At 33.6% G+C, this 265,958-nt stretch overlaps 24 protein-coding genes, 5 long non-coding RNA genes and 1 pseudogene across 47 annotated transcripts; 16 read left to right on the top strand and 14 right to left on the bottom strand.

Moving 5' to 3' along the window:
* Positions 1–6,189: 6,189 nt before the first annotated feature.
* On the bottom strand, positions 6,190–8,186 carry LOC107426630 (GEM-like protein 2). The gene is made up of 4 exons (XM_016036862.4): positions 7,733–8,186; positions 7,449–7,550; positions 6,892–7,166; positions 6,190–6,633 (listed from the first exon to the last, which is right to left on the bottom strand). Exons 1-4 carry the CDS (start codon positions 7,821–7,823, stop codon positions 6,424–6,426), a joined length of 678 nt encoding a protein of 225 aa, XP_015892348.1. The 5' UTR covers positions 7,824–8,186; the 3' UTR covers positions 6,190–6,423.
* Positions 8,187–11,232: 3,046 nt separating this feature from the next.
* On the bottom strand, positions 11,233–12,779 carry LOC107426584 (uncharacterized). Its single transcript, XM_016036806.4, has one exon. The coding sequence runs from the start codon at positions 12,298–12,300 to the stop codon at positions 11,383–11,385; it is 918 nt and encodes a 305-aa protein (XP_015892292.1). The 5' UTR covers positions 12,301–12,779; the 3' UTR covers positions 11,233–11,382.
* A 27,870-nt stretch (positions 12,780–40,649) lies between these two features.
* LOC107426586 (transcription factor bHLH62) lies at positions 40,650–44,317 on the top strand. The gene is made up of 8 exons (XM_016036807.4): positions 40,650–42,486; positions 42,581–42,811; positions 42,925–42,990; positions 43,070–43,138; positions 43,245–43,316; positions 43,449–43,670; positions 43,769–43,856; positions 43,948–44,317. The coding sequence occupies exons 1-8, from the start codon at positions 41,560–41,562 to the stop codon at positions 43,983–43,985; spliced, it is 1,713 nt and encodes a 570-aa protein (XP_015892293.1). The 5' UTR covers positions 40,650–41,559; the 3' UTR covers positions 43,986–44,317.
* A 4,059-nt stretch (positions 44,318–48,376) lies between these two features.
* Positions 48,377–53,261, top strand: LOC107426761 (probable xyloglucan glycosyltransferase 6). Its single transcript, XM_016037031.4, has 5 exons — positions 48,377–49,500; positions 50,192–50,500; positions 51,376–51,666; positions 51,752–51,865; positions 52,141–53,261. Exons 1-5 carry the CDS (start codon positions 48,769–48,771, stop codon positions 52,774–52,776), a joined length of 2,082 nt encoding a protein of 693 aa, XP_015892517.3. The 5' UTR covers positions 48,377–48,768; the 3' UTR covers positions 52,777–53,261.
* A 419-nt stretch (positions 53,262–53,680) lies between these two features.
* Positions 53,681–55,677, bottom strand: LOC107426762 (small ribosomal subunit protein eS8-like; annotated as a pseudogene).
* A 1,947-nt stretch (positions 55,678–57,624) lies between these two features.
* On the bottom strand, positions 57,625–61,276 carry LOC107426533 (peptidyl-prolyl cis-trans isomerase FKBP62). The gene is made up of 12 exons (XM_016036729.3): positions 60,901–61,276; positions 60,708–60,794; positions 59,691–59,951; positions 59,519–59,593; positions 59,355–59,435; positions 59,075–59,269; positions 58,891–58,983; positions 58,637–58,812; positions 58,428–58,550; positions 58,199–58,345; positions 57,915–58,042; positions 57,625–57,745 (listed from the first exon to the last, which is right to left on the bottom strand). The coding sequence occupies exons 1-12, from the start codon at positions 61,079–61,081 to the stop codon at positions 57,631–57,633; spliced, it is 1,662 nt and encodes a 553-aa protein (XP_015892215.1). The 5' UTR covers positions 61,082–61,276; the 3' UTR covers positions 57,625–57,630.
* Positions 61,277–62,426: 1,150 nt separating this feature from the next.
* On the bottom strand, positions 62,427–65,061 carry LOC107426606 (FK506-binding protein 2). The gene is made up of 6 exons (XM_016036832.4): positions 64,902–65,061; positions 64,636–64,682; positions 64,074–64,136; positions 63,544–63,634; positions 63,332–63,436; positions 62,427–62,655 (listed from the first exon to the last, which is right to left on the bottom strand). The coding sequence occupies exons 1-6, from the start codon at positions 64,966–64,968 to the stop codon at positions 62,567–62,569; spliced, it is 462 nt and encodes a 153-aa protein (XP_015892318.1). The 5' UTR covers positions 64,969–65,061; the 3' UTR covers positions 62,427–62,566.
* Positions 65,062–65,332: 271 nt separating this feature from the next.
* Positions 65,333–67,347, bottom strand: LOC107426576 (pentatricopeptide repeat-containing protein At3g25210, mitochondrial). The gene has a single exon (XM_048480516.2). It carries the CDS (start codon positions 67,088–67,090, stop codon positions 65,879–65,881), a length of 1,212 nt encoding a protein of 403 aa, XP_048336473.1. The 5' UTR covers positions 67,091–67,347; the 3' UTR covers positions 65,333–65,878.
* A 2,526-nt stretch (positions 67,348–69,873) lies between these two features.
* On the top strand, positions 69,874–72,078 carry LOC107426568 (probable glucan endo-1,3-beta-glucosidase A6). Of its 2 annotated transcripts, none has more exons than XM_016036787.4 (4): positions 69,874–70,020; positions 70,246–70,343; positions 70,426–71,724; positions 71,948–72,078. In XM_016036787.4, the coding sequence occupies exons 2-4, from the start codon at positions 70,295–70,297 to the stop codon at positions 71,983–71,985; spliced, it is 1,386 nt and encodes a 461-aa protein (XP_015892273.3). In that variant the 5' UTR covers positions 69,874–70,020; positions 70,246–70,294; the 3' UTR covers positions 71,986–72,078. The 2 variants fall into 2 exon arrangements, with proteins under 2 accessions (XP_015892273.3, XP_015892272.3); XM_016036786.4 differs by having other exon boundaries at positions 69,883–70,020; positions 70,243–70,343.
* Positions 72,079–73,162: 1,084 nt separating this feature from the next.
* On the bottom strand, positions 73,163–75,473 carry LOC107426681 (uncharacterized). Its single transcript, XR_001582206.4, has 3 exons — positions 75,162–75,473; positions 74,985–75,042; positions 73,163–74,833 (listed from the first exon to the last, which is right to left on the bottom strand). It is a non-coding gene; the product is annotated as an uncharacterized LOC107426681 (long non-coding RNA).
* A 28,346-nt stretch (positions 75,474–103,819) lies between these two features.
* LOC132805390 (uncharacterized) lies at positions 103,820–108,550 on the top strand. Of its 3 annotated transcripts, none has more exons than XR_009640806.1 (5): positions 103,820–104,030; positions 104,304–104,449; positions 105,042–105,310; positions 106,781–107,722; positions 107,854–108,550. It is a non-coding gene; the product is annotated as an uncharacterized LOC132805390 (long non-coding RNA). The 3 variants fall into 3 exon arrangements; XR_009640805.1 differs by having other exon boundaries at positions 103,839–104,030; positions 106,781–106,871; XR_009640807.1 differs by lacking the exon at positions 105,042–105,310 and having other exon boundaries at positions 103,835–104,030; positions 106,781–106,871.
* A 6,188-nt stretch (positions 108,551–114,738) lies between these two features.
* On the top strand, positions 114,739–116,371 carry LOC107426658 (anthocyanidin-3-O-glucoside rhamnosyltransferase). Its single transcript, XM_016036898.4, has one exon. The coding sequence runs from the start codon at positions 114,804–114,806 to the stop codon at positions 116,184–116,186; it is 1,383 nt and encodes a 460-aa protein (XP_015892384.1). The 5' UTR covers positions 114,739–114,803; the 3' UTR covers positions 116,187–116,371.
* A 4,337-nt stretch (positions 116,372–120,708) lies between these two features.
* On the bottom strand, positions 120,709–124,889 carry LOC125424121 (uncharacterized). The gene is made up of 4 exons (XR_007242945.2): positions 124,659–124,889; positions 124,117–124,299; positions 121,565–121,685; positions 120,709–120,951 (listed from the first exon to the last, which is right to left on the bottom strand). It is a non-coding gene; the product is annotated as an uncharacterized LOC125424121 (long non-coding RNA).
* A 10,906-nt stretch (positions 124,890–135,795) lies between these two features.
* Positions 135,796–136,875, bottom strand: LOC132799548 (uncharacterized). The gene is made up of 3 exons (XR_009634259.1): positions 136,342–136,875; positions 136,036–136,158; positions 135,796–135,832 (listed from the first exon to the last, which is right to left on the bottom strand). It is a non-coding gene; the product is annotated as an uncharacterized LOC132799548 (long non-coding RNA).
* A 24,142-nt stretch (positions 136,876–161,017) lies between these two features.
* On the top strand, positions 161,018–163,578 carry LOC107426661 (UV-B-induced protein At3g17800, chloroplastic). Of its 3 annotated transcripts, none has more exons than XM_016036900.4 (2): positions 161,018–161,528; positions 162,594–163,578. In XM_016036900.4, exons 1-2 carry the CDS (start codon positions 161,170–161,172, stop codon positions 163,390–163,392), a joined length of 1,158 nt encoding a protein of 385 aa, XP_015892386.1. In that variant the 5' UTR covers positions 161,018–161,169; the 3' UTR covers positions 163,393–163,578. The 3 variants fall into 3 exon arrangements, with proteins under 3 accessions (XP_015892386.1, XP_024933086.3, XP_048336475.2); XM_025077318.3 differs by having other exon boundaries at positions 161,388–161,528; positions 162,415–163,578; XM_048480518.2 differs by having other exon boundaries at positions 161,510–161,528; positions 162,476–163,578.
* A 5,023-nt stretch (positions 163,579–168,601) lies between these two features.
* On the top strand, positions 168,602–171,618 carry LOC107426664 (chloroplast envelope quinone oxidoreductase homolog). The gene is made up of 4 exons (XM_016036904.4): positions 168,602–168,837; positions 169,377–169,518; positions 169,827–169,918; positions 170,719–171,618. Exons 1-4 carry the CDS (start codon positions 168,763–168,765, stop codon positions 171,406–171,408), a joined length of 999 nt encoding a protein of 332 aa, XP_015892390.3. The 5' UTR covers positions 168,602–168,762; the 3' UTR covers positions 171,409–171,618.
* A 140-nt stretch (positions 171,619–171,758) lies between these two features.
* Positions 171,759–174,862, top strand: LOC107426666 (chloroplast envelope quinone oxidoreductase homolog). Its single transcript, XM_016036906.4, has 4 exons — positions 171,759–171,929; positions 172,629–172,770; positions 173,028–173,119; positions 173,824–174,862. The coding sequence occupies exons 1-4, from the start codon at positions 171,855–171,857 to the stop codon at positions 174,511–174,513; spliced, it is 999 nt and encodes a 332-aa protein (XP_015892392.3). The 5' UTR covers positions 171,759–171,854; the 3' UTR covers positions 174,514–174,862.
* LOC107426665 (chloroplast envelope quinone oxidoreductase homolog) lies at positions 174,845–177,861 on the top strand. The gene is made up of 4 exons (XM_016036905.4): positions 174,845–175,045; positions 175,753–175,894; positions 176,152–176,243; positions 176,943–177,861. Exons 1-4 carry the CDS (start codon positions 174,845–174,847, stop codon positions 177,630–177,632), a joined length of 1,125 nt encoding a protein of 374 aa, XP_015892391.2. The 3' UTR covers positions 177,633–177,861.
* A 1,094-nt stretch (positions 177,862–178,955) lies between these two features.
* LOC107426663 (chloroplast envelope quinone oxidoreductase homolog) lies at positions 178,956–181,629 on the top strand. The gene is made up of 4 exons (XM_016036902.4): positions 178,956–179,114; positions 179,855–179,993; positions 180,319–180,410; positions 180,709–181,629. The coding sequence occupies exons 1-4, from the start codon at positions 179,007–179,009 to the stop codon at positions 181,399–181,401; spliced, it is 1,032 nt and encodes a 343-aa protein (XP_015892388.1). The 5' UTR covers positions 178,956–179,006; the 3' UTR covers positions 181,402–181,629.
* A 5,636-nt stretch (positions 181,630–187,265) lies between these two features.
* On the bottom strand, positions 187,266–192,952 carry LOC125424119 (uncharacterized). Of its 7 annotated transcripts, XR_009640821.1 has the most exons (8): positions 192,533–192,952; positions 190,736–190,834; positions 190,475–190,529; positions 189,813–189,878; positions 189,213–189,288; positions 188,893–188,979; positions 187,848–187,906; positions 187,266–187,748 (listed from the first exon to the last, which is right to left on the bottom strand). It is a non-coding gene; the product is annotated as an uncharacterized LOC125424119 (long non-coding RNA). The 7 variants fall into 7 exon arrangements; XR_009640818.1 differs by lacking the exon at positions 189,813–189,878 and having other exon boundaries at positions 190,326–190,529; XR_009640819.1 differs by lacking the exon at positions 189,813–189,878 and having other exon boundaries at positions 187,266–187,737; positions 190,326–190,529.
* Positions 192,953–201,561: 8,609 nt separating this feature from the next.
* Positions 201,562–204,457, top strand: LOC107426667 (chloroplast envelope quinone oxidoreductase homolog). Of its 4 annotated transcripts, none has more exons than XM_016036908.4 (5): positions 201,562–201,715; positions 201,979–202,052; positions 202,820–202,961; positions 203,163–203,254; positions 203,561–204,457. In XM_016036908.4, the coding sequence occupies exons 2-5, from the start codon at positions 201,987–201,989 to the stop codon at positions 204,242–204,244; spliced, it is 984 nt and encodes a 327-aa protein (XP_015892394.3). In that variant the 5' UTR covers positions 201,562–201,715; positions 201,979–201,986; the 3' UTR covers positions 204,245–204,457. The 4 variants fall into 4 exon arrangements, with proteins under 4 accessions (XP_015892394.3, XP_015892393.3, XP_024932748.3 ...); XM_016036907.4 differs by having other exon boundaries at positions 201,563–201,721; XM_025076980.3 differs by having other exon boundaries at positions 201,567–201,721; positions 201,874–202,052.
* A 1,036-nt stretch (positions 204,458–205,493) lies between these two features.
* On the top strand, positions 205,494–209,338 carry LOC107426668 (chloroplast envelope quinone oxidoreductase homolog). The gene is made up of 4 exons (XM_048480521.2): positions 205,494–205,639; positions 207,635–207,776; positions 207,916–208,007; positions 208,542–209,338. Exons 1-4 carry the CDS (start codon positions 205,574–205,576, stop codon positions 209,223–209,225), a joined length of 984 nt encoding a protein of 327 aa, XP_048336478.1. The 5' UTR covers positions 205,494–205,573; the 3' UTR covers positions 209,226–209,338.
* A 520-nt stretch (positions 209,339–209,858) lies between these two features.
* LOC107426662 (chloroplast envelope quinone oxidoreductase homolog) lies at positions 209,859–212,755 on the top strand. Its single transcript, XM_016036901.4, has 4 exons — positions 209,859–210,082; positions 210,898–211,039; positions 211,138–211,229; positions 211,885–212,755. The coding sequence occupies exons 1-4, from the start codon at positions 209,927–209,929 to the stop codon at positions 212,572–212,574; spliced, it is 1,080 nt and encodes a 359-aa protein (XP_015892387.3). The 5' UTR covers positions 209,859–209,926; the 3' UTR covers positions 212,575–212,755.
* A 1,476-nt stretch (positions 212,756–214,231) lies between these two features.
* On the top strand, positions 214,232–221,845 carry LOC107426659 (serine/threonine-protein kinase MHK). Of its 2 annotated transcripts, XM_048480513.2 has the most exons (19): positions 214,232–214,484; positions 214,875–214,930; positions 215,193–215,530; positions 215,634–215,712; positions 216,254–216,322; positions 216,541–216,630; positions 217,284–217,422; positions 217,524–217,626; positions 217,832–217,884; positions 218,729–218,795; positions 218,900–219,011; positions 219,089–219,154; positions 219,276–219,344; positions 219,417–219,474; positions 219,591–219,695; positions 220,145–220,179; positions 220,252–220,297; positions 220,780–220,855; positions 221,430–221,845. In XM_048480513.2, exons 3-19 carry the CDS (start codon positions 215,523–215,525, stop codon positions 221,557–221,559), a joined length of 1,305 nt encoding a protein of 434 aa, XP_048336470.2. In that variant the 5' UTR covers positions 214,232–214,484; positions 214,875–214,930; positions 215,193–215,522; the 3' UTR covers positions 221,560–221,845. The 2 variants fall into 2 exon arrangements, with proteins under 2 accessions (XP_048336470.2, XP_015892385.3); XM_016036899.4 differs by lacking the exon at positions 214,875–214,930.
* Positions 221,846–223,294: 1,449 nt separating this feature from the next.
* LOC107426669 (anthocyanidin-3-O-glucoside rhamnosyltransferase) lies at positions 223,295–225,006 on the bottom strand. Its single transcript, XM_016036910.4, has one exon. The coding sequence runs from the start codon at positions 224,864–224,866 to the stop codon at positions 223,508–223,510; it is 1,359 nt and encodes a 452-aa protein (XP_015892396.3). The 5' UTR covers positions 224,867–225,006; the 3' UTR covers positions 223,295–223,507.
* A 9,344-nt stretch (positions 225,007–234,350) lies between these two features.
* On the top strand, positions 234,351–237,868 carry LOC107426727 (uncharacterized). Of its 2 annotated transcripts, none has more exons than XM_016036984.4 (9): positions 234,351–234,654; positions 234,768–234,822; positions 234,954–235,178; positions 235,722–235,903; positions 236,061–236,238; positions 236,341–236,552; positions 236,906–237,031; positions 237,122–237,225; positions 237,604–237,868. In XM_016036984.4, exons 1-9 carry the CDS (start codon positions 234,627–234,629, stop codon positions 237,778–237,780), a joined length of 1,287 nt encoding a protein of 428 aa, XP_015892470.3. In that variant the 5' UTR covers positions 234,351–234,626; the 3' UTR covers positions 237,781–237,868. The 2 variants fall into 2 exon arrangements, with proteins under 2 accessions (XP_015892470.3, XP_015892472.3); XM_016036986.4 differs by having other exon boundaries at positions 234,353–234,654; positions 236,064–236,238.
* Positions 237,869–238,897: 1,029 nt separating this feature from the next.
* Positions 238,898–243,067, bottom strand: LOC107426726 (GTP cyclohydrolase 1). The gene is made up of 3 exons (XM_016036983.4): positions 242,566–243,067; positions 241,890–242,152; positions 238,898–240,456 (listed from the first exon to the last, which is right to left on the bottom strand). Exons 2-3 carry the CDS (start codon positions 242,101–242,103, stop codon positions 239,288–239,290), a joined length of 1,383 nt encoding a protein of 460 aa, XP_015892469.3. The 5' UTR covers positions 242,104–242,152; positions 242,566–243,067; the 3' UTR covers positions 238,898–239,287.
* Positions 243,068–250,744: 7,677 nt separating this feature from the next.
* On the top strand, positions 250,745–251,818 carry LOC107426792 (uncharacterized). The gene is made up of 3 exons (XM_016037076.4): positions 250,745–251,154; positions 251,372–251,499; positions 251,593–251,818. Exons 1-3 carry the CDS (start codon positions 250,883–250,885, stop codon positions 251,622–251,624), a joined length of 432 nt encoding a protein of 143 aa, XP_015892562.3. The 5' UTR covers positions 250,745–250,882; the 3' UTR covers positions 251,625–251,818.
* Positions 251,819–252,079: 261 nt separating this feature from the next.
* Positions 252,080–256,645, bottom strand: LOC107426791 (cyclin-C1-2). Its single transcript, XM_016037073.4, has 9 exons — positions 256,374–256,645; positions 256,130–256,236; positions 255,091–255,130; positions 254,786–254,830; positions 254,281–254,399; positions 254,066–254,180; positions 253,218–253,268; positions 252,670–252,817; positions 252,080–252,441 (listed from the first exon to the last, which is right to left on the bottom strand). Exons 1-9 carry the CDS (start codon positions 256,403–256,405, stop codon positions 252,337–252,339), a joined length of 762 nt encoding a protein of 253 aa, XP_015892559.1. The 5' UTR covers positions 256,406–256,645; the 3' UTR covers positions 252,080–252,336.
* A 3,009-nt stretch (positions 256,646–259,654) lies between these two features.
* Positions 259,655–262,213, bottom strand: LOC107426595 (xanthotoxin 5-hydroxylase CYP82C4). Of its 3 annotated transcripts, none has more exons than XM_016036817.4 (2): positions 261,239–262,213; positions 259,655–260,434 (listed from the first exon to the last, which is right to left on the bottom strand). In XM_016036817.4, exons 1-2 carry the CDS (start codon positions 262,157–262,159, stop codon positions 259,766–259,768), a joined length of 1,590 nt encoding a protein of 529 aa, XP_015892303.3. In that variant the 5' UTR covers positions 262,160–262,213; the 3' UTR covers positions 259,655–259,765. The 3 variants fall into 3 exon arrangements, with proteins under 3 accessions (XP_015892303.3, XP_015892305.1, XP_015892304.1); XM_016036819.4 differs by having other exon boundaries at positions 259,655–260,317; positions 261,239–262,212; XM_016036818.4 differs by having other exon boundaries at positions 259,655–260,395; positions 261,239–262,201.
* Between the last annotated feature and the right edge of the window lie 3,745 nt (positions 262,214–265,958).

Raw genomic sequence — 265,958 nt, 5'->3', positions numbered from 1 at the left:
ATTCGAAAAGTAAAAAAGAAATATATTAATTTGTCAAAATCAAAGCATATTCCTCTTTTGTCATATATTATCCGTGTTAGAACTAGCCCGGCGCAGAAAATATAGGGGATGAAAATGTGTGGGTTATTTTCGCTACAAATGAGGAATATAAGCCGTAATCCAACAAAGAAAGTGGTTTATTACAAAATAAATTAATTATTTGTTAGTACAAAAAATGAAAGCAATGGTAAATTAGGTTATGGAAATCAAGATATTAATCAAATTTATTTATTAAATAATATATATTAAAATATTATTGATTATATATTTATAAATATGTTTAAGTAAATTTTTAAATGGATAAATAAGTCATAAAAATAAACCAATAAATAAATTTAAGGAATATTCCAAAATGATTAATCATAGTTTAGCATGAAGGGGAAAAAAAAAAGAAGTGGACTATTACAAAATAAATTAATTATTTATTAGTATAAAAAATAAAAATAAATGGTAAACTAGCCATCAAACTATCAATTAAATTTATTTACTAGATAATATATATTAAAATATTTTTAATTACATATTCAAATAAGTATAATTATAGGTAAGAAAATTTTTAAATGAGCAAGAGAATTATAAAAGTAAACCAACAAATTATTTGATATACAGGATTTGAGACCAAAATAATTAATTAGAATTTAGCAAGGAGGTAATAGTAGGTAGCACCGCACCGCACCGCACCGCGTCGCATATAGTCCATCGCGTAGCGAGCACGAAGCTCAGTGCGTGTGAACAGCTGGCAAGAAGTATGAAGGCTTGGTGGAGAAACTTGCAGACTACTCAGTTCAGTCGGAGAGATCCATCAACTCAGGGATCTGTTACTGTAGATTATAAGTTTTTATTATTATTATTATTTTATTATTAATATTTTTATTTTTTAAGTATTTATATCTTGTTTTTATCAATGTGTTCGGCCTTACACACTATTATAAATTGGTTAGAAGTGCAATTTTGTTTTGGTTTTGAATTTCCATTTGATGTAGTATCAGATCAATGTGCATGTGGGAAACAGAAGACGATACGTGTCATTCTCTGGAAACATAAAGGGGAGAGAGAGAGAGAGAGAGAGTATGACCCAGTCATTGAACCACGGACAGTAATTTTATGTCCAAGCCACGACAGGAGGAGGAGAACAAGGAAGAGGATGAGAAATTTAATGGCAAAATTTTTTAGGTGGAATATATTTTTGATTGATCAAATTCAGACAATTCAACTAGTTTCTTAGTCTTTGTCAAACATTGAGATATATAAATTTAGGAAAGAAAAAGGAAAGACATTAATACTTTTTGTAAATTAGGTAAGGGACCTAATTAATTCTTGACCTTCTCAAGGATCATATGAGAATTTCTAACCATATAGCACAATCTTAACTCCTGAAATCGATAAAACCTATAGAGGGGATCACAAACATATAGGTTAGGTATGATCGCCTAAAAATAAATAAATAAATAAGTGATTTATAGCTCAAGTTTTAAGTAGGAGTATCTTTTAGAGGAAGACTGGAAGTATACCATAAAGTCAAACATACTTATGTAAGATGGCGATTTTGTGCATAAAAATTATGTATATATGACTTTTTGGTCTAATGCATGTCAATCAGTGCATTTTCACTCTTTACTTGGAGGTTAAGTAAAATAAAACACTTTTTATGTGGATTCTCACTGGCTAATGCCTTTCTTTTTTCTTTTTTCTTTTTTTGTTTGGGGGGGGGGGGGATAAAATTCAAGTTGCATATAATTAATGGGTCCTTGTGCTTAAAAAATGAGGGTGAAACACACCCTCCAAATTTGACCTTTCGTTAAGATATAGCTTTACATCTAGCTGGTTATATTACAGTATCAAGCAAGCCTTATTAGTACATGCATGTGCCAACAAAACAAACTCATTGATTATTTTTTTTGATTTCCTCTGTTTGTTTGTTGATTCCATACCTATATATGTTGCATAGGAAATTAGTACATATATAATGACGTGGATACAAATAATGATGGCTAGGATTCTCTAAATTATATATTCAAAGAATTAGGTGGTTGGTTTCTAAGATGATGCAAGAATGTGAGAAAAATGATTCTTTGTCACTGATAGTGTTTATTTAATTAAAGATGAAGTTGCTTGAGTATGGTTAATTAGTTTAATAGCTCAAGAAGATAATGATATGATACTTAGGAGGATAATCAAACCTAATTAAAGCTTTGGACTGTTAACTTCTCATGTTTGAATTATAAAGCTTTGGGCTCAACAATTATATAATAATGTATAAGGTATGAAAGTAATAAACTGGAAAGGTTCAATTCATTCTCCGTAATCAGTAAATAAAACAGATTATACTGGCTAGAAATTTTAATTTTTATATGTCACCTATTTAGGTCGAGTTGGTAATATGTATATTCATTCCACAGTAAACATGGACGGTCAAATGTTGCTTTCTACCTTGAGTAGCTTATATTTCCTTTCTACCGACAATATATATATATATATATATGTCCTCCAAATTTGATTTCATATTTTTCTTGGTCAGTAAATAAATTTTTCAAAAATAATAGAAAAACAAATAATTATGAGTTAATTTAGTCATTCATGAGAATATCTTATTTAGTCAAATTAATTAGTAATGCTTATGTAACATTTAACCAAAAAAAAAGAGTAACGTTTTATGTGACAAATGCATCAATATTATTATTATTATTGTTTTTATCATTACAATAACAAGTGCATCAATGTTAGTCCTTATTTAATATCTAAAAAATATAGATAGGATGTGATGAACTTAGTATTTGTCGCATAAACATCTTTCATTAAATACAATTATAGATTCTCTCATTAGAAAATTATGGTATAATTATTTAGTTTTAAATACCAACTTTTTCGTGTATGAAAATATTCATGCTATATTGAGATGCCTAAATCAAAATATAAAACATGAAATGGTAAAGAGCTTTCAAGCATCGTTGAATTGTAAATATATATAACCCATATTTTCAGCCAAAAAAAAAAAAAAGAAGTGTATTTATTCAACAATCTATGGACTCGTAAGGAATTTTGTATCCTAACCAAAAAATGTAAGTTCAAATCCTATCATTATTCGGGTCAAAAATTTAATTATATTTATTTTAACTGAAAACTAAGAACGTGTTTGGAAATATATTTTAATAAGCATTAATTTTTGCAAATACTTATTTTTTGTTGCTCTTTTATTAATAAGTGTTTAATAAATTAAGTAGTATTTTAGTAAAATATTTGATTATGCACAATAAAAAATATTTTTAAATTTATTTTTAATACTTTTATATTTTAATTAATATATTTAATGTAATTTTTTTTAAAATCCTGAAATGATTATTTGAATTGGTGCTTCTCTTATAAGCACATTTAATTTTGATTTTTTTTTTATTAGAAAACACTTTTTAATTTTTTTAATCAAACACAAACACGGATTTTCTTTATCAAGCATGATCAAAACACATACCTTATAATATAAGGCTCACATCTCGTAGAAAAACGGTATATATATATATATAATATACCAAAATTATATTAGATATGAAATTATCTTTATACTTTTTTTTTATGAATAATTATCTTTATATTTGAAAAGGCAAATAAAGATGCAAAAATTAAAGATAAAAAAAGCTAAGATTACCCAGAATTAACGCACGAAAGAACTTCATAATTGTTTTATCTTTTTAATAAATATTTTATTAAATCAATTGGGACCACAGCGAGGCCCATATATGAATTACAAACCACGACTTCTTTAATAAAATATAAGAAGCTTAGATTAGGACCAAATAAAACCGATAAATTGGGACCGACCTTGAAAAAGAAAATAAGAATACAGAAAAGAAGGCACATCAGCTGACTAGTTGGCGAGCTGTCAGCTTCTCAATCATCTTTTGGCAAATGCACAAAAGTCTACAGCGATGAATATGCGGGACAAAACTGCACCTCCTAATAAAAGAGCACGGTGGAGAATAATGTTATTGGCCAATAAAAGAAAATTTTCGAATGCTTTACAAAGTACAATCCCCAAGTAAAGAATTCAGCAACTCAAATAGCAAAGGGAAATTTAAAAGCTTTTCCATTATATGGTAAAAGTTGGGGACGTGTGGATCTAATTCCTCAGGTGAAAAAGCAATTAATATGGGTTTTTTTCTATTCATGCCCTCAGAATTTATTTATATTTAAATAAAGATTTTTCTAATTTTTGATAATTATGAAGATGCATGGATGGAATATTAAAGGCAAAATGACAAGACTAATCGATATAATTTTTTTACACTTTTTGGGTGGTTGAGCGTTAAGACCAATTCGAAATTTTCAACCTTAACTAGTCATGTGATCTTAATTGTTATTCTCAGCAGCGTTTTGGAGTATCATCTTTTTTCCTGAATACCTTTTTCCATTCTCTTGTTAAGAACACTTAACAGGAAACATTACTTTATTATTTGATTTGGACTTTATGGTAGGTCGAGGAACAGGAAGAAGATGGAGTGGCTTGGATAGTGACTAAAGAAGATGCTTAGAGCATTTTTTAACAAGCTTTTCAAAAGCTTCATTTTTTTATTTTTTATTTATTTAGAGAATTATATCTTATTTCATAATTTTATTGGATTTTTTAAATTAAAAAAATAGAATTTAACTAAAATAAAAATATAATTTTAATGAATTTTCTGACTTAAAATAACTAAAATAAATAGTAGGGTTTAACTCTTTAAACGTATAGAGTTAGATCCAATCTCTATATCAAGCATCTAATGAACTTATTTATTCATTATAATTTCACATTTTATTTTTTTCAATGCTATTTTGGTTTAGGGAGGAGAAAAATAAAAAATAAAAAATGTGAGTAGTAATTATTTACGAAGATTGATCATTTGCAGTTTGATATAAATTTATATTTTTTATTTTTTAAAATTCTTTTAGATGCTTTCTATTTTAACAATTATACTTTTTAAAAATATAAAGAACTATTGAAGCCGTTTTTATAGTCTAAAACATGGTATGTGTACATATATCTAATTTGAAAACTAATTTGAAGATTCGAAGATCTCTCCAACTTTATTTGATGTTCTTCTAAATTAGCAATTTACTTCTTCAATTTCAATACACAATTTGGTAAGATAATACAAATAAAAGGATGATCCACTTTTCAAAGTTAAATTTTTGGGAAAAAATAATGATTTAAGTTAATATTAAAAAATTATAATTTAAAAGTTTTGTAAAATAGTGATAGTTCAACTTATAACATAATCAATTTTTTATCCAGAAATCTCAGTTCAGGATCAGTTATGTATGTTAACAAACTATGTAATTATCGGATCTATCAGATTTATTGGTGAATATAATTTGATCCTGGATTAATTGGATACAATTTTATTTTTGATAAAAAGAATGAGTAATAATTTAATATATTGGAACAATTATTTTTATTATTATTATTATTTGGACATAGACAAGGGAGCAAAAGGCTTTTTGGTAATGTTTTTGGTCCGGAAAATCCTCCCAAAAATGGCCCCAAAAAAATAAAAGAAGAGAAAAATATGAAAAAGAAGAAAGGGACTAGGGAAGAATGGGAAAGAAGAAGAATGGCATTTTGTATGATAATGCAAAGAAATGTGGGCTTAGGAAAGGAGACATGGGAACCCAGACGAGCGTTTGTCGCCATTCTCAATGATTACGTTTTTCGGCGGTCTATGCTAATTAGTGCGGATCCATCGCTCTCGGGCATTTCGAAAGCAGGCTTAATTGAAGCCCACTTGTGGGACCCATTTTACGACGCACCAGCCAGATGCCAATGAGGATAGGCGTCCGTACCTTGCCTACGTGGACCCCACTGGGTTGACGTGTCCATTTGTTTGTCATTTGTGGGTGACACGCGGATACCGACAGCAAGGAAGCAGCCGTCAATAATTCCCTCTCAGCTCCTCAACTGCCATGAAATTGCCATGTGGCTAATAAATCAAAATAAATCATACGCTTGCTAATCATACGCTTGCTGTACTTTGCCTCCACCAAAAACCCACTCACATACTACCAAATTTTTATTATTGATTCTTCCTTTTTTGGCTTCCATATATGATTATTGGATTATTTCTCTTTTTCCCCTTTTTTTAAAAAAAAAAAAGAAAAAAAAAGAAAAAAGAAAACAGAAAATCCAAATATTTATTCATTGAAAGATTGTAAATTGGTAATTGTTTATAAATATTACAATAATAATTCACTTTCTTCCATTTATGTATTGACATTGTGACATCAAACAAACAACTATCTAGCAGCACATATGTGTCAAATATTATATCATAACAAAAAAGAAGGAAAATTCTTAATTAAGCATAGACTATAAATATACGAAAGGTGATAGATAAGACACCCAAATTCTATTTCTTAGATCTGCCTGCGGAGTTCCCCAGGATTCTCACCACGAGATTGGTGTAAAACTTCATTTAGATTCTTAATGGCCTTGTCATATGATATGAAACCCATGAACCAGAATTGATGGTCATCCCTTGTGACCATATGTATGTATTTTTCTGATGGGTTCCATCTGTTTGCACAAGGATTCACTGCTCTCAATTGATCAATCTGTACCACAACCTACGTATTCAAACAATTATTGTTAAAACCCAGAAAAATATATTTAAAAAAAAAAAAAAAACTTGGATGTAGAAAAGTCATAAATTCCTATTTGGGTTGGGCTTGGTTCCATAACAAGGTCTCAAAACTTGGGCTCCATGAAGGTCTAATTGGCAATGGATAAAGACTGAAGGATCCATGAACAACAAAACCAAGGCAACAAGCTATAAACTTTTAATTTTTGTGCTTTATTATTAGTGTTCAGGCTAGCTTTTGTACCTTGTAATACATGGACTCTGGATTCCCTGCGGGAGAATAGAGAGAGAGTGGGAAATCACTGCAAAAGGCTATTCTCCTATTGGATATATAAAGTGTCCCAATAACAGGTCCAGTAGTGGTTGATAGATAGCAGGCATATGTGTGTAAGAGCTTCTCTCCTGGTAAGTTATGAAATGTTTGATGGAAAACCTTATCATGACCCCCTTCAGCCAGAACCTTTGTTCCTTGAGCAAGCCTTGCCATAGCTGCATCGGTGAAACTAGAACTAACTTTCACTGTGACAAGCAAAAAAGTTGTATTTCATGTTAGAATACTGGTCAATTGTATTTTAACATGATGATGTAAAAATTAGTGAAACCAATTTCTTACAAGTATCACTGAGATGGGCTTCAATTCTAGCAGCATGAGAAAAGTTAGGATCGCAAAAAATAAGGTTAGAAGTGGCAACTTGGCATTATGTACACATCTTCATAATTAATCTGGCATAATAATAATAAAAGTAATACTAAAAAGCATGAGGGATTGAATTATTGGAAGTTTTTAAATAAAGAACTCACGGTGATGCCAAAAATTGTCTGCAATGTTCTCTGCTTTTCTAGTGGCATCTTCAACTGTTTTCCCACAGCGGTTGAACACGCCAAACATCTTAACCATAGGACCTGGAAAAACCAACAAATTAGTCCAAGTCCTTTGAAATCCCTTGATCCACCATACAACCATGAAAATTGCAACTAAAATATCGACCTAATATAGATGGTATGATTTCTGTTTATATTAACCATAACAAAATTAGAACAAGATTAATTGATATAATAAAAAAGATGGCAACAGGAAAACTCACGCCTGCCAGATGAATTGGATAGTTGAACATAAGGACTAACGCTATGGTTGTTGTAATCAGCGGTTGAGGGAGGAGTTGAGTAGGTGTTCATGGTTATTGAATATTGACGATGGTGAGGGCCTCAGCTCGGTGGAATTGATGGATATATGTTTGGCGTTAGAATTGTGAGCTTTTAATGAAAGATTTGGAAACATGGGGAATCAATCTCCATCTGAAAAGAGGTAAGGCTTTGAAATGGCGGTGTCTAATTTAACATAAGGGAATAGAATAATATCATGCTTTTATCCTGCCGACCTTCCGAAATAAACAAATTTATGATTCCTAAAGTTGCAAATTGCTGAGAATTTTAAAAGCTCTCTATTTTGCTTTGGTATCCTGTACTTTCATATGGTTTATTCTCTCAAGTCAAAGAACTATCAATTATACTCCCAAGTCTAAACAAGTAAAAAGTCACCGATCCTCATGATTTATCGGTTTGCGTTTTGCTTCCCCACATAATGTAAAATTTCTAAAGTTAGCCACTTTCTCATTAGTACTGCCTGATTTGGGTACAGGAAATATGTGAACACCTTGCTGTATAATCAATTTTAAATATTTTAAAGGAAGATTCTTGTAAACTATGGTTTTCTATATTTTGTAGTGGTACTTTTCATTTGGGTTTTACATGTTTTCTGGGCCTACGATATTAATCTATATTAGGGGAAAATAATCATAGATAGATCCATAACAAAAATTTGTGTTGGGAAATTGTATTAAACGATTATTATCGTTTTAAAGTATGAAAAGAGCATCAAAATGCAGTTGAATTTAAAGTTATAAGGCCTGCCGCTATTTAACAATGTGCACGGGTTTACAAATTAGAGTTCCCGTAAGAACAGGCTCTGGGAATATGGCCCAGGAGAATCCGGCTTTGCGCTTGCAAGGTTAATATTTTAGGACATAAAAAGGGTGGAAAAAGTTTCTTTTATTTTTAGAAGTGCCAATCAATTTCTTCGGTGAAAATAATATAAAAGCCTAATGAGGTCATTAAATGGACTCTTCTATAATTGGGTGCGAATTTAATAGTTCCCTTTGGGTTGTGGCCCAATTGAATAACCCATAATAGCTATTGAAGCAGATCTACTACTCTAATCCAGCTACACATTGCTTACTTTGTTGTGTGCAGCCCATTATTCAATTTGGGTTTTCTCTAGTCTATCCGCTAAAGATCTTCCAACTTCAACGGCCATACTTAATTCCTTTTTGTATACGTTGCTAGATAAGAATAAGACACCAAAACTTTCACTCTTATCCGACGTAATTAGTGAATGAACGATTACTCTTTTTCCTTTTTGTGGTTCCTAGTAAAGATTAATTTGACTTTTTTTTTTTTTTTTCTCTTTTATGACAAAGCACAAATCTCATCTGAAAGAAAAGAACGTCCTTCTTATCTCCTTTTGTGCATCATATGGGTTCTATACATTATCAACCTCCTCGCATCTCTCTTTGGGTGCATTATATGGGTTCCATGCATTATCCAATTATTATTCTAATATAGTTTTAGATCATGGACATCAAAAAGAAGATAGGCATTGCAAACTGCATCATTGTCTTGATACATTTTTAAAATTATCAAATTATTAGCGACATCATGATTATCTCTTCAACTCCAAAAGCTTTTTTAAAACAAGGATTCTATATAGACTGCGAGGCTTTTCAATAATTATAATTATAATTTACGAATCTTTCAACGCGGATAGCTATATTTTTTTATAAACTGGGGGAGGGGAAAGTGTGAAAACTTAATTTAACAATTATTATATTAAATTTTTCAACAGTTTACGTTAAACTTATAATATTCTCAGAATTTTGAGTGACTTTGGAGGTGACAGAGCGAGAACATTTAGGATTGTCAATCGGACACGTGTCCGGGTCAACCAGTGCCACCGCATAGGATATAATTCAGGGTCCCAAGCATTTATCACTTGCCTCTCCTCTGGCCCAGCGGATTGGAGAGAATATAAACAAAAACCTTATCCAGAACACACAGACATGTACTGCCTTTTCCTTTTTCATTGTCCCCACAGCCAAATAAATTCGGTGCTACCATGATCACCATTAACAGCCATCTGTCCCCACTCATTGTCAGGAAAAAATTTCACTAATTTTCGCATCACAGGTCACAATCATTGTTAATGAGAACAACACCTGTAGATAGACCACTATCATTCCACCGGGAAAAAAAAAAAAAAAAAAAACCTCTTGTACTCCCGGCGTACTAAGCGAGTGGATACTCCTTCCATTAAATAAAGGACATTTGGGCAAACTTTGCCAAAATCATTTTACTAACATACAGACAGACGTCAACGTTCAACGTCATCTTCTTCCCTCTCCAAGTCTATCAACTTCCATCGTCTCTCTCTTTCTCGCATCACAAAGAAAACCCTTAAGTTACCTTCAAAGACACGTAAATCTACAACCATCTAATACTCAGCTGAGGCTTAGTCGAGACCTGGTCTTTTTTCAGAAACACAAAAAAAATAAAAATCTTAGATCTGGTTTTTCTTTTCGAATTCGTTTTCTCCAGAGCCAAGTTCAATAACCTTGAACATTTGCACTTTGCAGGTTAATTTTGAAGTTGGAGAGCTAAACTTGAACAGATCCCTTTTTTTTTTCTCTTAATTTTTTTCAATTATTATCTTTTACAATCAGTTTTACATGCTGGATCTGATTTTCGAATTTTTGGGTGGGTTGTCTGCGTTGTAGAGCTGCTGATTAAGAAAACCGTTTTTTTTTTTTTTTTAAATTTTTGGGGATTCTTTTTGGCTTTTTCTTTAATGTGGTACATATTTATTAAAAAAATATTTTCATTGTCTTTAGAATATTTTTACATATCTTAAAAAATATATACATAAATAGACATCTGAACTCACTGAAGAAAGAGAAAAATTGGAGATGAGATTGGCGTTTAAAAATTCTAGATGAGATTAGTGTTTAAGGGACTGAGATTCGGTTCGGATGGCTTCTCGTCTTTCAAGGTTAAAGTGGTTTTTTTTATAAATTTTTTAACACTGTCACAGCAGTTTTATTAGGCAGCTGATGTGATAAAGCTGTATAAATGTCGTCTATTTAATGGAAGGAGTATCCAATCATTCAGTGCTCGGGAGTACTAGAGTTTTTTCCATTCCACCAATCCACCTCATCAATATCCTAATACGGATATTTTATTTTTTTACTTAAAATAGTCACCAAAATTGGGCTTCTTACATCCTTCCGATCTAACTGAACTGATCCTATATTTTATGAACGGTCAGGATTTGACCAAGGTTCATTCGTAACTCGTTCAAGTTACGGAAAAGGTTTTATTATTATTATTATTATTTTTTTCTTTTTTTCCTGTGCAAGTGCTATTACACTCAGGTATCCTAGTCCCGCTTTGCACGTGAAATAGCAAGTGCGCCGCCTTAGTCACAATGTACATTTGCCGCGTTACATTATACCATTCATTAAAATCGCCTTCGTTAAAAGAAAAATAAATAAATAAATAAGAATTAAAAAAAGCAAAAGAGATTATTATCAATTTATCATCATACCTTCTCTTGCAAGTACGAATCAAATTTTTTTTTTTTTTATTTTTTATATATGAAATTATATATTAATTCCAATCCTTATCATCTTATACGGACAAACATATGGCCGTTGACGTTGGAGTCGGAAACTCCGGCATCGAACCCAATCCAACGGCATTTGATTCCGGAGGCCGGAACCAAAGATGAAAATGAGTTTTCCGGCGCAGGATTCACCGTTCGGCGGTAAGATGCGAACCATTTGTTCTGCATGTAACGGTTTTTCCTCCACGGAGGAACAGAAAGCTCCGTGCTCTTCAAAGATATCTTCGCGGCGTTGCATATGACCCTCACGAGCCGCTTCAGATCCTCCGCATTTCCAATGAAAATTGTTGGCAGAGACTGCAAGAGTCTCGTGTAGTAAGCCGAAGGCCTCGCGATCTGGAACTCGGAGGCGAAGTCGAGGTCGATGAAGTATCGGTTGTGCCGCGATGATGAAGATCCCGATTGGACAACAACGTCGATGAACTCGTAGTTTCCGGCGGTGATTCCGCCGGAGGAGTTCCACCTGGTCTTGCATATCGCCGCATTGTGCCCTAACTCCCTCAGAAACTGCATCACACTCCGTCTGAACGCGACCCTGTTAGATCTCAGGCGGGAAAAAGACTCTGCCGCTTTGAAGACGTGAGCCGATAGAAGCTCCTTGTACGAATCCGAATCCACATTGCCAGAAGAAGCCGTTAAGCCGGTTACAATCTCGATAGCGTCAGTACAATCCGCGACCGAGTCGATTCTCTCAGACTCGGATTCGTAGTCGGGAAGGCGACGAGTCTCGGCCGACTCATCGTGGTCCTGGAGGAAATCGTGAACGAGTTCGGAAAGGCACGGTGAGTCATCTTCGCCGGAGTACTCGCTCCCGCTGCTGACATAACTGAGTCGCGAAACATCTCTCCCGACGAGTCGAGCCTTGACCCTGTCGTCGAGGGGGTCGGTGACCCGTTTTGTTCTAACGAAACCCACCATATCTGACAGCGAAACAATATTAATTTTCGAAAGAAAAAGAAAAGCAAATTTGTTGTTTTGATGCTTTTGTTTCTGAGTGCTTCTTCTGTGGGATTCAGCTTTGGATGAACAAAGAAAGGAATATCTCAGAAGCTTATAAAAAGAAAGGAAAGACGGAGAAAATGGTGGAAGGAATATTTATTCAGGAATATTCGATTAAATAGACTTAGAAACTGAGACTGCTATTCGTGTGTTGGATAGCGAAAGAGCTAGATAGATAAACATTCAATTTGAAAAAGCACAGAGATAGAGAGAGAGAGAAGAGAGGGAGACTGTAGAAAAGGATATACGGGGAAGCATCCGACTGGGATAATCCACGTGGCAGCATATCCGATGGCACCTGCGGGGTTGATTCGGACTGTGTCTGGATTTGCCAGCCACGAGAATGGCACGTGGTGAAATGGGCCATGAGACTTATGGGAATTTGGTCGCCGGTGTGGGACCCTGGATGGGTTGCCCCTTGGGCAACGGGAAGGGTAGCAGACAAAACGGAGGTGTTTAATATTTCAATTTGGGAGTGGGGTTAATTAAAAATTAAAAAAAAGAAAAGAATTGGACTGGGCAAATCTTATTTTAAATCAGATAGATATGTTTAGTTTAGAAATTTAAGCGTGCTTTGGTATAATACCGAGGATAATGGAGTAATATTCCCAGGGGCATAAACCAATATTCCTCATCTCCAAACAGAACTATATTCCTTTCGCGGAACATTGGCTTAGGCCAATAATGTGTGAACTTTTCGTCTATTAGTGATATAATAATTGTTAAATATTCTTGCTGTCTATGTTATGTGATATGATTTGACAAATTGTTTGGTTTTCACTTTTGTTAATTTTTTATTTCTATTCAAAATTTTAAGTTTATAAAGAAAATGTATAATGGCTTTGCATTTTAAGGAAAATGGGAAAGCTTCGAACCTTGAACTATGATGGGAGATATGGGGAGTTTCAATTATTCTGTCAAACAGTCGAGCATAAGGGTGAGGGACAAAGTTAACTCGTTTGAATTTATCTATTGACTTTTGTAATAAATTTTTATAAGTTTTTTATAATATTTTAATTAATTTATTGGATAAAAAAATTGTTATATCTAGAAGACCAATGAACTTATTCTCAATTTTATTATTATTATTATTATTATTTAATAATATTGTTATTTATTAATTATTTTGTATTTATAAAATTGAACAATAAGTTATGAGATAGTGTATAATATATATGATATTGACATGGGACAATGACTTGGGCATTTACTGCTTCGTAAATATATAAAGGAGAAAGATTAGAAATGAGTGTATCCATTAAATACCGTTCTTGTATCTCTTTATATTTTTGTTTTGCATAATTAATAACTATAAAGATTCAAAATGTTAGTAAATTTGATCATTTAGCTTATAAAATACAATGTATATATATCTATAATCCTAGGTTATAATGAGATAAATTTTTATTCATTATGTTAAAGTATTTTAATTGATTTATTATTTTAGTGCTAACACAAACTCCATGACTTGCAAGAAATCTTCGATGGTGACATTGTAAGACTGCAACGTTTATTTAGACAGATTTCTAAATGTTGAAAAACTCTACTACAGCTACTTCATCGCCACGTTTTACTATTAAACTCTTGCCAACTATCAAAATGTTTACATATCTAGTTTTTCTGACCATTAAGATATAATGAGTCTGTAATCCAAAAAATTTGAACAAATTTTTGTCCGAAATACCTCTAATTACATGCAATATTATGGTATTTTTAGCTATCCTATTACATGTAATCGACATCCTATTGCACGTAAACAAAGGAGTTATGGATAAAAATTTATTCACGAAATGAATAAGAAATTCACAGATTAAAGATAGACCAAAAGAGGAATGTTAGAAAACTTTCCATTTTCCATAAGATCCTACTAACTAGACCATGTTCTTTAAAACAGATTGACTCTTCTTTTCTTTTTTCATGATGTAAAAATCAGAGATCGACTCTTATCTTTCTTCTCTTGCATTTCTTTATCAATATAATACATGAGGTAAAGAAGATATGATATTATTTTGATCTTTAATAATTTATTCACACCAAGAACTATGAACTGATAGATTAATAATGCGAGTTGGATCGTAGCAAGAAAAAGGAATTTATAAAGAGCTAGTCAGAGAAAGAGAAACAAAATCAACAACACAACAGAAATCCAAGTTTCCATGAATTTGTTTTGCTGCAAGTAATTGGTATAGGACCATACACAAGTAATGGCATAATCGAAGGATATTCTAGAAAATAATTAGTGGCCCACATGGAGCACAGACATGCTATACAAAAAGTATAGACAACAAATTATTATTATTATTATTGTTTGGAGGGATCCACAAGATGAATGTCGACATGCTTTCGACCATTGTCTTCACAATGATAACACCAACTTTTTACTTTTGCTCTTCCTTTGCGTATTTGGCCCAAGTGTTTTTCGGAAGCAATTCCTTAAACGCAATCGAAGTACTAACTCACAAGTGACAATCATGTCCATGTCTTAAATGTGTACATAACATATACATTAATTAATCCATGTTGATCTTGGTGTGAACATAGAAATTTTACGATTATTCTCATCTATATATAAACAATCTGTCTGTTTTATATGGTGGTCTTGATAATATTATATTAAAAAAATTTTATTACCGCCATTAAATTTGCTTATAATATATGTTGTACCAAAAAAATAAAATATTTTTAGTTAGACGAGAATTCGCTACGATTTTTCAATAAATTTGCCACTTGATAGGCTGTAATTAAACGTTGTTATTCGGTTCGACAAGTGTTTAGATCAAGGAAAATAACTGAGGTATATATAAATGACCAACAAAGAGGTATTATTTACTTAAAAGGAACTGAAAAGAATTTTTCATGCTGTGCAGGTTACACCACGTTTTCAGTTTTTCAATAAATGAAAATTTTTGTGATGACACATAACTTCACCAAGGTTGTTATTACATACTTTACTTCTTCTTTGTTCTAGAAGAAAACATTAAAATGGTAAAAGGAAAATGGGATAGGATTATATACAGATGGTGATCCAATTTATTTATTTTATCTTATCTATCCATTTTTGCTAGTAAGATTTCATTTTTCTAAAATAATCCAGAAATTTCAATTCTAATCACATTCCATGGAAACATCTTTATTATTTTCTAAATGTTTTAATTGTCTATATTTAAAAGCCATATATATGTATGTAATGATAGACAATTTTACCTCTCAATTAAACAAGATAATGCTATCTCCTCACATTGACAGTGACAATGACAAATAAAAATGTTTTACATGTTTGGATTAAGTTTGAGGTTTAACTTCTCTACATTTCTAGATTAGGTGTTGTGCACTAATTCTTCGGACTGGATATGTACAATTAAACTGTCAAAAAAAAAAAAGAACAAACAAACAAACAAACACTATTTACTGTTTCTAAAGGAACTTCAACCCTACATAACAACAGATAAGTAACCGGAGAGAATGCCTAAAAAAATGCCAATTGTTCGGACATAAATGATTCAAGCATTGCTTCCCTGAGATACGTAATACTTGGGAAAAGACCTAACATGAAGCATATATGAAATCCAAGTTAATTATAACCGTCCAATAAAACAATAAAACATAGGAAGAAAAGGAAAAAGAAAGAAGAAATTCTTCTTCTAAGATCATGATTTATGCGGTCTTATCGTTGACCTTTAGCTTCTTTGGGCCGAAACAAACATTAACTGTTTGGGTTTGACTTGGGCTGGCCTCTTAATCAAAAGAATGCACTTCAAATAGCCTGATTTGGACTATAGCCACCCTTTGGGTTGAACTTGGGCACTCTAACTTGATGGCTACATATGAGTGGAGAAGCTTTAGTCAGGTTCAGCTGAACTAAAAGCCTTATTTCGGCACATGGTTTCTCTTTGGGTTGACACTAACTTAAAGACTTTGTTATCTGGGTTTTTCCCATAAATAACCACCTTATAACTCCATTTTAGAAAAATAGCAAAATTTTTTTTTTTTTTAAAAACTAGCCACCTTGGGACAAAAATATCCTTGATAAAATTGAAAATTACACAAAAGCTTTCCTTTCTTCTACACAGCCGTTCGTTCGTGGGGGTGGGGTTTATACAAAACTGTTCGTGGGGTTTCTCTAAACTCTTTGCATCTCATCGCCTCTCACTCTCAATTTTTTGTATTTTCTCAGATCTCAAACTAAAATCAGGTAAAAATTTTATCTTTTTTCTTATTAGATGAAAGTAAGGAAATATGTATTTTTTTTGTTTTTTCTCTTTCTATTTTTTCTTGTAAGTTTTATTAGTTTAGGGTTTTTTAAGCTTTTTATTTGATATGGGTATGCAAGAAATTGATTTATGAGATGTTCTATGTGATTTTAAAGATACTTTAGGTGGCATATGGTTTGAAAATAGGAGAAATTTTGTGTAAAACTGAAAAATCGCGAAAAACAGAGGAAATTTGACGAAAAAGATGAATTTTCGCCAATTTCCTCCAGTTTGTCTATTTTCGCAAATTTCCGCCAATTTTCCGCCATTTTTCCGCCAGTTTTCCGCCAGTAGGAAAAAGCTATATTTGGCCCGAAAAAAAAAACAGAATCAACTTTTTTAATACAGTTAATATGTTTGTTTAATATTATTCAAAATTTTATATATTTATTGATTTAGTTTAACGTTATTCATTTAATTTTGTAGTCAAATGGAAGATGATGACATTGTAATTGCGGTTTTATACAATGGAACATTGGTACAAAATGATAGTGGTGATTGGGAATATTGAAATGGTAAAAATGTAATGGTTTTCGTCGGCAACAGATGCACAAAATCAGAGTTAGAGGATGAGATTTTCAATTCTATTGAGATAGATCGAAATGAATATTTGCTAAAGCTAAAATGGATATATGGACGATGTGCAGAAAAGTTGGATCCTACAGAAATACGATGTGATAGGGATGTGAAATGCTTTCTTCAAGAAGTGAGGAATGGAGGGATGACAATGATGCGGCCTCCATTGTATGTTGAGGTGATTTCAAAAGTTGAACATGTATGTAGAAATGTTCATCAAACAGCATTTGCTTCGGATAGTGGGAGTAATCTTCATTCTTTTTCTTGTCCTCCAATTGGCGGTCGTCTACCACAAGCTTCCGGTACTGAACCAATTCAGGCTACATCTCAGGAAATTATGGTTCAAGAAACTCAGTTTAGAGATCAAGTTGATGTTCGTGGGGGGGCCTGGACATCATTTAACATTCACGAAGGAGTTAATGTTGGAGGTGACTATGCTGAACGGTTTCCTAACGACGAGGAGTATGAGCAGTTGCATCATATTGATCATGATGAGAATTACAATGCAGCAGGGGATGATGTTGGTCATAATGATGTAGATTTTGATCATGAGTTGCCGGATAATGATAATGATATGCATCCTGAAATGAACAATGAAGGAGTTGATGATGTTAGGGTTCATCGTGCTACAAGTGACCACATATCATCGAGCAACAGAAGTGGTTCTATGGTCATATTTTCGTCAAAGTTCACTGGCTGTGAGAGCATAGTAGTTGGACAATTATTTCGCAACAAACGTGACCTACAGAATAAACTGAGTATCTATTGCATGCGAGAAAATAAGGAGTTCAAGGTGACACGATCAACTACACAACGGTATGAGGTTGTATGCTTGGAAAATACTTGTAAATGGCGACTACGTGCAACCACATTTAAAAATGGAGAAATATTTGTTGTGAGAATTTTTGATAATGTACACAGTTGCTCGTTAGATATCGTGCATCGAGAAAACAAGCAAGCCAGTAGCCGGGTTATCGGGCAATGTATCAAATCTAAATATGAAGGTATTGCACGTGTTTACAAACCCAAAAAAATTCAACATGATTTTTTGCAGAAATATGGAGTGAATATAAGCTACAACAAAGCATGGAGAGGTAAAGAGTATACACTTAACAGTGTTAGGGGATCTCCAGAGGAGAATTTTGCTAAGTTACCTGCCTACTGTTTTGAGTTAGTGTCGAAGAACCCTGGGACTGTTACACGTATCAAAACAGACGATAATAACAATTTTGTATATTTCTTTATGGCGATTGGAGCAAGCATTAGGGGATTTAAATCCCACATAAGATCCGTATTGGCTGTTGATGCAACTACATTGAAAGGGAAATACAAAGGGTACATGTATATTGCATCGGGCATGGATGGCAATAAGCAAATATATCCTTTGGCTTTCGGCATTGGAGATGGAGAGAACGAGCAAGCATATACATGGTTTTTCCAAAACCTGAAGGATGCCATCGGAGATTTTCCAGATTTGGTGTTTGTGAGTGATAGACACCCCGCTATTGAAAGGGCATTACGCAAAGTTTTTCCCAATGCATACCATGCGTTGTGCACGTACCATATAAGCAGAAATATTAAAGAAAATGGACATGCGAAAGATGAATCAATAATACAATGTTTCATGCTCGCAGCTAGTGCATATTTGGTTGAAGATTTTGAGTTTTATATGGGGCAAATTGAGGCAAAAAACATTAGGGCTACCCAGTACATTCGATCATGTGACCCTACAAGGTGGGCACGTTCTCTTTATCCATGTAGAAGGTACACTATCATGACCACCAATATTGCAGAAAGCTTGAATGGCATTCTGCTAGATGCTAGAGAGATGCCAATAGTAGCATTAATAGAGCACATCCGGGATTTACTGCAAAGGTGGTTTTATGAGCGACGTACTGCAGGTGCAAAATTGACAAAGCCTGTGACTGACCATATGGAAGAGCAACTCAAACTACAAAATTTGGAGTCCATCGGACTACGTGTGAAAGCCATTAATATGCATGAATTTCTTGTGGAAGGTGGGAGTTTGAGGGGTACAGTTAATCTCCAATCAAAAACATGCTCATGCAAAGTCTTCGATTTTGATCAATATCCTTGTGATCATTGTATTGCCGCTTGCAGAGACCGAAAAATTGCTCCTTATGGCATGTGTTCTCATTACTACACCGCGGATGCATATCGTGCAGCTTATGCTGAGTCCATTTATCCTTTGTTAGATGAAAAACAGTGGCATGTCCCGGATGACGTGGCAAGTCGCATTGTTCTTCCACCAAGATGGACACGTAGGCGAGCCGGTAGACCAAGGATGCAACGCATACCATCCGAAGGTGAAGATGTTATTGGACGTAGATGTAGCCGATGCGGTGGTGTTGGACATTATAGGCAGAGATGTACGAATCCATTGTCTTATGCTTCGAATTAGAAAGTTTTAATTTAGTGTTATGGTTTAATATGTTTTGATAATTATTTCATATCTTTTTTTTTTTGAATTTAATCTTAAATGAAAAGATGCTTTCTGGAATTGATTTTCAATCTTTAGTTTACATATCATTTTATGAAATGTCCAAATGATTTTGAAAATAAAAACAAACATATATCAATTTTATTTTTATTTAAAATGGTTATTGATTTTAAATGTCACTACATTTTTTGTTAATTCCATCTTCATCTTATATAATATTTGTCTCCACTCCCAATTTTTTTTATCCTACTATTAACTTATATAATCTATTAGAAATTGATTTTCCAAGTGGAGGAAATTAGTTTCTAATAGGAGTAAAAATTATTCAACAATTTCCGCTTGGAGGAAATGTTTTCCAACAGGAGGAAAACTATTTCCGCTTGGAGGAAAATTTTTCCACCTGGCGGAAATTTATCAAGAGGCTTCAATTTTTCTTCATATGGGATTTCCGACTGGAGGAACGTTTTTCCTCCATTTTTCCTCCAGTAGGAAAATTTTTCGGTCTATAGGAAATATTTTCGACAAGCGGAAAATTTTTTAAAATTTGCAATTGAGCTCTTAAGGCGTTTGTGCATAACGGAATTATAATAAATAAACATGGCACATTTCCTATAAGGTCAATTACTTATCATTACATCAATACCACATTGTTATCTTTGTTAAATGAACATTATAAGCCACCATTATATTTACAATTAAAAGTCAAATATAATAAATAATATGCATCTATAAACATGAAAAAAGGAAAGAAAAAAGCATCACCATGCAGCTCATATGCTAAGTTCTTTGTTGTAAACCTCATATGCATACTTCTTCCTAAAGAACTCCATGTTATCTTGTGTGAATGTCAATGGTAATCTAGCATGTAAGAATTCGATGGTCTTGAGTGTAAATATGCCACAGTCCTCTAACTCTGATTTTGTGCATCTCTTGCCGACATAAACCATTACATTTTTACCATTTCGATATTCCCAATCACCACTATCATTTTGTACCAATGTTCCATTGTATAAAACCGCAATTACAATGTCATCATCTTCCATTTAACTACAAAATTAAATGAATAACGTTAAACTAAATCAATAAATATATAAAATTTTGAATAATATTAAACAAACATATTAACTGTATTAAAAAAGTTGATTCTGTTTTTTTTTTTTAGCCAAATATAGCTTTTTCCTACTGGCGGAAAACTGGCGGAAAACTGATGGAAAACTGGCGGAAAAATGGCGAAAAACTGGCGGAAAACTGGCGGAAATTTGTGAAAACTGACAAACTGGAGGAAATTGGCGGAAATTCATCTTTTTCGCCAAATTTCCTCCGTTTTTACTGTTTTTCGCGATTTTTCAGTTTTACACAAAATTTCTCCCATTTTCAAACCATATGCCACCTAAAGTATCTTTAAAATCACATAGAACATCTCATAAATCAATTTCTTGCATACCCATATCAAATAAAAAGCTTAAAAAACCATAAACTAATAAAACTTACAAGAAAAAATAGAAAGAGAAAAAACAAAAAAAATACATATTTCCTTACTTTCATCTAATAAGAAAAAAGATAAATTTTTTACCTGATTTTAGTTTGAGATCTGAGAAAATACAAAAAAATGAGAGTGAGAGGCGATGAGATGCAAAGAGTTTAGAGAAACCCCAAGAACAGTTTTGTATAAACCCCACCCCCACGAACGAACGGCTGTGTAGAAGAAAGGAAAGCTTTTGTAGATAAGGGTACTTTAGTCCAAACGGGTAAAATATTGGTTAGTTTTTAAAAAAATAAAAAAATTTGTTATTTTTCTAAAATGCAATTGTAAAGTGGCTAGTTATCGAAAAAACCCTTGTTATCTGAATTCAGCCCAAATGGTAGCCTTATTGCTTCCCTTTTAAGGGTTTTTTCGAAAAATAACCATATTACAATTCCATTTTAGAAAACTAGCAAAATGTTTTTTTTTTTTTCAAAATAGCCAACTTTTAGTACAACAGGACCAAAATACCCTTTGTATTTTTTTTTTTGGTCTATTTTCTATATCGAAATGCAACTTTCTTTTAGTTTGTTGTTTTTGGTTTTTTTTTTCCTCCATTCCCTTTTCCTTTCGAAACAGAACTAGGGCATAAAAACAAAGCTAAGCTTTCCCTTTCCCTTTAGAAACAGACCAGCGCCATTTTCACTTCAAGCAAAATTGTTCTCCTATTCGCCGGTGTCATAGAAGAACCAGTTTTTGGAAAATTGTTCTCCCTCCCCTTGCCCATGCGATGTGATGTTGTTTGATTTTCATCTTTGAGCAGAGAGACAAGTTTCTGAAAAATCAAAATTAGCTTGCAAATTTCTATAGAAGGTCCACATTTTCGTCAGTTAGTTTGCCGAAGAAGAAAAATGGCGGAAAACTGGTGGAAAATTGGTGGAAAATTGGCGAAAAATTGGCGGAAATTTTGCGAAAACTGACAAACTGGAGGAAATTGGCGGAAGTTCATCTTTTTCGCCAAATTTCCTCCGTTTTTACTGTTTTTCGCAATTTTTCAGTTTTACACAAAATTTCTCCCATTTTCAAACCATATGCCACCTAAGTATATTTAAAATTACATATAACAGCTCATAAATTAATTTCTTGCATACCCATATTAAATAAAAAGCTTAAAAAATCCTAAACTAATAAAAAATACAAGAAAAAAGAGAAAGAGAAAAAACAAAAAAAAACACATATTTCCTTACTTTCATCTAATAAGAAAAAAGATAAAATTTTTACCTGAGTTTAGTTTGAGATATGAGAAAATACAAAAAAATGAGAGTGAGAGGCGATGAGATGCAAAGAGTGACCTTAGAGAAACCTCACGAACGGCTGTGTAGAAACCTCACAAACGGCTGTGTAGAGGAAGAAAGGAAAGGGTAAAAGAAAAAAAACTTTTGCATAATTTTCAATCTTATCAAGGATATTTTTGTCCCAAGGTGGTTAGTTTTAAAAAAAAAAAATATTTTGCTATTTTTCTAAAATGGAGTTGTAAGTAGCTATTTATCGAAAAAAAACCCCCTTTTAACTCCCAGACCCCCACAACAAGCAATCTTGCAAAATCATCATCGAAATTTTAGCCCCCAGATATTCAGAGTCTCTTAAGTTCCTTTTTGAAGAATTTGGCCCAATATTCCTGTTTCAGGCGTCTTAACGAAATCTACCCACGTTGTTTTAAATTTTTTTTTAATATTACCAAGTTATCCTTTTCAAATACCAAATAAAAAATTAAAAGTGAAAGCTATTCCATTTTTTCCCTTGCGAAGAAAAGAGAAAGAGGAAGGGAGGGATAATGGCGAAGCCGCTTGGGATGATCGGGGAGAGTTCACCAAGAGGAGGGACGAGTGGAGGAAGCATCCGAGGCTCAACAATCATTCTCTTTTCTTCTCTTTGTTTTATTTCTTTCTTTTGTTTTTGGAAAACAACTTACAATAACCCATCCATTCATAATAATATTTTAAACGAAAAAATTATATATGATCAGTGATCACGGACATGAAAAAAAATTAGTAATCAGAGTAACTGGCCTTTTTCCTTGAAATGACTCCGATTCTAAAAGCCAAAAATCCACAGTTGAAAGTAAAAGCAAAAAAGTAAATAAATAAAAAAAGAAAAAGCTACACCCTTTGTTATTGGGATTTGATAGTTTTGTAAAGTGTTTTCTTTTCCATGCAGTGTTCCACCAAGACAGATCTCCTTGATGATCTTGAGTGCAGGGAAGAGGGAAGGAAGAAGAAAGAGTGCAGGTATATGGGGGATTGCGGCGTGGGTTTCTCGAAAGAAAAAAAAAAGAGGACATCTAAGTCATTTTTAATTTTTATTAGGGACAAAATAGATATGAAAGGGTAAATAAAAAAATTTTGAGAGAGTATGGGTATATTTCGTTAAGCCCTCCAAACGAGGGGTATTGGGCCAGATTTGCCTTCCTTTTTTAAGGCAACGGACTTTCTCTAAGTTGAGTTTGATGAAGAAGGAACAGAGGGCTGGGCCTAATCCAATTTTTGATCGCCGAGATCCATAATATCATTTTAGGTCATTTTAGGACTGAACAGTTGTTGGGCTTTGAAAATCTAGAATGGTTAGGAAGATGGGCCTTTCATGTCCTTTCCATCACCATTAAGTTCGAGCTTTGACTAAAATTCTAGAATCGGGTTACGTTTTCGCATAACCAATTTTTATTTTCTTTGCATTTATAATTTTATATTATAGTTTTCCTTTACAAGTAAGCCATCCTTGCCTTGCCTTTGCTGTGGAAACAAAAACTTATAGATTGAATGGAAATTAATAATTTTACGACTATTAAAGTGAACAAAGTTGACCAGATTATGTTCGTTGAACAAGGCTGTGAAAGGTCTTTTTCTTTTTAAAATTTTTTAAAGAAAATAAAAAATAGTTGACTAGAATTGATATCTTGTAGGATGATCAAAATTATGGGGGTGGAAGTACGAGTTACTTGTGAGAAAGAGCAATGCTAATGAATCATACAGATGGGGACATGAATTCCTTCATATATTGGGTTTCAGGGTGCATACGCCCCTGGTTTCAGGACCTCTGGTTTTGGACAATACACTGACCCGACTAATGTATAATTCAATTTTTCCTTTCAAATTTAATAATGAATAAAAACAAAAGGAAAGCAAAATGGTGTACTATATTATAAAATATAATATTGCTTTCACCTCGTTAATTAATTAATTCATTACTATATTATAAAATATAATATTGCTTTTTACCTCGTTAATTAATTAATTCAACTCCACCATCCATGGCGTTTAAACTATACAACTAAAAACCTCTCTCTCTCCCCTTTACCCCAAAAAAAAAAAATTATCTCTCTCTCTCTCTCTCTAGTACTTAATTAAACTATCTCACTAATTAGTTAATTCTACAATATACATATTTTTTAAATTGAGTATTTATTTTTATGTTATATAAATTAATAGTTTTACTTTCTATATGTAGTGGAGTAAGTAGAGGATAAGCAAATGGACCAATAAAAGCAACAGATGACAACTATTCAATATGTAAATTAAATACGTTTTACAAAATAATATTTAGAGTAAAGAATATATTAATATTCATATTAATTAAAGAAGAAAACACAGCGAACAATTACATTGGACAATGCTGTCTCCTTTTATTAATTTCTCGGTCATGGAGCCCAATGATTCTAATGCAAAAAAGGTATTACAAGCAAAAGGTCTTTATGTTGTAATATATTTTAGATAGATATTAAAAAACAAGGTTGCTTTTAAAATAGTGGGTGCATAAGAGGTGGAAGCTAGCTTTGCTTTTTACACACAATGGGTTTGCATGAAATGCAAAAATATAAACATTTTGTGGAATGCATGCGTTAACTGAATACGACACGCATAGGGATGGTGTATAGTTGTTAAAGGAACCTTTTGTTTTTAATAATTCAGGGAATAAAGCCCCTTGGTTTAAGCAGTGCCACTGGGCCCTACCTAGCTATATATCTACTGCTAGTATCATCATAAAACTAGTTTGCAAATTATATATTATTATTATTATTAATTCATTTCATTGCCAATAATATAAATTACAAAAGTCCATCACTTCCCTCTTGAATTTGCAATCGCACATCATGTTTATTTGAAGCAAACGTTCATGCATTACTCAATTAGAAAGAGAAAAAGTACCTCACCAATATAAATTTGGATATGCCAAATATATATAAATCATGTGGGAAGGGAAATTATATGATAAGCTTTTAATATGGTACCATGATTTCGATATTTGACACCAGCCAAGAAATCCTGGACGAGCAAAGTTTTTAGCAAAAGAAAAAAAAAAAAAAAAAAATCCCATATTGTCTGTACCTAATTTATAACCAATGAGAAGGAGCCTTAACGAACTGGTACTAAAATTAATTTAGAACGCAGTCGATAGAGACTTTTACTGAAACATAAAATTAATCGTTTTAAGCCATAAATCAAGCTCAACGGTCAATTTTTATTTTTGTTTTTTTTATCTCTGAGAATGTTTTCACTACTACTAGCTAAAATTAATGGCCCATATCAAATGATTACAGAATTATTAGAATCAAGTTCAGAAATCTTTCTGAGGAGATTATATGTTTGATTTGATGCAAATAATAGTAATACTTGTAATAAAATCAGTGACTGTCTCTGTATTTTGTACAATGCTGACAATCCGAATTGTTTAATAGCATCTCAAAATCAGTCTCATAAAACAAGGTTTTTGATTTGGGAGGGTGGGGAACATAAAGTTATAGATCAAGAATTGCTGTTTAGGTGCTCATAAAACTTTGTCACGAGGGGTGGATACCATGGAAGAAGATCGGACAAAATATCTATATGGATATCCATACACATTACATTTAAATCTATTTCAATTTTCTCCTCTAGCCAAATAATATGTAATATATAATATACACTACACGCACATGTACAACTACCTTATCTTTGGCCTATCTCCTTTTATTTCTAACCAAACAAAATATATATATATATATATATATGTACACACACATATATATTTTCACACAGCAATCAAGTTCATTGGACAGGGGAAAAATAATATATTATTATAAAATTCAAAACAATTTGTATCTTCCCGAAGCTGATTGCAGTTATATGATGAAAGTCTTTTTTTTTTTTTTTTTTCTCTTTATCTTTTTCTCGCTTTTGTGTAAAAAGACAAGGAACAGACCAACCAAAACATATGAGCCAACTCTGTATGTATGTTTTCACGAAGTGTACAAAAACACTAATAATTTTATATAAGACAAAGCGTACAAAAAATATTTTATACTCACACAACGTGATGACACTCATATGTGTGTTTCTAATTTGCTCTGTATTCAACAAGCTTTTACCTTCACTACTGCTCTATTGTGTTGGAATCTTCATTGGCTTTACATTTAAAAGTATCATATTTTATTACTTTTTTAAATATACAAATTAAAAACAGAGAACCAACAAAATTTTTAATACGGATAGAGACATATATAAATTTAAGTGGTCGATTGATCTATCCTTTTTTTTTTAGTTTCCTTCAAATAATTAACAAAATGGTACAAGATTAGTTTGTAGCAAAAGATATTCCAGATCAAGCTCTAATTTGTATCCAATCTTCCTTGGTTTGGTTGCTTTAAAAATATATTCTAAAGAAAGAATCTGCTGTTGCAAACAAGTCGCAGCAAAAGGTAATATGTTTGCTAATAACAACCGGCATTGGATGAATAAGTTAGACTTAATTGAATTTTGAACTGTTGGCATAATCTGATGACAATTTTGGAAAGATATTAGATTACGCTAGGCTCAATGAATAATGTGTATATATATATATAATATATGGGATATATATATATATATATATATAGATAGATAGATAGGTTACGAATTTAATTGGGCAATTAAATTGCGTCAGCTAACAGACATGGGGGGAAGAATTTGAAGCAAAAAAGTGCGATATAGTTGTTTGTTTGTGTTCTATAAAAAAGAAAAGGACGATTACGTACTTAAAGTGGTTTAAGAGAAACCCAAAGATGGTTTTGAAGAAACAAATGCATTTTTAAATATGTTAAAATTTTGTCTACACATTGGAGGTCATGAAAATCCATCAACACCTCCAAGATTCGAAAAATCATATTTTACTTTGAAGTTTTGATGACTATCATTTACTTCTTGGAGTTGATTTTTCATAAAATCATTTTATGAAAAGTTTATATGTCAAAATATATATTACATTATTATTTTATCATTTATTTTATAATAGCATACACTACAAAAAATATTTTCATTTGTATATTGATAAACAATATAATTTAAAAAATTATAAATAAATTATAATTATATAAAAAGAAAATAACATAAAATTTTAATATTTATTTTGAAATTAAGGAGTACAACAGTGTTTTAATAAATGAATTTACTCAAACATCAACTCTAAAAATGATAATTTTTCAAAACTTGATGACTTTTAAATTTCAAAGATGTTAACAAATTTTCATCAAACTTTTAAAGACTTGAATGAAATTTTCACTTTTAAAAATTATCAAAAAATATTAACGCTGTGGACCACCTCGTACATACATTAACCGTGCATAGAAAGACCTAGGTTTGAAAATATGTAACTTGAACTTTGAAAATGCGAAGTAAAAAGTGAATTTTATTCAACAAGTATGTACGACACCCGCCCCATTTATGTGTATATATATATATATATATATATATATATGCATCTGTCAATTAGTAATTGGTCTCACTTGCTAACGAAAGCGGTGGGTTGGGTTCGATTGGCCAACAAGGTGACATGAAAGACCATTCAAATGCTTGCTTAACACTACTTAATCAAATTTAATTACCAAATTTTAATAATTCAGCGATAATCCTTACATTGGGTATTATTTACTTTGCCAATAGAAAATTAATTTATTTGTTCACGTTAAAGAATACATATCATCAAATTATAGTTGTACGGGATCTAAAATTTGATAATATATAAATTATTTTTGTGAGTTAACTAATGGAGTGGAAACGGGAATATAAATATATATATATATATACATATTTTGAAATTAATTAGAAACAAACAGAGAATTAATTGAAAGCTAGTTGAGAGAGTAACCATCATAAATAGGTTAATTATTATCGAGGGAAATGAAGATATAGATAGATAGGGACGGTGGATTTGCCCGGTCAGCCATGCCAGGTGCCACACTCCTAATTTGGACTGTCAATTATATATGTTGCACTTAGATTTTGACCATATTTCAAAGCTAGCTGTTGCAATTATTGATTAACTACTTCTAGCTACTACAAAATACGTTCATTTACATGAAATTTATTCTAAATCCCACGTGAGAGGTGTGACATACTATTCATCACTGCCATCCATCTTTGATTTGTATATATAAATATTAATATTTTTTTACACATCTGTATTTTTTTTTCCCCCAACTTTCTCATTCTTTTCTAAACCAACACATTTTTTCTAAAAAAATTTACTTTATTTTTTTTGGTCTTATATATGTCGGTCCCATGGAAGTATATCAATTTAACGTGATTTCCATGTTGGGTGAAAAAAGGTTCAACAATCACGGTGAGAGATCCAGCACTTCTTGCATACCAATTGAATTCAAAAAAAACGGATGAAATAGCATTTATGGATGCTGATCGGTCGGCCAAAATTCATTGATTACCTCAAAAGTCTAAATCTCAAATTTATAAAGCTTTTTTCCTTTCACTAAATGTAGGGAAATAGACAAGTGATGACAATGCCGGGTCATCCATGGAATTTCTTTGAACGGAAATTGGACTATCAAATTCCAAAAGACTCGCTTGCAGTAATATGAATATTGTTGTGTCCAACTTGACAGCTCCATTGCAAATTATCGATACATACTACCTCATTTTCATTTCATGTATCACATATTGCAATCAATACACTTCCTTTTTCCAACCAACATTTTTTGTTCCACTTTTCTTTTCTCTTTTATTATATATCTATTATATCATATACAAAACAATTTTGATATGGTGAAAATTTAATTTTCTTCTAGACATTTAATGGCCTAATAAGTTATAAAAGTTATCATTCTTCTCCAACTAGATTTTCACTAATTGAGGTGTTATCTTTTGTATATGCCATATGACACATTTTCTCATCTTAGGTTCCAAATATATTTCCGAACAAATGATAATTAATATAACGAATTAAATTTATGTTAGATTGATATAATGATTTTAATATCAGGATAATTTAATAATTTTAATATTAATTTTTTATTATTAATATTTGAATCTTATTAAAGTTCAAATTTAAAATTTAATTATTGATTAAATATGAATTTAATGATTGATTATAATATTATTTCAGCAACATAAACTTTTTAGAGACCAAAATAATCTTAATTGAATATTTAAATATAAACTTTTAAAGCAATCAAATGATTAAAATAAAACTTAATAATAAAACCATCAAATAAACTTGATAGGAACTTGGCTGCTAATATAATATATGTGTATATATATAATTGTTCTTCTCGAAACAATAAGCTAGAAACTAGTTGCCATTGTGACAATTTTTAACACTTGCAACAACGTTAATATGTCTTTCATCAAGGATAAAGCAAGGTGGTTTTTCAACCATCTATTTTTACATTATTCCTTCACAAACTGGTTGACATGTGATAAATATTATAATTAAAAAACAAAACATTAAATTCATCAATCATTTTAAAATCATACCAATAATATTTATCATTTGTTAAAAATTTATGAAGAACCACGTAGAAATAAGTGGCCAAAAACCACTGAATTTTTTCCCCTTCCATCGCAAAGAGAGATATAGTTCTCATAAAATCAAATATATATATATATATATATATTTATAAGATGTATGCAAGTATAGTAGTTTTTCTCCTCTATTAGAGCTTGAATTTTAAATTATTATTAGTATTATTGCACAATGTCTTTTAGTTAAATAAGGTTAAAATTTGAAAGTTTGACTGATAGCTATTAATAGATGTCTCTGCATAACTTTTTTTTTTTTTTTTTTTTGGTAATTTAAGATGGAATATTTGAATTTTGAGCCGTACGTACCAACTCGTGACCGCGCACATGTAAAGAAAAGATTGCTAAATTGTAATTTAGCTCCTATGAGCTATCTAGGCATGCTGAATAAATGTTGATCATTAAACGCTACGTCAACTAACTAAAATTCTATACATTTTTGTCCTTTATTCTTATAGAATGTTTCTTCAATTATGTTTCCTCAAATAATAATTTTGAGTTTGAATGTTATCTTCATCTAAATGATGATAACAATAATTAACAAAGTTACATATACATATATATATATATATATATATATATATAAAGTTTAGCTTAAAAAAAATCACTTCTCTCTTTGAAGGTTTAAATTTAAAAATTAATTAATAATTTAATATGGATTTAATAATATATTAAAATTTTATTTTAAAAAAAGTAAATTTTGGAAAATTTGGTAAACTATAAATATATTCTTAAATTTTATTATTTGAAAAAATGCAATAGTTAATGAAGAAAATCCTAATGGTTTTATCATAAGGTTGATCTTATATAAGTTAGGTTGTATATATGTGAGATCAAATCCAAATAAATAAAATAATAAGAGATTAATTGTTATCCAAAATTTGAATAAAGTGCTTTACATTTAAATTAGGAGTTTGTGATGTATAGATGTATATTAATGACAGATCATATGTTTATATACACTACTAGAATCGCATTGATAACTGACGCAATAAATGCGTCGCACAAAATAAATAACGACGTATCGCACGGTGTCGCCTAATGTCTTGTCGCTAAATCTATAAGACAACAAGCGACGCATTATAAGAGTCGCCTATTTTTGACTTTTTAGCGACTCATATTTACTTTTAGCGACGCATTAATAGAGTCGCCTATTTAGCGACGCATTGACTATTTAAAGACGCATTATTAGTGTCGCCTATTTAGCGACGCATTTTACTATTTAGCGACGCATTAGTAGAGTCGTCTATTTAGCGACGCATTAATAAAGTGACTATTTAGCGACGCATTAATAGAGTCGCCTATTTAGTGACGCATTAATAGAGTTGACTATTTAGCGACGCATTAGTATAATTGCCTATTTAGAGACGCATTAATAGAGTCGCCTATTTAACGACGGATCGACACTTTTAGCGACGCATTATTTCTTAATGCGTCGCCCCTTCTTTTTTTTTTTTAATTTTTTTAAATTTTGTGAAAAGTGATTAAAATAGTAAAAATATAAAAATAATTAAAATACAAAAAAATGAAAACTAGCTTCATCCAAAATAAATAGAATACAAAAATTTTAAATAAATATTTTGTCATAACAAATTAATTATCAAATAAATTAAATATCATCTCATTGATATATTTTTACATAATTTGTAAGCTATTGTATTTTTCATAACAAATTTAATATTAATTAAACTTCCATGAATGCATATTCATTGAGATGGAAGTTGACCTCTTGTTGACGATATTACATCCTCATACTGCATATGGAAACATTAAAAAAGTTATTAGCATGCACTTATGCAAAATAAATAAAATATTAATCATTATTAAATTTGTAATTTAGTATAAATGAAAATTTAAAAAATATTACCATTGTTCTTAAGATTTGACAAATCACATTTCTCCCCTCATAGTCATTACAAACATAGTCACTCTCACATTCATCCTCATTATCATTTTCATCGACACTTGGCAACTATATGACAAATGGATTGTGAGCCATCTTTGTATCTCCAAGAACATCTTCTTCAACAACCGTACGATGTTGTGGTGAAGTTAAAACAATAGACCATCTTGATTCAAGTTAATCTTCAACACAAAATACTTGTTGAACTTAGCAAAATAATGTCAAGCAATATCACAAACATAATTTCTAAAAAAGCAAGATTAATAAAACCCAATGAACCTAAGCTGCAGTTAAAATGAAAAAAAAAAAAAAAAAACAACCCACCTCATGTTAAGAAAAAAGAAACTCACCTAAACGATGGAGATAAAGAAAGAAGAAAACCAAAAAATCACGAGGGCGACAAAGAGAAATCTAGCTTCTCGGCCGACGACAACGTAGGCAAATGAAAAATGAAACCTGGAATATCTCACTCTTCAAGTCTCTCTTAGATTGCTTCCAAATCTAATATCGATTAGGTGGTGTACTTGATGTAGTTTTAAAAAAGAAAAAATGGATTTAAAGGAGCGCGTAAAAATTTAAAAACGCGCCAAAAATTTTCAAAAAATGGCAAGAACGCGCCTTTTCTCCCAATTGCATTTTTTTTCTTTGATTAATATTTTTATTTTTCAACTACAAATAAAAACTGAAAATATTTCTTAAAAATGCGAAGCAAAATATCGAAGATTGCTGCTTATTTTTCTGTTTTTCAAGTACACCTTTATTCTTTATAAAATTTGCATGTCTTTCAAAATTTTTGTTTTTGTTAATTGAGAGAATAGGCAACGTATTCTCTTCAAGAAGGATTGCCTGTGGTGTGGTGATTTCTTGAGAGTGTAGGAGGTCTTGGGTTCAATTCTTGTTATGGTCCTATTTTGATTTTATTTTTTTTAAATGTTTAAACAAAAAAATTTAAAAAAAAAAAAGGAACAGGCGACGCATTTGTTGAGGAATGCGTCGCCTGTTCTTGTATTTGGCGACGCATTGATTTAATAATGCGTCGCCAAACACTATATTAGCCAATATTTGCTATATTAGTACATATAAGTGATTTGGCCTAGTGGTGTGGTGATTTCATGAGAGTGTATGAGGTCCTGGGTTCAATTCTTGTTATGGTCTTATTTTGATTTTATTTTTTTTAAATGTTTAAACAAAAAAATTGAAAAAAAAAAAAAGAACAGGCGAACAGGCGACGCATCGCCTGTTCTTGTATTTGGCGACGCATTGTTTGAATAATGCGTCGCCTAACACTATATTAGCCAATTTTTGCTGTATTAGTACATATAAGTGATTTGGCCTAGTGGTGTGGTTATTTCCTGAGATTGTATGAGGTCTTAGGTTCAATTCTTGTTATGGTTCTATTTTGATTTTATTTTTTTTAAATGTTTAAACAAAAAAATTGAAAAAAAAAAATGAACAGGCGACGCATTTGTTGAGGAATGCGTCGCCTGTTCTTGCATTGTTTGAATAATGCGTCGCTTACTACTATATTAGCCAATTTTTGCTGTATTAGTACATATAAGTGATTTGGCCTAGTGGTATGGTAATTTCCTGAGAGTGTATGAGGTCCTGGGTTCAATTCTTGTTATGGTCCTATTTTGATTTTTTTTTTAAATGTTTAAACAAAAAAATTGAAAAAAAAAAAATGAACAGGCGACGCATTTGCTGAGGCCTGTTCTTGTATTTGGCGACGCATTGATTCAATAATGCGTCGCCTAACACTATATTAGCCAATATTTGCTATATTAGTATATATAAGTGATTTGGCTTAGTGGTGTGGTGATTTTCTAAGAGTGTATGAGGTCCTGGGTTCAATTCTTGTTATGGTCTTAGTTTGATTTTATTTTTTTTAAATGTTTAAACAAAAAAATTGAAAAAAAAAATAGAACAGGCGACGTATTTGTTGAGGAATGCGTCGCCTGTTCTTGTATTTGGCGACGCATTGTTTGAATAATGCGTCGCCTAACACTATATTAGCCAATTTTTGCTGTATTAGTACATATAAGTGATTTGGCCTAGTGGTGTGGTTATTTCCTGAGAGTGTATGAGGTCTTGGGTTCAATTCTTGTTATGGTCCTGTTTTGATTTTATTTTTTTTAAATGTTTAAACAAAAAAATTGAAAAAAAAAAAATGAACAGGCGACGCATTTGTTGAGGAATGCGGTTTGAATAATGTGTCGCCTAATACTATATTAGCCAATTTTTGCTGTATTAGTACATATAAGTGATTTGGCCTAGTGGTGTGGTGATTTTCTGAGAGTGTATGAGGTCCTGGGTTCAATTTTTGTTATGGTCCTGTTTTGATTTTATTTTTTTTAAATGTTTAAACAAAAAAATTGAAAAAAAAAAATGAACAGGCGACGCATTTGTTGAGGAATGCGTCGCCTGTTCTTGCATTGTTTGAATAATGCGTCGCTTAATACTATATTAGCCAATTTTTGCTGTATTAGTACATATAAGTGATTTGGCCTAGTGGTATGGTCATTTCCTGAGAGTGTATGAGGTCCTGGGTTCAATTCTTGTTATGGTCCTATTTTGATTTTTTTTTAAATGTTTAAACAAAAAAATTAAAAAAAAAAAATGAACAGGCGACGCATTTGTTGAGGCCTGTTCTTGTATTTGGCGACGCATTGATTCAATAATGCGTCGCCTAACACTATATTAGCCAATATTTGCTATATTAGTATATATAAGTGATTTGGCTTAGTGGTGTGGTGATTTTCTAAGAGTGTATGAGGTCCTGGGTTCAATTCTTGTTATGGTCTTAGTTTGATTTTATTTTTTTTAAATGTTTAAACAAAAAAATTGAAAAAAAAAAAAGAACAGGCGACGTATTTGTTGAGGAATGCGTCGCCTGTTCTTGTATTTGGCGACGCATTGTTTGAATAATGCGTCGCCTAACACTATATTAGCCAATTTTTGCTGTATTAATACATATAAGTGATTTGGCCTCGTGGTGTGGTTATTTCCTGAGAGTGTATGAGGTCTTGGGTTCAATTCTTGTTATGGTCCTGTTTTGATTTTATTTTTTTTAAATGTTTAAACAAAAAAATTGAAAAAAAAAAATGAACAGGCGACGCATTTGTTGAGGAATCAACAAATGCGTCGCCTGTTCTTGTATTTGGCGACGCATTGTTTGAATAATACGTCGTCTAATACTATATTAGCCAATATTTGCTATATTAGTACATATAAGTGATTTGGTCTAGTGGTGTGGTGATTTCCTGAGAGTGTATGAGGTCTTGGGTTCAATTCTTGTTATGGTCTTATTTTGATTTTATTTTTTTTAAATGTTTAAACAAAAAAATTGAAAAAAAAAAAAAGAACAGGCGACGCATTTGGCGACGCATTGTTTGAATAATGCGTCGCCTAACACTATATTAGCCAATTGTTGCTGTATTAGTACATATAAGTGATTTGGGCTAGTGGTGTGGTTATTTCCTGAGAGTGTATGAGGTCTTGGGTTCAATTCTTGTTATTGTCCTATTTTAATTTTATTTTTTTTAAATGTTTAAACAAAAAAATTGAAAAAAAAAAATTTTTAAATGTTTAAACAAAAAAATTGAAAAAAAAAAATGAACAGGCGACGCATTTGTTGAGGAATGCGGTTTGAATAATGTGTCGCCTAATACTATATTAGCCAATTTTTGCTATATTAGTACATATAAGTGATTTGGCCTAGTGGTGTGGTGATTTCCTGAGAGTGTATGAGGTCCTGGGTTCAATTCTTGTTATGGTCCTGTTTTGATTTTATTTTTTTTAAATGTTTAAACAAAAAAATTGAAAAAAAAAAATGAACAGGCGACGCATTTGTTGAGGAATGCGTCGCCTGTTCTTGTATTTGGTGACGCATTGTTTGAATAATGCGTCGCCTAACACTATATTAGCCAATTGTTGCTGTATTAGTACATATAAGTGATTTGGCCTAGTGGTGTGGTGATTTCCTGAGAGTGTATGAGGTCCTGGGTTCAATTCTTGTTATGGTCCTATTTTGATTTTTTTTTTAAATGTTTAAACAAAAAAATTGAAAAAAAAAAAAGAACAGGCGACGCATTTGTTGAGGAATACGTCGCCTGTTCTTGTTACAATAATGCGTCGCCTAACACTTTATTAGCCAATTTTTGTTGTATTAGTACATATAAGTGATTTGGCCTAGTGGTGTGGTGATTTTCTGAGAGTGAATGAGGTCCTGGGTTCAATTCTTGTTATGGTCTTATTTTGATTTTATTTTTTTTAAATGTTTAAACAAAAAAATTGAAAAAAAAAAAAGAACAGGCGACGCATTTGTTTAGGAATGCGTGTTCTTGTATTTGGCGATGCATTGTTTGAATAATGCGTCGCCTAACACTATATTAGCCAATTTTTGCTGTATTAATACATATAAGTGATTTGGCCTAGTGGTGTGGTGATTTTTTGAGAGTGTAAGAGGTCCTGGATTCAATTCTTGTTATGGTCCTATTTTGATTTTATTTTTTTAAATGTTTAAACAAAAAAATTGAAAAAAAAAAAAGAACAGGCGACGCATTTGTTGAGGAATGCGTCGCCTGTTCTTGTATTTGGCGACGCATTGATTCAATAATGCGTCGCCTAACACTATATTAGCCAATTTTTGCTGTATTAGTACATATAAGTGATTTGGCCTAGTGGTGTGGTTATTTCCTAAGAGTGTATGAGGTCTTGGGTTCAATTTTTGTTATGATCCTATTTTGATTTTAGTTTTTTTAAATGTTTAAACAAAAAAATTGAAAAAAAAAAAAGAACAGGCGACGCATTTGTTGAGGAATACGTCGCCTGTTCTTGTATTTGGCGACGCATTGTTTCAATAATGCGTCGCCTAACACTCTATTAGCCAATTTTTGTTGTGTACATATAAGTGATTTGGCCTAGTGGTGTGGTGATTTTCTGAGAGTGAATGAGGTCCTGGGTTCAATTGGTCTTATTTTGATTTTATTTTTTTAAAATGTTTAAACAAAAAAATTGAAAAAAAAAAAGAACAGGCGACGCATTTGTTGAGGAATGCGTCGCCTGTTCTTGTATTTGGCGACGCATTGTTTGAATAATGCGTCGCCTAACACTATATTAGCCAATTTTTGCTGTGTTAGTACATATAAGTGATTTGGCCTAGTGGTGTGGTGATTTCTTGAGAGTGTAAGAGGTCTTGGGTTCAATTTTTGTTATAGTCCTATTTTGATTTTTTTTTAAATGTTTAAACAAAAAAATTGAAAAAAAAAAAAAGAACAGGCGACGCACAATCTTATTGGTGCGTCGCCTGTGGGTCGCCTGTTAAACGTATAACAAAAAAGAAAAAAAAAAAATCAACCTCAGTTATGTTGCTCTAATATCTTTATGGGTTATTTGTTGTTAAATTAAGATTAATTAAAAGAACTAAAAAAAAAAAGTGGAGGAGAGAACAGGCGACGCACAATCTATATAGTACGTCGTATATTTATTGAATTTTTACTGACGCATTAACCTCAAAGTCGCGGTTTTGTTTTTTCAGACGTGTTTGTTTCGTAGCGTCGCTAAATAAGTGTCGCTAGATATCAATTTTCGAGTAGTGATAATTTAAGAAAAGAAAGATCTTTGCCCAGCAAAAGAGGAGAAAAAAATTATCATAGTTTTACGTATATATATCAATATGTATATATATATATATATATATATATAACTTTCCCTTACTCAAGTTTTCAAGTTGCTTAATATTACAAATTTATCAAAGGACAACATATTCTTGTCATAATTGAATACCTAAAAAAAAAAAAAAAAAAAAAATAGACAAAGAAAACCGTGTCATAATCTGTGGTGGACTATTAGCAATTTGTGTCCACTTTGTAATTATGATCATAAGTAACAATCCCATCAAAACAATAGTAATGATTGTAGTTTATATAAGATAATTTATCATATAAATGGAGATATAGAGAGAATTATCAAAGAATCTTATTACATTATATAAGTAGGTATCAAAATGGAACGAGGAAACAGTTAATATGTACACCTAAGTAAATTGAAATTTAAGAAATTATTATACGAATTGATACATAAATTGTTTGTTGAAATCTTTTTCTTGTAATCACTTGCTTATCATGCTTTGTTTTATAAGCAATCTATATAATTCATGTTGGATTGTGGTTTAAATCGCAACAAATTTTGACCCAGGAAAAAAGAAAATAAAAAAAAGTGGGATATTAATTACCATACCACTTTTCATAATGGCCTTTCCCATGAATTCATAATTGCATTTGGATGTGCCTTTGTTTCCCATATCTTTTTTGTTTATCTTCTTTTTTTAAAAAATTGAAAAATAAAAAATTCAGGGTCAATTTTTATACATGTCGGCAGGACAACTCTAAATGCTCGATCTCCTACTAGTTTCTTATATTTTGCATCCTCTAGTTTATAAATTTTCTTAATTATTTGCATGCATTTTGCAACGTGGAGGTAGCAATAATACTATTAAATTGGGAAGCTTATTTTTTTAATTATTTAATTCTATTTCAATTTTTCTTTATTTCAATATATTTCATTGACAGCTGAAAATTTCAAAATCCATTCAAAACCTTTTATTCCAGTTCATACATCGAGTGTGGTTTGCTAGTACTTCTTCTGCATCTTGTATTGGATAATATTGGAATCTATATATGTAAGCTTCATTGAATGTTTTACAATAATGAAAAACCAATTAAATTTGAGGGGGTCAAGGGGTCTGCTGTATAAATTAGCTTGGACCTACTTAACAGTTCTTTGAGTTTATCTTTAATATGTCAACAAGAATGTCACTCTCCTTTTTAGTTACCCAATGCCCTTTTTTTCTCTTTCCATCTGCCCTTTTTCATTAACAAAAGTTGGTCCTTTTTTTAGGTGCTCAATGTGTTATATATATTGCATGTATAGATAGTTTATTTTATTTTATTTTATTTTTTGTATAACATAGTAAGTAGGTAGGGCATATGATTATGGAATAGGGTTACAATATCAAGATAAGTATAGCATTCTAGTTATGGCAGTATTGAATATAGTTTCTATGTCCTAATTAAGTTTTGGAGTTCTAGGGCAAGCCCTACACTTTATTAATATATTAGATTAATCATATTCATTTTAAATGTTTTTATTTTAACCCAAAAAAAAAAAAAGGAACAAGAACAAGAACAAGAAAAGATTACTAATGGAAATCAATGATTTTCAATATTTGTGAATTGAAGAATAATACACTTTGTTATATAGAATTTATTGATATTTGAATGATACTTTCTTCAAATAATTTTCCACTGAAATATCAGGAAAAGCAATAGCTAAAACCCCACTCTCTGTGCGCTTTTTTTTTTTTTTTTTTTTCCCTGTCCCTTCTTACGATGGCACTTCTCATTATCCCAAGTTCCTAACATTAATATATAACTAAAATGGATTATGATGATCCATTTCCTATCTGAATTCTTATTGCGCTCCATTATAATATATTGCACGAAAATAATTAAATATTCTTTAATTTTATAAGACATAGAATAACATAAAAACACATAGAAAAATGGCTGTTAACTTAATCGAAAACACAATTTGCCGCCGAGGCAAATGGACAATATTGGGGAATAGCATTTGGCATCAATGGCTTTGGGATTAAAGAAGAGCAAGAAGGTATTGAATTCGGATGATGAAGTTAACAAAATGGCAGTCCAAATCTGTGGGGTTAATAAAAATGTAGGAAAACTTGTTTTTCAATGCCATAAGTTTGGGAAACAGCTTTTAATTGGATTATATAGGAAATGGTGCTTTCTCTTCTGCTTCGTAGAAATTGAGCTGCAAGGAGTTTTTTTTATTTTTTTATTTCCGAGAGCTTAGTCGGTTACTCATCCTGCTATGTGAACCCGACCAAACCCGGGTTAACCGCCGAGTTGGGGAATTTAATGAAATGATTGACTCGGCCTCAAACACGTTCCGGTTCATATTATATAGATATATTTATATATATATATTTATCATTAAATTTGTATATTTAATCCTTCATTTTTTTTATAATAAGAAAATATTTGTATTTTTTTATTTTAAGAATTTTTCAATAAAATTTTAACCGGCACAATATTTAAGAACCTATTTAATTTACTTTGACTTTTAATCCAAACAAACCCCTAGTGTTGACTCCAATGATTGCTGGATATTATATTGGTTTGCTTAATTATTACCCGAACGCTATGTCATAAAATTTATTACCCGAACAATATAGGCAAGAAGAAACTTGGAAAAAAAAAAATATATATATATATAGCGGAAAGAGGAAAAACAAAAACAAATAAATCTATATTGAAAATAATTTTTTAGCCGCCAATATGACTGCCCCAAATGGGTATTTATATATCTTTATTATCTTGGACTCCATCTCCATACTGCAGGGTTACAATTTGATGTATTATATGAGCTAAAATTTGATTCATTAGACCAAATAAAATTACGCATTGAAGCTCTCATCGGTGGAAAATATAAAGAAGAAAATGTGTATATGCTGAATTGAAAAAACCATATACACGACAATTTTATTAGCTGTTTTTTGGTCCTAATCATTTTTGATATACACATCACTTTCTGTTCTGTATACCTTCAAATTCACTTATAAATTGGACTTGTCATATTAACAAAACTCAAATATATTTTAATAGTATTTGAAAAACAAAAATCAGAAGAAAAACGGAAATTTTATTCAAGTTTTATAATATCCTTATACATGAAATTCCCTTTTTGGTAAATTACATGAAAGTTACTTGAAATATATATCTATATATGGTCTTTAAAAAATATGTACAAGTTCAAATTGTTGCAACTTCAATCCTTTTGAGAATTAAGACATGCGCATTAAGCAAGAATCTTATTTATTTTAAGTTCTTTTAGTATAGCTTAAAATGATAATAAAACAAAAAATAAATAAATAAGAGAAAAGAAAAAAAAAGTGGAAAGAGACTAGAAAATTCCGAAACCTGGATTGAATGCAAGGGCAGTGGACTGATTATTTCGAGAGAGGAAACAAGCATTGAGCGTGTGCTTTTACGTCCAAGGACCGGCAACACCTTTCTTCCATCCTTCTTCCGTCTTTTACGGAGCCAAGAAGAAGAAGAAGAAGAAGAAGTAGAATTACCACACTACCCAAGAAAACCCCCTACCCAACCAAAATGAAAATAATTAATAATAATAATAATAAAATTTAAAAGAAAAAAAGAAAAAAAATAAGAAGTCAAACAATCCTATTTTGGCCTATATAACTCCTCCATAATCCCAAACCATCTTCTTCCCCCCTTTTCTATTCTTCTTTTCTTTCTGTCTTTCTTTCTCAAATTCTCTTTTTATTTTTGATTGTGAGCGTGTGCACTTTGCTTAAGCTCTGCTTTTGTTGAGTAAAACACATTCTTCTTTCTCACCCACCAATGCAATCATATTCAACCCACATTTCTCCATTTTAAACCCCCCTCACCATCATTCACTTCTCTCTGCTTCACTTTCCCACACCATCTTCGTTTCATCTCTCTAGTCTCTCCCCTCCATTGTGACCATAAAAAGAACACCCCCCCCAAAACAAAAAAAGAAAAAAAAAAAAAAACTTTTTCTCATCCTTCCAATAACAAAGCTATCAGCTCAAAATCAATCTTTTAAGCTTTTGTTTTCATTTGGTGTCCATTTTTGGTTCGATGGAGAATGACTTCTTTCTGAATGCGGGAATCCCACCACCACCTCTTCACTTCGAATCAGGACCGTCCATTCCCACTTGGCATGCAATCTCGGCCGCTCTTGAAATTCAACCCACGGAGATGAATTGCTCTTCAGATAGATCCCCGGATTGCTTTTACAATCCAAGCTCCTGGGATAATAATAATAATAAGTCAACGGATCAGAGTATGCACTTCGATTCGGCTCTGAGTTCCATGGTTTCTTCTCCGGCGGCTTCCAATTCCAACGTCTCTAACGAAAACTTTGTGATCAGAGAGTTGATTGGGAAGCTCGGGAACATTGGCAACTCCGGCGAGATCTCACCGCATTCTCAGCCTCTGCTAGGAAGTGGTACTACGATTCCGGCGAGTTCTTACATTGGTGGGAATAACAGTACGAACACTTCCTGTTATAGCACTCCTCTGAATTCTCCACCCAAAATTAACTTGCCCATGATGGATCATTTAGTCAAAGAGAAAATACCCAGTTTGGGAAAATCCATGCCTTTGAATTCCACTGTGGCGGAATTCTCCGCTGATCCTGGATTTGCAGAGAGGGCTGCGAGGTTTTCTTGCTTTGGAAGTAGGAGTTTCAATGGTCGAACTGGTCAGTTGGGTTTGAGTAATGGTGAACTTCCTTCTAGATCTAATACATTAATGGTGAATGGTAAAATGCCGAGAGTTTCGAGTAGCCCTTCACTTAAAGCACTTGGATCTCATATGGGTATCCAGGAGAACAAAAATTCTCCGTTGCAGGATCGAACTGGATTGGCCATTTCTCAAGAGGAATCCACAGTCTCTGAACAAAACCCAAATGGGGAAACCGGGATTAATGCCACTAACGACACCAATTCCAGGAAAAGAAAAGCATCTTCAAAGGGAAAACCAAAGGATTCTTCCCAAGCTAAGGTACACACAATTTGACTCTTAACATTGTCCAATTTCTGGTTTTGGACTTTGGTCGAACATTTTGTTGACAACAATGAGTTATGTCCTCTCACAGGTTGCTGAAATTAATGAGAATTCAAATGCAAAGCGTTGCAAATCAACCGAAGGTAATGGGAATGAAAATGGTACTGTTAAAACAGAGGAAGAAGCAAAAGCAAGTAGTGGTTCTACAGGGGATGAGAAGCAAACAAAGACCAGCCAAAAACCCCCTGAGCCTCCTAAGGACTACATTCATGTTAGAGCAAGAAGAGGTCAAGCTACTGATAGCCATAGTCTCGCTGAAAGGGTAAGTAAAGCATAGCGTTTTGGTTTTTAATTCTTTATATATACTACTATTAGGTTTTATATGGTCATTTCCAAACTTCGGATTTCTGACATTGCCTTGTAAAATACGAACAGGTTCGGAGGGAAAAGATCAGCGAAAGAATGAAACTTCTTCAAGATCTCGTACCCGGTTGCAACAAGGTGTGCAAGAAATTCTAAACGTTGAATTGGAAATTTGGGTTTGTAATTTGGGTTTTTAATTTTTGGGTATGTTTTTTAGGTTACTGGCAAAGCACTTATGCTTGACGAGATTATAAACTATGTCCAGTCATTACAACGTCAAGTTGAGGTAAATTAAGAAAGAATAATAGCTCAAAATTTCGATACCCATTTTTTTTCCCTTTTTTTTTTTTTGTTTTTTTTAATCTAATTGGATATGCATTCGTTCTCTGCAGTTTCTGTCTATGAAGTTGGCTTCTGTGAATACCAGTCTGGATACCAACATGGATAGTCTTATGTCCAAAGATGTAAGCTTTCTCAAGGAAAAAAAAATAAAAAAAACAAAAAGTCTTAATGTGGCTAAGTATTTGCAAATTTTGTTGAAATTGGGATTATTATTTTTTTAAACTTTTTTATTTTTTGACGTTTCTCTTTTTCAGATATTCCAACCAAACAGCTCTTTGCCACATCCAATATTCTCAGTAGATTCCTCGGCACCAGCCATTTATGGTCACCAGCCCCAGCAAAATCCAGCACTGCATAACAACATTTCTAATGGGCCAGTGAGCCATTGCTCAGTGGACCCATTAGATTCTGCACTATGCCAAAATCTTGGCTTGCAATTACCTTCACTCAATGGATTTACTGAAGCAGTTTCTCAGGTAATAAATTTTCCCACTAGAATATGACAAAAACCCTTTTTTCTTCCTTTTTTAAAAAAAATAATAATTAACTTATTTGACTGGTTAATCATTTGCAGTATCAAGCATTTGCAGAGGATGATCTGCAAAGCATTGTTCAAATGGGTTTTGGACAAAATCCAGCATTGCAATCTCAAAGCCTTCATGGTAAGGAAAAAAATTTATATAGATAAATCAAATAATTTTGAATACATTTTACCAATAAAATTGAATCATAATCTTTGTTCCATTAATGCAGGTATAAACCAAGTATCCCACATGAAGGTTGAGCTCTGATGACCCATTTGGTTTAGAGTGGCTACTGTACATACAAGGGAGTTAATTTGGATGATTATCAAAATGAAGGACTAAGCTATTTATCTCTAGGTCAATTGAAGAAAACCATTTTTTTTCCTGCTGCCTCATTTTTATATTATTATATTCAATGTAATTTTTGTTGTCAATTTTTTTTTTTTTTTTTTTTGGGGGGAGGTGGGGGAGGAGAGTTTTATTTATCCACTGTAAAATCCCCGGTCCAAATTCTGTATTTTGGGTGCATAATGTTAATGCACCTAGTTGTAAGATACATTACTAAATTGCTAATCTAGAGAAAAAAGAGTTTTCTACCAGATTTCAGTATCCATCCTATTGGACTTTATTGCCTTATAATTCAGAATTTTTATTTTTTGTTACTTCAATAACAATTGTATTAATTAATTATCTTTTCATAAATTGTATTGGGATCTTGTCAATTGTAGACTGTCAATAGCATAATCTTATAGATTTGATTCCAACTTGGTGTTGTAACCAGCTGTATTAGTGGGGCCTCTGTTCTCTTAAAAGTCTAATTTGAATGATTAGGACAATTAGGTAATATAACTTTGGGCTGGGGTCAACCATGATTTCTGGCATATTTTTGGCTCCTGTTAATTTCCATAGATTACCCAAAAGCAGAAGCTTCTGTTCCTTTTTTTACTGTTCTGAATACAAAATTCCAATTAAGCAGTAGAGGTTAGAAGTTAGAAGTTAGAACCACTCCTTTTAACAACTTTCTAATATATTTATTTATTTTCCATACCATACAAAAAACATCAAGAGAATCCCAGGTTGGCCGTGGTGAGATTCTGACTAGGCCCATTGAATCAAAGAGCTTTATATAGTCTCACCTACTATAAAATTATTATATTCCCAATTATAAAAATAAAAAACAAAAAGAAAATAAAAGAGGGTAATGTAGTGGAGTTCAGGTTTGGAAAAGAGATGCCCTTTAAAATAAATTATACAGACTAATCTTTTTTTTCTCTATGAGGTGGTTAGTAAAAATCCAGTTTTTTGGGTTCAACAAAAGATTTCTGCCATTGCAGCCTTAAAGCAATTCTTTAATCAAGGGTCTATTATTGGTGTGCAGATTTATGTAATTTAATTATCAGGAAGATGCTTTGAATGTGGTGCTGTATATAAAACAATTAGAAAACCTATAATGTTATAATTAATAATCAATTAAATAATATTTTTTCTGACAGTCTTGTCTCTAAGAATTTCTAAAGGGCCCAATAATAGTTTGAAACGTGTTCATCATTGGGGTTTTCAGTTTTTATTTTTTATTTTTCTTCATTCCCTTTTTAAATTATTTGGCTGTTTCTCTCATGCTACGGTTGATATTCTTCAACTTCATGCATCAAAGATAAAAAGAAAAGGTATTTATATATATATATATATATGTGTGTGTGACTGCTGGGAAAAAAACAAAAACTTGACAAAGACTCTCTTGTCCCGTATAGGCTTCGCTGGTACCCAATTAAATCTCATTTCCACAAAGCTTAAATAATAAAAAAGAAATATATTAGTTTTGGATTTACCACTTTAATGATTCAACTGGGGTGAAACAAAATTCCCTGAATCACTGTTTAATTTCCAAGACAAAAAATCCAAGTGAAAAAAAGTTTATATAGGTCATCAATAGACTACAGTGTAGCTATCCTTATTTTTTCCTCTTTTTTTTTATTATTTTATTTATTTATTTATTTATTTTTGGTGGGTTTGGTATATCTAGGCTGGGGGTTTGCTGGTATGATGCTTCTATGAATCTAGTTGAGCAAGAAATTCGTGGGCCAAAATTGTCAAAATCAAAACCCTGAAATCTATGTCCTTGATACAAGGCCAAAAAAACAAAAGCTTCGAGTCTCCGCGATTTAGATTTAGATTTTTATTTTTTTATTTTTTTCTCAACCAAAACGATGAGAAAATGAGGGCCTACCTAGAAAGAATGTTTGAAGAGACTTAAAGGACAGTGGTAGTTTTTATTGGGGTTGCTACTATAATGAGTGTAGGGTGGGTGTCCTTATTGATCCCAAACCTCTCTCTTTCTCACTGTGCTATTTTCTTAATTTGTAATTTTTGTTTTTGTTCCTTTTTGTTTTGTTTTTCACCTGAGGAAGAAGCTTTTCTAAGGGTATAAAAAACACTTTGGTTGGTGTTTTTGCTTTTGTAGAGGGGAAAAACACAAAACCATCATTTGTTTCACCAACCATGAATTATTTCATGCTCTACAACTGTAAGCGTGTTTTTGTTTTTCTGCATTTGAAAGGTTTTTTCATTTTTTTTTTTTAATTTTTGGTGAATTATTTCAAAGGTTGAGTTTTGTGACTTGTGACTTTTTTTTTTTTTTTTTTTTGGGGGAAAATTTTGTGACTTGACTTGTGACTTTGAGTGAACAATTTCACCAAATTTTCCTTCTATTTTATTTTATTTTTTTGGAAGCGATGTTTGCACAACCAAAACCCATTACCAATGGAACAATATTTGGACTCTATGGACACGTTTCGCTGGGTCCCGCTTACTAATAGTAGTACTCTTTTAATCCTATGGTTTCACCACTTATGCCTTCATCTTATTCAACTAAGCCATGTTTTTTTAGGTAGTAGTTTCTCATGCCCATACTCTTGAAGTAGTGGAAATGTTGTAATCCTGATTGAGAAAATAATAATAATAATAATAATAAGTCATGTTTTTCAAATATAATTTAACCAAAATCTATACACATTATATAAACAAATCCAAGAAAATTGATTTGCTGTTATAATGGTGCTTGATAAAATATTATCATAATGGTTCTTTATATATGTGGGCGCGCTTTTTCAAAATAAATATAGGCTCCATTTTATTACCTTCTTTTGCTATCCCAAATATAAATTGAATTTGGATTCTCTTTTTTTCATCATTATTTATTAAGGAGTAAGTTTTTTTTTTTTCTTTTTTTTTGGTTTTTTTTGGGATGAGTATTCAGGGGTAAGGAGCTTCTATGTTAATTTGCTGCAATGACATGCACAAATCTGCACACAGTTCTTACAGGCCCAACGCATATTAAAAAATAGAGCCATTGGGTCGGCTCTGCCACTTCTATGTAAAAGGATCTTCAACACAAGCCCATCCTGGCCCATAAAAATATGGACTTAACCCATTTAATCCAGATGCGATTTATGGCCCGTTTACCACCAATCTTACGAACCCATTTTCTTTTCACATTGGGAAGTTTCATTGGTAAATAATCTAGACCTTTTCTATTTTCATTTTAAAATTCAAGAATATCAGAAGTTTCAAATTCATTGTTTAAAATTTATACCCACTTGTTAACAATATCTTAGGATAAGAAACTTTTAGGTAATTTGGAGTGAGGTGCTTCTATTTACACGGCAAAAACTTCTTCTTACACTGTATTTTACGTAGAATTACCAAAACCCCTTTTTAGTTTTTCTTTATCAGATTTTGAACCAATTATGCGTCGAATTTTTTTTTTTAATCAATCTTTTAATTGTCTTTTTTCAATTATTTATTATTATTATTATTATTATTTGTTTTAAGTAAAAGAGGCCTCTTTTTGCAGGAGTCTTTATTCCTCCATGGTTAGGGCCTCCATGGCTAACAGGCTCCTACCTTCTTCATACATGATGAACATATGGGGTGGTAGAGTTCTTGCCAACCATGTTTGGTTTCCAAATCAATTGATTTTAGCAAAGAAATGTCAAATCCGTCGAAGACTGGCCATTGAGACACATTTATCGACTGGCCATCGAGACACATTTATCGACCTCTTTAACTATAACGAAATTTTCATTACTCATAAATAAATTTCTCAAAAAAGTGTTTGACTTCAATAATTATATAAGTGAGACTAGATCTGAAAGAAAGAATATGAAGGCCTCCGGAGAAATGTGCTGATGTTTGTTGCAGGCCGTCGGGTGATCGGCAATGAATTTGGTGGAAAAAAACCGAGCCAGAGATAAGACGGAAAAATAAATTAATTCATTAATTAAAAAAGGGGAAAAAAAAAAAAAAAGTGATTAGGATGATTTTGTAATTTTACATAAAAATTCAGTGTAAGAAGATATTTTGCTGGTGTAAAGAGAAGGACCACAGAGTTATTCAATTAGTGATTTGTAACGAATCAAGTCCTAATAGAGGCTCAGTCCAAATGATATGGGCTTGACCACTAGAGAGCCTCTTTAGTAACAAGGCAAAGCAGATTATGGCCGAAAAAGCTGACGCGTCCAAACACGTAAGCAATCTTAAAATCAAAAAGAGAGGAACACGTGGCTTCAATCGGAGCGCGGCGATTAAAAATCTGAATACGGGGATGATGACCCCATAAACGCACATGGGCATCGTCCGGTGTGTCCGTATGTGTGAATGAGAGAAAGTCCAATTAGGCTTTTTATTATTTATTTATTTTTTTTTTAATTCTGAAAAATTGAAAAACATGAAAATTCACAAAAAGAATAAGAAGAGGAAAGAGGAGCAAACGCCCGCTAAATTTGGTTAACTTGTTTCTAAATTTAGCAGAGCCTCTCAACTTCCTTCTCTGGATCATACACACACAGAAAAAACAACAAAGAACTTTGAGCAAACACAGAATAATTTTTATTTTTTTATTTTAAAAAAAAAGATATAGCTTTTTCACGACAAACACAAACACAAACACACAGATCTTTGAAAAAAATCCATATATATATATATATATGTACACACACATACAGTCGCTGTACTTGATAAATTAGCGTTAGTTACATTTTCTGTCTAATCTATGTCTTCTCGGCCTCCAAACTACGAGTTTCAGGAATGGTGGAATAAGCAAAGAGATAGAGACCAGGACCTACTCTTACTCGACAAGTCCGACGACCCTTCTTCTACTGCCTTCCTCAGCGTCGAGATCCGAAGCCCCATCGCCGCTGATCGGCCCGTCGAGAAGCACCGGGCTCGGAGCGCCAGACAACTCTCCTGGGTCTGCCTCCTCAAGTTCCAGCAAATCGCCGCCTCTCTCGCCTCCTTGTCCAGTGGGTTCGTTTCATTATTGCGCACCGCCAATCGCCGTATCGCCTCCCCAGATTCGCCTGCCGATTCGGCGTCGTCGAGGCTTTACAGGGTAATCAAGGGGTTTCTGATCGTGGTGCTGTTGTTGCTCTGCTTCGAGCTTGTTGCTTACTTCAAAGGATGGCATTTCAGCCCACCTACGTTGGGTTCGGCCCAGATGCTGGGTCTTGTGGAGTTGGTGTACGCCAGTTGGTTGCAGATTCGGGCCAATTACTTGGCGCCGCCGTTGCAGACCTTGACGAATGTATGTATTGTGCTGTTCCTGATACAGTCGGTGGATCGAGTGGTGTTGATGTTGGGGTGCTTCTGGATCAAGTTTCGGAGGATTAAGCCTAAGGCGGTCATGGAGTATAAGGATACTCCGTCGGTGGATGAGGAGGGCAATGAGAATGTGGAGGATTATCCAATGGTGTTGGTGCAGATCCCAATGTGCAATGAAAGGGAGGTAAGAAGATGTAGGTCTCTTTTATCCCCCCAAAAGTTCCATTTTTTATTTTTTATTTTTTATTTTTGTTTATTTTGTTTTATTGCTTGGATTCGGCTATATTGGGAATTAGAACTAGTTTTCATTTTGCGCTGTGGTGGTGTCATTATTTAATGTTACCCTTTGCCTAGACTGTGTTTAATATTCTTCCGCTTGACACAATAGGTCAAACAAGCTTTTGAGACTATATGCAAATGCACTATTTCTGCGTTATGTATTTTGGGTAGAAAATTTTAAATTTAGTGACTCTACTTTATGCATCAACATCATCAATTCATTACGCAAGTAATGGGAACTTAGGGTTGTTTGCTTGTTGTAATTGTAAGTTCCTCTTAGTTTTATGTTAGAACAAAATATTCTTGCATGTGCTAGAGTCATTTTTTATCTTTGTGAATATGGATAGTGAATTGCTAGATTGATGTGTCAATACTTTACTTTCCTTTGTCTTTCTTAGCATGTCTCGTTCTGTTCCACCTTCTCTTGTTGCAGGTTAGAAACTGAAATTGGAATATAAGCAATTTTTCTTGTTTGCTTTGTGTATGGTTTGCATAGAATTACCATGAGACATTGTAGCAACCTAAGTTGAATTGCATTTTTCTTTTCACTGAGGTTTCTATTCTTCAGCAAATTACTCTTATTGGTTTCCTCACAGGTTTACCAGCAATCAATTGCAGCAGTTTGTATCCAGGACTGGCCAAGGGGGAGAATGCTTGTACAGGTTCTCGATGATTCTGATGATACAGATGTTCAACTCCTCATTAAGGCAGAAGTACAGAAATGGCAACAGCGCGGTGTTCGCATATTGTACAGACATCGTCTTTTGCGAACAGGATATAAAGCAGGGAATCTCAAGTCTGCTATGAGTTGTGATTATGTAAAAGATTATGAGTTTGTTGTAATATTTGATGCAGACTTTCAGCCAGGGCCTGATTTCTTAAAGAAAACTATCCCCTACTTTAAGGTAATTTTATAACATATATATCCACAAATTCCTATTGGTTTTGCAAGCTAAAAGGTGGATCTTGAGGAATAATTTACACTTCGGAAACTTGAGATATGTATATATGTGTATTTTGTTTTACATATGATCCATTTTCCAGTGTAGATGAAATCTAAGAACTATTCGTGTTGACAGTCAAAATGTAACTTTTATCAGTTTGTTGAATCTAGAGTTTGATATTTACAACTATCATGTTGTTACTCCACATACAAAGAGCATATTACCATTGAAAGATCCTGAGTTTAGGTGGTGATATGGATGTTAGTAGAGATTGCAATGAACTTTGCGTATAAAGTCTTGATGTTCAAGTACATTTCTTCCTTCTAATTCTTCTTCTTCTTCCTCTTCCTCTTCCTCTTCTCTTTTTTTTTTGGTTGGTTTAATTAAAAGAAATAAACATATATATATCTTTTGGGGAGTGTGGAGTGGGGGGAAGTTGGGGCTATATGTTGATATTTTTACACATTTGTATCTTGTGCAAGAAGGGCCATCATCATAAATTAACATTACCACCTGAAAAATTATGACTTCTTGGTTTTTTATTATCATAGGATTGTTTGGGTGTGGATTTCACTTTGAAAAGGTTTAATTTTATAATTTCAATATATTTTGTCTGTGATCTGTCTTACATTAGGTGACTACTCTTCCTGATTGCACGTTTCTTTAATGTTCCTGTCCTTGAGCTTTGTTCCTTTTCCTGTAAATCAACCACCCACCATGTATAGACCGCTGAGTGCTCTAATTTAGGATTGAATAATGCATAAGATTTTTGGATGATCCTTGGTGATTTTCATTTCATTATTTGTCTGACTGAAACTTGTTTTTTTCACTTGAAGGGGAATGATGATCTAGCATTGGTCCAGACAAGGTGGTCTTTCGTGAACAAGGATGAGAACTTGCTCACCAGACTGCAGAACATAAACTTATCCTTCCACTTTGAGGTTGAACAACAGGTCAATGGTGTGTTTATCAACTTCTTTGGTTTTAATGGTACTGCTGGTGTGTGGAGAATTAAAGCCCTAGAGGAATGTGGTGGCTGGTTGGAGAGGACTACTGTTGAGGACATGGATATTGCTGTTCGTGCCCATCTATGTGGATGGAAATTCATATATCTGGATGATGTTAAGGTATGTGCATCCTCGCATCCACGCTATATATTTCTTTACACATTGTGGGACTGCTTTGGTTTGCTGATTTGATGCTTCTTTGCAGTGCCTTTGTGAGCTTCCAGAGTCCTATGAGGCATATAAGAAACAGCAACATCGCTGGCATTCGGGTCCAATGCAGTTGTTTCGTTTATGCTTTGTTGACATTCTCCGTTCCAAGGTATGGATGTTCCTTTTGTTTTGATTTCATTTGAAATACATTACATTTCTTGATCATGCCTTCAAGAGAGTTCTTGAACAACACATACTTGGAGGAAGATCAAAAGAAAAGGAAAAAACCTTACGCTTATTAGGAACGAGTATGATCTTTCGGTCTCCTTTAGAAGCAAACTAGGTTGACGAACTTAAGGATGTTCAAGCACATAAATATTTCTTTTCTTTGTTTTTGTGTTCTTTTTTTTTTTTTTATATATATTTTTTATATTTTTTACTCAGGTGGGTGTGTCAAAGAAAGCAAATTTAATATTTCTGTTCTTCCTCCTGCGGAAGCTTATTCTTCCATTTTATTCATTCACTCTCTTCTGCATCATTCTACCACTGACCATGTTCCTGCCAGAAGCTGAGCTACCAGCATGGGTTGTTTGTTATGTTCCTGGAATTATGTCCATTTTGAATATCCTTCCAGCGCCACGGTCATTCCCATTTATAGTTCCCTACCTTCTATTTGAGAATACAATGTCTGTGACAAAATTTAATGCCATGATATCAGGATTATTTCGTTTAGGAAGTTCATACGAGTGGATAGTCACCAAGAAACTAGGAAGATCATCAGAGACAGATCTAGTTGCTTTTGAAAGGGAATCTGCTCCTCTAATGGAAACCACCAGTCTTCATAGGTCATCCTCAGAATCAGGCCTTGAAGAGCTGAGCAAAATAGAGATATCTAAGAAAGTCGGGAAACTCAAACGAAATCGTTTATACAGGAAAGAACTTACTCTTGCCTTTATATTATTAACTGCTTCAGTAAGAAGCTTGTTGTCTGCCCAAGGAATTCACTTCTACTTCCTACTATTTCAAGGAATCACTTTTCTAGTTGTTGGTCTTGATTTGATCGGGGAGCAGGTAAGTTAAACCATTTTGGGTACTGTTTCCGAGTAGTGATGGAAAGCTATCAACTGGGGTTCAGCCTGGGATTCAGGTCAAGAGGGCAGAGATTGAAAAATCCATCCAAACTTTGCTGATTACAGAACTCTAGCAGTTGACACCTGCTATTAGTGACTATTGGCTCCCAATTGAAGCACACGTCAATTTTTCATGACACATAATTGCAGTCTATATTTATACATTGTCGGTAGAGGATTGTTGTATCGTTATGGTTTGTGGAGCCATTTGGTTTTTAGAAGTTAAAAATCAAACGTCTCAAAAGGGGCCCTAGAAGACTAGATTGTGTAGTTGGAATAGATTGTTCCTCCTGACCTGTTTATTTGGTATACCATATTCAAATGTATACTTGTTGCTCTGTTACATTATCAAATTTGTCATTCTTTGTTTTGTTTGTTGGAGGATTGTGTATGATTCCAAATATTTTGGATTACATTAGCGTTTGAATTTTGTTACTTTCAACTTGTGGCGTAGCCTCTTCCAATTTGCATGGTTGGATAATGTGAATTATGACTTCCCTCTATATGTATGCTGTTATTCAGATAGGCTAGATCTTCAATCGGTGGGTTTCTAGCAATGGAAAAGTACAATTTTTTCCACCTATTTATAGAAGAGAAGAATGTACATCCAACAAGATGCAAAGTCGGCTTTTCTATTAGCTGAAGCCTGTCAGTTTTGATCTATAATTCTTCGTATTTTTGGCATCTACCTAATTATTGAATGCTCAACTACAAGAACATTTCAGTTTATCCTTCGCACCAACAGATAAATTTTTTGCAAATTTCCAATTTGACAAGCAAACTGAGTTAACGTGCCTAAAAAATTGCATTATCCCATCCGCCAGAATGTGTTAATAGATTTTTACACTGATGCATTAAATTTGTGTAAGTTATAAAAATATAGAAACTATAAAATTAATAGTCTATCATTAACAAAATATGCAGAAGCACCCTACCTGGCTAGTTTAAGCATTAAATTGCAACCAGATATGCCGCAAAGTAGCACCAACTACAGAATAGTAAAAAAAAAAATTTCCTTAAAAAAAAAAAAAAGAGAGATGAGAGAGAATATCTCCTCTAGGGGTTAGATCGAGAAAATCCTATAAGATTTCATATGGGCATCAACAGATATAAGGATCACAATATTTAAGGAGCAGCGCCAGTGCCGCCCTTCCCTTTCTTCCTCCGGATTTACTTCATGTAAAACCCTAGCTCTTTCCCTTCCAATATGTACCTCTGATAACAAGTAAGACTAAGTAAAATTAACTTCTGTTCATACAAACAAGTTCACAAAACCCTTTATGTCTATCTAAACTTACCCATCAGCTCTGCCACATTGACCTGGCCGGGAAAAATGCAGGCCATAAACCTACCAGAACCAAACTGTTCTTCAATATGGGAATCGAGTTTATGATCCTTCTGATGCTTCTCAATCTTCCTCAAGACATGGCTGCTCTTCTTAGTTTCCTCTGTAGCATCGTCTCCCTCCTGCAATTAATACCCAGCAAAAAACTTACAATTGTTACCGAAACCAAAAAGTATCTTAGGTTATGATAGAATATAATATAAAAGAATTTGTTATATTCAGGACTCATCTGAGAATGCTTTTGCAGGAAGTTCTCTTATAAAAACAGTTTATTGAGATGCACACAAAAGATGATTCTCCAAGAAACAATCAACTATAAAGCACAATCACATTTTTAACCAAAAAGTCAAAATCGTTTCCCCAGAATGTGTAATTCTCAAGAAAAAGACTTGTATTGTATTACACCAAATAATTTAATATAATGGCTAATGAAAGAATTTGAAACCAAAACAAAAAACAGAAGTAAACAACAGACTTAACAGAGCATCATTTACCTCTGCAGCCTCCTTTTAACTGCAGTCTTCTTCTTTCTACCAATATCAACACCATAGTGTTGAAGATACCACTGCTTGAATGGAGCACAGCATCTACCTGAACTATTTCACTCTTCACCAGAGTCTGTGTCCTGACAAGTTCATTGTTTGAAGCATTGTAAACCAAATCAAGGATACGGGTCTTGCGAATCACAGCCTCACTACCCCAGGGAATAATTTCCATTGTCCAACCTCAAGGCCCTCCATTTTACACTGCCACCACCGACACAAAGTCTCCTCACTGTCTTGTTGCTGGAGCGTTTTGGATTTGCTGGCTGACCACCAAGCTCATACCTTACAAACCAATTAAAAAAAGTTAAAACACTATAAATAAGCAAAAAGTAGACATTGAAACCTAAAACGGTGTATATAACTCACAGTGCCACAAATTAAACCACAACTCCAATATCCCAGAATCTATGCTTCGTTGACAATCTTGCCACCTACAACAACGGTGATAGATTTCAATATAAAGTGCCAAGTCCTGACAAAGACCATCTACTTGTAATGACTTTCTTTAACCCTTTAAAAAAAAAAAAAAAATTAATCAAGGAAAACAATTTCGAGATGTAGCTTAAAAAGCACATAACAAGAACTATCAAGGCACATACAAAGAGAATCAGGAATTTCTCATTGATAAACAGTTTAGTAGAAGAGAAAACAAGGATTCAAACAACATACTTTCGCTTCTTCCTCTTAAGCCTTCTTCTTGCCACCACTGACACGCCTCTTGTGCATGGAGTCCCCAGAAATACCTGAGACAAAAGCAGTGCAAAATCCATATTAAAATATAATAATAATAATAATAACCAGAGACTAATGCTTGCTTAATTGTAAAACAAAGAGAAACGGGTATAAGCTGAGCATGAGCATCAGGAACAGAAAGCTGAGTCTTACCCCTCTTGGCTGAGCGGCAATCTGAAACCTCTCTCCCCCTCTCCCTAACTGTCAAAATTAGATTGGAAGGGAACATAAAAACTAATTTTCAGGGAGGGTAGTTTCGTCATTATACGTGCATAATGCTTATGGTTGTTTGTTTTCACATCTTCGGATTTTGACTTTTTGAAGTTTTAATTTTATCAGGTTTCAAAAGAAAGAAGTTTAAAAAAAAAAAAAATTGTTTTTAATTTTAACCTGGTGCTGTTTATTGCCAAAAATTGAGCAAATTATACTTAAAACTTGGTTTTTTTTTTTTTCTTTGGGATAATAAATTTTCACCTACTTGAACGTTGAACGTGCTATTTAATGAGTTCAAAAGGAAAATTAAAAAAATAAAAAGTCCTATTTACGCGATGCAATAACTTCTATAAAAGAAAAACCAATAAAAAAATGTAACAACTAGGCAATTAAAAGGTTAAAAAATTGGAAATATCATTATTCAAATATAGAAGGGCTGTCACATTTAACTTAGAGCTATGCCAGATTTGTGCCCAAAAACGTAAAAGAGTATACATTGCTCTCTTTACAACTCTGCGGGGTTTCATTTTCGCATAAGAAAATTATTCTTACCTTAGAAGCTTATTAGGGAGATGAAAAACAAGGTTGGACTTGAACGACATTAGAGAAGTGGTTCAAATTGCAACATATTTACACGGGTTCATTGTACTGCAACCTTCGTATAACGTCTTCTATCACGTGTCAGAATTGTCAATTAAAGAACTATCAAAAAGGAACATAAACATTCTGTTTAAAATTCCACCTTTTAACCTTTTTTTTTTTTCTCTAAAAAAGAGGTTTTATTCAATAAAATTTGTATTTTAATATATAAAATAAGAAAGCACTCTCTTTTACGAACTTAGGCCTATTTGGTAGTGTTTTCAATTCTCTCTTATCCAAGTAGAAAACAAAAAATAGTTTCCTATTGTTTAAAATAATAAAAATAAAAAATAATTGACAAACTAGAATTTCCGATCATTGTAGTACTCGCGGGCGCTCGGCTCGCTCACACGGTCTTGGATTTCCAACCCATTTAAGCGATTACATGTTAAAGCCCATCCAGACCCTAGACCTAATCACTAGACATCGGGGCTGGGTTTCTAGGTCTAGATCTCGTTCTGGACCTCAACCCTATTCGACAATCACAGACCTTGGACCTTGCTGAATGCTACCAAATTGATCGATCAAATGGATGGATGCCATCAAATTGATAATTTGAATGAATTCCTACGATATTAAAATTGTTTCCGAAATAAAGAAAAACAACAAAATATTGTTATTTTGTTTTATCATTGTTTCTGTTTTCCAAAACTATTTCAAAAAACAATGGCCAAACATTTTTGTAGTGTCTTAGATAACAATTTTCTCTTTTCGAAAAACAAAACAAAATGTTTTAAAAACAATTCACCAAACAGGCCGCCCTATTCCCGAAAAATTGATTCCCACTTCTATGTGATATATATACATATATATTTTTTAAAAAAATACCGTATATTAATGTGACAATTCTATTATCGTACTTATTTGTGTCGCCCACTCGCCCTAAAAATGAAGTTAATGACCTTGCCCTCAATTTCTCCCGTAATGAATCTGATAGGCATAACAAAAATAGTTCAAATGTAACAACCACAAATACTTGAAGAAACCCTAGCACAGAAATTTGGTTCCGACTCTCTGTGTTATAAAGACAAGGCTTTGTCCCATGAAAATAAAATGCAGCATGGTATGCAAACAGATAAAAAAAACTCAGGCATATAACTCTTCAATGTCATAATTTAAAACTAGACGCTGTCTATTTTATGCCTTTGCTGTCTATGCTCATAGGCGCAGCCTTTAGCTCCTGTTTTCTGCATACACAAAAACCAGTCAACAGTCAAACTAAGAACACCTTGCTTAAAAGAGTAGAAAATATGGGAAAGAAGACTTGGGTTCGTATAGCAATCTTTCCCTTGTTACGTAGGAATATGGGGTAGAAGAAACTTACATTTGATTAGGCAGACTCCAATTTAGTCATCTTCGCAAACATGTTGCCATAAAACTTGGCCTCCTTCTTATTGTATTCTTTCATTTTCTCCTTCAAGGCTTTGTACTCCAACTTCACGTCCCTATTTTATGAGGGAAGAGATAACCCATTTTGTCAAATGAAAGATTTAAAGGAGAAGAAAATTTACAACCTACAGGATTATTTTCTGGTCAAAATAACCTCCAGTCTACTGAAACAAGAATAAGAGTTAAAAATTTAAATTGGCAATCCAGTCATGAGTCAGTGCATACCTGTTATCAGGGTCAATCTCAAGAGCTTTCTTGATGTCTAGCTCAGCTAAGTCCAAATCTGCCAGCTGAATATATGCCTGAGCTCTTCTATACAGCGCCTTCACATTTTTACTCTCAGTTTCTAATACCTGAATAACAACACGATATCATTCAGACTCAAATAAAAATCATTCAGACTCAAATAAAACTCAGAGGAGCAAGAAGAAAAAACCTGCAATCATTACCAACTCAATTACAAGACCTTTTTATTTTTTTTGGTAATCTGAAAAAAAAGTTTACAAGACCTTAGTGCACAATTTTTCAGCCTGTTTGTAATCTTTCAGCTTCAACTTGCAAGCTGCATTATTGAGATTGCATGCAACTTTCAAGGTCTTGGCCTTTTTCTTATCCTCTTCACTAAAGGCGGTATCATACTCGATGTACTTCACAGCCTGCACGTATAAGAATCAGTAAGAACAATAATAAAGGAAATCAAATCATTAGGAGTATATCAACACATTTCTCAGGCTTTACCTTCTCGTATCTCTTGGAAGCTCTCTCATATTTACCCAGCTTGAATAAAACGTTTCCTTCTTCCTTCTTCTTACCTGCCGCTTCAATTTTCTCCTCAGTGGACATATCCCACGACTCCTTCTCCTGAAGTAAGCAATTTAAGATTATTATACAGATTTTGGGTTTAGATTTACATATAAATTAAATTTGACCCAATGTTACCACCTCACCTTGACAAAAGATTCCAGCTCGACCTCATAGTAAACAGTAGAGTTAGGCGGTACCACTGCCAACTCCTGATGGGACTCGGATGAACCAAATGCATATTCAGGAGCAATGGTCAAGAGTGCCACCTCACCCTTCTTCATTGTTAAGACAGCTCTATCAAGCCCATCAATAACTTGCTCTGTCCATTAGACCAATAAGCACAGGATAGAGCATATACAAAAAGGCAATAAAGAAAGAGAAAGACAACTGTCACTACCTTCATCTGTTTTAAACTCAAAAATATCTTCTCCATCACCATGTCCTTTCTTCAGAAATACTGTACCATCGTGCAGCTTCCCAATCAATCTCACTACAGACGGAAAATAAAAAGCCAGATCAGAAAATCAGCAAACACGTGCTGCATACTAAATATATATAGAGTAATACATTAATCAACATACCTTTCACAAGAGTTCCATCGTTTGGACGCTCATATCCCTCACCCTCCTTCAGGATCTTCTTAATGACCTTTTTGTCATCAGTTACTTCTGTGACAGTTTTCCATGACACCAATTCTAGAGTGATTTGCAGAGTCGCATTAGGTGGAACGACCCCTTCATTACCAGTGGCTGGTTTGCCTTTCTCCCCAAAGGCATCTGCAGCAAACAAGTAGATAATATGGATTTTTCACCAAAAAATGCATAACAGAAAAGCCACAGGTTGGTTGAATAGACGACATACATTGTGGTTTCACAGTTAGAAGCACCTTCTCTCCCTTCTTCATTGTTTTAACAGCCTTTGACAATGCAGGGCAGAAATAACCTGATTAAAATAATTAAAATGTTAATGTCATCAATCCAAAAGGAAAGTCTGAAGGAAAGAATCCTTTGTTGAAAAGAACTTACCCTCTCTGACAGTGAATTCAACGCCATCCGATTTTGCAATGAGTGTTCCATCCTCAAGCCGAGCCTCAAAGTTAACTGCATTAAGAACAGACAGAAACAGTTACTAAAAAAAAAAAAAAGTAATTGATAAATGTGTATGACAACAAAAATAAGCACGGCTGACATAATATACCTAACACTTCATCAGGGTCTTTTGGATTCTCCCATTTCTCTCCTTCAGTAAGAATTTTTTTGAATATACCACCATCCTTGCATATGTCCTTCACACTAGTCCATGAGAGCAACTCCACGTCAAATTGCAATGTGGCATTGGGAGGAATAGTTGGAGGGGATCCAGACTCTCCATAAGCTAGTGCCGGAGGAATTGTGAAAAGAGCATTTTCACCTTTCTTCATTGTTACAATACCTTGGTCCCAGCCTTTGATGACTTGCCCTGCATACCAACATTAGAAACCTCATGAGAAACATTTCATTAACGAAAGCAATCTCATTCTCTTACTTGTTTCTTCTTTCAATAATGTCAAGTTTTTCAGTAATGTCAAGACCCAAATAAAGAAAGGCTTTAAAAGGAGCTTCTCAAAGCAGTATGAACTGACATAAGAATTCATCTGGCCATTAAATCTGAATAATAATATATTTTTAACTTTGTCCTTTTGGGTTAAGAAGCCATTATTAGCAATGAGAAAGCTATTCCTAAATCCTTAAAAGATAAATCTGTTTATTACATTGAAATTAATTACCATAACCATTCTCTACTCTATTACCAAAAATAAACATCCATTCTCTACTCTCTCCTTGTTTAAATGTTTCCTGCTGCAAGGGCAACAATTATATAAAGCTATCTTGGTAGTTTGGTCCAAAATTCATTAGAAAATTTTCAAATAGCAAGTCAACCAATAAGTACAATGTGATACCAAATAAGTATTCCACATCTACCATTGTCCAAGCCTACAACTACAGTTTAATAAACTTTTTAACAAGATTACAATTAACTTATTTCTCTTTACAATAAAGTAATATTCTGAACGCCAATCACACTAAACCACGGCTATGCACATTAAATTAAAAACAGTCACCATAAACAACTCATGATCATCGAGAAAACATAATCAGATCACATCATGAAGAATTCTCAGAAATCGCGGCTCGGAAATCATATATATATATATATATATATATATATTCTCACCTTGTCCAAGAGTGAACTTGAACGGCGTCCCCCTGTCACGGCTAGAATCGAACTGAGTTCCATCGAGCAAAGTCCCCGTATAATGAACTGACCAACAAATCAAAACCATAACCAATCAAAAAACCAACAAAAACAATTAACGGATGAGAATAAAAAAACTACCCAAAAAAATAAAAAAAAAGAAACCACGCACCTTCAACCTCGTCGCCATTGTCAGGGTTGTCCCAGCCTTCACCTTCCTTGAGGAGCTTCTTCTTCAAGCCTTGCTTGCTGATCTCCTTCTCCTCGCCAACCTTGAGAACGGGAGCTTCGCCGGGCAGATCAAAGTCGTCGTTCATCTCCTCCGGCGGTGGCATATCGAAATCCTCGTCCATTTTTTCAGAAAAGCACGAAAACCAAACAAGCCTAACGAGAGAGAAAAAGATTGAGTGTAGAGAAGTAGACTGTAGATTCTCAAAGAAAAAAAGAAAAATCTAGAAACGGAAATGGAGGATGTGGGAGCCCTACTCTTTATTTGGTATGCACTGCGTAGTACAGGTACGTGGGTTCTAGAGCCTTCTATTTCAATTAGGAAGGGTTTTAGAGAGACTTGGTTTTGCGGTTAAGTCAAAACAGGAAAAAGAGCTCTGATAAAGGGTCAGGATGGTTCTGGATAAACGAAGGGCTCAGCATTTGCCTCGAGACACTTGGAAAGAGAGCGCGCGATTTGCTACTTCTCGTGGTATCATTGGTTTTAGCGTGATTACTATATCTGACGGCCTAACTTCGATCACGGTATTTTCCATATGTAAACCGCTTGCATACAAGATTTTCTTTCAGCTTTCCAAACGTCATCGTTTATTTATTTATTTATTTTTTTTACGAGTACTATAATTTCAAGATTATATTTAAGAACTTATAATACAAAAACGTCCAAACAATTACTTCAGCATACTAGATTTCCGTTTCTTCCTTTGTTCTCAAGAGATGTATCAGTTTTTGTTATTTTTGTTTGAAAAATCATTTTTCCTTGGTAGCTTATGTTTCTTTTTTTGCATAAAATATTTGATTAATTTATAATCAATTTCCCACCCAATCCTTTACCTCGTGTACTTAGAAACGAAAATCAATTTCTCATAACATAAATGGTTATTTTCTAGTAAAATGTCTGTTTGTTGAGCGACCATCAGAAAATATATAAATAACTAAATGTTTGTACTAAGTTTGTTTTTTGGGGCTAAATTTGGATACTAAATCCATGGATAACATAACATAATTGCATTGATTAGGCTTCAGTTCAATGTTTAAGCATCTGTAATTGGAAACCACACCTAAAAATCCTTTTATGTTGGTCCACTTGAATCATATTCAGTTCCATGTTTAAGCATCTATAATTGGAAGCTACACCTGAAAATCCTTTTACGTTGGTCCACTTGAATAATAGGGAGACCAAAAAGGAAAAGAATAAATGATTGTTATATTCGGAAAGAAACAGTAAAACTTAGTTTTCTTCAGCCAAAAAAAAAAAAAAAAAAAAAAAAAGGTTGATAATTGCATTAATTTGGCTTCAGTTCAAAGGTCGAGCACCTATAATTACAAACCACACTGAGAAATTCTTTATTGTTAGTCCACGTAGAATAAAGTCTAGACCAAAAAAAGTTAAAAAATAAAAAAAGAAGAAGAAGAAGAAGAAGAAAGAAGCATTCAATGTAGCCAAATAACCTTCCTACATGATCCAAATTCAGTTTAAAAAGTTTTAATATTCTCTCATTAAATACCAAATAATGTCTTGGCTCATGAAATTAAGCCGCTAGAAAAGTAAACGTTTTAAGGGACAAAAACAAAAAGAGAAATGGAGATGACAGGAGATGTTCCTATGATTATAGCTCGCTATTTGTTGTTTTTCCTTCACTTGGTGTTTTCCCCAACACTTCAACGAGCTCAGTATCAAATATCAGTGTTGCACCACCTGTGATTTTCAAACGAACACATGTTAAACTCATATAAACCATTATTTCTTTCCATGCCATATCGTATTTCGTTAAATATCTGAAGATTAACAATAGATATAATCTTGTTTAAATAATCATCTTTCTATGCAGTTTATGCGACGTAAAATAACATGGTCAAAGTTCAAAAACTATATATCTAACTGCCTCGGGACATATTAGACCGGATTCATATTAACCAATTCTAAAACATCTGCAAAGAGAATTAAGTGAAAACATTCATCACTTAGTTATGCTCACATATACAATAAAACCAACAAGTGCTGAGATGGTTAAGAATGGTTTATGGTTATATTTGAATCAAACCATGTAACGAGTAGCAATGAATTCTTTAATTGATTAGTCTTGGTTGACCTCCCATGAGAGATAATCTTACAAAATCAACATTGTTACCATGTGCTGCAAAACTTAAAGGACTACTTCACATGTAGAGCATCACTAATTCAAGTGATGACTCGCAGTCATACAAGATTGACAAATTTATTTACATGGAGACAATTATCTGATCATGAAGGCCAAGGTTGTCAAAGAAGGTCCAAACTACCTAATCCATTAATATGATTACTATCTTCTGCATGCTTATAATTCCAACCAACAAGATGTCAGGACATAAAGAGGATAGAAAGAATTTAGTACCTGGAATGGTAGGTGGAGAACCCTGCTCCCCATAACCAAGTTTAGAAGGTATTTTCAACTTCCTCTTCTCACCAACGCACATTCCCAACAGTCCTTGGTCCCATCCTGGAATTGTGGACTAATTTATGAGAACGTTGTTTCCACTCATTTGGAAATATACAAGGCAGGTAACAATTATAAAAAATATAAAAAGCTGTTGCCACACTACAAACCTTTGATTACTTGACCAGTCCCGAGCTCAAACTGAATTGGATCATTCCTCTCGTAACTAGAATCAAAAACAGTTCCATCTGTGAGTGTTCCCTGCAAATGCCAATGTGAAAACCATAGTTATTTAGTTAATGGCTCCTCTTTATGACAGGAAGGGAACTCACACATCAATTTATAGCAATAAAAACTAATGAAACTAGAAATAGATTAGATGAAAGTAAAATCACTATCTATTCAAAGACAATAGGTCTATTATCCAATCACAAATTGAATTGATAAAGGCCTTCGAAGGAAATATGAATATTGTAAAAGCTACTGGTTAATTATACAATTAGAGCTTCTACTATTTCTTCAAATGTCAAACCATGGAAAAAAAGCATTCAATCGACAGCAATAAAGTCAAAAGTTTATGACATGAAGATCTAGACATAGTACAGTAAATTTGTCATTGTTTGATAAGACATGGTAATCACTCATAGGATGGCATCGATCATTGGAAACAACATCAAGGTGAATGAGTTATTGCACTTACCCGATAGTGAACTTTGACACTATCACCTTTGTGAGCCTGAATCTGACAGGATTCTGGCTTATGCTGCAAAATATAAAAACAATAACAAAGCTAAATCAGAAATAGTAAATTAAATGATACAAACCTCTAAACCACATATTCGTTTCTTTTTCTTTTTTTTTTTGGGATAAAATAAACCACATATTTGTGTCATAAATACATGCATTTTGAAACCCACCTACTAAAATAAATATTGCCTCCACGGACAATAACAACAACAATAATTTTCTCCAGAGGTAAAATCAAGGAATTAAGCAAAAGAAGTAAATGTGTTGGGAATAGCACAATGACATGATGAAAAACGCATTCTATGAGAACCCAAAATCAAAACTCGAAAATTAAGCGAAGCTTCCGAACATACATAAAATCAGAAACCCAAAGCAACTTGAAAAAATGCCCTCAAGTTTTGAGCAATAGCATACCCTTTTAATATAATCATCCTCAGCTTGGAAAACATTGGAAAATAATCCATGACTCGAAATAGATAGCAAATGAAAGCAATAAAGAGAAACGCAAATCCTACCTTCACGCCAATCTGCAACTCTGTGACATCCTTAGTTTTCGCAGAAACTGGAAAACAGATAACGACAAAGGAAGAGAACCCATTAATGGAATTGAAATACTATTTTACAATATTGAACCAGAAATCGATATGCTTGTCTGAATGATCAGATCTAATACGATGACGTGTATACACATGATTAACATTATAAGTTGATGAAATCAGAGGAAAAAAAGAAAAAAAAAAAAAAAGAAGGATTAATTCTTCAGAAAGTAGAGAGAAATTACCTAAGTTGGAAAGAAGAAACAAGAGCAAAATTGGAGTGGCCTTGAGTAAAATGATCGAAGAGCTCATCTTTGGCAACCTCGCTGTGTTTCTGGCTTTACGCGACTCTGACTGTGAAATATGAAGTCGGGTTGGGTAATCGGTGGCTTTTATATTGCTCTCGGGTCGTGCTCTGATTGGCCAAGCCCACGTTTACAATTCAATTAGGAGATAGCTTTGTGCCACGGGAGCGGGCAATTTGGGTGGCCCATCGAGGAAAGTATATGGTGTTTCTGCATTATTTGCACCCACACGCACGTGGAGCTATATGGTTGGACCGAACACGTTGCTAGTTTGCCAAACGATGGATGGACCGTATGCTGATGAAAGTTTTCAATGCTTTTAAAACCAATTTTTAAATGTTTGAAACCTACAAATTATAAAATCTCCAAAGTATACAATTGTTCACTATTTTATTCATAATCTTCCTAACCAGACAACCAAAACTTAAAATCTATAACATTTCTAAAGTAAATCTAATACAATATATATTTCCAATTTTATATAAAATACTATGTATTTGATAATATTTTAAACTAAACAATAGAAAACCATAGTCATTTTATGCTGCTCCGATAATATTTTAAACTAAACAATAGAAAACCAAAGTCTTTTTATGCTGCTCCACCTGCTCAGAAATTTCAACAGCTTTGGCGTCTCTCATGCTTTACATAATTTATGTTGCCCTTGTTTTCAAAATAAGCACTTCGCAACATGAAAATAAAATTAAAACACACAACACTTTACATCTAACATTTTACTCCAAATACCATCTAAAATCTAAGGAGAAGTACACGTACATTGTCACAGAAGAGCGACTGAAAATGTATAAGCTTTTTTTTTTTTTCTCCAAAAAAAAAAAAAAAATGTATGAACCAATGATTATGCCGAAAGGCTATTTAACTCCTCCCTCAAAACAAAACCAAACTAGTTTTGAATTCTACTCCCGATTTACAAAATGCAATCCATTCAACAAAATCTTATAATTCTTCTCACCCATCAAACCGTCCCTCTTTCTGAATTCATCAAGCAGAGTAAAAGCCTCATCACCCCTCTCATCCTTACACAATCCTTCGAGCAATGTTCTATAAGTCAACAAATCAGGAGACAAAGAATTACCCAACATATCAAAAACAACTTCAATCGCTTCCTCAAATTTCCTCTCCATAGCCAAACTACATATCACAATCATATATGTACTCCCGCTAGGAACCAAATCTTTCTTCCTCATTTCCTTATAAAACTTCAAACCCTGACCAACCCTTCCCTTCTCGCACAATCCCTTTGCAATATAACCATATGTATAAGCATTTGGTTCGCATCCATACAAACCCATTTCGTGAAAAACCCGAATTGCTTCATCCACTTCAAGACATTTCGAATAAGCTTTTATGATCATGTTCAACACGAAAGTGTCAGGAATTACACCACAAGCTTTCATTTGCTTCGTCAAAGATCGGACGGCTCGTAGATAGACGTAAGAAACATTGAGCTTGTTGAACCTCCTGAGCAGAGAATTGAACAGGAGAGTGTAAGTTTCAAGTGTGGGTTTGCAGTCCTCGGACTTCAACATTTTCTTATACACATCGAACGCACGATTGAACAGGAATTTCCGATCGCAGCAGAATCGAATCATGGAATTGTAAAGCGGGACGCTGATTTCACAAGCTCCGGCGATTACCTCCTCGACGAGGGTCTCGGCGTGGCCGTAGCGCTTGCCGTCGATGAGGATTCCGATCATGGTGAGGTAGGTGAGGTGGTTGTGCTTGTAGTTCCGCTGCTGCGCCGTCCATCGGAAAATGTCGAGGGCGAGGTCGGGATCCGATTGAGCTCGCAAGGCCTCGTCGACTTCGATTGGGGAAAATCCTGGTTTGAGATTCTGGACCCATGTCTCGAATTGCTTCTCGAGGGGTGTTCGGGATCTTGTTGGGGTAGGGGTGATTGGGTCTTGGGGTTTTTGTGGGGGTTTTAGGGTTGCGGGATTCTGGGTTGGCAATGAGGATAGCGAGCGATGATAGAGCAACAAGAGGGTGAACGGAAGTTTGGGTTTGAGTCCTATGTGGCGGGAGGAGAGAGGTAGGGATTGATGAGAGAGCAGATTGGAGGTTCTGCGAGTGGCGGTGAGAACACGACGGAAGGTCATCAGCGGCATAGTCACAGTGGAAGCGAAAGGGAAAGGCCAGTACCGTGAAGTGAGAAAGTGAAAAATGAAGAGGAAATGAATTTGGAAAGGGAGGTAATTGGGCCAATTTTTTAATCAAGTGATAGGTCTGTTTTATGAACCAAAACCCAACCCAAAAATTTGATGCAGGTTGAGATTTTTTATTTGGGCCGGAAGAAAGAAAATTGTTTGTGCAAAATTTTAGATTTTTTAAAATTTGATTTTTTTTCACACATTTGAAAAATTGATGGATTTATTCCATTCAATTCATTACCTTTCTCTATCAATTTTTTATAGACTCGAATTTATTTTGATAGATGGATTATTTTATCTGTTATGTTTTTAAATTTTATAAGTTTGAGGAATGATATTTGATTGTTTGAACATTAAAATGTCCATCCTATTGTATAAAATCTTCTTTTAAAATTCAAAGAAATTTGTTACTTGGATTTTAAACTATTTAAGTAGACATATATTTTACAATTAAAAAAAAATATAAAACATATCTAAAGGAAAAAAAAAATCTTCAGTTTCAATATATATTCTTTTTTTTAATTAAAAAAAAATTGATAATATAATATATTCAAACTGAATTGGATTGGATGTTTGTGAAATTTTAAACTGATAAAAAGATGAATTAAAATATATCATAAATTTGTTAGATTTTTAACGGATTAAACTTATATAACTTTGAATCTATTAAGTAATCCAGTACGATGCTTTAAAAAATGTGAATCAAAATGGTGGACAAACTACAATGCCAGCCTTGAAACGTGTAAGACGAGCATAACGTTTGTTTATTTTATTATGAACATTTGTTTAATTGACCCTCAGTTGATGACGATTACAAAATTTCGTCTTGACCTGCTTGGATCAGCTATTTTAATTCAATTATAAACCCTTTCATTCAATTAACCAATATGGCAAACCCAACAGCAACAAATTTTATTTTATTTTTTTAATGATCTATTTGTATAGTTTATGTAAGAATAATTTTTTATTGTAAAGCTTTTCTTAATAAAATTTATATAAAAAAAAATTATTGAAAAGTTAATGTGTATTTAATAGTAAATTTAAAAAATGTTTTTGCTTTTTTAAACATTCCAATTAGCTAAAAATAATTTTTTTTTAAGAAATTTAAAATTTCAACTTTTTCATTTTAATTTTAAAATATTTTTTTATTAATAATCATTCATTAAGTTGTAGCAAATAATCTATTTTCTAAAAAAAATAAATTATGAAATCAATAAATATTTTTTTTTATTAAAAAGGAGGGTATTATATTTATTTAAGATTCTTCATCTGTGTTTCATTTATAAAAATAAAAATAAAAAATTTTGTCGGCGAGGCCACGTAGCCAACAAATTTACGTTCCGCTTTTAATCGCAATTTCAATTTCATAGACCCTTTTGAAGACATGAAAACATCATTGGAAAAATCACACATCTATTACGGCCACGGGTCATATATACGTTTCTATTCGATTTATTGACAATTTTGTCATGATGTTGTAACTATATCCTTTTTCTATGGATTTTCTTTTGTTGTTATTGGAATTAAATTAAATGATATGCATAAAGTTTATTCTCCTTCAATCGTCAATGTGACGACCAATGGGTAGACGGCAGAGGAAATGACTTTGCTTTTTTAATTTTTAGAAAAATAAAAAAGGAGCTACATTTAAGTAAGCACATATCTCTAACTCACGTTTTTCTTGTTTTTGTTTACCAATTTCCTTTAAAAAATAGTAATAATAATAATTACGTTATACATTTACGAAATGGCGTTAGATTTTGGTTACCTGTGCTTATGGGTGTGCAAAACCTCATAAAAGCAAACATAGATGGAACTAACTTGTACTTCATGAAAATAATTTACACTAGTGGCAGAGTATCATTAAAGGAATTTTCCAGAATATGAATGCTCATTTTTTTATACTTTTTTATTATCATTATATTTAATTTATTGCATGAATTATCATTCTTGAATACTCTAAATGGGACACATATAAGGGTCCAAACGCACCATTATTTAATTCGGCGGCTATCCGGGAATTGTTGACAATAGAAGTTTGAATTTTTGACTAAATAAGTAACAAACCCCTCTGCCAATAGTGATACAGTACCATACGTCGTTCCCATATGAACAACGTAAAATAAAATTGGGATAACATTGTAGAAAAACAATTTCATACCCAACCACAAATCCACTTAAATTTCCCCTTTTTTCTTTGGCAGAGGCCAAATTCGCTTCACCTTTGCTTTGGGTCAAGAAGATGACACATCACTAGCTCATATGGTGATACCATCAACTCAACCTAGGAAATATTCGGAAAAAAGAAGGGAAAACTCAACCTGGGAATTGCCAAAACGCTGTATTTTTCACAACAACCCGTCCAATGTATGCTCCACATGTTGCATTCGGACCATTTCAGAAACACATGAACTTCGTAAACACTTGCAAGTCTACTAGTTAATACGGAAGTACAACATACAAAGAAACATCCAAAACCAAATTAGGTGTATCTACCAAAATTACTCAGCAGAATCAGTACTCAAACGGCTAATTTCCACTTTCAAGGACATAGCTTTTCACTAAGGCGTCAATGAACATGACATTCCACTTTTTTCCTCTGCTTCTTGGAAACCAAGCCACAATCTTATAATGGCCATTATAAAGAAAAAGGTCCCACTTTGTCCTTTTCCCAATCCCTGAACTTTTTCTTTGCTATTCAATCCTTCTCACCCGTCTGATCTGATTCTCTGTTCCCATCACGCTCTACTATGTCATTTCTTTTTCTCTTTCTTTCTTTACACAATGGCAAAAGTGTATATAAAAAAGTCATATTCCCCATCAGCCTTCTGTCCTCCTTCGTCCAAGGAGACCTCTATTCCAGTACCACAACCCTTCTATTACAATTAGTCAGTGCTCTACTTGAACTCCTCCATTTAAACTCCTCCATCATTTCTTTTTAAACTCCTCCATCATTCTTTTAACCCCACCTCCTTTACAGTCTTTATTTATATTTATTTTGTTTATTTTGCTTCTAATAGATCCAATCTCTGTGCTCCAAACATTCTTTTATTTAATGCTTTTTTGAAACCCATTTATAATAGCTTACTTAACTTTTTATTAATTTTTAGCAGAGTAGAGAGATTTTGTACTGAGCTGAAGAAACAGAGAGCAAGAATAGAAATGGGTCTTGCTCCTTTGTTCATCCTCTGTTTCTTAGTTTCTATTTCAAGTAAGCAATCCCATTTCTCTGTAAATTTTCGGTTCTGTTCGTTTTGGGTTTTTCAGTCTAAATCCATTGTTTTTGTCTACAGGTGCAGAGATCTCAGGCAAGGCTGGGATAAACTATGGTCAGCTGGGGAACAATCTACCATCACCATCAGAGTCCGTGAAACTAATCCAATCTCTGAAAGCTAAACGGGTCAAAATCTACGACGCTAACCATGAAATCCTCAGGGCACTTAGAGACACAGACCTCCAAGTCTCGATAATGGTTCCAAACGAAATCATCAACAACATCTCTTCGAACCAAAGACTCGCCGACGAATGGGTTCATACCAATGTGGTTCCGTTTTATCCAGAGACAAAGATCAGGTACCTTCTGGTTGGGAACGAAATCCTCAGCGCACCCGATAACAAAACCTGGTTCAATCTCGTCCCAGCCATGCGCAGAATCAAGTATGCTCTTCGAACCCATCGAATTCAGAAGGTCAAGGTCGGCACAACCTCGGCAATGGACGTTCTCGAATCGTCTTTCCCACCATCGAACGGTACGTTTCGGGCCGATATTTCTCGGACCGTGATTAAGCCCATGCTTCAATTCCTGAACCGGACCAAGTCGTTCTTCTTCCTGGATGTGTATCCTTTTTTCCCTTGGGCTTCGGATCCCGTTAACATTAATCTGGATTACGCTCTGTTCGAGTCCAAGAATATCACGGTGACCGACCCAAACACCGGGATAACATATACCAATCTCTTCGACCAGATGGTGGACGCTGTGATTTTCGCGATGAAGAGGCTCGGGTACCCGGATGTCCGGGTTTGGATTGCCGAAACGGGTTGGCCAAACGGTGGAGATGTTGACCAGATTGGAGCGAATATTTACAACGCTGCCACTTACAACCGTAATGTGGTCAAGAAATTCTCGGCCAAACCGCCCGTTGGCACGCCGGCTCGACCCGGTTCGGTGCTCCCGTCGTTCATATTCGCTCTGTACAACGAGAACCTAAAACCGGGTCAGGGTACGGAGCGGCATTTCGGGCTGTTGTACCCGAACGGAACGCAGGTTTACCAGATAGATCTGAGCGGAGAGACGCCGGAATCGGAGTACAAGCCGTTGCCGCCGTCGGAGAATAACAAGCCGTATAAAGGGAAGGTGTGGTGCGTGGTGGCGGAAGGAGCCAATAGTAGTGCTGTGGGGTCGGCGTTATCGTATGCCTGCTCGCAGGGGAACAAAACCTGTGACCCAATTCAACCGGGTGGCAAGTGCTTTAAGCCGAATTCGCTGGTCCTGCACGCCAGTTTCGCGTTTAGTTCGTATTGGGCCCAGCTTAGAAAAGTGGGCGGGACTTGTTACTTCAATGGGCTCGCTACTCAAACCATTCAGGATCCAAGTGAGTCGAATCTCCTCCCCACGTCATTAATTTTTTTGTCTCTTTGATTTAAATTTAGAGGCATTAATATTTGAATATTTGTGTAGGTAGTTAGGTTGTCTATGTTTTTGTACAATTGGAGTTGGCGTAATTCACAGGAGGATTAAGATATTTTATGTGTTTTTGTTTATTTTATTTTTTTCATTATGGCCTTCGTTTGTTAAGTTGTTACTTTTGTTTTCAGGTTTTGGATCGTGCAAGTTTCCAAGTGTGACGCTATGAGAAAGAGTATTTAAGCCATTGTTTTGTTTTTTTTTTTTTTTTATGGCTTAGAAATGTTTTTTTTTTTTTTTTTTTTTTTTTTTTTTTCTATTAGTTCTCACAAATCATGAATAAGCTTGTTATTCACTGTCCTAGACTCATAGGCTAGTGAGTTAGGCACTTTTTATTTATTTATTTTTAATGGAACAGGATATTTTACGACGCCTTTTTTATTAGACTACGAAGACCCTAAAAACTTTTACATTTTGCAATTTTCTTGGAAAAGGGGCAAATTAGATGTTATACAATTGATATAATACATAACATGTCAAGTTTTGACGCCATTGGATGGTGCAATTTCCAACGGTTATTTTGCCGAAGATTTTGTGATGTATATATATTTTTTTGTTTGGTGTTTTCATTTTCAATAACTCCTCCACCTGCCAAGAGCCAACGGCTAAATGGACAAGTCACTTTTGTGCCCCATCTCTGCTTTTAGAGCTTTTGTTGCTGGGCCCTGTTCTGTTTCCAATTTTTTTTTTTTTTTCTAATAACTTTTTAATACTGCTGTTCTTTATTGATATTCGTTAGATTCAAGTTGAACAATATTAAGCTACATATCAACTCAATAATATAAATATATCCAACTAAATAAAACTAAACGTAATTTAATATTAATAACTGAATTATTTTCTTTTTTTTATAACAAAAAAACAAATAATATTGTTTTAAGGGTATTAAAGTATTTTTATAACTACAGAAATGGAATTGGAAATTTCTCCATGAGGAATCCAATTCCACCACTTTGATAGAATCGGTGGGGTAATGGAATTCTCATTTCAGCTCCATTTGGGTCAATCAAATAAGGGAATGGTTATTTTTTTCTATTACTATCCCTCATAAATTTTTGTAACCACGCTCTCTATTTTCACATACACGCTTCTCCTAAATAATGAATGAGTGTGACGTGTAGAATGTGTACATTTGAACGCTTGACATTTCTCCAAAAGAGATAGAAAGTTCTAGTAAATCTCATACAACAATGCCCATTGTTTTTAACGCACAGATGGTATGATAGAGGTATATGCTAGCTAACCAACAACAGATATTTTTACCCATATGAGAAATATAATCAAATCTTTCAATTAAATCTGCCAGTTATATTTTAAGCTTACAAAAGAGTAGACATCATCATCTCTTCCAGGAAATAAAATATAAATTGATTGAAGTTGAAAGTTCTTCTTGAAGAAAGTAAATTGTAAGTTAATTAAAAGTTCTTATTGACTTCCATCCTTGAGAATAGGAGCAGGAAGGTAGCATATATATTGTTGTTCTGCATTAGAGATACACATGATCGATATTCTTCTCCAACCATCTATGCGTGGATGACAGCCTGGAATATTGGACGGAAAAAGAAGACCAGGTGGTGGAGGAGGAAGGCCGCGATCGCCAACGCATGGAGGTCCTCCATGCCATCACAATCCTCCACCACGTGGATGTTACCATCTTCCCTATCCGATTCATGGTCGGAGAGTTCATAAGTCTTCTCATAATTGTATCCTGTCAAATTGGGGATTATTGGATCTATGATCGTCAATGCACCAGGTTAATCAAGATACCATCCTGGTATAGGTTTTGCAACTCCATTGCCTCTGTAACCTGAATTTCGAGCTTCCTAGCCAAAGTTTTGATGCAATATAGTTTCGGCCAATTTTTAAGTAGCAGATTCTCCAATTCTTATCACATGTGGTCGTCCACCATTTCATGCAATGAACCACCCACAACTTCATTGAATCGGTATCTTGCTGGTACGAATGTTGCTGTTTGACCATGAGAATCTATACATTTTCCTCAAACGCAATTGCTTTGACATTCTCATGGTTTGTTTCTGCTTGTAATAACGATCATCCAGTTGCACAAGTTCATTATAAATTTCATAGTATTTTTCATCATCAACGATTGGTAGATCATGAGCATTCAAAAACCGTTTCCTCGATTTCTTTTTCCTTCTCAACTTCAGAATGTGGTGAGTTATTTCCGAGTGGCTAATGTATTCCACCAAGAAGTTTTTGAAGACATCTATAACGTTCATTAAACATGGTGCATTTCTGCAGAAGTCTTTCGTAGAAAAAGAGTGAAGTTACCTAAATTAAATATTAAAAATTTACTAGTTTAACTAATGATCTATCAGTTTTTGAAAGGTAAAGAAAAAGAGGAAACAGTTATTGAGTGCTAATGATTTATCAATTATTGATGATGAAAAAATACTATGAAATTCGTAATAAACTTGTGCAACTGGATGACCGTTATTGCAAGCACAAACAAACCATGAGACGCTTAAAATAATTGTGTTTGAGAAAAATACGTAGATTCTCATGGTCAAATAGCAACAAGCATACTATCAAGATACCTAATTCAATGAAGTTGTGGGTGCTTCATAGCATGAAATGGTGGATGACCACCTGTGATAAGAATAAGAGAATATGCTACATGAAAAATGGACTGGAGCTGTCAAAAATTTGGCCAGGAAGCTCGAAACTCTTGGTAGACATGGAGGTTACAAAGCCAATAGAGTTGCATAACCCCATACCAGGATAGTATCTTGACTATCCTGGTGGATTGACGATCATAGATCCATTAATCCCAATTTGTCAAGATACGATTTTGATGAGACTTATGAACTCTTCGACCATGACTCAAATAGGGAAGATGGTAACGTTCACATGACTACGATGGCGATGGCCATGATGACGGAGGTGGTGGTAATGGTGGATGTCATGGCAATAATCGTAGAGGAACACGACGGAATCAAACTCGAGATAGTTGGTAACAAATATGCCAGATCAGTCATCAATCCTCAACTTACCAACTGATATTCAAACATAAACTCGAAAGTAAATTTAGTGAGTTAGAATACATCATTTCCACTGGATTTTCATGGCAACAATAACCATACACTCGGTATATGAAGTATGCAATAACTATACTTGCGAAAAAGAAAGAGAAGAGATGAAACTTACTATGAAGTAATTGAATCCGCTAGATAGTGAATAGCACGGACATGGTTATAACCTTTCTCTGCAACTCAACCATAGATTTGCCAAAGAAAAATTTGAGAAATCAGCAATGAAACAAGATAAGAGTCGAGAAATCAACAATGAAACAAACATAGATTTGAGAAAAATCAGATTGCTTACCCAAAATATTAACCGATTGCATTGGTGAAGTGCGATGGTTGAGTCCGATGAGTTCAGCATTTTAACACTAAATTTCAACGGAAATTTTCAATCGTAAACCCTGCTGAAGTTCAAGTGGCTGCGAAATTTGAGTACGTTTCAATGGGAGTAGCTGTGAAATTTCAGTGCATTTAAGAATGGTGAATCGGAATTTTTAGGGTTATCAGAATGGCGAAGTTGCAAAAAACGCTTTTTGAGCTGGAATTGGTTTTTTCATTTATTTCACACTGACGCTGTAAAGATTTGGTAGATCTCTGCCTTGCCCTTTTTTTTTTTTTTAATTCTGAGAGGATATTTTCTCTTTTTCCCTTTTCCTTTAATTATGAATTACATTCTTTAAAATAATATTTATAATTAATATTTGGTTCTTACATTTAATTTTCTGACCAAAAAAATTAAATATTTAAACTTTTTTTAATATATATTTAAACTGTTAAGTTTGGTAATAAAATATTAATATCTATACGAAAAGTAACATCCAAGTACAAATAAAATATAATATAAATTTTCTTATTGGATGTTCATAGAAAGTTTTGAATAATAAATAGTAAGAAATTAGATGTCTTAGAAACTTTATATTAAAAATACTAAATTATTTATAAGTGTGTCTGTTGGAAATATCTGTACCCTCTCACTTTATTTTATGCGAAAATTGGGCTCATTTCGATAGTTTTTACTTCACACGTGTCACTGAAAGGGGACCCCCAAACTTTTTTCAGCTGGATTGATTAGATGAGTTTGCCACGTTGAAGAAAGAATACGTGGGGCGGTCGCAGGGGCTTACATGGTACGATCACCCAACCAAAAGATGCCACGTATTCAACTAGGTTAAATTTTATTTTTCAGTAGTTCTCAGCACTTTTATCCTGTTTTCAAATGCCACATGTCTGATTTCGTTAAAAACCATTTATAAAATAATAATAATAATGATAATCCGAGCAGGAGCCCATCGTGTTGTTCTACCATTTTACCTTTCCATTTTCACATGTTTTGTCAAAATCCGTTTGCAGGCCTATTCATGTCCATATTTCTATTTTCACTTTTCTTCCTCCCTATAATTCAAAGACCAGCAACAGACTTACCCACAACTGCAAAATCTCTTTTTTCTTTTTTTTATAAAAAAAAAAATTCCTCTAAATCAATAATAGCTGAAGAATTAAAGTTTTCAGAAATATATGCATATTTTGCAGAATTATTGTTAGAAGAGAACAAATTATGAAATTTAAAGACCAATTGGCAACGGTAGAATGTTCAAGAAGAGAAGAGGAAAAGGACAGTAACTGTATAAAAAGGTAACGGAGAGAGAATAAAAAAGAAAAAAAATGTGAGAATTTTTTTTTTAGTTAAAAAAGAGAAATAATCATGGAGCCTGGCTTGCTGGATTCTCAGTCAATTTAGGGAAAACAAGCTGAGTTCTTTCTGAGATTTTCATAAAGTTGTTATTGAGTTAGATTCTTCTGTTGTTTTCTATCGGATTAGCAAAGGATCGGATGGCAATCATCCCTGCTCAGCAATTATTCAAAACTGTCAAGATATCCTTCATAAAGAAGCAGATTTCTCCATCTCCCATGTCTACCGTGAATGCAACTCAGTGGCAGACGGTTGATTGCCAATCTTAGCTTTAAGTTTGATTTAGGCTTTCATTTGCTTAATGCTGTTCCCACAAAAAATGCTCCTTTACTTTCTTTAGATTGTAGAGGGAATGTGCTGTCTTGACGTTTTGATGTAATTTTTTTATTCTCTCAATTGTATTAAAAAAAAAAAAAAAGATAAAAGGTTGAACGTTCGACGGAAAATAATGGAAGAAAAGTAGAAAAATTCAAAAAAGAGAAGGGGGAAAAAAAAAAAAAAAAAACCTACATTGAAAGCCCAAAAACATTGCATAGAACCGATAAAAAATAGGTTTTTAAAGTAATATACCACATGGCGATTACTTTAACGACTTTCTCCGTTGGATGCGATAGAAATTTTCTTTTACATATTTTATTTTTTCTTTTTTTAAAAAATTTTATCTTGTAATTAACTTTCTTTACATGCTTAATGACAAGTGATCCAAAATTTATTCCCCAAACTTAAAAATATCTAATGTCAAAATATGCATCACTGAATTTAAACTATCTGTTGCGACTTTTCTTAACAGCTACAACTTCATAAACACGACTCGACCAAGAAAAAGAAAATAAATTTATAAACACGCCAATGTTCAGTTGTATTTAACTTTTCGCCTCGGTAGATGTTTTGGTCACATTGGTTGTATGGCCCATGCAAGTCTTACGTGGCCAATTAGTGGGATCGTGGGGCTGTTAGGAATAAAATTAATAATATATTATTGTTATTTTGTTTAGTTGTTATTTCAGTTGTAGGCATGACCTTATTGCGGGTAGGGGTAGGTAGTGGTAGTAGTGGGGCCGATTATTTTGGAAGTCATTTGTTGATTCTTGTTATGTAGTGAGTATATATATATTGTATTTGTTGATTCTTGTTATGTAGTGAGTATATATATATTGTACCTTAGGAATGAAATATAGCATCAGATAAAGTTTATTAACCTTCTCTCTAACTTTCTCTCTCTAGTCTCTCTCTCTAGAATATTGCTCTGTTTTTCTATAACCGAAACAGGGGAGTTCCTTCCTTTTCTATCTCTTTCTTTTCATTGCTTCGAAATTCTTAACCCATCAATTGGTATCAGAGCCTGGTTCAAATGGATACCTAGGGCAAGACTAATGCTGAATTTCGAAATGAGGTAAACGAGGCCCTAGCAAGACATGAGACTAGTATCCACTAGGTGAATACACAGTTCGAGCAAGTCACTGCAACATTGCAGATGGTTTTTTCAGAACTCCAATCTCTTCAGGTGTCTACTAAATCATTCCAACCCTCTCAGGATATCAATCCCTTTTCTCTTGGAGAATCCTCAAACACAACCAGCGAACCCAACCACCATCAATTGAAACTTTTCTTCCCGAAATTTGATGGAGAGGACCCGCAGGGATGGGTGTACAAAGCAGAATAGTATTTTGAGTTCCAGGGAGTTCCTGCTAACCAACAAGTTACGTTGGCATCATTCCATTTGGAGGGATTGGCCCTCCAATGGCATAGGTGGTTCATGAAATTTCATGGGCCAGTATCTTGGAAAGAGTTTACAAAAGCCATTCTCCTATGCTTCGGACCAACTGAATTCGAAGACCCTTCAGAAGCTTTGACTCGTCTACGACAGACCACCACAGTAGAGGCTTACCAGGAGATTTTTGAGAAATTATCCCACCGAATTGACGGATTGTCGGAATCATTTTTAATTGGGTGTTTTATTGCAGGCTTAAGAGATGACATTCGCTTAGATGTTAAAATCAAACATCCACCAACTTTGATCGAAGCCATAGGGGTGGCACGCCTAATTGAGGAACGTAATCTCCTGCAAAGGAAACTTCCACAATTCCAGCGTTCATCGACGCCTTCAACTCTAACACAGGGAAATTCCACGCAGGGATTACTTGGACCTCCACCTTCGCAGAAATCCACACAACATCACTCCCACTACTCTCCGACGTATAACCCTACAAGAAGCTCGTGAACGACGTGAAAAAGGCTTGTGTTATTATTGTGATGAAAAATTTTTTTCTGGCCATCGTTGTGCCCGACCTCAGCTCTTCATGATAGGAGATGATGTTGTGACCACTGAAGGAAATCTGGAAGACACGGCAACAGAGGAGCCTAAAGGAACTACACCTGAAATCTCATTCCATGCAATCGCGGGTACGAATCATCCGCAAACAATTTGGGTTATTGGACAGTTGCAGAACAAGGATTTAAGAGTACTCATCAATGGTGGGAGTACCCATAATTTCATCGATCAAGCAGTGATCACCAAATATGGCTTACCTATCGAGAAAAGCAAGAAGTTTCATGTTATGGTAGCCAACAAAGAGAGAATTGAATGTGCTGGTCTCTGCCATGCGCTCACCATGAAAATTCAGGGGTGTCCCGTGACTGCAGATTATTATGTGCTTCCTGTGGCAGCTTGTCCGGTAGTTCTGGGTGTCGAATGGCTTGCTACATTTGGACCGATCGAAACCGACTATGCGCGCCTCACTATGACATTCAAACAAGATGGAATCATTCATACTTTTCAAGGAGTCCAACAAGGACTAGAAGTCCTTTCTTAGAAGGAATGCCAAAGCTCCCACGGGTCAGTAGGATTGGGTACAGGATTCTTCCTCCAGCTGGTTGCCACGTCAGCCACCAAAAAAATCTCAACCCACCCACCAGAATTAGATAGACTCCTCTCCAAATTTCCAGTAGTATTCCAAAATCCTATGACTCTTCCACCACGGAGACCCCATGACCACCGAATTCAACTTCTGGCGAATAATCCTCCTGTGAATGTGCGTCCCTACTGTTACCCACACTATCAAAAGGCCGAAATAGAGAAAATTGTTCATGAACTTCTCCAAACAGGACTCATACGGCCCAGCCACAATCCGTTCTCTTCACTGGTGTTATTAGTTAAGAAAGCAAGTGGGGAGTGGCGGTCTTGCGTGGATTAGCGAGCACTTAACATGATCACTATTAAAGATAAATATCCCATACCCGTGATTGACGAGTTACTGGATGAGCTCCAAGGTGCCCGATTTTTTTCAAAATTGGATTTAGGATCCGGGTACCATCAGATTCACGTACATGAAGCCGACATTTCCAAGACGGTGTTTCAGACTCATGAAGGCCACTACGAGTTTGTCGTAATGCCTTTTAGCCTCACCAACGCACCGGCCACGTTTCAAAGCTTGATGAACGATATCTTTTGACCTTACCTACGGAAATTCATTCTGGTATTCTTTGATGACATTTTGGTTTTTTCTAAAAGTTGGGAGGAACATTTGAGCCATCTCCATACAGTTCTCTCCATTCTTGCTGCTAATCACTTGTTTGCAAAGGAGTCAAAATGTGTTTTTAGGGTGACTACTATCGAATATCTAGGCCACATAATTTCTTCAGCAGGAGTAAGTGCCGACCCTGTCAAGGTGCAAAATGTTTGAGAATGGCCAACCCCGTCGACCATCCAGGAGGTTCGTGGATTTTTGGGCTTAGTCGGATATTATCGGAAGTTCAGCAAACACTTCGAAGGCATTGCAATGCCCCTCACTAAATTACTCAGCAAGGAATGTTTTCATTGGACTTAAGAGTGCGACGTTGCTTTCCAACAGCTGAAGACGGCACTAACCATAGCCCCTGTTCTTGCACTTCCAGATTTTTCACAGCCTTTTGTTATTGAGTGTGATGCTAGTGGAATTAGAATTGGTGCGGTATTGTCTCAAAATGGATGGCCACTTGCTTATTTCAGTTAAGCATTGCAAGGCTTGGCACTTTTCCTTTTAGCATATGAAAAGGAGATGCTGGCGGTGGTTAAATCGGTACGCAAATCGCAATCATACCTGCTCGGGAATTCTTTTACAGTCCGCACTGATCAACAAAGTCTGAAATACTTGTTGGAGCAGCGCATAACAACACCTGCTCAAGCACGTTGGTTACCAAAACTACTTGGGTATGATTACCACATTGAATACAAACGTGGGAATGAAAACCAAGCTGCTGATGCCCTATCTCGAGTTGAGCTCAATTTCATTTCAATTTCCACACCACAAGCGGATTGGTGGAGCCATCTGCAGTCCGAGTGTGCCCGTGATCCATACTACATGAACTTTGGTTCCGCTCCGCACCAAACACAATGGGATGGCATCTGGTTTGAGCATGGTAAAGTCTCACTTAGTCCATCATCTACCTTGTTGCCAACCATTATAGCTGAGTGCCACTCGTCTCCAATGGGAGGACATTTCAGGAGTTCCAGAAGACCCTATCACGTTTACGCAACGATTTTAGATGGCCTGGTATGCGCCAAACTATCAAGGACTTTGTTCGCCAATGCGATGTTTGTCAACGGTGCAAGGCAGATCACCAGACACCGGCTGGGTTACTACAACCTTTACCCATTCCTGATCTTATTTGGTCCTATATCTCGATGGATTTTATAGAGGGGTTGCCTCCTTCAAATGGATATTTAGTTATCATGGTGGTGGTGGACCGGTTGTCCAAGTATGTCCATTTTGTTCCTCTAACTCATCCATTCACAGCTACGATCGTGGCTAAGGCTTTTGTTAGTAACATAGTCCGACTCCATGGCATGCCCACTTCCATCATTTGTGACCGAGATAGAGTTTTTATCAGTTCCTTTTGGAGGGCACTCTTTCAGTTGCACGACACCAAGCTTTGTATGAGTTCTAGTTACCATCCTCAGACGGATGGCCAAACCGAGGTGGTTAACCATACCTTGGAACAGTACCTGCGTTGCTTCACTGGTGATCAGTCGAGGCGTTGGAAGGAATGGTTGCCGTGGGCTGAATACAGCTACAACACATCCAAGCATTCTTCAACTCAAATGACTCCCTTTGAGGTTGTGTATGGCACGTCCCCACCAACTCTGCTTTCCTATGTTCCCAGATCATCACATGTTGATGCAGTAGATTCCTATCTTCGGGACCATGATAAGGTGTTGTGTCTTCTTCGTGCCAACCTTCTGCAAGCTCAGTCTTGGATGAAGACTTTTGCTGATTGGCACCGTCATGAGGTAGCTTTCGCAGTGGGAGATTTCATATATCTTAAGCTCCAACCGTATCGGCAGACCTCGGTAGCTTTCCGAGCATCACTCAAGCTTGCCCCACGTTTTTACGGGCCTTATGAGGTGCTGAAGCATGTGGGTACCGTAGCTTACAAGCTGGCGTTGCCACGAGGGTCGAAAATTCACAATGTGTTTCATGTGAGTCTCTTGCGCAAACACATGGGGGAATTGCCAGTGGTTTCACAGCAACTGCTGCCAATCTCGGATGAAGCTACGATTTTGCCTCGGCCAGAAGCTGTCCTTGACTGTCGTGTGACGCAAAAGGGTCGTTATCGGCCAAAAACAGAAGTGCTAATCAAGTGGCAAGAGCTGCCTGAGGAAGATGCTATGTGGGAAAATGCATGGCGGTTTGCGCGGACCTATCCAGATTTCCTCCTTGAGGACAAGGAGTCTTAAGGGGGGGAGAATGTTGTGGTTACATTGGTTGCATGGCCCATGCAAGTCTTATGTGGCCAATTAGTGGGATCGTGGGGCTGTTAGGAATGGGTCTAATACTGGTGCTATTATCTTTAGTAGTGGATAGAATAAAATTAGTTAATATATTATTGTTATTTTGTTTAGTTGTTATTTCAGTTGTAGGCATGGCCTTATTGCGGGTAAGGGTAGGTAGTGGTAGTAGTGGGGTCGATTATTTTGCAAGCCATTTCTTGATTCTTGTTATGTAGTGGGTATATATATTGTACCTTAGGAATGAAATATAGCATCAGATAAAGTTTATTAACCTTCTCTCTAACTTTCTCTCTCTAGAATATTGCTCTGTTTTTCTATAACTGAAACAAGTGAGTTCCTTCCTTTTCTATCTCTTCCTTTTCATTGCTTCGAAATTCTTAACCCATCAGTAGATTCCAGATGTGATAATTTCTACGCCAAAGTTATTCATTATTCAAAAGTATATTGGAATCGGCTCTTATAATTGAAAGAAAATAATGATGATGATGATGCCTGACTATAGTGGTAAATTGGCAATAGAGAAGTGATAGTTACCTTTTTTGTTTTTTGTAAAAGAGATTAGTGATCATATTTCAAAACTGTGGTAACATTAATTAAATTTATTCAACCATATATGTTTTCACACATTCGGTACTTTTTAAATTGCTCTCCTTTTACCATGATATACGTCCATTAGCCATTTTAGCCGTCACCAATCTTGTATTCAAAATCTCATGGGTTTTGTTATTATCTTAACACATTTTGACTTGGGGGCGGCAATTCTTTTTTTTTTTTTTTTTTTGGTAATATTAGGTGGCAATTCATTTTCATTAGTAGTGTTTCGTCAATCCATCGTTTAAAAATTAATTGTGTCAGGTATCTATTTAATATTTACGTTAAACGAGCCTGTTTAATATATTTAATAAAACATTATTATTTTTAAATTATAATATATTAAATTATACATTTATGAATTATAATTTTTATTCTTTATGCAATAATTTAATTTATTAATGTTAATTCGTGTAAATTTTAAATTAAGCAGGTTAACCCAATGATAGTGGCGGATCAGAAAAAATTTTCAGTGACACTCATATAAAATAACGTAAATTGTTTTCAAGTTTTATTTTAAAAAATACAAACATATAATAAAACTAAACTTTGTTTATTATACCTTGATCAAACTAGTTAGAATATTTTTCTCTAAAAAAAGAACTGGTAAGAGTATTTGCTTCCTTAAAATAAAATAAAATAAAAACTATTTAGAATATTCCAAAAAAAAAAAAAAAACTAATTAGAATAGGATTTTTTATATCAATACCCCTAGAGTTTTTGCCGTTTCACAGTTTGCCTCCAACATTTGTATTTGACAATTTTACCTCCTAACTTTTAGAAATAGTATTACACACAGTTTGCCTCCAACATTTGTATTTGACAATTTTACCTCCTAACTTTTAGAAATAGTATTACACAGGACAAAATGTTAACGCCATTTATTTCCTAGTGTTAAATGGCATGTGTCATGCATGTGCTCCCCTTTTAGTCTCAAAATTCAAAATAAATTAGGTAAATCACCTAATTCTATTTCTCATAATCAAAATCCCAATCTACAATTTTTATTAAAATCATGTTGCTGTAAGTAATTCTATTTATCATTTTGTCTTTGTAACAATGGAAGCATGAAGATATTCAGTGGAAGGATGAAAAAATTCACACAAAAGTGAAGGCTAACATTTAAACATTCACATAAAATCTCAAAGTTGTGGGGCTGGTTGGTTTTATTGGTTTTAGAAGTTTAGTGGAACTTATCTTGTATTAAGTTGAGCTCGCTACTACACTTGAAAAACTAATCATAGATGTTCGCATTCCATAGTGTTATTGGGAAGATGACATTTTGATGTTCTGTGATCAAAACAGCATCACCGCAAAAAGTCTACCTTCTGCCCAGCTATTAAAAATTCAAATACGTCAGAGATTGATGCAATTATAATTTAATATTTTTTTTTTGTATAATATGAATGTATTTATTTATTTATTTAAGGTAGGGGTGGGCACGGATTGGGTTGGTTCGGTTTTGGACCGAAATACAACCCAATCCATACATATCGGTTTTTCTAATTTACAATCCAAACCAAACCATTGAAGTATTAAATCCAAACCAAACCAAACCATTTATGATCGGTTTGGTTTGGATTGGTTGATCGGTTTGAAACTTACTAATTTATAAATATATAATACAAATAAAAAATTTTCCAAATATAAAATATAAATAATAAATTATAATTATCCAAACATAAAATACAATTAGAATAATACAACATAGTCTACAATGGAAAATAAAATAAGAAAATGTAGCAAATGATACACATCATGCACTTATTAAATAGCAAACATTAATGTCATCATCTCACTCCTATAAAATCAAATTAAAATTGTTAGAACAAATAATGTAAAATAATACATTCGTCAAAATTCATTCACTCAAAAATCAATGCATAATTCCTTTTTTTTTTTTAACTTTAAAACTTTGGTAAATCATAAATCAATCAACGTTGACAGGTTCACTAATTTTAGTTGATTCTGTAAGTTCTACAAAGATTAAAACAATAAAATTAGCAATAAATTATATTTAAACATATATATATATATATATAAGTAACAATTGTATACAATATATGTAGATATATATATGATGGGGATGTAAAAAAAATATATATATTATGGTGATGGTGATGGACTGGTAGTGGGCGGCAACAAAGGTAAATGTTTAGTTTAGCGTTACAACTTACAATTTGATTTAGGATTTGGGATATGGGGATGTAAAAGAAAAAAAAAAAATATATATATATATATATATATATATTAAAAATCAATATATAAAAATGGAAAAAAAAATTTAAAAACTAATATAAAAAATGAAAAAAATATTCTAAAATTAATATATAAAAATGAAAAAAATAAAAAATATATAATTTTTTAGTTATATAATATATTATTTGGATTGGATTGGATTGGATTGGATTTATATTTCCAATCCATAACCAATCCAATCCATACAATTTATAATATTTTGAACCCAATCCAATCCAATTGATGTAAAAATCCAATCCAAACCGTTAAAAATGGATTGGATTGGGCGGATTGAACGGGTTGGATTGGATTTTGCCCACCCCTAATTTAAGGTGATATTTCCATTTGTTTTTCGGTGTCTTTTCCTCTTTGACAACGTTATATTTAGCAGTCTTTTTTTTTTTTTGGTAATGTTATATTAACAGTTTGATTAGTAACCAAATGTGTTTATATTATTTACCCCAAAAAAAAAAATTGATAAGGGTTGGAATTTTTGTCCATGCACAAACAGTGTATATGGATATGTCATTAATTTAAATTGAAATAATTCAATAAAAATGTTTATTTATAAAAAGAAATAATTTAAACATGTATATTTAAATTGACTGAAGTTAAAAGTTCTTATTGCCTCGACGTCCACATTACCACCACCATGTAGGATAGGTGAGAAAGGAAAGAAAATTGAAAATTAAAAGATAGGCTTTAGTATCACACGCTAGAACAATTTTAGGAATCACTCACAAAATTCCTAGGCATCACACCTTAGTTTATTTTGCATCACACAAAATCAGAGAAATAACTCTCACAAGTACTTGTATTATTAATCAACTTCATTAAACAAGTTATAAAAATTCCTACGTATAATAAAACGACCTAATAACATTAGAAAAATAAAATAATAAGAAACCTAATTAAATAAGTAAACCAAAAAATAAGTCTTACTAAAAAACTTAAGTAAACTAAAATAATAATAAGAAATCTAATAAAGATAATAATATTAAAATCCTAAATATCAAAATAAACATAATAAAATTAAAATATTAAAAATCATAAAACCCTAATGATTAAAATCCTATGTAATCTTCATTGTTCTCCATCACACCTCCACCGTCCTGATTGTCACCGTCGTCTTAGCTGTACTCAGGGTCAGTGTGAATGTTACCATCTTCCCTATCCGATTCATGATCAGAGAGTTTGTAAGTCTCGTCAGAATCGTATCTTGGCAAATGACTAGATCTGTGGTCATTGATGCACCAGGATAGTCAATATACCATCCTGGTACGGGTCTTGCAACTCCATTGCCTCTGTAGCCTCCACGTCTACCAGGAATTTCGAGCTTCCTGGTCAAATTTTTGATGCAATCCATTTCATGCAATGAAGCACCCATAGCTTCATTGAATAAGGTATCTTAATGGTACGCATGTGGTTGTCTGACCATGAGAATCTACACATTTTTCTCAAACACAGCTACTTTGAGCATCTCATGGTTTGTTTGTGCTTGCAATAACACTCACCCAGTTGAGCAAGTTCATTACGAATTTCATGGTATTTTTCATCATCAACAATTGGTATATTATTAGCATTCAAAAACCGTTTCCTCAATTTCTTTTTCCTTCTCAACTTCAAAATTTTATGAGCTACTTCCGAGTGGCTGGTGTATTCCACCAAGAAGTTGTTGAAAACATCTGCAACGTTCGTTAAACATAGTGCCATTTCTATGGAAGTCTTTCACAGAAAAAAAAAAAAATGTTAACTAAATTAAATATTGAAAATTTAATTTTAAGATATATATATATATATATATATATGTATATATATATAGGTACGAACAATCATACATATAAGGAAACAAAAATAATGAAATCACCTAATAACACTAGAAAAATAAAATAATAAGAAATCTAATTAAAAAAGGAAACCAAATAATAAGTCTTGCTAAAAAACTTAAGTAAACTAAAATAATAATAAGAAACCTAAAAAAGATAATAACATTAAAACCCTAAATATCAAATAAACATAATAAAATTAAAATCCTAAAAATCATAAAATTCTAATGATTAAAATCCTAGGTAATCTTCACCGTTCTCCATCACACCTCCATTGTCTTGGTTGTCATCGTTGTCTTAGCTGTACTCATGGTTAGTGTGAATGTTACCATCTTCCCTATCCGATTCATGATCAGAGAGTTCATAAGTTTTATTAGAATCATATCTTGGCAAATGACTAAGTCTGTGGTCGTTGATGAGCCAGGATAGTCAAGATACCATCCTAGTACGGGTCTTGCAGCTCCATTGCCTCTGTAACCTCCACGTCTACCAGGAATTTCGAGCTTCCTCACCAAATTTTTGATGCAATCCATTTCATGCAATGAAGCACCCACGGCTTCATTGAATAAGGTATCTTAATGGTACACATGTTGCTGTATGACCATGAGAATCTACGCATTTTCCTCAAACACAATTGCTTTGAGCGACTCATGGTTTGTTTATGCTTGCAATAACACTCATCTAGTTGTGCAAGTTCATTACGAATTTCATAATATTTTTCATCATCAACAATTGGTAGATCATTAGTGTTAAGAAATCGTTTCCTCGATTTCTTTTTCCTTCTCAACTTCAAAATGTTGTGAGTTACTTCCAAGTGGCTGGTGTATTCCACCAAGAAGTTGTTGAAGACATTTGTAACGTTCGTTAAACATGGTGCCATTACTGCGAAAGTCATTCGCAGAAAAAGAATAAAGGTTAACTAAATTAAATATTGAAAATTTAATTTTAAGATATATATATATATATATATGTACGAACAACCATTCATATAAGGAAACAAAAATAATAAAACTAATAATAGAAAACTAAAATAATAAGAAACCTAATTAAACGAGGAACCAAATAATAAGTCTTACTAAAAAACTTAAGTAAAATAAAATAATAATAAGAAATCTAATAACGATAATTGTAACATCCCATATCGGTTGGAAAGGGGAACGAAGCGTGACTTATAAGCGTGTGGATACTTTTCCCTTCAAGAGGCCTTTTCCTGTGACCCACCGTTGTACTGGGGTCGGGAAGAGCAAAACCGTGCGGGTCGGGCCCGAAGCGGACAATATCTTGATGCGGGTGGACTGGGCTGTTACAATAATAATCTTAAAACCCTAAATATCAAATAAACATAATAAAATTAAAATCCTAAAAATCGTAAAACCCTAATGTTTAAAATCCTATGTCATCTTCATTGTCCTCCGTCACACCTCCATCGTCCTGGCTGTCGTCGTTGTCTTAGTTATACTCAGGGTCAGTGTGAATGTTACCATGTTCCTTATCCAATTCATGATCAGAGAGTTCATAAGTCTCATCAGAATCGTATCTTGGCAAATGACTAGATCTGTGGTTGTTGATGCACTAGGATAGTCAAGATATCATCCTAGTACGAGTCCTGCAACTCCATTGCCTCTGTAACCTCCATGTCTACCAGGAATTTCGAGCTTCCTGGCCAAATTTTTGATGTAATCTAGTTCATGCAATGAAGCACCCTTAGCTTCATTGAATCGGGTATCTTAATGGTACGCATGTTGCTGTATGACCATGAGAATCTATGCATTTTCCTCAAACACAACTGCTTTGAACGCCTCATGGTTTGTTTGTGCTTGCAATAACACTTATCCAGTTGCACAAGTTCATTACGAATTTTACAGTATTTTTCATCATCAACAATTGGTAATTATTAGCATTCAAAAACTATTTCCTCAATTTCTTTTTCCTTCTCAACTTTGAAATGTCGTGAGCTACTTCCAAGTGGCTGGTGTATTCCACCAAGAAGTTGTTGAAGACATCTGCAACGTTCGTTAAACATGGTACCATTTTTGGGGAAGTCTTTCGCAGAAAGAGAATAAAGGTTAACTAAATTAAATATTGAAAATTTAATTTTAAGATATATATATATATATATATATAGGTATGAACAATCATATATATAAGGAAACAAAAATAATAAAACCACCTAATAACATTAGAAAACTAAAATAATAAGAAACCTATTTAAATAAAAAAACCAAATAATAAGTCGTACTAAAAAACTTAAGTAAACTAAAATAATAATAAAAAGCCTAATAAAGATAATAATATTAAAACCTTAAATATCAAATAAACATAATGAAATTAAAGTCCTAAAAATCATAAAACCCTAATGATTAAAATCATATGTAATCTTCATCGTTTTGCATCACACATTCATCGTCCTGATCGTCATCGTTGTCTTAGCTGTATTTAGGGTCAGTGTGAATTTTACCATCCTCCCTATCCGATTCATGATCAGAGAGTTCATAAGTCTCATCAGAATTGTATCTTGGCAAATGACTATATTTGTGGTTGTTGATGCACCAGGATAGTCAAGATACCATCCTGGTACGGATTTTGCAACTTCATTTCCTCTGTAACCTCCACGTCTGCCAGGAATTTTGAACTGCCCAGCCAAATTTATGCAATCCAATTCATGCAATGAAGCACCCACAACTTTATTGAATAGGGTATCTTAATGGTATGCATGTTGTTGTATGACCATAAGAATCTATGCATTTCGCTCAACCACAACTGCTTTGAGCGTCTCATGGTTTGTTTGTGCTTGCAATAACACTCATCCAGTTGCGCAAGTTCATTACAATTTTCACGGTATTTTTCATCATCAACAATTGGTAGATCATTAGCATTCAAAAACCATTTCCTCGATTTCTTTTTCCTTCTCAACTTCAAAATGTTGTGAGCTACTTCCGAGTGGCTGGTGTATTCCACCAAGAAGTTGTTGAAGACATCTGCAATGTTCGTTAAACATGGTGCCATTTCTGCGGAAGTCTTTCGTAGAAAAAAAATAAAAGTTAACTAAATTAAATATTGAAAATTTAATTTTAAGATACATATATGTAGGTACGAACAATCAATACATATACATATGCAAACAAACCTACGTTTAACTATCTTATGTGTGGGAAATGTAAACCGGCATGCAAAATATTGTAGAAAGAGGAAGTAGTCCATATAAACAACAAAAAGAAGATCAAAAAGCCACATAAAGACAACCACTGAATTTAAATGCACTCAGAAGATGGAGTCTAAAAGAAGGTTTAACATGGAATATCATAATGTATGCATATATTTATATATATGTATATATATCCAAAATGGAACGATGGCGATGGCAAATTTCCTATGCTAAAGTCCTGTTTAGAACCACAAACTATTGCAAGAGATATATTATCACAACTATAAATATGTGTTATATGAAAACTCTTCAATGGACACATGAATTACATAAGAAATTCTAATATAAATTATGAAACCTTCATAAAATTTCTAATGAATATCTTGACTATTTAGATTGCAAAAGTATATAAATAATTGCTAACTAGGATACGTTTTGATGGTTGACTTTGTAACTTTAATAGATGAGGAATAAGGATAATGTTTAACTCTATAAACAGTAATAACACCTAATGGTTCATGCTAACTAGTTAGATTGCAAATATTGAAAAAGGTACAATAATTTACTAGTTTCTGGTGTATTTAGTTGTCAAATAGGGATTCCTACCAATTATAGTGGTGATAAGGCAATCAAAGTATACATTACAGATCAAAGCTACATCAAATGGTTCAAAGTTGGTGGCCATTAGAATGGGTATTAATAGCCTTAGAGCAGAGAATCATTAGGGTTAGAATTGGTGGCCCTTACAAGATAAAACGATGTTGCACAAAAACAACAAGAACAAACATCTTTGAAAAATTGGCATTAATTAGTAATTACTCCAAGAGTATAGACCATTTCTTGAATATCTATCATTATATATATATAATCTTGGAAAGACTCTTTCAAAAAACATATATCCACTACAAGAAAATTGATAACTAGCGACACTCATTTAGCGACGCTACGAAACAAACGCGTCTGAAAAAATAAAAAATGACTTTGAGATTAATGCGTCAGTAAAAATTCAATAAATATATGACGCATCCAAAAACTGTCGACCTCAAAAAGTCACTAAAAACAAAAAACACGCGACACATTCGTTAAGGGTCATGAATGTGGGGTTGACCAGAATCGCCATTAATACTGCATGTATATTTTATTTGAATTGTACTGTACGTTTAAATGCTACTCATGAAAAATGAATACCAACCACTAATCTATGGTTACATAATAATAAAATTTAATTTACAAGCTTGTTGTTCAATTATATAATTTTTCTTATATAGCTTATTTTTGCAAATTTCTTAAATAGTATTCTTTTATTTCAGCTACAAATAATCAGTAAAAATATTAGGGCAATATAACTGAGCTGGTTTTATTTTATTTTATTTATTTTTTATTTTTTGTGTTTTTTTAATAGAGGTAACAAGTGACGCACAATCTAAATTGTGTGTCGCCTGTTACCTTCCTTTTACTTTTTAATTTTTCTTTTAAGTTCTTTTAAACAATCTAATTTTATTTCAACAATAAATAACCAGTAAAAATATTAGAGTAATAAAACTAAGATTTTTTTGTTTTAATATATAGTTAACAGGCGACGCATTATTTTAGATTGTGCGTCGTCTGTTCACTCCTATTTTTTTTTTTTAGCTCTTTTAATCAATCTAATTTTATTTCAACAACAAATAAGCAGTAAAAATATTGGAGTAATATAACCGAGCTGTTTTTTTATTTATTTTTTATTATATATGTTACAGGCAACGCACTAATAAGATTGTGCGTCGCCTGTTCTCTTCCCTTTACTTTCTTATTTTTTTTTAGTTTTTTTAAACAATCTAAATTTATTTCAACAACAAATAACCAATAAAAATATTAGACCGACAAAAACGAGCTTTTTTTTTTCTTTTTTTTTTTTTATATATATAGTTAACAGGCGACGCACTATATGGATTGTGCGTCGCCTGTTCTCTCCTCCTTTTTTTTTTAGTTCTTTTAATTAATCTAATTTTAATTCAACAATAAATAACCCATAAAAATATTAGAGCAACATAACTGAGCTTTATTTTTTTTTTTAATTTGTTATATGTGTAACAGGCGACGCACAACGCATCAATAAGATTGTGCGTCGCCTATTATCTCTTCACTTTTTTTTTTAAATCTTTTAATAAATCTAATTTTATTTCAATAATAAATAACCAATAAAAATATTAGTACACAAAAACTGAGCTTTTATATATATATATATATATAATTAACAGGCAACGCACCAATAAGATTGTGCGTCGCCTGTTCGCTCTTCACTTTTTTTTTAGATCTTTTAATCAATCTAATTTTATTTTAATAATAAATAATCAGTAAAAATATTAGTGCGCCAAAACTGAGCTTTTTTTTTTTATATAGTTAACAAGCGACGTACTATTTAGATTGTGTGTCGCCTGTTTTCTCCTCACCTTTTTTTTTATTTCTTTTAATAAATATAATTTTATTTCAACAATAAATAACCAGTAAAAATATTAGAGCACCAAAATTGAGTCTTTTTTTTTTTTTATATAGTTAACAGGCGACGTATCATTCTTCAACCAATGCGTCGCCTTTTCTTTTCTTTTTTTTTTTTCCAATTTTTTGTTTAAATATTTAGAAACCCATAAAAAAAAAAAAAAATCAAAATATGACCATGACAAGAATTGAACCCAAGACCTTCTACACTCTCAAAAAATCATCATACCACCAGTCCAAGTGACTTGTATTTAATAATAGAACAAAAATTAACTAATATAGTATTAGGCGACGCATTATTTAAGGAATGCGTCGCCACATAGATGAGCAGGAGTCTCATTCTTCAACAAATGCGTCGTCGTTTTTTTTTTTTTTAAATTTTTTTGTTTAAACATTTAAAAACCCATAAAAAAAAAAATCAAAATAGGGCATAACAAAAATTAAACCCAGGACCTCTTACACTCTCAAGAAATCACCACATCACCAAGCCAAATGACTTGTATGTACTAATACAACAAAAGCTAGCTAATATAGTGTTAGGCGACACATTATTTAAAGAATTGAACCCAAAACCTCCTATACTCTCAAGAAATCACCACACCACCAGGCCAAATGATTTATATGTACTAATACAATAAAAATTAGCTAATAGAGTGTTAGACGATGCATTATTTAAAAAATGCGTCGCCAAATAAATGAACAGGCGACGCAAATGCGTCACTTTTTCTTTTGTTTTTTTTTTTTCAATTTTTTTGTTTAAACATTTAGAAACCCACAAAAAAATAAAAACAAAATAGGGCCATAACAAAAATTGAACCCAGGACCTCCTACACTATCAAGAAATCACCACACCATCAGGCCAAACGATTTGTATGTACTAATACAACACAAAAACTAGCTAATATAGTGTTAGACAAAGCATTATTTAAAGAATGCGTCGCCAAATATATGAACAGGCGACGCATTCTTCAACAAATGCGTCGCCTTTTATTTTATTTTTTCAATTTTTTTGTTTAAACATTTAGAAATCCATAAAAACAAAATAGGGCCATAACAAAAATTGAACCCAGGACCTCCTACACTATTAAGAAATCACCACACCATCAGGCCAAACAACTTGTATGTACTAATACAACACAAAAACTAGCTAATATAGTATTAGGCGAAGCATTATTTAAAGAATGCGTCGCCAAATATATGAACAGGCGACGCATTCTTCAACAAATGCGTCGCCTTTTATTTTATTTCAATTTTTTTGTTTAAACATTTAGAAATCCATAAAAAAAAATAAAATCAAAATAAGGCCATAACAAGAATTGAACCTAGAACCTACTACACTCTCAGGAAATCACCACACCACCAGGCCAAATCACTTGGATGTAATAATATAGTTTTAGACGATGCAGTTTTTTAAGAAAGAGTCGCTAAATAGACAAAAAGGCGATGCATTTGTCAACAACTGCGTCGCGTTTCATCCAACCAATTTTAACCTTTTTTTCAATTTGAAAATTGTTTTTAGTAATTTTTTAATTTGCAAATATGCTTTTTTTTTTTTAATTTGTAGATGAGCAATCAACAAAACTAATTAAAGATTAAAAAAAAAACATGGAATAGGTGACGCATTTTAATTGAATTGCGACGCCTGTTCCTTCAATTATTTTTTATTTAAAAAAAAAAAGCAATTTAATAGACTTTCAATTTTTTAAAACAAGTAAACTATCATTGACCACAAACACATGAAAGTTAAGCTCATTTAACATACTTATGTAGATAAATTGGTCAATAAATACCTGTTGAATTAGAATTTTATATTCGATACCCTATCTCAAATTTGGTCTTGAGATATTTTGTGTCTCGTCTATACACATATATGTGAATAACTGAGAAGACCATTGACAAAACTATTTTATATTTTTAGATTAATGGAATTTATGTTCATTGGATTGTTACATGAATATATTTGTAGATGAACAATTAAAAAATTACTTAAATATTATAAAGAAAATATAAAAAATGAAACAGGCAATGTTGTTCGACCATAATGAGTCACTTGATCCCAAAATTCAAGAATAGGCGACCCTTCTTGAAGAGAATACGTCACATGTTCTCTCAATTAAAAAACACAAAAATTTTGAAAGACATGCAAATTTTATAAAGAATAAAGGTGTACTTGAAAAACAGAAAAATAAACAGTAATCTGCGATATTTTGCTTCGCATTTTTAAGAAATATTTTCAGTTTTTATTTGTAGATGAAAAATAAAAAATTAATCAAAGAAAAAAAAATGCAATTGGGAGAAAATGCGCGTTTTTGCCATTTTTTGAAAATTTTTGGCCTATTTTAAAATTTTTACGCGCTCCTTTAAATCCCTTTTTTTCTTTTTTAAAACTATATCAAGTACGCTACCTAATAGATATTAGATTTGGAAGCAATCTAAGAGAGACTTGAAGAGTGAGATATTTCGGGTTTCATTTTTCATTTGCCTACGTTGTCGTCGGCTAGGAAGCTGGATTTCTCTGTGTTGCCCTCATGATTTTCTGGGTTTCTTCTTTCTTTGTTTCCATCGTTTAGGTGAGTTTCTTTTTTCTTTGTGATTGGCAGAACATGAGGTGGGTTGTTTTTTTTTTTTTTTTTTCATTTTAACTGCAGGTTAGGTTTGTTGGGTTTTATTAATTTTACTTTTGTAGAAATTTTGTTTGTGATATTGCTTGACATTGTTTTGCTAAGTTCAACAAATATTTTATGTTGAAGATCAACTTGATTCAAGATGGTCTATTGTTTTAACTTCACCACAACATCGTACTTTTGTTGAAGAAGATGTTCTTGGAGATATTACGATGGCTCACAATCCATCTGTCATATAGTTGCCAAGTATCGATGAAAATGATAATGAGGATGAATGTGAGAGTGACTATATTTGTAACGACTGTGAGGGGCGAAATGTGCCTCGTCAAATCTTAAGAACAATGGTAATATTCTTTAAATTTTCATTTACTAAATTACAAATTTAATAATAATTAATATTTTATTTATTTTGCATAAGTGTTAATAACTTTTTTAATTTTTCCATATGCAGTATGAGGGTGTACTATTGTCAACAAGAGGACGTCAACTTCCATCTCAATGAGTATGCATTCATGGAAGTTTAATTAATATTAAATTTGTTATGAAAAATACAATAGCTTACAAATTATGTAAAAATATGTCAATGAGATGATATTTAATTTATTTGATAATTAATTTGTTATGACAAAATATTTATTTTAAATTTTTATATTCTAATTATTTTGGATGAAGCTAGTTTTCGTTTTTTTGTATTTTAATTATTTTTATATTTTTACTATTTTAATCACTTTTCACAAAATTAAAAAAAAAAAATTTTAAAAAAAAGGGGCGACGCATTAATAAATAATGCGTTGCTAAAAGTGTCGATGCGTCGCTAAATAGGCGACTCTATTAATGCGTCGCTAAAACTATTAATGCGTCACTAAATAGTCAATTCTATTAATACGTTGCTAGATAGGCGACTCTATTAATGCGTCGCTAAATAGGCGACTCTATTAATGCGTCGCTAAAACTATTAATGCGTCGTTAAATAGTCAATTCTATTAATACGTCGCTAGATAGGCGACTCTATTAATGTGTCGCTAAATAGACGACTCATTAGTGACTAATATATTTAGCGACTTTATATGAAACAGTCGCTAATATATCTTTAGCGACATTGTTGTAAATCGTCGCTAAATAAGAGTCACTATAAGTGGATTAATAGAATGTGTTGCTAAAAGTCAATATTTGTCGCTAAAAACTAAAAGATAGACGACTCTTATACTGCGTCGCTTGTTGTCTTATGGATTTAGCGACAGGACGTTGGGCGACTTCGTGCAATATGTCGTTATTTATTTTATGCGATGTATTTATTGCGTCATTTATCAATGCAATTCTAGTAGTGATATTTGAAAAAGACATTAAGAAGGTTACCTGTTCAACAAGTAGGATGTCCATTTCATCACAAGTCCTTTTTGTTTTGGGGAAACTTGCATAACACCATAGATCAATTTCTACTTAAGATTCTAGTCGAACCTATCTTTATTTCTAAACATGTTTCTTCACCTTGTATATTGTTCGAACAAAATACATGAATTGTTGTACAAGAAACAAAATATGTAAAACAGCTATAGCCCTATAGCGAATGTATTACCAACTAGAAAACTCCACTCCACCAACACCAAGAAGGAAAGAAGAAAAGAAAACTGAGAAGTAATCTCTGCAGAAACCAAATTAGAGAAGAAGCATGTCGTAAAGATGCACAAGCACAAGCACACAAAAGCCTAGAAAAAGACAAAAATAGCTTCACGATCAGTTTAAAAATAATACTCAAATCAGTTATTAATGAAAAGTAAACAGAAAAAACAAACAAACGAGCATAAACCTCACATATCTAGCATGCACTTCTAGATTTACCAACTTTCCAATATAAAAAAGAAAAAAAAAATTTCATAATGCACTTTTAAAAATGAAAAAAAAAAAAAAAATTGCACTTAAAAAGGTTGCAATATATACATCCAACTACACTGGGCTTATCCTAAATAAGGGGCCACCCTTTAACATCAGATCTTGTCATCTCTTATAATTGTTCTGGAGCGTTGTTGACCAACTATAACCCAGATTTGTAGTTTAATTCTTTTTCCATCAAGTTCAATTAGATAAGAACGTGTCCTGCAACTATGCAGATGTGTAAACTTATCATGTTTTCTAGGGCTATTAAAAAATTGTTAAATGTAAAAACTTAGAGCACTTTGAATTAGTTTTCCAACAAGGAAAGTTGCCAACTAATAATATTTAGGTTATATAAAGAAAAGTGCTAACTGCTAGCATGAATAATATTGGACACTAGAATTAACTGCTAACCAATAATATTTAGAACTAACTGCTAGAGGAGGCAATTCAATTTTCTTTATTTTTTTTTATATTAGTTGGCAATTCATTTTAATTAGTTGTGTTTTGTCAATCCATCGTTTAAATTGATTAATTGTGTCAGATATCTATTTAATATTTACGTTAAACGAGTCTGTTTAATACATTTAATAAAACATTATTTTCTTTACATTATAATATAGTAAATTATACATTTATGGATTACTATTTTTATTCTTTATGCAATAATTTAATTTATTAATGTTAATTTGTGTAAATTTTGAATTCAGTAGGTTAACCCAATGATAGTGACGGACCAGAAAAATTTTTCAGTGACACTAATATAAAATAACGTAAATTGTTTTCAATTTTTATTTTAAAAAATACAAACATATAGTAAAGCCAATCTTTGTTTGTTATGCCATTTTCAAACTAGTTAGAATATTTTTCTCTAAAAAAAGAACTAGTAAGAATATTTGATTCCTTAAAATAAAATAAAATAAACAATTTAAAATCTTCGCCAAAAAAAAAAAAAACAATTAGAATAAGATTTTTTGCACGAATACCTTTTTGATGTTTCACAGTTTGCCACCGAACGTTTGTGTTTAGTATCTTTACCTCCTAACCTTTAGAAATGGTATCACATAAGGACAAAATATTAACGCCGTTTATTTCTTGATGTTAAATGGTATGTGTCATTCATGTGCACCCCTTTTGCTTCAAAATTCAAAAATAAATTAGGTAAATTATCTAATTATATTGCTCATCACGAAATTCCCACTCTACAATTATTATTCCAATGGATCAATTAATTATTGTTTACCACAAATGTCTATAGCAAAAATTAGAAATTTTAATGACTTAAAAATACTAAAAAATAAAAAAAAATTAAAACAAAGGGTTCAACATGAGTGAGTGCCTTCTTCTTCTACTTGACACTCAAATTTGAAGGGATTGGAATATGGTGGAGGTGCTTTGTCCTTCTATGAAAGCCTAAAACCGTGAAGAAAATTCTCTGAGAAAAGAAAATCCACTCAAAGTCGCACTCTTTTTAACATTTATTTATTTACTTTTGTGGATATGAAGAAAGGAAAGAAAATTTCATAAGTTCTCTAAGATATACTATTTTTCCGCACACCTATGTATGAGCACCTAAGAAGAAAGGAAAATTCAATTCAACCAAAAATTATTTTGATTGATTTCAGTTTTGATGTTAACATAATTAACAAAAATCCCTTACTTTAATTATGCATATATATGGACTCAATTAACCACAAAATCTATCAGTATTTTCAGAGACAGAATATGAAGGAGGAGGTGATGGTGGCGGTGGAAATGATAGTGATGATGGTATGGATGAGGCGAAAGAGAATCATATAGTCAAAAGCGGAGCACGTGCTTGGCACAGATTTTAACACTATAAAATAAATGATTTTAACATTTTATCTTATGTGACACTATTCAAAGGTTAGGGGGTAATACAAGCTTTCAAAAATAATATTGGTAGCCCAATATTTGTTGGACGAATTTATCACCATACTTGGTATGCGTTTGGGCTGAGGGATTATTGATGAAAGAAAAGTGAAAATGTGGAGAATGGAAAAAGATAGGAGAGTAAATTTCTTATCCAGTACTTAAGGAAGGATTGGAGAATGTAAAAGAAAGATAGTTCATTTTAGTTTCTTTATTTCACTTTTTCCCTTTTTTTTTTTTTTTTTTACCTTATTAATTACTTGAGTTGGATGATAATTGGGTATGTTTTCAATTAATAGAAAATTACTAGAGAAATAATGGGTACCCGTTGTCAGAATTACCAAATTGTCAAATGATGATTTTTATCAAAAAAAAAAAAAAAAATTGTCAAATGATGAGAAACTATTCTGAAAAGTCGGATTGTAATTGATGAAAGCCAAAGTTTATGGAGGTCTTTCCCCCCACCTCACATATTTTCACATAAATATTATGAATCCGATAATGTTGTTGATCAGGTGTGCCACGGGGGTCACCCAGACATCAATCTTATTGATTGGCGTAAAGCTGAATGTTTTGTGAAACGACGTCACTGCCTGCCACTTTCCTGCCAACCATAGGCTCAATCTCCGATTATGTGATCCAAGTCTTCAATTCCCCTTTTTTTCTTTTTTTCTTTTTTTCTTTTTTTATTTTTTTCTTTTTTTGTTGATTTTATTATTGTTCATCTGTAATACCATCTCATATCAACATAAATAAATACAAAATAGAAAAATAAAAATAAAAATGAAATAAGACTGAAAATCTCCATTCATGTTCTAATGGAGAACGTCGATCGCATATATGTAATTTGGCCTCTGTTGATTAAATAGAATATTGAGATCTTTTAAAAGATTATTCTTTGTGAAATTCAATTGTCTTTTAGCTTATCATTCATTAATTGTTGTTGGTCAAAAGTCAAAGCATAAATAATTCTTCTAAAGATCATGTACATTTTCCATACATTCTCTTAGACCGCCATATGAGTTATTATTTGAACTTCGGAATTAATGCATTACTTTAAGGATAAACTACTATGTGGCTACCAAATTTAATTATTTTTGCCAACTAATTAACATATGACAACTAATTATTGTGATACGACTTTGTGCTTTCTTCTGCTTAGAAAGTTCATCAAAAAAGTCTGCTTGTTTTAGGATGGACTTATTGACTTCTTTTTTATTTATTTGTTTATTTTATTTTATTTTTCTAGGGTTAGATGCTTGCTTACATACAATTAGGCTTTTTTTTTAATTAATTAATGAAAATAAAAATATTCTGTATAGTATTTATACAAGCTTTCAAAATATTTTATATTTTTCAATAAAAATATTTTTTCTAACCAAAGTATTTCTACAAATTTTTTAATTCTTTTGACAAATTATTTTTAAAGGTTCATTTTATATTTTTAAAATAAAATTGAATGAATAAATAAATGAAAATTTTTTATGGAAAGAAATGACATGAACCAGCAATTTCATCAATTGACTAATCTTGAGCATTTGGAGTTGTCATTAGACTGTCCAGGTCTTATAGAAAAATCTTTCCTGTGGCTTTGTCCCTTGGTAAACGCAGCTCCTTGTCAATCAAGGTCAGTGCTTAAACTATTAATGTATATGATATATATGATATGCACTTTTTGTTTGATATATAAAGATGCTAGGTGGATCCATAAATTATATAAATGATTTTAGCTTGTTTGTAGATGATGAGAATATAATATTTCATATTAATTTGGACTACAAAATATTTGTTATTATTATTTTCAATGCAATGCTGGTTAAAAAAAAAAATGCATCTTTTATGAATCTATTGTTGAAAATTAACTTTAGGAAAAATTTCATTTACAGTTCCTTAGTTAAATATTACAATTTTATTCCCACAATATTATTCAATCTTAAAATGCTGATTTCTAACTTTACTGTAGACAATTAGGTCTATTTTGATAGATATAGAAAACTAAAGGTAGCTTAATGTTGATTTTAAAAAATGTGGGATTTAAATGTATTTATGATAAAACCATAACTAAAAAATCAAAAGGAAATTTACCCTTAATTTTATAAACATAATACTTGCTTTTGAAAAACTTAAATAATAAATCTTATTAAGAATTATTTTCCTGTTTAACTGAAATTATTGTCATATGTCTTTGTGGCAGCTCTCATACGAAGAATCATCATAGCCCTAGACTTATCGACTTTGAGGTATTATATACTACTTTTACATTGATAGTTTAGATATATACTACTTTTAGACTGATAGTTTGGATAAAATCATGTTATCATAAGTAATTCTATTTATCATTTTGTTTTTGTAACAGTGGAAGGATGAAGATATTCTTAGCAAAGTGAAGGCCAACATTAGACATTCACATAAATATCTCAAAGTTTTGGAGTTTTTGGTTTTACCGGTTTTAGAAGTCAAGTGGAGTTTATCTTGTATTTAGTTGGAGCCGCTATTTTACTTGAAAAGCTAATCATACATGTTCGCATTCCATGGCATTACTGGGAATATGACATTTTGATGTTCGGTGATCAAAACAGCATCACCGCAAAAAAGTCTAGCTTGTGCCCAGCTATTAAAAACTCAAATACGTTATGAGATTGATGTAACTGTAATTTAATTTTTTTATTTTTTATAATTAATTGTATAATATGAATATATTCATTTATTTATTTAAGATGATATTTCCTTTTGGCTTTTCAGTGTCTTTTCCTCTTTGACAACGTTATATTTAGCAGTTTTTTTTTTTTGGCTGACAATATTATATTTACAGTTTGTTTAGTAACAAATGTGTCTATATGATATTTACCCAAAAAAAAAAAAATGTTTTTATATTTTATATAAATCGGTTGAAAAGGGTTGGAATTTTTGTCCATGCATAAAGAGTGTATATGAATTTGTCGTTAATTTAAATTGAAATAACTCAGTAAAAATGTTTATTTATGATAAGGAATACAGGTGGTAAAATCAAGTGCCTTAATCGATTGGCAGGACTTCATGCTCAGAATGTATTTTCATCGAACTACCATTTTGTTTCGCTAGTATCGTTGGCGATAGTGCCTCCTACGTAATAAATGTTTTACTGAACTACCGCTTTGTTTCGCTCGTATCGTTGGCGATAGTCCCTCCTAAATGTTTTACTAATCAAAGTCTAAAAGGTATCCTCGTCTTGATGAAATTTTCTGTATTTCGAAATACAAACACAAGCATGTAGAATCCCATGTTTGTCTTTCGGGAGTAGATTACTTGGATTTTTTTTATTTTTTATTTTTTATTTTTTTTACTGGATGCCAGAATAAGAAGAAGAAGAAGATGGACAACAAAGGAAAAATATGAAAGCTGTCCAAGCGAAACAAGAATATATGACAAAATGTTCCTTAATGATAATGCTACAATTCTTAGCAATAATAATAATAATCTGAAACAATAAGGGGAAAAGAAAGGGAAAAAAATCCCAACTATGATGACAACTGATAAATCCTTAGCACAAACAAGTCAATGGGTAAATACAAAAGAATTATACAAAAAATGATTATTAAAAAGGAATACATACAAACCATAGAGTGGGCAACCAAAACAGAAAATGCCCAGCGGGCCTCGTTAAAATCTACTTGAGTGAAAAGCCAGTGAGGAGGCTGAACAAGCGAGTATGATTGGACAGTAATATCATTATCCCGTGTTTGGCATTGCTATCCAATGGTTATATAGAAACGGGATTCTATGAGAAGGGAAGGATTGGTCTGGTTTAAGGAAATGAGGAAGAAAGATTTGGTTCCTAGCGGTAGTACATATATGATTGTGATATGCAGTTTGGCTATAGAGAGGAGATTTGAAGAAGCAATTGAGGTTGTTTTTGATATGCTGGGTAATTCTTTGTCCCCTTATTCATTGACTTATAGAACATTGCGCGCGCGAAGGATTTGTGTGGGGATGAGAATTGAGAGGGGAGGTGAAGCTTGTACTCTGCTTGATGAGTTCAGAAAGAGGGATGGCTTGATGGGTGAGAAAATTATAAGATTTTGTTAAATGGATTACATTTCGTAAATCGGGAGTAGAATTCAAAACTAGGTGGTTTTGTTTGAGGGAGGAGTTAAATAGCCTTTCGGCATATTCATTGTTTTGCATATTTCTTGTGTTTCAAAATAATAATAATAATAATAATAATAATACAAACTTATACATTTTTGGTTTTTTTTGGCCTACTAACTTCTCTAAGTAAACTTGTTATATTAATACACAATTTAGACCAAAGTTGGCCAAAGCATCGGCCACTTCGTTACATTTTCCAAAGAAAGTGATGTAAGTCAAATTACAAATCCGAAGTAAGTAAATTCTTGCACCGAACAATTAAACCAAAAGAGGAATGCATCTTAGGAGCTCCATTCTTCACCGAATCGACCACCATAGCAGAATCCATCTCAATAATCATTTTCTGGAACCAAATCCCATGCCAAAGATAGCATTAGAAATATTATAATAAAAAATAATATATAAAATGGTTGCAAGGATGAGGAGCATAAGAATAATACATAATTTAAAAATAATAAAAAAAGCTTTAAAAGAAAGAATATAATAAATCACAAAAATAAAACAGTTTATATAAACACCCACAAAAGCTTGTAAAAGATAATATGGACAAATAATAAATATATTTATATATATTAATAATAATATTAATATAAAATCTATAAGATGGTAATTGGATACAGGATTGATTTTTGGTTCTAAGGCCCATGTTCCATGTAGTGTCCTTAAAAAATAGGGGAATTTGGTCCAATACCCCTATTGGAAGACCCTTAAGGAAATTTACCCACTCGGTTTTCAATCTTTTTCTTTTGCCCTCTTATTTTTTAATATTTCTAAAGTATCCTTTTCAAATATCAAAAGAAAAATAGAAGAAAAATTGTCCATTTTTCCCTTGAACCAGAACGAACTATGAAGAAAAGAGGAAGACAAAACAGCTCTAAGATCTCTTCTCTCTCTCTCTCTCTCTCTCAATCATTGGTAAGTTTATCTTGTTGAAATTTTTGGGTTTTAGTTCAAGAGTTAGGTTTATTTGAGATTATTTGTTGGGTTTGTTCACGTTCTTCATTTTCATTTATCACAAACTTTGATCCTTCTCCTGGTAATCCTTCTCTATTTTTAATTCTTCTTTTGGTAATCATTTCTCTATTTCTCTTTTCAAACCCACCTATTGTTTGTTTGTATGCAGCTGTCAAAATCAGATTTGAAGTTCTTACTGGGTTTCTCTTTTTTTTTTTTTTTTTTTTTTTTTAGTGAAATCCTTTGGTGAGTACAGAGAAAGAGGAATTAAGGCAAATAACCTTCAAGAATTGCACAAGATAATTCTCCTATCGTCTGTGCTGATCTCACAATGAAGAAATCTGATAAGGAACCACCCCAGGACACTATAAACGTTTATGGTACACCTCCCTGCACTTTTCTAATCAAAAATTCAAAACCCACCACTTATTGGTCGAATATTTTCTCAAGGCTTTACAATTTTTGTTTCAATCTTTTATTGCTATTTCATTTTTTGATTTTAGACCCCATTTTAGGTCACTTCCCCCCCCCCCCCCCCTTTTTTTTTTTTTTGTTTTGTGAGCAAAGACTAAAAGAACCATAATAATGGTAGTGAATAGAGAAATGATAAAAATAAACAACAAGCATCCCATTTACTATTTCATTCTTGCTAAAACGTATATGTTTTCTTAAAGTTTAAATTTTTGTGAGGTTGATAATTATTTAATGTTATCTGGTCTTGTGTTTGAATGTCTTAACATTATATAATGTTGTCTAGCAGAGAAGATATTTAGTTTAAATCCTAAGCAAATACTTGCATATTTAATTTTGCCTAACATATGTGTTGGAAGTGGAGTGAGAAGATGGAAGTGAGGAAGAGACTGAGAGACTTAGAAGTGAAAAAGGGTCCTGGGCATAGTTGGATCGAGCTTAACAATAGAGTTCATGGATTTTTTGTTAGAGATAAAACTCATCCTCATTGTACCATGATAGATGCAATTTTGGAGTCCCATGGAAATTCCCCCGGGTCTTATTCCACACTTTATGATGAAAGGGGAGTTAGCATGGTGTAAAGTGAAGATTGAGGGAAGTAAAGCAAAATTCCCTTCTGGGGTATTCCGTAGCTACCGTTTCACTGGCTCTAGTATTCACTGGCTTTCAAGGAATGGAATATTATCAAGCACCCTTCACTATTTCGGATAGTATTCATGGTTCTACCTTTTTCTTCGCAACTGGCTTTCATGGTTTTCATGTGATTATAGGTACTCTCTTCTTGATCATATGTGGTATTCGCCAATGTCTTGATCAACTGTGAACTAGTGAGTCAAAAATACTTGTGTCTGTTAAGCTACCATGTAGCTGCATTGTCAAGGTTTTCTAGATCGATCTTTGTTCTCATTTTACAGAAAGAATAATATATAGATATGTGCAGGATGTAAACCTCACCAGATGCATATGGGACATGAAAGACTTTTGTATGGTCAAACTTTCTCACTCCACATCCATACATATCTTTTAAATATTAATATATAGATATATGTAGGAGTAAATGTGTTTACATTACAATTGTTGCTTGTTCAATGCATCTTGCTTCCTGTAAAGAGCTTCATCTCTCAGCTAAAATATACTATTATGTTTGGCTAGGACAAGCTATGATTTTTTTTTTTTCGCTCTCAAACCTAGGCAAAACAAAACATGTACATATTACCTTGTTTTTATTCTATACGTGTGAGTTGGTTCAACTTTACATTTTCTTATATTAGATTACCATATCATATGCATATATATCTATACACACACTTGAAGTAGCCAGGCATATATGTATATATTAACTCTATTGTCCAACCTGATTATGTTTCTATGCCAATAATGGATACTCATTCTAATATTATCTTATCATAATCTCTTTGACCATGTTTTAATCATAATCTCATTAACCATATTTTATTAGCTGTGTATCTATCTTTGATATGTTTGGAAATTTACTGTTATTTAGATGCTAGCAGAATATATACAACAAGTAGAGAACTTTTTACTGAAATTACTACTTAAAAGGCTTACCTTCAAATGCCTTATAGTTAAATCCTAGATATTTTTATTTTTATCTATCATTTATATATATGTATATATGTAGATAGGAGACAGTATGTGTTTCTTGATCAAAGAAATGGAATTGTCTCCTTTGAAAGTCGAATTCTTATTGAACATGGGCATGGAAGGCCATTGGAGAATGCCATGCATGTTTTTTTGTTACTGGTGAAGTTCAACATCAGTATTAGATTTGTTACATGTGTTGATGGTGTGATGAATGATTATGGGGGTCTAATCCCCCTCATTTTATTCTTCTTTATTTGGTATAGAAACAATGCGCACCAACTTACTTTTTTGTGCCAATATCTGTGAACTTGCAATTAATACAATGTCTTTAATAAATGCATTTTGTGTATAACTTAACATGTAGATAACGAGCATGTTAGAGATAATTTGGTTATATATGCTAAATGCTGAGTTATACTGATAATATGCAATTTTGATTATATATACTATGTATATTATAACTATTATGTTTTGTTCTAATTTGAGATTAAACTACCTTTCGTTTCTCTTTGTAGCTAGGTTTGATCATATAACGTTAGAAAAAAAAAAATTGGTTACATGAATGACTTTCTTTGTTTGTTTTTCCTTTTATAAACAGAATCTGACGATAGTTGCTCTCTTTCTTTGTTTGACAGGTTCAACTTAAAGAAGCTCACATATGAAGAAAGGAAGAACCAGTTAATTGAAGGATTGACCAAATTTGGGCAGTGGCATAAATTTTCAAAGGTACATAGCCTAAATTTTTCTCCCTAATTTTGTCTTTATTTTTTATGAAGTATGGAAGAATGTGAAATTTTTTATGCTGAGGAATGTGGATTTTGTATGCTGGAAGAATTATATGTTGTGCTTTTTTGTATGCTAGAAGTATGGAGATTGAAGACTGAATTGTAGAGAATAGAAATTGAAGTTTTGGAAGAATTGTATGTTTTGTTTGGTTTTTTAATTGTATATTCTATTTAACTTGAAGTTTTATTTTGTTTATTTGCATTACAAGGTCATATGAATGGTGACATTGACATATTCTCCATCAACTAGCTAAAGCAAAATTCTAAGTGAATTAGCTCATAATATATATCACGTGTGCAATATCTTTGTCCCCAAAATTCATATTTATGTAGACTCACATATAATGTGCATCATAGTTTTGTTCACATATTGTTTAATATATTATGTAAGTTGTTTCATATATTCAAAGTCTAAATACACTACTATATCTTGGTTGTTTACCCTTTTTTTTAAAAAAAAAAAAAAATTTAAAGCATTTTATCCTCCTACTGCAGCTCTCTTATGTTAACTATGATTTGGAGGAAATGGATTTTATTATGTCCATGAGAGAAAATAACTTGATAATCTTTTGGTTTATTCTTTTATATGACATATTCTAAATTATTAACATGTAGTTTTGTATGTTATTGATGTTTGATTTGTTTACCTAAAGAGCTTTTCTTTTATGTTATCTAACCTTTTTGGATAAACTTTTCTTTGGGAACATGGATACAACCTTTTTTCTTTGGGGACATGTTTACAACCTTTCTTTATCATAGTGTTGGGAATGAGGAGTGTACTTGATTAGGCTGGTAAAATTTCTATTTGAAAGTCTTTGCACGCTTTTCAATTTATTAGAGTTGATTTTCTCTAGATTGCATCATTCATTTCATAAGCACCCTTATTTGGTAGTCACTGAAGCATATTATTCTAAATTTGACAGATAATACACATGCCGTATAGAGAAACCTGGCTTTCCTTGTGTCCATGCAATTGCAGCATGTAAGCATGGACATATTTCTCCATATATTTTTTGGTCGGCGCATTACTCAGTTGACTCACTCCGTTACGCATATTCGAAAACCATATATCCACTTGAAGATAAATGTCAGTGGCATGCTCTAGATGATATCATAAATCAGCTTGTACTTCCACCTAAGATTGGAAAACAGTCAGGAAGACTAAGAAAGAAGAGGATTCAATCTCAAGGAGAGGAGCGTCATCAATATAGATGCGGGAGGTGCAAACAGATTGGTCACAGCAGCCGATCATGCTCAACCACCATACCTTTTGATAGCACTACCAACCAACAGCACCATTCAACTGAAGGACCATAAATCGCTCTACGCTATATTAAGACAATGGGGGCATGTTATGTGGTATGTGTGTGTTATGCAATGTAGTAAGGAATGCAATTAGTAGCTCAATCGCATAACGTGTGCTTTGGCATAATAGACGTTGGTTTTATGTGTTGTTTTGTTGGAAAAGTCATCTGTCGTATTATGTTGATAAAATATTAATGACCCTAAACAGAAAAAACCCCAAAAGTTTGGAAAAAGTTCTCAAATTGGCAAAATATTTTATTACCCTAGGTTTTATCGGTAATTACCGAAACCCCTATGGTAATCACATTTTTTCAATTTTTTGGCCCCCACAAGTCCCCTAATGTGTGTTAAATGTAACAACATGCAAAATATATATTCTTTAATGATCCTAAGGAGAAAAAACCCCAAATTTTTTGAAAAAGTTCTCAAATTGGCACAAAAATTTCATTATCGTATGGCCTTCGGTAATTTCCAATGAAACCTATGGTAATCAATTTATAATTGCTAGAAAAATTACCGTAGAAATCATCGGTAATTACCGAAACCCCTATAGTAATCACATTCGACAATTTTTGGCCCCCACAAGTATCCTAATGTGTGTTAAATACAACAACATGCAAAATATACATTCTTCAATGATCCTAAGAAGAAAAAACCCCAAAAGTTCTGAAAAAGTTCTTAAATTGGCACAAAAATTTGATTACCGTAGGGCCTTCAGTAATTACCGACGAAACCTACGGTAATCAATTTATACTTGCTAGAAAAATTACTGTAGAAATCATCGGTAATTACCGAAACCCCTTTGGTAATCACATTCGACAACTTTTTTGGCCCCCATAAGTCCCCTAATGTGTGTTAAATGCAACAACATGAAAAATATACATTCTTCAATGATGCTAAGGAGAAAAAACCCCAAAAGTTCTGAAAAAGTTCTCAGATTAGCAAAAAAATTTGATTACCATAGGGCCTTCGGTAATTACTGATGAAACCTACGCTTATCAATTTATTCTTGCTGGAAACATTACCGAAGGTTTCATCGGTAATTACCAAAACCCCTGTGGTAATCACATTTTACCAATTTTTTGGCTCCCACAAGTCCCGTAATGTGTATTAAATGCAAAAACATGCAAAATATACATTCTTCAGTGATCTTAATGAGAAAAAACCCCGAAAGTTCTGAAAAAGTTCTCAAATTGGCAAAAAAATTTGATTACCGTAAGGCCTTCGGTAATTACCGATGAAACCTTCGATAATTTTTCCAGCAAGTATAAATTGATTAGCGTAGGTTTCATCGGTAATTACTAAAGGCCCTATGGTAATCAAATTTTTGTGTCAATTTGAGAATTTTTTCAGAACTTTTAGGGCTTTTTCTCCTTAGGATCATTGAAAAATGTATATTTTGCATGTTTTTGCATTTAACACACATTTGGGGACTTATGGGGGCAAAAAAATTGATAAAATATGATTACCATAGGGGTTTCGGTAATTACCGATGAAACCTTCGATAATGTTTCCTGCAAGTATAAATTGATTACCATAGGTTTCATCGGTAATTACCGAAGGCCTTATGGTAATCAATTTTTTATACCAATTAGAGAACTTTTTCAGAACTTTTAGGGTTTTTTTCTCCTTAGGATTATTGAAGAATGTATATTTTGTATGTTTTTGCATTTAACACACATTAGGGGACTTGTGGGGGCCAAAAAATTGGTAAAATGTTATAATCATAGGGGTTTCAATAATTACCGATGAAACCTACGGTAAATTTTTCAGCAACTACAAATTGATTACCGTAGGTTTCATCAGTATTTACCGAAGGCCCTACAGTAATCCAGAACCAAAGGACGTTGCTCGCCACTAAAACAGCAATTGAAGATCTACCAAAACCATCAAGTGGACCAAAATTGAAATCTAGAACCAAAGGACTAATTAGGAAGCAAACCATATTCCCAGCTATGGCTCCCAAAGCCCCTAAGAGAACATTCAATTGCTTCTTCGACCTCCTCGATGCAGATTTTTCAAAAGAAACCTTGGCGAGCAACGTCAAAAACTTAAAAACACCCACAAATCCTAGTAGAATCGGAACAAAATCGTCATTTGCTAAAGACCCAGATTCTTCCAATCCACCATTCAAGTATTTCTGAAGTAGCAAAGAAGAAATAAACACAAGCAAGAAGGTAAAAGCATTTCGATACTCATAGAAATAAAGGCAAGATTGAAGATGGGCATCGTCGAGCATTAGCTTGAAGATCTGAGCATTGCTTTCATCAAACTCAAACTTGTTGTCCTTGGATTTGGTCCTCTTTCTAATCTCAGCATTGGTTTTGGATGAAAGCCCAGAAGCTGAATCGAAGCTGAATCGGAGGAGCCACAAAAGGTTTCCTTGTATTAGATCTAAAATAAAGGACATCCAGGTCTTTTAAAATTTTTTTAAGGGTGTAATGGATATTAAAGGGCAAAACAAAAAAGTTCACCGGTATAAGGGTATATATTGTCATGGCTCTTCTAAAGAAGACATTGGGCCAACTTCCCCTAAAAAATATTCACTTTTTTATAATAAATTTAGATGTATTTGTCTTTCAGAATATAACAAACTATAAAAACTTCAAACATTGTACCTTTGATTTTATTTTTTTATTTTTTTATTTTTTTATTTTTTTTATGAACTCGAAATTGTGTTCCCTTTGCCACACTGAAAGATTCTAAACGATTCTAAAAATAATTTAGGAGGATACAAGAGAAAAATACATAACTCATTCTTTTGCTTTCCCTTTGTTTTGTCTTATTTCACCTCTAAGCTGAAAAAGATGCTACGCTATATAAGCCAACAAGAAATTTGAGATTTCCATTAATTCATGCAATTAAAATGATCATTATTTTTTTAAATGGAATGTTGGTGGGGATAAAAAGAGTGTATCTTTCAAGATTTTCTTGTCAAAAATTAACTTTACAAAAATTTTAATTTAGACCTTTGGATTTGTCATAATTTTTACCAGTTAAAGATTATAATTATATCTTCACAATATTATTTAATTTTAGAATGGTGGTTTTTAATCTTCCTTTTATATAAATGGGTTTATTTTGATAAAAATAAAAATACTAAAACAAAGTTAATGTTGATTTTTTGATAATGTGGAATGTAAATGTTATTTATAATAAAACTGAAAAAGAAAGAGCTAAATAAAATTTACTCTTAATTTTTGTAAATATAATGGTTACTTTTGTTAACCATTGTTTTCTTATTCAACTGAAATTATTGTAATATGAATTTGTGGCAGCTCACCTACCAGGAAAAATTAACTGAAAGGGTCGGCGTGTATTAACTTATTAACTTCGAGGTATTATATACTACTACTTTTATATTGACAAGTTAAATATATACTACCTTTATATTTGATAGTTTAGATAAAATCATGTTACTGTAAGTGATTGTATTTAATTTTACTATATATAATTTGTAGTGGAAGGATGAAGATATTCCTAGCAAAGTGAAGGCCAACATTAGACATTCACATAAACATCTTGATGTTGTAGAGTTGTTTGGTTTTACTGGGTTTAGAAATCAAGTCTTGATGTTGTAGAGTTGTTTGGTTTTACTGGGTTTAGAAATCAAGTGGAGCTTATCTTGTATTCCGTTGACATTACTAGTTGAGAAAATATCATTCAGGTTCGCATTCCATAGCTTTATTGGAAAGATGACGTTTTGACCTGCAATCAAAATTACAGTGGTGATAGAAGTTGTACACAGTTTTTAAAATGAGATTGATGTAATTGTAATTTAATACAATTAATATTTTTTACATAATTAATTGTAATTTAATATTAATGTATTTATTACCTTAATTTTCTTTGATTTTATTAACATTGCAATTTTATCCATATCCATACTACATTTTTAATAAAGATGATTCTATCAACACTGCAATTTTAACTACACATATTATGTTTTTAATAATTTTACATTCCAAAATTTTTACATTTATAAAAGAGCAATAATATTCTTAATCAAATAAAAGCTGAATAATACAATCCACTACATTTAAAAACCCTATATATATATATATATATATATTCTGCCTATATACATTCATCCTTTTTCTTTGGCCCTCTGGCTTCCTTCTAGTCAATCAGCTGTGCCGTCGGTGTTTGCTTGTGAACATATAACATAACTTCGACCTCCGTGTTTGATGGCCTGCCACACAGACCCGCCTAGTGTGCAGTTGTAGGCACATGGTGCTGCCAGCTGGGCATCTTCTGGATGGTATTGTTTCCTTTCCTATTTCGTTATCTACCAGTTTTGCCCTTGCCAAAATACACGTAGGGCTTTGAGGAGTGCCCGATGCATGCTCATCTTAAGATGTGCAATTTACAACTTTTCATACGTTGCCAGGCACGTGGAGAGGCTTGAGACACCACTGCCAAATGAGCATGCAAGCTGCCACAGCAAAATTAATGTACATTAATACACACACACACACACACACACACAAGAAGTTGCAAAACATTACTAAAAAAAAAATAAAAAGAAACAAAGGACGACAAGAAGAAGTGGTAGTACTATTGGCAATGGCAAAGAAAATTAATGCACTTATTTTTTAAAAAAAAAAAAAAAAGAAGGAAAATTAGTGCAATAAATTGTACGCATAAAACATCTATTTTTTGGTCAATCTGTATGCAAAAAATCATGTCGTTAGCAAGACCGGACAATTTTACGGATCATCGTGAAGCATTTTTCACTGCAAAAACAGAGAAAAAATAGTTTGAATTTGGGAAGGGAATGGGGAGTAGCTAGCACAAGGGTGTCGGAAGCGAGTGGGACCGAGAACAACAGCGAAAGTAAGTGGGAAGTGAATTTGGGAAGGCAGTATAGTCCGCTATATTTAATCTGATTGAACAATGAAAGCGATATTTTTCAATAAATAAATAAGCACCATTTTTAATCTTAGGTATATATATATTGATAGATTTTTTCTATAGTTAGGATGATTCGAATAGAGTTACGTACAAATCAGTAAAAAGTAGACTCTATATAACAAAAAAATATTAATTTTTCTCTCAGAATAAAAACAAACGGTACACAAAAAACAACATCGACTTTTTTAAAAAACATTAATTTTGCATCGGTTTTACTCATGGTCCATACGTAACTTTATCCGGACAGTCTTGATCATAAAATCATTATATATATATATATATATAATTTGCATACATCGCCCTCTTAATAATAATAATAATAATAATAACGTAGGCTCATCAGCTTTGTATCTGTACGTAAAAGCTAAATCCGGTTTGGTATATGTCGTATAAAAATTTTGTATTTCTAATATGTGGCGTAACTACCATTTTGAGAAGAAAAATTTCAAAGTAATATGTCATCTAGACATTTTAAAATTTGTATAAATTTTAATTTAATTTTTTAAAATTTAAAAATTACAAATAATTTTTTTTACGGATGTAGATGCAATTATTTTAAAAAATATAAATAAAATAATAGAAAAAGATAAAAGCTATAAAAAATTTGAAAAAAATTAAATGATACTTTTAAAATCATAAATATTAAATTATATTTAAATCAAATTTCAAATAAATAAAATTAATCTAAATTTTAAATATAAAATTTAATTAATAGGATTTGAAGATGGTATCCTGAGTTCCTTTTATGTTTAGGAGAAAATCTTCCAGTACTCGAAACTTACGCGGAGCTGTGGTGGTATATCAACTATCAGATCCAATTTTGGCCACCAGCTTGGTGAGTGGTGAGTAGAGTCGCCAGGCAATTTGACGTCATGTCATGTGACACGTATTGTACGAATAAATATTTGAGGAGCTAGGCGCCACCTACCTCCCGAGACTCGAGCCCAGGGCTGTGGTCCTCCGCCAACCGAGCTACCATTCGAGTCTGCGGAGGTGATGTTGACTTTTGAGTTGAGACCCTTCAACTCATAATATATAACTTTGAATTAAGTTTTGCTGTTTGTAAGTCCTGAGCCATTGCTAGACGAAAATTACAAAAATCAACTTTTTTAATTAGCCAATTAAATATTTGTCAGAATCCTAATAATATTGATCATCCCTAACAATGATAGATAACGTTTTTCTTTAACTGATAATCTAACCCAGTGGATCCGATAGAAACTTTCTTTTACATACTAAATGACTATTAATCCCAAAATTTCATATCAAAAAATAAAAATATCAAATGATAAAATATGCACTCATTGAAGTCTTCTATGTTTTGAGACTTTTAGTTAATACCAACAAATTTATAAAGACGCCAAATTTTGGTTGTTTTGACATCCGTAGAGTAAGTGAGAGCAATTCCAGATGTGATAATTTCCACGCCAAAGTTATTCATTTTTCAAAAAATATCTTGGAAGCTCTAATAATTGAAAGCAAATTAACAATAATAATATAAATAATAAAAATACCTGACTATAGTGGTAAGTTGCAATAAATAAATGGTAGGTATGGTACTGTGGCATCTACAAACCACAAATCCGCAATATAAATATATGAATATGTCTTCGCGAAAGTTACACGCACGGAGTTATACAAGAGAAGTTGAAACATGGCAACTGAATCAGCTCATCAGCTTCACGTAGTGATGTTCCCATTCCCTGCATTTGGTCATATTAGTCCATTCATACAGCTTTCCAACAAGCTCTCCTTCCATGGAGTCAGAGTCTCATTTTTTTCCATCCCTGACTATATTTCTCGCATCAAAACCTTACTCATTCCCTCTCCTTCCATCCAAATCATCCCCCTTCAACTCCCACCAGATCGTCATCAACATCTCAACCCCATTCAAACTCTCGACCTCATTCAACCACAGATCAAGACCCTCCTATCAAATCTCAAACCCAACTTTGTTCTCTTCGATTTTTCTCAGCACTGGCTTCCATCGCTTGCTTCCGAAATCGGCATCAAATCCCTGTTCTTCTCCATGTTTTCCGGAATCGCAAGCGCCTACATTACCGTCCCTGCTAGGCTCAGCAACCTCCTAGAAACTCCCACTGTCAGTGATCTCAAGGACCCACCACTGGGGTTCCCCGAAAGCTCTAGTGTTCGACTGAAAACCTTCCAAGCTGAGGACTACTTGTGCATGTTCAAGAGCTTCGATGGAGGGCCTACGGTTTTTAACCGAGTCCTTACCGGCTGGACCGGTTGCTCTGCTATTGTCATCAAGAGTTGCGAGGAATTAGATGGGTGTTACCTAGATTACTTGAAGACCCAGTTCCAAAAGCCCATTTTCCTTACTGGTCCACTTGTCCCCGAGCCACCGTGCGGTCAGCTCGAGGACAGGTGGGCTAAATGGCTTGGTCAGTTTCCTCCAAAGAGTGTTATTTTCTGCTCGTTTGGAAGCGAAACGTTTCTCAAAGACGAACAGATAAGAGAATTAAGCCTTGGGTTGGAACTCACTGGTCTACCTTTTTTCTTGGTTTTGAATTTTCCTGAAAATGTGGATGGCAAGGCTGAGCTTGAAAGGACAATTCCAAAGGGGTTTTTGGAGAGGGTGAAGGATAGGGGTGTTGTCCACACTGGGTGGGTTCAGCAACAGCTTATTTTAGCGCATAGCAGCGTTGGGTGCTATCTTACGCACTCTGGATTCAGCTCTTTGATCGAAGCTTTGGCCAATGACTGTCAGCTGGTGCTGTTGCCTTTCAAAGGAGACCAGTTCATTAACGCCAAGCTCATGAGCCAAGACTTGAAAACTGGGGTGGAGGTAAATAGGAAAGATGAGGATGGGTATTTTGGGAAAGAAGATATTTGTGAAGCTGTGAAAACTGTGATGGTGGATGTTGATAAGGAACCTGGTAGATCTATCAGAGCAAATCAAGAAAAGTGGAACAGGTTTTTGGTGGATAATAAAATCCAAGATAAGTTCATTTCAGATCTGGTGGCAGAGCTGAAAAGCTTCTCCGGCCAGCCATTTTCAACATGCACTCGTTAGTGGTAACTATTGTGTTAGATTGTACAATTGAATTGTACTTTTAATTAGCCTCTTGTATTTTGTATTATGGCATGGTTTGGTCTTCCACTTTCGTTTCTCATTTAGCGGTGCGGTTGTGATTCTCACTTCTATATTATTGACTAGTTGCTTTCCAAACAAATATAACATCAAAAACCAAAATGGAATTCTCTGAGAGAGAGAGAGAGAGAGAGAGAGGGCCAAAAAAAAAAAATATATATATATATATATACATATGTAAGACTGATAAGACTAAAATGGAATTCTAGTAGGTGGACTATTAATTTGCCGTGACAATAGTGTTTTGTCCTGTGGCAATACCACCAACGTTTATAAGTTTTATTATAATATATATATATATATATATTTTTTGTTGTTTGATCTCATAGATTGTATTACTTATGTATGCATGTTATAAATTGAATAAAAATAAATACCTCTCAACGATTCATGGTTAGAAATCTCAATCGTCTTTTGTCCTATTTTGGATCATACTTGTCTTTTGTCTACCGAGTATCGACTAATATCCTCACATACGTCGGGTCATCTATCAAACTTTTTTGATCTTAGATCGCTTGGTATCCGGTGGATCTATCTTTTATGATGTGATTAAGCTATAGGATTCTATCTTTACAGTGGTCATTGGACTACGATTAATTCGAATAGAACTTGGTCGGACGACAAGGAATGTAAAGCTAAGCTCTTTCAGCATTAATTTTTTTCATTTATAAGACTCGAATCTGAAACCTTGCTTAGGGAAACAAGTGCTCAACCACGTGATTGAACTGTCGTTGGTTCATCCTACAAACTTCATTACTCGCCCAGTTGGTAGATGGATACTAATATCCACTATATTATCAATATTTCTATATTTTTTCATATTCGATGTTGACAATGGGTATGTTCGACAGTGATAAAGTGTAAATTTATTCATCGTCAATATTTTTATTTATCGGTAGTTGTCAATGATGTTAACAATTATCGATGGAAATCGGAAGAAAAAAATTAGACTTTTTATGGAAATATTAAAGAAATAACGTACTTATCAATAATCATTTGTACATGTGTCATTGGTATCGATATCTACTGTTTTATTACCAATTATTAGTAGTTTTTCTCCATTTTTTAATAAAAATAAAATTAACCGCTATAGTATGGAATTTAAGTGTTTTAAATAATATCGGTTGCAGATTTTCCACAATTATATGGAAAAAAAAATTCATAATATGAGTTGGAATGTTTATTGTTATAGTGACGAAATATTTAGATATAATTATCAATTTTAAGTATCAAGGAGTTCTTTTTGGTATTCATAATGTATTATGAATTATTTTTAAGAATTTCATGTATTTTTAATATTAGTTGTTAAATTTTATATATTTTAGTAATAACAAACACTGTATTTTATTTACTTACAATAATTTTTAATATTTATGAACTATATTATTATCATTATATTCTAATTATTATATTATTTTACTATATTAATTATTACATATGCAAAAATTTATAATTTAAATTAATTATTTAAAATTTATATAATTTTATTGATATTTTTATCGATATCAATATTTTTATTAATATTTTTATAAAATCATATTTTTGCTATTTCTGTTTATATCATGTTTTTGTCACTGAACATGAATAACAGCGAAAAGATATCCAAAGATGGAAAGGGAAATCAACAATAAAATTTTAATCGCAGCTACAATGAGTTTTAGAAAGTTTAGCTTTCCTCTACTAAGGATCAGAAAAAAGAAAAATAAAAATTTTCAAAGAAAGAAAGTCATGGCAATACCAACTTGGAAAAAGTGGGTTAGCTGTACTTTCTTTGGTTAAGGTTAAGGTTTGTGTGCTAAGAAGTCATACCATGCAGTGCCAAGAGAAAATAATGAAATTGCATAAGATTTCAAGAGGGCAATTGTTGGAATAGACAGGAGGGGATGAAAAAGAAACGCGCGTGAAACACCATCAAGTCGTGTGAGCTGTTTATGACGTGGCAACTTGTTTACACGTGTCATTAAACCGCTTAAAATTGTACCATCTGAGCTCATACCACGGATGCATACAAGATTTTCTCGTTGGGCGGCCCAACGCAACCAAACAGCCTTAAAGGCGTACATAATTACACTACGCATTCCATTACAAGCCACACAAATCCCAAAATTCGGCAACGGCCTTGTAGCCTTTCGAAAAATTGGCAGAGGGAACAGCTAATAAACGCTGTGAAACTGTGAACCCAAAATTTGATAAGCGATTAAACCATGTTAAGCATTTTTATTAGAGCAGCAAAAATTGGCAACAAGTTTTTCATGAATATCAATGTATTCTTATTTTGCGTTGTGGAACATTAAACATAATTCCCAAAAAACTCCATAATACCCGAAAAAAGCTGTGTCACCGGCTTTGAAATTTTTTTATTGCCTTTCCAACCTTTTACAAACCTTCCTCTGCTTAAAAATAGGCAGGAGAAGTCGATGCCTATTTATTTTTGTCGTGTTTATTTCTAGTCATCTCAGGTATTGAAAGGACTCAAAGGAACTAAGTTAGTGACTCCATTGCTCTTTAAACAAGCTGCAAAATGTGTATATGAACATCTATCTGCCAACCTGCCTATTCTTCTTCCTAGGGGTTGAAATTAGTTTGAGAAAGAAAACAGAAAAGCTTCGCATATTGCTCTCAGCCTTGCGCAAGACCCATGTAGTCTTCACAAATGATGGAATATAGATAGAAATTAGAAAATAAATACCCAAAATGCGGAGCAACTGTCAAATTCCTATGCGCACTACTCAACAATATCGCTTTGTAAAGTGGGAAGCATTTAAATTATAGTTTTTACAGGTAATGATTTAAGGTTAACCTTGAACATGAATTAACAATAAAAGTGAAAATCAACAATATTTTCTTGTCTTTTCTTTTCTTTTCTTTTTTAAGAAAAAAGAAGATAAATTAAGTTGTCTAAACTATTGATTTGAGCACTAATCAATCAAAAATATCTGGTGATCTCATTTGAGTTTCCCACGTTGAAATGCAGTCATAATTTAATTTGAAGATGGGATTTTATTTTATATTTATCATTTCTTTTTGTTTTTGTTTTTTTTTTTTTGGTGAATATTATATATTTGGTTTAACTTTGAAATTTAACTAGATACATACCCGTGCGATGCACTACATATATAATTACAATATATTATTTTGATAATAGATTATAAAAAAGAATTATAATCAAATCAAATATAAAGCATTATAAAAACAATATTAAGCTAAAATCTTAAATTTAACATAACTAATCCAAATTTTGAAAAATTTCTTTAAAGACCATATTAGTAGTTGAATTGGTAGGTTCTCCAACTTCATCACAAATTAATATCTTCAATCATTTCCTATTTGTAACTCTAGAGACTACAACATATAACTGTCCATGACTGAAAACTGGTTTTTTAAGTAAATTCCGACATGTGAAAGATATTGATCTTGACTCTTATTAATAGTCATAGCATATGATACAACCAAAAGATATTGTCTTATTTGAAACTTAAAAGGTAACCTTGGATCCGATGGAGTTAAAGTCATTCTTAGACTAAACACTTTAAACCCAATATTGCTCCACGAAATAACTTTACCTTCGAGAACATGACTGTCAAGCCTTGTAATGACCAATCTAATCCCATTGCACAACCCCGAAGAATGATCAACATTTCTTAATAGCATAATGGGGACACCAACCTTCAATTTTAGCTAATGATTAGGCAACCCAAAACATTATTATATTGTTGGGAAAAATGTTTAAACCTTAAACAAAAGAATAGATGTATAATATTATATATATTATACATTATATATATATATATATATACATATATTATTTAGTATATTATATAGACATGCATGATATTGCATATATATTATAAATAACTAGGTATGGCCACGTGCAATGCACGTGGCTTGGATTAAATTTGGATGTTTAATAGTTTTTAATTGATTTGGAAAAATTTGAATTAAAAAGTTTTTAAATTAATATTTTTAATTAATATTTTCCAATTCTTTTATAAGGATTTAATTTTAAACTATTAACAGACATAAAGAAAGCAAAAATCATTACCATGCCTAATTAGATTCTAGCTTCATCCTTGCAAATTTTTTTTTTTTAATACACCAATCAATATTGAAATGTCTTTAGCCATTTACTGAGAATAAATTAATTTTAAAACTAATTAAAATGTAAACAATTTATTTTGATTCTAATCCATTATCATGAGATTAAATCATTTATGGATTTATATATTAACTACAAGAAGCACAAAAATAAAAAATGATCATAGAAAATATAAGTACAATCTTAAAACCCATAATTACTATTTTACTTTCATTAAACAAAAAGTTGTCACAAAATACTTGTGTTATAGATGAAACTATCTTAGCATCATTCCTATCTTCCTAAGATAAATTGTACGATTTAATAGAAATGTATTAGGTTATACCTAAATCAATTTTTTTTTACATTTTGCAATGTACAAAATAATAATGTTAGTGTTACTATCATAATATAGTCAAAATGTGCTATGAGTTCACAAAAGGCTGATAATAATCTACTTATGAACTGATAGTAATCTATCATGTCAACATTAACAAAAAGATTGTTCTTGTGATGACAAACTAAGCATTGTCTTTAAGCTTGGCAAGCTACTTCCTACCTTCATCAAACTCTAAATATTTTCAACATTCAGCACTATTGGATCTGCCTCACCTGCACTTTTGAAAGACATTAGCTTTAGTTTCTTTGCTACATTGTTTCTTGTAACAGGCTTTGAAACCAAATTAGCTAAAACTTTATCTTCATTGTTCACTTGTTCTATCTTAGCATCGTCAATATTTCTAGATATATCTGATTTTGAAAGTTCCAATATACATGCATCAAAACATTAAATAAAAATCCATGTAATTTCACTTAAGATATAATATATCAAACATGTTCATTCCTCTCAATTCAGTTATGTCTAATGATTTTCCACTTTACTCTTCAACAATTTCAAAAACCTGACTAACTTCAGCATCGCTTGAGACATTTGTTTGTGTCAATATGTTGATTTCTTTTGAAATAGTATCACAAATAGAAAGAAATTGTGTATTTTCATCTTATAATATCATGATATTCATGTTTAGATGCTTTAGCTTGAATTAGAAGCTTATGACTACTGGATAATGTAGCAATTTTTTCAATATCTTTAACAGTATCCTAAAAAAAAGATTCACAGTTAGTACTCACATAAGCATTTACATTATTTATATATGTTTTTTCAAAGAAGAAGTTAAAACTGACAACTCATTTCCTCAAATAGATATGTAAAGAATTATATTACCCCATCAGAGTTATTCATCAACTCATATGCAGTGCAACCAAGAAATTTTTCAGATTGATTTCCGAACAATGTAACATTCAAAAATGAAGAATCATCTATCAAATCAACAATGACTCGGCACCTAAATAAAAGAAAAATTACCAATTAGAAATGATAATTAATCATAAACTAAATAATATGAAATGCATTTAGCGTACAACATTTTTTTGACTATAATTGAATAAGGGATTTTACATTATACAAAATTGAATGTGATAAGAAAATATTAACCTTCACACCAAATTGTTTCTATTAGATTATAGGACTTACCGTGCTAATACAATCCTAAAGTATAAGATGGCTTTGTTGTAATATTACCAACGCAACATAGGTCACCAAGAGAACCTAGCCATGCTTGTTATGCTTAAAATACTGAAGACCAAGGCCGTGAGTATAATCTTATTGAAAGAAAAATCATGCACATGAATCTAAGTAACCGTGAACCACCTTGGGAAACTAAAATACAAAGTTAACCAGTATGGCATGGTGTGCACAAAAAAAAAGACCAGAGGAAAACCAAAAAGAAGGATTTTACCATGGCAATGATAAGTCCCATCTAGGGATAAAAACTAGTTAAGAAATTGACCATTGGACAAAATTCAAAGGTAATGTTAGGAATAAAACCAAGAAATGGAAAATGAGAGCTTTAAAAGGAACACACTGGGTAAAGAAAGAGGTATGCTTTCGTCATTCTTTTACCAAGCTTAATTTCTAACTTTCTTTAGCTTAAATGTTAATTTTTTAGCTTGAAAGGGAATTTATTGCCCATGAGGCCTTGTTAGAAGGTTGACTTGGGAGTCAAACTTAGATCATTGAAGTGGCATTGGATGGAGAGAGCAGAGGTAAAGATTGAGGCATTAACCTAATGGATTACAACAAAAGATAACGAGCAACAACTATTTTTAAGGTTATCTATCCATATAGCTAATACCACTTTAAAGTACATTTTTTTCTATTTTAACATTGGTTTGTTATCTACATTATGATTTCAAGATTGCATTCACAACTAATAAAGATCTATAAATCCATCTCCAAAATCTTAAACACACTAAATTCTATTTTCACAATAGAAAATGCAAGGTAAAAAAATATATAAGAGAAACAAAGATGGATAAAAAGATAAGATCACAACATATTTCAAAAAAAAAAAAAGAATTTTTTTTAAATATTCAACTACATAAATCTAGTAATCAAGCATGTAATACCAAAAAAGAAGAAAAAAAAAAAAACCTTTAATGACACCTTCATATATTTTTACAATATATTTTTTTTTCCTTTTAATAATAGTTATACTATTATTCATGACAACTTATGTAGAGAAATTGTCAATATCATCTTTACCTACCAATAATAACATACTAACACAACAATTTCACAAAACCAAAATTATGTAAATTTTTTTTGAAAACTTTAAAAAAGATATTTAGAAAAGAAACAAATATATATATATATATATATATAAATAACTGAACTTGCTAAACTTGTTAACAAACAAAAGTGAGATCAAATGTAAGATGTAGCAGCAATTAACACCTAAAAAAAATAAAAATTTACAAAAACATTAGCAAGTATATAATTATAAAAATAAAAATAAAAAGTACACTTGCTATTTTTTTTAAAAAAATAAATTTTTAATATCCAACAAAATTTAAAGATAAAACGAGACAACAAATCAAATTTCTAAGGACTTTTATTTCTACGAAAGAGCCAAAATCTACACTTTTTGAAGTTGAAAAATTCAAATAATAACATATTCATATTATATGTGGCTTCCACATCATTAGCATATAATCTTCTTCTATTATTATAATATAAATAAGAATAGTCACAGAATTTGATCATGTTTTACTATTCATAATATATGTTTCTTCATCCCTATCCTTTACAATAAACATAACAATCCAAAAACCAAAAAAAAAATGATAGAATTCTAAAAATCCTCAGTGATATTTAAAGCAATCAGCAGTGTGATCCTACGATTCATTTACGTGATATCAAAACTACTCATAAATCCTCTACTTTCGATTTTCTTCATCTTTACTGAATCACATTTGGCTTTGTAAGAAAAATATTAACATGAAGCTAAAAGGCTTAACCTTCTTTATCTTTATCAACTAAGAAGATTAAAATGAAATTGAAACTACTTTGAATAATATAAATTGGACAAATTTATTTTTATTTCTCCTACCTATATTTTATTTTTTCATCATTTTTTTGTCTTCTAATATGGCAAACATGGGCCTTCTGTGCGAGTTTGGAAATTAAAAAGAGAGGGAGGGATGGAGGGAGGGACTGAAACTAACATTTTGAAAAACATAGCCTCCATGACAAATCACACATTACATTACTCTCTCTCTCCTACTTTCTCTCACTCTTTCTTTGCTTTTCTATTTCTTTTTTTGTCTCTCTCTCTCTCTCTCTCTCCCTCTCTCTCTCTCTCTCTCTCTTTGTGTCCAACAGCACAAAGTCTCTTAATAATGCATATTCACAGTGGGAGGTGAATCGATACAAACCTACTTTTTTGTATAGAAAGAGAACCCGATGCCCTTTTTGATATGTGAGTGGATGGTGCTGTTTTTTCTCTCCAAACTCTCTCTCTCTCTCTCTCTCTCTCTCTCTCTCTCTCTTCATCTTTCTTCTCTCTTATTACTCTTTCAAAAACTCCATCTTTTCCCATTTCTTTGTCCAACCCATCTCTGTAAAATTTAGAAAAATAAACAAAAAGCAAGCTTTAAGCTTAGCAACAAGGTCAGACCACGCAGAAAGACCAAAAAAGAAAAAAAAAATCAAAGATCTTAGAAAGAGCAAAGGCAGATCAAATCAAAAATATATCATAGATTGGAAACGAAAATACAAAAACGTACAAAACAAAATACAAAAAAATGGGGAAAAAACAAGAAAAGAAATCCAAAGCAAGATTGCATGCTTCTCCAATAATCATAAAAAATAATGTTAAACATTGCTCAAAAACCATCCACCCTTCAGTTCAAATTTTGAGGAGGAAGGACGAATAAATGAGGAAAGAAAGAAAAAATAAAATAAAATATATACTCACCAGATAACCTAGATAAACTTGAAGCAGATTCCAAAGTTCTTTTTCTTTTCTTCCTTCTTTTTTTTTTTTTTTTGGGCCCTTTTCTTTTGGGGGTGACTCCGAACTTCAATGGAAGAAGGAAAGAAGAATCCACAAGCAAGGAAAGATAACTTCCCATACGAAAGTTAGTAAATACTTGAAAAGACATCAATAACCCTCAAATTCCTCCAAATTTCCAAAAGAAATGCCTAAATATAAAGAAATAAAATGATCACTAAAGTGTATTTATGGATATGCAAACTGAAAGCACAAAAAAAAAATAATAATAAAACACTAAAAAGATGGTCGTTTTTGAACCATTATGAATAGTAAAACATGACCAAATCCTCCGGCTCCTCTCATTTATATTATAGACTAAGGATATATTATTTATATTATATATAATATATACACATCCACGAAATTATATATATATATATATATATTATATTATTATATGTATAATATTATATTGTATACTAATAATATCACTATATATATATACCCATGCACGAAATTATATATATACATAAATATATATATATATATATATTCTTATATTGTATAATAATAATAATAATAATAATAATAATAATAATTATATCACTAACATATAATGAAAATTTTTTTTTAAAAAAAAAAAAGGACAAAACATTACATGCTCATCCATTAATACCGTTTCAATACTACTAATTTCTGTCTTGACATCAAAGCTTGGCACCTCTTAAAGTCATTAGATTCGAACTTTGAGCGTCCACTGCATCTTGTTAGCATTAATCTCATTGATAAAATCGATCTGCCTGTCCATATTATAAAACTTATTTTAAAAATTTTATTGTTAATAAGTATATTTGGATCTTATTTCTTTCAATGTATATTATAAATATTTGTTAATAACTAAAAATTTGATATCTATACATAATACCATTCACTCATGAAAATCAAATTCAAAAATGCTTATGTATTTAATTTATTTCATATGTGGAATTTAAATTTAAATTCAAATTTAAATAATTGATGTTCAAATAATTTTTCCATCTGTGGCATTTAAAAACAATGACAAATGAGTATAATTCCTTTGTCAACCTCCCTAATTAATTGATGATTCAAATAACTGATCGGGAATCATGATGTAATACATAATAAGTATATAATAAATCAATATTTTTGGTAATATACCCAACATTATGCCATCTATTCTTGATAACATATATAAATATATATTGAATTGCCGATTATGGACAATATACAAATATTGAATTGCCATATGTTCTTGACAATATATATATATATATATATAAATATTTCATAATTAAATAGTTATAAGAAAATGCATTTTTTAGAAAGTTCAGCATTTGGTACATCAATTATGCTATTTTAATTGTTTTTTGCACAAATTATAGCATTTGGAACCGGTGAGAAGCAAATTGAGAAACACACTAATTGATTTTGATGCTTCAGTGTCATCCTAATAAGGAAAAAATTGATATTTATCTTCCAAAAAAATAATTAAAATTTAAATAATTTTAGAGGTTACAACCTATAATATTATACGATTATAGAAAATTTATTCCTTTTATGTACGGCATAATATGGATGCTCAATATTATTTTCAAAAAATCAATAAGGAAAAAATTAAATTTGATTCTTCAATGTCATCCTAATAAGGAAAAAATTGATATTTATCATTTTTTTTAACAAATTCAAGTCTACAGCTTTTATATCGATTTATTAGTTATATTTATTACCGAAGAAAAAACCCATATTTATTTGTTTATATATATTTATCTGTTCTTGACAATTTATATATAAATATATATTGAATTGCTGATTATGGAAAACATTGAATTGCCGATTATGGACAATATATAAACATTAAAAACTTGACTAAATACTTAACTTTGTTAACAAAATGGACAATATATAGAAGTACCATGGTTGCTGCTTATGGACAAATATAGAAGGACAAAATTTGACTAAATACTTGAATTGCCGATTATGGACAATATATAAACATAAAAAAAAAAAAAAGGTATATAAAAGTAGCATTAAAATCTATTGTTTTTGTATTCATTAGAATATAGTTATTACCAAATAACCTATATTTATAAGTTTTTTAAACGCATATAAAAGAGACCAAATCTTGACCATGGAATAGACTAATAGATACATGCGATTGAATTTGCAAATAATTCGATAGAGCTTAAATGAGAAGAAAATCAAGATCTTCTAATTTGATAGAGCTTCAGGATTGAGAAACACACTAATTGATTTTGATTATTCAATATCATCCTAATAAGGAAAAAATTGATATTTATCTTCAAAAAAAATAATTAAAATTTAAATAGTTTTAGAGGTTACAACCTATAATATTATGCAATTATAGAAAAGTTATACCTTTATGTACGGCATGATATGGAAGCTCAATATTATTTTTCAAAAATCAATAAGGAAAAAATTGAATTTGATTCTTCAATGTCATCCTAATAAGGTAAAAATTGATATTTATCATTTTTGTTAACAAATTCAAGTCTACAGCTTTTATATCGATTTATTAGTTATATTTATTACCGAAGAAAGAACCCATATTTATTTGTTTATATATATTTATATGTTCTTGACAATATATATATATATATATATATTGAAATATATATTGAATTGCTAATTATGGAAAACATTGAATTGCCGATTATGGACAATATATAAACATTAAAAATTTGACTAAATACTTGAATTTATTAACAAAAAGGACAATATATAGAAGTACCATGGTTGCCGATTATGGACAAATATAAAAGGAAAAAATTTGACTAGATACTTGAATTGCCGATTATGGACAATATATAAACATTTAAAAAAAAAAAAGGTATATAAAAGTAGCATCAAAATCTATTGTTTTTGTATTCATTAGGTATAATTATTACCAAACATAAAAGAGAACAAATCTATTGTTTTCTAAAAAAAAAATATAAAAGAGAACAAATCTTGACCATGGAATAGATTGATAGATACATGGAAGAGAACAAAATTTATACTAACTAAAATAAAACTATTTTTTTATTTTAATCCCAATAAACATAATATATTCAAATAAGAAAAATAAAACATAAAAAATAACCATGATGTCTAGGACAAACGCTTCATCTTCCTAAATTACTTCTTGTTCAATGAAGTTGTCGCAATATCCGAGAATTTCGATACCACCTTATTGTCAGAACTATCATACTCTTCTTTCTTACATGCTCTCAACCTGAATAATCTCTTACGTCTTCTCCTTTTTATCTTTTTGTTATCTATCCTCTTGAAAAAATTGATAGATATGGATGAATCTATAATCAATGAGGATTCTTCGTGAGAAAAAGTTTTCTTCTTTTACATTAATTTCCACAGCAACATCATCATCGTCAATCAAAAATTCATAGCATGGTTCACACACATGCTTATAATTAAGATGTTTTTTATTAAGATCCATCAAAAAAAGAAAATAAATTGAAATTAAACCCAAAAAAAAAACTTTAGTAACTAATATAGACATATGAAAGAGTAAAACCCAATAGAATATTGAATACCAAAATTTTAAATAATCGGAAGGTGGCACCTAATTATTTATAGTCAAATATATTTGACTTATTTGGTAAATATAATAAAATAAAATATTTTATTTATTTTAAATTTATTTCAAAAAGTTACTATAATAATGCAATTCTGTTACATATAATAGAGCAATTCCGTGTATGGTAAAAACTGTATAATAATGCAATTCCATGTATGGCAATTTCATATATAGTGAAAACTATATAACAATATAATTTCGTGTATGACAATTCCACTAACTGTAACAAAAAAAAAAAAAACTACCATATACATAAATCAAAAAATAAATACCTCACATTTTATGTACCATAGGTAAATAAATAAAATAAAAATAAGAATAAATTTGTGTATGGAAATTTCATATATGTCAATTTCCCCAATTTTTGTCTTTGATTTCCAAATTAAAAAAATAAATACCTCACATTATACACATTATATGCACCATAAATAATAAATAAATAAATAATGAAAAAGATGATTTTGGAAAGAATTTGAAATATTAGTATGCTGACACGTAGCGTATACTTTTTTTCTTTTATATATTATATAAATTTTATTTCTCTGTAATTTCAAAACACTTCCACCTTGTTTAGCAGTAACAACTTTGGCTGCTTAGCAGCGATTGTGAAGCAAATTAAAGACTGCATGCTGAATGGCAAAATCAATGGCCAAGTGTATGAATACAACAATTCAATCTCTTAAGTTACTATTTTAAATCAAAACTTAAAATGTGATTTTAATATGAATTATTTTTATTATAATTTGAAACTTTTTCCCCAGTAGCATAATTTGTGAAAATATAAAACAATAAAACTGACAAATTCCTAAATTCCTTCCTTCACCCTCCACCTCTCCCATCCCCACCCCAAGTTCTTTTCCATAATGCTTGGCTCTACTATAATACTGTAGCCATTTTTTTTTTTTAATAAAACATGTTTATATTTACATTTATACTATATCAAATAAATCTTAATATCATATTATTTATCAATTTAAAAAAATATTTATATTTATGTAGTATAACATAATAGACATCATAAATACAATAAGGGCATTTTTGTCTTAAAAAACTATTTTAGTCAATTTTTAATTAAGAATTGACGTTAGGATTTAATTTCAAATTTATTTCTATAGTATAGTTTGTTATTTATTATTCTACATAGTTGGACTTAACAGTATAGAGGGGTTTGGTGTATTTTAACCATTTTTTTATTATTATTAACCTCACATATTTTAATGATTAAAAAAAAAAAAAAAAGAACCTCACTTATTTTATACGTATAGTATATGTTAAGTCGTTTAAGCAACAAAAATACACAAAGTTGTAAAATATTGAAAAAATAAAGAAAGTAGAATATGAAATATGACAATAAAAACCCAGATATTCTTTTTATTAAATATGATAAATAAAAATCAACAATCTATCATAATTATCAAATATGGGTATTTAATTATTCTTTAGTAATTATTATCGTATTTTAAATAAGGCAAGGTGTTATGGGTTAATTTTATATGAGTGATAATTTGGGTTTGACATGAGAATCCCATTTGGAAAAAAACTTGCTAATTAACCTTTTAGTGTCAACACAATTATATATGGCACCACCAATAGGTTAATTTCTTAATTTGAAATTGACATTAATTAACACAATTAAGTTAAATTATTGCATAAAAAATTAAAAATAACAAATAAATTGAAAATTTAACATATTATAATGTAAAAAAATAATAATATCTTATTAAATATGTCAATCCATTTAATATAACTATTTAATAGATACAAGTTAGGTTTGAAAAATTCTATTATGATTAATAGATTTAAGTAATGGATTGATAAGACACAACCAATTAAAACAACTTGCCACCTCTAGTCAAAACGTACAAAAATATGACCACTTTCCACAAAATCAATGAGATTTTGTATGAACGATTGGTAAAGACTTAAATAGTTAATTGATCTATATTAACTAATACAAATGTGAGAGGATATCACATCAATTAATAATTTAAAATTAAAATTTTAATTAAATAAGGAACTATTTTTAGCCCTTTATCACTTCAATAGATACCCAATAGATGAAAACTATAAATTTTTTTCTTTCAAAGTAATTTAGAAATACTAAAATAAAGAATAGAACAAATCTTGACTACTGATTTCTTTATTGCCACATGCCATTAATTATATTATATATAAAAAAAAAAATATGGCAAAGATTAGATTCAAAGAGGATTCAAATCGAAAATAAAGATAGAAAAACTATTAAGAGATAACCAAAATGAAAAGAAATCCTTTTTTTTTTTTTATGAGGAAAGAAAATGAAAAGAAATCCATAGATATATATATATATATATATATATTTTTATGAGGAAAGAAATCTATCTTAATCACACAATTGTTAAATTGCCACATATCATAATATCTTTAAAACCTAAGCTAAAGCTTAAAATAGAAGGGTATCTTACCATTACTTTCTTTCTTCTTTTTTTTTTTTTTTTCTGTTAGGAAAGTTGACTAAATGAAAATTATCTAATTAATAATTTGTTTCCGTAAACACGTAATTACGTTGTATTTCTTTTTTCTTTTTTTCTTCCATTATAATTGAGTTCTTATCTTTTTTTTTGTAAGGTTGGTATGTAATTAGATTTAGTCTCAGATTTTGTGTGTGTATATATATATATATAGGGATGGGAACTCTATTTCTATTACTACATATACCCAAGTGATTTTGGAAATTAATTACTTAGGCGTTTGTGCAAAAAATCAGGAAAATGAAGATTTTGAAAACAATTACAGTGTTGATGATGATGGTCTTGGTGGTTGTAAGCATGAACCATGTCGAAGCAAGGTCAGTACGGTTGGATGATCCAGCTAGTGTTGCGGATGTGTCCAACGTTAACGCTGAAGTTGACCGTACCCCAGACAATCCCTACAATCGTGGCTGCTCTAGAATTACTAGGTGTCGAACCCCTATCGATCCTCCTGGGGCCTAATAACGTCCACCATCAATTTAGTCACTCACCGGCATGCCTTCATTTACATGGAGATAGCTGTGACATTCTAAATATTATACTAGAAAAGTAAATAATAAAAGCCTTGGATTAGCATGGCCAATCATATGCATACTGTAACAGTTTGTGTGTGATATTAATGTTTTATTTACCAAGTTGTTATATGAACTAAGTTAATAAGTTTATTATTTTATTATTGGGCTTCCATTCTATGTATTCTATATATATGCATTTCGGAACCGCAGCACCCACTTTCTTTTTCTTTTTTTAAGACTTTTCAGAATAATCCTATCAATTTATTATTTTGTAATGCTCATTTTATTAAAGTTCCTGAAAGGGAAATTGGTAGAAAGACACCATATAACTGATCAGAACCTTGGGATCGTAAAAAATATATTGAGAAATTCTATTTCCACTGCAAAACAAACCGTATACAATCCCTAAAATTTTGAATTTACAAAATACCCGTAATCAATTTCCACAGCTGTTCAAATCAAAACTTTTCGATTTCACTTTTTAATTTCTTTTTCTTCCCCATTCGGCCATTCCCAATTCCCAAGGCAACGGCCACTTGGCGTACGCCTGATTTTGGACCGTCTGTTTGTTGGACCAGATTTAATGCAAAGGGCATTTTTTGTTTTTTTATTTTTTTTTATTTTATGCAGTGGGGGTTTAACATGGACACTTTAGTAAAATGATTTTCATTGCAAAACGAACAAGTTAAATATATTTTTGGTAAGGAATTTTGGTTCCAAAGAGGTAAGACTTTTATGATAAATTCCTAAATAATCACTATAAAAGATAAGAATAAAAACTATAAATATAAAATTCAATTGAATCTATGTCAATTAAAAATTTTGAAAATGAAGTTTGCATGAAAAAATAATATAAATTTTTTTAAAAGTTTTACATTTAGAAAAGCTAACAAATTATTTCTAGTTTTATTATTAAATCATGAATTTTTGTTGAAGTATATTTTATAAATTAAAATAACATATTAAAAGTTGATGGAAAATTATATTTTCAATGTTTACAACCTAGTACAATTTTCCCAATCAAAAAGAAAAAAAATAGCACAAACTTAAGAAATGTAATGGAAAATTACAATTAATTTAATGCTATTTAGTACTTTGCAATTGAAATGTGTATATATGGGGTAAAATGATTAATTCAAATTTAGATTCTTCATTTTATAAAAATACGAAGGATTTAAATCCAACAACAAACTCAAACTACTCTGTCACTTTACTAGTTAAGAAAATAAAATATATAAAAAATTATTTTAGTTACCTAATAACAATATTTGCTAAAAATCACATACAAAGGTCACACACATCATGTTTGCTAAGCGCCACAAGCAAAAAGATTGTTGGCAAATTCAAACTATGCATGTGCCTAACCATATAATTAATTTGTTGGTTCTCTTTCAATCCTCAAAGCAGGGAACCAATATAAGTATGAATTGAATTTCTTTCGTTTCACCCAAAAAAATAAAAAAAATAATAAAATTCTAACGGTGTGTTTGGACCCCCGCACATGGCGGCAATACCGTACAAAATTAGATCAAACTTTGACTAATTATCACGTTTCTGCGGGCGCCTCAAGCTAATCCGCGGCCACCAGAATTTTTCAATAAACCCAGCACCCTCTGACTTTTCACTTTGTTTTCTTTTTCTTTTTCTTTTTTGTTTGTTTTCTTTTTACCTTTTTTTTTTAAATTTTTTCTTGCTTAATATAATAAATTCCTTGCCATAACTGAAAAAACCACTCAAATCTATTGATTCCTTATTTAGTAATTAATATTATTTAACTTTTGATAATGTAAATACTACAAGAATGACATTAAAATAACTTTTAATATATTATCAGTAAGGTACTTATTTTAAAAAAATTAACCATAATAATGAAAAATCAATTTAATTAATTTTGAACAATTGATTATTTTAAAAAATTAGGTAAATAATCATAAAATATCAATTTTTATATTTTTAATATGTAGTATTTAAGAAAATTATATAAACAATAACGAAAATCAATTTTATTGTCAAAATTATTTTTTTTTTAAATTATAATACAGTTAATCATACATTAAAACAGTACAACACAATAAATATATATAATACAATTCAATTAAATGTAACAAAATTTATACAACATAATTCTGTGTACCATTTCGTAAATGAATTGGATAGGATTCCAAATCCAGCAAAACTTCCATGACAATGTCCAGCTTCTCGTTGAATACAATGTCATTGCTTCATGGATTGTAACGTATTTCATTGAATGATGATGTGATTGTGTATCAAACAATGTCTTTTATATATATATATATATATATGTATGTATTTTCAATTAATCTATCAAGTATCAAATTAGATTGTTATTGTATATTTATTTTATTTGTAACAATGTTTCATTATTTATAATTTGAAAACAATGGAACAAAGTTTACATTATAAAATTATTAATGTTTCACATCATAACTTTGTGTGTATATATATATTTAAAAAAAAAAAAAAAACTTTGTAAGTAAAACATTGAAACCCAACTATAGTATTGCACAAAAATTGAACAATATGCATAATTGACATGCTATTCCAAGGCTTTATTATTAACTAATACATTATTTCAAGGTTAGCGCAAGTTTCATGTAAAGAAGGATATTTTCTCTTATATTAACGGAAGATGAAAACTCAACAAATTAACAAGATATCTTTCAACATATATATATATATATATATATATATAACAAAATTACATATACAAATTAAGTTAAACAAATTCAAGTTTTGAAATATAACGAGTGCACATATATGTTTTTCTAAAACATATATCCACGAGATGTGGATTAACATACGGGTTAGCTGTATAACTGGGGAAGCATCACAACCAATTTACTGGATCATTAAAAAAATAATCATAATTATCAATTATATATATATTATTCAATATTGAGGGGGCGGTGACACAATTACCCACCACGGCAGCCCTGGGATTTGGAGCAACCACGAGTATATTCGTTAGCTTCTTCACGAGGCTTGTTGGGATCAGGGTGACAGCCCGGGTGTGGACCTCCAGGTCTCTTGCATGGATCAACTACCCCTGGATATAATTTTGCAGCCTCTGCCTCTTGTATCACCATCACCATGCTTATCACAACCCAACAAATCAACAACGACTACTTCATCTTCGATTATTTTCCCCCCTTTTTTTAATTTTATTTATTTATAATTATTATTATTATTATTGCTTTTTCTATTTTCGATTTGTGACTTTCTTATGGTTTTAATTCTCCTGTTTGAAAGTCTGGTCCTCTATATGTAATGCTTTGGCTTGGGTGGTTGATTAGGAAATGGACTTCATTTTGCTAGCGGCTTTTCCCTTTTTTTTTTTTTTTTTTTTTGGTGTTTAACGAAGAAAATAAGTGGTTCAAAAAATAGTTGTACGGTTACAAGTTGAGACAAAATTGGGTTTTTTTTTTTTTTTTTTAATTTGTTTTTTTCCTTTCCATTTTCAGCCGTTTTGACTGAAGGTCTCATTGAGCTGACAAAAAGAGACCGGTGTTTGTTTTAAAATACTTTGTTAACCGAATTAGTTTCCTTTTTTGCAAATTAGTTAAGACAAGGTTAGTTTCCGTTGTATGTGAGTTTTAGGGAAAATCATCTTCTTATTTTCCTTTTCATCTTCTTTCCTCTGTAAACACTTTGGGGGCGTTTGGTACGCAGGATAGATCCGGATCGGACGGGATCAGATAGGATAGGTTTGGATCGGATAGGATCAGACAGGATCGAATAGTGCAGTACTGTGTTTGGTATAGTTCTGGACTGAATGTTGGACTAGTTGTTCCATGTTTGGTGTAGGATCGGACTGGATTGGATTATTTTATAATTATAGTATTTATTTTGTTATATATGAAAAGATTTAAAATTATATTTATATTTACAAAAAAATTAAATATTATATTTAATTAAACTTTTATTATTACTTATATTTAATATGTTTTGTATAGATATTTATATGTTCAATTAATTAATAATAAAAATAATTTAATGATATTTATAATACATTTGTAATTTTTTTTTTAACACCCATAAACTACTTAAAATATTGTTTTCAAAACCAATTAAAATAAAATTACTAATCATGAATAACAATTAAATACAAATAAAAAAAATTGACATAATATTTAATTAAGAACTTGTTAATAGCATAAAAATATCCATTTTCAATTCATACATATAGATATATAGATATATAAATAAATGTCACATGTAGTTGCACTTTTAACAAGGATAATATCCGTATATATATATTGGATTTTGTCCTTGTCCATCTGATCATTGATGGTATCGTCAGAAAATAATTTTCTACCAGCAGATTCATCAGATGTAGTCTGCAAACCTCTCTCTCTGAGCTCCCTTTGCTGCTTAAACTCTCTGAAAGGGATTACAACTACAAATGAGCATGTTAAAATTAGACAACCCATAAACTTTAGATGTTTTAATGCTGTACTTGAAACCAGTTTTAGAAGTTAGCAGCTGAACAGTTACCTGGCATCAGATAAGGTAAAACATTTGTTAAATGGGAGCTCACAATATTCTGACAACAAGTACACAAGCATGTTTCATGGTCAAGGTGGACACCACATGCCACCAGGTTGCTGCTATTGACAAATCACATAATACAGAAACACACACACACACACACACACATAATCATGCCCAACTCAGAAACAACATTCAGAAACTCTTACATGTAAAATAGCTCCAGAGTCACATCCCTGAAGAGGCAGTGCAACAATAGAAGGCTTTAGTGCATCAGCATAATGAGCTAGATTGATGTTAGCCTCACCAAGGACACTAGATCGTGAAGAACCCTGATTCCAGTGAGATTTTGGCCAAAGAAAAGGATTTTCAGTTAATACAAGAGAAGTCACCAGAATAATACTTTTTAAGGGAGAGTAGGTACTAAGAAACGAAATTTCTGAGTTCACACATAAGACTAGAGATCGTATTACAGATATTATAACTTAAAAATAAAAATTATAAAGGAATACTACCATTGTGACCACAAGTTTATAGATCCTCTCATCATACTGCTTTGTTTTAATGTCTTGAAGAAGTCTAGTAGTTTCATAGATAGGATCTGCCCATTTGCAGGTGCCATTCCTCACATTTGCTTTAGTTGTCTTGGTTGTGGCCTTTGCAGAATCAGCAGGAATGAAAGAGATAAACAACTTATCCCATCCGTGTCAGGACCCGTCCAAAGTTCCCCACCGGAACCCTAGACAAGCCCTGATCCCAGGGAAACCCTACCGGACCCTTCTGTGGAAGATCCGGCAGAACCTCCCCTAAGGGATGGACTTACCACAAAATTTCCTGCACTGCAAACACACTTCTATAATTGTTCCCTTATTCCTCCCACAGTACGACGAACTGGTTCCACAAATTTCAGCACTCCAAAATAAAAATACAGTAATCCAGTGCAATACAAAAACATAAGTGTCCCATACAGTATACAGAGCTTTATGAAGTACTACAAAATATAGAATACAGCAAAAGTGAAAGAAATATTACAACTGCAGTAAAAGAAGAACAAGGTACTGCGCGAACAAATACAGCGAGGAAGATCAAGTCCGCTCCGAGTGAACACCGACAACCTGGTACCTAGAGGAACGGAATTTAAGAGTGTGAGATGCTAATCATCTCAGTGAGCGACCCTACTACTCTACACTATCATACCACGGTAATAGGTATATAAATAATAATTATTTGGAAATAATAATTTCTCTCAAAACCCTTACAATTCTCTCAGTTGGAAAGATTCCCCTTTTAAAACATTTTCACAAAACCCTTTATTCATATTTCCCGAAAACCAAGACATCAATTAAATACCAGAAGCGGTAACAATTATATTTTTAATTCTAATTCAGTTTCCAAACATTTTATTTTTAAAACACAGTTCTGAAAATCATTTGATGCACCCACTATATACCAGTGGCGCCAACAGTACCCAGCGTCCCAAGGTACCGCCAGACAGGAGGTTATAGAAAGAAACCGGCATACGGTCGCGTGGCGTCCCACAGCGCCGCTGCTAACCTGGTGTCCCGGCCAAAGGGGGGTGGCCGCCCTCTCCGATGGCATCCACAGGACACCCTCATAATATCAACCGCGCGCTACTCACACCCACCTGCGCGCTAATCACAACCGTGTGCACACTAACCATATCACATAATCAGAACACCAGTACGTGCACGGTGCATCTAAAAATCATAAAATCCACAATTTAAATTATAAAACAAATTTCACATTTTTCATAAACATAGCGGGCATAATCCATCCGCTTGAACCGGGAAATTCTCCACAATTTCCTTATAATTAATACCATAAATCCCAAGATTTTCAAATCCACCAACTCCCAAATCCATCAATTCAAATATCCACATTTTTCCAAGCGTAAATAATTTCTCGAAATATCATAATCAAATCTCATAATATTCCACGGGCATATTTTATAAAAATTGAAATTACAAACATAACCAAATATTTTCCTTGAAATATTTGAAATTCAAATCGTGCCCAATTTAACATTAAAACCACACCAATTTCAAAATCCTCAAAACCATAAATTAATTTCACATGGCATAAATTGGTGAAATACACATTTTTTTAAATCCGATAAATTCACAAATAATTCCACCATAAATCAAATAAATATTTGGCACATAAAAATTAAATTCCAAATATTTAAATCACACATAATATATTCACCAATTAAATTTCCCAAAATTAAATTGAAGGTGGGTCACTCACCTTGTGCACGTATCTCAATCAAGATCCTCCGCAGGATCGACTCCGCTACTTGCACGTGCACCTAAAACATCCACAGTACCAAAACCACAAATATTAATATTTTATTCGGGTAATCCCCAAATGGGTACCCGAGGAGCGAACACCAAATGATAACTAAAATTTACGAATGATATACCGAATCGAAGCTCGAGTGATGCTAATCACAGATCCGGTCTTAATTTCCGATGATCGTACCCGACGGGGTCGGAATTTTATCGGGAAGCTTTTCGGGTTTCGGCTCCGCAATTCTCCCAAACCGTCGCGAATTGGTGGAAACGGAAGTCGGATTTGGGTTCAGGAGGTCGAACACTGCGGACTGGAGCTGGCCGGAATTTTCGGGGTACTCGCCGGAACAGTACTTTCCGGCGGGCCGCCACGTCACCGGCAACCGTTGCCGGAACAGTAATTTCCGACGGTGGCCGTTTGCTGTGAAATTTTGCAGATTTGTAGATCGTGAGGAGAGCAATCCAACGGAACCGACGGTGAGCAAAACGGAGGTCGGACGGCGGAGAAATCACCGTTTGAAGATTTTCGACCCCTCGCCGGAAAACGCTCCGATCCCGGCGCGTCGGTGGTCCGATGGCCGTGATTTTTGGTGGGTAGGCCGGACTTGAGGAGAGGATGCTGGGTGTATGGCGCGTGTACTGTAGATCGGCCGGAATAGTGCCGATTCGCGGTGGCCGGCGGTGGAGGGGAAAAATCGCCGCCAAACTTCGGACGTCCGATCCGGGCGCGTCCGGCGGCCGTTCGCCGTGAAATTTGGAGGTTTTGCCGGAAATGAGGTGGGCAAGCTTTCTGTCCGGCGCGTGTACAGTAACTCGGCCGGAACAGTGGCAAAATCCGGTGGCCGGCGGTGGCTCTCTCTTTCTCTCTCCTCTCTCTCTTTCTCTCTCTTCTCTCTCTTTCTCTCTCTTCCCCGAGTGTTTTAACAAATAAAACCCCTGCATGACACTGTTCATGCCACGTGGACCAATCAGAAACTGACACGTGGCGTTTCACTGTTCACCGACCCAAAAAAAATATTAAAATAATACGGTATCCGGTAAACTTCAAACGTCCATAACTTTTTAACCGGATGTCCGTTTGGAGCGTGCCGCTAGTCTGTGAACTCGTATCGACGAGCACTTCACAACCATGCATGAGTCAAAGCTCAATTCCCCATAAACAAAAAGTCAACTCCGGCACCCCTTGAACAGTTTGGACCGCAACTTGTTTCGTCCATAACTTTCAAACCGTAGCTCCGTTTTCGACGTGCTACTAGTCTACGAACTCAGGGCGTCATGCACTTCGCCACGGTACCCTGGTCAACTCGAAATTCCCACCGAGTCAAAAAGTCAACTTTGACCCCTTCGGTCAACGGTCAACGGTCAACCTCGGTCAACGTGCACGGATTCCAGTGCGATTCGGGACGGGGTGTTACAGCCTTCCCCCCTTACAAAAATTTCGTCCTCGAAATTTCCGCACGTCACTGGAACAGATACGGGTACTGCTCACGCATCTGTGCTTCGGGTTCCCACGTTGCTTCCTCGACCAAGTGGTTCCGCCATAAGACCTTAACTAGAGGAATAGTCTTGTTGCGTAGCGTGCGTTCCTCGCGATCCAAAATCTGTACTGGCTGCTCCACATACGAAAGATCTTCCCGTATCTCTATATCCGGACTCTCGAGTACGTGCGAAGGGTCTGCAATATACTTCCGTAGCATCGACACATGAAACACGTTGTGTACTCGAGCTAGCTCTTCCGGTAACGCCAACCTATACGCCACCGGGCCAATCCTCTCCGTAACCTCGTAAGGCCCAATATAACGAGGACCCAACTTACCTCGTCGTCCAAAACGCACTACTCCTTTCCATGGAGATAGTTTTAGGAATACCCAATCCCCTACCTCGAATTCCAAATCCTTTCTACGCACATCGGCGTAACTCTTCTGTCTATCTTGGGCAACCTTCAAGCGATCCCTAATGATCTTCACCTTGTCCAAGGTCATCCTTAAATACTCAGATCCGACCGCATTAGTTGTTGCAAGGAGCCTCTCTTCTCCTACCTCACTCCAACACAAAGGTGTCCGACACTGCCTCCCATATAAAGCTTCATACGGGGACATTCCAGTACTCGCTTGATAACTGTTGTTGTAGACAAACTCTATCAGTGGCAGTTGTTCATCCCAGCTACCGCTAAATTGCATAATGCAAGACCTTAGCATGTCTTCTAATGTCTGGATTGTGCGCTCTGCTTGTCCATCAGATTGTGGGTGAAAAGCGGTGCTGTAGTTAAGTCTTGCTCCTAGTGCATCAGCCAACTTCCGCCATAGTCGTGAAGTAAAGCGCGGATCTCGATCGGAGACGATGGCTAACGGTACTCCATGAAGACTTACAATGCGTTGCACGAACAACTGGGCTAACTTCTCGGGCGAAAAACGTTCTCGTACCGGTAGGAAGTGTGCCGACTTGGTGAGACGATCAATGATTACCCAAATGCCGTCGTACCTTCTAGGTGTGGAAGGAAGCTTGAATACGAAGTCCATGTTGAGTTCTTCCCACTTCCACACGGGAATCGGTAAAGGTTGGAGTAGTCCCGAAGGCTTCTGTCTTTCTGCTTTCACTTGTTGACAAATCAAACATTTTGATACAAAGTCTGCCACTTCTCTCTTCATACCAATCCACCAATAATACTTAACAAGCGTCCGATACATCTTGGTACTCCCAGGATGCATCGCATACATCGAGCTATGCGCCTCCTCCAAAATCTCCTTCTTGAGTCCTGGGATATCCGGAACGCAAAGTCGTCCTTTATACACGAGGGCTCCATCCCTCCTTATGGAAAATTCCGGATCAAGACCTTCTTGTACCTTGCCCTTAATTGTCCTCAACTTAGGATCTTCCATTTGGGTCTCTACTATACGATCCACCAACACCGGTCGTACCTGGAAGCTAGCCATGAGAACTCCTGAAGGATGCATATGCATTAACACCCCCATCTTCTTCAACTCCACCATGAGAGGTAGTTGGATGACTTGGATGTGAGCAAGGGATCCAGTAGCCTTCCTACTCAAAGCATCTGCCACTACATTCGCCTTACCCGGGTGATAGTCAATCACACAGTCGTAATCCTTTAACAACTCCATCCATCGCCTTTGTCTCATATTTAACTCCTTCTGAGTGAAAATATACTTGAGGCTCTTGTGGTCGGTATAGATTTGGCACGTGGCCCCATACAAGTAGTGCCTCCACTTCTTTAGAGCAAAGACTACCGCCGCCAATTCTAAGTCGTGTGTAGGGTAATTCTGTTCGTGCTGCTTCAATTGCCGAGATGCATACGCTACCACCCTTTGATTCTGCATTAGCACGCAACCCAACCCTTGATGGGATGCATCACAATAAACCTCAAAACCTTCATTCCCATCAGGTAAAGTTAAAACAGGTGCGGATGTCAACTTTTGCTTCAACTCCTGAAAACTCTGTTCACACCTGTCCGTCCAACTAAATTCAACATTCTTTCGGGTCAATCTATGAAGCGGCCCGGCAATCCTTGAAAACCCTTCAATAAAACGACGGTAGTAACCCGCTAATCCAAGAAAACTTCGTACCTCCCTCACAGTGGTAGGGCGCTCCCAACTCAACACTGCCTTTACCTTATCAGGGTCCACATAGATACCTTCTGCCGACACGATATGTCCGAGAAAACCCACTTGATTCAACCAGAATTCACACTTGTCGAACTTAGCATATAGCTGATGCTGCCTTAGAGTTTGGAGCACTCTCTTCAAATGCCTCACGTGCTCTTCTTGGCTCCTTGAATAGATCAGAATGTCATCGATAAATACAATGACAAAATGATCCAAGTACGGACGAAACACCCTATTCATCAAGTCCATGAAAGCTGCTGGGGCATTGGTGAGTCCGAACGACATCACTAGGAATTCATAATGTCCGTACCTCGTCCTAAAGGCAGTCTTAGGAATGTCCGACTCTCGGATCCTTAACTGATGGTATCCCGACCTCAAGTCGATCTTGGAGAACACCTTGGCACCTTGGAGTTGGTCGAATAGATCATCTATCCTTGGCAACGGATAGCGATTAGGAATGGTGACCTTATTAAGTTGTCGGTAGTCTATACACAGCCTTAGACTACCATCCTTTTTCTTTACAAACAAAACTGGGGCTCCCCACGGCGATATACTTGGTCTAATAAACCCCTTATCTACCAAATCTTGCAACTGGACCTTTAGCTCCCTTAACTCCGCTGGAGCCATCCGATACGGTGGTAGAGAAATAGGCACGGTGCCTGGAATCAATTCAATGGGAAAGTCAACTTCCCTTTCCGGAGGCAATCCTGGTAACTCCTCAGGAAACACGTCCGGGAAATCCCTCACAACGGGCATGTCTTCCAACCTGACCCCACTTACTCGGGTATCTATCACATGAGCCAAATACCCCTGGCAACCTTTATTCAGTAGCTTCTTGGCGGTAAGGGTAGATATCAACCTCGGTAAGGGCCTTCCAACTCCTCCACGGAATACTACTTTTGGCAACCCTGGCCTCCTGAATGTAACTTCCTTGCTGAAACAGTCTACAGATGCATGGTTCCTTGCCAACCAATCCATGCCCAAAATTACATCAAGTCCGGACAGATCCAACAGGATCAAGTCCGCCTCCATCACTTGATCTTCGATGCAGAAGAAACATTCCTTGATTAACTGGCTAGGCCACAAGGATTCTCCTGCAGGAGTGGCTATCTCTACTAGACATTCTAAAGGAGTAGGGGTCATACCGACCCGAGTGACGAATTCCTTGGAGATGAATGAATGTGTTGCTCCCGGGTCTATAAGTACTAATGCATCATTACCAAATATATTCAACGTACCTGCCACGACGTCCGGTGTAGCTAGGGCCTCCTGCTGCGTCATCGCAAACACTCGACCCTGCCCTGTCTGCTGGGGCCTCCGTCCTCTACCCCTGCTCGGTCCAACAGGCTGTGGGACTGATCCCGATGAACCTCCTACTGCATAACTCCCTCGGGAACTCTGACCCCGCGATCCACTGGCCTGATGTGATGGTGGGCTCGCCCCTAACACTCCCGCCTCTCCATAAGGGCAATTTCTCTTAATATGTCCCGCCTGTCCACACTGAAAGCACACACCCTCAAACTGGCAAATCCCATGGTGTGCTCTATTGCAACGTCTGCAGAATGGCTTGGGGCTAAACCCAGAGTGCTGATATGAGCTCGTGCCGCCGCTGATGGAATGGCGCGCTGGTTGGGGCATACGATAGCCGCCTCTCCTCTGAAATCTGCCTCGAGGGCTGAACCCACCACTGTCTGAGCCTGAACTATGACTCTTCTTAGATGCCCCCTGTCGAGGTACCCCGCTGTACGAACCTTCGAACGGTCTGCGCCTCGAGGGTCTGTGTATCTCCGCCTGTCTCTCTAGCTCGAGCGCTGCATCCCTGGCGGACTGATAGGTGGGGTGTACTGACCCAGAAAGGGTGTAGCCGATGCTCTCGTTCAACCCGTCTATGAACCTCACCTTCTTCGCGTGATCGTCGGGAATCAAGTGCATGCAGAACTCTGACAGCTCCCGGAACCTCCTCTCGTACTCTGTCACCGTCATGTTTCCCTGGCGCAGTCCCTCGAACTCTCTCCTTCTCGCCTCACGGTAGGCAGGAGGACAGAACTCAGTAGAGAAGGCAATCTTGAACTGGTCCCACGTATGCCTTCTGCGGGTCTTCTCCATTTGCCACCACTTCCGGGCGTCTCCCTCTAACATGAACCCAGAAATCCTCACCATATCCTCATCGGGGCACTGCATCCCCTCTTCCAAGATTTTCTCCATGCTGGATAGCCACTTCAAGGCTGCAGCTGGGCCTTGGCTTCCATCGAACTCCACGGCTCCTAAACGTCGAGCCTGATCCACGGATCGGTTACTAGAGCTTGAACCTCCTAAGGCTCTAGTTAGCTGAGAGACCAGATCTCTAAGGCTTGATCGACTCCCGGAACTCTCAGCCGAGCGTTCCCGAGTTCTACGTGTGTCCCGCCGACTCATCGTAGTCGATTAAACTGAAGAAACAAACAAGAGTTTAGAAACAGGGACACTTAAGCACGATTACAAAAGGAAGGAATTTACGGATGGGCTGTACAGCAATGCACAGTCCCTTAGGATTACAAGAACCTATGCTCTGATACCAACTGTCAGGACCCGTCCAAAGTTCCCCACCGGAACCCTAGACAAGCCCTGATCCCAGGGAAACCCTACCGGACCCTTCTGTGGAAGATCCGGCAGAACCTCCCCTAAGGGATGGACTTACCACAAAATTTCCTGCACTGCAAACACACTTCTATAATTGTTCCCTTATTCCTCCCACAGTACGACGAACTGGTTCCACAAATTTCAGCACTCCAAAATAAAAATACAGTAATCCAGTGCAATACAAAAACATAAGTGTCCCATACAGTATACAGAGCTTTATGAAGTACTACAAAATATAGAATACAGCAAAAGTGAAAGAAATATTACAACTGCAGTAAAAGAAGAACAAGGTACTGCGCGAACAAATACAGCAAGGAAGATCAAGTCCGCTCCGAGTGAACACCGACAACCTGGTACCTAGAGGAACGGAATTTAAGAGTGTGAGATGCTAATCATCTCAGTGAGCGACCCTACTACTCTACACTATCATACCACGGTAATAGGTATATAAATAATAATTATTTGGAAATAATAATTTCTCTCAAAACCCTTACAATTCTCTCAGTTGGAAAGATTCCCCTTTTAAAACATTTTCACAAAACCCTTTATTCATATTTCCCGAAAACCAAGACATCAATTAAATACCAGAAGCGGTAACAATTATATTTTTAATTCTAATTCAGTTTCCAAACATTTTATTTTTAAAACACAGTTCTGAAAATCATTTGATGCACCCACTATATACCAGTGGCGCCAACAGTACCCAGCGTCCCAAGGTACCGCCAGACAGGAGGTTATAGAAAGAAACCGGCATACGGTCGCGTGGCGTCCCACAGCGCCGCTGCTAACCTGGTGTCCCGGCCAAAGGGGGGTGGCCGCCCTCTCCGATGGCATCCACAGGACACCCTCATAATATCAACCGCGCGCTACTCACACCCACCTGCGCGCTAATCACAACCGTGTGCACACTAACCATATCACATAATCAGAACACCAGTACGTGCACGGTGCATCTAAAAATCATAAAATCCACAATTTAAATTATAAAACAAATTTCACATTTTTCATAAACATAGCGGGCATAATCCATCCGCTTGAACCGGGAAATTCTCCACAATTTCCTTATAATTAATACCATAAATCCCAAGATTTTCAAATCCACCAACTCCCAAATCCATCAATTCAAATATCCACATTTTTCCAAGCGTAAATAATTTCTCGAAATATCATAATCAAATCTCATAATATTCCACGGGCATATTTTATAAAAATTGAAATTACAAACATAACCAAATATTTTCCTTGAAATATTTGAAATTCAAATCGTGCCCAATTTAACATTAAAACCACACCAATTTCAAAATCCTCAAAACCATAAATTAATTTCACATGGCATAAATTGGTGAAATACACATTTTTTTAAATCCGATAAATTCACAAATAATTCCACCATAAATCAAATAAATATTTGGCACATAAAAATTAAATTCCAAATATTTAAATCACACATAATATATTCACCAATTAAATTTCCCAAAATTAAATTGAAGGTGGGTCACTCACCTTGTGCACGTATCTCAATCAAGATCCTCCGCAGGATCGACTCCGCTACTTGCACGTGCACCTAAAACATCCACAGTACCAAAACCACAAATATTAATATTTTATTCGGGTAATCCCCAAATGGGTACCCGAGGAGCGAACACCAAATGATAACTAAAATTTACGAATGATATACCGAATCGAAGCTCGAGTGATGCTAATCACAGATCCGGTCTTAATTTCCGATGATCGTACCCGACGGGGTCGGAATTTTATCGGGAAGCTTTTCGGGTTTCGGCTCCGCAATTCTCCCAAACCGTCGCGAATTGGTGGAAACGGAAGTCGGATTTGGGTTCAGGAGGTCGAACACTGCGGACTGGAGCTGGCCGGAATTTTCGGGGTACTCGCCGGAACAGTACTTTCCGGCGGGCCGCCACGTCACCGGCAACCGTTGCCGGAACAGTAATTTCCGACGGTGGCCGTTTGCTGTGAAATTTTGCAGATTTGTAGATCGTGAGGAGAGCAATCCAACGGAACCGACGGTGAGCAAAACGGAGGTCGGACGGCGGAGAAATCACCGTTTGAAGATTTTCGACCCCTCGCCGGAAAACGCTCCGATCCCGGCGCGTCGGTGGTCCGATGGCCGTGATTTTTGGTGGGTAGGCCGGACTTGAGGAGAGGATGCTGGGTGTATGGCGCGTGTACTGTAGATCGGCCGGAATAGTGCCGATTCGCGGTGGCCGGCGGTGGAGGGGAAAAATCGCCGCCAAACTTCGGACGTCCGATCCGGGCGCGTCCGGCGGCCGTTCGCCGTGAAATTTGGAGGTTTTGCCGGAAATGAGGTGGGCAAGCTTTCTGTCCGGCGCGTGTACAGTAACTCGGCCGGAACAGTGGCAAAATCCGGTGGCCGGCGGTGGCTCTCTCTTTCTCTCTCCTCTCTCTCTTTCTCTCTCTTCTCTCTCTTTCTCTCTCTTCCCCGAGTGTTTTAACAAATAAAACCCCTGCATGACACTGTTCATGCCACGTGGACCAATCAGAAACTGACACGTGGCGTTTCACTGTTCACCGACCCAAAAAAAATATTAAAATAATACGGTATCCGGTAAACTTCAAACGTCCATAACTTTTTAACCGGATGTCCGTTTGGAGCGTGCCGCTAGTCTGTGAACTCGTATCGACGAGCACTTCACAACCATGCATGAGTCAAAGCTCAATTCCCCATAAACAAAAAGTCAACTCCGGCACCCCTTGAACAGTTTGGACCGCAACTTGTTTCGTCCATAACTTTCAAACCGTAGCTCCGTTTTCGACGTGCTACTAGTCTACGAACTCAGGGCGTCATGCACTTCGCCACGGTACCCTGGTCAACTCGAAATTCCCACCGAGTCAAAAAGTCAACTTTGACCCCTTCGGTCAACGGTCAACGGTCAACCTCGGTCAACGTGCACGGATTCCAGTGCGATTCGGGACGGGGTGTTACAGCCTTCCCCCCTTACAAAAATTTCGTCCTCGAAATTTCCGCACGTCACTGGAACAGATACGGGTACTGCTCACGCATCTGTGCTTCGGGTTCCCACGTTGCTTCCTCGACCAAGTGGTTCCGCCATAAGACCTTAACTAGAGGAATAGTCTTGTTGCGTAGCGTGCGTTCCTCGCGATCCAAAATCTGTACTGGCTGCTCCACATACGAAAGATCTTCCCGTATCTCTATATCCGGACTCTCGAGTACGTGCGAAGGGTCTGCAATATACTTCCGTAGCATCGACACATGAAACACGTTGTGTACTCGAGCTAGCTCTTCCGGTAACGCCAACCTATACGCCACCGGGCCAATCCTCTCCGTAACCTCGTAAGGCCCAATATAACGAGGACCCAACTTACCTCGTCGTCCAAAACGCACTACTCCTTTCCATGGAGATAGTTTTAGGAATACCCAATCCCCTACCTCGAATTCCAAATCCTTTCTACGCACATCGGCGTAACTCTTCTGTCTATCTTGGGCAACCTTCAAGCGATCCCTAATGATCTTCACCTTGTCCAAGGTCATCCTTAAATACTCAGATCCGACCGCATTAGTTGTTGCAAGGAGCCTCTCTTCTCCTACCTCACTCCAACACAAAGGTGTCCGACACTGCCTCCCATATAAAGCTTCATACGGGGACATTCCAGTACTCGCTTGATAACTGTTGTTGTAGACAAACTCTATCAGTGGCAGTTGTTCATCCCAGCTACCGCTAAATTGCATAATGCAAGACCTTAGCATGTCTTCTAATGTCTGGATTGTGCGCTCTGCTTGTCCATCAGATTGTGGGTGAAAAGCGGTGCTGTAGTTAAGTCTTGCTCCTAGTGCATCAGCCAACTTCCGCCATAGTCGTGAAGTAAAGCGCGGATCTCGATCGGAGACGATGGCTAACGGTACTCCATGAAGACTTACAATGCGTTGCACGAACAACTGGGCTAACTTCTCGGGCGAAAAACGTTCTCGTACCGGTAGGAAGTGTGCCGACTTGGTGAGACGATCAATGATTACCCAAATGCCGTCGTACCTTCTAGGTGTGGAAGGAAGCTTGAATACGAAGTCCATGTTGAGTTCTTCCCACTTCCACACGGGAATCGGTAAAGGTTGGAGTAGTCCCGAAGGCTTCTGTCTTTCTGCTTTCACTTGTTGACAAATCAAACATTTTGATACAAAGTCTGCCACTTCTCTCTTCATACCAATCCACCAATAATACTTAACAAGCGTCCGATACATCTTGGTACTCCCAGGATGCATCGCATACATCGAGCTATGCGCCTCCTCCAAAATCTCCTTCTTGAGTCCTGGGATATCCGGAACGCAAAGTCGTCCTTTATACACGAGGGCTCCATCCCTCCTTATGGAAAATTCCGGATCAAGACCTTCTTGTACCTTGCCCTTAATTGTCCTCAACTTAGGATCTTCCATTTGGGTCTCTACTATACGATCCACCAACACCGGTCGTACCTGGAAGCTAGCCATGAGAACTCCTGAAGGATGCATATGCATTAACACCCCCATCTTCTTCAACTCCACCATGAGAGGTAGTTGGATGACTTGGATGTGAGCAAGGGATCCAGTAGCCTTCCTACTCAAAGCATCTGCCACTACATTCGCCTTACCCGGGTGATAGTCAATCACACAGTCGTAATCCTTTAACAACTCCATCCATCGCCTTTGTCTCATATTTAACTCCTTCTGAGTGAAAATATACTTGAGGCTCTTGTGGTCGGTATAGATTTGGCACGTGGCCCCATACAAGTAGTGCCTCCACTTCTTTAGAGCAAAGACTACCGCCGCCAATTCTAAGTCGTGTGTAGGGTAATTCTGTTCGTGCTGCTTCAATTGCCGAGATGCATACGCTACCACCCTTTGATTCTGCATTAGCACGCAACCCAACCCTTGATGGGATGCATCACAATAAACCTCAAAACCTTCATTCCCATCAGGTAAAGTTAAAACAGGTGCGGATGTCAACTTTTGCTTCAACTCCTGAAAACTCTGTTCACACCTGTCCGTCCAACTAAATTCAACATTCTTTCGGGTCAATCTATGAAGCGGCCCGGCAATCCTTGAAAACCCTTCAATAAAACGACGGTAGTAACCCGCTAATCCAAGAAAACTTCGTACCTCCCTCACAGTGGTAGGGCGCTCCCAACTCAACACTGCCTTTACCTTATCAGGGTCCACATAGATACCTTCTGCCGACACGATATGTCCGAGAAAACCCACTTGATTCAACCAGAATTCACACTTGTCGAACTTAGCATATAGCTGATGCTGCCTTAGAGTTTGGAGCACTCTCTTCAAATGCCTCACGTGCTCTTCTTGGCTCCTTGAATAGATCAGAATGTCATCGATAAATACAATGACAAAATGATCCAAGTACGGACGAAACACCCTATTCATCAAGTCCATGAAAGCTGCTGGGGCATTGGTGAGTCCGAACGACATCACTAGGAATTCATAATGTCCGTACCTCGTCCTAAAGGCAGTCTTAGGAATGTCCGACTCTCGGATCCTTAACTGATGGTATCCCGACCTCAAGTCGATCTTGGAGAACACCTTGGCACCTTGGAGTTGGTCGAATAGATCATCTATCCTTGGCAACGGATAGCGATTAGGAATGGTGACCTTATTAAGTTGTCGGTAGTCTATACACAGCCTTAGACTACCATCCTTTTTCTTTACAAACAAAACTGGGGCTCCCCACGGCGATATACTTGGTCTAATAAACCCCTTATCTACCAAATCTTGCAACTGGACCTTTAGCTCCCTTAACTCCGCTGGAGCCATCCGATACGGTGGTAGAGAAATAGGCACGGTGCCTGGAATCAATTCAATGGGAAAGTCAACTTCCCTTTCCGGAGGCAATCCTGGTAACTCCTCAGGAAACACGTCCGGGAAATCCCTCACAACGGGCATGTCTTCCAACCTGACCCCACTTACTCGGGTATCTATCACATGAGCCAAATACCCCTGGCAACCTTTATTCAGTAGCTTCTTGGCGGTAAGGGTAGATATCAACCTCGGTAAGGGCCTTCCAACTCCTCCACGGAATACTACTTTTGGCAACCCTGGCCTCCTGAATGTAACTTCCTTGCTGAAACAGTCTACAGATGCATGGTTCCTTGCCAACCAATCCATGCCCAAAATTACATCAAGTCCGGACAGATCCAACAGGATCAAGTCCGCCTCCATCACTTGATCTTCGATGCAGAAGAAACATTCCTTGATTAACTGGCTAGGCCACAAGGATTCTCCTGCAGGAGTGGCTATCTCTACTAGACATTCTAAAGGAGTAGGGGTCATACCGACCCGAGTGACGAATTCCTTGGAGATGAATGAATGTGTTGCTCCCGGGTCTATAAGTACTAATGCATCATTACCAAATATATTCAACGTACCTGCCACGACGTCCGGTGTAGCTAGGGCCTCCTGCTGCGTCATCGCAAACACTCGACCCTGCCCTGTCTGCTGGGGCCTCCGTCCTCTACCCCTGCTCGGTCCAACAGGCTGTGGGACTGATCCCGATGAACCTCCTACTGCATAACTCCCTCGGGAACTCTGACCCCGCGATCCACTGGCCTGATGTGATGGTGGGCTCGCCCCTAACACTCCCGCCTCTCCATAAGGGCAATTTCTCTTAATATGTCCCGCCTGTCCACACTGAAAGCACACACCCTCAAACTGGCAAATCCCATGGTGTGCTCTATTGCAACGTCTGCAGAATGGCTTGGGGCTAAACCCAGAGTGCTGATATGAGCTCGTGCCGCCGCTGATGGAATGGCGCGCTGGTTGGGGCATACGATAGCCGCCTCTCCTCTGAAATCTGCCTCGAGGGCTGAACCCACCACTGTCTGAGCCTGAACTATGACTCTTCTTAGATGCCCCCTGTCGAGGTACCCCGCTGTACGAACCTTCGAACGGTCTGCGCCTCGAGGGTCTGTGTATCTCCGCCTGTCTCTCTAGCTCGAGCGCTGCATCCCTGGCGGACTGATAGGTGGGGTGTACTGACCCAGAAAGGGTGTAGCCGATGCTCTCGTTCAACCCGTCTATGAACCTCACCTTCTTCGCGTGATCGTCGGGAATCAAGTGCATGCAGAACTCTGACAGCTCCCGGAACCTCCTCTCGTACTCTGTCACCGTCATGTTTCCCTGGCGCAGTCCCTCGAACTCTCTCCTTCTCGCCTCACGGTAGGCAGGAGGACAGAACTCAGTAGAGAAGGCAATCTTGAACTGGTCCCACGTATGCCTTCTGCGGGTCTTCTCCATTTGCCACCACTTCCGGGCGTCTCCCTCTAACATGAACCCAGAAATCCTCACCATATCCTCATCGGGGCACTGCATCCCCTCTTCCAAGATTTTCTCCATGCTGGATAGCCACTTCAAGGCTGCAGCTGGGCCTTGGCTTCCATCGAACTCCACGGCTCCTAAACGTCGAGCCTGATCCACGGATCGGTTACTAGAGCTTGAACCTCCTAAGGCTCTAGTTAGCTGAGAGACCAGATCTCTAAGGCTTGATCGACTCCCGGAACTCTCAGCCGAGCGTTCCCGAGTTCTACGTGTGTCCCGCCGACTCATCGTAGTCGATTAAACTGAAGAAACAAACAAGAGTTTAGAAACAGGGACACTTAAGCACGATTACAAAAGGAAGGAATTTACGGATGGGCTGTACAGCAATGCACAGTCCCTTAGGATTACAAGAACCTATGCTCTGATACCAACTGTCAGGACCCGTCCAAAGTTCCCCACCGGAACCCTAGACAAGCCCTGATCCCAGGGAAACCCTACCGGACCCTTCTGTGGAAGATCCGGCAGAACCTCCCCTAAGGGATGGACTTACCACAAAATTTCCTGCACTGCAAACACACTTCTATAATTGTTCCCTTATTCCTCCCACAGTACGACGAACTGGTTCCACAAATTTCAGCACTCCAAAATAAAAATACAGTAATCCAGTGCAATACAAAAACATAAGTGTCCCATACAGTATACAGAGCTTTATGAAGTACTACAAAATATAGAATACAGCAAAAGTGAAAGAAATATTACAACTGCAGTAAAAGAAGAACAAGGTACTGCGCGAACAAATACAGCAAGGAAGATCAAGTCCGCTCCGAGTGAACACCGACAACCTGGTACCTAGAGGAACGGAATTTAAGAGTGTGAGATGCTAATCATCTCAGTGAGCGACCCTACTACTCTACACTATCATACCACGGTAATAGGTATATAAATAATAATTATTTGGAAATAATAATTTCTCTCAAAACCCTTACAATTCTCTCAGTTGGAAAGATTCCCCTTTTAAAACATTTTCACAAAACCCTTTATTCATATTTCCCGAAAACCAAGACATCAATTAAATACCAGAAGCGGTAACAATTATATTTTTAATTCTAATTCAGTTTCCAAACATTTTATTTTTAAAACACAGTTCTGAAAATCATTTGATGCACCCACTATATACCAGTGGCGCCAACAGTACCCAGCGTCCCAAGGTACCGCCAGACAGGAGGTTATAGAAAGAAACCGGCATACGGTCGCGTGGCGTCCCACAGCGCCGCTGCTAACCTGGTGTCCCGGCCAAAGGGGGGTGGCCGCCCTCTCCGATGGCATCCACAGGACACCCTCATAATATCAACCGCGCGCTACTCACACCCACCTGCGCGCTAATCACAACCGTGTGCACACTAACCATATCACATAATCAGAACACCAGTACGTGCACGGTGCATCTAAAAATCATAAAATCCACAATTTAAATTATAAAACAAATTTCACATTTTTCATAAACATAGCGGGCATAATCCATCCGCTTGAACCGGGAAATTCTCCACAATTTCCTTATAATTAATACCATAAATCCCAAGATTTTCAAATCCACCAACTCCCAAATCCATCAATTCAAATATCCACATTTTTCCAAGCGTAAATAATTTCTCGAAATATCATAATCAAATCTCATAATATTCCACGGGCATATTTTATAAAAATTGAAATTACAAACATAACCAAATATTTTCCTTGAAATATTTGAAATTCAAATCGTGCCCAATTTAACATTAAAACCACACCAATTTCAAAATCCTCAAAACCATAAATTAATTTCACATGGCATAAATTGGTGAAATACACATTTTTTTAAATCCGATAAATTCACAAATAATTCCACCATAAATCAAATAAATATTTGGCACATAAAAATTAAATTCCAAATATTTAAATCACACATAATATATTCACCAATTAAATTTCCCAAAATTAAATTGAAGGTGGGTCACTCACCTTGTGCACGTATCTCAATCAAGATCCTCCGCAGGATCGACTCCGCTACTTGCACGTGCACCTAAAACATCCACAGTACCAAAACCACAAATATTAATATTTTATTCGGGTAATCCCCAAATGGGTACCCGAGGAGCGAACACCAAATGATAACTAAAATTTACGAATGATATACCGAATCGAAGCTCGAGTGATGCTAATCACAGATCCGGTCTTAATTTCCGATGATCGTACCCGACGGGGTCGGAATTTTATCGGGAAGCTTTTCGGGTTTCGGCTCCGCAATTCTCCCAAACCGTCGCGAATTGGTGGAAACGGAAGTCGGATTTGGGTTCAGGAGGTCGAACACTGCGGACTGGAGCTGGCCGGAATTTTCGGGGTACTCGCCGGAACAGTACTTTCCGGCGGGCCGCCACGTCACCGGCAACCGTTGCCGGAACAGTAATTTCCGACGGTGGCCGTTTGCTGTGAAATTTTGCAGATTTGTAGATCGTGAGGAGAGCAATCCAACGGAACCGACGGTGAGCAAAACGGAGGTCGGACGGCGGAGAAATCACCGTTTGAAGATTTTCGACCCCTCGCCGGAAAACGCTCCGATCCCGGCGCGTCGGTGGTCCGATGGCCGTGATTTTTGGTGGGTAGGCCGGACTTGAGGAGAGGATGCTGGGTGTATGGCGCGTGTACTGTAGATCGGCCGGAATAGTGCCGATTCGCGGTGGCCGGCGGTGGAGGGGAAAAATCGCCGCCAAACTTCGGACGTCCGATCCGGGCGCGTCCGGCGGCCGTTCGCCGTGAAATTTGGAGGTTTTGCCGGAAATGAGGTGGGCAAGCTTTCTGTCCGGCGCGTGTACAGTAACTCGGCCGGAACAGTGGCAAAATCCGGTGGCCGGCGGTGGCTCTCTCTTTCTCTCTCCTCTCTCTCTTTCTCTCTCTTCTCTCTCTTTCTCTCTCTTCCCCGAGTGTTTTAACAAATAAAACCCCTGCATGACACTGTTCATGCCACGTGGACCAATCAGAAACTGACACGTGGCGTTTCACTGTTCACCGACCCAAAAAAAATATTAAAATAATACGGTATCCGGTAAACTTCAAACGTCCATAACTTTTTAACCGGATGTCCGTTTGGAGCGTGCCGCTAGTCTGTGAACTCGTATCGACGAGCACTTCACAACCATGCATGAGTCAAAGCTCAATTCCCCATAAACAAAAAGTCAACTCCGGCACCCCTTGAACAGTTTGGACCGCAACTTGTTTCGTCCATAACTTTCAAACCGTAGCTCCGTTTTCGACGTGCTACTAGTCTACGAACTCAGGGCGTCATGCACTTCGCCACGGTACCCTGTTCAACTCGAAATTCCCACCGAGTCAAAAAGTCAACTTTGACCCCTTCGGTCAACGGTCAACCTCGGTCAACGTGCACGGATTCCAGTGCGATTCGGGACGGGGTGTTACAATCCGGTTTGTGGAATCTGAATCATTCAGGACAAACATTACATTAAATACTCATATACTTTGCAATGAATAAAAAATCTAGTCCTTCCTAATCATGCAATGTATGTACATTCACTTCAATCCACTGTCACAAGAAAGCAGGATCAATATAATGTAAACTTCCAATATGAATTAGTTATAAAATTTTATTTCCAGAAAAAAAAAATACTTATAAAATTTGAATGTTGGTTTTTTATTTATCCTATCACAATCTCGTTTGTGCTGGTTGAAATCAAAAGGAAATACCAAACATCTGTCAATCATTAAAATACTAATGTCATCATAACAAAAACCAAAAACCAATTACACAAACCAGATCTTATGACATCAGATGGACAACCTTAAACCGATTCAAAACAACCACCAATGACAATCCAAAACAAAAACCAATTACACAAACCAGATCTTATGCAACCACGTTAAACAACTAAGGACACTAAACAACAAAAAAGAGCATCACTAGGGTCTCGGAGACATCGAAATCCAAATACAGACAGGAAGTGGAATCAAAGGAAAAAAGAAACAAAAGGCCCAGATCAAAGAGTTAGTTACACGTCCGTTTGGTCAACAAGAAACAAGCAAAAGAGAGAGAGAGTATTAGGAATGAAGAATTACCTGTTAGATACGGTCACTGGCCTTGGGGATCAGCAGGGTGGAAGAGTGGGCAATGAGGGATTGGGGAAAGGTAAGGGAAAAAGAAATGAAATGCTGGAATTTCGGAGTTGGGAGAGAAGGCCGGTTGCTGAAATGCTGAAATGCTGAAATACGCAAAGATATACGATTACAAATTTAATAATTCAAAAATAAAAAAAAAAATAAACCACAAATTAAGCAAATTTGGATTCGGCCACTCACAGTGACAAAAAAAAACCCAGTTTTGGATTTTACTTTGGTCGACGTTTGGATTGAGATTCGAGCTCTTGAGGAGTTTTGGCGACGATAGAAAGGGCGTGGAGTCCAGATTGGAGCTCGTCGGCCAAGGCGTCGTAGACCAAACGATGCCGTTTCATGAGGTTCAGGCCTTCGAATTTCGGGGAGACAATCTTGAGGTTGAAATGGGTTTCGCCGGCGGCAGAGTTAGGGTTAGCTTTGACAGCTGCGTGGCTGGCGTGCTGGTAGGAAACGTCTTCGAGGTCAAGAATTGTGGCTTCAAACCGAAAAGAAGTGGCGAACGGTCCGGCAGAAGCAACTTTGTGTGAGAGGCTGAGAGGTTGAAAGCATCGAAAGAGGGCAGGACAAAAGTGACCCAGGTGTTTTGGTGGGTCAGCTTTGTCCCCTTCGTTTCGGATAATTTGATTAACGGGATAAGTGTGTCCCGTCCTCCATTTTCCTTCCCAAACACCAGATTGGAACTATAACCCATCCGGTCCTGGCCAGTCCCATGTAACAAACACCCCCTTTGGGTTTTATTTTAATTTTTCAACTTTAGCAATCAATGTAGTGGTCTGGGATTTTTGAGAGATCGATCAATTAAAAAACAAATTATTTTATGTTTTTTTGATGCTAAAAAAATTAGTACAATTGTATATAAGAGAAATACAAGGAAATCCCCTTACAAAAGAGTCAATAAACCAATTAATATTAGTTTTAGAAACCCCTTATTGTTTATAGAATAGATTATAACCGGTTTGATTCAAGATTTCCTCTCAAAACATTTTATTCATCTTTTGCCCAAACAAGCCATTCTTAAACACAACAAACCCAACCCATCCCATCCCCCCCCCCCCCCCCCCCCCCCCCCCCCCCCGCCCCACCAAACACGCACACAAATACAAAATTAGAAACTCAACAAACCCATCATAATATCCTAAAAAAATTAGTAAAATAACTTATATAGACACAAGGCATCCCCTTAGTATAGACCAACTAATATTAGTTTTACAAATTAACCCCATATTGTTTATAGGCCAGCTTTTATGGTTCCATTAATTCATGACTTCTCTCAAAATAAATATTCTATTCATTGAATATTTGAAAATATACATATTGACTGTAATTATATCTTCAAATTTACATATATAATAAAGAAAAAAATTATTATTTATCATTTAAATAGTTATCTAGAAAAATTCACTTCTTTAAATTAAATGTTTAGAATAATAAATCAATATTTAATTTTTTTAATAAAAAAAATGCATACATAATTAAACGGTTTTAATCAGCAATAATCATATAAAAATAAAGTTCACTATAGTGATGATTAATACTGTTAGTAATAAATACCAAAACTCTGTACCAAAAGTAAATAAAAAATATTACTCCAGTCCTAATTTTATCCAGCTGAGTAAGTACATCCGTAAGGACATCCATTTTTTTTTTGTTTATATATTAAAAGGGCGTCCATCTTGTCTATAGAAGTTTCTATATTATCTTTCATACCACGTTTTAGGTGCCAAGTTCTTCCATATCGTGCATGCTGACGTAAAAAAAAAAAAAAAAAAACATTATTTCAAACAATTACAATGCGGCTTTGAACTTCGATTTGAGTCATTTTATTGGGTGGGTGCACTACCTCTTTTACCCTTAGTTTTCCTTTTATTTTTTATCTTCTTTATCACATGTTCTCTCAAATCTTCAGCAGCCCAAAGTCCAAAATCCCAGACTTTGAATTACAAGCAAAATTTCTTTCCAATTTTTGAACTAATCCAATGTTTTTTTAATTTATTTGAAAATAATAATTATTTCGCATTTTTTATATGTTGATTAATTTTGAATATTGGTTTCCTTTTATTGGATTGAATAACTGGATAAATAGGACAACTGAGAAAAACTAATGAACGTGGTACTGTACATGTCAAAAAGCAATTTCAAAAAGCACTACACGAGAAAGATCTAGTAGTCGTATATTGAAACTTGCGATTAAATTTACATTACGGTACTAAAACAGGATAAAAGGAAGATGGACGTGATCAAAAGTTGGCTTTGTTTTTTCAAAGGAGAGATACTATAAAAACGAAGTGCATATCAATAAAGATTTAGCTATTACAATTAATATTGAATTCGATTTTATTTTTGAATGTTCAAAATATACAAACATATTTCTATTCAACCATATAACTACCTACATTCTTTGGAAGACAATTGCAATTTTGAACAGTTGGAATTTTCCATTCCAAAGAAAAAATATAAATATATTATACAGACACGCATAGAAAGCACATTCAGCTGTGCTTATTAGAGAGTCAAGATAGGAATAATTATCCCATTTTGTGAATTATTACTGCAATTAACCAAAATTTCAATTTGGAGATGCCGTTTGGCTTTAATGATGATGATGTTGTTTTGCCATATTGCCTCCTCGGCAGCGGGTGCTTTTGGAGCAACCACGGGTGTATGGGTTGGCAGCTTGGGGCGGTTGGTTGGGTTGACCACAGCCCGGGTGTGGACCTCCAGGTCTCTGGCATGGATCAACCACCCCTGGTTCCAGATCTTTCTCGTGGCTCAGCTTCACCAAGCTAATCAGCACCAAACACAGCAACAGCCACTTCATGTTGGATTTCATTTTCCTGAATTTGGGTTTTTGGTTTCTTTTGTTTATTTTCTACTATTTTCAATGCAGGTTGGTTTATAAAGATCAACCTGCGGTTAGGGTACTAACTACCTAATTTTACCTTTTTGTCTTCTTTAGAAAACACGATTTCAGGGGGTTGGGGTTTCTATTTATTTATTTTACTATTTTCTATTTTCTCATTTTGGCTGAATTAAGTTTTTGCTATTTTTAACTTAAGTTTTTACCTGTTTGTGGGTATTGTTAGTTGATGTTTTGCCAAACACGTTTGGGATGTGGGAATTAGTCAAATATAATTTGCCAAATAGAGTGAAGAATACAATTGGAGTATGTGAGACCTATTTTATATTAAAATCAATAATAATGATCTATAAAATTTGTAACATAGTTCATAAATAAATAATATTAAACTATAAAATAAATAACATTTTAAAGTAAGAAATGTTATGTATTTGATAATTAAAAAAATTATATTAATATACCATATTACATGTTTTATAAACTATTATTACTAATCTTACCGTAAAAATGGTCTTACCACATAAAATTCCACAATTTAATCATTTTCTTTTTGTTTTCGTCTCAAATGCTAAGAACCTTTCTGAGATTAACCCCCGAAAAGTGTTAAAAACTAACGTACAAAAACAGATGAAAACAAGAATTGTCAAAGCCCATATCGTACAACTAAGCTAAAGCTGGCCGAACTACATGAGTGAATTGATTGCTCTTTTTTTTTATTATTTTTATTTTGGTTAAAAGATTTAATTGATTGCTTTTGCTTATGGGGATAAAGATCCTTGCTTTCACTCATATATATATATATATATATATTTTAATATCACATTGAATTGTCCGAAATTATGTTTGAGAAAGATATTGATTAATAACAATGCAAACATAGTGAAAAAATCACAACGAAGGAAATTTATAATATTAATAATATCCCAGCTATCCACTTGGAAAAAATAAAAATAATAGTATTTTATTGTCCCTTAGAGAAGAGCTCAGTGGCAATGGCCACTTCTTGGATGGTGAGGAAATTTGGATTTAATGCAGTCTAATGATCAAAATAAATAAATACTAGTTCTATCGTAGGAAATTTTGGTGGATATTTACAGTGAAAAGAGGAGTAGGACATGACTTAATCAACCATCTTAAAATGTGGATGTAAACGATTTATCACCGCATCAACCTTCCTTATCCTGTGGTCGAATTTGACCTCAATTTCTTTTCCTTTTTTTTTTTTTTCTTTTTTTCAAGTAAAGAATTTGAGTGGAAATAAAATCATGACTCACTAGTGCTCAATCACATATATAATTTTTAATCTATCCAAACGTTTTTAGGAAGCTTCAAAAAAATATCACTGCAATAACTATATTTGTTGTTATCTTGGTAACATTTACCATGTTTTAAGTTTTTATATGCTGTAATTTTGCTACTAGGATAGTTATGCTACCAAATCAGCTTTTGATTCTTTTCCCATTTTGTCCGTCTCCAATTAACGGTTGAGAACAGATATTCGTTTTGATTCCACATAATACTATTTTTATAATCTATTAAATAATAGCTAGAGTTGATAGAAATTGAAGCAAATTCAACGTTAACGATCCCATTTATAAATTAAAAAAAAAATAATTGATAAGAAAAAAATATATAATTTGATCTTTTATATTTTCTTTAATGAATTATATCTTAAAAGAACTTTATAATTCAAATAATTGTTAGCTACTTAAATTAATTCGAATAATTATATATTAACTTTAATTATATTGGTATTTCAGATAACAAAATCATTACACTCTTAAAAAATAAATAAAATAAAATGACAATATTTTCAACATTATTAATTAACATTTTTGTTTTCTTCCAGAAAAACATGATGACCAAATGGACTCAATAATAATTAACCAACCAAAATAAAAAAATAAAAAAACTCAATAATAAAATATAAAGTGACCATCAAGTAAAAAAAAAAAAAAATACTAAAATATAAAGTTTGGTAAGTATCCAAGTTTTCAATGAGAATATAAAAATATTAAAAGAGGCAGTGGCCGTCAATCAATAATACAAAAATAAAATATATATATTTTTTAATATAAATTAACTGATATATAGGCGCAAAGCACTTATCCTAAAGTTGATGTGGTTTTATGTGATTTGTCTCTCAGTCTTTCTAGTCTTCCATTCTAATCTTGATCAGTACTCCGCTCTATAAAAGGTAAATGCGTTTGATCGCAATCATCTCAACAAACTCAAAAAACCCCAATACAATCTCCACCGTCAATATGGATGGCCCACTTTAGTCAACAACCGTTTTATATAGAAGAAAAATTCTTCTACAATACACCGTAAATTTCCCTCACTTACCCCGCCACTTTGTCTCTTTTCTCCTTTCCACTAAGCCCTATCCATAAAGTCTCTGTATTAGCCAGACCACCATTGATTGATTTCCACCCAAAAATTCTTCGTGTTTTTCTCTCTGAGATTTCCAAACCAGCTATTTGATGGACCTTTGTGTCTCAAACCACCACACAACTCCTACTCTTCCTTCCGCTCTGTATAAGCCCCAGAGGACTGCTAATTTCTCTCCCAAGTCCACCGTAAATTTCTCGACCACACGGCGATTTAGGCCCTTGACCGTTATCGCCGCCGCCGGAGCCAGCCACTGCGAGTTCAGCAGCCTGAACTCTCCCCTGGTTCCGAGGTCTCCGTCCGGAAATGACCTGCTCGGCGTCTTGCTCAACCATCCGCAGTTGTTTCACATCGCCGTTGCCGATGAACTGAAACACCTCGCCGATGATCGAGACGACGCCGTTAACCGTATGATCTTCAGCGATGGTTCTCCTGAGGCCTGCCTTCACAGGTTTTTTTTTTGTTTTTTTTTTTTTTGTTTCTCCTGCCTCCCTACTCTTTTTTTGTTTTTTAGGTTCTACTATCACGTGAATCTTGCCATGTGAACACGTGAGGATTGATTGTGTTTTCAGAGCATGGTTTTGATTGGTTTGAAATCGGATCGTATAAAAAGTGTTTATTTTCTAGATGTTTGGAATCTTTTATGGCTCTATATATGGTGAAAATTGACGCTGTGGATAAGAAACCCATTGATTATCTTTGAAGATATGAACAATTCCTTTGTTTTGCCTCCTATCCCTTTTTGCCCCTGATCGTCGGATGATCTTTTCTTTTCTTTTTCTTTTCTTTTTTTGTTTTTTCCAATTTCATTTTCAGAAAAAGTGCTTTGTTGTAAAATATCTTATCCATAGCTTTAATGGTTTTTGTATGACAAATGTTATGAGTGTTTTTCTCACTCTTTTTCTCAATTACAATAACGTGGACTGTGGACCAAGTAGTATCAAGATTTTATGGTGACTAATATTCCCTCTTACTCCAATACTCTTTGTTGGTAATGAATGAGTTTTTTAGAGTAGTTTGGTACAAGTTTTACACAATGATTTATGTTATTCATGACTCTTTGACGATAATAAAAAGTGCAAAAAGGTTGAGAATTCTAACATTGCAAAGGTTTTGTAAATTCAGCCTGATAGAGGGTTTTTTTTAATTACAGATGAGTTTGATTATATATAATGCATCTAAAGTTTGTGACCCAAGGTTTTAATTGAATGAATTACCGTAGACAATATGGTCTAATTTTAGAACATGGTTTCTCACTCTTTTATGAATGCTTTAGTTTTCTAACAGGAAATCTTTTATTTTATCTTTGCATGTGGGCAATACCTGCAATCCTGCAGGACATTTGCTACTAATGCGAACTGTTGCCTGTTGATGCCTTTACTGACTTGAACAAATTAGAGGAGTTGATCCGTACTGTTGGAGTTCCGTGGTAGCAGAAAATCGTATTTGAAATTTCCAATTAAATAGTTATTGATATAAATATGTTCCTCTGTCCTAAGATGTTTCTAATTGCCAGGAGGATTGCAAAACTAAAGGAGAATGAGTGCCAAATTGCTGTCGAAGATGTCATGTATCTTTTAATCTTTTACAAATTTTCTGAGCTCAAAGTTCATTTGGTTCCGAAGCTCTCTAGATGCATCTATAATGGGAGGCTGGAGATTTGGCCTTCAAAAGACTGGGAGCTAGAGTCAATTCATAGCGACGAGGCTCTAGAGATGATAAGGGAACATGTGACCACAGTGATTGGATTGAGAGCAAATGCTAGTGTGAAAGAAGCCTGGGCAACAACTAAGATCACACGATCCATACTTGGCCGAGTTTATGTAGCCTCCATCTTATATGGCTATTTTTTGAAGTCCGCCTCGTCAAGGCTCAACTTGGAACAGTGCCTAGCTATGGAAAGCCAAGAACTGACTCATAGGAACTCTCTAAAATTTCCAGAGATTTGTTCTTATGGAGTAAAACATCTTCTCTTCGGTCGACTTAGCAGCACAAATTCCAAATCATACGGAGAAGGATCAAGCAGGTTGGTGAACAGACCTGAAAAGTTAAGATGTTATGTGATGGGGTTTGATCCTGATACATTACAAAGATGTGCAAAGCTTAAGTCTAAGGAGGCCATGAACTTGATTGAAAATCACAGTCGTGCACTTTTTGGGGATGAGACATCAACAGGTTTTCTTGAGAGTGAAGAGGTTATCTTGACCTCATTTTCGAGCCTGAAAAGGCTTGTATTGGAGGCTGTTGCTTTTGGATCTTTCATTTGGGAAACCGAAGACTGCGTTAACACTGTTTATAAGCTGAAGGAGGGCTAATTTAGTAAGAACACTCTCGAGGCTATTTTATGTTAGCAAACTAATGGCTATTTGAGATGTTTCTCTCTTGTAAATAGAAGGAAGGATTGTCTTTCTTTTACTTTTCGATTTTCCAATGTACAGTTATAGTAAATTAGTAATATTTGAAAATAGTATATATTGTAATTGCATGTTGGTTAATGTTTAGATCTGTTTGTTTTTACTGTACATATATAATTTGCATTATATCTGTCAAGTTTATCCATTGGAGAACATGAGTTGCTGCTTTTTTATGTTTTGACTCAAATGATGACAGAGTTAGGTGGGCTATGATGGCTCTGTTATCTTTTCCCATTGAACCCCACAATTTGCCGGTAAAGGACATTCTTAAATTCATAGATATTTTTTTATTCTTGACTCAAATAAGCACTTGGACTTATCTAAAATATCTAGACACTTTATTTATTTATTTGGATGAATAATATCTAGACACTTATTGAAAAAGCAAATGGCGTAGATATTAAGTAAAGTGGGGTCCACCTTCAACATGCCCAAATAGCCTATAATGAGCTGTTTGCTGGGTCCGTTCACGAAAAGCAACGTGCCGATTGCCAAGAACAACGACGACGTGATTGTTTTGCGTGCCATTTGGGGGGACTCATGTTATTGTCTTCATAACAAGAAAGTACGTCGTACGCCGATAGATGGTGTCGTAGATGATCCTTACTAGCTAACTGTAATATTTTATTTTTCTTTTTACATATCTATTATTTTTAAATTTTTTTCTTTCATATAAAATATTGAGCCACTGTTCATTTGATTTTTCCCATTTATACTGTGATTCGAAAATTCAAAAACTCCAACAAGCAAACATGACTTTAAAAGTTACAAGTTAGAACAAAGTACCAATTTTTCTTTTAAGCTAATTATTTGTGAACATTGTAGAAATTGAATAATCATTTTTCATTATGAATCAAAGTAATCTTCTTCCGAAAACTACGTTTAAAGTGTCAATTAGTTTCAATGTTTTAATTTTATTTATTTATTTATTTTATGAACAGCTAGTCTTTTTTTTTTTTTTTTTTTTCTCATCCCGATCCAGATCTTTTTGATAAAATAAAAAACTAAAACTAAAACTAAAAACTGTTATACGACAAAGTTTACAACTTTTTCCTTCCCGTTTAAAAATTAAGATTAGTTTTTTTTGTTCTATTTCTCAAAAGTGACATCTACACGTTACCGAACACTATAATTGACTTTCTTATTTCCACTATTTAAATGGAAGATAACTTTACCTCCATATCCACTTAAACTAATAAATTTCGAACAACTTCTCTGAAAACACCTGCAAACTGATAATGACAAAAACAATAGGATTTTTAATGTTCTGTTTGGTTGTTCTAAACATGTTGGCTGTAAATCACTTGAATCCCGGTGTGAGAGACCCATGCAAAAGAAAAGGATCAGCTTTTTTCGGTGGTTGCTACCATGGCAGAGGCAGGATTTTTAAACAATGGAGGCATGTAAATAATTTTTAAATAAATATAAATGAAATAAAAATGATTTTTTTTTTAAATTTATAAAAATAATTAATTTTTTTTCAATTTTATAATATAAAAACAATAAAGACAATTTTATAACACAACATTTTAAATTATCTCAAAAAAACATATTTTATGAACTTAGTTAACAAATTTAAATAACTTTTTTCAGCAAGCTGTTTGAGAAACAATAAGAAAAAAAGAAGTGTAGGTATTTTTGTTGAATATGTATATATTATACATATCTAGCACTTTTAAAATACTTATGTATAATCAAATTTTAATGTATGAATAAATTCACTTTAATATTTTTAACTTTTAAAGTTTTGTAATTTCAACCTTTAACTTTTTTACTTAGCAATTTAAGTTTTTGATTTTTCAATTTATTGTAATTTAGATCTAATTTTACTTTTGATTATAGGATTTAACTACTTCTTACATAATTAATATTAAAATATATCAATTTCCAAGTTAAAAGATACTAAAATGTAAAATATTTTTTAAAAAAAATTGATTGTATTAAATTTTCAAATTTTACATTAAAAATATTAAAAATATAAATTTTCAAAACTAGTTAAAAAATTTTGCACTCTAATATTTTGTAGTTCGAAATTTAATTTAAGTTTAAGCTCTATCTATTTAAAATTAAAAAGCTCAAATTACAATAAATTAAAAAATTAAAAATTTTATATTGTTAAATTTAAAAGTTAAAGGTTTAAATTGTAAAATTTTAAAAATTAAAAGTATTGAAATACAAATTGACCCTTTGATATATAACTTGAAGACTTTGAGCAATATTTTATATTGTATTTCCAATGCTAGTTGACAAGATATTTTAGAAATTAATTAATATTGTATATTATATGACCTTCAATTCAGTCTTTTAATATCACAAGTTATGACCTTCAATGTAGTTTTTTTTATTTGGTGGACTTTCAAATTTTTGGATCATAAATAGATTAAAAAGAGGAAAATTATAATGAAATAACGTTTTACATGAAAGAAATGTCAGAAAATTGAAAATAAATATATAAAATAAAATAGGGATAACATGGTTTAGTATTTGCTTTGGATGGATTTTACCAAATTCTGAGTTGAAAAGACTGATTTTGGCTACTGTGGTAGACTTTATTAAAACCACACATCCAGTACTTGGATCTTTTTGCAAATGGATATATATAAATTAATTTGAAACCACGTATTTCCTTAGGAGAAACAATACTTGGTCAACGGTCGGTCAGTACGTACGATAATCGACTAATTTATTTAATTAAATATTTCTGTGTTCTAACAATTAAATAACAAAATTTTTAAGTTACAGTCGGTCCATATAAAAAAAAGTATGCATATTAGGTGAATAGGAGCTTCTTAGAAGTTGAACATGAAACTACTACCCCTTTGTGATACTACAATTAAACGAATTTAATACACAAATTTCAAATCAACAGTTTGGTTATTTAAACCAGTTATCAGAAATTGTTGACTTAGAGAACAATCTTCCTTGCGAAGCAAAATTTTCTCGACCATCTTTCTTTCTTTTTTATTTTCCCCCCTCTATCCAACCCACAGAAAATGGCATTTTTTCTTCTTAAACTAATTTTCTCAGCCTTGATTGTCATAGCGAATTTGGTTTCTCGTTTGATCTTCTCCACAACCGCCTATCTCGTAGTGTTACTTATCCATGCTTTCAAAGTACCAGGAAATTCGGTTCATGGTGCTTTAGAACAAGTCGCAGATGGTCTAAGGTCGTGTTTTGAGTATTTGCTGCAGCATATAATGGAAGGCATGAAAACTGTGATCTCTTCCTCATTTGATATTGTCAAGGAACATGTCACCGGGTCGGCCGGAGCTACAAGTTCTGTAATCTGGGGACTTATGGAGAAAACACGAGCTTCCCTGGACGAGTCACTGAAAGATTTACCAGAAGTATTTGGAGGATTTGCTAACACGGTTTCAACTGTGGTCTCTGATTTGTGGAACAACTGCAAGGAGGCTTTAGGATATGTTACAGAAAATGCCTGAGTTTTGTACAATTTTTTTAAAGCTAAACCTAGCTAGCTATATCAACGTCTTTTGTCTATAATGCTTGTATAATAAATTAGCTACATAATAATTCTATAGTTTTTTATTTGGGCAATAGTAATCGTCTAGTTTTGGAAAGTTAATTTGTCCATAACCATTTTTACATATTTCTGTCTTCAAATCTTTGATGGGTCTTTTTTGCTTTGGTGATTGGTGCATGTGTTACATAGATGAAGAAGAGAGGTGACTTTATTTTTTGACTCTTGGTTTGTACATTTTCCTGATCATGTCCGGTGGATTGATTTAATTACTATATTTGCACAGCTTGCAAGATGGGGGATTGAAAGACTGGGTCTTCTTTTGTTTTGTTTTTTGTTTTTTTTGTTTTTTTTGTTTTTTTTGTTTTTTTTTGGATTGAGATGATATTAGAGGTCGATGTTTAATGCAGTAAGTAGTCCTTTAATTTTAAAAATACATGGAATATGATAAATATACTGAGTGTATTTATTTATTTTTTTGGTGATTAATCGGTAACTTTAATTTTAACGAGAAAAAACCCAGGTCTTTATTGGAGTTGTGAGTTGCGACCAATTGATAGAAAATGATTAATGCTTTTCTAATCCTATGTTCGGCACTGACAAATAGAATAATTTTATTTATTTCCACAAACAAGGATATGTATAGCTTGATTTTATTTGGATGAACTTATCAAGAAGTCTATTTCAAAAAAAAAAAAAAAAAAGACTTATCAAGAAGTCAATATCATAGAAAAATGTATTTTCACGCAGAAGAAAAATATTATAATATATATATGTATATATTTTTCCTTTTCCATTTGTACCTATTCTACCTTAATGGGGCTGTCATTTTGGTGTACGATGCCAAATTTAATGTTGACACATTTATATTGCCAAATATATATATATATATATATATAGAAATTGACACCTTTAATTTTACTGTTGATATATATATTTTTATTTTTTATGGTTAATTTTTTTATTCTCTTATATTATTTTTCAAAAATAAAATCAGATTGTACTATAATAAATACAATAATATTATATGCATTAAAAATATTACTTTATTAATTTAAAATTTTAATTATATTTATATTTTAAAAATGTACTCCTGTATATTTAAATTTTATATATATTTTCAATTAATAAAATAATAATATATTATTTGATAAATTATTTAATAAATATTTAATAATTTTTTAATACATATAGTATTACTCATAATCAATATCAATACACTTTTCACCTCTCTTTCTGATCTCTCTTTTGTAATTTTATTGTCTCTATTAATCCAACTCTACTCTTTTTATTTTTTAATAATTTTTTCCTCGGCAATTTGGGATTAGCCAAAGAAAAATAATGCCTTTTCAATTGTTTACTTTTTCATCTATTCTATTATTCTTCTAAGTAGTAGTATCAAAATTTACAAAATTAGAGCCAAAACAAAATTAAAAAAGAAAAATCTTCAGATGGCAAACATTAAATACTAAATGGAAAAAATTGAAGAAAAGTTTTGTACGAGGCCTTTTATTTATATATATTTTGTCTTTTGGGTGGAAAGTCATGTCTAGATTCTTGGCTACGTCGTACCCTCTCCAGCCAACAGGGGCGTCTAGATTCCTTCAGGGCTATTTCTCTCATTTTGACACGTCTTCTTCTTTTTTCTTTTTTCTTTTTTTTTTTTAATTTTTTGTCTCTCTGTACCCATATCAATCCCCTTCTGGTTTACCATATAAACCACTTCGAACATCCAGATCCAAACGGATCATCTTCTCCCACAGTCTCTGTCTCTGTCTCTGTTTATAGGCATGGCAGCCACGGCAGCAAGGCTTATGCATGCTGTTCAGTATGAAGGTTATGGTGGAGGCGCTGCTGGTTTGAAGGTCTGTTTATTTTGTTTCCTTATCTTTTGCTATTTCTTTTTCTTTCTATGAAATTGCTCTTGTAGAATTATTTCTAAGTGTGTAATTGGGTAGTTATGTGTGTGTGTGTGTGTGTTTTCCATTCTAAATTTCCCTTTGTAATGTTTACTGTGTTTTTCAGTTCTGTGATGTAGCACTGTTGTATGGTGATTATTGATTTGTGTTCATGAATGAAAAACTTGCAGAGATGGAAGACCAGGATGTGCTTGTTCATCTTCCAACTTTTTTTTTTTTTTTTAATCTTTATTTTATTTAAAGTCGTTAGGATAAACATGCTTCGGTTTGGATGGGCCATTAAAATCTGTTTGTTGGTGATAGGTTCATCTTACCTGACTGATTGGCCTTAGTTTCATATTGTTTTACAAAGAACTTAAATATGGAATTTCTCGAGTATCGAATATGGTTATTGAAAATATTGGTTATTTGTATTCTTTTATAATCTGATGCTATCATGATGGATTAGTGTAAAATTATTCTTTATGTATTTCAAACTACTGCAGCATGTTGAAGTTCCAATCCCCACTCCGAAAAAGGATGAAATTTTGCTAAAATTGGAAGCTGCTAGTCTAAATCCAGTTGATTGGAAAATTCAGAAAGGGATGCTGCGGCCTCTTTATCCTCGCAAGTTCCCTCACATACCCGGTAATTCTTGTTTGCTTTTTTCAGTTTATACAGTTATACCAATAGTATTTTTTCTTGTCAATCTATTAGCTTTTGAAAAGCATTTGTAATGCATGCCTCTTTGACATTTTTTGATCCAAATTATGCATGTTGCATCCTGTATGATATTCTGTTTGTAATATAACTCCTAATTCACACAAAATTAACTTATGGAACTGCTAAAAGAGTTTTCAGATGAATGGATAATTTGTACAACTGAAAATAATAATAATAATAAATAAATAAGAAGAACGTGTTGCTCTTTCGGCTGATGAGGACTTCTGCTGCAGTTACTGATGTGGCTGGCGAAGTCCTTGAAGTTGGACAAGGTGTCACAAATTTCAAAGCAGGTGACAAAGTAGTAGCTCTTCTCAGCCATGCTGTAAGTGCTCATTCTTAATCCTCTTATTATATGTTTCTACCATTTTAGAGAGTTTCTTCTTTTCTACCAAGAAGTGAGTGGATGATTGATCAAGAAACTAGCACTATCCTTCAAACTTCTACTGACAGAATGTCCTTTGTCATCTGGTAAGATAAAGAACCATTATGGTTTAGAGGAAGTTGTTTACGAAGAAGTAGAGATACTAGGTATGTGAAAAATGTCTTAATTATAACTAGAGAAAATGGGACATGAAAGGAAAGAAAGTAGATAATGGTTTTTTAAAGTCAGTAAGGAATTTGAACTTCTTTTCTTAGCTTATGTACATTTTGTTTTCTGCCTAATCGGCCAGTTATGGCATTCTTAAAGTTCTACTCTGCTGGGGGGCCAATTAGATCCTAAGGGTAAAGTTCATGGATGAACCCAAGCTTTTTTGCTTTGCTCCAAATGATGGGCCACCATCCATGGTGAAGCTATGCAACTCTATGTTTATAGGTCTTCATAAATGCAAGTTCTACTTCTGTTGCATTCCCCCAAATGGTGTTACACTTCGGCTACCACCTCGATTTCCTTTAGGGGGTTAATGTTGCCCTAGATTGTACAGCTAGGTCAATAAGAACTTGGAATATTGCATGTAAAAGAAATTCAAGATGTTAAAAACAAAAAAAAGAAAAAAAAAAGGCAGAAAACTCCTAAATCTGCTGAAGAAGCATTCCTGATGGCTGGAAGTTTCATCTATGTTTTTATTTATTACTCATATCATGTCATGCACTTATATATGTTGTGATGTTGCATAATGACAGAGTGGAGGTGGACTTGCTGAATTTGCTGTAGCTAGTGAGAGCTTGACTGTCATTAGGCCACCAGAAGTTTCAGCACCTGAAGGTGCAGGCTTACCTGTTGCCGGTCTCACGGCTCACCAGGCTCTTACCCAAGTAGCTGAGGTTAAGCTCGATGGAACTGGGAAGCAGACAAACATTTTGATTACTGCAGCCTCAGGTGGTGTGGGTCAGTATGCAGTTCAACTAGCAAAGCTTGGAAATACACATGTTACTGCCACTTGTGGAGCTCGCAACATTGAATTAGTGAAGAGTTTAGGCGCTGATGAGGTTCTTGACTACAGGACCCCTGATGGGGCAGCTCTGAGGAGTCCATCTGGTCGGAAATATGATGCAGTTGTTCACTGTGTAACGGGCATTCCTTGGTCGACTTTTGAGCCTAATCTAAGTGAGAAGGGGAAGGTTATTGATATTACTCCTGGCCCAAGTGCATTGTTGACCTTTGCTCTGAAGAAACTCACCTTCTCCAAGAAGCAGCTTGTGCCACTGCTAATGAGTGCTAAGAAAGGGAACCTGGATTATCTTGTTAAGTTAGTGAAGGAAGGAAAGCTGAAGACAGTGATTGATTCAAAGCATCCTCTTAGCAAGGCTGAAGATGCTTGGGCTAAGAGTATTGATGGCCATGCCACTGGGAAGGTCATTGTGGAGCCTTAGGTAGACATAATATCTCGGATTGTCAACTTTGTGTACTTAAAGAAGGGAAAATTGAGTATGGACTTTTGTTTATATGGATTGGTGTTATGTGATGTACAGTGTGATATGCATTAAGGCATATAATGGCCTGTGATGTATATATACAATATGATATGCAGCAAGTCCTTTTTGAGGAAGGAGTCAATAATATATGAAGTTTATGTTACTTTATTTTTTGCTTAAAAAAATGTATATTATTTTCAAATCTTGTGTTGGGACCGACTAATTTTAGAATTTTATTCTCCCAAATCAACAAATGAAATTATTCATAAAAAATAATATATAAATAAAGAGATGTTATTTTATAATGAAGAAGTCAATGTTAGAAAACAGAGTTGCACACCTAATATCCATGTCCAAACGGATCCCACTCCTCATTCTCTCTCTCTCTCTCTCTCTCTGTGGGTATGGCAGCCACGGCAGAAAGGCTTATGCATGCGGTTCAATATGAAAGCTATGGTGGAGGCGCTGCTGGCTTAAAGGTTTGTTTATTTATTTTCTATCATTTCTTTTTCCTTCTAACAAATTGCCCTTGGAGAATCGTTTCTAAATGTCTTTGGCAATTGATTTTTCCGACTCTGAATTTCGCTTTTCAATTTTCACTGTCTTTTTTAGTCCCCTGATATACGGAAATTATAGTGATAAGTGATTTCTATGCGCTTCTTTGTTTTCCTTTAATTACTGTGCTTGTACAAGTAACTAATAGAACTCATTGTTTTTAAATTTTATGAGGACCATCTGAGTCTTTTGTTCAATGTCTGTAATTTTGCTGTGGGTTAGGCGCCTTATGCTTACCTTGATTTATTTGATTTGAAGTTGTTAAGGATAAACTTGCTTGGGTTTTGGATGGGCTATTAAATGTTTGTCAGGTTCATCTTGCTGAGGGAAAGGCCTTAGTTTCATATTGTTTGACAAGAACTTGAATATGGAATTTCTTGAGTATTGAGTCCGGTTATTGAAAATTTTGGTTATTTGTTTTCTTCTGACACTGTCATGATGGATTATCACAACCAATTACATGATGCAATCTGATTGCTAAACATTTTTATTTGCTTGTGGTACTTGCTTTATAGGGTTGACAAACATCTTGGACTGAGTTTATTTATTATTATTTTTTTTTTTGGTAAATACACCTAGAACTGAGTTGTTAAATTATTCTTATGTATATCAAACTACTGCAGTATGTTGAAGTTCCAATCCCCACTCCAAAAAAGGATGAAATTTTGCTAAAATTGGAAGCAGCTAGTCTAAATCCAGCTGATTGGAAAATTCAGAAAGGATATCTGAGGCCTCTTTTTCCTTGCAAGTTCCCTCATATACCTGGTAATTCTACCTTTGGTTTCTACTGATAGTATTTTTCTTGTCACTCTACTAGCCTTTGGAAAGCATTTGAAATACATGCCTCTTTGACATTTGTGGATCCAAATGATGCCTACTGCATCCGATATGATGTTATGTTTATAAAATATAACTCCTCATCCATGCATAGTTAACAGATAGATCGATAATTTGTCAAACTGAAAAAAAACATAAAAAGGAAGAACAAGTTGCTCTTTGGCTGATGAGATTTTCTGGTGCAGTTACTGATGTAGCTGGTGAAGTCCTTGAGGTTGGAAAGGGAATCAAAAATTTAAAAGCAGGTGATAAAGTTGTAGCTTTTCTCGGCTTTGCTGTAAGTGCTCATTCTTAATCCTCTTGTTATATGTTTCGTCTATTTTAGGGAGTTTCATGTTTCACTGGTAAGAAGTGAGGATATTCCGTGATAAAGAAACTATCACTATCCCTCAAACTTCTACTGACATAATGTCCTTTGTCACCTAGTATGATAAAGATCGAAAATTATGGTTGAAAGGAAGGTGTTTAGAAAGAAGTAGATATGCTTGGTGTATGAGAAAATGTCTTAATTATAACTAGAGAAAGCAATACATGAAAGGAAAGAAAGTAGATAATGGTTTATCCGAGTCAATTAAGAATTCAAACTTGTTTTCTCAGCGTATGTACATATTCCTAATCAGCCAATTATGGCATTCTTAAAACTTCTTCTATGGTGGGTTACAATTAGATCCTAAGGGTATAACGTTCATGGATGAGCCCAAGCTTGCTTTGCTCCAAATGATGGAGCCACCATCCGTGGTGTGAAGCTACCCAACTTGATAGGTCTTCATAAATGTAAGTTCTACTTCTATTGCATTACCCCAAGTGGTGTTACGCTTCAGCTACCTCCTTGATTTCTTTTAGGGGGTTGCCATTGCCTTTGATTGTACAGTTAGGTCAATAAGAAATTGGGGGGGACTTCTAAATCTTATGAAGCAGCATTCCTGCTTGCTTTAAGTTTCACCTATGATATTTCCTTCATATTATGTTACATAATGACAGCGTCCAGGTGGACTAGCTGAATTTGTCGTAGTTAGTCAGAGCTTGACAGTCAATAGGCCACCAGAAGTTTCAGCAGCTGAAGCTGCAGGCTTACCAATGGCCGGTCTCACAGCTCTCCAGGCCCTCTACCAAATCCCCGGGGTGAAGCTTGACGGAACAGGAAAGCAGATAAACATTCTGGTAACCGCAGCCTCAGGTGGTGTTGGACATTATGCAGTTCAACTAGCAAAGCTTGGAAATGCACACGTTACGGCCACTTGCGGAGCCCGTAACATTGAATTGGTGAAGAGCTTAGGCGCTGATGAGGTTCTTGACTACAAGACCCCAGATGGGGCAGCTCTGCGGAGTCCATCTGGTCGGAAATATGATGCAGTTGTTCACTGTGCAACGGGCATTCCTTGGTCGACTTTTGAGCCTAATCTTAGTGAGAAGGGAAAGGTTATTGATCTTACTCCTGGCGCAAGTGCTTTCTTGACCTTTGCTCTGAAGAAACTCACCTTCCCCAAGAAGCAGCTCGTGCCACTGCTAGTGAGTGCTAAGAAAGAACACCTGGATTATCTTGTTAAGTTGGTGAAGGATGGCAAGCTGAAGACGGTGATTGACTCAAAGCATTCTCTTAGCAACGCTGAAGATGCTTGGGCTAAGAGTATTGATGGCCATGCCACTGGGAAGGTCATTGTGGAGCCCTAGGTTGACATAATATCTCGGATTGTCAACTTTGTGTTTCTAAAGAAGGGAAAATTGAGTGTGGACTTTTGTTTATATGGATTGGTGTTATGTGATGTAGTGTGATATCCATTAAGGCATGTAATGGCCTGTGATGCATATATACAGTATGATATGCATTAAGTCCTTTTTGAGGAAGGAGTCAATAATATATGAAGTTTATGTTATTTTATTTTTTGCTTAAAAAAATGTATATTATTTTCAAATCTTGTGTTGGGACTGACTAATGTTAGAATTTTATTCTAACAAATCAACAAATGAAATTATTCATAAAAAATAATATATAAATAAAGGGATGTTATTTTATAATGAAGTCAATGTTAGAAAACAGAGTAGCACACTTAATATCCTCAAACGGATCCCACTCCTCATTCTCTCTCTCTCTCTCTCTCTCTCTCTCTCTCTCTCTCTCTCTGTGGGTATGGCAGCCATGGCAGAAAGGCTTATGCATGCGGTTCAATATGAAAGCTATGGTGGAGGCGCCGCTGGCTTAAAGGTTTGTTTATTTATTTTCTATTATTTCTTTTTCCTTCTAACAAATTGCCCTTGTAGATTCATTTCTAAATGTCTATGGTAATTGATTTTTCCGACTCTGAATTTCGCTTTTCAATTTTCACTGTCTTTTTTAGTTCCATGATATACCGAAATTATAGTGATAAGGGATTTCTATGCGCTTGTTTGTTTTCCTTTGATTACTGTGCTTGTATAAGTAACTAAAAGACCTCATTGTTTTTAAAATTTATGAGGACCATCTGAGTCTTATGTTCAATGTCTGTAATTTTGCTGTGGGTTAGGCGCCTTATGCTTACTTTGATTTATTTGATTTAAAGTTGTTAAGGATAAACTTGCTTGGGTTCTGGATGGGCTATTAAATGTTTGTCAGGTTCATCTTGCTGAGGGAAAGGCCTTAGTTTCATATTGTTTGACAAGAACTTGAATATGGAATTTCTTGAGTATTGAGTCTGGTTATTGAAAATTTTGGTTATTTGTTTTCTTTTGACGCTGTCACGATGGATTAACACAACCAATTACATACTTGATGCAATCTGATTGCTATAACATTTTTATTTGCTTGCGGTACTTGCTTTATAGGGTTGACAAACATCTTGGACTGAGTTTATTTATTATTATTATTATTATTATTTTGGTAAATACATCTAGAACTGAGTTGTTAAATTATTCTTAATGTTTATCATACTGCAGCATGTTGAAGTTCCAATCCCCACTCCAAAAAAAGACGAAATTTTGCTAAAATTGGAAGCAGCTAGTCTAAATTCAGCTGATTGGAAAATTCAGAAAGGATATCTGAGGCCTCTTTTTCCTTGCAAGTTCCCTCATATACCTGGTAATTCTACCTTTGGTTTATACTATTAGTATTTTTCTTGTCACTCTACTAGCCTTTGGAAAGCATTTGAAAGACATGCCTCTTTGACATTTGTGGATCCAAATGACGCCTACTGCATCCGATATGATGTTATGTTTATAACATATAACTCCTCATTCATGCATAATTAACAGATAGATCGATAATTTGTCAAACTGAAAAAAACATAAAAAGGAAGAACAAGTTGCTCTTTTGGCTGATGAGATTTTCTGGTGCAGTTACTGATGTGGCTGGTGAAGTCCTTGAGGTTGGACAGGGAATCAAAAATTTAAAAGCAGGTGATAAAGTTGTAGCTTCTATCAGCTTTCCTGTAAGTGCTCATTCTTAGTCCTCTTGTTATATGTTTCGTCTATTTTAGGGAGTTTCATGTTTCACTAGTAAGAAGTGAGGATATTCCGTGATAACGAAACTAGCACTATACTTCAAACTTCTACTGACATAATGTCCTTCGTCATCTAGTATGATAAAGATCCAAAATTATGGTTGAAAGGAAGGTGTTTAGAAAGAAGTAGATATGCTTGTTCTATGAGAAAATGTCTTAATTATAACTAGAGAAAGCAGTACACGAAAGGAAAGAAAGTAGATAATGGTTTACCCGAGTCAATTAAGAATTCGAACCTGTTTTCTCAGCATATGTACATATTGTTTTCTGCCTAATCAGCCAATTATGGCATTCTTAAAACTTCTTCTCTGGTGGGTTACAATTAGATCCTAAGGGTATAACGTTCATGGATGAACCCAAGCTTGCTTTGCTCCAAATGATGGAGCCACCATCCATGGTGTGAAGCTATCCAACTTTATGTTTATAGGTCTTCATAAATGTAAGTTCTACTTCTATTGCATTACCCCAAGTGGTGTTACGCTTCAGCTACCTCCTTGATTTCTTTTAGGGGGTTGCCATTGCCTTTGATTGTACAGTTAGGTCAATAAGAAATTTATGAAGTAGCATTCCTGATTGCTTGAAGTTTCACCTATGATATTTACTTCATATTATGTTACATAATGACAGCGTGCAGGTGGACTAGCTGAATTTGTCGTAGTTAGTCAGAGCTTGACAGTCATTAGGCCACCAGAAGTTTCAGCAGCTGAAGCTGCAGGCTTACCAATGGCTGGTCTCACTGCTCTCCTGGCCCTCTACCAAATCCCCGGGGTGAAGCTTGACGGAACAGGAAAGCAGATAAACATTCTGGTAACCGCAGCCTCAGGTGGTGTGGGACATTATGCAGTGCAACTAGCAAAGCTTGGAAATGCACACGTTACGGCCACTTGCGGAGCCCGTAATATTGAATTGGTGAAGAGCTTAGGCGCTGATGAGGTTCTTGACTACAAGACCCCAGATGGGGCAGCTCTGCGGAGTCCATCTGGTCGGAAATATGATGCAGTTGTTCACTGTGCAACGGGCATTCCTTGGTCGACTTTTGAGCCTAATCTAAGTGAGAAGGGGAAGGTTATTGATCTTACCCCTGGCGCAAGTGCTTTCTTGACCTTTGCTCTGAAGAAACTCACCTTCTCCAAGAAGCAGCTCGTGCCACTGCAAGAGAGTCCTAAGAAAGAACACCTGGATTATCTTGTTAAGTTGGTGAAGGATGGCAAGCTGAAGACGGTGATCGACTCAAAGCATTCTCTTAGCAACGCTGAAGATGCTTGGGCTAAGGGTATTGATGGCCATGCCACTGGGAAGATCATTGTGGAGCCTTAGGCTGACATAATATCTTGGATTGTCAACTTTCTGTAGTTTAAATATAGGGAAAATTATGTGTGTGACTTTGTTTATATGGATTTGTTTTATGTGATGTACAGTATGATATGTATTAAGTTATATAGTGGCTTGTAGTTTTTGGGTAACGGAACACAAACCTTGTAATTATTTATAGTTTGGGGATGTTGATTTATTGCTTTTATTATTAAATATTATTATGTTTCTTTAAGAGAGTTGGTATGCATTTAAAAATGTTATGAAAGATTTTTTTTTTTATTATTTTGGTTTTTGTTAAATATGAACCTAATTTTATAAACACTTCGAATTTATATTTTTGACTTGGTGAAAATATATGTTTCTTTTTTTTCTTTGTTTTTTTTTTTTTTTTTAAATTTTCCGTAAAGTAGGCAATGGTTTAATTGAAAATATAGGTGGAGTACGATTCCTCAAGGTTGACTTTTTAAAGCGAAGAAACCAAGCATTTTTCTGAATTGTAAGTCTTGACTAATTGATAAAAATTATATTATATTATTTTCAAATCATGTGTTGGGCACTGGTCAAGGGTAGAATTATATTCCCACAAATAAAGAAATGTTATTTTATCTAGTCTGGAACTTATATTAAAGAACTCAATGTCATAGAAAACAGAGTAGCACAATCATATATTTTCATGCTTTTCCTTTCTGCATTATAGTAGTTCCAATAGCAGTCATTTTGTGTACAGTGCCAAATTTAACATATGGACCACTAATTTCACTGTCAGCATTTTTTTTTTTTTTTGGCTAGATTTTACAGTTAATATTTGAGATCCTTCTATTTAGAAAGAAAGGGGGAAAAAAAAAAAAATGCATCATCATCCTTATCATTTTACTTCAAAAGCGGATTGGATCTCATGCTAAAACACTTTGTCATAAAAATAAAAGTTAATAACACTTTAATCATTTGAACTATCGCAGAGTTTACAATTTTTTTTTTTCTCTAAATTATAAAAGCTGATAAATCTATAATTTATTTCTTTTATCCAAAGAAGACGAATCGAGACCCTTCTTAGAGTACTCTTCCTTGAAAGCCACTACCATGGTTGTCATGGCATTTATTTTTGACTCTTATTGGTCTTCAAATCATATACGCCAATTGAACTGGATGATGAGCTTTCCCATGTTTTTTTTTTTTGCCCCTTTTCCTTTCCTTTTTCGTGTTTTGAAAAATCTCTGGTCGTATAATTCATTAAAGAGCTTTTGTCTTCGTGGCCATTTTAGTCAAACTTTCCACTTTTGTCTTCGTGGTTATTTCGTCAAACTTTTCAACTGGTTTACCATATATATGTATGTGTGTGTGTGTGTGTATATATATATATATATATAAGTCTCAAAGATGCCAATCAAACCGAAATCTCCTTCTAAGTTGGAAAAAGCCATGGCAACAAAACTCATGCATGCGGTTCAGTATGACAGTTATGGTGGAGGGCCTGCAGGTTTAAAGGTCGTTTTTTTTTTTTTTTTTTTTAATTTCTGTCTTTTTCTTTTTGTTCTACCAAATTGCGCATGTAAAACTACAATCATTTCCAAGTGCAAAATTGTTAGTTGTTTTTTACCCCACTCTGAATTTTGCTTTTTCTATGTCTTTCTGAATTCTGCCGTGATGATGAATGAAAAAAACTTGCAGAGATGTGCTTTATTCATTTTTCGAATAAAGTTACTGTGTTTTGTACATGTAATTGACATAGCTACCTCTTCTTGTTTTGAAATTTTATGAGGATGACCTTATTTGACTATTCTGTTCAGTTCTCTGTTTTGCTGTATAAATTCCCTTGTGCCTAAAGCTTTTGTTATTACTATTTTATTATTATTTAGAAGTGGTAGGATAAACTTGCTGGGCTTATGTGGGTTCATCTTACTGATAATAGGTCCCTATTTCTATGTTGATTTATAAAGAACTTAATATTGAATTTCATAGAATCAGTGGAGTCTGGTTGTTGAAGATACCGGTAATTTGATTTCTTTTGGTTTGATGCTGTAATAGTGGATTAGTATAGAAGCCTTTTTATTTTTGGTGGTTAACACAATAAATTATTTTCTTTCTTGATGCAATATGGCTTTTGACTAAATCTAAGTTCTAAATTAATATTCAGTTGTTATAATAATATATATATATATATATATATATATATACTAATTTTCAGTTAAATTATTCTCATGAATATATAATAAAAACTAATGCAGCATGCTGAAGTTCCAATCCCGGCTCCCAAAAAAGGTGAATTGTTGGTAAAATTGGAAGCAGTTAGTATAAATCCATATGATTGGAAAATTCAGAACGGGGTGCGGCCTTTTTATCCTCACAAGTTCCCCCATACCCCTGGTAATGTTAAATTTACTTGCTTTTTTTGGTTTATACCAATACAATATTTATAATTTCTTATGACACTCTTTATTGGAATTTATAAAAACATTAGAAATGTATGCCTCCTTTGTCATTAATTTTGTTGATCCAAATTATGCCTACCGCATTCTATATGATATCATTGTAATTGAAGCACTAATTCTAGGATGGTAAAAATGCCCCTACAGGCCCCTCCTCTAATAGATTGGGGACAGAGTATGTCTTTCACGCCTGAAAATTTTTTATTAAAGGAGGGTGTGGCAAGGTACAGGAAAGGCTGGCTGATGAGAATTTTGTGGAACAGGTACTGATGTAGCCGGTGAAGTCATCGAGGTTGGACAAGGAGTTAATAGTTTCAAAGCAGGTGACAAAATTGTAACACTACACAGCCATGCTGTAAGTGCTCATTTAGTTTTTAATGTCAATAAATTGACCTTTTGTTCCTGTTTTCTAAGCTTTTTTTAATTTATATTTGCTACCTAATCGGCCAAATTAAATTGTGGCATCCACAAAGTTCCAACTCTGGTGGGGCATAATTATATTCTATAAGCATTAATCCTGATTGCTAAAAAGTTTCGTCTATGATATTCATTTTGTTAACAATAGGCATATAATGTCATCCCCTTATGTCTGTTTCTTTTTTTTTTTTTTTTTTTTTTTTTTTTTTTTTGATGTTACAAAAATTAAATAACAGACTGGAGGTGGACTAGCTGAATTTTCTGTAGCTAAAGAGAGCATGACAGTCACTAGGCCACCAGAAGTTTCAGCAGCTGAAGCTGCAGGCTTACCAGTTGCCGGTGGCACTGCTCTCCAGGCCCTCATCGTCGCGGGAGTGAAGCTCGATGGAACAGGAAAGCAGAAAAATATTCTGATAATCGCAGCCTCAGGTGGTGTAGGACATTATGCAGTTCAACTAGCAAGGCTTGGAAATGCACATGTTACAGCTACTTGTGGAGCACGTAACATTGAATTTGTGAAGAGCTTAGGAGCTGATGAGGTTCTGGACTACAAGACCCCAGATGGTGAGGCCTTGAGGAGCCCATCTGGTAGGAAATATGATGCAGTGGTCAACTGTGCGACTACGTTGACCATTCCTTGGTCCACTTACAAGCCCAATCTGAGTGAGAAAGCGAAGGTTATCGATCTAAGCCCTGGAGGAATTACTTTCTTCACTTTTGCTCTGCACAAAATTACTTTCTCCAAGAAACAGCTTATGCCAATGATAGCGAGTCCTAAGAAAGAGGAGCTGGAGTATCTTGTTAAGTTGGTGAAGGATGGAAAGCTCAAGACAGTGATTGATTCAAACCACCCTCTTAGCAAGGCTGAAGATGGTTGGGGTAAGAGTATCGATGGCCATGCCACTGGGAAAATCATTGTGGAGTCTTAATTAGGCGAATATATCTTGGATTACTTAATTAAGTTTGTGTATTCTATATATCAACTTTTTCAATTTGGAGGATTAATTGTTTGTTGGTTTTGTTTATCTGGATTAATGATTATGTATTAATGTGTGCTTCAGCTTGTCTTTTTGCCTTGACGAAGTATGTATAAGCCTCATTATTAATTAGTTGGTGGTTATTATTATTATTATTATTATTATTATTTTGGGATAAAATATTCTCAATCCATTAGGCACAAAAAAGAATGTACAAAAAGAAATTCAATGTCTAGTCGTCCCTCACAAAATTAATCCAAAAGCAAAGAGGAAGAGGAAGCAAAATATTTGGAATCTCTTCAAAATCACAGAATTGCCAAAAAATGAACTACTAGATTTCCAATTCTAGGAACTCTATTTTTGATGGAAGTCCAATTCTAGGAACTCAGTGAAACAAACAAGAGTTAAAAGAATTACCACCAAAAAAATAAAAATAAAAAATAAAAAAATCACGATTTAAAAGAAATCGACAAATAAATAAATATTATCAACATAAGCACCCACTTTATCTAATAAATCAGGTCGGATTTATCCAAATCCAAGGAAACTGTCCGGATTGCCATTCTTAAGAAAGAAATAGAATTAGAAGCTTACAGCATCCCAGTGGACTCTTTGTTTTAAGCAGCATATTTTTCAAATTACAAATGATTGAAGATAAAAAGTAAAATTTTATTGGAGAATTTGGCCCGATGCCCTCTTTAGAAGGGCCATGACGATATATACCTTTGTATTGGTGAACTTTTTTGTTTTGCCTTTTAATATCCATTACACCTTTAAAAAAATTTTAAAAGACCTGGATGTCTTTTATTTTAGATCTAATACAAGAAAACCTTTTGTGGCTCCTTCGATTCAGCTTCTAGGTTTTCATCCAAAACCAATGCTGAGATTAGAAAGAGAACCAAATCCAAGGACAACAAGTTTGAGTTCGATGAAAGCAATGCTCAGATCTTCAGGCTAATGCTCGATGATGCCCATCTTCAATCTCGCCTTTATTTCTACAAGTATCGGAATGCTTTTACCTTCTCGCTTGTGGTTATTTCTTCTTTGTTGCTTCAGAAATACTTGAATGGTGGATTGGAAGAATCTAGGTCTTTAGCAAATGGCAATTTTGTTCTGATTCTACTAGGATTTATGGGTGTTTTTAAGTTTTTGACATTGCTCGCCAAGGTTTCTTTTGAAAAATCTGCATCAAGGAGGTCAGAGAAGCAATTGAATGTTCTCTTTGGGGTTTTGGGAGCCATAGCTGGGAATATGGTTTGCTTCCTAATTATTCCTTTGGTTCTGGATTTCAATTTTGGTCCACTTGATGGTTTTGGTAGATCTTCAATTGTTGTTTTAATGGCGAGCAACGTCCTTTGGTTCTGGATTACCGTAGGACCTTCAGTAATTACCGATGAAACCTACGGTAATCAATTTGTAGTTGCTGAAAAAATTACCGTAGGTTTCATCGGTAATTACCGAAACCCATATGGTTATCACATTTTACCAATTTTTTGGCCCCCATAAGTCCCCTAATGTGTGTTAAATGCAAAAACATTCAAAATATACATTCTTCAATGATCCTAAGAAGAAAAAACCGTAAAAGTTCTGAAAAAGTTCTCAAATTGGCACAAAAATTTGATTACCATAGGGCCTTCAGTAATTACCGATGAAACCTATGGTAATCAATTTATACTTGCTGGAAATATTACCGAAGGTTTCATCGGTAATTATCGAAACCCTTGTGGTAATCACATTTTACCAATTTTTGGCCCCCACAAGTCCCCTAATGTGTGTTAAATGCAAAAACATGCAAAATATACATTCTTCAATGATCATAAGGAGAAAAAGCCCTAAAAGTTCTGAAAAAGTTCTCAAATTGGCACAAAAATTTGATTACCATAGGGCCTTTGGTAATTACCGATAAAACCTACGGTAATCAATTTATACTTGTTGGAAAAATTACCGAAAGTTTCATCGGTAATTACCGAAGGCCCTACGGCAATCAAATTTTTTACCAATTTGAAAATTTTTTCAGAACTTTTGGAGTTTTTTCTCCTTAGGATCATTGAAGAACTTATATTTTGTATATTTTTGCATTTAACACACATTAGGGGACTTGTGGGGGCAAAACAATTGGTAAAATATGATTACCACAGGAGTTTCGGTAATTACCGATGAACCCTTCGGTAATTTTTCCAGCAAGTATAAATTGATTACTGTAGTTTCATTGGTAATTACCGAAGGTCCTATGGTAATCAAATTTTATGCCAATTTGAGAACTTTTTTATAATTTTTAGGGTTTTTTCTCCTTAGGATCATTGAAAAATGTATATTTTGCATGTTGTTGCATTTAACACACATTAGGGGACTTGTGGTGTCAGGACCCGCCCAAAATTCCTCCCCGGAACCCTAGACAAGCCCTGATCCCAGGGAAATACCACCGAACCTTCCAACGAAAAATCCGGCAACACCTCCCCTAAGGGTAGGACTTACCAAAAATTTCCTACACTGAAAACGCACTTCTATAACTGTCCCCTTATTCCTCCCACAATACTACAATTTGATTCCACAAATTTACAGTACTTCAAAATAATAATAGCAGCAACCCAGTGCATAGATAATAACTACACGTCCAAAATAGTATACAGAGCATTATATAGATAAATATGAATTAATACAATGACAGATACGGAAACAATACAAGATGAAGAGGAAAAAGGGAATAAATACTTCTTGGACTTTCGGCAACGAGCTGAGACGTCGGGCTATCCCCGGACGATCAACGTCTCCCAACCTGAACCTAGGGGAACGAAATTTGAAAACGTGAGATGCTAATCATCTCAGTGAGTGACCCTGACTACTGAACACCTTTAATATTAATAATATACCAAATAAAGTGATTTAATAAATCAATACCGAACAAATAAATAAATAAACATTTGAAGTAATACTTTCTCTCAAAACCCTCACTATTCACTCCGTTGGAAATGTTCCTCTTTTAAAACAATTTCACAAAACCCGATATTCATACTTCCCGAAAACCAAGGGACCAAATAATTTAATAAACAACAAATAAATAACTAAATACCCCAAATATAAATAAACTGCAATAAATTATAATAAATAATTTTGTACTCTTTGGGGTTTGAAATTTCTATCCAAAAAATTTGTACTTGACGCACCACACCATATACCAGTGATGCCCTCCGATACCCAGCGTCCTAAGCACCGAATGGCGGGGAGATTACAGAGAGAAACTTGCAAACGGCACTTCAGCGTGCCGACAGTACCGCTGCTGAAACCATCATCCCGGCCAAGGAGGGGGGCGGCTGTGTGCACTATATAAGACTTGCCTGCCCACGGTCCAATGGCAACTCACGGGTGAAATAATAATACTTGCGCGCTGAACCACATATACATATACCAGAACACCAATACTATGTGAATACGTCTAAAATAATTATTAAACCAACCGTACCGTTTTCCAAATTTACCGTGGGAAATATATCAAAATTTCACACTTACCATCCACATATTTTTATTTAACAAACCGGTACGAAAACATCGATAACAAATAAAACCATACCTTTTCTCGTAATACGAGATTCAACAATTGAAATACCGCGGGCATAATTTATAAAATTAAACCACCAACTTAAACAAATATTTTCGTAAAATATTTAATCCAATTATGCCCGAAAAATAACACTTAAAACCATGTACGATTATTACTGAAATATACTTTGCTCATGCATAATAAATACCATTTAATCAGCATAAAATAAGAATCGGGAATTTCTTAATGACTTCAAAATTCCATTTAGCACCAACGGGTAAATATATATAAAATAATATTTTTCCTGACTATATTTAAAATACGCCACATGAGCATAATTTCAGATACCAATTTAACAGCAATTAAATATAATTAATTATCCCAAAATATTTATTAAAGGTTGGTCACTCACCTGGAGCACGCAATTAACCTAAGATCCACCATGGGATCAATTCCATGACTCACCCGTGCTCCTAAAACACAATTCACACACAGGCAAATAAATTAATATTTTAATCGGATAAATAATACTCGGTACCCGGGGGGTCAAACACAAACGTTATCTAAAATAGTCGAATAATATACCAAATCGAAGCTTGAGCGACGAGGATTACAAATCCGGTCTCCATCGACCCCAATTCCGCCGGAGGCAGCTGGAATTTGGCCGGAAAGCTTCGGTCGGTTTTCAATTCCTCGTATCTCGCAAACCGCTTCGAATTTTGAAAATTGGAGGCCATATTTGGACTCAGAGGACCCAAAATAAGGGGAGAGGGGTGCCAACTTGGACTGGGCTGGCCGGAATACGGCGAAATCGCCGAAAAAATTTCAACCCGCCGCCGCGACTTCGCCGGCCCGATCTGGGCGCGTCGCCGGCCGACCGGTGGCCAAATTTGGCTGGTGAGCTCGCCGGCGGCTGGGCTACGTCTATGGCCGGTGCGTGTAGCTTATGGGTGGCCGGAAAAGATAAACACGGTAGAGAGAGAGAGACGGCCGGTGGGAGAAAATGAAGGAGAAGGAAGAAGAAGGAGGAAGAAGAAGAGAGAGATGGCCCCGTGGCCTTTTTCCCACGTGGGGAAAAGAAAAGAAAAAGAAAAAGAAAAAGAAAAAGAAAAAGGAAAATAAAAAGAAATAAATTAAAAAATAATTAAATAATAATAATAATATTATTATTATTTAAAATAATAATAAAATAATATGATATTACACATGGTTGACATGTGGCTTCTCAACATGGTGACACATGGTCACCTTCATTAAGTCACACGTGGCACATCGTTACATGTTCAAAAATAATATTAAAATAATACAGTATTTGAAATACTCTACAGGTCCATAACTTTCAAACCACATGTCCAAATCGGACGTGCCGCTAGTCTACGGACTCGTATCGACGAGCACTTCACAACCATGCATGAGTCAAAGCTCAACCTTGCATGAATAAAAAGTCAACTCTGGCACCCCTTGAACAGTTTGGACCTCAACTTGTTTTGCCTATAACTTTCAAACCGTAGCTCCGTTTTCAATGTGCTACTAGTCTACGAACTCGTACCAACGTGTACTTCGTAACGGTACCTCAGTCAACCTAGAATTCCAATCAGGTCAAAAAGTCAACTTTTGACCCCTTCGGTCAACGGTCAACAGTCAACCTCGGTCAACGTGCAAAAATTCCGACATGGTTCGTGATGGGGTGTTACATGTGGGAACCAAAAAAGTTGTCGAATGTGATTACCACAGGGGTTTCGGTAATTATCGATGATTTCTACGATAATTTTTCCAGCAAGTATAAATTAATTACCGTAGGTTTCATCGGTAATTACCGAAGGTCCTACAGTAATCAAATTTTTGTGCCAATTTGAGAAATTTTTCAGAATTTTTGGGGTTTTTTCTCTTTATGATCATTGAAGAATGTATATTTTGCATGTTGTTGCATTTAACACACATTAGGGGACTTGTGGGGGCCAAAAAAGTTGTCGAATGTGATTACCATAGGGGTTTCGGTAATTACCGATGATTTCTACAGTAATTTTTCCAACAAGTATAAATTTATTACCGTAGGTTTCATCGGTAATTATCAAAGACCTTACGATAATCAAATTTTGTGCCAATTTGAGAACTTTTTTCAGAACTTTTGGGGTTTTTTCTCTTTAGGATCATTGAATAATGTATATTTTACATGTTTTTGCATTTAACACACATTAGGGAACTTGTGGGGGCCAAAAAATTGGAAAAATGTGATTACCACAGGGGTTTCGGTAATTACCGATGAAACCTATGGTAACCAAATATTTTTGCCAATTTGAGAACTTTTTCCAAACTTTTGGAGTTTTTTCTGTTTAGGGACATTGATATTTTATCAACACAATACGACAGATGACTTTTCCAACAAAACAACACATAAAACCAACGTCTATTATGCCAAAACACAAGTTACGCGGTTGAGCTACTAATTGCATTCCTTACTACATTGCATAACACACGGATACCACATAACATGCCCCCATTGTCTTAATATAGCGTAGAGTGATTTATGGTCCTTTAGTTGAATGGTCATGTTGGTTGGCAGTGCTATCAAGAGGTATGGCGGCTAAGCATGATCGGCTGCTGTGACCAATCTGTTTGCACCTCCCACATCTATATTGATGACGCTCCTCTCCTTAAGATTGAATCCTCTTCTTTCGTGGTCTTCCTGACTGTTTGTCAATCTTAGGTGGAAGTGCAAGGTGGTTTATGACATCATCTAGAGCATACCACTGACATTTATCTCCAAGTGGATATATGGTTTCAGAATATGCATCACGGAGTGAGTCAACTGAGTAATGTACCGAGCAAAGGATATATGGAAAAATATGTTGATGCTTACATGTTGCAATTGCATGGACGCAAGAAAATCCAGGTTTCTCTATACGGCATGTGCATTATCTGTCAAATTTAAATAAATAATATGCTTCAGTGACTACCAAATAAGGGTGCTTATGAAATGAATGATGCAATCTAGAGAAAATCAACTCTAATAAATTGAAAAGTGTGCAAAGACTTTCAGACAAAAATTTTACCAGCCTAATCAAGTACACTCCTTATTCCCAACACTATGATAAAGAAAGGTTGTAAACATGTCCCCAAAGAAAAAAGGTTGTATCCATGTTCCCAAAGAAAAGTTTATAGTATATGGTTAGACAACATAAAAGAAAAGCTCTTTAGGTAAACAAATCAAACACCGATAACATACAAAACTACATGGTAATAATTTAGAGAATGTCAGATAAAAAAATAAAGCAAAAGGTCATCAAGTTATTTTCTCTCATGGACATAATAAAATCCATTTTCTCCAAATCATAGTTAACATAAGAGAGCTGCATTAGGAGGATAAAATGCTTTAAATTTTTTTTTTTTTTTTGAAAAAAAAAAGTAAACAACCAAGATATAGTAGTGTATTTAGACTTTAAATATATGAAACAACTTACATAATATATTAAACAATATGTGAACAAAACTATGATGCACATTATATGTGAATCTACATAAATATGAATTTTGGGGACAAAGATATTGCACACGTGATATACATTATGAGCTAATTCACTTAGGATTTTGCTTTAGCTAGTTGATGATGAATATGTCAATGTCGCCATTCATATGACCTTGTAATGCAAATAAACAAAATAAAACTTCAAGTTAAATAGAATATACAATTAAAAAACCAAACAAAACATAGAATTCTTCCAAAACTTCAATTTCTATTCTCCACAATTCAGTCTTCAATCTCCATACTTCTAGCATACAAAAAAATACAACATATAATTCTTCCAGCATACAAAATCCACATTCCTCAGCATAAAAAATTCACATTCTTCCATACTTCATCAAAAATAAAGACAAAATTAGGAAGAAAAATTTAGGCTATGTACCTTTGAAAATTTATGCCACTGCCCAAATTTAGTCAATCCTTCAATTAACTGGTTCCTTTCTTCATATGTGAGCTTCTTTAAGTTGAACTTGTCAAACAAAGAAAGAGAGCAACTATTGTCAGATTCTTTGTTTATAAAAGGAAAAACAAACAAAGAAAGTCATCCATGTAACCAAGTAACTATCATAAGGAATGGCTAATGCAGCTATGTATCGGAATTATTATTATCATATAGCAAATACACCTTCCTTTTCCAAATTTGTTTTAGGTATATTATCACCAAGAAATATAACTGCTATCAGAATTCTTCTGGTGAATTACCTGCTCTATGCAGAATTTAAATAATCCACTCACAAAAGTTTACTGCAGTCGATAAAAGACCTTCAAAATTCTTCAACTGAGGTGCAGGCATTTTGCAAAATTTGTTAGGAGTCAAATTTCAAATGTACAAAACTAGTATCTCAACCTAACCACAAAAATATTAAATGTTTTTCAATGTACAAAACATATGAATATTAATTTGAGCAACAAATGGAATATAATGTCTGACTCTTATCCAATACCATAAGGCAAAGAATATTAACTCCAAAATATATAATCTTCTTGATGATTATTGGAGAAATTTCCAATTGGATCATCAAAATTTGCAAGTGGGATAGTTTGAGTGGGCTTAATGTAGAAAAATGAAATAGACCTTCAAATTTTCTAATATGTGATCATCATATTCTGCCAGCGATATGTATTTGCAGCAACCCAAGAACTAAAATTATGATTTAATATATACCTTTTTTCTTGGAAAAATCATGACTAAAAAGTATGTAAATGTGAATGAAATAGAAATATATTTCAAATATTTACATCTTTAATTGATAATAAAGTTGACAAATTTTATTGAAATATACTTTTGGTTTAATATTATACCTCATTTTTTGAGCCACCAATCTCCACAGTAACTTATTATGCCATGGCAAGATGAAAAATGCAATCCTAAGATAAACCAAGCCCATGAGTTATCCTTTGAAAAAACATTATAACCCATTATTACCGATGCATGTAATATATATATATATATATATATAGTCTGTGCATGAAGGAAATAAAAAACAGGGGCATAAATTTACTTTTTTACCAATTAAAATACAAGATGAAAGAATAGGTTTATATATCACCTTTAGGCAATCCTATCATAATTGTTATTGCAATTATTTCATAATATATATGAGACCATTGTATTGTACTAATACATTTCTTCAATGCATCTATGTTAATATTTTTTCCAACGAACTACTAAGATAGCATAAGCAAAATATAAAAGCACACCGTCACCAATAGGACTACTAATAACATGTATAGAACATTGCATAGTTGTTATATAGCATGATTAAGTGGATAAACTAAATACCCATCCAGCTTAAGATTTAAGCTATAACATACCCCCAGCTAGTAAGATTTAGTACATGTAAACTGTTTTTAGTACTAAGATCCTTAGCATATCATGAAATTTCTTTTTGTATGCATATGCTAAAAGTCATGCTGGTGATCCATGAAGATCTTCTACAACATTTTTCCTTGAAGTCACTCACTCCATAGTTCAGTTTGCCACTTCCAGCAGGTACACTAGTTATCATTGTGATTCTTCTGGTAGGTAAGAACATCAAATGGAAGAAAAGTATATCAGAATTAGAATAGATATATCTTGAATTTCAACTAGAAATGTAAAATGATAAATGTTTCTTGCACTTTACTTCATTTAATATGATATATAAGTTGTTCTAACTTCTAATAAGAAAAGGAAAATTGTGATTAAAAAAACAAAATAGCTAGAAAAGGGAAAAACCAAATACAAAAAACAAAGGTGAGAATTATTGCTCAAGCCTTGTAATATAATGTTTTCAGCAATCCAAAGATCTTTGAAAGGGTACTCAAGAGAGACATTGACAACCCTACAGCAAATAAACAAGAACACTATGGTAAACCTCATGCACAGAATAAGTTTATATTAAAAGGCTTGGAAGGTTGTGTCTGAAGAAAAAAGTAACAAGGACTTGAGATTTGTAATTATATCATGTATCCTGTAATAAATATTATGCAGTACTACCTCGTACTTTAATATTGAAATTAAATTAAAAAACCTCAAAGCAAAACAGAGCATGCTATCTTATTGCTAGAGTAAGTCGTATTTGAGATGGTAACCAAATAAAATTGTCCCAAGACAAGCAACACCAACACAAATTGTCTGTTTAGTTTTCAGTAACTATCAGAGGCAGTTCATGACTTCAAACACAATCAAATTTTTCTTGTTAAAATCTTCTCAAATAGATAGGGAGCAAGAAAATTTATGGTCATTTACATTCATTATCATTTTTTATTTTTTTTTAGTACTCCATTGGTTGTAAATTTGATTTCCATGTATAGAAGAAAACAACCAAAGATTGTTTTAATGCTTTTACTGCAATAATAGAGAATTTGTATTTAACTTTAAATTATTGTTTGAGAGACTAAATCCTCTCAAGGCTAGGATATTTTAGGTTCATTAAGTTTGCATAATATTTGAAGCTGGGCATCTTTCCCCAAGGTAACATCCAGCAACATATTAGGACCCATTGATGGTAATGTTTTCATACTTTTCTTTGTTGTATGAACTATAAGATGAACATGCCAAACATTAATGGCAAATAAACAAAACCTCAAGCCCTAATTTTTATCATTATAAATTCTAAAAACAAACTAGCAAGCATTTTATCTAGAAAGCTGTGTAAAACTTAATATAAATCATTATCAGCATTGTAACTTTTTATTTATTATTAATTTAAGGTATACAATCACAACATGGTCCACATTAACATTTAGCTATCTTCCATGATCTAGTCAAGAAACTTTTAGAGCCATAGAAATTATGGGTCAAGGAAAAAGAAATGTCCTTTTAACTTTCCATTTCTAATTTAGAAACCTTCAAATGGTTGAAGCCAGTCTATTCAAATAATCCATAAGAAATTCAAATAAAAGATATATTGCCTAGAGATAAACATCCAAACTCTAAGCACTTTAATTTACAACAAAAGAATAATAAATAATTCACTCCATTAGAATTTTTTATTTTTTTAGTAGTCCAATAAGAAATCTTAAGGAAAATATTTTACTTGTATCGATAACACACTAAAATGTTTATTACATTACTTCAATGAGGAATCATTTTCCAGAAATTGATTTTGAAAATTCTTTAGTATTTGGTGCATGGAAAATATAAGAAGGAACAAAAATTTTAAAAATCTAGGATAATGAAACTTGGGATTTTTTTTTTTTTTGGGACAAGTTTGAATTAAAAAATACTTCTCTCAACATGTTCCAAGTAGCTTCTCAAAAAAAAAAAGAAGAAAAAAAAAAGATATTACAGTTTACAAAGTCATATTCCTTTATAAAGTATTTTCCTTGGAATTATCGGCCTACCAAATAAAGAAGTGAATAATTCAAGCAAAAACCAGATACTGCCATTATCTTTTGTCTAAATGTGACGAACTATGAATAAATGAGTAATTTAGAAGTTCCAAAATGTTGAATTTTGATGTGAAATTAATTATTTTTAGAAAAATAAAATAAAATTAAGAATATAAGTTATATAAACATATTTCACATCAACTTACCTCTGGAGTTTGATGGTTTGGTTCTGCTAATCCTTTAGCATCCATGCACTCAGCTTGATATTTTGAAACAGCCAGATTTGACTTGTCCAGCGATAAAGCATACATCACCTGCAAATTTCTAGATAGGCTTTCAATTCCACGCTTTAATTCCTACACTTTTATCTTAGATTCGACAAGGAAAAAACCATCTAAACCATGATTATTGACTTCCATCCCTCCTCCTGAAGAACTCTTTGGTCATCCCAAGCTGTTTTGCCATTCTTTCTCACTTTCTCTTCCTCTCCTTCTTCGTCATGCTCCGTTTAGGGCTTGATTTTTCTTTTTTGATATTTGAAAAGGATAATTTGGGAATATATGAAAATGAAAGGGTAAAACGAAAAAAATTCAATCAAGGTGGATAGATTTCATTAACACGTTTCAAATAAGGATATTGGGCTAAATTCCCCAATTTTATTTCGTCCTCCAAGAAAACTCTTTTTATGTGCAATGCTTCTGATGAGTTGAAGTAACTTGTCATGAACCGACTAGATATGAACTGGGCCAGATACTTCAAAGAAAGAGAAGCCCAAAATTAACCCTTCCTAAAAATCTGGCATGCAATATGGCTAGTTGGTCTCTGGATTGGAGAATCAATTTGTTGATGCTATAGCTAAAAGCATCTCTAACCCATTATGCTAACATGGTGCAAAATTTTGCATAAAAAAATCATATCAAATAGTAATTTCTCTCTAATTTATTTAATATATATATATATATATATTCTTTTTGTATTTTTTTATTTACTTTATATATATATATATATACATTTTTTTTCAATTTATAATTTTTTATCTATTTCACCAATTGCCCAATATAATTTTTTTTTTCTTTTTTATTGAGATGTAAAGAATAATTTGGGTATGAGAGAGCTTTTGTCTCTGATTTATGCTTTGTCAATTTGTTCTATGACACAGCTTTGTATTTATACACAAGCATAATACGGTTAAGAGTCGCTATCTACTGTCTAACCTTCAGGTCTAACATTGGTTTGTTCTATCATACGCCGGTCAAATTGAATTTGGAACATAACCGAGTAGATTGGGATTTTGAATTGCAATTGAAAATGTTTTAGGCGTGGAATTATGGCTTGTTAGTTGCAAATGATTTTAGAACTTAGGTTTTTGGGTGTATATATATATATATATATCTATATATAAGAAATTGCAATTTTACTCTTTTTCAGTTTAGAGTTTACATAATTGTGCTTCAAAAAATTAAAAAATTTGCTTTGAAAATCTTCGGTTTATAATTCTGATTTTGTGCATTGACAATGTGTGTGCAGGTTAATATTATAAGCTGAATTGTGAGATATAAATTTACTTCCAGAAAGTTTTTTATTTCCACGGAGGTGATTAATTAAAACTTCCAAACGACTATTGTTTGGCATTGTTGAAACCGTGCGTTTCACATTAAAAGGAGTGATGAGCTGGCAAGGGCTAAAATAGAAAAAATCTGCAACAGCAAGCTGGTTGCCTTTGGGAATTTGAGTTCTTAGTTTGGTTTTTGGATAATCAGTCCTCAGCTGGTTTTCTTAGTTTCTTTATATGAAAAGTTGTGCCAGACTGCATTCATGTAATCAAATCAATAAGAAAAATCAAAATCAAATCAGAAAAACCAGAAAGTATTTTCCAAGAAAGTTTACAAGATTTCTTTCTCTTTGCTTCTCTGTTCTCCGCTATCAAGAAGCTAATTAGAAGGGTTTTAATCATACTTCCATTTCCAGCGAAGAGCAAGAAGCTCGGTTCTCTGAAAATGAGTCTGAAAACCGAATACAGTGCTTACAGAATTACCTCGTCTTTGACTGTCAAAGATATAACCCAAGGCTCAGAAAATAATATAACCTATCCAACGACTTTGACATTAGAATTCCCGAGTCGCCAGTACCCGGATTGAAAATTTTCGTTTGTGTGTATGAGAAAATTTTTTCATTCTGACGTGGGTTTGCGATTCCAACCCCGATACATCCTCTTCTCCGCCAAATCCTTGCGGATAATGATCTCGGGTTGGCTCAACTTAGGCCCAATTGCATTAGCCAATTTTTGGGCTTGCTACCGTGAAAAAATCCAAGTGGACTTAGGAATTCTTTTACCATTTCTTCACTGTCCTTCATAATGAAAAGAAACCTACACTTTCTACAAAGGGAAAAAAAGGTTGCTTTCTAACTTTAAAGAGCTTAAGGATCAGCAATAGGTGTTGCGAAAATAAGTTCTTTCTTGTCCCCGGTCCCTGGGAATTCAAACCTGAAAGTGAAAGTGGATAAGGACTTATTCCGATCCTCCCTACTCGTTGGGTTGAGACTTGACAAGGGTAATTAGTTAAGTCTTTTTGCTTGTCGTATCTCTTCTGTGGTCCATCTGCTACGTACCTAATGGAATGGTGGTGGGGTTTTCATTTTATTCTGCAGAGCGATCTATCCCTGTGGAGACAAAACTTGATGGTACCAGAGCGGAAGAAGCAAAGCGCTTAATGGAAACCTCGCAGCGAAACTTGAACCATTTGCTGCTTGTGGCCGTCTGCTTAGGAACAAGGATTAACCAAGTCGCCTTAACAACAGCTATACCTGACACTCGAGCTTTATGAATCATCAAACTTGAAGGATAAAAACTTCTTCGACTTAGATACTGAAAATGACGAGTTTAAAATATATCATGAAGGATTTCTTCCCCAATTTTATCTTGTAATTCATATAGAAATTATGATTGTTTTTTCCTTATGCCTGTTCTTAATCCTAACTCTTTCAAATGGAGGCATTACTTTTGGGTTTCTTTTGGATGGACCAGATATGCATTGATAAAATTGTTTTAATATCTGTTTATTTATTTATTTTTACTCTCAATTAATTTCTGGCTTTTTATTCCTCGATGAATGCACTCTGAATTGACACGGTTAATTAGTCACCAAAAAATTCGGATTACACCCCTTGCAATGCAGTTGCTAGATTCCTTTAAGATAGTCCAATATTTGAAATGGTTTAATCTAGTAAGCATGTTTAAAACAGGGATTAAGAAGTTAAAATCAACATAAGTTTGAGATCATGATCTTTTATAAATGAACGATCAATGATGTGCCAATCCCTGGGAAAACTCTAGGTTTTTTTCTTTTCTTTTTTTTTTTTTGGGTAATTCTGTAAAAATTTTAGTTAGTAGTTCAACTTCAAACTAAATGTCTTCTTATTCTTTCTCATTGCCTCAAAATTTAGGTCTATTAGATAAATCATCTAACTTTATTTGTCATTGCTAAAACCCCATTTTCTTCATCACCCAAATCCCAAAATGTTCAATTATTATTCCAATCCACGAAATTATTGTTTGACACTAACATTCCCAGCAAAAATTATAAAATTTTATGACTTAAAATACAAAATAAATAAATAATTTTTTTGGCTCTGATAGCAGAAAGCTCATGGGTATTGATGAAAAAAAACCCTTCGAGGAATTAGTGATGTACGGCTTATTAAAAATTACATGATGAAATTGACATTTATCATTGCTGAATATCATTTTTGAGATACAGGTAGATAAGCTGGCATAGTATGGTGACAAATTAAATGACGAGTTGATGATTTTTGATTTTTGTGTATGACGTTATGTCTTTTTCGAGGTACATGTAGATAAGCTGGCCGATGGTGACAGATTAAATGACAAGTTGATGATTTTTGATTTTTTTCTTGTGTATAACTTTATGTCTCTTCATTAAAAATCTTTATGTGTACATATGTCTCATAAGGAAAAGTGTTTTACTTTTTAGACCCTCTTACCAAACCATTCCTTACATAAATTTTAACCAAAAAACACTAACCCTTCAAAATCCCAAAATGTATAGATAAAAAATGTAGGTTGAGTAAAGCAGAATTTATGCAAACATGAAATATTAGCTGTTATACTTATATCTTAACCAGAGCCTGTTTGGCCTGCAAAGCGTTGGAGTCGGAAATGCACATGTTACAGCCACTTGTGGAGCATTTTTATAAGCCTAGCTAATTGTCGCGAGAAAGCGAAGGGCTATCCATCTGCACAATAAAATTACTTCCTCAAAGAAGCACCCTTTTTACAAGGCTGGAGATATGGTTGGGCTGAGAGTTTTGATGGCCATGCTACCAGGAAAATCATTGTGGAGTCTTAATTAGGTGAATATCTTGGATAATTACTGGATTTTACAGGATCAATTGTGCGTGGGTTTTGTTTATCTGGATTAATTTTATTTATGCTTTAGCTTGTTTTTTTGGCTTGACCAAATACATATGAACCTCATTATTATTAGCTGGTTATAATTTGTAAGCTTGATTGCAAATGATGCAACCCAAATTTTATCTTTTTAGTTAAAATAAAATTTGAAGTTTGTGTAGAGGAGATAACCGTGTTTCCCATAGTTTAGGTTTTTTTTTTACCTTCTCAAAGAGTATTTATCGAGAAGTTGCTTCTAACGTTGTTAAAGTTCTCTGCAAGCTTAAATTATTTTTAGAAAATTATTCAAAAATTTTCAAAAATAATTTTTAAGCCTTAAAAGCTTGTTTCCCAAGAGTTATACTAAATAGAACCATTATATCTCAAAATTTGAGCATTATATTAGTTTTGTATTATATATCTTCAAAACTTTAGGTGCATGTCTTTTTCTTTTTTTTTTTTCCTTTTTTTTTAAGATTTAAAAGCTGTTAAAAGAGAAAACAAGCATTTGGTATTAATAAAAAGTTTGGCAATAAAAAAGAAGTGCTTTTGATGAAGAAAGAACAGCAAGAGTCCTTTTAAGAGAAACATTTAGAAAAACACATAGACAGGTGATTTTTCAAAACAAAACAGTGCTCAAAATTTTCATCTTTTAGTTGTAAGTAATACTCAAAAAATTCATTAAATTTATTTATCAAATGGTATATATTAAAATTTTATTGGTTAACATATTTATATAACTTAAATATAAATGAATGAACTCTTAAATGGAAAAATAAATTAAAAAAACCAATTAAATATTAAAATATTATTTATTATGTTATTTAAAAAACAAATTTGATAAATATTTTAGTAAATCTAACATTATTATTTAGTTTTACAAACTTTTCTATATTCATAATACTACTTGACAAAAATACCATAAAATCATAAATATATATATATATATATATATATTATTTGGTAAATATTTTGATACTTATAGTATTATTAATATATCTAATTTCTTTTGTTCTCTTGGTACTATTTGACAAAAGTACCATAAAATTGAAAATATATATATATATATATATATATATGTGTAGTATTGAATAAAAGCAATAGAGATGACAATTAGGTTAGCCAAGTGGACTCTAGTCAATGAGATTTCAACGAAGATATCATCACATCAATTCCAAATGCTCTAAATAATTTTATCCGTTTATTTTTAATTTAAAAAATTAAGTATACCGTCATTGAAGCTGTCCCAAATGGAGAGATTCACGTTTGTATTTTTGAGTTTATGAATTCAAATTATATCCCAGATAATTAAAAAGAGAACAAATATAAACTGTCGCACAGGCACAGCTTGTTTTAATTTGGCGGAAAATGTAGTTACACGATGATTTTCTTTTTTTTCTTTTTTTCTTTTTTTCCTGAACGAAATTAAATGATGAAATTGACATTTCCAATTTTAGTAAATATCATTTCTTAGGCAAATTTTTGTGTCCTAAAAACATCATAGATAAGATGGCATAGTATGGTGCAAAATTAAATGACAAGTTGATGATTTATGCTTTTGTTTTGTGTATATAAATTCTTTATGTCCTTTTTCGAAATAAAATCTTTTTCTGTACACGTGTTTCACAAGTTAAGGAAAATTATTGAAAAAAAAAGAAAGGAAAAATGTTTTTACAATTTAAACCCTCTCACATAACTATTTAACCATTCCTTACGTAATAATCATCAATTAACCTTCCGATTTTGTTTTGTGTATATAAATTCTTGATGTCCTTTTCGAAATAAAATCTTTTTCTGTACACGTGTTTCACAAGTTAAGGAAAATTATTTAAAAAAAAAAAGAAAGGAAAAATGTTTTTACAATTTAAACCCTCTCACATAACTATTTAACTATTCCGTACGTAATAATCATCAATTAACATATAGCCCTTTTGGCATACATAGATAGATACTCGCTGCTCCTATGTCTATTTTGCTTAGTGAGAGGACCAAGTAGTGAATCTTTTTTGTACATCTATTTGCATAAGATAATTAGAAGAGTAATTTTTTTTTTTTTTAATAGATGATGATTATCAATGAGATCTATATTTTATTTTATTCTGGGTATCAATATATATACATATAGGGAGGCATAAATGAATCTTAATTTCTTTACCATAATTTACATCTGAACTTCATTTTTTTTTTTTTTTGGCACCTTGCACCCTACTCATTTTTTTTCTATTAACTTATTAACAGAGTTGTGACATGACTGGCACATGGCATGGGACAAAAAATGAGGGTGTAAAAATGCAATTTTGTAAAGCCTTAAAATATTAAATGCAAAAAGTTTTAAGTAAAAATTAATTAAAATGCAAAAAGAAATTAAATAACACTAATATTTTTAATAAGTTAATAAAAAAAAAGCTTAAAAAATTACAAATATAATCTTTCAAAAATAAAAATAAAAATATTTACATAAAATAGATATCTTAAAAAAAATAAAGACGAACAAAAAATTTGAACATGCATTAACAAAATATTTTTTCAAAAAAGTAAAAAAATTTATTATCTTTTTTTCCAAAATAATATATAAATATAAAAAATACATGTAATGAATAAAATAATATATTTTATAAGCAACATTTTTCATTTTTTAGATTTTATAAATACTTTATCTCTATTGGTCTTTTTTTTTTAATTTAGAATCTTTGTAATATATACAAATTATTGTTTAGATTTTATAAAAATAAAATATATATCCAGAACAGAAAAAACATAATGACCAACAAAAGATTTGAACAAGCCTTAAAAACATTATTAAAAATATATGTTAGTAAATATTAAAAGTTTTTTTAAATAATAAAATAACATATTTTATAAAAATAATCTTTCAAAATTTTCCTTTAGATTTTATAAATACTTGATTATTTTTCCTTTGTTTTTTTTGGAATCTCTATAATGTGTACATATTATTTTTTTTTTCAAAAATTATATAATTTGTATTCCTTTCAAACTTTTCTAATTTATTAAAAGAATAATAATTCTTTTTAATTTAAAAAGTTTATTAGTTTTTCATTAATTTTTTATTTGAAAAATTTTGCAATTTACACGTTAACTACGCATAATTGATTTTTAGCTCCACATGCCAACCGTGTAACAATTTTATTTAAAAGTTAACAAAAAAAAGAGGATACAAGGTACCAAATGAAAGAAAAAAGTAAATTTCGTGATGCAAAATACCAAAAAATAAAAATAAAAATAAATTAAAGTACAAAGTATCAAACGGCATATAATTTAAAATATACTGGTGTTAATATCCCTATATATACATTTAGTAAAAGGAATCCATGTTAATTGATGCATTGCAATAATTAATTATTTTCAATTAAATCTTTATTAATTTTTTTAAATCTAAGATACCATTTGTTAATATGTTCATTTTTTATTTTTTTATTTTTTTCTAAATTGTGTGTAGTTTGTTTACTTTAACAATTTGTTAATTTTAATTTATGGTAGTTAGACATTTCTATTACCTATATAAGAAGAAAAAAATTGTAAATAGAAAATAAAACACAATTTAAAATTTTTTTAGCTTTTAATTTTTTTCCTTTCTCACATTAGTAACTAATTGACATATCTAATAAACTCTATTTGCTATTGATTAAGACTAACAAAGAATTAAAATAAATAAATTACACATAATTTATAAAAAAAAATACAAAAAACAAAGTAAAGAAGAAGAAAAGAACACATTAATAAATGGTAGCTAAATTTGTATGTGAAAAGCAGAGCAGGGAACCACGTGGCACTCAGATCTGATAAGTTAAAAAGCCTATTTTTTATTCTTTTTATTTTTTTTTTAGGTATTTGTTCTTCTTCATTCTTTAACTGTTTTTGATAATTAGTTCAAGAGCTTAAAGATGTTGCATACTGGGGAATTTTATGAGCCAAAAAAAAACAATGCGATGACAAAGCTTTAGGCACACGTAAATTTTGTGTAATGTTATTTTTACAATTAGTTCAAGTTTGATATATAAAATAGTTTGTAGTTATAAAATAAAAATACTTTTTAATAAGAATTTAAAATGAAAAAAAAATATTTTTATTAATATTTAGTTATTATTTTAAATTAAGTTAATTGCTGAATTTTTATAATTTTTTTTAAATTTCAAACTTGATAAAATTTAATTGCTTATTTATGAACTAATATTTAAGATAACCAATTTTTATTTAAATATATTAAAAATATTTTATTTTAATAATAAATTTTTTTCTAATAACTATTTTTTAAAATAAAAAATAAATATTTATATAGAATAAATATTTATAAAATTTAAAATATATAACATATAATAATTATTAACACATAGGCGTAGGGTCTGATGGGATGTGTTGTACGGTCTGCATTCGCTGCCTTTTTTGTTTTTTTTATATATATATTATATATATTTTTCTAAGCCATTACTTTTATTGGTGAGCCTTCCGCGAGTAATGTAATGATTCTTGACCGGTCAGATTTAGAAAACGACCAATCAGAATTCACATGCAATGGTATGGCGCTTTAATGCATGAATGGGGTGCACTCATTGCTATGGGGCCTTTGAAATTTAGAGTTTTTTGGTTTTTGGGTACCATATCTCTCCTTTACATTATATTTTTTTTTGGTAAATTGTCCTTTACATTATATTGTCTTTTCAATAATTTATAATATTGAATATTTTGAATTTATAACTTTTTAAATATAAATATAAGTAATTTATTATCCAACTGCAGTTACACTGTTAATGCTACCTACCCAACAAAAAATAAAGATATGAATACTATTCAATATTGAACGAATTCTACATTATAAAATAAGGGATAAGCCTGTAGTTGGTGTATGCAAAAAAACCAAAATAATAATAATAATAAGATTTTGTATAAACTTAATTTTCCTCCGTAGTGTATCTCCTGGTTCTCCTGTTTTCTGTGGAGTAGTTTCCGACTAGATTGAGGCAATGTAAAAGTTGGTGTCTTCTACTCTTTTATTTTCTTTTCAATCAATAATTTTCTGCATTATTATTATTATTATTATTATTATTATTTTTTCTTCTCGCTTCTGATCTGAGACTGAGTACTATTTTTATCTGAGATTAATTGGTGCTTAAATCTCTGTAGAGCTAGCTCCAAGTTGCATATATATATATATATATATAGACAGAGAGAGATAGAAATACACACACACACATACAAGCACTGAGAAGGTCATTGAATTTGCTGTAGATCGATATATGGAGGAAAAGCTTATGCGTGCGGTTCAGTACAGTCGTTATGGAGGAGGACCTTCTGGCTTAGAGGTGTTTTAGATTTTACTTCTTCATCCACATATATATCTATATATATATATTTTGCATTTCTTCTTCTTCTTCTTTTTTTTTTTTTTTTTTTTTGGGGCCCAATTTATGTGCATTGTAAGATTCTTGAATAATTTGTCTTCTTTGGTTTTGATGTTGCATATGAAGTTTAGATCTTTAGATTTATCGGGAACTTATATTTGTATATTTGGTCTAGAAATGTAAAGTCTACTTAGATAGTTACGGCTTTGTAAAATAAAACCGTTTCATAATTTTATGCTCATAATTTTTTACGGATACCTCAAATATTATAGTATGCCAAGGTAGATATTCCACACGTAAATTTTGTTTTCATCATGTAGGTTATGCTTTAAATAAACAGATTTTTTTTTTAACTGTTTCAGTCAAAGGAGTTAAATAATTTATTTATCTATTTTAGAAATATCATACTGGTCGTTTTTTTCGTATGGGAAAATTGCCTTACCAACCTCAATTATTTTATTTCAAGTTAAAAAAATGCAATTTTTTAAAATTATAGATTCACTTCATTAAAAATCATTTGCAATTGCAATTTACAAACCTCAAAATTGTTTTCTGTTTTTGTTGAAATCAAACTCCAGCATTTTTTTTTTTTTAGTAAGTACAAAAAAAAAAATAAGGTACAGCTTTGAAAAGTTTTATGAAGTTACGTGCACCTCTGAACTCATTGCCAAAAAGTAAAAAGGTGCGCCTCTGGACTGAATAAAAATTAACTTTATTCTTTGTTGAAGCATGTTGAAGTTCCAATTCCAACTCCAAACAAAGATGAAATATTGGTGAAAGTGGAAGCAGCTAGTCTAAACCCATTTGATTGGAAAGTTCAGAAAGGCATATTATGGCCTCTATTTCCTAGCAAATTCCCACAAATACCAGGTATCTCAATCTTGCATGCTGAATGGTAGTTTATATTCCATGAAGTAATCTTCTCGAGTCACTTTTAGTTAGTGAATGCAAGCATTCTCACATAAAAAGTTTGCAATTGGGAAAAGTATACAAATATTATTTCCACAATAATATTGCAAAATTTCACTAGGTAATGAAAAGGTGGGTAAAGAATTTCCCTCGTTGGAACAGGTAATGATGTGGCAGGAGAGGTTATAAAAGTTGGACCTGGCGTGAAAAAATTCAAAGCCGGCGACAAAGTCGTAGCTATGATTACCCCTGGTGTAAGTTGTGCCCTTAAAATCCATTATATATTTAGTTTTGTTATGATAGCCAATTATGTCCCATTCTGGACTATGTTATTGAAATTACACATGATCGGACATTATATGCTGAATAGAAAATGAGCGACGTTGTCAATCATAACAAAATTATTATATATAAATTCATTCTCTGATGGGCATCTAACCGCTAATAGGCGCCTCATAGCAAGTTTTAACAATGATAGCCACATGATACCCAACATAATCATCCAAATTATAATTAAGCTGACTTTCAATGTTGGAATTTTTGTGAAAAATGGAATAAAGATTGGAGGTGGACTAGCTGAATATGCAGTGTCCAAGGAGAGCTTGACTGTTGCAAGACCACCTGAGGTTTCAGCAGCTCATGGTGCACCGTTACCTGTAGCTGGTCTAACTGCTCACCAAGCAGTCACCGAGTCTGCAGGGGTCAATCTTGACGGAAGCGGAAAGCATAAAAACATTCTGATAATCGCTGCCTCTGGCGGTGTGGGACATTATGCAGTTCAATTGGCAAAGCTCGGAAACACGCATGTCACAGCCACTTGCGGGGCTCGAAACATGGAGATCGTAAAGAGTTTAGGTGCTGATGAGGTGCTTGACTACAAGACCCCAGATGGGGCAGCTTTGAGGAGCCCTTCCGGTAGGAAATATGATGTGGTAATTTACTGTGCAGCAGGCATTCCTTGGTCCACTTTTGAGCCTAATTTGAGTGAGAATGGGAAGGTGATAGATATAACCCCTGTACCAACTGCTCTGTTCGGTTATGCTTTGAGAATGCTTTCTAAGAAGAAACTAGTGCCAATGCTACTAAAACCAAAGGGTGAGAACCTGGATTTTCTTGTTAATTTAGTGAGGGAAGGAAAGCTTAAGACAATTATTGACTCGAAGTATCCTCTGAGCAAGGCAGAAGATGCATGGACTAAGAGCATTGAAGGTCATGCTACAGGGAAGATTATTGTGGAGCCCTAGTACGTAATACATTTGTGGTTTTAGGGCTCTGGTAGTTTTTTTATTTTTTATTTTTGGTGAAATTTTAATAGGCTATGATGTTTAAACATTGTCATTATTATTATTTGGTGAGTAAGTTAAACATTGTCAATGGCTTGCTGAATAAGCACATTCAGCTGTAATACCATTATTATTGTTGTTGTTGTTGCTGTTGTTAAACTACGATTTTTTTTATTTTATTTTTTTCCAAAGAAAATGTTAGGTGGGGAATACAAAAATTAATAAATTGAGGGTGAAGGTGATCAGGCTGAGCTTGTGGGTGTGGGATTCAATCCGACGACTTTTATGGTGGGCAACAGAATCGTGAACTTTACTACACTTAATGAGAGATGTATATTTTTTAAGAGTTGTACCAGGACTTTGTTCATATGTGTCTATTTGATATGGTATTAAGCATATCTTCTATATTAATTTGGTATCTAGACAGAAATATATTTTCAGCTTTTGAGGAAATAGTGTCTCAAAAGTGTAGGGCTAAAGAATTAATTTTTACCATTTATGCTAAGAAATTTTGATGTACGAGGCGTAACAATTTTTTTTCTGGAAAAAAAGAAATAAAAAAATGGTTTTGGAAGAGACAAAATCAACTATTATCAATCACCATTTTTAAGTCCAAATGCACACTGTTAGACTTTTAGTTACACCTGCTCCGGATAAATCTTGACAGTTTACTAACTTTTTATCAGGTCACAAAAAACCTATTTGGAACTCAAGATAAGCCCTTCTTTCTGTATAATAATGCATTAAGCTTTGTTGTCTTTGGAGATTTGTGAGAACTTATAATATGGGCTTTTAACACCCATATTCTAATATTTCATATAAACTTTTTGCAGTTTCTACACCCATATTCTAATATTTCATATAAACTTTCTGCAGTAGTTTATACAAAAAAGTAGCAAAAAGTTGATGCTTAGCCAAAAAGCTAGCAAACAGATACCGAAATTTAGATTAAAAAAATAAAAAAGCACATGGCGAAATAGATGTTAATATATGTATCTCTGTCTGTCCAGCGCACGGTTAGGTAGCAATTATGAGTCGTTAATCGTTTCTTTATACATGCATGTGTCCCAACATATATATATATATATATATAGAGAGAGAGAGAGAGAGAGAGAGAGAGAACTATTAGGTAGGATTATTTATTTTAATTCATAAGGTTGGTGATGGTGTACAGTGTGGCTTTGCCAGCTAATGCACGAACCACGAAGGGTTACTGCTAGAGAAGTAGAGAATAGCGCACAGCTTCAGTTAATTAAGTTGAGAAGGTCATTGAACAATTTGGTGTGGATAATGGCAGAAAAGCTTATGCATGGGGTTCGGTACAATGGCTATGGAGGAGGGCCTTCTGGCTTAGAGGTGTTTTAGATTTCACTCTTTTTCTACTGCTTTTATGTCTGTGTTTTTAGTTACTACTCTTCTTTGTTAGCATTTTGTTTTGTTTTGTTTTGTTTTATTTTTTATTTTTTATTTTATTTATTTATTATTATTATTTTTTTTTTGGTGGGATCGATTTATCATTTATGTGCTTTTTTAGATTCTGAATTATTTGTCTAATTTTTTGATAAAAATTATTTGTCTGATTTGATGTTACATAAGAAGTTTCTCTAGATAGATGGGGCACACTATTTATATACATATATATATATATATATATATATATATGTGGTGGTCTAATTGTACAAACGGCTTTCATAAAGAAAACCGCATCATTTGTTTTATGCTAATAATTTTTTATATGACTTTAATATTATGCTCTGCCATGGAAGAATTTCACTGTGGTAAGCAAAAGAAGCTTTTTTTATTTTATTTTTTATTTTTTTTAATCCTTCATTTGCAAAGTGTAACAGTTAGTAAGAATTTGAAATTTATTTAGAAAAATCAAAATTTTCTATATTGGGATGTTTCTAGAAGGAGAAAATTGTGGATTCCCAAAGAAACTAAATTTCACAATTTAAAAAAAAAAAGGTGAAATATAAATTTTTCTAAAAAAAATGTCATTTTAAAGTTATATGAGAAATTAATTTTATATATTTTATTAAAATATAATTTTATCCTCAATTTTTAAAACACAAATTATTAGTTGCTTATAAATTCTAAATAATTTTGTAACTAACTAATTTGTGTTTTATGAGGAATTAATTTTTTTATATTATGTTTGATAAGAAATAAAAAAATTAGAATTTGTAAGAAATTAGATTTAATATTATAAAATAAATTAATGAAAATTTTTATTTTTAAAAAAATTTTAAAATTATTTTCTATAGATTCCTAAAATGACACATCCATAGATAAAAACAACTTTTTCATATATTTTTTCACATAGAATGAAATCTAATTTTTTGAATCTACAGTTTTCTACCTTAAAATAAATATCAAAACAAAAGAAAATTATCATTTTTAAAGAGTTATATTCGCACAAACTTTATCATTATCCAAATAGAGCCTAAATAAAAATTTTACTTAAATCTTTTCAGTTTTTGTCTAAATTACAGTTAGATCAATGCTTGTAAAAAATTATATTCAAAATACAGCTTTTAATTTTTTTAGTTAATTTTTACACTTAAAAATTATAATTGTAATAATAGTAAAATTAAAGGGGTATAAATAAAATTTAATTTTTTTAAAAAATAAAAGTCAAAAGAAGTTTAAACTAAGGCTGTCAAATTTATTGATCTTTTTTAACAAATTATAACATTAATCCATTTTTATTATGAGAAAATTATGTTAACACCTCAACTACTTCAATTTTGAAAATTATCGATTTACTTCATTAAAAATCATTTACAAAGCAGACTATCAGGATATCTTTCATCCATGATAAAATTGAGACTTTTTTAGCCCAATATTTGGATTAACCTTAATTTGTTTGCCTGTCTACCCTTTTTCAAAAAAACAAATAAATAAATAAAAATCCCAATTAAATGGTAATGATCGGCTGCATAAACGAGGATCTCAGAGTAACCCAAATCATATATATCTGTTGGGATTCTCAAATTTAGCGATTTGAGACCTAGCAGTAATGCTTTAACATGCAATTGCATAATCATCAAATTAAATTATATATTCTTATTCTAATCTGGAAAACGGAGATGAGATGCACCATACATGAATATAATATAGTACCCCATATATTCTTATCCTGTCTAATTACCATATAATATAGTACCCCAATAAATATTCTTCACAATATTTGCTGTTTTTACTTTGTTTCTGCCTTCATGGTGTACAATTGGTGGAAGAATTAGGCAGATGCTTATATATTTTTTGCCGCTTGTTTCACATTAACTTAATTAGTTTCGTCAAGTAGTATTCCTCTGAACTGATTAAAAATAAAGTTTATTCATGTTGAAGCATGTCGATGTTCCAATTCCCACTCCAAACAAAGATGAAATATTGGTGAAAGTGGAAGCTGCTAGTCTAAACCCATTTGACTGGAAAGTTCAGAAAGGCATGCTATGGCCTCTATTTCCTAGCAAATTCCCACAAATACCAGGTAACTCAGTCTCTATGAGTAGTAGTTTATATTTTATGAAAATAATCTTCCTGAATCACTTTTATTAAACGTTGCAGAAATTTCATTGGCCATTGAAATGTGTCTTTACTCATTAGAACATGCCTTGTTTTTGGAACAGGTAACGATGTGGCAGGAGAGGTTGTAAAGGTTGGACCTGGGGTGAAAAAAGTCAAAGCTGGTGACAAAGTTGTAGCAATGGTCACCCCTAGTGTAAGTTGTGCTCTTAAATCCAATTATATATAAATCATCCACTTAGCTTTATTCAACAACATATATAATGGACCTCCCGAGCTGGTAAGTGTTATGTTTCCTTATCTTCTTCTTTTGTTCAGATTCGAACATATGATAAAATGATAATATCAAAAATTATTAAAAAATAACATGTATAATATATGTGACCATCATAATAATAAGCTTTTAAAACTAGCAACAAAATGTAAACTGCCTACCTAACGGATGACAACCATCTATATTATTAAATTGGATTAAATTATTTTAAATGCAGATTAATTAAATTGATATATGATTAAACATTATTTCTAAAAATCTAATTTTATTTTTAAAATCTAAATAGGCATCGTTTATGAATGTTAGCATCCAATTACATCCTAAATTATGTATAATTGAACACAGCATCCACTATAGCATCCATGGTAACAATTTATATATATCATATATATCAACCAACTTTTCCAAAAATTAAAATCTCACTTTCATTATTGGAATTTTGTAAATGAAATAAAGGTTGGGGGTGGCCTAGCTGAATTTGCAGTGGTCAAGGAGAGGTTGACTGTTATAAGACCACCAGAGGTTTCAGCAGCTCATGGTGCAGGGATACCTGTAGCCGGTCTAACTGCTCACCAGGCCATCACCCAATCTGCAGGGGTCAATCTTGACGGAAGCGGAAAGCATAAAAACATTCTGATAATCGCTGCCTCTGGCGGTGTGGGACATTATGCAGTTCAATTGGCAAAGCTGGGAAACACGCATGTCACAGCCACTTGCGGGGCTCGAAACATGGAGATCGTAAAGAGTTTAGGTGCTGATGAGGTGCTTGATTACAAGACCCCAGATGGGGCAGCTTTGAGGAGCCCTTCCGGTAGGAAATATGATGTGGTACTTTACTGTGCAGCAGGCATTCCTTGGTCCACTTTTGAGCCTAATTTGAGTGAGAATGGGAAGGTGATAGATATAACCCCTGTACCAACTGCTCTGTTCGGTTATGCTTTGAGAATGCTTTCTAAGAAGAAACTAGTGCCAATGCTACTAAAACCAAAGGGTGAGAACCTGGATTTTCTTGTTAATTTAGTGAGGGAAGGAAAGCTTAAGACAATTATTGACTCGAAGTATCCTCTGAGCAAGGCAGAAGATGCATGGGCTAAGAGCATTGAAGGTCATGCTACAGGAAAGATTATTGTGGAGCCCTAGTTAAACATTTTTTTTTTTTTTTGGCTATGATCGCTGAATATTGTGTTTGGATTGCTGAAATCTACGTGCTTTGAATTGGCACATTCTGCAGTTTGGAAATTTGGATTGTACTGTACTATCACTAGAATAACTACTACCATTATTACTACTGTGTTTACTGAAATAATAAAAAATTAAAAAAAAAAAAAAATCGAAGGGATGGGGGAATTCAGTCTTAACATTTAATACTTTGTTCACATGCAACAACATAATTAATAGGGGATAAAGCATATTTTCAGTACTTTGTTGGAAATATATTATTTTTAATTTTGGAGGAAATAATGTCTCAAAAATTATAGGACAACGAATTAATTTCAAAATTCATTTAAATTTTTTTCCCTTTCATTTTTACCGCACATTGACATAAGCTAACAAAAAATTGATGATTAGCCAAAAGGCTAGCAAACGAATAATAAATAAGCAAATGACAAAATTTTAGATTTAAAAAAAAGAAAGAAAAAAAAAAAGCAAATGAGGAAATAGATGTTTATGTAGCTCCGCCGTTCAGCGGAAGATTAGGTGGCAATTGTCTATCGGTTTCTTACACGTGCGTGGAGAAATGGAGATGTACCAAAAGGTCCACGAACATATGGCTATATAGAAGTATACAACTATTTGTTAGGGGTATTTACGCCAATTCACATCTCTGACGATGGTGGTATATGGTATGGTTACTACATGTTCTTGTTCCCGAGAGCCAGCTACGGCTTCAGGTTGAACTCGAGAAGGTCATAGAATTGGGAGTGTGGATAATGGCAGAAAAGCTTATGCATGCGGTTCAGTACAGTGGCTATGGCGGAGGACCTTCTGGCTTAAAGGTGCTGTGTTTCACTCTTTCATTTTTGTTTTTTCTTTCATTTTTCTCAATCCCTGCTTTTTCTTGCTTTGTGTTTTTTGATTACTTCTCTTTTATGTTTTTTTGGTTCACATTCTGTATTTTCTCTTTAGACTATATATGCTTTTCTAAGTCACCGCCTAATAAGCAGCGAGAGTTGCTCTGTTGCCAGATAAGGTGGAAGTTGAAGAAGGGTTTTGTAATTACAGTAGCAGATAATGACATTAATAAAATCCCACCTTCAGATTAATTTATATTCTTATTTTAATGTGGGAAACAGAGATGAGATGCACCAGACATGGTTTATCCATTAGTATGATTAGTACTCTAACCATTATTTTTTTGACAATTTTATTTTATTTTATTTTTAATCTTATTGTTTTTCAATTTATGTTTGTTAATGAATAGTCAAGGTACCAAACCTTAAATCATTATCTGTTAAAAAGTATAAACTAAAGTGCTTGCCACTTTCCAAAGCAATATTGTTGACCGAACTTAAGAATTTGACTGTTACTCTGCATGTGTATTTGATTTCTATGTTTGTTTCATTATTTGTGAAGACTATATGGGTATATGTTTGGAATTATCTTGTCTAGCACAAGGCTGAGAGCAATATGTGACGCTTTCTTTGTTTTCACTATCAAATTTCAACCTCTTAAGAGGAAGAAGAGGCAGGTGGCAGATAGATATTCATACATTTTACAGCTTGTTTTACGGAGCAATTGAGTCATTAATTTAGTTCTTTCTAGTCCTTTCAATATATGAAACGACTGAATGTAAACATTATTCTTGTTAAAGCATGTTGAAGTTCCGATTCCTAATCTGAATAATGACGATATACTGCTGAAAGTGGAAGCAGCTAGTCTAAATCCATTTGATTGGAAAGTTCAGAAAGGCATGCTGAGGCCTCTACTCCCTCGGAAATTCCCTCAAATACCTGGTACTTGGTTTTGCTTGCTTGTATATATTTCTTGAAATCTTCTTGAGTAACTTTTGCATTAAAATGTGGCTGAAGATTGATATTCCTTGTTGGAACAGGTAATGATGTGGCAGGAGAGATTGTTAAGGTTGGAGAGGCAATAAAAAATTTCAAACCTGGTGACAAAGTTGTAGCAATGATTAACCCTGCTGTAAGTTTTCTTGCTATGTATTTACTTTATTTTCCACGTCACTTGTAATTCAGTCTTCACTGTTCAGGAACCATGACCTTAAAACTAAAACATCTGAATGATTAGTATTAATTTACTTGCAGAATGTCAATTTTTTTATGGAGTGTTTTTGGGTAGTATGTTTTATGTTCCACAATGCAAAATAAGAATATGAATTGACAGCCATGGAAAACTTGTGCCCGTATTTTGCGGCTCTAATAAAATGAACATGGTGCAATCACTTATTAAACTTGTGCAAGTTTTTTGCTTATCAGGGGAAAATGTAGTAAGTTTATTTGCTGCTTCCTCTGCCAATTTTCAAGAGGCCATTGCAGAAGTTTGGGATTTGCGTGGCTTGTAATTGAATATGTAGACATAGAATTGTTGAATGCTTCATATGTATTGGACTTTTAGACAGCTTAATTATGTACTCCTTTGAGGTTGTTTGGTTTGCCTTGGGTAGGTGGGGGAAGGGGGATTATATGAACTATGAGACAATCCGCATTCTGTTGTAATATCTTTGAACTATGCTAGTATTTTGTCGACACTTTATTTCATGTATCAATTGATGATACACATCATTTTCAATGTATATATGACATCCTGCGGTTGTTGAATTTTGTAAATGAACAAATAGATTGGAGGTGCACTAGCTGAATTTGCAGTGGCCGGGGAGAAAGTGACTGTTGCAAGGCCACCTGAAGTTTCAGCAGCCGATGGTGCGGGGTTACCTGTAGCGGGTCTAACTGCTCACCAGGCCCTCACCCAATCTGCTGGGATCAAGCTAGATGGAACTGGCAAGCAAGCAAATGTTCTGGTTACTGCTGCCTCTGGAGGTGTGGGTCATTATGCAGTTCAACTAGCAAAACTTGGAAATGTACATGTTACAGCCACTTGTGGGGCTCGAAACATCCAACTTGTTAAGAGTTTAGGTGCTGATGAAGTTCTAGACTACAAGACTCCAGATGGGGCTGCCCTGAATAGCCCCTCAGGACGGAAATATGATGCAGTAATCCACTGTGCAACAGGTATTCCTTGGTCTACTTTTGAGCCTAATTTGAGCGAGAATGGGAAGGTAATAGATATCACTCCTAGCCCTAGTTCTCTGATAACTTATGCTTTCAAAAAGCTTACCTTTTCAAAGAAGCTGATGGTGCCAGTAATCCTAAATCCCAAGGGTGAGAACCTGGATTTTCTTGTTAAGTTGGTGAAAGAAGGAAAACTCAAAACAATTATTGACTCAAAATATCCCCTAAGCAAGGCAGAAGATGCATGGGCTAAGAGTATTGATGGTCATGCTACAGGAAAAATTATTGTGGAGCCATAGTGTAAAGATTTTGATTGGATTTACTGGATCAATGTTAGTATGTACTTGAGGAATTTTAAGGTAAAATTTTCAAGTAATGGTGTGGATTACTAAAACTTATGCTTATCCAAAATAATAATGTATATATGTAAATATCCTGTTGAGTTTTTGTTCACTATGATAAAAGAGTAAACTTTTAGCATTTTGGTGTGCTTTTTATGGTTATATGCTGTATTCATCCTAACATAATTTGACAGTTACTTGGTGGGATAGTACTATTGTTGGAAGAGACCAAATCTTTGAAATGTTTTTATTCCTCACCTGTACTTGGTGGCGGATTTAGAAAGTTTTTTCAACAAGCATTATCAAAATTTTCTCCATGCAAGTTAAGACATATTTTCAATTGTAAGTCATAATAATTCTACATAAATTATAAATTTAAACTGATTGAATAAAAATAACAATTAAAAAAATAGCTTATAACGGAAATATTAAAAAATTAAATAGTTCAGCCCAGGTATTGCCCTTGCTGGTCATCTGGACCATGAAAATATCCACGGTAAAAAAAAAATGAAAACTAGCAGCCATCTTCAAATGAACTTGATGTTAGCAATATTTATTCATATTATATGATGTCTCTAAGACTAACCATATTACAAAGATCTATTTACCCAATATATATATATATATATATATATATTACAAAGATCTCTTTTACCAAAAAAAGAAAAAAGAAAAAAACATATCACAAAACTTTCAGTTCTTCAGTTTATGTTTCTTGGATATCAAACAACCATTTGTTCCTCAAAGACCCAGCCCAAGCCAAGATTAAGCCCAAGATGAAGAATCCCTGATCCCATCCTTCTGGGCTTTTAAATCGCATCTAGAGTCACATTTTTTTTTGGTGAATCACCGAAAGTCATATTTTAGTTAATCAGTTTTAGCGGGATGGTGTTCATAGAAAAGTTGATCTGCATCCTTCATCTTCTAGAATTCTAAAAATATTTTTATTCAAATAAATTCTAAAAATAAAAAAGGTATCTTTGTTTTAATGTTTATTCCATAAAAACGCTGTGAATTATCTGCTTCTTTAAAAATGTTCCTAAATTTATCTGTATATTCCAAAACCAGCTTTTGACTCACACGTGTCACCTGTTGACTGCAAAAACACAAATTTTTGGTTATACTTCGATGGGGGAATCTAATTCTTCATAACATACGGGTTTGCTACCCAGATCCGCATTCAAGTGATTGGACCGAACCGAACCGTATCAACTGCACGCGACAATTAGTAAAACTAAAAAGGCATCCATAATCACCGAAATGACGCTAAACCACAACTTTAATCCATTAATGACGCCTGAGTCCTACTCCAAATTCATTCTTATCCATCCGTCATCAACGTCGTCATCCAGTCCGAGTCACGACTCACAAAAGGGTAACGTCGTCCACGAGAACAGTATAACCCATTATTAAGGGGTTCGGGGGTATTTTCGTAATTCGAATAAAAATAATATTATATCAGGTGGGGACCATCCATCGCCAAGCATTTCTTTTCATTTTTAATTTTTTAATCCAAATAAAGAAAAACGATAAAATCATTTTTAAACTATTTTTTTCCAATGATTTAATTTTTATATATATATATATATATATATTTTAATATAATTTATTTATTTGGTTTCTTCTCCTTTGCTTCTTCTGCGGAATCCCTCTCTCTAATGGCTTCATTACTAATCCAAATTCTCTCTCTCTCTAAAACTTTCTTTCTATAGAATTCTCTCTTAAAATTCAATCCCTTTGTTATCTCCGCCAAAAATTCCATATACATTGTGATCTTTTCCTTTTTATATCTACATATTTTTGTTCTTTGTGATTTTTTTTTTCTTTTTTTCTTTTTTGTGGCTGTATCAATTTAGCATCATCATTTGGTGAGTAGTTTTTTTCCATTTCCAATCCTTTTACAGTTTCGTGTAATTTCATCGTTGTTAGATTTCTGTTATATATATTTCCTTTTGTATGCTGTAAATTTATGAGTAATATGAAAATGCGCTTGAATTTTTCGATTTCATGCTCTATTTTCGTTTATTTGGAAACGGAGAAAAAGAAAAAGGAATTTCTTTGTGTTTCGTTTCTCTTTGTTGCTTTAGTGTAAGGCATGTTGTTGAATCAGGTTTGTTGTTTGAAGGAATTTGTTGAGTTTTCGTTGACACACAAGAGAAAAATAAAACTTTGATTTTTTTTTTTTTTTGGTAGGATAAGTCTTTTCAACATTTTGTTTGAATATGCATTCGCTTTTCTGATTTGGTTCATATTTCCAGGTTCTTTACTCAGATTGATTGGCTAAGGGATATAGGAAGAGGAAAGATATGAAATTGTAGGATGTTATATATATATATATATATATTCTTTTCTAATAATTATTAAGGATTAAGGAAAAAAGCATTTGACTTTGCTGAACTTTACAAATTGCACGAAATAGATTGGGAATTTTTTTTCTTCTTTTTCTGCTTTATTTATCATGTAACAATTGTTAGTTGTGGGTAATAAACATTATTTTTGGATTTGTTGGTTTTTATATGCAGGTCAATTTTATTGTCTTAGTTATATTAACTTATTTTCAATCATTTACTTTGCAGGTCAGGTACCCCAGCTTTTTATTTGAGGGTATTATGAAGTAGATCTAAAGAAAATGAATTGATGTTCAAGCCCGTTAAGTTTAATGCTTGATCTCTGGAGTTGTAGTGGAGGATTGCAAAATGTTGATAAATCTCTCACTAAAAGTCAATCCTTCCTACGATGAACAGTCAATTTTTGATGACATGAAAAGCTTCATGCAAGACCATAGCACTAAACCTTGCCTACAAGCTAATGGCCGAAACTGTTTTGAAAGCTTAGACACCTCGGTTTGGAGGTTGTTCAAATTCCACTGAAAGATTGTTGATTATATCATAAGTTGAAGTTTAATAATGGAAAGGTTAGTTGATTTGAATGCCTTGAATTGTTTAAGATTGTCCTGTTTTCTTCTTTCCGAGGTTGGTTGGAATCTTGTTTGGGAATTTTTTTTTTTTTTCTCGCAGATATAAAATTTTGGAAGAGCTTGGAGATGGCACTTGTGGTACTGTATATAAGGCCCTGGATTGGAGAAGTCGTGAAATTGTAAGTTCCTTCAATTGGGAGGATTATATAAGTTATATAATTTTTATTTGCCTCCAGTGTAGTTTTCTTCTACTGATGCTTTTATTTTCTCATCTCATGTAAACATGAGAATTTCCAGGTGGATAGTTTGATAATTTTGTTATTGTCTAATAGAGTTAATAACAGTTACTATTTACATATTTGAGGTAGAAGATGGATTCCAAATCGATGAACTTTCTGACGATGAGCAGGATGAAATAAGTTTAGGTTGAGAGTTAATATTAGACATATATAATATATAGCTACTGAAAGTTAGGTTATCAGTTTTATGTAGTAACTCAAAACTAGACCAAATAAAGGGAATTGGAAGAAACATCATAGTTGATGAGCATCCAAATATTTTAGAGATGTGTAAAAGGGATAGCTTTTTCCAGGGTGAATTGATGTTTTGGCTGTTGCTATCTGATATATATATATATATATATATGTATATATACATATTTAGAGAAGTTACACTGGTCCTTCTTTGGTCATTAATTCAGTTATGGTTCTCTCATTTCAGGTTGCAGTTAAGAAGATGAAGAGAAAGTTCTTTTTTTGGGAAGAATACTGGAGATTGAGAGAAATTAGGGTATGTTCCACGGTAATTTTGTATACTAGAATGTTGCATGATATAAAGTCTCAATAAAAACATTCAGTCCATCAAAAATAAAGAAAATGAAAATAAAAAATTCGGCTTAGATTGATATTTCCTTCTCACATGCACAGAGATGTATTGAAATCCTGTATCAGTCTACTAATATACATCCTTCTTGTGTTGATTGGTACAAACAAAACTGCCTTCTCCAGGTCCTCCGTAAATTGAGTCACCCCAATATTATAAAATTGAAGGAGGTTCTCAGGGAAAACAACGAGGTGTTCCTCATTTTTGAGTACATGGTGAGGAACCTTTACTCTGAACTCTTTGATGTTTCAATTTACTCTTTACTCTGAGGAATCTCATTATGATTTTAGAACTGGGTTTCTTTTCTTTTCTTTTTCTTTTTCCTTGAAAAATCTATTTTCAAGTGAGACTTGTTGTACTAGTTTTTTCCTCCAATAAGATATTGAGGCTTTTTGCCTTTAGTTAATGCATGATAACTTTTCGGGCTAGTACATCTAGGTAAAGAGGCTGTCACCCTCTTTTGTTCTGAAGTAGTCCTACTGACACATTTATGTAGGTACTATTCATCTTAAGTGTAATCATGTCCTGGCTCGTGACTCAGTTCTAATTGGTTGCCAAAAGACATTATATTCTAGATCTGCATAGCTAGCACTACCACATGTTGAAGACAAAATTCTTTGTCTAGTTATCTTCTATTTTTATGAATAGTATGTGTACTGTTTTACTAACCTTTATGTGTACTGTTTTACTAACCTTTCTTTTACATAATTTTTCATTACTAGTAGCAGAAGGATGTTGAAAGTCTATAATAACTGGAGCATGATATGATTGTGTATTTTTAATGGAAATCCATATATGCTCTTTTAAGAGTTTTAGTTTATTGAATCCTATGTTAGTAAGTGCTTGATTCTGAACTTTATCTCCCCAGAATTACAATCTCTACCAATTAATGAGAGATCGAGAAAGGCCCTTTTCAGAAGCTGAAATACGGAACTTTATGTCTCAAGTGCTTCATGGACTTAATCATATCCATAGAAATGGATATTTTCATCGTGATTTAAAACCTGGTAAAATATTATTGGTATTGCCTACTTTATTTATTTATTTGTTTTGCATTTTGATTGTTTAGAAGTTAATAAACAAAGATTATTTTTATTTTCCTGAAAAGAGAATTTGCTGGTGACAAATGACGTTCTTAAAATTGCTGACTTCGGACTGGCTAGAGAAGTTTCATCGATGCCTCCTTATACTGAATATGTTTCCACACGGTGGTGAGTCTTATTCTATTAATTATCTTTTGTTTTTATGTATTTGCATGCATGTCCTTTTGTTCTTTGTTTGAAAAAATCCAATTATTATCTTCTGAATTTTGTGGTGCTTGCATGTGGAAGTGCACTTTTACTTTCACCAGTTACTCTTTTAATTCAACAAGATTAGTGATTTTCAAATATTATGGTTTGGGTATATGTATACTAGGTACCGAGCACCAGAAGTCCTGTTGCAGTCCAAATCATACGCTCCAGCAGTTGGTAAGTGCTATTTTAATTCCCTGTTTATTGCAGAAACTTATTGATGTTTTTGTTTGCAAAATTTTAATTTCTCTTTAATAAAAGCTAGGAATCGTTATATTGGTAAGTTAAACTAGTTTTTCTTTACTTTTTGTTATTCTTCTGATGACAGTTAAAAGGAAGATATGTGTATATTTAGATAATTAGTGGATGTCTATAGCATTTTTAAAGAAACTGTTATTTTCATTGACAAGAAGTTAGTTTTTGTCTTTTTTTGTTCAGAAAGAATATGGGAAATTTAGGATTTCATAAAATGGATGCCTCGTTGCTAACTCTTGTAACAAGCCAACTTTTGCTTTAGAAGCTAGATAAAGTATTTTGACATTCATAACCTGTTATAAGGTGCTTCGAAACCAGATCAAATAGATTGGTCACATCCAACTTCAATTGGACTGTTGAGCAAGCATCACATGAGATTTTAGCTGCATATAACATTCCTTGCTTTTGCATTTAACGATGATAGTATGTAAGTCTTTTTTTCTTCTTGATAAATACACAAATTCTTATGCAACTTGTGCTTTCTATCCATTGAAGTTGTGAAAGTCAATGAACCTTGTTTGGCAGTGTAATATTTTAACATGTGTATATGAAAAGGGGAAAAAAAAAAAAAAGTTTGTGCTTTTATTAATTTTATTATTTTACAATAGCTCTGTACTTTCTTTATTTAAAAATCTAAGAGTGTATAAGGTTTTAACTGGTATTACATCCTGACTGCGTGCAACTTCACATATCTAGTTTGAGATATATTTATTTTGGGTTTGTTTTCGTAAAGTTCTTACTAACAAAATGAAACTGCTGCATACAGACATGTGGGCAGCTGGTGCAATCTTAGCCGAGCTTTTCACTTTGTCCCCTATTTTTCCTGGTGAAAGGTGATTATATTGACCCATGTTTATTAAGTTCAAGCTTCTGTTTTGATGGACATTCTAAGGAAACATTTTGATTGTGTATCGTAAATTTATTTTCTCCATGGCAGTGAAATAGATCAATTGTTCAAAATATGTTGTGTTCTTGGTACACCAGACTTGACTTCCTTTCCTGAAGGGACAAATATTTCTCGATTATTTGGGATCATAAGTTATGAAAAGGTAAGCTATTGTTAGAATTAGTGCTTTGTTTTTTTGGTGTTTTCATGTGTTTTGACTTTTACTCATTCGTTTGGTAGATGCTCCCTGCAAACCTCTCTGATTTAATACCAAATGCAAGCCCAGAAGCTATTGATTTGATCATGGTGGGTAATGTTATACCCTGTTTCCTTACTAATTCTTGTCAACATTTCATGACTAGCTTGCTGACTTAACAATGATGCCACCTCATATTGTCTGAGACCATTCTCTTTTTTATGTTCACAGCAACTATGTTCATGGGACCCATCAAGGAGGCCAGCAGCTGATGAGTCATTACAACATCCTTTCTTCCATGTAATATGAGTTTTAAATTCTGTCTTCTGCTAGCTTATATATTAGCTAATGTTACTTATATGTGATATATAGGTTGGTTGGATTCCTCGTTCACTTGGTGATCCACTTGAGCTAAAGCTGAGTAACATGGGTGGGTTTTGTTCTTTGCACCTTACTTTTTTGACATCCAAAATTTATGTGATTTAATAGTGCATTTCATTTCATCTTTTGGAATCTAAAATAATGTTTTCCCCACTCTATTTGCAGGTGCAAAGCCAAACCTTGAGTTGAAATTGTCAGACTTTGGTGCTGAACCTGAAGATTGCTTTCTTGGCTTGACATTGGCTGTGAAGCCCAGTGTTCCAAAGTTGGGTAAGTAAATTTTTTAAATGATTTTTATTGGTGAATTGACATCTTATTTTCAGCCCTTTTATGGGTTATTAGGTTGTTATATGTTGCTTTGGATGGCCAGTTGAAATGAAAGGATTTCATGGATTTCACAGAATATGTAATATGTTAATTTCATCAAATTTCAGTGGGGTTTTTTTTTTTTTTTTTTTTTTTTTTTTTTTTTTTTTTTCCATTTGTCAGCTCAGGCATAATATTTCTGTTTAGCTTTAAGCATCGGTTGCTTTAGAGCACAGATACTTCCACGTCTTTCTCAAATTGATATAGAAAACAACATTGTCCTATTGTATTTTATCAGAAGTTATTTAGATCCCCTGAATGTTTGATGGTTTTTCAATTATTTTTTCTTATCTATCCTCCTATTTTAATGTGATAAGTTCTAATTTTTCTGCCTATGTTATTTCTTTGTACAGATGCGATTCATGATGGATCTCACAGTATGAATAAGGTGAGTGACATGCTTCTATTAGATACTGATGTTAGGAACTTCAAATTTTAATTATGTTAATTCATCATGCAGAGTGCACTGTTTTGCTCTGATTTGGAAGATCATACAGAACAGTCTGGTAATTTTTCTTTTTGTTATTATTATTATTACTATTATTTTTTTTTTTTTGGGTCTTTTGTAACCCTAGGAAAATTTCCATCAAAACGACATCCTTAGAAGAAAATATTAACAGTAGGTTTTTCATGGATAAATTTTGAGGTTGCATGCAGTTAACAGTGAATGAGATCAGATTGTGATGTTTTTATTAACGGTGACTAATTTGGAATGCCTCTTATTTAAGGAAGGAAGTTTGACTTTCCATTCACTTGATAACTTCTGATGGTCATAAGTCTCTAAACCAAATATGACTTCATTTGTCCCTTGGAAATGAATGAAAAATAATAATAATAATAATAATTATTATTATTTTATTTATTTATTTATTTTTGACTTTTGCGACTAATATCTTATTGTTACTGTGTCATATTATTATTATTATTATTATTATTTTTCCTTTGCTTTGCGTTTGCAACTAACGTGTTATTGTTACTGTCATTTCAGTTCTGTGGTCTCTGATTTCACCCGATCGAAATGGAATTCATGCCCCAGTAGAGTCTTCCTTTTCTGTATCTTTCAGGTAAGAACTTGTGCATACACTTACCATTTCCTTCTTTTGGTAATAGTTACTCTTGTTTCGCTTGTTACTGCTATGGTAATGTGACATATGTGTTGCTGTATCTTCTCTGGGTCATGGTGGTCTTCTCGTAAACCGTTATTCGTGTTTAAAATAAATGTAACTAATTGAGGGGGCTATTCAGATAAATGTTTAAAACAAAAGCCATTATCTTTGAAAAGTAATTTCTTCAGTATGACTAATAGCTTATACATTTTCCCGGCATTATGGTATATTTGCACGACTGTAACTCAATTCATTTGATAATAGCTGAATAGTGTTTTCACTTTGAACTTTCTTTTCGTTATTATTTTATTTGAAACTACATGAAAAAACTATATATGTTCAAAATAGTTGTTATTCATCCTTAGTTACGATGTTAAACGAATCAAATGAAAACAATTTATTTTCAGTGTCACTACGTAGATTGCTAGTGATTAATCTTTTATTTATTTATTTATTTATTTTTTGTCATGGGCAACTAGTTTCCTTTCATATAACATCAATTTGCATGACACATTTCTCCTTGTTTTGACAGTACAATTCAACATCCATCTATTAGAGTTCCACAGTCAGCTGGGTTCTCCATTCCAGCCTTGCAGCCTAACATCTTAGATGGTCCATTTTTAGCCAGGTCCTCTCCCTTCTCCCAGGGTCATTGCCTTTGAACGGTCTGAGTTATACGACACTTAATATGATCTGTAATGAGGGCTGTATTTTTCTTTTTTGCTTTTTCTTTTATTATATGTAAAGCTCAATTAAGCATTTTCATAGTTTCTCTCTGTATCATGGAAATGTAAAGTGTAATTCCAGAGACAAAAATACATGACGAGATAATTTATAGACTGGAGTCTCTGTAACAAAATTTACTAGTTCTTTCTTTGGATATAAATATATACGGATTCCAGCAGGGAATTCAAATCCAAAATACCCTGTTTGGATCTAATTTAATTACACTCATTAGTTCATCTTCTTGTGCACCTTTTACCACAGCTATCAATGAGCCTCTCTCTCTCTCTCTCTCTCTCTCTCCATCTCTCTCAATGGCCATAAATTCTATCACCGACGTTGATAGGATCACCCAAAAAAAAAAAAGAAGATAAAACATTGATAGGTTATTTAATGAAAATGCTTTTCAACAACACTAATGATAAAATCACGGGTTTTTGTTTGGTTGAAAAAAATCACGGCTTGGATGTACCAACTTTATTTAATGAATGCATATGCTATTGAAATGCCTGCATTTTAAGTCCATTTATTTTTCGAAGTTAAATTTTTTTTAATTTTTATCATCTTCCAGAAATGTGCATATCTCCCTTCCAAGACTTTCTTGTCTGTAGAGGAGAACCTTATTCATTGGTAGTCACAAGAGCTAATGTATTGTTTGTTAGGTTTCCTCCTGTGCTTGCTAATTTCTTTTGTTTCTTTTTTGTGGGTAAAATCAGTAATTTAGGACTTCTCTGCCCTGGTAACTAAGCCCCCCAAATAATTAATGGGAATTAAAAAAAGTACTATATCTGGTGATAAAAATTCAAAGAGAGGATAAAATACATGAGCTATTTACAAATTCGGGAAACATCTAATAAAGAAGGCCCCAAGCATGATATTCCAAAAAATAAATAAATAAAGGAATATTATATTTATAATGCCATAAGAAAAATAACGTAGACTTCAGAGGAGTAAATTCCCAACCACATCCCCTGGACAAAAAAATCTTCCATAAATCGATTGTAGCAGTTTAGCTGATACCATTTCAAAAAATTAAATACCAGTGGTTAAAAATTTATAATAGTTCAATACCATGTGTTAAAATTTATCATATCATTTAAAAATACCAGTTTACCTTTTCAAAATTACTTTTTGTAGAAAAATAATAAATAAAAAAACATTTAGGTTTTAAAGTTTCATATATTTTTCACAGCCACAGCCACAGCCACAGCCGGTTGAAAACGTCGACAACTGCTATGAGATTCATGGAAGATATCCAGGGCAGCGAACTTGGATAACGAATGCTGACTTATTTTTTGTTTTATTATTATTTTTTTTTCTTTCCAATTTTATGTATAACTTTTTCATATATGCTTTCAAATATAAAGAGGTGAAGACGATGATGAAAATCCAACTTTGACAAGAACAATCGCTTCTTCTAATTCCGCTTTTTAAATGCAGAAATGGTCTACCACACCCATTCATGGTGATCTACATTTATCCAAAAAAAAAAAAAAAAAAAAAAACCATTGCAGGTCCATCACTTAGACAGGCAGCGACTGCTGGCAATTTTATAACAGTAATGACTTTTGTTATATGAACCTTAAATCTAAGATTGAGAATAAAAAAGATAAAATAAAGAACATTTTAATCAATTAGAAATATTTAAAAGTAGGAAAAAAATAGTAATTTATAAAAGAAAAAAAATGACATGGCACCGTATTTATTCAATTTAGCATGCTAATACAGTTTATTAATTTATGACAACAACAAAAACATTAATAACAAAACTTATTGATAAAAACTCCACCAAAAAAAAAAAAAAAACATTTATAACGTACAAATGCACGACAGTTTAATACCAATCCAACATAATTCTGACCACTACTGAGTGCAAGTTGAAGATGGCTAGCCGGAAAAGCTTTTCAGCTCTGCCACCAGATCTGAAATGAACTTATCTTGGATTTTATTATCCAACAAAAATTTGTTCCACTTTTCTTGATTTGCTCTGATAGATCTACCAGGTTCCTTATCAACATCCACCATCACAGTTTTCACAGCTTCACAAATATCTTCTTTCCCAAAGTACCCATCCTCATCTTTCCTATTTACCTCCACCCCAGTTGTCAAGTCTTGGCTCATGAGCTTGGCGTTAATGAACTGGTCTCCTTTGAAAGGCAACAGCACCAGCTGACAGTCATTGGCCAAAGCCTCAATCAAAGAGCTGAATCCAGAGTGCGTAAGATAGCACCCAACGCTGCTATGCGCTAAAATAAGCTGTTGCTGAACCCACCCAGTGTGGACAACACCCCTATCCTTCACCCTCTCCAAAAACCCCTTTGGAATTGTCCTTTCAAGCTCAGCCTTGCCATCCACATTTTCAGGAAAATTCAAAACCAAGAAAAAAGGTAGACCAGTGAGTTCCAACCCAAGGCTTAATTCTCTTATCTGTTCGTCTTTGAGAAACGTTTCGCTTCCAAACGAGCAGAAAATAACAGTCTTTGGAGGAAACTGACCAAGCCATTTAGCCCACCTGTCCTCGAGCTGACCGCACGGTGGCTCGGGGACAAGTGGACCAGTAAGGAAAATGGGCTTTTGGAACTGGGTCTTCAAGTAATCTAGGTAACACCCATCTAATTCCTTGCAACTCTTGATGACAATAGCAGAGCAACCGGTCCAGCCGGCAAGGACTCGGTTAAAAACAGTAGGCCCTCCATCGAAGCTCTTGAACATGTACAAGTAGTCCTCAGCTTGGAAGGTTTTCAGTCGAACACTAGAGCTTTCGGGGAACCCCAATGGTGGGTCCTTGAGATCACTGACAGTGGGAGTTTCTTGGAGGTTGCTGAGCCTAGCAGGGACGGTAATGTAGGCGCTTGCGATTCCGGAAAACATGGAGAAGAACAGGGATTTGATGCCGATTTCGGAAGCAAGCGATGGAAGCCAGTGCTGAGAAAAATCGAAGAGAACAAAGTTGGGTTTGAGATTTGATAGGAGGGTCTTGATCTGTGGTTGAATGAGGTCGAGAGTTTGAATGGGGTTGAGATGTTGATGACGATCTGGTGGGAGTTGAAGGGGGATGATTTGGATGGAAGGAGAGGGAATGAGTAAGGTTTTGATGCGAGAAATATAGTCAGGGATGGAAAAAAATGAGACTCTGACTCCATGGAAGGAGAGCTTGTTGGAAAGCTGTATAAATGGACTGATATGACCAAACGCAGAGAATGGGAACATTACCACGTGAAGCTGATCAGCTGACTTACTTGCCATGTTTCAATTTCTCTTGTAAACTCGATGCGTTTGTGTGTGTGTGTGTGTGTGTGTGAACTTCAACGAAAACACACAAACATTATATAGACGAAGAGAGAAGCTATTAATTTTTTTTAATTGTGATGATTCACCATGCAAAAGAACAATATTATTTATTACTAATCACTTCATGATTATTATTAGTAAAATCTATATGCTATATAACAATTTTAATTATCCAAAAAAATTTAATTTTCTCATTAAATTTTCAGTTTAAAAAAAAAAAAAAAACTAATTGGTATTTGTTCCCTTTTTTTTTTTTTGAAAAACCAATTAGTATCTATGATATTAGTAATGAATCATGATGACTAACAATAACATTAAATTATGATAAATAGTAAAACAAGTTAATTAATAGTCAATGATTGTATATATGAGTTGTAAAAGCTCTCTGGGCAAAAGTCAGCAAAACTGGCAGATCCATTTGTTACATCCGATTAATTATTTTTTCTTACAGTATTTGTCGCATGACGTCCATTGCCTGGTCACTCACCAACCAACTAACCATTCAACCCACCAACCACCTGACATTAATGGGCCTAAATTATATATATTAGACAATAATGTAAATGAAATAGAAAATTATATTTTATTGGTTTAAAATTTTAAAATCAGTGATAATTTTAATATCATTTTAGAGTTAAAAATTTAAAAAGTTATAAATTCAAAATTCAACAATTCTACTATAAAAAGAGAATGTTAAAAAAATATATATAAATAAAATCAAAATTCATATTTCATCGGTTAAACTTTTGAAATCATAGTAATTTTAACCATATTTAATGCTTTGCTGTTATGATGTTTGATACTCACCCACTTCCCCAACTTCCCACCCTACTGCATGCTACTTCCCATTCCCGCCCCAAATTCTAATTTATATTTTTTTCTTAAAAAAAAAAAATACTTAACAATGGTTGGTAAAATTTTCCAATTAAAAATTTAAGGTAAACAAATATTACTTTTTTTAAAAAAAGAAATAGATACTCTCATTTTTAAATTAGCTTAACATTAGCGAATATATATTTCTAAATTTCTGGATGAAAAAGAAACCAGCTAATTTGTTAGTTTTTAAATTAAAATAACTGCAAAATTAACAAGGCTAAAACATAGTCATATTCATAATTGCTTGTCAAGAGCATCTCTAGTGGCATGTAATTGTTAAAAAATTGCACAAGTTATTTATTTTGCTACTCCAATGAAAAATGGTTAATTTTACCAATAGTATTTTTGATGCTAAAATTTACTAGTGGGTTCCATTATCAAAAGCTGATGAAACCCATATATTTATTAAATGGATTCTATATCCTTTTCCGCACTCTTTCTCTAATGTGGGTCTAATAATTAATTTTATTAAAATAAATTTTAAAATTTGACAACGTTATTTTGTAATATTTACCATTGGGATAATAATATTAAAATAAGCACATAACAATGCCAAATTTTAAAAATGGTTTGCCATTTCAGATTCTCACCATTAATTCAACAGTACCAACTCTAACGATTAAGCTCTTGCTGCTTTTTTGTTCTTCTCGGCCTCACCAACTTCTCGCTAGTACACGCTACTCCCCATTCCCTTCCCAAATTCTACTTTTTTTTCTTTTTTTTTTAAAAAAAAAAAAAAAAAGAAAATGAAAAAAATATTGAACAATGATACTATCCAATTAATAATGATGTGATGCATTAATTTTCCTTCCCAATTGTACTACTACGTATATTATCTTTTTGTGACCCCACTTTGGAGCAAATTTTGCTCTTTTTGGAGGGTGGCTCTCATAAACCAACGTGATTTTGAGTCGTTCTAATTTGTGAGAGGTTGAAGTTGTACTCGCAAAAGAGTAGGAGAAATTTTTTCCCCACTTTGATAAGTTCTTTTTTTTTTTTTTTTTTTTTTGGGTGGAAATCAGGAGTTCATTAGAACTAAAGAGGGCAACCAAAAGAAATGCCCAGAATCAGGAAATAGGTTCAATTCCCTTCTCCTGATTCATACAAATACTGAAGTCCCTAGAAATATGATGAGTATAGAGCGATCCATTAAAAGCTTGGTTGGTTGCCCATTGACTAAGGATATGAGCAAGCCTATTTGAGTTCCTGGGACACCACAAAAAAGAAATGCACAGAAAATAATTTACACAGCTCTTTAATATGCTGTGAAAAGTCCTCCGCTGACCAATGCTAAGAGTAAGACTTATGGTTTGTTAAGCTTTGAATAACTGCTTTGGCATCACTTTCCTTCCACATAGACCCGACCGCCATCATTCTGTTGAGCTAGGCTCAACCCATGAAAAATAGTTGCTAACTCAACGACTTCCGCGATAGAAACCTCTTCTACTAAGGTAGCGACCTTGATCACCGACCTTGATCACCGACCCGGTATTATCTAGGACCACCACTTTGAGGAAGCTTTTTTGAGGTTTCACAGCTGCATCTGTATTAATTTTGAGACTTCCCCTAGGAGGAGCTATATATCCATCTCACTGAAGGGGTGACAACATTGATGGAGTTTCCTCCTCCCTCAGATTCCATCGCTGTCTTGAATTCTCCAAAACCTTTTATTCAAGGCTTGCACCGATGGCTTTAGATCCTTAATCTGCTCCCTATGAACAATCTTGTTTCGAAGAAACCAAATATGCTCAAGAATCAGAGCAATGAAGAGAAAGAAAAAAAAAAAGATCATTTTTATCATCTTTCAATACAGGAAGAGTTTTTCCCGGATCAGCAATGATAGTAAGATAATACATCATATTGTTGCCTTGCACCCCACGCCATCTAATGTTCCACGGGCGACAAAAACCAAAGGAGCTTAGCAATGTGACATTCAAAAAATAAGTGGACATCACTTTCCACATCCATGAGGGCAATCCATGTTCTCCATAGAAACTCCTCTCTGCCACGTTGCAGAAAGTTGGCAGACCCCGAATTGGCCAACTTCCAAATAAAGAAATTAGTCCTTGCATGTAATTTACTTTCTCCACATGAACGTCCATTTAGAAATCTCCACATCCCTCCAATTACTAAGCCAATACGAAGATTTGACAGAGAAGGACCCAGACTTGTCCCCAAACCACACAAATTTATTTCTCCCCTTTAAACTTGACCCAAAATATTCTTTTTGTTTGTTGTGGATTGTGTCCTGGTCAAAAAGATCTTCCAACAGCTGAATATTCCAGCTATCGTCCTCCCGCAGCAAAGACTCAACCATTCCCAAAAAAAGATTATCACAAATGGGATTAGCGACAGGTTTAGAATTGGATTGGCTGGGATCCAAGGGTCTTCCCAGATGTTGATGTTGTTGCCTCTTCCAACTTTAAACCAAAGCCCGCCCCTTAGAACAAGGATCTAATGCTGTTTTTTCTTTTTAATTACCTACTAGATGACGCACATAATCTTTCTATAAGCTTTCAACAGTTATTTGTTTCCTTTATAATACATTGGTTGTTTATTGATCTTAGAAATAGAACAATATATAAGATTTGTTTGGGATAATTTGTTTTTCAAAAGTAATTTTTGAAAAAAATTATTCTTTATCTATTTTGATCGAAAAATTTTTTTAGATGTTTGAAGTATTTCTAAAAAAATTGTTCAAATACATCGAAAATAGGTTTTTGAACCTTAAAGCTACATTTTACTTCTCACAAATTATGCTAAACAAGACCATAAAAAGGGTGAAAGCAAGCAATGGGGTTTACTGCAAGTCGTAAGTTGTGCATGTATATTATCCGTTATAGTGCTGATAGACGAGTGAGGTTGGCTTCTATGTACTGATCAAAGCTTAAGCAGTTGCCATCATATGTGTGTTTATCATAATAATTTGGTTTGGGTTGCGAATAAAATTAGCCATTGGGCTTATTTATTTTTTGTACCTTGTTATTAAATAAACTTTATTTGCAGGCAATAGGCATGCCTAAAGATGATCTATGTTCTTTTTACACTTGGCTGTCGATCATTTCTTTTGTTGTTGTTTTTTCAATATATAATCATTTTGTTTAAAGTTTAATTCATTTATATTATTATAAGGTTTAATTGAATAAGGAACTTGTAAATGTTTGTTTAGTAACATATATGTTTTTGATCTTTAATTTTGTTTTAAAGCTTTTACTTTAATTATATATAATTGATTTGTGATTAAAATGATAGTTACAAACTTAAAAAAAAAAAAAAAAAAAATTGAAGAAACACTAGCTACATAATTTTGTGGCTTTTAGTCACTAGCTGTAATTTTGTAGCTTATATATGGTGTATAGTGTCATGATCTTACATTTTATGCAGCGAAAATAGACCATGCGGCGCCAAAACTCTTTAGTCAAGGCCAGCCTTCTCACTATCTGAGTTCATATATCGACCCATCTGATACCAATCGTACGCTCCTGAAGTTCACCGACGAGAACTACTCTCGCGAGTCTCACACATAGGCAAATATGATCGCTTCTCGGCATCAAGGCTATTAGCCAAGATGCTCGCCCCATATATAGGTTCTCATAGTCATCAAGGCTCATGCCGCTCAACAAGCTAACCTAATGGCCTCATGCCCACTCAGTAGCCTGCAACTCGACTCTGTGCCAAGATCTAGCCAGCAACCCAGCTTCCGTTCGGGCCTTGGTCCATATACATCACGAATCGCACACGACCCTGAGGCATGCACGTTAGCATCGTACCAACATGCCACCTAAGGTAGCAACATAAGATCTGACGCCCACATATGAATGCCACACGATGGCACGGTGTCGTCCCGTCTGTGTCTATTTAGCTCCTGACCCTCTTGAACAAGGCAGAACCCGAGCTCCTGTTCAATAGCACATTTGCCACAACCTTGTAACAAAGGCCTGCGTGTGTCTTTGTCATGGCCAATAGAAAATGGCATAGCGAATGCTACACTCAGCCTTTGGCACAGGAGTGACGCGCAATACCAGCTCGTAGCGCCTACCGGTACTGTCCTCAAGACTCCCTGTCCCTCGGAGACATAAGACCATCTTCATGACACTTTATGCCCGTCCCATAGCTTGTCAGCGCCCATAGGAGGCTCTCTTAGCCCAAGCTTGAAGCCAAAGCTAGAGGCCATGGAGAGCCAGACACGGATCACCTCCCTAAAGAGCTTATTTAGCCATTTCCATTCTGGCAGTTGTAGATATCACTTTGTGCGACAAATCATAATGGGGTTTTCTCTAGCAAACCTTTATATATTGGCCCGCCATGCACCATCCTAGTGACATTCTTAAGAGATTTCCATGGCCCGGGATCAAAGATCCCTTCCTTCAAATATTTACAAAAATGCCACTAGGCCATTCCAAAGGTGCGGATTGTCGCATCCTCCCCCACTTCATTATGTCGATGCCCTCATCGACGTGCCCGCTAGCTATTCTCAAACTCCCGCACCCCATGCAACTCTTCGCCCACATAAGTTCTTCAAGCTCAAACTCAAGATCCTACATACTTCATTCCCCTACCTCTGTAGAATCACATCTATGACAACCTTCGCGCGCCCACTCTTGGACTTAGCCAAGGACCTCTAGCATGCATTCACCCAAACTCAAGCTCTCCTAAAAATCTCACCTCCATGTGCATATATTAGCGCTTTGCCCAGTACTTTCAGCTCCGCAAGCAGATAGTGTCCCTCTTGGACGAATTCTGCCTCTCATTTGCATCGATGGCACCCTAGCCAAACTGGTGTCCCTCTTGGACAGATGCTTTTTTTGCTTGTTGGCATCACTTTAGCCAACTTCATGTCCCCTCTGGACGATGTTCTCTTTAGTCATTGACACCCAAGCCAACACTTATTGTCCTTCTTGGACGGATAGATTCCTGAGCTCCGAAGTAAGGCACCCTTTGCCTTCAAGATCCTCGCGTGGACCGAACTCTATTAAATAATCCGATGGCGACCTTGACCCTCTCATCAAGCACACCGTCTCCTCTCAGATGTTGCCCATATGTCAATTGACCCAGTGGTACCCAACCTTGAGAGTTCCTCGTGTGGTAGTTATTCTCTCTCTTGAACTCCACTTCATACTTCATCGGCACCCTCTTGCTGTGACGAGCTAAGATTTCCTTCTCAGCTCTTGTTCCCATGCTCAAATTTCCATCCCCATGATGGTGATGTGCTAGCAAATCTCAAGCTAGCTCGCCTTCTCTAATTGCAAATTGATGCACAACATCCCTCAAGTGCGCATTCATTTTCCTGGCTTCCAACGCCAATCCCCTGTGCAAGTGGCATTCTCTACGCGACGAGTTGCCACATCTCAACTAGAAGTCTTCTCTTCTGAGACCCCCTTATTTCGGCTGTTGACACCTAGTGTCACCCTGAACTAAGTTCCTTTCTTAGTTCTCTGCCTCAATCTTGCTCACTTTTGCATCTTGACTCCCCCTTTTGAGCCAACTTTGTCCTATGGCAAATTCGTGATGCTCCACGCCGTCAAAGTTCCTTCTTGAACCAAATCTTACCCTCCGGCAATATACCATGCTCAAATTTGACCCTTTTGATCATGCAGGACATACTTGTTAGTCTCCGCCGAGACTTCCTTTCCAAGTCCTTTGGGTTCACATGCTCCCATGCATCTTTTGGCACTTCACTTTATGAGGTTTTGGGTTTCCCTAGACTCATAAATATCTTGCCCTTATCCATCCACAAATGGCTTTCAAACTCTACAAGGCTACTTAATCATGAGCTTACTTTGGCTCTATCCAACTCTAGCCAAAAGATTTAAAGATAAGGTATCGTCCTGCATGAACTTCTTTATCCAGACTTCTACTTCGATGCACATTGCTCCACTCCACTTAAGCTTCCAAAACCACCATGTCTTTGTGCCCAAGGTATAGGGTGTCCACGTAATGAACACTCTCCCACTTATGCCTTCGATGCTGACTCAAGTGCTCGTCTGAATTCCACTCAAGCAAACGTTTACTCTCTCACTGAACGGGCTCACTTATGGTTTTCTTACGGACTCGCACCAGAGTCTCGTGCCCTCGTGGCACCGACCACCATGCCCTCAAGGCTGTTGCTTCTATTGAAGTCATTTGCCTCTACAACTAACATTTTATGCCAATATGCACCAAAATTTCTAAGGCTACCCAAGCTCTATGGTCTGTTTGCACTTCCTCCCGAAGCCCATGTCTCTGCGGCATTTCAAAATTTTGTCCTCATGACCTGGTTGATGTTATCACTTACTCCCTGCCTTTCTTTTGGAGGTCCTTTTGGCCCTCTCGGCCTTATCTTTGAGTTCTCACCCACCATCATGCCTTCATGGCATGCACGATTCTTGGCCCCATTGGCCTAATCTCCAATTCGCGCCTGCGTTTGTGCCTTAATGGCACCTAAACTTTGGCCCCTTGATGGCCGAATTCTTGGATTATGCTCTATATCGAACCTTAACTTGGCCCTCTCACTTAGCCCACGTGGCCATGTAATGAATGTCGCTCAGCATCCTTGCCACCCTTGTGGCTTTGTCATTGGCCCTGATGGCCCCATATTCAATAATGCTCAACGGGAGTTTCACTTAGAACATACCCCCGCACCCATTCGTCTTAACTTCTCACTCGCTTCAACGCCTATACCACCCAGCCACACTGGCTTGTTCTTTCTCCCCCACTTTTGTGGCTGTCAAGACTCTTGATTAAAATGGACCTATTTTTTGGTATTTTCTGTATATTCTTGATATTAATACCCCAAAAGAAACACATGGCTAATAAGCCCTCGACTATCCAAGAGAACTATACTACCTCTAAAAGAGGTGCATTAATCGACCATGGTCTCCAAGAAGGAACGCCCCTCTTGCGACTTATACTCCCTCAATGAAGCCCTGCACTACCCATGGCTTGTACTTCCATAAGAGCATTGTGGCTAGCAATCTCTTGTGGCTCCTCATTGAACAATACATGAATTCCTTTCTAAGTACCAATCATTTATTCTAAATGCTCATCCCATTCAAGAACTTTGCATTTGTCTCATTTCTCAAGCATCCCAGTTGAGGTGTATTTGTATCGCGCACTGACACTCGTTTGGTGAACATTCCCACATCATATTCAAGTTGGGCATGTTGCCACAACTACCCACACACCATGTAAGAATGCCCTCCTTCACAGTAGCATCGAGGTTCTACCGATCCAAGCATCACCAACCAATACCATTCCGTTCCTCAGTTCGCCTGTTGCAGGACAAATCGGGTTTTGATACCACCTGTCACGATCCTACATTTTATGCAGTAGAAATAGACCGTGCGGAGCCAAGACTCTCTAGTCAAGGTCAGCCTTCTCACTATCCGAGTTCATATATCTACCCATCTGATACCAATCGTACGCCCCTGACGTTCACCGATAAGAACTACTCTCGTGAGTCTTGCACATAGGCCACTATGGTCGCTTCCTGGCATCAAGACTATTAGCTAAGACGCTCGCCTCATCTATAAGTTCTCATAATCATCAAGGCTCATGCCACTCGATAAGCTAGCCCGATGGCCCCATGCCCACTTGGTGGCCTGCAGCTCGACCTTGTGCCAAGATCTAGCCAGCAACCCAGCCTTCCATTCGGGCCTTGGTTCATGCACATCCCGAATAACACACTATCCTAAGGCATACACATTAGCATCGTGCCAACATGCCACCCAAGGTAGCAACATAAGATCTGAAGCCCACATACGAATGCCACACGATGGCATGGTGTCGCCCCGTCCGTGCCTACTTAGCTCCCGATCCTCTTGAGCAAGGTAGAACCCGAGTCCCCGCCTAATGGCATATTTGCCACAACCTTGTAATAAAGGCCTACGTGTGTCCTTGGCATAGCCAATAGGAAACGGCATAGCGAATGCTACACTCAGCCTCTAGCACAAGAGTGACATGCAATACCAGCTCGTAGTGCCTACCGATACTATCCTCAGGACCCCCTGTCACTCAGAGACATAAGACCACCTCCGTGGCACTTTATGCTCATCCCATGACTTGCCATTGCCCATGGGAGGCTTGCTTAGCCCAAGCTCGCAGCTATAGCCGGGGGTCGTGGAGAGCTAGACACGGACCACCCCCTTAAAGAGCTTATTTAACTATTTCTATTCTGGTAGTTGTAGATATTACTTTGTGCGAGGAATCGCAATGGAGTTTTCTCTAGCAAATCTTCATATCTTGGCCTGCTATTCGACATGCACTATCCTAGTGACATTTTTAAGAGATTTCCACGGTCCGGGATCAAAGATTCTGATTTTCAAATATTTACTAAAATACCATTAGACCATTCTAAAAATATGGACCGTCACACATAGTGTAAAAAAAATTGATGTAGAAGAAAATAAGAATAACCATAAAAAAAGATTAAAAAAAAAGAAAGAAAGTAAAGCCGGTATATAGCAGGTATTTGTACTAAAGTTTTAGTTTTTCAGAAATATAGATTTAGATAAGATTGTGATTGTGATACTACAAATATATAGAATTAAACTAAGTCAAACACAAAAACAAAGATGACCGACGTGGCAACTGGCAAGAGCTGACTTGGTGATATTTGACGTGGCAGGTTTTCCGGTGTGATACTCCTGGCAGAGTCACACCCGCACTGTCTTAACGGAGAAGCAAGCGATAAAAAGTCTCTGCTTGTTATGTAGGCTAATGGCTATGGCATATTCTTGCTTCTCCATAGAGTCCACTCTACCTTCTGTCCAATAGCCATTTCTCACTTCTTCTTTCTGGGTCCGACTGATAGACCATAAATCACACCTTTAACTTCAACCAAAGCTAACATCACAATCACATGGGTGGTGATTTTCTCACCCCTTCTGGTACAACTTTCTTTCTTTTATCTCTATCTCTATCTCTCTCCCTCTCTCTCAGTTTTGTTTTTCTCTTTGTTTCATCCATTGAATTTGACTCCCCTTCTAATGCCAACTTGCAGAGGAAGAATCCTCACTGAACCATGATTTTTCCCTGATGGATTCTCCGCTTCTCAGGTGCCTCAAGGAATTCTTATTTTAATTTTGTTTTTGATAATAATTATTTCGGTAAAGAAAAAAAAAAAAAAAGGAACGGGGTTTTATTGAAACTGGAAATGGTTTGTGGTTTTTTTCCAATTGTTGGTCAGGGATAAATTGAGGATGAAGATTGGGGGTGATCCAGATGAAGGAGAAAGTGGGTTGGTCTTTCAAGAGTTCGACAAAGAAAGCCATCAATTATCTTCGGCTTCTTTGGATTTTGAAACTAATCAGAGGAGGATGAACAATATTTACGCACAAATTTTTTGGAGTTTCGATGAATTGCATGTTCGTAGTAGCAACGGCCTGGAAGAGGCTAAGAGCAAAATTTTGAGGTAACTCATGTCAAGCACAAGTTCCATACATCTTCTTATAATTTTGTGTTTCTTAAATGTTTTGCTTTTGTAGTTGCAATGTGGTTGACTGAGCTGCAAGAACGTTACTTTGATATTCTGTATCATTATTTCCATTTTTCTATGCCTGATTTTAGGTTCAAATGCGTAGGGAATTTTTTCTAATTATTTGTTTAGTCCCAATTTTGGATATTATAATGAATTGAACGCCTGGGGATTGTCTTTCCTTATTGGAAGGATTTAGTTTTATCAAAGAACTGTATATATATATATATATATATAATAGAAATAAAAAATAAAAGAAAAGAAAAGAAAAAATTGATGCAAACTTTCAGAACTACAGGTTTTCGTGTTTTATGGACATCATTTAAGTGTGACACTAATGAAAGATAAATGTCCGGTTGTTATTTAAAAAGACTACTTTGTGATTATTTGGTCTAGCTAGCTATTGTATTTACTGTGTTGTTTATGGTAGCGGGAGACTGTTTGCTTCCAAGAAGTGATGGAGTTCTTTAAACTTGGCAGCTACACCCCTGGAGGATGGATTGAAAAGGTGGGAAACAGGGATTTGGGTGACTATGATGTGCCAAATACAACAACTCTCATATTGATTGGTCCTAAAGGATCTGGAAAAAGCAGTCTTGTAAACAGAATTTCAAAGGTGTTTGAAGATGACAAGTTTGCACCGGAGAGAGCTCAAGTTTCATGTATGTTATCCACCCATTTTCATTAAAATGTCAGTGAAGAATCATGAATTTTTTATTTTATTTATTTATTTATTTATTTTTGTGTTTGAATATGATAATTATACTTCTTGTTTTACAAACTTAAACTTAGCTTGGTAAACATTCTATTCTCTTGTAGCAGATAATTCTTCTTTGGGAGATGGAACCTGCTTCCTCCAGGAGTATATGGTCCCAAGAGGTTCAACATCTTTCTGCCTCTATGACACCCGTAGCTTGTCTGATAATTTACATGATAACATCAAAATGTTAAAACGTTGGATGACAAATGGTGTCCGTAATGGGGAGCTTGTTATAAGGTCCAATTTTTAAGTACATACAACCATTTTATTTGGGTTAGGACCTTTTTTTTTTTTTTTTATCTATTTACATTTAAATTGCTTCTACGAATTGTGAATCAGGGATTCAGATATTCCAACTTTGAGAGCCATAATGAAGTGTAAAGCTCGCAACAATGGTTCTGTGTCCAAAGAGATCAGGAAGGTTAACTTTGTAATATTTGTTGTTAATGCGCTGTCAATTCTGAAATCCATGGACAGTGATGGAAGTGCTGAAAAGGAATATACAAAACTGATTGCTTCCACATTCAAATGCCCTTATTTATCATTCAGAGGTATCAGACTGTGGTTTAGTTTTTTCAGATTTATTTTCTCTGTATTTAAATTGTTGATCTACACTGGAAAAGAACGGGAAAAAAAAACACTCATACAAGTAGGAATCAATCGAGATGATCTGCCAATAGGATATTCATTTCTTGAAAAAGGAAGGGAAGGCGACCAAGAATTGTACCAAAAATAAAAAATAAAATAAAAAAATTTAATTACAAGCAAGAAACTTTCAGGAAGTAAGATTGGAGCACTTATGCATGATTAGTAGAATCACACTTAAAGCTATAACTGGAAGGAAGAAGTGGGAGACCTGGAAAAGATGTCAAGTTAATATTTCCACTTTCTGTAATTTTAACAGATGACAAACCTGTTATTGTTGTTACGCATGGTGATCTTCTCTCACGTTTTGATCGTGCTCGTGTTCAAGTTCATCTTGGAGAGCTATTGGGAATCCCACCTACAAAACAAATATTTGACATTCCAGGTTATACTTCATTAATTAATATTATTTTCCCTTTCCCCTGCTATCAGAATGGTTTATGCTGTATAGAGTTATAATTCTTTGTGCTGACAGAGAGTGATGATCCCATAACGAAGTTGACAATAATTGATATGTTGCGCTATTCTCTAGTGCATGCTGACAAAAATCTTCCTCAAAAGCAGTTGCTCATGAAGAAGGTTATGCCACATTCACTTTGTATTTCTCTTTTCCTCTAAATGATACTATTTATGTGCTATGGTGGTACAAATTTCATGTTTGTCAATATTTTCCTGGAATCTCTCAACCATAAAAATCAATCTAGTAGTATCTGATGAGCAGTAACAAGGCTCTCCACTTTATAAACAACTTGATCACTGAGTTTATGGAAAGCTAAATATGTTGGTATTATTTTCGAGTTCTTCCAGATGTTTAGACCATGTTAATAGATTGAAGTTGTTTTATAAGCTTAGATGAAATACTTAATAGAATTGGCCGTTGTCTTTTTTGTGAGAATATTTTACAAAGCTTACTTATTGTCTTGAAAAATGTGCTGATTAGTTATGTGTTTCGTGCAGGTTCATGTGCCATCTTTATCATCATATATATTTCTGGCAATGATCCTTGGAATTGCCATTGCAGCTATTCTGATTAGTGCGCATATTGGTAAAGGCCATGGTCCTCAACCAAAACCTCACGTAGGCAAGAAACCTGCAGTACAGTGGCATAAAATTCGACACATGTGGCTGGAATAAGGTTGTTCAGTTTAAAAACGAAATCTTGCTGAGCACTTTATGCATATATACATATACATAAACGTTCTTATGGTTGCTGTGAGAGTTACACCATCACCTCTTTGTTTATAAGCACTTTTTGTTTTCTTTTTCTTTTTTTTTTTCTTTTTTTTTTTGCCCTAATTGGTAAACTCAGATAAGTGAAACATGTAGCATAATAATCCATTTAAAAGAACAATAATGAATCTCTTTTTTATTTTTATTTTTTGGGGACAATCCCGAATGAAATATCAGCTATAAGCCAACAATACTTGAGTCGCATTGGTATTTTTGTGCATCTAATTGTGGTTATGCTTTACGACTTTAGGTTTTTGGTGATGTCTTTCACTGGTGTCTATACCAGTCTTTTCCATATGCGTTTCCCTTTAAAGGACATCTTTGTATTACTGCAAACAAAGTTACAAGAGTCTTTGTTTGTTTGGGTTTTTTTTTTTTTTCGGTTGAATAAAAAGTTACTAGAGTTTTGCTTTGAGATTATGCACTGATATCCAAGCGTGACGATGCAACTAGGACTTGGAGCGGACAACACGGAAGAGAGAGAGAGAGAGAGAGAGAGAGAAGACTCGAGCACAAGACTAAAAGGAACGTCTTAAATTTAGAACATTTTTCATTCAATTTTAATTTTTTAAGTGATGTTTTTAAGTCTCGCATCTTCACGTTTGGTTGTCTCAGAAGTTCTTTGGAGAATACGATTCCCAATACACAAATTGAATTCCTTTATTCCTAAAATTTTTATATAACCTGGGCAACTATATATCAGCAATTCAATCCGCACTTCAGAATGCCCCTGGCATGGGCACCAGTAATTGTGTTGGTACCTTCACTGGTTCTCCTTCTGTTTCCCTTCCTCTAATCTGCATATCCAAGAAAACCAAAAGATACGTTTGTGAATTTAAGGTGTAACATTTGAGAAAATAAAATCTCTCTATTTTTTCTTGCCATTAATTACCATTGTTTACAATTTAATACCATTTAGAACCATTCCATAATAAGCAAATCAAAGTCCACAATAGTGATAAAAAAGTTTTAAGAAAAGACAAAACAAAGATCTTTAATACACATATGGAACACTGTTGGATAAAAGAAGAAATACACTTTTATAATCAATAATAAAGATGGTGTTACATAAAAGCTTGCTATACCTACATTCCGGCAAGGGAATTGATACTGAGCAATATAAATTCTTTGAAATAATGACCTTCCTTGGGATTCTTTTAAGGGCTTATGCTATAGACAGTAAATGATGAGCAATAATCAAAATTTTGGGTAAATGTGGACGAGAATCAAAATCTAAGATCCTAACAAAGTTTAAAACAACATTACAAAACAAAATCATTGAGTGGGACCCAGATCGTCTTCAACCATTACTTGGACAGATCATTTTATCCCCGAAAACCTACCATGCCGATATGAAAAAAATCACCAAGGCCAAGATATCACAATAACAAAATGGACTAAAGACTGAGAATTAGACTTCAGAAGTGCTAGTTTTTGGTATGCCCTGCAAAAACCTTTCCCTAGCAACAGGATCGGTCGAATATCGACCCAATGCAGCAATTGTAGCTGTACTACTTCCAAATTTCTCAATCCCTCTAGAAACCATACAAGTGTGGTTGGCCTCCACAACCACTATTACATCTCTACCTAAAAGTGATGATACAGTCTCTGCTATCTGCCTAGTGAGTCTTTCCTGTACCTGGAGCTTGAAACCATAAAAATGAACTATTGACTGTAAAAGGGATTTTCCAATGGAGGTCAGACCTTCAAAGCCAAAATATCCTATATGCACAACACCATGGAAAGGTAGTAAATGATGCTCGCACTGAGACCAAAATGATAAGTTCAGCTCGGACTGCATTTGCTTTTCCTTGTCGCTGATTTCTACATCAGGATTTAGAGGAGTTAGATTCATTTCCAAATTAGTCTGTTGGAAGTTTAATAGCCACTTCACAAAACGACCAGGTGTTCCTATAAGTTCTTTCCGTAATGGATCTTCACCTAATGACCTAATAATTGAAGCTACTGCAGTGACCATCCCCTGATTGATGGATTCAATCACCGCAGAAGTTTTTGCACCAGAAGAGGACTGGGAAGGACACCAAGATTGATCACTTGAATGTCTCATAAAAGTTTTATCCACATTTATGCCTCTGAATTTCAAAAGATTAAAAAAATCACCCCAAAGATAGTCACTTTCGTTCTCAAAAACCCCTGAACCAGAGCAAACTAGTGTCTTTACCCATGCTTGGTGGTTGGAGTCTAGAAATGAACCCTCTAAATCGGGAGAATGGATATGTAGACATTGGAGTACAATAGCTACACCTGCCGGCTGGATGCCCTGCTGCAAAGCTGCACAGACTTCATTTGCAAGACGCTTGGGCTCTTGAAGACGTTTTGCAAACACATCAGTCACCCGAGAGAGCTTACTTAAGCCCACAACCCTTTGGCCAGAAGGGACATAACCCACATGACATTTGACCTGGAAAGGTAGCAAGCAAGACTCACAGTATGAAAAGAGATCTATGTCCCGAACCACCACAAGCCCACCAGCACCTCCCGCATGACCAACTCCATTGTCAATACCAGCCTCAGGGAATAAAGCACCTTGCACAATGTCCTTTACCTTTTGTCTGTAACCTGGAAAAGAAAAAAAAGGGTCATCATAATCAGTATTCCATATGTGATAGCTCTAATTTGAGCACACTAAATGTATCATCAACATTATTTACTTATTCTTCTTAGACTTGGAGACCATGCTTAATACCTGCATGTTTACTAAATTCAATTTCTTGTCGCTTTGCATATTTTTGCCCTAGCTCAACAACTAGAAAATTTCGACAAGAGAAAACATTGTAAATCCCAACCTCCCTACTTGAGGAACAATTAGTCAACCCTACCAACCTATACACATAAGCTAGTTTAGGTTCTTGCATGGACATGACAAGATGGACAGTACTGCATTTTCTGCTGTATCACAGGTTTATGAACAATAAAGTGATTCGGGAGAAAGGTGCAGCATGCACTTAGAATCATTCTGTATTTACAGATACGTTAGAAAACAAAGAAAAACATTTGTAACAAATAAAGAAATGAGTCATACATCTATAGTCCATTCTTTAATTCTTTTTTTAAGTTACAACTCAAAAAATTAGGTTGGTCTGAAATACTTAGTCCAGTTGAATCTGGAAAGGTGTACACACATTAGAAGAATGGGAAGTTTAATGAATTTCTCTTCCACAGACAAGGGGAGGGGAAAAAAAAAACAAAAAAACAAAAACTTCTATGAGATGATTTCATCCTTTTGATGCGGTCCTTACCAATTTAGCATATGTGATGGCAAATACAATTAAGCATGGAGAATCCAGCAAAAAGATGCATTTACAAAAATGTTTATGAATATGGTCAAGAAGAAAATTTTATAATAGGATTCTCCCTTGAACGGTTGCTACAAGTCTGGAACTTAAGAGTGGATACTAAGGGAAACCTAGTAAATACATACATCCATGAGATAAGATACGTTTGTCTATCTATGAACCTTTGTATAAACCAAAATATATAGGACCAAAATGACACTACTATTCCTTGAAAGTGAGGATTACAAAGCAACCTACTATTCCTTGTTGAAGACTGCAAAGCAATTTTTTAAAAGCATACCAAAAAAATAAAATAAAATAAAATTCATTAACAATCACATAAATACCATAATCTTTAGGGACCTTTTTAAATTATCAACAGAAGGAACACAGAAATCACAAGCTTTAAGTCTATACATACCCATCCTACCAGCTTACCAGCTACCTACCTATCAACAAAAGTAGACCATTTTATTATTAACAAAGCTGGCCAAATCAACCAACCAATGACGAAAACGACCAAAAAATAAAACTAATGATAAGAAAAGAACTACGTTGGTTGTTTGCAATGTCCTATCACAGTCAGCAAAACCGAGGTTAAAGAAAAACCGATCCTTCTTTTTGAATGAAAAACTAGAAAACAAAATACTAGAAAAAAAATATATATATATATATATATTTATATATATGCTTTAGAACGTTAAGGATGGTAATCACCTTTAGTTCCTTCTCGAAAGGCCTTTGCAACTCGAAGCGGCGTTTTCCTCAAACCTTCTCTGTTAACATCCTCCCCCAACCCTTGCAGCAGAACTTTGACAGCATCCTCAATAGCAGTAGTGATTGGCTCTTCCTCACAATCAAGCTTAATGCAATCAAGTTTCACTCCATTCTCAAGTTCCTCATGGAAATGTCCCTCATCCAAAGCGCCCATTGACAGAACAAGAATTTTCCACGAAACAGCACCAACCCAGAATCGCAAACTAAACAAAAATTTTCAACAAATCAAACACAACAATCAGGAAAGAGAAATCAAGCAAATTGGGAGACTTGTGCAGTTGAAGAACAAGTGCAAAATGTAGAATGGGCCACAAAAAGCACCAATACTGGATCCTCAAAATAGGGGGAACAAAAAAAAAATAGAACCCACAAATAATTTAAATCAGATTATTCAATATATGAGTGCTTCCCAGAGGACAAACAAGAGCAAGGACAAAAAAGGGTCACCATGAATAAATAAATAAATAAAAATTCCAATGAAGCAGTGATGAAGGATTATATATATATATATATATATTCAATATGCTAAGCTTAAAAGGCACACCAAAACTGTCAACCATTTAATATTAAACAAGAAGTTAAAAACAAAAGAAAAGAAACTAAATAAGTAAAAAACCTGAGGAACCCAGATGGAGAAAAAGAATAAAGTTGAGTGGGACGAAGAGATCAAACCCAATAGAAACTGAGTTGAGTTGGTGGCAAACGACGAAGACAATAACAGGAGAATAATAAAGTGTAAGAGATTAAAAAAAAAAAAAGAAGAAAAAGAAAAAAGAGAGAGATAGATAGAAAAAAAGAAATTGAGTGGCGGCAAAGAGGGTGTGGATGAGGAAGAAACGTGGGGTTGGTGTTGATCTTGGCGACAAATGGATCTTCCCTGGTTTGGTAATCAAATCATAGGGGAAGTGGGACCCAATTACCACAACAAGGACGGCAAAAGGGAAAAGGCTTTGAATTGTGTTCGGGACCGGAGAATCTGGGTCTCGGCACACCCTCTCTTTCGTTATCTACCTATCTTCTCTGTTTATCTTCTTCAGCTTTGCTCTCTCTCTCTCTCTCTCTCTCTCTCTCGTATGGTTTGGTTTCCCCGAACTCTCTCATAAATGTGGTATTTATAGACAAGCCGCGGGCGAGCAATCGAGGCACAAAGTTGGGGAGAGAGATGCAATATTGCAATGGCCAATGGGTGGGTCATGCACTCACGGATGGGACCCGATCAAATACGGGGTTGGAGAGAGAATAGTACATTCCACCAACCCACCAAAACCCAAAAAATTTTATAGCTACGACCGCGCATCCCGGATCTAGTTTTTCACTGTTGCTTTTTGGTACTATGCACTGTCCTCTCTTAGGTCTTGGTCTATTATTTTGTAATTGAATATTGCACAAGGTCCATTGATTACTGTTTGTATGACTGTTTAAAATAAAATAAAAAAGTATAATTTTTATATTGAAAAGATTTTTTTGAAATAATTAATAAAATTTAAAAATATTTTTCAAGAAAGTCTTTTATAAATGTTCTTTATTTTTATTTTTTTATAAATACTTATTGTTTTATTTTGTAATTTTTCTTTTTTATATAAGCTATTTATTCTTTAAATATTATAATAATTATATAAGAGCATCTCAAAAAAATTTTAAATGTGATATTTTTTTTTTATTTTAAAGAAATAATATTTAAAAAGGAGTTCCAATAAATTTTTTATTTTTACTTTTTAATATAAAAAAGTTGGTTTTTTAGCTCTCCAAATGTAGAAAATCAAAATCATATTTTATTTCAATATTATATTTATTTAATTGAATATAACACATTTTTTTATGTCACTATTATAATATTTAAAAATTAAATAACTTATATAAAAGAGAAAAACTACAAGTAAAACAATAAATGTTTATAGAAAAATAAAAATAAAAAACTTAATAAAGAGTTTGTTAGAGAGCATTTTTAAATTTTACTAGTTATTTTAAAAGATACTTTTTATTTTAAAGAATATACTTTTTTACCTTAAATGGTTCATTGGGAATGCTCTAAGAACATGTGTTATATTCAATTAAATTTATATAATATTGAAATAAAAAGTGGCTTTAGAGAGCCAAACTAACTCTTTATATTAAAAAGTCAAAATAAATAATCTATTGGAACTATTTTTTAAATATTGTCTCTTTAAAATAAAAATTATGACACATTTAAAAAGTCTCTTGAGATGCTCTAACTCTGTTTCCTAATCAATGTTGTGGTTTATTTGGTTTTAAAAAAATATATATTATAAATGTACATGTAAACCTCATTTAAATAAATTTAAAATTATATTTATTAATTATTATATTTTATTTTTTAAATAAAAATTTAATTATTAAATTTATATTTAATTATTTTTAAATTTTTATAATTTGATATAATTCAAGGATAAAAAAATAATATTAAAACTATCAATTTGTTTTATATGAGCTTGACTCTCTAAGAATATGCAATTGTTTCGATATATGATAAATTTTTTTTTTTTTACACTTGTGTTTTAACTTTTAAGCAAGGACCATTTATAATTCAAAAATATAAATAGTAAGTTAGTTATTGCTTGTTGTATGAAAATAAAAATTGAAAACATATATGTGATTTAGTATGATGGTTAGTTTTTATTTTTTATTTTGTTAATTCTATATAATTTACTTACCTCTATTTTTTTTTTTTTAACTACTTACATGGAATATTTGTTTGTTAAATATCTAAAATAAATATAAACTTAAAAAAAACGCACACACAATTTGAAATGTATTGATTTTAGTTTTTTTTTTTTCCTATTAACTTTGTAATTAATTCAGATTCTTCAAAAACTCTAACTATCATTAACTAATATTTAAAGCAAGCAAATTACACATAATTAAATGGAAAAATAATAATACTAGAGTTACTAAAATATTCATCAAATTTATTTATTAAATGATATAACAGATAATGTAATAGCATTTAATTGATTTATTTTTTTATTTTATTTATTTATTTAAAGATTTACTTTTCACTATTTATATCATATCAACATATTAATCAATAATATTTAATATGTATTATTTTGTAAATATTTTTATATTTATAATATTAATAAAATAAAAAACTAAATCCTAAAATCAATCGTATTACCAAAAATGGTGTCATAATATTTGTTACATAAATTTCTCATATATAGATGGATAATTGCATTTTCATTTTTTACAGCTTCTCAGTTTAGCACAGGGTAATAAATTTGAAAAAAAAATAATAATAATAGTGTCATATTATCTTTAAGTACTATATAATGTTTCTCTCAAAGCTATTGTTTTTGTATCAATTTTTATGGATTAATTTGATAAAATTAACTGTATAATTACCTATATAAAACTTTGTTTCGGAACAATTTTATTATGCTTTATTTTATTTTTAGCGTAGTGTGTGTGAATTTGGCCAAATTTATTTAAAAAAAAATACATAATTTCACTAAAACGATACATCTTTGTATTAATTTTATATTTCATACTAAAAAAAATAATGAGAGAAATCCTGAAAAGATAAAAGAATCAAATAATTTTTATTTATTAATTATTATTATTGGTTAAAAAAAATGTATAATAGTAAGTTTACAGAAAAAATATATATATTTTTAAAAATTGATATTAATTAAGAAATTAATACATACGGTCAGCACAAGCCAACCAATCAGCGCATTGTTAGCCTAGGTGCACAAGTAATGTTAAGAAACAAATAAAAAGAAAATTAGAGGTCAGATGTTGGCTGCCAACTATAACGCCAGACTCTCTGAAACCAATATTTTGGCTTGTCATGACATGAATTGACATAGATAAACTAACATCAAAAATAAAATAAAATAAAATAATTACTTGTTATTTTAAAACACATGAATCTCGATGAATGATTTATAGCAGAAGCCAAAAATTTCTTGCTAAAAAATAACTTTCTAACCAAGATTAAAGCTATGCTAATTAGGAGTTAGTGTCAATGTATTTTTTATTTATTTTTTATAAAGAGATATATATTTGTTGGATAACAAGAAGGGAAATATATAGTCATCATTTTAAAAAAATAACGATCTTTTGATTTGGTAAATAATAATAATAATAATAAACTATCTATTATATAGAATCGCTGCATAAATAGAAGTTAAACTTGTTTAAAACTCTCTACTGCATGACACTTTTTTTATTTTAAAATTTTAAGCGCGGTGGTAGCTTAACATTAATTAATAACCCACGTTGCCAACTTTATATATATACACATATATATAGATATATATATATATATTTTTTTTTTTTTTTGTCAGCCGGAAAATGCATTTAAATTTTTTTTTTTAATTTTAGTATATCAAGGAATCAAATGGTTAATTAATGATGGCTATGATCAAGGTTCAAAAAATCGATATCGATGGAAAAATCAAAAATTTAAAATACAGAAATTTCCATAAAAATATCGAAATATATCCAATATCGATAAAAAATTATAAAAAATAATGGAAATTTGTTTTAAAAAGTATAAATTTTTATTAAAAATTTAGAATTAACTTATTTAACTTATTGATTATCAAATTGATTATAAAACTTGCTAAAATATTGAATAGATATTATATTCTTTTTAGTGAATTGATTTATAATAAGCATTAATAATCATAGATGAATTATTGTTAATAAAAATATATCAAAAAATACATATATGATAAAATTATTTATTAACTAAAATATATAAAAAGATTATTACAATTACATTGTAGTTCATAAATATCATCTTAATAACACATAGAACTTTTGGGTACTTGAAAATTATCGGTTTCTTCCTCATTTTGATTTTGAGATGTGAAATGTGCAAAATAGTTATGAAAAGACGTGTTTTTCTAATAATTTTGCATATAATTATTAATATACTAACCATATGTATTTTACATTATTGGTTGACTATGTGCATAACCACTATTCTTTGATGGTTGAGTTTGAGATGATAATCATGAGTTGTTACTTGATGACATTTCATACATATCCATTGAATAAGGATTATGAAAATGGCTTCCAACCCTCATAGATCCAAAATTCATAGAAATTGATTCTTCTTCTTGTCGTGAAATATCCATTATAGATTTTTCTTTATGTATATAGTCTTTTCCAATAGCACCGAATCCTTGACCTGCATCTCTACTCCCATAATCTTCATCTTGTGTTGCATGTGTATAATAATGTTCACAAGTAAATGGGCTTAATCCAACATTTTAACTTGGTGATTCCCTTTGACCACTACCTCTTCTAACTTCTAAGTCAGATAATTTATTAAAATTATCTTCATCACTACTGAAGCTAGAGTGACTATTAAAAATCTCAAATTGTGAATGTGTACCACTTGATGGAGCTGAAGTACTAGTAATTCTAGTTGGCTCTCTCATAAGCCTTTGAAATAAATCACCACTACTAGAATTTACTTATTCAGCAATCACTTTTTCAACATTTATTTCCTCTTTTTCAACTTGTTGAGCAATATTTGGAACATGATTCCTTGAGTCTCAAATTGTAAATGTGTACCACTTGATGAAACTGAAGCACTAGTAGTTCTAGTTGACTCTTTTATAAGCCTTTGAAATGAATCACCACCACTAGAATTTACTTATTCAGCAATTACTTTTTGAACATTTATTTCCTTTTTTTCGACTTGTTGAGCAATCTTTGGATCAGGATTCCCTTCATGTTCATCCATTGGTACATTTGATTGCCTTCTTTATCATCATCTTTCATTATAGTTTCAAATATTAAGATTTTCAAGGTTTAAAAATATAATCCATAATTTTTATATTTTTGTTTTATCAATATTCAATAAATAAGTAGAACTTATTAATGTTATTCAATTCAATTCATTATATTTTGCTTATATTACTAAATATCTAAAAAGCACTAAAGGGTAAAAAAATTATCAATGAAGTTAATTTAATAAAAAGTTTTATTAAATATCAATAATATTTATGAATTTTTTTAAAAAAATTAAAAAAATATCCGATATTTTTGAAATTTCTACAGAAATTATATATTCTTTAACCAAATCGTTAAAGATTTGATGTAGATATTTTATGAAAATTCTACAGAAATTTTAGAAATTTCACTGAAATTTCAAAAATTTTAATGGATATTATGAAAATTTTATCAATTTTCATGTCAAACTTAAATTTTATTTCGACTTCTTCAAAAAATAAAAATATCGAGGAAATATCAGATATTTTAAACCTTAGCTATCACTAACCTTATCCATTATTATTTTAAACCTGATTCTCAATTATGCATGATTTGATAAAAAATTTAATCTGTCCTTACTTAATTATTATAAACTTGTTGAAAGAAAAAATTATTATAGATTAATTAAGGGTATTGTTTAATAAAAAAAATGTAAATACCAACTATCCTCTCGTTTAAGCATAAACTTATTGAACTAATTATGTATTTGGTGAAAAAATAAGTGCTTTTTTATATAAACAAATAAGTGCTTCTCTAAATTAGTATCGTAAAAAAGTTTCCAATATATCAATTAAAATATCAAAAGACAAAAAATAAATAAATAAAAAAATTATTTTGTATGTCAAATATTTTATCAATTTTTTATGATAGAGTAAAAAGTGCTATAAAAAATAAATACTGATAAAAAAAAAAAGAAAGGGCACTACCAAAATATATACGAAAAAGGACGGTGAGTTTTTTCACCAAAAATAAATAAATAAAATAAAATACCGAAGAAGGAAGATGGGCTTTACACCATAATGTCCCCGACAGAGTCGCATCAATTGATGATCTCTGCTTTGTGTTCTTATGTCGTTACAACTCTGTCACCTTTTCATAGAGAGAGATTTTCTTCAATGTGTTGGAGTATATGGAATAAAAGAAATGCTATTCTTCACGGTAGTTTTGTTAAATCTGATGCTCAGCTCTTGGATTCTGTTTCGCGTTTGAATGTAGAGTTTACTGAGGCAATATTCGACACACACAGACCAGTCATCTTCAACGATGGAAACCACCACAAGGAGATAATTTCAAAATCAACGTTGATGCTGCTGTTCGGGTGGGTACTTCAAAGATTGGAATTGGTGTAGTGGTGAGAAATTCTTCTGGGGAGCTTATGGGGGGCTGTGGCGAAATCTTTTGATGCTTTTTGGTTGGTTAAGTAATCAGAGCTTAAGGATAAGCGAATTTCACAAAAATAAATATTATTAAATATAAATTAATCTGACATATATGTATATATATCTTATTAAGCTAAAATTTATCCTTTATAATTATTGAATTTTATAAATGAATTAGATTTTACCTTTTTAAATAAAAATTAAATAGTCATTAAAAATAGCTCTTAGTTTAATAAAATAATAAAAATTTTATTTAAGTCTAACTAACATATACATTGTGATAAAAAAAAATAAAAAATAACATGTACAGTGTGTAACGAAAAAATAAACATACATTGTGAAAAAGGTAATATATAAGATGTGAAATAAATTTTTTTATTTTTTATTTCGATGTTATAAATTTACAACTTCTCAATTGTGAAAATAAATGACTTACTGACTTAATTAATCTTATTTGACATGAATCAATTAAATCTTGAAACAAACTAAATGATACAAATCGCTCATGATCCTTTTTCTCCAATTTATCACAAAAAAAAAAAAAGAAAAAAGAAAAAAGTTAAAGTCATAGGACATTCACCAAAAAAAAAAAAAAGAAGTTGAGTCTGGACACAATCCATCAGATTCCCGATTCATCAGAGCAAGTGTTAAAATTCTCCACCTCCATATATTCGAAAAAATGGAAATTCAATAATATGCTAATGCATGATTAGATAAATAAATTTTGATGGAATTACCAATGAAAAAAATGATGGTTTGGCTATTTATGTATTAATGAGGTCACAGTTGATTTTTATTTTTAAAATTTTTGGAATCTAAGACTTTAAAATTTTAATTAAAAAGACTCAGAAAATCAAATGGATATTTGAGATTTTTTTTATTTTTTATTTTGGATAAAGAGAGTTTCTATTTTTTAATTATTATAATAATTTCCATTTTGATTTTGATATTTCAATAATATGCTAACACATGATTAGATATATAAAATTTGATGGAATTACCAAAGAAAAAAAATGATGGTTTGGCTATTTATGTATTAATGAAGTCACAATTGATTTTTATTCTTTAAATTTTTGGAATCGAAGACTTGAAAATTTTAATTAAAAAAACTCAGAAAATCAAGTGGATATTTGAGTTTTTTTTTTTTTTTTGGATAGAGAAATTTTCTATTTTTTAATCATTATAATAATTTCCATTATGATTTTGATATTTTGAATTAATAATTTTCAAATGTATGTATAAATAGTTTATCAATTGAATTAACATTAGTTGACAAAGCGATTTGCTATCTTGGTTGCTAAATGTAAAAGCTTTCAAAAACTTCACAAGCAATTTTTAAATTTTTAATTAGTTTTGATTGTTTCTAAGGATTTTGAATAATTATATGTTGTGTGGAAAACTATACCAAACTCTTCTAAACACTTGAAGGCATTAAAATAAATAAATAAAGAATAAATTATAGCTCATTTTGAGAAAAAAAAAATGTGGGGATTTTAACATTTTTCTTTTCACTAGCAAGAATAGGTAACGAGTTTTATCAAGCTTTGTTTTTTGTTTTTTTTAAATAAATAAGGAAAGAAACTAATTTTGTTAAATTTGGAAAGGAATCTTTCATATGATTATTTGTTCTTTCGGATTTTTTAATTTTATTTATTTCCCATCTCTCTTAATTACGTGGTTTAGTTTTAGGTAGCGAAATACTATCTCAGCAAAAAAGAAAAAAAAACAAAAAAGGGGTAAAAATACTGCGAAATACTAAAACCAACAAGAAAGCTGCCAATATCACGACAAAAAGCACTGTCCATGGATCCGATTCCTTCGAGTAGATGCGGCGCACGGAGGCCGTGCGTAATTCACCACCACCACCACCACCACCATCACTGTAACTTAGTTGTCTGCCCTCACCAACACCAGCACTGTCAGATCCACTGCTTCTGTAATTGCCACCGCCATGCGATTGCGAACCCTAATTTTGCTTATTTCCCCCAAAACCCGCAATTTATCCCTCCCTGTTCATTTCCGAACGATTTGACTTCTGGTTTTGAAGAACCTCATCGTTCTGCCCAACATCATCAGTAATACGCTTTTAGTTTTAGACTTCATTCTTAATTCACTTATGCATTTGGAGCTCTTGCTATCTCAATTTTTTTCCAGCAAGATCAGATATTCGTTTATGTTTTTCAGCCCTTAATTTTCAAATAATCGTCATCACCTCCTCTTGACAGAAAAATGAAAAGCCAGTCATTTTTTTTTTTTAAAAATTTTAAATTTTCATTTTGGGTTTGTAAACAGGATGTTAAAGGAGCAGGAAAATGCTGGGTTCGAAGAGGAAGATGATGATGACGATGATGACCCGGTTTTTGTACTTACCGATGAATGGAAGGAATTCTTTGCAAAATCTGAAGCTGAGAGGAAATTAAGTAAGGCTTTTTTTGGCCCTCATTTCCTTTGCATTTTTCTTTTCTTTATTTGTTAGTTACTTAGTACAACGTTCTTGTTTGGTGTTGTTACAGAAAAGAAGCAAGCTAATAAGGAAAAGAAGTGAGGAAAGTTCAATGAGATTACTTTTTCGAATGGTTGTTATTATTCTTTTTTTTTTTTTTTCCCCCCGCCCCTCCTTTTTTGGGGACAACGTTAAAAGATTTAATACTAGAACACCGAAACTTCCAAATTTTTTTACACCTAAAGATTTGTACTCTTAAGTTTGGACTTTTTCATCTTATTTATCATTTTCTTGTGTTACACTGCGCTATCAGAATTATGGCTAGTGATCGATATGAGCAATCTATCTTTAATGTTGGTACTTATATTAGTACCAGAAATAAATTAATAAATAAATAAAATTACAGAGCCATGGATGATAAAATGATTGCCATTTGAGGCTTAATTCCAAGACCATTTAAAAAGTTCAATTTTGGGTATAGATGACCTTTCATTTTACGGATCAAAAATAATAGAAAGTGGGGCATTAAAGTTTTGCTTGAGGCGGCAATGAAAACAGATGCAAAAACGTGTCAAAAGTATAAGATTATTTATCAATTGAGACATCGTCTGAATTTTAATTTGGGGTCTCTATTTTAAGTAGACAATACCACAACACAACCATCTCTCATAAATATCAGATTCTTACGCTATATTATGATAACATATATTGTCACTCTCACCTTCAAAGTTGACATTTTCACGCCACCGTTGAAAAAAGAGCAAGTGGCTTTAGCATGCTGATTTTTGTTTCACGGAGAGACTTGCTCGGCCGTCTATGGTTTAAAAGAGAGCTTGTTGAAAGCAGCATTAACCCTCTCGTCTGCAATCATCCTGTGGTTTTCATAGAAATCTAATATCTCCATTGATATATTTTTCACCTGCAAATATACATGTAATCGGTATATAAATCACTTTCATTAATGTATTTAAAATTGAATCATTGACCAGATCACTAAAGTTGTAATAACCATCTACAGGGAGTAGCAAGAGCAGATGAAGCACAAATAACATAATTCTGGAGCTGATGCTTCAGGGTTTTTCTTATTTTAGATTGGCACAAGCTTATTAACTAATGGAAAAAGACTAGGCCAATGTTTAGGACTCACCACATTCATATCTACGCGGAGCTCTTCAAACCATGCAGTAGTATCTTTGTCCCTGAGTACACTAGCGATATATATGCTAGCTAAAGCAATCAGATGGGGAGGATGAACTAGTATTAGATCCATCTTGTATGTGTCATTAAGGAGTCCCCTGTATGTATCAGAAAGTGAAACTTAGTGTCATATTAACGAAGGATTAAAATAGTAAAGCTAATGCTTATAAAACCTCCATCTTCCATCATAACTTACACAATGGTTTAATATCCCTGGTTTGAAATAATCAAATGTGTAGAATGATATTTACCAACGAAGGCTGATCAGCTTTCTTTCTATGAAGTTGGTGAATTGAAGAAAGGTTTTAAACGGTAGCCATTAATTGGTCAATACATCAACTATCTGACTTGACCCCGTAAAATACACAAATACACAAAAGAATTTGAATATTGAAATTACAAAGAAAGGATAGAAAAAGATAATACTATTTGGATAAGCTTATAGATTTCTTTAACAGCAAATTTATAAAGTTAACTAGCGAGTATATTGGTCATTACCAAGTTAATTGAGTAAAGCTATTATCATTCAGCCCTGCATCCTGGAGAAGCCTGCACAGAAAAGGTGAAAAAAAGGTGAAGTCAATTTGAGACATTATTTCTTTAAAACTAAATTCTTTACCGACTAGGAGGTGAACTCAGGAAAGTTAATGCATTAAGAATAGTAATTGCATTACCAAAATGGAACCCAGCACCCACTTCTTGTTTGGCTGGGAAACTAAGGCAGCTAATATTAATCGAAATCAAGTATTCGAGAGTCAAACTTCTCCAATTTTATCATAGAGTTGGCAGAAAATGAGTCCAGCATACAAATATATATGTGTATATATATATACAGTCCGTCTATGGTGCGGACGGTCCTCATGCAGACCGTCATTAATACTATGAAAAACCGTCACTAATACTGTAGTCCTCATGTGGACCGTCCTCACCATAGAATTTCCGTATATATATATATATGTATATATATATGAATACTATAATAACATAAGCTATGATAACCACTTAATTCAAGGCAGGTACGAAAACCTAGGTTTTACACCAAATTGGATGTGGATAAAACAACAAACACCTAAAAGTTTAATAAAAATATGGACACAAAATTATTATGCATAATTGCTGCCATGGGATAAAAACAACCATGCTTTGTAGGAAAAATTGTTTAAAGAAAATTGATTTAGGGAAACGATCACTTTTAAAGACAACCTTGCAGGTAGAGCTTGAGCAAGGTCTAAATACAGAAATTAAACCAGCAAGAACAACCATGAAACATATCAATAGGGATTTTTACTTAACATTATCTCCAGGATCATGCAAGTCAGTTCAGTTATTTTGGATGAAATACTTACTGAGACAATGCACGGTAAGGATGAAACACAACTAAATAGTAATTCAGAGCTTCTAAAATCTTCATTTCCATTTCAAGTATGTCTTTGATCTCGAATCTATACTTTTCATCAGCATCTGTGATGCCAGATTTGCAAGTTGTCAGCACTCTGCTAATTAGAATTCCAATGACTAATTTGGAAGAAAATTAATTTATCACGGTAACTGAAAGCATTACATTGTTTTTTGACGTAAAATACAATAAGTCTAGCCGGCACAGTGCTTTCCTCTGCTTTTGAGGCCAAGTACAAACAAGTTGGGGCTACAAGACATGGATCATATTCGGTCATGCTCCTCCTGAAAGCATAAACAATAGTAAAACTTAACAAGTGTTGCCACATCTGGATTTTAAAACTCACAAACTTCAGTGCGGGTGTCAGATGTGGAACATGGCTGAGCTTAGACTGCCCTATTTCCCAGTGGTTTTCTACATTTTTACATAATCATATCATTAATTATAACATGTCATGTTGATAGAGGTACTGCAGCAGACATTAAGGGTTTGCAACATAGCTTGTTTATACATGTTCAGCTTAAGAAACACAATGATCATATACATGAAATGCAGTGTCTAGGGCACTACTAATGAGACTAATTCATTACAATAATCAAAGATAAATGTTCAATTGAGGAATCTGCAATCAGCTCTTGATTACTCACTAAGCATTTTTCTCTCAATATACCTGGTGTATACACGTCTCATATATGTAACTGCAGTAGCAAGAACCCTGAAAAGTGAGCAGTGTACAAGATATTAGGAAAATTATTGAAAGAAAAATCACTGATTGTACCCAATTGTCGCTAATCAAGCAGGTTTTGAATAATTTATACACATAATACTGTTCACCAGCATAATCTTGCAATAGTGCTTCATCAATAAAAAGCACTCATGGGACTGGATGGATTGTTTCGTGATACCATGGAACAAAAGGTGGTAGCATATGTAAGAGGAACATTTAAATCAAAAATCACAACAATTAGGTCAAACCTTTGTCTCACTTTCACTTGGGGGGCCAATTTCCATATATCTGAAAGAAAATAGAAAGGAAAAAAAACAGAGCATTGATTAACGTATAATAAAAATGGACCAAAAGAAGGGAAGAAAATAGAAATATTATTCATGTCCAAGTTAATGGAAAATCTGTCCTTTGTAATCCTAATATGATAAACTTAACTAATAGTCATCACAGACTCACAGAATCACGGATAGGAAAGAAAATTTATGCAACATTGGTGTACTACAAAATATTAATCACAGGATTCGTAATCACCAAAGAAAATTCATGAAACAAGAACTTGTATGAGGTGGTATCAAGCCAATAACTCATAATACGATTTGTAAAGGAAAATGAAAACCTAGAAGAGCTGAGGATAAACTCATAAACATAAATACAACGCAGAGAAACGTGCTTGAAAGTGTTTTCCGTGCACTGCAGTGAGAATACAGCAACACCAGTGTGACATAGGCAGATTTCCAAGGGATTTCCATTGAAATAGTCTTATCATGATACTGGTTAAATCACTACATAAGCATTCATGATATAGATAACTCTTCATCCCAATTAATATGGATACTAGAGCTCAACCTATAACATTCTAGTTTTAATGCAATTATCATGTTAAATCAAATAAAAATGTCACTTCTCTGAGTTCTGGGAGGGAGGGGATAAAGAATCCATTTTTTCGTCTATGCGTAAATCCATAGAAGTAAAACCAAATACAAAAAATAAACTCAACCCAGATGAAAAATATTTAAAATACAAATTAAAAATAAAGCATCAGCCATCCTAATTATCAACAAACAACAGACAATCAGATCATGAGACGCCCCAAAACACACCCACCCCTAAAAAAAAAAAAAAAAAAAGAAGAAAGAGATTGAATATTTCTAACAACTCATAAAATTAAGGGAAAAAATGGTAAATTCGATAAGGGAAGCCCAAAAGCCAAAAACCCAAAGGATAGCAATACCCAAGAAACATAAAACATAATCAAACCCAATAAGAGGGTGAAAAAAAAGTTCCTACAATTGGTCATATGCATCTTAATGAGCTTGAAATCTTCAAGAGTGATGCCTCTTTCTTTGTCAAGTGGATGCACCACATCTACATCTTCCTGCTCCATAAGCTGTTTACTGCGTTAAACAAACACTTTGCAAAATAAAAATACAGGGACAAAATAAAAAAAAGCAAAGCGGAAACAAAACAAAACAAAACGAAAAAAAGAAACGTGAACAAGGAAACAAAAGCACAACAAAACAGAAAAACATACAAGTGCGAGGAAGTCCAGAAATTGGCAGCCATATGTTTCTTGCAGAGATGTGAAAGTCGTCAAATCTTTTGCAACGGTAAAATTACTTCAATATTTCAGATTCAGCTTTTCATGGTTTGTGCCTGAGAAAGAGGTAGCGGCTTCTGGTTCTCGGATTTCCTGTTTCTCCTGGATTGGTATCTATTGGGCCAACCAAAAACTTGGAAAGGATTAGTGGTTTTGGGCTGGGTTACTTTTTCTTTTTTTTCTTATCATTATTATGTTGAAAGAAGGTTACTTTTTCTTGATGAGCAGCTTTTAAATAATTTGCCACAAGTATATGATGACTTGACACTTGGAATTGTTTCCTTTTTTCTAAAAACATAGAACCAACGATGAAAATATCGTATCAACAAAAATATCAAAAATATGATCTTATAGAAATATCGATAAAAATATCGATATCGATGAAAATATCAATAAAATTATAAAAATTGTAAATATTTAATTTATAATATAAATTTTTACATATGAGACTATTAATATAGTAAAATAATATAAAAAATATAATAATTAGAATATAATGATAATAAAATACTTATCCAATTAGACATATATACTAAAATCTTATATATTATACAACAGAAAAACTAATAATATTATTTATTTATTTATTTATTATTTTTTAATAGATAAAATCAAATTAAACACTAAAAAATGGATAAAAAGATAAAAAGGAGGGATATGTATTGAGATACTACGATCTTATAATTTTTAAAAATTTTAAATTTTCTAAAAAAATTCATAACTACAACTTAACCGGTTTAATTAATAAGTTGGATATTTAAGTATATAAAAAGCCTATGAAAATGTCCAATATAATATTATCATATTATTATTTTATATATATATATATATGTTAATATTTTTTTTTTCTTTTTCCTTTGTCCCCCACGTTGGAAAAAATATTTTTTTTCTCCTTTTTTCTTCTTCTTCCTCGCTTCTCTTCGTCTTCTTCCTCCCTCTCTCTCTCTCTCCGATGATCTTTCTCCCACTCGTTCTCTTTCTTTTTTTTTTCTTTTTCTTTTTTCTGCTTCTTTTTCACCTATTCAGCTCTTCTACTACACTCTTCTCTCTCTCTCTCTCAGATCACAAATACACACACCCAGTCCAGCCAAGATCTCCCAGAAATTTCCATCGATAACCGCCGATAATCCGTCGGTTTCTCCACATCATTTCCATTGTATCCACTCAAAAACCAAAATCCTCACCGACATCTGACGATTCCATCGACTTCCTTCGATTCCGATGACAAATCGGCGGCATCCAAGACATAAACTTTTTCCTCCTCTATCGATGTCGAAGACTGCCGACAACTGAAAGTATCGGCGATATCTCAACGATTTCGTCGACTTTTGTTTCCCTAAATAGAACTGTTGTTTGATATTATCAAAATAATCAAAATATCCAACCATGATATTAAAAACAGCAGTAATCACTAAATTCAAGTATATTTAGATTTTTCATTTAAAAAAAATGTTTATTAAGATATTTTTATTTAGAAGATTGATACGTTCATTAAAAAAAAAAAAATCAAACATATTATATATCGATCTAGTTATAGTACAAAGTGATTTGACTTTCTTTTTTTTTTAAAAAAAAAAAAAACTAACAATGCTAGCTATCTTATAACTATCTTAATCTAAATGGATTATAATATATATATATATATATATATATTTTTTTTTTTAGAGATTGGCTTTATTATTTGATAGTCCGTTAGAAACAAAATATTATTCGGTACACAATATCTATTGACATTATTTGAATTGGTGCATATAACCAATTACATAATAACATGTGTATCATTAATTACATATCATGTTAAAAGAATCCAAATCATTAGCTATATAGTTTAATGCCTTCTATTTTCTTCCTTCTCGAATGACTTAAACTTTTTTTCTTCGTCTAACTTCAAATCTAATATTTAATAAGTTTTATGAATTTTTTTAATTTTTATTCCCATTTTTCTTTGAATAGATCAATAAAAAACTTGATCATTTTTTTATTTTTGTTTGAAAAACATGAGAGATCTAAGTTTAACAATCAAATATATAACTCCATAAACGACAGTCAAAGACTCAACACCCCCACTGTAAATTTGCAGAAAACCTTCATCTTTTATTGATGGCGGTCCAAAATGCATATTCCATGACTGGCTTCATCACAAATAATCTTGTTTCCATTATTTCTCACTCAATATCAACTTATTATTTTAATAGCATAATTTATTAGATGGGTTTCACATATATTAGAGAACCACCCACAAGGTTGAGAAAAAGTTGGTGGTGGTGGAGGCCATGATCTATGTCCAAGACAAAGTGTATCGCCTATAGAAGGAAGAAAAAGATGAAAGAAAGAAAGTGACATCTAACAGTGTGAAAGACTAATGCTGATTTGGATTTTTTTTTTCCTTGATATATACTTAATAATATATATGGTATTTTATAGATGGTTATGTGTACCAAATCATCAAATAATATTAGTTTTATGAATTTTTTAATTTTTATTCCCTTTTTTTTAAGACACCAATAAAGGACCTGATCATTTTTTTAAAATTTTTTTTTTTGGGAAAATATGAAGGATCTAACTTTAACAACGAAATATATAACTCCATAAACGACGGTCAAAAACTCAACACCCCCACTGCAAATTTGTAGAAAACCTTCATCTTTTATTGATGGCAGTTCATAATGTATTTTCCATGACTGCTTCATCACAAACAATCTTGTTTCTATTATTTTTCACTCAATATCATCTTGTTATTTTAATAGCATAATTTATTATATGGGTTTCACATATATTAGAGAACCACCCACAAGATTGAGAAAAAGTTGTTGGTGGTGGAGACCATGATATATGTCCAAGACAAAGTGTATAGCCTATAGAACAAATAAAAAAATAAAATAAAGAAAGTGGCAACTAGCAGTGTAAAAGACTAACGCTGATTTGGATTTTCTTTTTTCTTGACATATACTTAATAATGCATATGGCATTTTGTTATGTGTACCAAATCAAAATACGTATTGGAAAATTCCTCCATTATAACTATTTATAAAAAATAAGCATCTATTCATCATATAAAAAAAAAAAATTGATAAAAGGTAAGAACAATTTGTCAAAAAATTCCTCAAATCCTTATGTAACATGAAAATCTTCATGTTACATATAATTAATACCATATTTTTCAACATAGACCCAAAAAAAAAAAAAAAAACAAAGTAAATAATGTACAGAGATAGTAATTTTTGTAAACTGATTTTTCATTTTATATTCATTAGAAAAGTTATATTAAGCATTACAATACGCTTTTTGATACATTATTTATTCCCCTTAATTTAACCAAAGGCTAATTAATACAGTACATTTGAAAGACGAGGATTAAGCATTACAAGCAGCGGTTTAGCCTTAGCCATGGTCAGGCCTTGGCCTTCAGTCATGTCAACTGGTTCATTCATGGGTGTATGAATGTTGAAGCCCTGAAGAAGACGGCCCAGAATTAAAGGAACCATTTGCATGGCAGATGAAATTCCAGGGCATGATCTTCTACCTGAACCAAATGGTATATACTCAAAGTTCTTCTGACCTCGTACATCTAAATCTGCATGCACACTCAGAAATCTCTCTGGTTTGAACTCCTCAGGGTTGTCTGATTTCCAAACTCGTGGGTCACGGTGCAGCTTCCATATGTTGACCAACAATCTTGTTCCTTTTGGGATGTGATAACCTGAAACGTAGCAATCTTCCATGGATTCGTGTGGTACCGAGAGGGGACCAGGAGGGTATAATCGTAGTGTTTCCTTGACGATGGCTTGGAGGTAGACCAGATTCTTTAGGTCTGCTTCTTCCACCCACCTTTCTTTTCCTACATGAATGTCCAGCTCTTCTTGTACTGTTTTCAGGACCTGGATATGGTTCAGTAGCAGTGAAAGTGCCCAAACTAAGGTCAGATATGTGGAATCTGTACTGGCTATGATTAGATTCTGCATAACACAATTTGTGGCCGAGGCAGTTGAGCAATACTGAATATCAGTCAAAGAAGGTAGTGACATTATACAATAATAAGGAGATATTCTTTCATAAAAAAATAAAATAAAATAAATAAATAAATAAGGGGAAATACTAGATATATATATATATATATAGAGTCCAGCTATGTTCGGCATATGCACCCTTATTATTGGAGAAAATCAAAACGCATAGCTTTGATGAGCTGGCTTTAACTGAGCTGTAAAGCGGTCAACGCACAGCTTTTTGGAGGACAGAGTAACTTGTGAGAAAAAGTTTGCTTTGCTTTGTTTTTAAGCTGGTTTTAGCTTGCTTTTGTTTGTTTCTAAATTTTTTTTTTTTCTACATTCATTAGAATGGACATTTAACCATATTCAATCACACCAAATAAAATGGGCTTGAAAGTGTCTCACGCTCGCGCTCACCACATGATGGGCAACATGCAAGCTCATTATAAGGTCTCTATGTATATATCCATCAGCATCCTCTGCTACATGGATGTCTACTTTGGTAGAAAATTAGTTACCTTTTGTAACTGTTGATTTTTCAAAGTCTCGACCCTCTTTTTGTAAACCAAAACACTAAAAAAGTAAAAGTCTTAAGATAAAAGTCCTAAGATGTGGAGCAGAAGTGTTTTGATGGTAGATGTGAATGGGAAAATCGTGGGGATGAAATATCAAATACGCACAGAATTAACAAATTCATTGTAGCAGCTTTCGCAGCATAAAACACCATGCATATATACGTGAACATATAAAGTAATAACAAAAAGAGAAACATTTTGCAGCAAATATTCCTTGAAGTAGAGGCAAACATACCAGTGCTGTTGCCTTGATGACATTTTGGGTCTTGTATCCATAAATGGAAGCATCATCATCAGCCATGGATGAAACCATTTCGTCTAAAAAATCACGGCCTTCATCTTTCCTGTTTTGAAGGTGCTCTTCCAGCCAACTACTAATGATTTCGTCCAATTCCTTAGCAATACACTTCATAGACGCTATATGCCCCAGCAAATCCAACCATTCAATCCCCGGAATAACATCGGACACCACTAGAACCCCACTTAAATGCATGAATTCATGTATAGCTTGTATGAATCTCTTTGATTCCTCGTCCTTCTCGTCGTTGCTATACCGTTTGCTTGCTACCATTCGGACAATAATGTTCAGAACAACCGTCGAAAACCACCTACCAATGTCAACAACATTATTGCTTTCGCAACAAACCGAATGAAGGTGTTTGATGCATGCCTCCACTTCTGAAGCTCTTGCATCCTTGAGGAGCTGGAGGCGGCGGTTGGAAAGAACCTGGACGTTTGCTATTCTACGAATATGTCGCCAATATTTTACGTCGGTGGTTAGACCGAAAAAAGCATTTCCATAACCCAAATATCTTGAAGCAGCAGAAGCTGGACGAGTCAGGAAAACTTTGTCATTGGCGGGACTAAAGCATTCCTTAACAGTTTCCCAGCTACTCACAACTATTGCTTGTTTCGTACCAAGCTGAATTCTGAAGATTGGACCATTTTTGTCTGCAATGGCTGCAAGTGTTCGAAAAGCTGGAACGTCTCCTCGAAGAAGGTGAAGATGACCTATTAATGGCCACCAACCCTTTGGTTCAGGCAATTTGTTCTCTTTGCTCTTGTCATGGTGGCTTCTGATACTTATCCATATTTTGTAAAGAAGAAGAAAAGCAAATAAGCTTCCAATTGCTTGAAGGTGGGAAGACATTTCCATTATTCCTACTGTAAATTAAGTTTGATTATATATATATATATATATATGAGCATCTGTTATATTCTATTATATATAAAATGGAGATTTTGCAGTATATTTTCATAATTGAGCGTTGAAGATTGAAAGATACGTATGTGGCTATAAATAATTCCTTAAAAATAACATCCAATTCTTTTTTTCTTTTTTTGGGGAATTAAATGCTAATATCCATCTGCCAGTTGTATCGGCTACATTGATTGAGTACCAGTACCTAAAAAAGACTGTCCAAAAAGCATCGTAAAAAAACACGTGCACATGTTGACAATTCATTGGTAAGTTAGATTGAAAAGTCCATCTCCTAAAAGTTTGAATACAATTTGAAAACTCAGGTCTGTTTGGGATAGTTAAGCAAAACTTATGCTCAAGGTTTACTGAAAATTGAAGGAATAACCGGGAAGAAGAAGGAAAATTGCCTTGCGGGAAACGAAAGAGATTGAGAAGACAATGGACGCTAAGGGCAAGATTTGACGATGCTCAAAAGAGAGACTAGGGACGTTGGCTTTGCCTATGATACAACTGGATGATGGGGATGAGACATCATAGAGGGGACAAAATATCCCAGTCTTATAGATAAAGACATCCTCTTTACCATTTCTCTCACCAATCAATTAAGAAAACGCCATTTAAAACATTAATAAAGCTTAAACTTTGTTTGTCTTTTTTAACTTCTTCTGTCAAATCGTTGTTTGACTAAGACACCGTCAAAATGTTCGTTTGACTACGACGCCAAAATTTACTGCATTGATTTGTTTCTTAGTGTCATTCACGCTTCTCACTCACTGGGTGGGAGAAATATTATTATTATTATTCAATTCTGTCACTCAAAAGCCTTAAAGATGAATTAATTGTAGTTTTTGCTTGGGCTTGGGTCTTGTTGTGTCGCATCACCGCTAGCATGATACGTTACTCAATGTTCGGCTTCTTTCTTCTCCTTTTTTTCTTTTTTTTTTTTCTTTTTTTTTTAAAAATTTTTTAAATATATGTTTGCTTCTCAAAGTATGAAATCAAAAATGCAATATTTCATTCCTGCCAAAATATCACACATTGCATGCCGTAACTACCCAATTTTATTTTTTATTTTTTATTTTTTTGAAAAAAAGAGCCCGTTTCAATTTTTATGCCATTATTGCCATTCAGAACAAAGGAAATTACTAAAGATAACAATCTGTAATCATCTTTACGTTACAGGCTTAAATAGTTTATATACTTTATTATGGCGGACTGCCATTATTGACATTCCTAGTAGGTGAAGATGACCTATTAATGGCCACCAACCTTTGGTTAAGGCAATTTGTTCTCTTTGCTCTTGTCATGGTGGCTTCTGATACAAATCCATATTTTGTAAAGAAGAAAAGCAAATAAGCTTCTAATTGCTTGAAGGAGGGAAGACATGTTGAAGTTTGAAAGATATGTTTATGGCTGTAATAATTCCACATGATTGTCCTTACAAAAGAGACAATCATCCATTTTTATTGTTTTTTATTTTCTTTAGGGAATTAAAGGCTAATATCCATTTGTCAATTTTTTCTGCTACATTGATTTGAGTACGAATACTCGTAAAAATCACTGTGCACATTTTGACAATTGATTAGTACGTTTGATGCCAAAATAAACCACGTGATAATTTAATAATGAGTTAAGCATTATTAGTTAAAATTAAATTGAAAACTCCATCTCCTAAAAGATTGAAGATAATTTGGAGCTGAGGTATGCTGAGATAGTTGGCAAAACTTTTTGCTGCAAAATTGATGGGATAATCGGAAGAGAAAACGAAAAAGAAAATTGCCGTGGGGAAACCAAAGAGACATATATGTAAAAGAAAATGGACTGCAAAGGGAAAGATTTGACGATGCTGAAAGGCGATAGGGATGTTGACTTTGCCTATGATATGTCAGTTTTTAATTGGATGTGAGATCGTATAGAGGGGTCAAAATATCCCAATCCATATATAAAGACATTCTTTTTCCCTTTTCTCTCACCAGTCAACTGTGAACGACCTCATTTAAAAGCTTAAACTTTGTTTATCTTTTTTAACTTCTTCTATCAAAACCGTTGTTTAACTTAGACACCGTAAAAATCCTCGATTGACTACGACACCAAAAGTAACCGATCTCATTTGCTTCCTGGCAACAATTCTCATTTCTCACTATGATGGAGAAATATTATTATTATTATTCAATTCTACCACTCAAATATAAATCATATAAAATTAAGCATAATATTCTATATATATATATATATATATATCTCATATGCTTCCCTAAAATTTATAACTTTTCTTTTAAATTTATCATTTTTGTTGTCTTATTTGGAGTTTATAAATTTTTTGCTTTGATAGAGTTTATAAATTCTTAAATATTTAAGTTATTATTAAAGCTAATTAGTTACCAACTTATCAAATCAATTTTTTTCTTTTTTTTGCCTTGATTAAGTTTATGAATTCTTAAATATGTAATATAAATTATTATTAATTATTTTTACTTATAAGTTTTGCTTATCAGTAATAAATTTCTATATATCTTATGTTATATCTTAAATTAAACCTAATCAATTTAAAGTTTTTATATGTTTGAAGACAAATTAAACCCTCTTCTCATACCATAATACTATTCTATAATGTGTGGTAAAAAGAAATGAAAAGAAATTGTAGTCCATTTTGCAATGACGTTTCATTTTTTTAATTGTTTATAAAATAAAGAGACTAAATAAGTTTTAAATTTTTATTTATTTATTGATGATTCGTTAACTTAATTATAATATGTTTTGTTTACTTTATATTTTAAAATTTGGATAATATAATGCATAAATCAATTTAATTATTTACCTATGTCAAATAGAAGAAAAATAATATTGTTTTCCCGCATGAATGTCTAGGTCTTCCGGTGCATTTTTTAGCACTTGGATACTGTTTAGTAGAAGTGACAATACCCAAGTTAAGGTCAAATAAGTCGAATCTGTACCTCCTATTATAAGGTTCTGTAATTATCACATTTGGGGAAAAGTCATATATATCATATATGGAGTTATATTGAACATTACTTAAAAGGATGCTGATTAAAATGTAAAACACATACCACATAGTAAGGGTAAATTGGCTATTTTAAAAATAATAATGATAAAAAAATTTAAGTCGATTAACCAAAAAAGTACATTTTTAGTGGCTGAAAAATATGTATTTCAAAAACATGCGATGTCTGAACGTGGGATGAATATATACATATAACTTCTAAAAGAAAAAGATAAATCCAAAAGTAATGAAAAAAACCATGTGGTATTGCTAAAGTTTTTATTTTTTGTATGTGAGACAGAACAATTCTATTGTCATAATAGAAGATATTTATTCTAAAAACATCACATCATGTGAGGACCTCATGTTTATTGATGTAAAACAATTCATAAAACATAAGAAAAAACTTATTTGATTACATATGTAATAAAAAGCAGAAGTGATATCAATAACATAGACTAAATGAAGTGGGGGAAACATACCACTGAGGATGCTTGATGACATTCTTGGTCTTGTGTCCATAAACGGAAGAATGATCATCAGCCATTTACGAAATCATTGCATCACTGAAATCACGATGTTTTCAACATGTTCTTCCAGCTAACTACTAATGAAATAGTCCAGGTTCTTAGCAATACACTTCATAGTCCTTATATGTCCCTTATGTCCCTGCAAATCCAACCATTCGATCCCCAGAACAAGATCAAAAACCTCAAGAACCCAACTTAGATGCATGACATCATGTATAGCTTG

Source organism: Ziziphus jujuba, chromosome 9, assembly GCF_031755915.1.
Source record: "Ziziphus jujuba cultivar Dongzao chromosome 9, ASM3175591v1".
Taxonomy (NCBI): Eukaryota; Viridiplantae; Streptophyta; class Magnoliopsida; order Rosales; family Rhamnaceae; genus Ziziphus; species Ziziphus jujuba.
Note: the sequence above shows the minus strand (reverse complement) of the source record. Positions and strands in the feature narration are given on the sequence as shown.

Coding starts and splice junctions, on each gene's coding strand:
- LOC107426630 (XM_016036862.4), bottom strand. CDS start 7,823: ATGAACACCTACTCAACTCCTCCCTCAACCGCTGATTACAACAACCAT. Junction 7,551..7,732: donor ATCCAATTCATCTGGCAGGC/GTGAGTTTTCCT, acceptor TGGTTTTTCCAG/GTCCTATGGTTAAGATGTTT. Junction 6,634..6,891: donor CAGAGTCCATGTATTACAAG/GTACAAAAGCTA, acceptor TTGAATACGTAG/GTTGTGGTACAGATTGATCA.
- LOC107426584 (XM_016036806.4), bottom strand. CDS start 12,300: ATGGTGGGTTTCGTTAGAACAAAACGGGTCACCGACCCCCTCGACGAC.
- LOC107426586 (XM_016036807.4), top strand. CDS start 41,560: ATGGAGAATGACTTCTTTCTGAATGCGGGAATCCCACCACCACCTCTT. Junction 42,991..43,069: donor TCGTACCCGGTTGCAACAAG/GTGTGCAAGAAA, acceptor TATGTTTTTTAG/GTTACTGGCAAAGCACTTAT. Junction 43,139..43,244: donor CATTACAACGTCAAGTTGAG/GTAAATTAAGAA, acceptor CGTTCTCTGCAG/TTTCTGTCTATGAAGTTGGC.
- LOC107426761 (XM_016037031.4), top strand. CDS start 48,769: ATGTCTTCTCGGCCTCCAAACTACGAGTTTCAGGAATGGTGGAATAAG. Junction 49,501..50,191: donor CAATGTGCAATGAAAGGGAG/GTAAGAAGATGT, acceptor GTTTCCTCACAG/GTTTACCAGCAATCAATTGC. Junction 51,667..51,751: donor TATATCTGGATGATGTTAAG/GTATGTGCATCC, acceptor GCTTCTTTGCAG/TGCCTTTGTGAGCTTCCAGA.
- LOC107426533 (XM_016036729.3), bottom strand. CDS start 61,081: ATGGACGAGGATTTCGATATGCCACCGCCGGAGGAGATGAACGACGAC. Junction 60,795..60,900: donor CAATGGCGACGAGGTTGAAG/GTGCGTGGTTTC, acceptor TTTGTTGGTCAG/TTCATTATACGGGGACTTTG. Junction 58,043..58,198: donor CTGAAAAATTGTGCACTAAG/GTCTTGTAAACT, acceptor GTTGTTATTCAG/GTATTAGAAACTGAGAGTAA.
- LOC107426606 (XM_016036832.4), bottom strand. CDS start 64,968: ATGAGCTCTTCGATCATTTTACTCAAGGCCACTCCAATTTTGCTCTTG. Junction 64,683..64,901: donor GTTTCTTCTTTCCAACTTAG/GTAATTTCTCTC, acceptor TCTGTTTTCCAG/TTTCTGCGAAAACTAAGGAT. Junction 64,137..64,635: donor AGTTGCAGATTGGCGTGAAG/GTAGGATTTGCG, acceptor TATATTTTGCAG/CATAAGCCAGAATCCTGTCA.
- LOC107426576 (XM_048480516.2), bottom strand. CDS start 67,090: ATGCCGCTGATGACCTTCCGTCGTGTTCTCACCGCCACTCGCAGAACC.
- LOC107426568 (XM_016036786.4), top strand. CDS start 69,917: ATGGCAAAAGTGTATATAAAAAAGTCATATTCCCCATCAGCCTTCTGT. Junction 70,021..70,242: donor CAACCCTTCTATTACAATTA/GTCAGTGCTCTA, acceptor ATTAATTTTTAG/CAGAGTAGAGAGATTTTGTA. Junction 70,344..70,425: donor TTTCTTAGTTTCTATTTCAA/GTAAGCAATCCC, acceptor TTTTGTCTACAG/GTGCAGAGATCTCAGGCAAG.
- LOC107426658 (XM_016036898.4), top strand. CDS start 114,804: ATGGCAACTGAATCAGCTCATCAGCTTCACGTAGTGATGTTCCCATTC.
- LOC107426661 (XM_016036900.4), top strand. CDS start 161,170: ATGGACCTTTGTGTCTCAAACCACCACACAACTCCTACTCTTCCTTCC. Junction 161,529..162,593: donor CCTGAGGCCTGCCTTCACAG/GTTTTTTTTTTG, acceptor TCTAATTGCCAG/GAGGATTGCAAAACTAAAGG.
- LOC107426664 (XM_016036904.4), top strand. CDS start 168,763: ATGGCAGCCACGGCAGCAAGGCTTATGCATGCTGTTCAGTATGAAGGT. Junction 168,838..169,376: donor GAGGCGCTGCTGGTTTGAAG/GTCTGTTTATTT, acceptor AAACTACTGCAG/CATGTTGAAGTTCCAATCCC. Junction 169,519..169,826: donor CAAGTTCCCTCACATACCCG/GTAATTCTTGTT, acceptor CTTCTGCTGCAG/TTACTGATGTGGCTGGCGAA.
- LOC107426666 (XM_016036906.4), top strand. CDS start 171,855: ATGGCAGCCACGGCAGAAAGGCTTATGCATGCGGTTCAATATGAAAGC. Junction 171,930..172,628: donor GAGGCGCTGCTGGCTTAAAG/GTTTGTTTATTT, acceptor AAACTACTGCAG/TATGTTGAAGTTCCAATCCC. Junction 172,771..173,027: donor CAAGTTCCCTCATATACCTG/GTAATTCTACCT, acceptor TTTCTGGTGCAG/TTACTGATGTAGCTGGTGAA.
- LOC107426665 (XM_016036905.4), top strand. CDS start 174,845: ATGTTATTTTATAATGAAGTCAATGTTAGAAAACAGAGTAGCACACTT. Junction 175,046..175,752: donor GAGGCGCCGCTGGCTTAAAG/GTTTGTTTATTT, acceptor ATCATACTGCAG/CATGTTGAAGTTCCAATCCC. Junction 176,244..176,942: donor TAGCTTCTATCAGCTTTCCT/GTAAGTGCTCAT, acceptor ACATAATGACAG/CGTGCAGGTGGACTAGCTGA.
- LOC107426663 (XM_016036902.4), top strand. CDS start 179,007: ATGCCAATCAAACCGAAATCTCCTTCTAAGTTGGAAAAAGCCATGGCA. Junction 179,115..179,854: donor GAGGGCCTGCAGGTTTAAAG/GTCGTTTTTTTT, acceptor AAACTAATGCAG/CATGCTGAAGTTCCAATCCC. Junction 179,994..180,318: donor CAAGTTCCCCCATACCCCTG/GTAATGTTAAAT, acceptor TTTGTGGAACAG/GTACTGATGTAGCCGGTGAA.
- LOC107426667 (XM_016036908.4), top strand. CDS start 201,987: ATGGAGGAAAAGCTTATGCGTGCGGTTCAGTACAGTCGTTATGGAGGA. Junction 202,053..202,819: donor GAGGACCTTCTGGCTTAGAG/GTGTTTTAGATT, acceptor TCTTTGTTGAAG/CATGTTGAAGTTCCAATTCC. Junction 202,962..203,162: donor CAAATTCCCACAAATACCAG/GTATCTCAATCT, acceptor TCGTTGGAACAG/GTAATGATGTGGCAGGAGAG.
- LOC107426668 (XM_048480521.2), top strand. CDS start 205,574: ATGGCAGAAAAGCTTATGCATGGGGTTCGGTACAATGGCTATGGAGGA. Junction 207,777..207,915: donor CAAATTCCCACAAATACCAG/GTAACTCAGTCT, acceptor TTTTTGGAACAG/GTAACGATGTGGCAGGAGAG. Junction 208,008..208,541: donor TAGCAATGGTCACCCCTAGT/GTAAGTTGTGCT, acceptor AATGAAATAAAG/GTTGGGGGTGGCCTAGCTGA.
- LOC107426662 (XM_016036901.4), top strand. CDS start 209,927: ATGGTATGGTTACTACATGTTCTTGTTCCCGAGAGCCAGCTACGGCTT. Junction 210,083..210,897: donor GAGGACCTTCTGGCTTAAAG/GTGCTGTGTTTC, acceptor TTCTTGTTAAAG/CATGTTGAAGTTCCGATTCC. Junction 211,040..211,137: donor GAAATTCCCTCAAATACCTG/GTACTTGGTTTT, acceptor TTGTTGGAACAG/GTAATGATGTGGCAGGAGAG.
- LOC107426659 (XM_016036899.4), top strand. Junction 216,323..216,540: donor GGAGATTGAGAGAAATTAGG/GTATGTTCCACG, acceptor TGCCTTCTCCAG/GTCCTCCGTAAATTGAGTCA. Junction 219,012..219,088: donor GGATCATAAGTTATGAAAAG/GTAAGCTATTGT, acceptor TTCGTTTGGTAG/ATGCTCCCTGCAAACCTCTC.
- LOC107426669 (XM_016036910.4), bottom strand. CDS start 224,866: ATGGCAAGTAAGTCAGCTGATCAGCTTCACGTGGTAATGTTCCCATTC.
- LOC107426727 (XM_016036984.4), top strand. CDS start 234,627: ATGGGTGGTGATTTTCTCACCCCTTCTG. Junction 234,823..234,953: donor ATGGATTCTCCGCTTCTCAG/GTGCCTCAAGGA, acceptor ATTGTTGGTCAG/GGATAAATTGAGGATGAAGA. Junction 237,032..237,121: donor ACAAATATTTGACATTCCAG/GTTATACTTCAT, acceptor TTGTGCTGACAG/AGAGTGATGATCCCATAACG.
- LOC107426726 (XM_016036983.4), bottom strand. CDS start 242,103: ATGGGCGCTTTGGATGAGGGACATTTCCATGAGGAACTTGAGAATGGA. Junction 240,457..241,889: donor CTTTCGAGAAGGAACTAAAG/GTGATTACCATC, acceptor TTTCTTTTCCAG/GTTACAGACAAAAGGTAAAG.
- LOC107426792 (XM_016037076.4), top strand. CDS start 250,883: ATGGATCCGATTCCTTCGAGTAGATGCGGCGCACGGAGGCCGTGCGTA. Junction 251,155..251,371: donor CGTTCTGCCCAACATCATCA/GTAATACGCTTT, acceptor GTTTGTAAACAG/GATGTTAAAGGAGCAGGAAA. Junction 251,500..251,592: donor TGAAGCTGAGAGGAAATTAA/GTAAGGCTTTTT, acceptor GTGTTGTTACAG/AAAAGAAGCAAGCTAATAAG.
- LOC107426791 (XM_016037073.4), bottom strand. CDS start 256,405: ATGGCTGCCAATTTCTGGACTTCCTCGCACTT. Junction 253,269..254,065: donor CCTTACCGTGCATTGTCTCA/GTAAGTATTTCA, acceptor TTTTCTGTGCAG/GCTTCTCCAGGATGCAGGGC. Junction 252,818..253,217: donor AGCTTTACTCAATTAACTTG/GTAATGACCAAT, acceptor TGATACATACAG/GGGACTCCTTAATGACACAT.
- LOC107426595 (XM_016036817.4), bottom strand. CDS start 262,159: ATGGAAATGTCTTCCCACCTTCAAGCAATTGGAAGCTTATTTGCTTTT. Junction 260,435..261,238: donor TCATCAAGGCAACAGCACTG/GTATGTTTGCCT, acceptor ACTGATATTCAG/TATTGCTCAACTGCCTCGGC.